The sequence below is a fragment of the Urocampus carinirostris genome, chromosome 20 (genome assembly GCF_059441175.1).
Source record: "Urocampus carinirostris isolate Australia breed hairy pipefish chromosome 20, RoL_Ucar_1.0, whole genome shotgun sequence".
Taxonomy (NCBI): Eukaryota; Metazoa; Chordata; class Actinopteri; order Syngnathiformes; family Syngnathidae; genus Urocampus; species Urocampus carinirostris.
This window is the reverse complement of record NC_142368.1, coordinates 16,765,251-16,973,255: the sequence shown is the minus strand read 5'-3', so window position 1 is coordinate 16,973,255 and position 208,005 is coordinate 16,765,251. Positions and strand designations below refer to the sequence as shown.

Genomic DNA, 208,005 nt, shown 5'->3' with positions numbered 1-208,005 from the left:
AAGCTGTTGAACAATGTCATCAGTAACGTAATCCAAATACTATAACATTGCAGTAATGTAACTTAATCACTTCTGATTACTTTTGGATTACTCTGATACCAAATATGCTAAAAAAAAGACAACATAAGCATAGTTACTAAATTATGTTCGAGATAAATGAATAATTTAACCTTGAAAAGGAATTGGAGGGAACCAAGGTCAGGTAGCTGGTTGTAATCCTACACAAGTCAAGTCAAGTCATTTTTATTTGTATGGCCCTTAATCACAAAGAGTCTCAAAGGGCTGCACAGATTATTGCACAGACTACTATTTCAGGCTATTATTACACCATCCCCTGATCTGGAACCAACATGAGGGCAAGGAAAAACTAAAAAAACCTCAACATGAGGAAAATGAAGAAACCTTGAGAAGGGACCGCACATGTGGTATCCCCCTTTCAGGATTATTGGACAGTAAAGGATGTTAAAATTACGAATAATACAGAGATATTGTCCACAAAACTGCTTAAATTTGCACCACTTTGTATAGTCTATAAAGCGAAAATAAAACTTTCTCTTTTAAATGGCAGACAGGATATGTTTTAGTTTACATAAAGAAAACATTAAGAACCCATTATTGTTTTCAACACACCAAATGTTCACTTTCTAAATTTCCAACAAACTGGGATGTTTTGTGTCCAAGTACAAGTTTCACTTATTTCAAGTGTGGATGCCAAACCCATCCATCCATCCATTATCTGCACCGCTTATCCTCAGTAGGGTCGCGGGGGGTGCTGCAGCCCATCCCAGCTATCCTCGGGCAGTGGGCAGGGGACACCCTGAACTGGTCGCCAGCCAGTCACAGGGACAGACAATTTGCTCGCTCATTCACACCTAGGGACAATTTGGACCGGCCAATGAACCTGACATGCATGTTTTTGGAATGTGGGAGGAAACCGGAGTGCCCGGAGGAAACCCACGCAAGCACGGGGAGAACATGCAAACTCCACACAGGAGGTTCGATCTCATGACCTCAGAACTGTGCCGCACACGCGCTAACCACTGCGCCGCCGTGCTGCTCCGGATGCCAAACTTTCTGACAATATTCAAATTTATTAGGATAACAACATAACAATACAGTGATCATAAAATGGATTTTGAACAAGAAGACGATGCGATCCAATTCGATAGATGTCTTTGAACGCATCACTAGTGCACCAATATGCACACACCTAAACAACTTCACTAAATTGAAAAAAAAATGAATACTACTTTGAATTAGAAACAAAATTCCCACAAAAAGAAAAGTAATTTTATCTGCAACACAGTGTCTATCTAGTATCTGTGATTTTAATGATAATAGACACCATTTGTTTATCGGCGCATTATGTACATGTGAATATACCTTTAAAAAAATGTAATCCTGCAAAGTAATCCTCATTTTAACTCAATCTACCTGTAATTTGACCGCGTATTTTTAATGTAACCGAGATATAATTCATTTTTTTGGATTCTAAAAACGTAACATGTATCCTGTTACCCCCCAAACCTGATCACGTGTCATGATTACTGATGTGACTCAGTTGTGCCCGCTCATTTGGCGCCAACCGCCGCGGGTTCTGATTGGCTCCCTGTCCCTATTTAAACCCACACTCTTCTGTTGTCAGTCCGTCTGCGTACCTCTCTTTATACAAGGCAAGCTTTTTTTGACCCTGACTCTCGCCTGTCCCGTTTTGCTCCTGTTTGTCCCCGGCTACGACCCGTTTTGATCCCGACCACGTCAGCTCTCCCGTCCCGACTTACGACCCCTTTTTGATCCCGACTACATCTACTCTCCCGTTCTGGCTTACGACTCGTTTCCGACCCCGAACACGTCTTGCTCTCCCAGTCCCTGCTACCGACCAGTTTTCCGCCCCTGACACCGCCATCGCTCGCTACGGAAGATCCACTTCCGTGTTCGGATCACAATCCGAGTACGAGAGCGACTTGCTTCCCGCGCCCAGCAAACACCGGATCGTGAGCGCAGCCTTTCCTCGCTCTTTCAATAAACGTCACGCAAGTGGGTCCTGTTCCTGTTCTGGTCCTGACACACGGGTTATTTTTGGAACGTAACTTTCATGAGAAACGAGGTATTACAGTACTACGTTAAGTCAAACCTTGGTTTAAGTCTTTTTAAATAAAAATACCGATAAAGTAAAAAAAAGAAGCAATTTTGCGTTTGAATATTTGCCACGCCCAATCCAAAATGGCCTGACTCATAAAACCTCCCACAAAAACAGTCGCAAAGCTTTAGTTTGAGTAACATCTTATTTATTGATCGACCTAAATCAAATGCAAACAGATGGGGATGAGGTTTGGATTTTTGGTGATGTTTATCTTTGTAAAAAATTTTTTTTTTAATTTAACTAACAAGAAAAGCTACTACCAATGAAATTGGATAAATATTGCAGAGAAATGGAATCAATGAATACATATTATAAACAAAGTATGTATAACACTATCATCAAAGTGGAAGAATTGTTTGCAATTGTTTGTTATTATTTTACTGTATTTCATTACTTGTATAGTAAAATCAGGAAAATATACGTTACAAAATGGAATTGATGTTTATTCTTATAAACCTTATATTCTTTTATAATGATTAGTCTTTCTTTTGTTCATATTTTCTACCTTTTTCAAGACAAAGTTATAATATTTACAACAGAGAAGAAGAACATAATAGGTAGTAAAAACAAATATTGCAAACCAAATAAGTAAATAATAAAAACATGGAAAATTATTATGTTAGAGTGACGGATACATTTTCCAATTTTAGTGACTGTTTTTCTAGTTTTTTTTTTTCTTCTTTCAAGTTTTTTTTTTCATGGTCACGGTTGCCATGGCGCCCAATTGGCCCCGCCCTTGTGGCGCCAGCTGCGGCTCATTGACAGATTGGCTTCCCTGCTATTTAAACTCAGTCCTGTCACGCTTCCTTTGTCAGCCCGTCAACAAACTTCTGCCCCGCAAGATGTGGGTTTCGACTCGGTCCTGTTCCTGTTGGTATTTCTTGTCCGGTATTGTTCCTGTTTATTTTGTCCGGTTTAATTACGGCTTCCAGTTTTTTTTCCCGTCTATTTTCGTCCTTTTTATTATTTTATCCAGTTTTCGTTCCGTTTAGTTTCTCCTGTTTATTTCCGATATCCCGAATCATAATCTATCCTGTCTGTCCCGTCCCGTCCTGTCTGGTATCGACCTCATCTGTCCGATATCAACTGGGGCAATTGGAATCGATCTCGTCGGTCTCTGGCTTCCTATCATTTCACGCCAGACCGCTGCCTAACGTCCATGACTCCCCATTTCCCGTAAAATAAAAGGCTTGTGTGAGAATGTCACGCGTTTGGGTCCTGATCGTGTTCTGGTTCTTGACATTCATAAATTCTAATCATGTTTATTTATGATATAAAGATAAATGCGCGAGGAACAAACTACATATAAAACTATTATCACAGGGGCAGAAGAATTTGCAAAAAAACAAACCAAAAATAAAACATTATAATTGGTTGTCATACATTTTCTAATTTTAGTCAAAGGTTTTCTAGTTGTATTGCTTTGTTATTTGTTCAGTAAATTCTAATAATGTTTATTTACGTTTATAAAGATAAATACTATAAAAAAACTATACAGAAGAATTTGCAAAAAAAAAAAAAAACGGTAAATTTGTTGTCATACATTTTCTAATTTTAGCAAATGTTTTTATAATTTTGCAGTTTTTTTTTCCAAGTGTTATGTCTGGGAAATGATAATAATGTATATTAATTTATGATTTATAAATAACTATAATAAACAACCTATATATAAAACTATTGTCCCAAGAGGAGATGACTTTGGAAATTTCAGTATGTGTTTTTCTTATTTTACTGTATTAATTTTGACAGGTTTTAAATATTGTCACGCAAATTGATTTTCTTTTTGTCTCAGATAAGAAAAAATATTTTAAAAGCGCCTAAAGGTTTTTACTTTTGCCTTATCAAATTGTTCTTTGTATTTAAATCGTTCCTATCAGTAAAAGAAGTAATACTTTTTAATTTTAGGGGGGTCTGTTTTGGTATTTTTTTTCCCCCCTCAAACTCTATCATATACTAGAGATAAATAAAATAAATAGAAGAGACATACAAGAATCAATCAATATTATAACCAAAATAATTAAATAAGAACAAAAGTGCTGAAGCTATTTTACCTTGCTCTTGAGTCGCCGCAGTCACCGTTACTAACCCCAGAGGAAGAGTCCCCCAAATTCAATAGTAGCCAAATACTGAACTTTGATACGCAAATAATCAAAGGTTCCTCTTCAGGCTTTGTTTGCTTTCAAAGCACACAAATAAACATTATAACGCAAGTCTAAAACGTACTTTTTTTTCGTATGTCACGCGACGTCGAGATTGAAGCGAACGATCGAAATTCTTGTACTGTTTTGTCAATTTTTAGACTCAAAAGGACAGAGGTCTTTTTCGAGTCGATTGCTTAACACATGCGTAGTTTGGATTGACTTTGAGGTTGAAGTTTTATTTTATATTGCCTGGCAAAAGTAACAAACACCATTCCCACTGTCAAACATGGTGGTGGCAGCATCGCGCCCTGGGGTTACTTTTCTGCGACAGGGACTAAGAAAAAAGTTAGAGTTGATAAGAAAACGGAAGAAGCCTTAAACAGGGCGATTCCTACAAAAAAATCTGTTGGAGTCTGCAAGAGACCTAAGAATTGGGCACTGGTTCACCTTCCAACCGAACAGCGACCCTAAAAATAAAGCAAAATCTACGATGGAATGGTTTAAAATGAACAATATAAAAGTATTAAATTAGCCAAGCCAAAGTCCAGACCTTAATCCTGTAGGGCAAGATCTGAAAAGGGCTGTGCACAAATGATAACCATAAAACCTTAAAATGATTTTAGGTATTTTGTAAGGAAGAATACGCAAGTATTTCGGTTTCAAGATGTGCAAAACTTATAGAGATATGTGTACAAAAAGACCTGTGGCTGTGGTCGCAGCAAAACGAATTTGTACAATGTATAAACTGAAAGGGGGGCAATATTTTTGCAACATCTACTTTTCATTTTTTTATTTGTAAGTATAATATAAAAAAAAATGTCCAATATACCACTATATAGGTTTGCCGAACCCTGTCTTAAGCCTAGTCATACACTTTTTTACATTATTTTAATATTCTGAGATGTTAATATTTGAGTTTTCATCCAAATGTGCGGCATCAAAGGGATATTGTGTAAAATTTGACCACTAGGCGGCACTGTATTGTCTAATGCGAACGAAAACCAATGCTAAAAGCGTAGCAGCAAAATGGCAGACAAACACACGTGAGAAAAATGCAAATTTGTCGACCTAGGACTATTCAAGGATTTTATACATTTGATGATAAAGGATTTTATATGATTGAATACAAGTTACATTTATTGAGTGCAATGAACATTTTCACTGAGTAGGCTATAGTTCAATGACAGGTCGCGCCGTTCCGAATGCAGAATATTTTGTCTTGTTTTGTTGATAACAGGACTCTGACGGAGGACGGCAGGCGATGTTTTGAGAATAAGGCCCTGATGACGTAGAAACGCTTGGTGTTGTTTTTGAGTTTTCCAGACATCGCGACGCCCACGTTGGGTTTCATTGGCACGCCCATGGGAGAAGCCGGGACACCATCTTGCGGAAAGGCGTGGGCCAAGAGAAAAAAGCTAGAGGACTTCTGAGAAGGCTTGCCAGAGAGTCCGACGACACTAATTCGACTAATTCGGCCATTTTCGATGGAGTACACTTAGTTAAATTGCTAATGAAATTAAATCTGCCCCCGTGTGAAAATGTCGGCTTTTCTTGTCCATCTTTTCCATCAAGAAACAAGCGCGCATTGTTGGGTGAATGTAGGTTGTGTTTGGTTAATGGAGTCAGATAACTAATTCAAACAATTTGGTAAACGATACATTTTAATATTTAATTCCTAACACTATATATTGGTATGATAGCTCAAGTTTTTTTGCCTTTTATGCAAATCAATTTGTTTTTTACTGAATAAATGTTTTTTTCTCCCTCTGGTAAGCAGTCAATATGACACACTGTCCCTTTAAAACAATACAATACTTTGATTTTGGGGTGGATTTGTTATGAATCTGTCTCGATTAACGATGGGAATCACCTGAGCCCGCTCCTTTGGCGCCAACTGCCTCGGACTCGGATTGGCTCCCTGTACCTATTCATACCCACTCCTATCTGTCCCCGTTTGTCAGTCCGTCTGCGAACCTCAGTTAACTCTGGGCAAGCCTTTTTTCGACCCTGACTTTGCTTCTGTCCGTCCCCCGGCTTCGACCCGTTTTTGATCCTGACCACGTCTACTCTCCAGTCCCGGCTTTCGACCTCTTTTTGTCCCCGACCACGTCTACTCTCCTTTCCTGGCTTCCGACTCGCTTCCGACCACGTTTTTGCTCTAATGTCCCGGCTACTGACCTGTTTTTCCATTCCCGACACCGCCATCGCTCGCCACGGAAGATCCACTTCCGCGTTCAGAGCGACCTGCTTCCCGCATCCAGCAATCACCGGATCGTGGGCGCAACCCTTACTCTTTCTTCCAATAAAACTTGTGAGAAACGCAAGGCTTCCTGTCCCTATTTATACCCACTCCTGTCTGTCCCCGTTTGTCAGTCCGTCTGCGAACCTCAGTTAACTCTGGGCAAGCCTGACTCTGCTTCTGTCCGTCTCCCGGCTTCAACCCGTTTTTGATCCTGACCACGTCTACTCTCCCGTCCTGGCTTTCGACCTATTTTTGTCCCCCACCACGTCTACTCTCCTTTCCTGGTAGGAAACATTCTGTCCAGAATGTGTGCAATTTTTCCAAATAATGCATGACAGGAAATAAAGAAGTCAAGTCAAGTCAAGGCAAGTCAAATTTATTTATATAGCCCTCAATCACAAAAATGTCTCAAAGGACTGCACAGGATTACAATGACACAATTACCTGATCTTAAACCAACATGCGGGCAAGGAACAACTCAAAACCTCAGCGTGAGGAAAAATAGAAACCTTGAGAAGTGGTATCCCCCCTTTCAGGATGACCAGGGTGAATTACATTTAGCATTCCAGTACACAAACATAGTAAACACTAGGTAACATGTTGAAAGTTTGTCCGGAAAGTGCATGACAGCAGCGACGCCCCCAGCCTGTAAACTACCGTAAATTCCGGACTATAGAGCGCACCTGATTATAAGCCGCACCCACCACTAGTTAAGTGATTTCTAACTTTTGTTCCTACACAAGCCGCACCCATGTATAGGCCGCGTTCGCCTGCATTAATATTTGTGATACAATCACAAGTTTAACCCAGACCAGCCTGAATGTTCCACGATTGTAACTGAACAAAAAGTAGACTTTATTAGAACCACAATCAGCATCATGAATGGAAAATGATACCCGTAATTAACGTATGATGCAGACTTGTAAAGTCTGGGTCCCGTTGAAAGTAATCCAAGGAAACAAAATGTATATTTCCAAAGTTAAGGGTGGGAAAAATATACATCCACTATTGTCCGCTGCGACAACAGACAGATCTACCGGTAACTCAGCTTTACCCCAATTCCCATCAGCCCGCGTTAGCTGCCCCCCTACTTTTTGATTTGTCCGTAGAACACATAACAGAATAAATCTCTAAAATAAATACATTACAAAAATATACAGTTGCAAATACATATTATACATGGTTACACATATTTACGAAGAAAGACGGTACACCGAGAGAGTTGTCAAAGCTTTGATAATAATAATATAACTTTCATCCCAAACCTTGCCTTTGAAAGGTACCAACACGCTAGTAGGATCACGCTCGCAATGAATCAAATGTGCCTGTCCAAAAAAAAACCATCCCGTAATTGTGAAATTCACGGAAGATCGTCCTCAACTTTCTCCTCAGAACTATCCTCCTCAACTTTCTCCTCAACTATCGCCATCAAAGGCGTCTTCCTCACTATTGGAACGTACATTAACTTTACAGACAATGTATGCTTAAACTTAGAGGTTGCAGTCTTTCTTGGCGCACATATTCTACTGGTCTTAATCTTACCTGGTGGCCGTTAGAAAAATTCCATAAATTGGCCGTTTCGCTGAATAAGCCGCAGGGCTGAACATTTTGAAAAAAGTAGCGGCTTATAGTCCGGAATTTACGGTAGCCCAGAAAGTCTATGACGGCCACAACGCAGCTTCCCATCTCTGCCAGCTGGTCCATGCAGGCGTTCACATGCTTCAGGTCAAACACTGGTCCGCTGATTCATCTCAAATCGTCCTTCTCCTTCGTCTCACCACCAGGCAGGCAGTCGGAAAAAGACAGGACAATACAGAATATGAGGTGGGCATCAATCATAAGCTTTGGAATAGTAGTGTGTCTTAAGCCTTGATTTAAAAACTTCCATTGAGGTTGCAGAAATGAAGAACTTTATCACGGTATTCCCAAGACAGCCATGTATAGATATGAAACCATTTCCCCGTTTATTCTCTTTTCTTTCCCTCTTTTTTGTAATAAATGCTTAGGTACATTGTGTGTATTGTGTCTCAGTGATTCAATCAGGAAAAGCAATCAGGTTATTGATTTTCACAGTGGTTGACCCACAACAGGCTATAACTCTGCTGGAATTTTGAATTCTTGGAACTCAATGATTGATTCAGCTCCATCTTTGGGACCGAATTGACTCGTATGGTATTTTTCGCGACCTAATTGTTCTCAATTTATCGGCGCGAAGATTGGCTGAAAGTCCAGACGTGGTACAGTCATGCACGTTGTATCTGCAGTCTCATAAATAGAAGCATGCACCTGCAGCAATATTGTTTATCGGAAGGTGATAAGGCTGAGACAGAGCTATTCAAAAGAAGAGCGGCCAAAGTTTAGCATGTACTGTACAGTGTATGCGAAGCGTACATGCTATCTATCGCTATGTTATACATTGCATACAAAGTACAGACGCACGATATTGACTGCTTTTTCGGGTGGGATTTGGTTCCAAACATATACAGCTCCATTTTTTAGAATATAAGATCAACTTTTTATGTGTGTGTTTTTTTCAATTGTCGTTTTTTCTGTCATTTATTTACAAGAATTTTCTGAATATGTATAACTTTTTTTCAATTTATATTTAGTTTTTTATTTTGATTTGCTACTATTATTTTTAACTTTTCATTTGTTTTAATGTTTTATTTTATTTCAATATATCATGTACTTTATTACTATGAACTATAAATGGATTCTTTGGGGGTGAAATGTGTGTGCTTAACACATGCGTAGTTTGGCTTGACTTTGAGGTTGAAGTTTTATTTTATATTGCCAGGCAAAAGTAACAAACACCATTCCCACTGTCAAACATGGTGGTGGCAGCATCGCAGCAGGGACTAAGAAAAAAATGGATTATTTTGGGGTGAAAATGTGTGTGCTTAATATTTTCATTTTTATTTAACAAAAAACAATTTTAAATAGTTTATATCCATTTTTTTTATTTATATCTTTTTATTTACATTTTTCTTTTTTTAAATTGGAAATTTTCTCATCTTATTTTACTTTTTTTTCTGTGAAATGTATGTAATCAAAACAATTTCCAAAATTATTATTATTTCTTTTTTATTTTTATTAAAGATTTTTATAAATGTTTACAATTTTTTTCACACATAGAAAGAGAGAGAGAGAGAGAGAGAGAGGAAGAGAGAGAGAGAGGAGAGAGAGAGAGAGAGAGAGAAATAGAGAGAAAGAGAAAGAGAGAGAAAGAAAGAGAGAGAGGAGAGAGAGAGAGAGAGAGAGAGGAGAGAGATAGAGAGAGAAAGAGAAAGAGAGAGAAAGAAAGAGAGAGAGGAGAGAGAGGAGAGAGAGGGAGAGAGAGAGAGAGAGAGAGAGAAAGAAAGAGAAAGAGAGAGAAAGAAAGAGAGAGAAAGAAAGAGAGAGAAAGAGAAAGGGAAATAAAGAGAAAGAGAGAAAGAGAGAAAGAGAGAGAGAGAGAGAGAGAGAGAGAGAGAGAGAGAGAGAGAGAGAGAGAGAGATGTGTGTGTATGTATTATGTGTATGCTGTTGATTAAAGTTCTACTAAGGTCATAAAAAATGGTCTTTCTGGCCCCAACTTTGGCCCCAACTTTGGCCCCAACTTTGGCCCCAACTTCGGCTCTATTGTCCATTTGTGTGTGTTTACATAAGAAAAACCTACTACAGAAATACTACAAAAATACTGCAAAATTGCTACAAAACTAAATATAAAATTTAGTGTTCTGAAACAAGGACCAAATGTGTTATTTTGCTTTTATTCTAAAGTTTTTAAAAAAATCCTATAGAAATGCTACAAAAATACTACTACAAATTACTATAATACAATGGTATTACTACAGAAATATCACAACAGAAATACTACAAGACTACAACTACAGTAATATTACAAAAATACAAAAGAAATACTGCAAAATGCTACTATGTAAATGTTACCATAATACTAGGGAATTACAACAAAAATAATACTAAGGAAATAGTTAAAAACACTACTTTGAAAATACTACAAAAATACTACTATGGAAATGCTTAAAAATAATTCTACAGAAATACTAGAAACTACTACGTTAGTAATGCATACATATATACTATATACAGAAATATCAAAATGCTTCTTCAAAAACATTAGGACAAAACTAATACTGTACTAAAGAAACATTCTGACAGAAATACTACAAATATCTACAAAGAATTACTGAGGGATTACTAAAAATAATATGAAAATACTACAAAAATACCACTGCAGTAATACTATAAATCAAAAATACTACGATAAAAATTTTACAACAGAAATACTTCAAGACTACAACTACAGTAATATTACAAAAAAACTAAAGAAATACTATAAAAATGCTATGAAGGAAATGTTACTATAAGATTAAATAATTACTACAAAAATATTACCAAGGAAATAATTTTAAAAAATACTACTTTGAAAATACTACAAAAATATTAAAGAACTACGACAAAAATACTACTATGAAAATGCTTCAAAAATACTTCTACAGAAATACTAGAAAATACTACTACAGTATCGCTATTATACATACATACTACATACAGAAATATCAAAATGCCCTCCAAAAACATTACGACAGAAATACTACAAATATACTACAAAGAAACACAGTGGAAGTACCACAAAAATAATATGAAAATACTACAAAAATACCACTGCTGCAATACTATAAGTCAAAAATACTTCTCCAAACTATTACGACAGAAATACTCCAAAAATACAACTATGTTAATACTACAAAAATACTGTAGACATGCCAAAAACTTTCTATTAAAATACTACAGAAATACAACAGAAAACCTACTACAGAAATACTACAAAAATCTGACTGCAGAAATACTACAGAAATACTACTACAATAATACTATAATACAATAGTATTACTACATAAATATAACTATTAAAAATTACAGTGGAAGTACAAAAATACTACTACAAAAATATTACGACAGAAATACTATAAAATATACTACAAAGAAATACAGTGGAAGTACCACAAAAAAAATATGAAAATACTACAAAAATACCACTGCAGTAATACTTAAAATCAGAAATACTACTAACAAAATATTATGACAGAAATACTACAAAAATACAACTACGTTAATACTACAAAAATACTACAGACATGCCAAAAACTTTCTATTAAAATACTACAGAAATACAACAGAAAACCTACTTCAGAAATACTTCAAAAATCTGACTGCAGAAATACTACATAAATACTACTACAATCACACTATGATACAATAGTATTATTACACAAATATTACTATTAAAAATTACAGTGGAAGTACAAAAATACTACTACAAAATATTACGACAGAAATACTACAAATATACTACAAAGAAATACAGTGGAAGTACCACAAAAAATATGAAAATACTACAAAAATACCTCTGCAGTAATACTTAAAATAAAAAATACTACTAACAAAATATTATGACAGAAATACTACAAAAATACAACTGCAAAAATACTACAGATATACCACAAACTTTCCCTTGAAATACGACAAAAATATTACAGAAATACAATAGAAAACCTACCTCAGAAATACTACAAAAATCTGACTGCAGAAATACTACATAAATACTACTACAATAACACTATAATACAATAGTATTATTACATAAATATTACTATTAAAAATTACAGTGGAAGTACAAAAATACTACTCCAAAAATATTATGACAGAAATACTACAAATATACTACAAAGAAATACAGTGGAAGTACCACAAAAAAAATATGAAAATACTACAAAAATACCACTGCAGTAATACTTTAAATCAAAAATACTACTAACAAAATATTACGACAGAAGTACTACAAAAATACAACTACAAAAATACTACAGATATACCACAAAGTTTTTCTTGAAATACGACAAAAATACTACAGAAATACAACAGAAAACCTACTTCAGAAATACTACAAAAATCTGACTGCAGAAATACAACAAAAATACTACAACAATAATACTATAATACAATAGTATTACCACAAAAATATTACTGCAAAGAATTACAGTAGAAGTACAAAACTACAACTACAAAAATATTACGACAGAAGTATGACAAATATACTACAAAGAAATACAGTGGAAGTACCACAAAAATAATGTGAAAATATTACAAAAATACCACTGCAGTAATATTTTAAATCAAAAATACTACTAACAAAATATTACGACAGAAATATTACAAAAATACAACTACAAAAATAATACAGAAATACTACAAAAATCTGACTGCAGAAATACTACATAAATACTACTAGAATAATACAATAGTACCACTACAAAAATATTACTAGAAATAATTACAGTGGAAGTACAAAAATACTAATACAAAAATATTACGACAGAAATACTACAAATGTACTACAAAGAAATACAGTGGTAAGTACCACAAAAAATATATGATAATACTACAAAAATACCACTGCAGTAATACTATAAATCAAAAATACTACTACAAACACAACTACGTTAATACTAAAAAGTACTACACATATACCACAAACTTTCTATTAAAATACGACAGAAATACTACAAATACACTACAGATTTACCACAACATTTCTACTATTGAAATACAACAAAAATGCTACAGAAATACAACAGAAAACAAACTCCAGAAATACTACAAAAATCTGACTGCAGAAATACTACACAAATGCTATAAAAATACAACCACAGTAATACTACACAACTACATTTTTAAATTTAGTGCTCAAGACCAATTTGATGGGACCAATCATTGCCCCTTGGCCACATATTTGAAGCCGACGTATACATAAAGTTGCCCACCCCTGCTATTAAAAATCGTTAATTTTAATTCGGTGACGTCATGTATGCACTAAATGACGTGAACCGGAATTGCTGCCATCTAGTGGCACAACAGAAATTTGCTATGCAGTTTTAAATATTAGATTCAAATTTTAAATAATCAGTATTTTCGAATCAATAACGGAGCTAGAAATTATTTAAATGTATTAGTCATATCTTAAAATCCAAAATTAGATGAGTTTACACGGATTTCCGGAGGTATAAATACGCAAAGGCGCAAATGGAACAGGTGTCACGCTTCAAACGCGCGCACGCGCACTGGGTTAATTATTGATAAAGCGCCTGAAATGCTGACACTTCCTCAAGTGTCTGAGCAAGTGGATTTGGCTGTCAGGTGTAAAATAAAATAACATAAAATGGAGTATATTAGAATATCTTGGGTGAATTACACTTCAAAATGGCTGTATGCTTGTTTTTCAATAGCATAAATTGACATCAAAATAAACAATGACATCACGGTTTCTTTTTTTTGTTTTTTATTTTCTATTTTGTAATGTTTATTTTTCTTTAGACGTTTATTTTAGATAGCGAGCTAATAATAGTCGACAAAAATAATTTTTCCACCGGACGCTGTGACTTTTTCTCCGATGGAAGCACCGAGGAGAGAGTGGACCGATCCATTTCGTACGTAGGGAGGATGTTACGTGTAAACATAACACAGCGTGACAAAAAGAAACATTTCACCTCCTCAACTCTTTCTTTCATTCAAAATCCATTAAAATGTATATGAAATAGTCTTATTAACTCGGTAAAATATACGTGTATCCCAACCCGAAAAGAAAAGTAAACCCCTGCGTGATTTTATTTTGGTCGAGTCGGATGAAAATCGAGCTGCTGCCACATCTTCCAGCAAGCTTCTTAGCATCTGTCGTGAAACAAACAACGGTTAAAAGATAAAATAATTTGAATTACTCGGTTAAAAAACCTTTATTTTCATTTATTGTTTCATTCTTGAGTCAACAGACGCCTTTCAAGTTGCTGCCCGCGCCGGAGACGACGTCAAAGTGGAGCGGGACTTTAACTTGAAAAAGTCACAATCCTCTCACTTCGAAGGTATTTTTTTCTTTATATTTTTCATAAATAAATTACTTTTGGGAGATAAAAAGTATTTCAAAGGCTGTCACGACCTCCCAGACACGATCATATAGGGTTACACCCATTTAGAAGGAGACAGTATGAATTTCCCCCCCATCTTACTGTAAACTATTGGTCCCCAACGTGGTTCCCGCGGGCCCAAAGTAGCCCCTCTGAGTAGCTTAAGTCAAGTCAAGTCATGTTTATTTTAACCTCCAGGGCTCCATGACCTTACAAACTGTCGTATTTTCCCTTACAAAATACGAAATAATCTTACACTATATACTTTTTCAAACGTGTTTATTTACATATGTTATATGGTAAATCTGTTACGTTATATCATATATATTGTTAGTTAACATTTTGTTGTGAGATACTGAGTTGCTCGACATGAATGAGGTTTATTGTAAAAAAAGTTAAAAAATGAAGTAGCTTGGACGTTCACTGTAAAAGGAAAAAATACATGCAAATATAATTAAGTAGAATTTTCTCATTCAAATTATGAATTCATTTTCTGCATTAAATTATTGTTGGTAATATACTGATTAAAGGGATACCCACAAACCTGTCTTTTTTCATTTTCTCCTTTTATACTTTTTTTCTTAACTTCTTTATACAATATAATAATTCGTAATATGATTCATCAAAGCAAGTGAGCCGTTTGAGAGCCGGCTCTCTTTAATGAGTTGAGCCGAAAAAGCCGGTTGTCTAAAAAGAGACGGACTTCCTTTCACTACACAATTACCACGGAATGATGCATGATGGGAAATCCCCAGGCGGCAGACGCATGCGCACAGTAGCATCAAACCGCTCGCTTCGTTTGCAACGAAAAAAAGATACAGAGATAGAGGCTACCGCGGCTAACTCTTTTGGCTTGATTGATTTGCCGTTTCGTGATAGTCGGTGTATACCGGATGGTACCCATGATTGACAAATTTGCGTTTTTCCGCACAGATTTCCTTGTACGTCGTACACGTCTTAAAATGCATAATAAAAGTACTTTGTACGGCAAAAATGTACAGGTTGACAGGTATGTTTGATTGACCAGGCTGCAAAGGATGTTGCAATAATAAATAAAACACAAATATTGTCAACGTGAAATATAGGTCATTCATAAGCATTTGTCCCAGCTGTTTTCCAGCTAAGATGCCCATGCTACAATCATCTTGCATGTGATTGCAAAAAATAAAATAAAAAATCAGTGGAAAATAAAAGCTTACCATTTCTATGTGTTCCAACTTAGATTACTCTTGTAGGTGGTCTCGCCCAGGGAGTAATTTAGTGAAGAACTGTTGCCAGAACAGTAGGATCGGTGAATTATTAAAGAAGACAATCGATAAATGTTAAAAACTCAAATCTTGTGAACGTGGTCACATTTTTTGCAAAATGAATTTTAGACATTCTAATGCCAATTAAGGCCTTATTTTTAGAATCATGAATACAATGCCTTTTAAGACTTATCAAGGGTCTGCGGGGACCCTGACTACTACACACTGTCCCTTTAATAAGCTTATGGATCAGTTCCAAAATAGCTCAGGTTAACGGGGTTTTCTAGGAAATGGATTTCTAACCCATGTGATAACACCATTGACGTGATAAATATGTTTAAATACATGGACGAATCTTCCAAAATTATTTTTCAAATTAGCCTATAAATTATACGTGTGAATCACTCATACAAGGCAGATGTCATAGTGGTTGACTGAGCCTTTTTTAACCCTACCTTTAAGCATAACAACATAGTAACAACATAGTAACAACATAATAATAATACATTATTTTAGAAATGCATATCAAACTACAGTAGTAGCCTCTAATGCTTATCATTAAAAAAATAGTAGATCTCACCTTCAAAAAGGTGGGGGACCCTTACTGTAAAACAACAAAGTTATAACTGGAAACAATTATTGGGTATTAGTCTTTTAAGCTAGTAGTTTTTCAATCTTTTCTGTGGTGTACTTTTTGTAAAATATATTTGTGAACAATTTAGTTTATTTGGTGGTCTATTTTGTTTTTTGTAAATTGTCATGATTACTGATGTGACTCAGCTGTGCATGCTCATTTGGCGCCAACTGCCGTGGGTTCTGATTGGCTCCCTGTCAGTATTTGAACCCAGTCCTGTCAATCCCCTGTTGTCAGTCCGTCTGCGAACCTCAGTGAATACTAGGCAAGCCTTTTTCGACCCTGACTCCAACCTGTTCTGTTTTTGATCCCGTCTGTCTCTGGCTATGACCCGTTTTGATCCTGACCACGTCTGCTCTCCCGTCCCGACTTACGACCCGTTTCTGACCTGACCACGTTTTTTGCTCTCCTGTCCCGGCTATCGACTTGTTTTTCCATCCTTGACACCGCCATCGCTCGCTACGAAGATCCACTTCCGTGTTCGGATCACAATCCGAGTACGAGAGCGACTTGCTTCCCGCGTCTAGCGAACACTGGATAGTGAGCGCAGCCCTTCCTCTTTCCCTTAATAAAACTAGTGAGAAACATAACGCAATTGGGTCCTGTTTCCGTTCTAGTTCTGACAGTAAACAGTTATATACAACCTAATAAGAGTTATAATGAGAATTTTGGGCCTATAATTTCATTTTTTCTGTTTACAATTTGTTTTAAGAATATAATTTAGTAGAGTAAGATCGTAATACTACATAAGAATATTTTGACACACAGTAGAAAATTAAAATAGTGTGAAAAAAACCCTCCTCTTTAAATTGACTTCTCAAACCGGCATTGTGTGGCACTTTTATAATCATTAATTGTTACTAAAATAACCAATAGGGGAGAAAGGCTTCTCATAAGATACAATTTTTTAGTAAGGTCAGAATGCTGTTAAATAAATAATTATGTTGTACGGCTTAAAAATAAACAGGAAATAATAAAAATACACAACTATCTGTATTACTCCACCCACACACATTGCACCTACGTGTGATTTTTTCCCCATCCAGCTCTATTGGCAAGACTGGGGATAAATTGGTGACATTTTTTGTCATCTGTGCTCAAAATAGATTGGAGTGTAGACTAATAGTGCCTGGAAAAAATGCATGTGCAACAGACACCCAAAATTGGCATAACATACTGTATTCTACTAACTGTAAGGTGCACATAAGTTAGAGGTAAGATCGGGCCAAAAAAAAGCACCCGAGCCCGACGCAGGCCCGAGGGGTATTAAACCCGACCCGGACCGAGCCCGACTAATTAACTGGATTTGCTGGCCCGGCCCGAAAGGGGCCCGAAATTACATATTTTATTTATAAGGAGGGGTGATTTATGATAACAAATTAAACTCTGCCTTTTGTTACAACATCTAGGCCTAAGTTAAATAAAACTGTATAAACATTTACATCTTTTATATTTCTGTGTCTGCACTGCAGATGTTACATTAAGCGACAATCTGTCATTGACGTTTTTTTTTTTTGAGGTAGCGAAAACATTTAAGGGCGTCCGTCATTTTGACGACTTGATCATTGGGCCATAATCCACAGCAGCAGTAGTAGTACGTCCTTAAGATTTTAGCGCAGCACTTTCATTGAGGGGGTGTTGACGTGTTGTGCCCTTTTCCGACTCCGATGCAAATTCCCCCCCCCCCTGATCGTATTCTATATAAAACGCTTATTAAAACAATAAAGCGAGCTAATTATAATAATTGGGAGATCCTAGTCTATATAACGCGTTTATTTAAACAATAAAGCGTGATTTTATTCTGCAAATTGCGTTTTTTAACGCGAATGAAAATGTCACCAACGTCAATGTACGCTTCCGACAAAAGCGATCGTATTCTATATAAAACGCTTATTAAAACAATAAAGCGAGCTAATTATAACAATTGGGAGATCCTAGTCTATATAACGCGTTTATTTAAACAATAAAGCGCGATCGTATTCTACAAATTGCGTTTTTTAACGCGGATGAAAATGTCACCAACGTCAATGTACGCTTCCGACAAAAGCGATCGTATTCTATATAATACGCTTTAAAACAAAATAAAGCGAGCTAATTATAATAATTGGGAGATTCTAGTCTATATAACGCGTTTATTTAAACAATAAAGCGCGATCGTATTTTACAAAATGCGTTTGTTAATGCGGATGGAAAAGTCACCAACGTCACTGTACGCTATGATTTCCGCAATCACAACTAATTGTACACAAATAATATTTATTTGATTTACTAGACTCTAGTATCCATACATAGTTTAAGTATATATTTTTAATGAACATATATTTATAATTATTAATTAATTTTAAAAAAAGAAAAAAGAAAAAAAAAAAAAAAGCAGGACCGAACCCGACCCGACCCGACCGTATGACTGACATTTCAGGCCCGACCCGGCCCGAAATTGCCTCGGGTTTGGGTTCGGGCTCGGGCCATAAATCTTAGGTCTAACATAAGTATCCAAACTTTGCCAGAAATTTGCATGTGTGCCTTATAATCCATAAATGCCGGAAAGTACTGTAAATAAAATTGGAATTGCATAATGGTATTGAAATTCTACTGATAAGTTTATACTTTTGTAGACACTCAAAATAAGGAGAGAAGACATCAGTGGACTTAAAACTTGCAAGGAGAACAGGAGCTGACTGTATAAAAACCGCTTTACAATGCCAAATTCCAAATCTGTTCTAAAAGCCTTACCTCGAGCCTTTTCTTTTTGTTACAAAATGCAGATCTGCCTTAAAGGGTGTGAAATCAAGGAACAGCATTATTATTGTGACAATAATGCAACCAACGCTTTATATTCAAAATAACGAATAACAGTGAGGAATAAAAGTTAAAATAATTCCTTTGGAATCTCCTTTGCAGGTGGCCAAATTGTAAAACTTATGAATAAATGAATATACTCAGTATTGCAACAACATTTTTAATCTTTTTTGTTTTATGAAATAGTTTTCCATTATTTTCTGACGTTTCTTGTTTTTTTACGCAACTTTAGCCAAAGTCATTTTAGATTATTGCACCTTATAGTTCGGTGCGCCTTCTGTATGAAAACATATTTTACAAAGGACTACTTTTGAAGGTGCGCTTTTAAATATGGTGCACTTTATCGTCCAGAAATAATCTTGAATATCAATAAAATTGTCTCGACAGCCTTTTGTTTGCGGCAAATTGTTCAATTAGCGAAAATAAAATAAAAATAATTGTAAATTAGCCTTGAAATGATGTTAGCAATGACTCTTAAAGGGAAGGTCAAGTCAAAATTTTCCGACTCATTAGCTATGTGAGTTCACTCTAGCTTAGAAACGTCATTCTGGTTCTTATTGTAATTTAACATAAGCAGAAAAATTTCCGTGACGTTAGGAAGCAGATCATTAGGATACTGTGTTTTAGTTTTAAAGTCACACTTTATTATAGATAAAACAAATTGACTTTTTCCTGGGAGGCTAATACTCTATTCGTTTATAACGGGTGTTTTTTTAAAACCTAAAAAAGAACGAAACTATGAAAGTTTGGGTGCACGTTATACACGAGGTTTTACGGTTCATGCAACGATTGATCAGGCGAAAAATAATGATGACCACAATCGTAAAACATTTGATGCAACGGGAATCGAACCTGGGTCACGGCAGTGAGAGCCCCTAAACCTAACCACTAAACTACCGGTGATATCATCGACACAGGAACAGATATTCGATTTTATCTCATTATTCCCATCAAAGGACTGTTTTTTTTCATAGCTATCTTCAATTTCTCTTTTTTTTACCTAAAAAAAATTGGAAAAGATACAAATATACTTCTTTAATCAAGAAGAAAAAAAAGTATGAGGAAATGACGCTGAGACACCTGCTCCTTAGGCTTGTCATTGGGGCGTTATCATGTGTAATGTCGCCGCCCCCTACTGATCTCACCCAAAAGAACAGCTCTATTTAGAAAACCGGCTCTTTTGGCTCGGCTTACTGAGAAGAGCCGGACTTTTCCGTTACAAAAACGATTCCTCTGATTTATTTTAATAATATATTATCAATAATAATAAAAACATTATGCATCAGATTATTTAGTAATTAGTAATTTCCGTGAAAAACATATGAAATCAAAGAAAATATTCACAAATCCACAGAAGAATAATTCGAAAAATAACAAAACGATTTTTGCTTTTTACACACTGAAAAGATTTAAAGTCGAACAACACAAAATCCCGGAAAATGCAAAACAAAAAAACATAAATGAAACACATTAACTCCTCAGTGCTATAAATAAATGATAAAATGCACACAAAAAACTATTTACAATTCTATTTTAACCAATTTAGACATGCATCCAATGAAAAACCTGCGAAAAATATTAAAATAATGTCAGTCTTAAAAGATTGAATGGACTCTTCGGAGCCATCAATATAATTGAAATTAGTCCAAATCTGGCTCATTTTTCTGCTTTTATATGAATAACCTATATTTTATGTTGACAATATCTGTATTATTTGCCCTCATGGAGGTTTTAGATCAGGGAATGGTGTCATAATAGTCTGTGGTTTGCAATAATCTGGTCTGTGCAGCCCTTTGAGACGCTTTGTCATTAAGGGCTATACAAATAAACATGGCTTGACTTGACTTGAATTTGTATGCATACAGTGCATTCTTTCCTTTTTTCTTTCATATTGACCTTAACTCAAGCTGTGCATGCATTGTTGAAGCAGAATTAATGCGCGTTCATAGTAGACCAAAAAGATCCTTGATCATAGGTAAGAACTGCTCAAAATATCACAAAGTATATGCTATCTAGCAGATGTAAATGGAAGGAGACCAAGAGGAAAGCCGCGATTGACGTGGATGGATGGTGTTATGAGTGCACTGCAGGAAAGAGCTCCAAATATAGTGGAACTTAGAGCTCTTCTTAGTGATAGGTATGAGTGGAGAGGGGTTGTAAAAGGATAGTGGGATGTTTAGACGTGTTGGGATGGGCAGGGCACCTATATGATGCGGCAGGGGTAAACCAGTGAAAGCTGTCGGGCCCTGCTGTTGAACAGAAGAGTGTGTCGCGTCACCCTGACCCGGGTGACATGGCTGCTGTCTTTTGTGTCCTGTTTCATCTGGAGGGATAAAAGCATGACCGACTTGGGTGCCGAGGTGCTTAACTTGATTGGGTGTTTGGGCATTTGGGTTGGCCATGGTCCAAACATTTTTGTGTGTGTTTTTTGCTACTTTTTCCCTTTTTTTATTTTCTTTGTTTTTGTATGTTTTTGTCTTGCTGTCGGTCATCCTTCTCGAGGGATATGACCAGGGTAGATAGATAGATATGCTATCAGCAAGATAGCGACTTGATGTCATCAAAACTGGCAAAAAAAATGTTCTCTCAATTGTTTTTTCCTTTGAAGGTACAGTGGAACCTCAGTTCTCGACCACAATCCGTTCCAGAACCCTGTTCGAAAACCGATTTGTTCGATCACCGAAATCATTTTTCCCATTAAAAAGAATGCAAATCGTTTTAATCTGTTCCAACACCCTGAATGTTTACCTTGAATGTTTAACGTAAACATAAAGCTAACCCAGGCTAATCGTACGTTCGCGTTATCGTAATCTTCCGTACGAAAGATTACGCTAACATGAACGTGTAAAAATAAAAAAAATCAGGTCGTTTACAAGTCATTTAGAACCCGGGTCTCCACAACAAGTGGTGAGTGGTTCATTGGAAAGGGGGCTCCATTACAACACCCTGAAAGTTGGGCTCCGTTCCAACACCCTGAATGTTTACCTTGAATGTTCAACGTAAACATAAAGCTAACCCAAGCTAATCGTGTGTTCGCGTTATCGTAATCTTCCGTACGAAAGATTATGCTAACATGAACGTGTAAAAAAAAAAAAAAGGATAAAGAAAAGATTTATGCATAGGATTTCTTACCTTTGTGGTGGTCAGCAGAAGGCGCAGGTGGATGGTGGGGAGAGGATCAGATACTCGCACACATATTTTGCTATTATTTCTTTCTTAAATGCTAAAAAATAGTTGTACGCACTACTTTTCTTTTTTCACCTGGAGCAACTTTGCTGCTAGCACTGACTTTCTTCGGAGGCATAATTAGGGGCTAAAACACTTGGTACACCTATTTTAAAAGCGAAAGCAAAACGAAGCACGTCCGCACGCGATAACAGTTGGTCAGGAAAAGAGCCATCTACACCCGTACGCCGCTCAGATCGCACCCTAGCGTACGAACTCACGCATTACCGGCGTTCGAACTCCGATTTTTTGACCGAACAGCGAAGCAAGAATTTCTCGAAATTTTGGGTTGGACTCCGATTTGTTCGAACTGAGAGGCGTTCGAAAACCGAGGTTCCACTGTACTGAAAAAAAAAAGAAATATTGGCCTTGAAATTGCTGAAAAAGTGCTCTAATTTGGCCATGAAAAATGTGTACAAACCCTACGTCTGGTATTGAATGAGTTGATCGAAAACTAGGGGTGTGCGTTATCCATAATTGTGCTTTATACATGAATACATATGGTAATTGTCATTTCACATTAAATTTGAGCACTGAATATAATTTTATCCTTAAATTGATTTCTTAGAAACTTCTTCCAAGGATCGAGGAGTATTTATAGGTCGTATTTTATGTTTGCAAAGATATGCACACTGACGCGGTTGCATTTCCTCCCGCGTTAGTACTACTATTGTGTTGCCGTGGCAACTGGTGTGTCAGGGGACCTCATCCTGAGCCGGAGCACGATGTTCTCGGCGGTAGTTCAGAGGGAAGCACGAAGCGAGAAATGACGGAAGAGCTCATTTCTTTTTCTCCTGTTTTTTTTCTTCTTCTTTTTTAAACCAATCAGGTTCCGACTCGATGGATGCTGCTCTTTATTATCAACACGAGCACAACAGCAGGGTAATCGTGAATTTAGAGTCTTATGAATAATAAATTCAGAAGTTCTCACAGCATCCGTTTTTTTTCCAGTTAAAGCACATAAAAGAGTGGCTTAAAATAGTTATCCTTTGTTTATACACTTTATATCACGTCTCACTAAATGGCAAACAAATCTATTTAAGTTAATTAACAGGTTTTATGAGAAAATCTCCCAATTGAGTATCCCTACATTGCTCTATTATATGCTGTATATATGTACTTTGTTTGAAGGTATATACAGTAAGTATAAGAAATCTGTTTACATGTGTTCCTGCCAGTGTGTTCTAGTCAGCCCAAAAGACAACATAAATATCGGAGTAAAAGTCTTGAAATGCGAGCAATTATATGCATATTTATTTAATAAAGGTGCTGGCCGTGATTTAAAAAAATTCTACCTTTTGCTCAAATCATCCAGCCTCTATAAAGTTGCTTTTGTGGTGCATGCAACTAAATGCATTTCTTAGATGGAATCAAATAAAGTCTTCTTTTTCTCATATTTTCGGAGGTGTGGATTGGCATTTGGACTGCATTTGAAACAGTCATTTTCTTACTTTCACTATTCTCATGTAGACTAAGAGAAAACCGCTATCCCGAGCAGGGTTGGGTAGGGTTACTTTAACTGGATTACTTTCAATGACTTTTGGATTACTCCAATACCAAATATACTAATAAAAGACAAAAGAAACTAAATGTGAATAAAATTATGACTCACAACACATAGTAAGCTTTCTCTCCTGGCTTTGATCTCTTTGATCTCCGGCAAGACGAACATAAAATGCGACACAAACAAAATGAAAATAAATCCAACATCATTTTTGCCGTTCCATGTATTCCGTTACTCCCCAAGCTTGCACAAAATTGAGTCATTTTATTCATATTTAGTTTCTTTTGTCTTTTATTAGCATATTTGGTATTGGAGCAATCCAAAAGTCATTGAAAGTAATCCAGTTAAAGTAACCCAACCCTGATCCCGAGCATTAAATCAGTCTCAAATTTAGGTCTAATTCTAATATTGAAGTATGTGTATGTTGTATATCTAAATGGTACAGATAAATATAAGTCCAAATGCCAACCCAAACCCCCAAAAAGATGAAAAATAATTAATTTGAGCGGATCTAAGAATTTCACAGGCTTGCATGCACAATTTCGTTGTCACAATATGTTAACCCATTTTGTAACAATGACAATAAAGGTATATTCTATTCTATTCTAATAAAAGGAGCTTGCCAGAGGCTGCAATGATGATTTCAGCCTGAAGATGGCGACAGCAAGTAGAATATTTTTAAGTGACAGACACCAACTTTTCGTCAAGTCATGTTTATTTGTGACACCCTCAATCACAAGAAGTCTCAATGTGCTGCACAGACCAATGACTAGTACAGACTACAGACTATTATTACATCATCTCCTGATCTCAAACCGACATGAGGGCAAGGAAATCTCAAAACCTCAGCATGAGGAAAATAAAGAAACCTTAAGAAAGGACCCTCACATGAAGTAATCCTCTCAATCCTGTGAATCTCTTCTTGGCTCTTGGGATCACTAGCACACCAGCATATAGTCCATATTAAATGTAATATTTGCCTTTACATTTATATTATGTAAAATGTATCATGTGAGAGTTTATCAATACGCCTTAAAAATAAATAAATAAATAAATAGAAATTACTTCAACAAATTACTATTTAGGTACATATTGGAATTTGAATTATTACCACAGATGTATCTTTTTGCCGAATTTGAATACAGGGGTATTCAATATTTTCCCATTAAACTAACTGCACTACAGCAGCACAGCGTTACTTATTTTCTTAAAAAAAGCATCATTGGACAAAAACATTGGCTATTCAATTCACATTGACTTGAATTGAGTTATGGTGTTTACTATTGTATTTGATATTTTTATTTTGATTAAATGTATTTATTTAATTGTGCATTCAGTAATATTGTGAGGATTCAATTCAACTACCAGTAATTTGGATGCTGTCAGGAACAGAACGGAAACAGGACCCACTTGCGTGACGTTTACCACGAGTTTTATTGAAAGAGAGAAGAAGGGCTGCGCCCACGATCCGGTGTTCGTTGGGCGCGGGAAGCAAGTCGCTCTTGTACTCGGATTGTGATCTGAACACGGAAGTGGATCTTCCGTAGCGAGCGAGGGCGGTGTCAGGGGCGGAAAACTGGTCGGTAGCCAGGACTGGGAGAGCGATACGTGATCAGGGTCGGAAACGAGTCGTAAGCCAGAACGGGAGAGTAGGCGTAGTCGGGAACAGAAAGGGGTCGTAAGCAATGTTCCCTCTAATTTTCCTTACGGGTCTGAGCATTCACACAAAGTCGGTGAGCAACGCTTGAAACAACAGTGAGCAACAGCAATCCCAAGTGTGGCATCTAAATCATTATCAAACATATCCAAAACTTGACATCAAGTTACATTTTGCTGAGTTTCCGGCAATGCAAAAAAATGTTTCACTTTTGAATGAATTGACTAATGTATTATTGCAAAGGTTTTACGGCCTACAAACGTAATTTGTTTTTACAACAATTCTTTCACAAGATTTTCTTTTTTTTTTTCCTGGTATTTTTTGACGCATAATACTAACATTTTGGGGGGCTTATTTCGTCAGTTGCAAGATACAGAACTGTATTTAATCACATTTTTTTAGTGGAAATACAATGTTGGCAACAAGATTGACTTGGTATAATTGGAAATTATTTGAATGCAACACAAACCTTTTCTTCTTTTTCCCTGTTTTTTTTCCTATTATTTTAAATTCTTTTAAAAAAATCTCATTGTGTTTATTTTTTCCTAGCTGTTACTTTTTTCTTTTTGTTCTCTATTTACTTTTTTCTTTTTTTCTGGCTTTTTTCTAAATTTCTCCTTTTTTCTCTTCCTTTTCTTTTTTCTCAGCTTTTCACTACTTTTTCATTTTGGAATTTTTTTCTTTTTTTGTTCTATTCCCCCTTCCTTTAAGTTATTATGTGCACAATTTTACATAGTATTTGGTCGTGTAGGGATTAAACAAGCAAAAACAACCTGAAGAGCCGTTTGGGACCCGAAAGAGCCGGTTCTCTTTACTTAGCCGAGCCGAAGAAGCCGGTTCTCGAAAAAGTCTACTGACTTTACTTTTCAAATACGTTCGACATTGACTTCAAAATACCGCATTTAGAAAACAGCGTCGGGGAACCCGTGTATTTTTACCTTTATGCACTGTAACTTTGACTTAATTCGCTTCTTAATTAGCAATTTCGAGCCCTGATTTTTGTGCGCTGGCTAGAAATTCTTGTGCATTGAGAATGTGCAGGCAGTGCGCGATTGTGCACGCGCGCAGCTTAGAGGGAGCATTGGTCGTAAGCCGGGACTGGGAGAGCAGACGTGGTCAGGATCCAAACAGGTCGTAGCCAGAGACAAACGGGAGCAAAAACGGGACAGGCGAGAGTCAGGGTCAAAAAAGGCTTGCCTAGTATACACGGAGATTCGCAGATGGACTGACAACAGGGGATTGACAGGAAAGGGTTCAAATAGTGACAGGGGGCCAATCAGAACCCGCGGCGGTTGGCGCCAAATGAGCAGGCACAGCTGAATCACATCAGTAGTCATGACAGATGCTTTTTTGAATGCTATAGTTATGAGTCTCCATTTTTGTGCAAGGTAGATCATTTTGTAAGTTGCTCACATGCTAGAAAAGCGTGACCACCCCTGCCCTACTAGTTTTAGCGGTAAAAAAAACCCTTAATAGAGTTCCCAAAATAAATTCAATTCGATACAAAAAGAATCGAGTATCTGTTTGCAGGCGCAATGTTCATTCGAGCGGACGACACATCCGGCCATTACAGCGCGGCCGAATCTATTTGAGGAAATCAGGTAATGAGGACGTAAACAAGGACAACTGCCGATTGTTTCTGCCCCTGTAATAAAATCATTCACCTCGTTTGTTCTATTCACACGTTATCAAAGCGAGTGTCGGGCCATCCGTGGCCATCCGTATTCCTACGGGAAATGCCATTTTTTTTCCCAGCACCGGGGTTGACGAGTCATGAACGTGTGTGAAACCGACTCATTGGGTGGAAAAAACACTAGAAATGTGGGCTACGTAGCACAAGGGACTGGGAATTGGGAATGACAAAAAATGTTATGAATGCGTGTCATGCTTTTTTCAAGGAAATGACCAAATTTGGTCTGGCAAATGTTGAGATGATGTTTACGATGACACGTCCAATGGAAGCGCGGGAATGTTTGAATGGATGTGATGACCATACCCAAGCTTGTAGATATCACATTCTGATCATCCTACCAAAAAGCCAATTTTCTCCGGCCTCTTGATTGTTTTCACCCAAAAAATACTTTAAATTACTTAAAGCAGGGGTGTCAAACTCATTTCAACTCCGGGGCCACACGATAGAACAAACATTCTGTCGTGGGCCGGACTAGTAGATTAAAGAGAAAGAAAAAGAGAGAGAAAGAAATAAGAGAAAGAGGGAGGGAAAAGGAGAGAGGGCGGGACAAAGAAAGAAAAAGAGAGAGAAAGAGAGCGAGGGAGAAACAAAATAGATAAAAGGTCATGAGAGAGGGGGAAAAGAAAGGGAGAGGAAGAAATAAATCCAAAGAGAAATAGAAAGACACAGGGAGAGAAAATAGAAAAGAAAGCACGAAGGGTAGGAAGAGAGAAAGAGAAAAGGAAAAAAGGAAGTTAGAGCAAAAGAGGTTAAAATACACACGGAGAGAAAGAGACGTAGAGCAACAAAGGAAGAGAAAAAGAGACACAGAGAGTGAGACAGAGTGGGAGAAAAGGCGTGGAAGAGAGAGAGAGAGAGAGAGAGAGAGATAAATAAATAAATACAAGTACAGTGTCTTTGTGAGAGGCACCTGGCTTTGGCAACATCAAGTTGACATTTCAACCTGCAGCTTGTTTTGCTCTTGCGCTTCTCTGAGTGTTGTCTTGCGGGCTGGATTCAATCCCTTAGCGGGCCTGATTTGGCCCGCGGGCCGCCTGTTTGACACCTGTGACTTATAGGCACATTGGTTTGAATTGAGTGCCATTAATATGCAAAAATAACAGAATAGATTTGCTTTATTGTGATTAATTACAACGTAGAGTAGATTGTTTACCACAAAATGTGTAAATGGTACAAAGACATTAGCAGCATTGTGCAAAAAAAGTAACCAGCTGAGACCTCAAACCTGGGCAGAAAGCTGCTGATGAATTTCTGGGTTGGGTTTATGACATTCTGTAAGGTTCTCTCAAAGAACCCCCAAAACATGCAGAACCGCCATCCCAGACATCCAAGTTTGCAGACCCTCGATTACTGGACCATCAAAAGGGCTCTTGCTACCACAGCAGAGCTGGCAATGTGGTCCAGACTAGGCAGAGAGCAGCCGATGATTTTCTTGGCTGACTCGCTGTAAGGTTCTTTCAAAGAAATCTCTAAAACATGCAGGACCAATTACTGGACCGTTAACATGGCTCTCGTTATCATACCAGACCCAGCGGTGGTGTCCTCCATACTGGGCCAAAAGCAGCGAATTATTTTGCGCAATGTGTTGATGACTCAGTGTACAGTTCCTCAAATCATCCCCCACACATGCAGAACTGTCATGCAAGAGGTCTGGGTTTGCCAAACCTCATTTAATTAGACTTTCAACAAGGCTCTTGCTACGACAGCAGAGCTGACAATGTCCTCCAGACTTGGCAGAGAGCAGCCGATGAGTTTCTGGGCTGTGGTGATGACTCTCTGTAAGGAACTTTATATAACCCTCAAAACATGCAAAATCGCGATGCAAGAGGATTGGATTTGCCGATCCCCAATTACCAGACCGTCAACAAGGATTTTGCAAGCACAGCAAAGCTGACAACTCTTCCAGACTGGTAAGAGAGCAGCCGATGGATTTCGTGGCTGTGTTAATGACGCTTTATAAGGTTCTCCTAAAGAAACCCCAAAACATGCAGAATTACGGTCTAAGAGGTTTAAGTTGGTGGATTACTGGACTGTCACCAAGGCTCTCGCTACCACAACAAAAACAGAAATGTTGTCCAGACTGGACAGAGAGCAGCTGATTAATTTCTAGGCTATGTTGATGACTCTCTGTAAGGTTTTACAAAAGAACCAGAATATGCAGAACCACGGTCTCAGAGGTCGGAGTTTGCTGACCCTTGATTACTGGGCCATTGCCAAGGCTCTCACTACCACAGCAGATATGTTAACGTACTGCAGACTGGGCAGAGAGCAGCCGACCATTTTCTCTTCAGTGTTGATGACCGTCCCCCGAAATTGTCCAATGCTAATTTCATGCTAATGAGATTTGTCTGTTTCTTAAAGGGAGCAGAAACCAAAACAGCAGAACTTTGGGAAAAATTTAAAAACAACGCAACTCTAGTGAGAGCACGGCATCATGGGAAAACAGAACAGCAAGCTCCGGCCCGAGGTCCTGAACGACCTGCGCGAGAACACAGAGTTCACCGACCACGAGCTGCAGGAATGGTATCGCGGCTTCCTCAAGGATTGCCCCACGGGCCACCTGACGGTAGAGGAGTTCAAGAAGATCTACGCCAACTTCTTCCCGTACGGCGACGCCTCAAAATTTGCCGAGCACGTCTTCCGCACCTTCGACACCAACGGCGATGCCACCATCGACTTCCGGGAGTTCATTATTGCTTTGAGCGTCACCTCGCGAGGCGGGTTGGAGCAGAAACTGCGCTGGGCCTTCAGCATGTACGACCTGGACGGGAACGGCTACATCAGCCGGGCTGAGATGCTGGAGATAGTCCAGGTGAGGAACACGGGGGGAATAATCAATGTTTTTCTATCCTATTTAATAGTACAAAAACAATTAAAGCAGGCTTGTCAGACTCAGTTGGACCACAGAAAATTATAGCATTTTTACAACTCTCTTTTCCTCAATAGAGGACAGGCAGGGTTGGGTAGGGTTACTTTAACTTGATTACTTTCAATTACTTTTGGATTACTCCAATACCAAATATGCTAACAAAAGACAAAAGAAACTAAATATGAATAAAATGACTAAATGTTGTGCAGGCTTGGGGAGTAACGGAATACACGGAAGGGCAAAAATGATGTTGGCAAGCTGTTTGGATTTATTTTCATTTTGTTTCTGTCGCATTTTATATTAGTTTTGCCGGAGATCAAAGAGATCAAAGCCAGGAGAGAAAGCTTACCACGTGTTGTGAGTCATCATTTTATTCATATTTAGTTTCTTTTGTCTTTTATTAGCATATTTGGTATTGGAGTCATCCAAAAGTAATTGAAAGTAATCAAGTTAAAGTAACCCTACCCGACCCTGAGGACAGGATAGGCTTAAATGTGATTAAAAACACTAGATAAAATAAAAAAGGAGTAAAAAAAAAATGTGAACAACACAGCGTCGGAAACACTCCAGTGCCTTGTAATGGTTCAGTCCATTTCAATCCTAGCGCTGATCTCGCCCCTAACCCTGCTCCTTTTTCACTCAGATAGTGTTGCTTGCGGCATAGTGGCAGAGTCTGTGGAGGCTCCGGTGTGACTTTGTTATGATCAACGGATATGAGTCCTCATTTTAGCTGCATTGAATTAAATGCAACAATGATCAACATAAAAATAAAAAACATGACCCAAGAAAAGGGGCATATACATTAAAACAAGAAATAATCTCTAAAATTGGAATTTTTGTCTTCCTTAAGTCAAAAAGAGGTTAAAAACGAGAGTAAATCAAGGAAAAAGTATTGAAACTGTGCACGATATTTTTAATGTAATAATAAAATAATCCATAAATTAGACAAAATTATCTGATTATTTTATTTTTCTCATCCAGAATGTTTATTCTTCTCATAAATTTTAAAACATTTGTGAAAATAAATGCACGATTTTATGATAAAGAAAAAAATCCAGAATTCAGGTAATTTGATAATTATTTTCTCAATTTAGCGCATGCTTTTTCTTTATTCTAATAAAATAAGAACTTCTGAAAATTATAACTATTTCAAGTAAGCAAATTGAAATGCAAGATGTTACGTATATGAATAAAAGTAATCCATAAATTAGGGAAAATATTTTGATAATTTTTGAAATTATTTGAGTATATTTCTTTATCCAACAAATTATATTCCTAAATAAGAAGTCCTGAAAAGAGTAACTATTAAAAGTAAGCAAGATTAAATGCAAGATATATTCAGTACAATAATATAATATGATAAAAATAATCCATACATGTTATTATAATTTGATAATTTTGCGCAAAGAACCAATAAACATAAACAAAATTAAATGCAAAGAATTTTTGGTAAAAAATAATATTCCATAAGTTTGAAAATAATGTGATAATATTGCTTTTTTTCATCCAAGCATATTTTTTCTAATAAAATAAAAACTCCCAAAAATATGAAGAAATATAAATAAGCAAAATAAATGCAATATATTTTCAATACAATAAAAATAATCCATAAATTAGGGAACATATTTTTTCCTATTTGTGCATTTTTTTTCATATTTTCTCAATGAATTAAGAACTCATATAAACTATTAAAGAAATTAGAAGAATGACATCGTTTTTTTTTTAAATGCTGATACAAGGGAAGCAACGTTCCTAACCCAAAAAGATGACTACTTGTACATATTTTGTATTATGCAGTAGAATATTCCAAGTTTGACCTAAAAAAAAAAAAATCAGAAAATAGTCAGGTTTTTTTTCCTCCTAAATTCACCACGATTGCCCTTTCTAAGGTTATATTTACTCCTTCAGCGCGGTGAGCAGAGCTGCCTACGGGGTCATATCAATATTGGCTTTAGCCTGTTGTGTTTGCCCGAAGGACTGCATCAGTTTTTTTCCCCCTGTTCTTGGTCCTCATCCAAGCAAGAAAAACCTTTTAGGAAAAACTAACTCGTTTTTCCGTAGGCCATTTATAAGATGGTGTCGTCAGTGATGAAGATGCCCGAGGACGAATCCACGCCGGAAAAACGTACCGATAAGATCTTCAGACAAATGGACATCGACAATGACGGTGAGACAAAAACGAGTTTAAATGCGAGGTTTTGTGGTCAAGTCATGTTTATTTGTGCCGCCCTTAATCACAAGGAGTCTCAAAGCGCCACATAGAACACAGATTATTGCAAACTACAGACTATTATGACACCATCCCCTGATCTAAAACCTACATGAGGGCAAGGAAAAACTCAAAAACCTCAGTCAAGTCATGTTTATTTGTGACGCCCTTAATCACAAAGAGTCTAAAAGGGCTGCACAGACCACAGATTATTGCAAACCACAGACTATTATGATACCATCCCCTGATCTAAGACATACATGAGGGCAAGGAAAAACTCAAAAACCTCAGTCAAGTAATGTTTATTTGTGACGCCCTTAATCACAAGGGGTCTCAAAGGGCTGCACAGACCACAGATTATTGCAAACTACAGACTATTATTACACCAACCCCTGATCTAACACCTACATGTGTAATGAAACGGACCGGGAATCAGGAAGTTGGAACTCATTTGCGTAGACGATCTGTCACTTTAATTGAGAAAGAAAAGTTGTCCAACACACAAACAGACCAAAAACAAAACAAAGCAGGCTCAAATGCAGGCAAAACTACAGACTAGGCATTTAACAGGATTAAACAGAACTTGCAGGAATCTCTCAGAATGTTACACCGAAGTGCAACAAAGTCCAACAAGCACAACAAGAATAAACAGGTACCAAACAGGCATGAACAGGTTTTCAACAAGGGTAAACAATGATATGGCCAAGGGCAGTTCCAAAAGGCGCGTTTAAGTACCCATAGGAGTAATCAGGAAAATGCGGGTCAGCCGGTGTCAAGGGGTGGGGCCAGCTGGGCACCATGACAACCGTGCAGGACATGACAACATGAGGGGAAGGAAAAACTCAAAAACCTGAACATAAGGAAAATGAAGAAACCTTGAGAAGGGACCGCACCTGCGGATCTCTTCTTGGCTCTTCGGATCACTAGTAGACCAGCATTTTCAGAGCGAAGGCTCCGGACCGGAACATAGGGGGAAATCAAATCTGAAAGATATGAGGGAGCAAGTCCATGCATGATTTTGTATACTACCAACAGAACCTTCAAATCACATCTTAAGCGGACAGGGAGCCAAAGCAGGTTAGCTAAAATCGGGGTCATGTGATCAAACTTCCTTGTCTTAATTAAAAGCCTCGCTGCAGCATTTTGTACTAGCTGAAGGCTCTTGTGGTCTGAGGAGACCAAACTTAGTACGTAGTTGACCATTTGTTGATAGTCTGAGTTATTGAACCCTTTTGGAACCTAAGCACATCAAAAATGTTTCTTGTTTTATTCTGAAAAGCTTGGAGGTACATTGTGTACTATTTGAGCACTAGATGGCACTGTATTGTCTAAGGAACATGTTTCTCGACCTAATATATTTTTAAATTTATAAAAATTAGCATTCGTAAGATAGTTCATGTATATTTGCCCATCATTCAAATATATATTTTTTTACTGGACGGAGCTACTAGGAGGCACTAAATATTACACACTGTCTCTTTATAAGTGCAGGATTTGAAAACCAAAGGCTGAAATTAGGACTTAAGACAGGAAATGGCAGCAGAATAACACGATTTGCGTGTATTTGTTAGACGAGATCGAGTAAACAAATTAAAAAATTAAATCATTTTTACATATTTTGAATATTTTGTATTAATTTATTTTTAAATATTATTTCACCTGTCTTGTTTTTTTAAATATTTTGTTCTTTTTGTTTGAATATATTTTTGGAGCATTTGAATACGTTTGAGTTTTTAAAAAAAAAAATTTTTTAAAGGTATATTTCAGAAAATTGTTTTGAATTTTTTAAGAATGCTTTATTACTTTTTCAGATAATTTTTTTCTGTGTGCCTTTTTTTCAACTTAGCATTATAATAATTTCAAGTCTTAATATTGAATATCTTTTTTTCTATTCTTATTTTTTATATCTTTTTGATATTGTTTTAATCCGTCTTGAAAAAATATTCAACAAGGTACATTGCGTAATATTTGACCACTTGGTGGCATTGTATTGTCCAAGGCAAAGGAAACAGTGCCAAATGAACCCAGCGTAGCAGCAAGATACCAGACAAACAGGGTAGCGGTATGGAATCCGCTTTGTAAAAGAAATAAAGATTTCTCAACCTCTGAATATTTATAAAAATTAACATTGGTATGACAGTTAGTGTATTTTTTTACTGAATGAAGGTTTCTTTGTACCACTAGGAAGCAATGAACATTACACACTGTCCCTTCAAGTTATCATGCTGTCTAAATTGACAGTATGAATATCAATTGTGGTCAGGTTATTCACTTTGGTTAATTTCTGCAATTATAGATTTTACTATATCTTTTAACTGAATAATCTGTTGTGGAGTACCACAGGGTTCTATCCTGGGTCCAAAGTTATTTAATTTATATATTAACAATATTTTTAATGATTCAAAACTATTGAAAATAGGAATATTTGCAGACGACACTAACATTTTCTATTCAAATGATAACTATATTGATTTGGTAACCTGTATTAATCGTGAACTAATTAACCTAAAAGTATGGAAGGATATAAATAAATTATCTTTAAATTTAAATAAAACCAAAGTAATATTCTTTGTTAATCGCAAGGCAAATCAAGATTTAGAAGTAAAAATGGATGGTGCTGCAATAGACGCTGTATCAGAAATTACGTTTTTAGGGGTCATAATAGACAATAAATTGAGCTGGAAAACACACATCAGACATATACAAACTAAAGTATCTAAAAGCATTTCAGTAATTAATAAATCCAAATTCATTTTAAACTATAATGCATTGTATTTATTATATTGTTCTCTAGTTCTGCGATACTTAACATATTGTGCAGAAGTCTGGGGCAATCATTACAAAAGTTCACTACAGCCCCATTTTATCCTCCAAAAACGTGCAATTAGAACCGTACACAGGGTAGGATATCGGGATCATACTAATATTTTATTCCTGCAGTCTAAATTATTAAAATTGGATGATTAAGTAAATGTTTTCACTTCACAACTGCTACTTAAGGTCAACAAAAACATAGTGCCAGAAAACATCCAAAAATTACTCACTCGGAAAGAGGGAAGTAAACACTTAAGGGGCTGTTGTAAATTCTAAATCCCAAAGGTGAGAACCACCAGGAAAAGTATGTGTGTGTCTGTGTGTGGAGTCAAACTTTGGAACAATTTACAAGACGAGATCAAACAAATTCAAATATTCACGTGTTCAAATTTAAATACAAAAAAAACATTACTGGCAGAATGCAAAGATGAAGAAAACGGAGTATGAGTGATACTAGAGATTGGAAATATTGCGATTATAACTATAGTTAACCTTGTTGTTATTGTTACTATTATTATATCATAACTGTTATTCTTGCTATTTTTATCATTGGTGTCACAATGATATTTAGTGACTAGTAGCGTTATAATGTTAATAGATGGGTACTAGGATGATTAGTGTATAAAATATGTGACTATTTTTTTGATTATGATTATTGATATCCGACCTATGTAATATGTATATCTGTGAGATTTTGTTACATTTAGACACATAAGAGGAGCTATCTGTAAAATGGAATTATGGGGGAAGATGAAGGGCTAGGGAAAATAAGCGTCTGCTTCTTACTACGCCTTTTCGAACATGTTATGTTAAATGGTAAAGCGCTTTTTCCAAGTCGATAAAGACCTCCCAAAACGCTTTACAATTTGCTTCACACTTACCCATTTACACACACACTCACACACCCATAGGGAGTCAGCTATGCAAGGCACATAATTTTTGTTGTTGAGCCATTGTTTTTGTCCTGTTTTTTATTTTATAATGTTTGAAATCAAGTTTTCATTCATTCATTCAACTGTTTTTTAAAGTTTAAAAAAAAAATATATATATATATATATATATATATATCCAGCGACCCTACTGAGGATAAGCGGTGCAGCTAATGGGATAGGATGGGATATATATATATATATATATATATATATATATATATATATATATATATATATATATATATATATATATATACAGTGGAACCTCGGTTTTCAAACGCCTCTCATATCGAAAAAATCGGTTCTCGACCAAAAATTTCGAGAAATACTTGCTTCCCTTTTCGTTAAAAAAATCGGAGTTCGAACGCCGGTACGCTAGGGGCGACGCTGAGCGGCGTACGAGTGTAGATTGCCCCCACCCCTCCTGAAGAACTGTTGTCACGGCAACGCGCACTCCTTTTCTGTTTTCGTTTTTCAAAAGCGGTGAAGGGAGTGTTTTAACCCCTAATTATGCCTCGGAAGAAGGTCGGTGCAAGCAGCAAAGTTGCTACAGGTGAAAAAAGAGGAGTAGTGCATACAACTATTGCATTTAAGAAGGAAATAATAGCAAAATTTGAAGGAAGTGTGCGAGATTCCCTTCTTTCAGGAATACAGCATGGCTTCTGCCGACCGGTAAGAAATCCTATTCATAATTATTTTCTTTATCCTTTAACCGCTCACCACTTGTTGTGGAGACCCAGATGCTAAATGACGTGTAAACGACCTGATTTTTTTATTTTTACACGTTCATGTTAGCGTAATCTTTCGTACGGAAGATTACGCTAACGCGAACGTACGATTAGCCTGGGTTAGCTTTACGTTAAATATTCAAGATAAACATTCAGGGTGTTGGAACGAATTAAAACAATTTTACATTACTTTTAATGGGAAAAAACAGCTTCGGTGATCGTACAAATCGGTTTTCGTACAAAGAAATGGAACGGATTCTGGTCGAGAACCGTCCTCGCTACTCCGCTGTTCCACGTTCGCGGGTTCAGAGCTTCGCGGGTCTAAAAAATAATAAAATAAAATAATTTTTAAAATTATTATTATTATTTTTTTAAGCATTTTTGAAAGGGCGTCGCTACTTCGCAGATTTTCACTTTTTGCGGGTTGTTTTGGTCCCCATTAATCGGGTCTAGAAAATAATAATAATAAAATCAAATAAAAAAAAATATTATTTTTTTTAAGCATTTTTGAAGGGGCGTCATTACTTCGCAGATTTTCACTTTTTGCGGGTTGTTTTGGTCCCCATTAATCGGGTCTAGAAAATAATAATAATAAAATCAAATAAAAAAAAATATATATTTTTTTAAGCATTTTTTAAGGGGCGTCGTTACTTCGCAGATTTTCACTTTTTGCGGGTTGTTTTGGTCCCCATTAATCGGGTATAAAAAAATAATAATAATAAAATCAAATTTAAAAAATTATTATTTTTTTTAAGCATTTTTGAAGGGGCGTCGCTACTTCGCGGATTTTCACTTTTCGCGGGTGGTTTTGGTCCGCATTAACCGCGATAACCGAGGGATTACTGTATTTTATTTTATTTTTTTCTGAAAAATGAAAAAATATATACATAAAATAAATACAAAATATCTGCTGGGACTAATATATATATATATTATATATATATATGATACTTAATCATCTTCATCAAACAAAATAAGTTATTCAACATTTTTCCCTGTTTACCTCATGAGCAGATCATATATAAAGCGGAAAAAAGTAATTTGCTGCCACCTACTGATACAGATGAATATTACATTTACTTCTCTGATCACGAGGAGAAAGCAAAGCTACTGAACAGCATGCCTTTTAGCAAAGATGAAATTGGCCAATTCCTGCGGCACACTCGACAATTTTGCTAAATGAGAGCGCCACCCGTTGGACAAACAGTAAGCTGCACCCTGAAACCTGCTTCTGTGCCCGGTGGTTTATTTTAAATCAATCAAAATACTTTATAAATCCTAACGCGTGCGTGTGTTTGTATGCGACGCAAATGATCCGAAACGGCTTCACCGATTTTTGTGAAAATGTACACAATTTTGCTTGAGGCCCCTGCAAGTGTTTTTAGCTAGGTTTCACCTATTAAAAAACAACAAAATACCTAACTGGCAGACAAATTGGGCACTGCAGCTCCTGACCACTCCAAACAGCCCAATCCAATCTTCTGTCGTCCGTATTTGCTTGTGATCAACAGGTCGTTTGTCCTTGGAGGAGTTCATCAAAGGCGCCAAGAGCGACCCGTCCATCGTCCGACTGCTGCAGTCCGACCAAGGCTCCTCTCGTCAGTTCTGAGGCACGTGCGCTACTCCACTATGTCATTGTTTACATGGGGGTTTTCCAATGCAATCTGCATCTAAATTACTTTTATTTCGGAGACCCCCTTTTTCATAATTATATTTTTGGTGGCTTTTTGTCTCTGTGCAAAGTCTTTTATCATAAAATTGATGTTACTTAGTCAAGTGCCATACCATGTATTTATATTGACTGGATTCCTTATATGCCAAGTATTAAGAATTGACAATTATTGTGCATCACTTAAAAGGGACGGTGCGTATTATTTAGCGCCTACTAGTGGTATAATTTTTGGGGGAATATGAATAATAAGCAAAGATATGAACTATACTAGAGAGGTGCATACTTGGCATAACATGAAGCTCACTTTTTCTCCTTGTCTTGCTTTTTTCCTTCCATATTTTTACTTTTCATTTTTATCCTTCTTTTTCCCCATTTCCCTTCATTTTTTCCCCCTTTACTCTTTTACTTTTTGTCCCTTTTCTGTTATTTTTCCTGCCTTTTACATTCATTCATTATCTGCACCACTTACCCTCACAGTAGGGTCGCGGGGTGCTGGAGCCCATCCCAGCCATCTTCGGGCAGTTGGCAGGGAACACCCTGAACTGGTTGCCAGTCACAGGGACAGACAATTCACTTGCTCATTCACACCTAGGGACAATTTGGACCGTCCAATTAACAGGACATTGTATGTTGCATTGCATGTTTTTGGAATGTGGGAGGAAACCGAAGTGCCCGGAGGAAACCCATGCAAGCACGGGGAGAACATGCAAACTCCACACAGGAAGGTGCTGCCCTCCTCCTCCCTTTTTGCTTGTTCTAATTTCCCCTTTACTGTTCTTTATTCCATTATATTTGGTCTTCAATTTTTTATTATGTACCTTCCCCCCCTTAGTTTTTCTAATATTTTCCATGCTTTTACTTTATTTTCGCTTTTTTTTTGCAAAAAGAAAAAAAAGGTTTCTTTGCCTCTCCGTAGTTTGTTCATCCTTTAATTTTTTAGCACTCATTTTCCAGTAGCATTATACAATACAGCGATTTCTAGGGCTCAAATATTACACTCCGTCCCTTTAAATTTGAATTGACCACAACTGTGCTGCTCAGGATAGTTCTATGGCTTTTTCAACAATTTTGAAAAAAAAAAAAAAAAAAAAAAGGTGTATATGGCCTTAAGTATTGCATGCACTCTGTGATTATATAGTAACTCAAAGAGACTGCAGCTGTTTTTATGGTTTTATTATTGTAACAAATGTTTTCACACCATTGAAATAAAGTTTGTGTAAGAAAAATCTACACAAGAACCTGAAACCCCACCAACATTCTTCACTCATTATTTGGAAATCTGGCAGACGAATGGAAAAAAGAAAAAAAGCTTCCTCTCTTTTTGAATATGTTGGAATTGCAACTTTCAGGTTTTTGATAAGTGATCGACCCCTCCCCCGCCCTCTGTACCCTCCCTCCCCAACTTGTCCCTCTGGAGTATTTCAGTAACGGCGAACGACCGGACCTTCCGTTCGTCCATAGGAGAAGGAAGAATCGTCCGCGTCCGGAAGGGGCTTCACCTGGATCCATCCATGACCCCCCCCAAATTCTCAGCCTCATAACTCAATCTTCTTGTCGAAGTCATCATCCAGCTCCACGTCGCTCAGGTCGTATTCTTCCTCTTCGGGAAGCTGGCCATGGAAGTAAGTCACAATTAGTATGACAGGGCCTTGTAATATTGAAAATAATATTTCAGATTGGATAGAAAATTTTTAGATATGTAAAAAATGTTCCTAGTAGTATTTAAGAATATAATTTTTAGCTTGAAACCGCAAGATCCGATTTCCTTAGAAGACACTTTTGTTTAAAAGAGCTTTTTTACACTTGGCTGCCATCTCCTGGCTTCCACCAATCACTGCAGCCTCTCTAAGCTCCTCTCTAATGAGAGTGCAAGTACAATGCCTTTCTTAGATACGCTCAAATAAACTCAAACTAATGTGTTCCGTCCTGAAGAGATTTACTAAAAGTAAGATAAAAGACTCATGATTATCGATGTGATTCACCTGCGCCAGCTCATTTGCCCCCAACCGCCGCAGGTTCTGATTGGCTCCCCGTCCCTACTTAAACTCAGTCCTGTCTGTCCTCTGTTGTCAGTCCGTCTGCGAACCTCAGTGTATACCAGGCGAGACTTTTTCGACCCTGACTTCCGCCTGTCCCGTTTGTCTCCGGCTACGACCTGTTTTGATCCTGACCTCGTCTGCTCTCCCGTCCCGGCTTACGACCCCTTTTTGTTCCTGACTACATCTACTCTCCCGTTCTGGCTTATGACTTGTTTCTGACCACGCCTTGCTCTCCCAGTCCCGGCTACTGACCAGTTTTTCCGTACCCGACACTGCCATCGCTCGCTACGGAAGATCCACTTCCGTGTTCGGATCACAATCAGAGTACGAGAGCGACTTGCTTCCCACGTCCGGTGAACACGGATCGTCCCTTCCCCCTTTCCTTCAATAGAATTTGTGGTAAACGCTACGCAATTGGGTCCTGTTTCCGTTTTGGTCCTGACACAGACAGGCGCAGTGAAGAAAGAAAGATTAAAGGCTCTTTGAACTCAGTCGGGCATTGTTAACACTCACTTAATACATTCATTTAACTTCAATTTAATTGAACTTTCAACTTTTGAAGGACATCTCGAACAATGCCCGCCATCTTTAAAGGTTCACTGGAAACGTATTTAACTAACCTTTGTGTTTAAACCAAGTCATTTTCGTAGTTTTTAATAGAAGATAAGTAATGTATTACATAAATTGCTATAAACTGGCGTAGTAAATTACGAAGAAGTCGTATATGGTAGTCCTTTTTTTTTTTTATTGAAGACCGGGTGAAGTTTTCTCTCGACAATGCCAAATAAGATGTTTTTGGGCACTATTTGACGGAATTCTTCCCACTTTATGATATCAACAACAAATTATTTTACATATGATGAGATAACCGGCTATTGTTGTGAAGATATGCTGCTGGCTGAACTACTTCCCACAACTCCTTTCTCTTCATTCAGTTTAGAATCTCGTCTGCTTCGATACAATACTATATTTTTCTGGTGGTCCCAAGACTTGCATTGATGCTAAAGGGATAAGCAAAAACGTAATAACCATGGAACCAAACCAAGCTTACGATCATTAGAAGATACGAAGGCACACAAATCGCTTCCCCCGTTTTGCATCCACCAACTAACCCCACTACCTGCTCAACTATGGGGTAAATAAAACGTTTTTTTTTCTTTGCATGCATGTTCATTTAAAATGTTATTCAATCCTATAGACCACGGGTCTCCAACGTTGTACCCGGGGACACCAGGTAGTCCCCCTAAGAGCAATCTAGTAGCCAGCAGAACTGTTCTGAAAAGAGCTAATTAGTGATGGGTCAGTGATTGTCTAGGAAATTTGATTTTTACCTGACATGATTTTTAAAAACAAGGTTTTTGTGCTCGACTGTCTTTATTTTAACCCCATTTCAAATAATTACAACCTAGTGATAACATAAGACATGGTAACAACATAGTAATAACAACTTGCTATTTTAGAAATGCATTTGAAATCGGTAGCCCGAACTAATCAGTCCCAAAAAAGTAGGTATAAACGTATATTTTAAGTAATACTTTCCATATACCGTTGTTATTTTCAGGTTTGAATATGGAGTACAGAAGGCATTACCTAATTACCATAGGTTTCAATCCCCCGCTATACAGCTATTTCACTTTGAAATCCCCACATCAGAATCTATTCATGCTGTATCCAAGAGTGGACTGTAATTACTTCAGTACTGATGTTTTCATGAGGGTAGCAGGGGTTGGGATAGCACTAGCTAATTAGCATAAGTTTCTATCCCGTGCTATACAGCAAATACAACGGATTCAGGCCATAATCCCGGGTGGACTGCCATTTCTGGGGGTTCTGGGGCTTAAATAGCATCAATGTTCCCTCTAATCTTTCACGGGTCTGAGCGTTCACACAAAGTCGGTAAGCAACGCTTGAAACAACAGTGAGCAACAGCAATCCCAAGTGTGGCAACTAAGTCATTATCAAACATGTTCAAAACTTGACATCACGTTACATTTTGCTGAGTTTCCGGCAATGCAAAAAATGTTTTCACTTTTGAATGAATTGACTCATGTAATATTGCAAAGGTTGTTCGGCCTACAAACGTCATTTGTTTTTACAGCAATTCTTTCACAAGATTTCCATTTTTTTTCCTGGTATGTTTTGTTGCATAATACTAACATTTTTGGGGGCTTATTTAGTCGGTTGCACGATACAAAACTGTATTTGATCACATTTTGTAATGGAAGTACATTGTTGGCAACACGATTGACTTGATGGAATTGGAAATTATTTGAATGCACCACAAACTTTATTTTTACCTGTTGTTTTTTTCTCCTGTTTTTTTAAATTCCTTTTTAAAAATCTCATTGTGTTTTTTCCTAACTGTTTTGTTTCTATCTTTTTTCTGGCTTTTTTTCTGATTTTTTTCCTGCTCTTTTTTTCTTTTTATCTCCTTTTGTTTCTTCCCAGCTTTTCACAACTTTTTCATTATGGTATTTTTTTTCTTTTTTGCTCCATTTCCCCCCCTTCCTTTGTCATTTTGTGCATAATTTCTACATATTATTTGGTCATGTAGGGATTAAAGAAGCAAAAACAACCTGAAGAGCCGTTTAGGACCTGAAAGAGGCGGTCCTTTTTAGTGAGCTGAGCCGAAGAAGCCGGTTCTTGAATAACTCTACTGACTTTACTCAACTTCGTTCTACTTTGACATAGACTTCAAAATACCACATTTAGAACACAGAGTCAAGGCAACCCGTGTATTTTTACCTACTTGCATTGTGAATTTGACTTAATTCGCTTCTTAATTAGCAATTTTGAGCCCTGATTTGTGAGCTGGCTAGATTTTCTTGTGCGCGGAAAAGCTCTGGGTAGTGCGCAATTGCGCACACACGCAACTTAGAGGGAACATTGGATAGCATAAGCTAATTAGCATGGATTCTATTCCCTGCTATGCGGAAATTTCCCTTTGCAATCCCCGCGTGCTGTATCCCGGGGGTTTCCTGAATTCCCATCCCCGTAGTCTGTGAATCATTTTTCCGATTTCTTTACCTGTCCGTCTTTCCCGTCCCACGGCTCAACGTTGTGAATCTTTGGTATCACGCCGCCCGCCAACGCGGAAGTCGATCCTCGTCCGAAAGAAAGCTCCCTGCAAAACGCGACGAGTGCCATTGACAGATATAGACGTCCAAAATCGGATCGGTCCTCACCTGAGGAACTCGTGGATCCCGGTGTCGCTGAAGGAGCCCTTGAGCAAGGCGAATTTCATCTTACGCAGGTTGATCGCCGCCATGGCGGGGTAGCCAAAGCCCCCGATTCCTAGCGAGGCCTCCAGCTCCATCTGACTGCCCGCCTCCGCCCACATCCAGCTAGCAAAAAAAGGCAGGGACGGACACAAGTGTCACCGTCTCATTCAATCCCCCCAAAAAAAAAAATCGCTCCGTTTGTCCTTACCCCCACATCTTCTTCTTATACTTGTCAGCCATCTTGGCCATTACATCCAGGTAGCCGTTTCGACCGGATGCACCTGTACATAGAGATGTCTTGAAGTCAGAAAGCAGGGTTCGTACACCTTTTCCATAGCCAAATTCAAGCACTTTTCATGCAACTTCAAGGCCAATTTTAACATTTTTTTTTCAGTACCTTCAAAGAAAAACGCAGCGCTGAAAAGCAGAAAATAAATTAGCCAAATTTGGACTAATTTCAATGATATTGATTGCTCCGAAGCAGAGTGCATTCAACCTTTAAATTTTCAAAACTGCTTATCTCTTAGCAGTTACTTCCTCATGGCATGAGGCTCTTTAACTCCACCCGGGGGAGTAAAAGCCCACATTAAACCACACCCTCACATTGCATATTACCGTATTTTTATTACAGTGTGTATTTTATGTATATTTAAATAGTCTATATCAACACGTTACATTGGGTATTTATGCATTATATTCCTTTTACTTTATTATTGTTTTATTTTCAACACAAGGATACTGCTGGAAGTGTGAATTTACCAACGGGGATGAAAAAAGTATCTATCTACCTATCTAATCTTTAGCAATTTGTTTAACTTATTTTAAATTTTTTGCGTGTTTTCAAAGAATCCGAGTATAAATTAGTTAAAATATAATTATGAGTAGTTTTATGCATTTTATCATTTATAACACAGAAGAGTTAATATTTCAATTTTGTTTCACCCTTTTAGGGTATTGGTCGACTTCAAATCTATTCAGTGTGTAAAAAGTTAATATTGTGTAGTATTCTACAATATTTTTGAAGATCTGTGAATACTTTAAGTTATATTTCATGTGTTTTTCCAGGAATCCCCTGCAAAACATAAAATTACTCAATAAATTTGTGCATAATGTTTAGTATAGCTTGAGATGGCTCTTCTCAGTGAGCCGAGCCAAAAACCAGTTTTCTAAATAGAGCTGTCCTCTTGGGTGCGACCAGCAGTGGTGCTTCACATGACAACGCCATAATAACTAGCCTATAAGCATGTCAGTGTCATTTTCACGCATTACCCCCCATATTTTCTTCTTTTTTGCGTGGTCTAGAGTCAGTCTGCCAAGAAACATGGCAATGGCAACAATTTCAAGCACGTCACCCAAAAATTCAAGCATTTTCAAGGATTTCAAGCACCAGCACAAACCCTTGAGACAAAAAGAACCAACTGAAATAAAATCTGTGTTGACACCCACCTGTGTCCAAAATGTGGGGCAGGATCCCAATAATGCACAGCTGACTGTCCTCACAAGTCTTCTTTAGGACGTCTTCGTTAAGGATCTGGAGACAAACAATTCGGTTAATTTTCAGTTCCGGTGGATGACGTCGACTGTCGGTGCCGACTGACCTCCAGTAACTCGGGAGGGGGGGCGTTATCGGAAAACAAATCCAAGGCCCTCCCGATGATGTCGCCACGGGAACGCCCTCCCTGGTAGTCTTCAGGCTCCTCCCCTTTGCGGAAGATCTTGATCGTGGGGAAACCGCGGATCTAGGGGTGGAGATTCTAAAAGTGAGTTTGTTTGAGGCAGTTTTGTTTTTTGGCAACAATTAATTTAGAATAAATAGAAAAAAAATAAAATAGAACATTGAAAAAATGAATGTAAAACAAATTTTAAAAAATATATATATTTTGTATTATTAAACACATTTGAAAATGAAATAAAATACGATATATGTGATATTTATAATAGAATTGAATGACTAAATAAATTTAAACATAATACAAAAGTGGAAAACATTTCAAAACAAATGCATAAGCTATCAAACAAATATAAAAGTATATTTTAAATATAAAATAAATTACTTGAGAAAATATAAAAAAAAAAAAAAAAAAAAATAACACAATTAAAAATAACACATTTAAAAAAAAAAAAGCAATTATATGAGTTTTTTTCAAATGAAAAATAGAATTCAATGACATATTATATTCAAACATATGATAAATTAAACAAATAAAATAAAATAACAATTTTGAAACAAATACATAAATCTATCAAACAATATAAAAAGAATATTTTAAATATAAAATAAATGACTTGAGAAAATATTTAAAAAAAATAAAAATAACACAATTAAAAATAAATAACACATTAAAAAAAATGCAAAAATAGAATTCAATGACATATTATATTTAAACATATGATAAAAAAATTAAAATAAAATAACAATTTTGAAACAAATACATAAAGCTATCAAACAAATATAAAAAGAATATTTAAAAAATAAAATAAATGTAAAATAAATTACTTGAGAAAATATTTTAAAAATATATATTTAAAATGAAATACATAAAATGCAATTAGAATACGAAAAATTAATACAATAAAATTAAATATAGGATGTAAAATGTTTATAATAACTACTAAATTCAAAATTGGATTAAAAAACATTAAATATATAACTATGAACAGAATATATTTACAAAATAAATGATAAAATACATGAAATAAATCTACAAAATTGATTGAAAATAAAATATTTTTAAAAAGATATAACATTAAATTAAAATAGAAAAAAATATTAAAAATACAAGAAACATTTTAAAAAAAAATGTACATAGGTATTAATAAAACGTTTCAGAAATAAAACACGTACAATGTAAAATACAACATGTAAAATAAAATCCAAATAAAAAATAAACAGAAAAGAAAAACAATAATAACTAAATGTAGAATTTTCTATTTACCCCATAGCGGCTGGACACCGCCTGATGTACAGTAGCATCCACAGCCCCCAGACGGACTTTGCCCTTGGTCTGTTCTTTCACCGCCGATGCTGCCGCTGCCCACTCGGGTTCCAAGCTGAAAACAGAATCATTTCAGTACGACAGCCTCCTTCGCCATTACCTCCAAACTAAAATCGTCTCCGACTCACTTCTTGCAGTGTCCGCACCAAGGCGCGAAGAACTCCACCATCCACACCTCATCGCTGTCCAGCACCATCTTGTCGAAATTGTCGTCAGTCAGCTCCACCACGTCTTTTTTACTGCCACCGTCACTCTGCCCGAAAGGAGGAACATCTCACTCAACTCCCTTTTTAAGCGCCAAATCTCCTTACTGGTACCCAGTATGAATGTACATATTTACAAAGAGTATCTGTTATAATAACCATAATTCTCATGGGTGCTTATGGTGAGAACGTCTGGAGCTTTGAATGTGTCCCGAATGCGATAGAGTGCGTTCCCTTTTCGCTGCGCATTTTTTGGGGCGACGCCCAAAGCTCAGATGTTCAACACTGGCTTTTATAGTGTTCTCAAATCAAATTAAGATAGCTCGTGAAGGTCGTCCGCCCCGGCAATAACGTCATCTCAAGACCTTCACCAGGTGCCTCCATACTTATTACCGTAAATTCCGGACTATAAGCCGCTACTTTTTTCCCTAACTTTCAACCCTGTGGCTTATTCAGTGATGCGGCCAATTTATGTCATTTTTCTAACGGCCGCCAGCGGCGCTCGAGTGTTACTACCATTAACTGCCCTGTCACAGGCACCGTTTGGGATGAAAGCTATATTATTATTTTTAAAGCTTTGAAAACTCTCTCGGTGTACCGTCTTTCTTTGTAAATATGTGTAATCCATGAATAATATGTATTTGCAACCCTATATTTTTGTAATGTATTTATTTTAGACACTTATTCTGATATGTTTTGCACGGGTGAATGAAAAAGGAGGGGCGGAACAAACGCGGGGTGCCGAGTTTAAGTGGGGACTGCTAAAGGTGAGGGACAGACAAGGAAAGAAGAGGGGGTAAAAAGTTGGTTAAAGAAAAAGGAGTTGCGTGAGTAAATGTGTTCATCTGATATATTTTTCCCACCCTTACCTTTGGAAATACACACTTTTCCTTGGATTACTTTCAACGGGACCCGGACTCTGCAGGTCTGCATCAAACCTTAAGTACCGAGTATCATTTTGCCGGCTGTGATTTTTGGACTGTGGACTTTAATGAAGGGCATTTAGTTTCAATCGCGGGACTTGAAGTCGGGTTAATTTTGTGTTTGTGTTGCATCTTTAAATGTGGGCGCATGCGGCTTATATACAGGTGCGGCTTGTGTATGTACAAAATCGGTTTTCCTCTTAAAATGTGGTGGGTGCGGCTTATAATCAGGTGCCCTCTGTAGTCCGGAATTTACGGTAGTTATCCACATTTCACAACACTGTTTTGTGGTGTGTTATCCATCATATAAAGTATCTTTGGACCTGCTGCGAGAGCGGGTCCGCCCACAGGCAGGAGGACCATCCGGTGCTAGTGTTCTAGACTGTGCATTAAAAATAAATAGAAGCTCGGGCCTGGTGCCTTGAGCATCAAGATCCCACTTGTCTGCCCCAACTATGAGTTGTGCAGGACATGCCTGTTTTATGTTCTTATTAAAATGTATTTATTTAGTTTTTGTTTAGTTTTCTCCCTCCTCACCTCAAATACACTTCATTCCGTTGCTTATAAATTTAGAATTAGACTTGTCATATATATCAACCATTGTGATACATTGTATGTTACGGGGATTAGTCGTGGCACTCCAGGGTAAAACATGTAATACTGTATAACGACTTTGAAGAGAAAAATACCTGAACCAATAATTTTTGCAAGATGTGTTTTTACAGTTTTGTGCATTTGTTTAGGGTTGTGATGGCCCTTGGGAAAAAGGGGTCTCTGAGCCAGTTTGTCTTAGTTTTAAGGAACCTGTAGCTCATACCAGAGGGCAACAGGTGAAACAGGTGGTGGCAGGGATGGGAATTGTCTTTTAGGATGAAAATGGCTCTGCTACAGTATCGCAACATCTGGGCAGAGTGCAGCCGATGATCTTTAGGCCGGTGTTGATTACTACCTGTTTTTCCTGTCCATCGTAGTAGCAAAAGAAATCCAGTGTGGATCATGTATTTTTTAGATCCACAAAATTATATAGGCATTTTGTCAAGACTTATTTTTAGATCTTGATTATATCTGGAATGTATTTGTGGACCTGAACAATAGGTTTAGTAAATATTTTTGAGACAAATCAGTCCATATAGGTAAAATGAGAGTAATATGTGGAATAAGTACATTTTCAGTTGCAGGAAGTTCTTTCCATTACAATTTACCACTGGGAAACACTACCGTATTTTTTGTAATAATAAATGTCCATTATTGATAATAGTAGTACAAATACACATTTCATAGTGCCCTGCTTAGGTCAAGCATGCACCTGTCCCATAGAGGGCCATGATGCTTCATAGGAAAATGCCGTAAAAACTAATGCCGGCTGCCGTAAATCACGAGGAAAGAAGAAACGCAATGTCGCTGCATTTTTAAGCAGACTTGTCAAGAAACATGGCAAAAATGTTCAAGAATTGGAAAACAGTTCCCCCAAAATGAAAGCACTTTTCAATACTTCGAGCATTTTTAAAGGATTTCAAGCCCCCGTACGAACCCCGCATACCTGTTGGCTGTACCCAGAACCGCTGGATTTTCCGCCGAGTCGTTCCTTGACCAAAGTGCGCAGCGCGTTCATGGCGCTGTCCACGATGGCCTGGCTTGTTCGCCCACCTAAGGACAATATCGTCTTTTATTTCTCATGGCCAAATTCAAGCACTTTCAAGGCCAATTTTCTATTTTTCTTTGCAGCATGCTGTGCGTGGATTTATTCCACATTCCAACCATGTTTTGTAATTTTCGTTATCGAATAATCCTTCATTTAATCTACAACTTCCCGGCATCTGGGTGTGATTTACCCGTTCTGATGCATATTCTCTCATGCACCAATAGGGGGGCTATGAAGCGTCATATGACAACCCTATCCAAAGCAATGCAATCCCAGCGGCGTCATTTTTAAGCCGACTTTATCATTCTATTTTTTTATATTTCTTTGTTTAATGCGAAGCAGATTACCAAGAAAACATACAAGAATTTCAAGCACTTCACGAAATGTAAACATTTTCCTGATCTTGAAAACACTCAAATTCAAGTGTTTAAGGATTTCAAGCACTCATACAAACGCTGATTTCCAAATATAATTTTTGGAAAAAACATTTACCTTGATACTGCTCTGGTTTGTTCTTATTGGCGCCAAAGATCTTAATAGTGGGAAAGCCGGAAATCCCGTATTGGCCTCCCAAAGATTTGTGTTGGTCCGCGTCCACGGCGCCCACCTTTACGATACCCTGAAAAAAATACACAAAGAGTTAATTAGATACAGCGACCCCCTCCTTACGACGCTTTCACCATATGGTGTGGAATAAGAGTAATCAGTCGTAAAATAGTAGATCTTTGTAGAAGAGAATATACAAAATCTAAGCTGATACAAGGCTGCCCTCTAGTGGCCATTTCACTATACAACACTAGGAGTTTTACAAATTAAAAGACAAGAAAACTGGAACAAATTTGAGAACAATCACTTACTTTATGGTGATAAATAAAATGTTTTGAACCCCTCTTTACAGCATTCCCCCGCTAAACGACATTGACGAATCACTTTGCATGCACAAAACTTATCAAATTCAAATGTTGTGCTTATGTAGAGTTATGTCTCCAAGAAGTCCACATCATAAAATGCTTGTCTGCCAATTGTTTTCATCACTACGTTATAAAGATGCCTAAACTCTATTGGCTGAACTACTTCCCATAATGCCTCTCTCTTCATATAATTTACATGCAAGTCTGTGATACAATACTGTGTATTTATACTGTATTTAACCCTATGGGTTCCAAGGCTTGAGGTGATGATAAAACATAACCATGAAAACAAAGCTCGCATTTACCTAGACATTCGAAGAAGGCACACAAATTACATGGCTGTAACCGGTTGATTGAATAATTAAAAATGAGGAGGCAATTAAGGGAAATCTATTTTTAATCGGCTTTTGCCGTTTCAGAGCTAATTCGTTACTATCCCCCAGTATAAGGCAGTTTCACTTTGCGATCCCCACCTCAGAACGGATCCATGCCGTATCCTGAGGTCTACTCACTCACTTTTAAAAATAATTTGTGTTTACCTTCAAGGCTGTGGCCGCCTTCTTCCAGTCCGGCGTCAAATTTTGACAGTGGCCACACCTGAAAAGGACAACGTATGTAAACATGACACAAACATGATGATGAAATGATGATATATGGTTGGCGGGGGCACCCCAAGGCTCTTGTTTAAGCCCACTGAAGATGTGCCACTTACCAGGGAGCGTAAAACTCGACCAGCCAAAGACTGTCGCTCTGGATGACTTCTTTGTTGAAGTTGGAAGGGGTCAGTTCGACCACATCGTCGCTGGGGGAGTAAAAAGCTCGAGTCCCCACAAAAAGGGAGCAGCCCAGCAATGCTCCTGCACACATATTCGTCATATTTACTGATACTTAAAATTGCAACTTGTTTTAAAAGGTACATTGTGTAATATTTAACCACTAGATGGCATTGTATTGTCCAAAAAACAGTGCTGAAGGCACAGTGTAGCAGCAGGATGCCAGACAAACATGGCAGCGACTACTAAGTATACACAAATTTTCTTAAGCTGTAAGTGGTTATCAAAATTGGTACAGTGGAACCTCGGTTTTGGAACGCTTCTCAGTTCGAACAAATCGGAGTGCGACCAAAAATTTCGAGAAATTCTTGCGTCGCTGTTTGGTCAAAAAAATCGGAGTTCGAACGCGGGTAATGCGTGAGTGCGTACGCTAGGGTGCGATGCTGAGCGGCGTACGGGTGTAGATCGCTCTTTTCGTGACCAACTGTTATGCCTCCGAAGAAAGTCAGTGCAAGCAGCAAAGTTGCTACAGGTGAAAAAAAGAGAAGTAGTGCGTACAACTATTGCATTTAAGAAAGAAATAATAGCAAAATATGAAGGAGGTGTGCGAGTGTCTGATCCTCTCCCCACCGTCTACCTGCGCCTTCTGCTGACCACCACAAAGGTAAGAAATCAAATGCATAATTCTTTTCTTTATCCTTTTTTTTATACGTTCGTGTTAGCGTAATCTTTCGTACGGAAGATTACGATAATGCAAATGTACGATTAGCCTGGGTTAGCTTTATGTTCACGTTAAACATTCAAGGTAAACATTCAGGGTGTTGGAACGGATTAAAACGATTTACATTATTTTTAATGGGAAAAATGATTTCGGTGATCGAACAAATCGGTTTTCGAACAGGGTTCTGGAACGGATTATGGTCGAGAACCGAGGTTCTACTGTATATTGTATTATGTTTGTTTTTTTACTGAATGAAGACTTTTGTACCACTAGGAGGCACTAAATATTACATACTATCCCTTTCTACACACCATTTTATATTACAGCTTATTGGTCTCAAGTGTATGGATTATTTAAAGGGACAGTGTGCATTAGCGGTAAATAAAACTTCTTTCATTATAATCAGACATATCCATCCATTATCTTCACCACTTATCCTCAGTAGGGTCGCGGGGATGCTGGAGCCCATCTCAGCTAATCAGACATATATTGATCAAAATAATAAACTACTTGAACCATTATAGAAATTTGCATTATTATACAAACTCTTAGGACAAGAATTTTGTAATTATTTAACCAAACATGGGGCTTACCTAGAGGGAGCAGGCATGATTGTAGGCCATCTTGCTGCTAGGACTACCCAAAAAACACCCATACTTTATGTGTGTTGCTTTTGTTTTTCCTTTCTATGTTTTCCCCTTTTCAACTTATGTATTTTTCCTACTTTCTCTTTATGTTCAAAATCTATGTTCTCTTATTTGCAGTCTCCCTTTACCACTATTTTCTCATAATTGTCCGCTACCTGCTGGTAAGAGTAGAAAAAAGCTAGGGGGGAATAGTGCAAGAGAAAAATGTTGCGTTTTGAGCACTTTGAGACTCCGTAGTTTGCATTCTTCCTTGTGCTTTTTAGCTCTCGTTTTCAGTTGCACTGCACATCAAAGAGACACCCAGTGGTCAAATATAACACACTGTCCCTTTAAAAAACCCGACATATCAGTGTTGAATTTAAAACCGCCTTAAGAAAACGAACGATGCAATTGTTATTCACGCTAGCCACAAGCATAACTGTACGGATAATACATTGTAAATGAACCGAAATAATCATTTCACTTACCAATGAGTAATTGTTTCATTATTTTAGTAGCGCCGAATTCTTCCCCGGTAGCAGAAGAGACGAGCACTTCTTTTTGCAGCCGCCTGAAATAAAAAAGAATGGAGGAGCTTCACCGTGGCCCGCGCCGATTGGCTAAATTTCACCGATGCCACCAGACGACCAGCGTCGATTGGCTGGAAGACACAGTTCCGGTTAGTTGACCAATCGAAAGACGCCGTGTAGGGTTTACAGGGAAGTGTTTATGCGCATAACAAATTGACGAAAAAGAAGTGGGACTTATTATGTTGTTTGGAAAATGGAAAAATAATAATGGAGTACTGATTATTCAAAACAGGAGTAAATACTGGCAAAAGATTGGGTACATTTATATACAGTGCTTATAAATGACAGTCAATGTAATTTTTGGCCACTAGAGTGCGACAAATCAACATACAAAGCCGAGTTTTACCTCCAAAGTCCCAATATTCGTTTATTTGGACGACAACGACATACTATACATATAATCTAATGTAATGTTTATTGAAAGTATTGTTAGAAACATTAATCAAAACATGACACAAAACTAATGCTGAGAGTGAGCATGGCCAAAGGTTCTTGTTGTAAACATTTCTGTAAATGTTTGATGCTACGTTATTGGCTTTGTTGGTAATTTTGGCGATATGCGTGATAAACTTTAGGTTTGAAGTAAGAGTGACACCCACATCCTTATGTTCGGTAACAACGTGCAAATCATGATCATTAATGTTATACAGCGGAACAGAACCATGAAAAAACGACTGTGCTAAGCATTTATGAGATGACAGTTGCAGTTGCCACTGTTCGGCCCAAAGAAAAACTGATTTAATGTCATTTTGAAGAGAATCAATTGTTCCTGCAACCTGGGTTTTTGGTAAGAAAGTCGACAGTTTAGCATCATCTGCAAAAATTGAGATTTCACTACTTTGAATGACCTCGGATAGGTCGTTCACAAAAAAACAGGAATAATAATGGTCCTAGTACTGAGCCCTGCGGTACCCCACTACAAACTTCCGACCACGCTGAAAGAACATCATCACTTTTTACGCATTGTTTACGATTTGACAAGTATGCAGTTATCCATTCAAGCAGTTTTCCACGAATACCATAACATTTCAGTTTTTGTAAAAGCTTGACATGAGACACTTTATCAAAAGCCTTGCAAAAGTCTAAGTAAACAACATGACCAGCCATATTGCGAACGAAAAACATACTGGTAATATTATTCAAATGAGCTATCAAGTTAGTCATGGTAGAATGTCCGAACTTAAACCCATGTTGCTTAAACGTAAAAAGATTCTGCTGTATAAATTTCCATATGGCATCTGAAATAATTCTCTCAAACATTTTACAGACCCAGCTAGTCAAGCTAACTGGTCTATAGTTAGCTGCACTTATTGTGCTCCCCCCTTTAAAAATGGGTATGACAATAGCACTAAGCCGGTCCTCAGGCAGCTGTGAATCCTCAAAAGATCTAGAAAACAGGTAAAATAATGGTATACTGTATACTTTTTGTGGTAAGATTAGAGAAATCGACTCTAATAATCAGAAAATGTATACTTTATAGTTGTTTGATACAGTTATACGTTGCAATGAGCCATGGGAGTGTTTTTCTTTAGTTTTAAGAAAACGTTCCAGACTAAGAATGTTCTTTGTATCTTTAGATTTGTTACATTTTGTTAATTTTTCGTTTATTTCACACAAATAAATCGTTTTCACCAAATTATAAAAGTGCCCTCGTGGATTGTCTGATTCGACAATTGCCGTTGGTTTTCCGGAAATGAAGAAAATAAAAACAATACTCTTGCGTTGGCGTCGTACCGGAAGTCATCATTTCCGGTCCTATCCGTAAAGATACATTTTTAAAACGGAGCCGTTAAAAAAACATTTTGCGCTTCTATCCAACGCTGTCCACTCAATACTCTTATTTTTTATGTCGTACCAGAAGTTACTCTAACTTTGTACACTATAAGCATTTCTTTATTTTGGTCTCTTACCGGAAATTGTCCATTCCATTATTTTGCATCTTTACTCTAGTTTTGGTGTACCAGAAGTCATCGTTCCCATGATTGCGAGCTTGACTCCAAGTCGCATGTTTCAATCCAACTTTGTCACTCGAAGCTTCACTCTTGTTTTGGTGTGCCGGAAGTTATTGTTCCAATTACTTTGAGCTTGACTTCAAGTCGCACGTTTCGATCCAACTTTAGCACTACAAGATTTACCCTTATTTTGTGTCAACATTGTCCACCATTAGAATTACTTTATTGTGGTCTTGTACCGTAAATTGCCCCTTCCGTGACTTTTAGCGTTCATGCAACTTTGTCCACTCCAACCTGCACTCTTGTTTTGTGATACCGGAAATTGGCTTTCCTATTACCGGGAGCTTGACTTCAAGTTGCGCGCTTCACTCCAACTTATCACACTCCAAACTTACTCTTGTTTTGGTGTGCCGGAAGTTATTGTTCCAATTACTTTGAGCTTGACATCAAGTCGTACGTCTCGATCCAACTTTGTCACTACAAGATTTACTCTTATTTTGTGTCAACATTGTCCACCATTAGAATTACTTTATTGTGGTCTTGTACCGGAAATTGCCCCTTCCGAGACTTTTATTGTCCATGCAATTTTGTCCACTCCAACCTGCACTCTTGTTTTGTAAAACCGGAAATTGTCTTTCCTATTACCGGGAGCTTGACTTCAAGTTGCGCGCTTCACTCCAACTTTGCCCACTCTCAACGAGAGCGCGTGCAATTAAGAGCGATAAAAATAAAATCCCTTTTTTATTTTTGGGGGGAGCGTTAAAAAGTTGTCATTGATTCGGACATTTTTCTCGTGTTTCTTTTTGTCTACCACAATGTGGGGAACCCACAAGAGCCGCTACCGGAGCGTCTCCAGATCCAGCCAGGAACCGGAGATCCTGGTGAACATCGGCGGGCTGAGGTGTGCATTTTCCCGCGACCTTCTCAACCGTTTCCCGGACACTCGCTTGGCCCAGTTGTCCAACTTGGGGTCCCCCGTCCCCACCGAGGAGATCTGCGACGACTACGACCCCGAAAAAGGGGAGTTTTATTTCGATCGGGATCCTGATGCGTTCAAGTGCATCTCGGAGCTTTACGATTACGGGGAGATCCACGTCAAGCGTGGAATCTGTCCAGTGTGTTTCATGAAAGAAATGGATTTCTGGAAGATCGATTCGGCTTTTTTGGACGAGTGCTGCAAGGTTCAGCTGAAGGAGGCGGAGGATGAGCTGGAGGAGATCGCCGAGAAGGTCCGGACCATCCTGGTGGACCGGGACGGGGACCCCAACGTCGGGGGCTGGCGGCGTTTTCAGACCTTCACGTGGAGGTTGATGGAGAAACCCGACTCGTCGATCCCGGCTCACATCGTCGCTGTTGTGTCCTTCGTCCTCATCCTGGTCTCCTCCGTGGTCATGTGTGTCAGTACCATACCTGACCTGCAGGTGGAGGACGAGGAAGGGAACTTGGTGGAGAACCCAACTTTGGAGGTCATAACATTAAAAATCAAAGTTTGTTTTAATGGCGCTAAAGTAATACATTCATTGTATACTGGGCAGGGGGGCTGATGATTCTCTGGGCCGCGCTTATTATGACTTTTTTTCCAGACAAATTAAATGAATAAAACAAAAATTGGCAGCCCATGATTTCCTGGCCTGTGTTCGTGACCAGTTCCAAACAAATTAAATGAATGAAACAAAAAATAGGCAGCCGATGATTTCCTGGGCTGTGTTTATGACCTGTTCTGAAAAAAAATGATTGAATAAAATGAAAAATAGGGAGCAGATAATTTCATAGGCTATGTTGATGAGCAAAAACACAAAGCGAAGAAAAAAAAACGTTAAAAACCCTCAAAAAACAGATAAAGAATTTAGTAAAATTAACGTGATAGGGAACCTAGCCTTGGAGGTCCTAGGATTTACATCAGAAGTTTGTTCTAAAGAGTTGAAGTGATACATTCATTGTAGACTAGGCAGGGACGTCGATGATTTACTGGGCTGTGTTGATGACCAGTTCCAAACAAATTAAATGAATGAAACAAAAAATAGGCAGCCGATGATTTCCTGGGCTGTGTTTATGACCCGTTCTGAAAAAATTATTGAATAAAATGAAGCAGAAGATAATTTCATAGGCTATGTTGATGAGCAAAAGCAAAGAGCAAAAAAAACAAACCGTTAAAAACCCTCAAAAAACAGAAAATAGAAAAATTAACGTGATGGGGAACCTAGCCTTGGAGGTCCTAGAATTTACATCAGAAGTTTGTTCTAAAGAGTTGAAGTGATACATTCATTGTAGACTAGGCAGGAACGTCGATGATATCCTGGGCTGTGCTGATGACCAGTTTCAAACAAACGACATAATTAAAACTAAATATAGGAAAAAATATCCATCAGTATATTCGAATAAATGAATGAATAAAATATAACATAAAAAATAGAATATGTGATTTAAAATCAAAACAATTTTAAATACTAAAAAATATCAAATTAGTATAAACATATCAAAAAGGGTCAGCATAAATAAGAACATAAATTAAAATATAAAATAATGCAAAGTAAATTAAAATGGAATAAATTAAAATGAAAAAACATATTCAAAAAAATCTAAGATATCAAATAAAATAATGGTAAAATAAAATAAAACTGAAGAAATGATTAATAAATAATAAAATAATAACATATTCCAAATTTAATAATCACCATCAAAATAAATAAAACAATACACTATTTTTAAAAAATATATATATAAATCAGATACAAAAATATACTATGAAAAATAAAATGTGACATTCAAAAAAATAAAAGAAGGTAAAATAAGTAAAAAATTGAATTAATAAAATGAATTTTAAAAATATGTCAAAAGAAATCCAATTCAAACATGGAAAAAAAAAAATCAAAATTGAAAAAACAAACTGGATAAAATAAGACAATATATCATTATTATATCAAATGATTGAGAAAGTATAAATGAGCGCCTAGGAACAGTCTTTCTTTGCAAAAGATAAAGAATACGTGCCTGTGAGTTTTGCCGAAAATCTCAAACTAAAAAGCAAAGAGAAAAAATCAAAATTCTTTTCCCCCCCAGTGCATCGAGACGGTCTGCATCGGCTGGTTCACCGTGGAATACCTCCTGCGCCTGATCTCCTCACCAAACAAGGTCAAGTTCGCCCTAGCTTTCATGAACCTGGTGGACTTCCTGGCCATCATGCCCTTCTTCGTGGTGCTGCTCCTCACCTCGCTAGGCGCCGGCGTCATGGAGCTAGCTAACGTCCAGCAAGCGGTCCAAGCCCTCCGCATCATGCGCATCGCGCGCATTTTCAAGCTAGCTCGCCACTCTTCGGGTCTCCAAACCCTCACCAGCGCCCTGAAGAGCAGCCTGAAAGAGTTAGGCCTGCTCCTCATGTACATGGGGGTCGGGGTCTTCCTGTTTTCAGCGCTAGGCTACACGGTGGAGCAAAACCACCCCGATACTTTGTTCACTAGCATCCCGCAGTCTTTCTGGTGGGCGGTGATCACCATGACGACGGTGGGCTACGGAGACGTGTACCCCAAAACCACCCTGGGGCGCTGCAACGCCGCCATTAGCTTCCTGTGCGGCGTAATCGCTATCGCGCTACCGATCCATCCCATCATAAACAATTTTGTTTTGTTCTACAACAAGCAGCAGGTTCTGGAAACGGCCGCCAGGCACGAAATCGAACTGATGGCCTTGCGATCCGGCCAGCAGGGCGGGGCTCACGAGCGCGGACGACGGATTTCCGCGTTTCTCAAGAGCCCCCGCAAGCTAGCCGCGGTCGAAAGGGGAACTGAGGCGAACGTTACCTCGAGTAGAACGGCTGAGGACGGATATTTAACGGTTTTTTGAAATCGGGTTCATCGGAATGGAAAGTTCCTTTGAGGACGTCTATAACCGTCGGTGGCACCATGGAAATGTCTGATTTCGTTGTAGCTTTGAAGATAAACTCAAAATTAATCTGCTGCCGACATACATGTGGTTAAAAACACTGTACAATGTAGAAAATAGTCAAAAACCGTTTTTGCTAGCAATGTTAGCCTGTTCAAACGCTCCTTTCTGCTGGTTTGTATAGCTAGCTACAAACAATCGTCTCAAAATGCTGAACAATCTAGAGAATAGTCAAAAACTGTTTCGCTAACAATGTTAGTCTGTTCAAACGCTGCTCCCTGCTAGTTTGTATAGCTAGCTACACACAACTAAACATCCCAAAATACTGAACAACTTAGAAAATAGTCAGAAACTTTTTTTGCTAGCATACTAGCCTCCTCAAATGCTACTTCCTGCTAGTTTGTATAGCTAGCTACAAACAACTAAACATCTCAAAATACTGAACAATCTAGAGAATAGTCAAAAACTGTTTCGCTAGCAATGTTAGCCCGTTCAAACACCACTCCCTGCGAGTTCGTATAGCGAGCTACAAACAACTAAACATCCCAAAATACTGAATAATTCGGAGACTGGTCAAAAACTGTTTCGCTAGCAATGTTCGTCCGTTCAAACGCTACTCCCTGCTAGTTTGTATAGCTAGCTACACACAACTAAACATCTCAAAATACTGAACAATCCGGAGAATAGTCAAAAAATGTTTTGCTAGCAAGGTTAGCCTGTTCAAACGCTCCTTTCTGCTAGTTCGTATAGCTAGCTACAAACAACTAAACATCCCAAAATACTGAACAATTTAGAAAATAGTCAAAAAACGTTTTTATTGCTAGCAATGTTAGCCTGTTCAAATGCTCCTTTCTGCTAGTTTGTATAGCTAGCGACAAACAACCGTCTAAAAATACTGAACAACTTAGAAAATAGTCAGAAACTTTTTTTGCTAGCATAGCTAGCCTCCTCAAATGCTACTTCCTGCTAGTTTGTATAGCTAGCTACAAACAACTAAATATCTCAAAATACTGAGCAATCTAGAGAATAGTCAAAAACTGTTTTGCTAACAATGTTAGTCAGTTCAAACGCTGCTCCCCGCTAGTTTGTATAGCGAGCTACAAACAACTAAACATCCCAAAATACTGAATAATTTAAAGACTGGTCAAAAACTGTTTCGCTAGCAATGTTAGTCTGTTCAAACGCTACTCCCTGCTAGTTTGTATAGCTAGCTATACACAACTAAACATCCCAAAATACTGAATAATTTGGAGACTGGTCAAAAACTGTTTCGCTAGCAATGTTAGTCTGTTCAAACGCTCCTTTCTGCTAGTTTGTATAGCTAGCTACAAACAACTGAACATCTCAAAATATTGAACAATCTAGAGAATAGTCAAAACTGTTTCGCTAACAGTGTTAGGCTGTTCAAACCCTACTTCCTGCTAGCCCGTATAGCTAGCTACAAACAACTAAACATCTCAAAACACTGAACAACCTAGAAAATAGAAACTTTTTTTGCTAGCAATGTTAGCCTGTTCAAATGCTACTTCCTGCGAGTTTGTATAGCGAGCTACAAACAACTAAACATCCCAAAATGCTGAACAATTTATAAAATAGTAAAAAACTGTTTTTGCTAGCAATGTTAACTTCTTCAAACGCTACTTCCTGCTAGTTTGTATAGCGAGCTACAAAAAAATAAACATCTCCAAATGGTGAACAATCTAGAAAACAGTCAAAAACTGTTTTTGCTAGCAACGTTACCCTGTTCAAAATCTTTCCTCTGCTAACCCATATAGCTAGCTAGAAAAAAAAAGATAAATGTGTCTAAATAAAACGCAGCTTTAGCATAGCCAAACAATTTTAGACCTTGATGCTTTGCTAGCACTCTTAGCTGATTGTTATACCCAACTATCGTTCAAATTAATATTTAGCAATCTACGAAATGTTCAAATAAGCTTTTTTTATACACCCATGTTAGCCTATTCAAACCCTGGCCGGCGCTAACTCATATTGCTAGCTAAGAAAAAGCAAAACACCTCAAAAGTACTAATAGAAATGAAACACCGGTTTAGCGTACCAAACACATTTTTTTACGTCAATACTTTGCTAAAACTATTATCGAGTGCTACTACATTGACTGAAAGTACTTGAAAAAATTATTTAAAAAAAACATGCCAGCTAGCCTATATAGCAAGCTATGAAATGGCTACAATAGCTAACAGTTACAACAAACATGTTATTTATGTAGTTATTCATTCATTTATTTATGCTAGTTTTAATAAAAGGTAGGCTAAGCTAACACCATTAGCATCATACAGTAGCTGAATGAAGAAAAGGCACTTAACCATCTTGAAACTACTAGCTAGCTTCTGTTAACTACCTTGGCGCTTATTTGAGTGTTGAAAAAGAGCTTTTATGAATGTTAATCATAAAAATGAATGAATTTTTCACGTCGTCGTTAGCTCACTCTGACTTTTTGGAACGGATTCAACGCTTTATTCTTTTCGTTTTGGATCACAAACTGGCGTACGTATCTTTTGTCAAGGCGTGGGTGGCTCGTAATATTTTAAAGAGTACTGTGGCAACATTTCCTTTTTTTTACGTTACCATTATGTGGTGAGTGTACAAAACGGGGACAATCTAAGAAAAAATATATAGGTATATGAATGTTTTGTTATAAACAGTCATATGAAGGGGTTTGGGACCCTTGATTGTCTTTTATAAATTATTTAAATTGTATATATATATATCTCGATGCCCAAGGGCATATCCTCAAGGCTACTTGTGTTACAAAATACAAGGCTCATTAAATATTAAAAGTTATATAATTGTGTCTGAATTAAATGAAGTAATATAATAGCGAAATCTTTTAGTATTACAATTCTATACGTTGAGTATAAATTCAAAATGTGTGGTGAGTCTGGAGTACTCTTGGGCGTCGACCCCTCAGCTGTCGCTGTCATTTTGGGAATCGGAACCGGATCCGAAGAATGCAACCGAGGTCACAACCCCGCGTAAGAAACACCGGTTGACATTTGACTGCTTTGTAAACAAACGAGAGGAAGTGACACTTTCAAAACAAAAGTTGAACCGTGTTTGTGTTGTTGTCGTTTTGTCCTGTGACATTCAAAATAAAAGTTATGAAGAGGGCGGTGATCTTTATAGACAAACGATTCGGAATCGAAACGTATCCGAAATGTAGATTACAGAACGGTAATGTGGATGGTCGCCACCTACAGGCTTGGAAGGAGTACTACAATATGCAAATGTTGCCTTTATGCATCTCATTTAGCCTTGTATGTCATGATTACCGATGAGAATCACCTGTGCCCGCCCCTTCGGTGCCAACTGCCGCGGGTTCTGATTGGCTCCCGGTCAGTATTTGAACCCAGTCCTGTCTGTCCCCTGTTGTCAGTCCGTCTGGGAACCTCTGTTTATACAAGGCAAGCCTTTTTCGACCCTGACACCCGCCTGGTTCGTTTTTGCTCCCGTTTGTCTCCGGCTACGACCTGTTTTGATCCCGACCACGTCTGCTCTTTCGTCCCGGTTTACGACCCCTTTTTGTTCCCGAATACGTCTACTCTCCCGTCCCGGCTTACGACTCGTTTCCGACCCCGACCACGCTTTGCTCTCCCAGTCCCGGCTACCGACTAGTTTTTCCGTCCCCGACATCGCCATCGCTCGCTACGGAAGATCCACTTCAGTATTCAAATCACACTTCGATTCCGAGAGCGACGTGCTGAATTCAAGGCCATAGTGCAGGCCTGCACGGCTGCGCCATGCGGCCGGTGTGCAATAATGTGTCAGTAAGGTAGTTGAAAAAGAGGCTGGCTATCGCTCAGCCAAATCTTTTTATAAGGACCAATGATGCTCCAAACACTCAGTATCAGGTGACGGTGTTTAAAATTACTCCTTCTTTCAATAAAATTGTGAGAAAACGTTACGCGATTGGGTCTACCCCGTGTGCTGGTCGTGACATGGTAAAGAGCGCATAAGTGCAAATCCCGGCGTTGGCACGGCAACCAGCCCCTTATTTTTGTTTGGACCCGGCTTGGGAATATGGAGACGACATGCCGAGACGTGCGGGTGGGCAAAAATGACAGCGCAGCTATATATATATGAAACTGCCCACCAAGGAGGCAATTATTGCGAAAACTCCCTCAAGCTGACTTGCATTTTTTTATTTATATATTTTTTGTTTCTGCCCATCAAACGGTAGCAGGCTTAAGTAACTAGGTCCCATTAATCTGGTAAAAAGGGAAAATATATTTTATTGTACTTTTAAAATCTACTTTGTATTTTTGCCCATTTTGTTTGTATTTTTTTCTCTAATTTTAAGATTTATTTATGATATTTTGAATTTATTTCAGTTTTTTTTGTATTTTATTTTGTGTTTGTGTGGTTTTGCATGTGTAATATAGTGTAATAATCTGTGAAGCCCTTTGAGACTCTTTGTGATTTAGGGCTATACAAATAAAAATGACTTGACTATAAATTAGTTTGAAGATTTTTAGCTATTTTTTATTCATTCTTCATTTTAATTATCAATTTTTTGGAAATATTTTAGATTTATTTCAAAATATACTTTTTAGTTATTTTTATATTTGTGTTTTTAAGATGTATCTTTAAAATGTATTTTTTCAATGTAGTATATATTTATTTTAGGAATGCTTGTTTAATTTTGAAATCATTTTAATATAAAGTATTATTTTATTTGATCAAAAAGTGAGTTGAAGTTTTTTTCATTTTTGGTATTTTTGAGTATAAATATTTCAAAAATATTTTATTATCTCATTAATATCTCATTTTAGTTGTTGTTTTTCTTATTTTATGATTCTTTTAATATTTAATGAATAAACAAAGTGTTTTTCAAGATTTTTGATTTTTTTTTTCCCAATTTATTTTAAATATGATAATTTCTGGCTAATTTTAGTTTTTTATTGTTTTTCCTATTTCATCATTTACTTCACGCATTTTCAAATATGTTTTTTTCACATTTAAAATGTATTTCAAGATTTTGCGTGTTTGTGTTTTTGCACGTTATAGATTTGTATAAAGATTTTAATTCATTTTTAAATTAATTTTAATTTGAAGATCGTTTTTTTGCGAATATTTTAGATTTCTTTCAAGATTTACTTTTCACGTATTTTTATATTTGTGTATTTACAATATATCTTTCGTATGTATATCATTTTTAATGATTATATATTTATTTGAAAATTTTGAAATAATTATAATTTAAAGATTTATTCTATTATTTTACATATTTTGTTGAAATTGTTTTTCCTATTTTATCATTTAATTCATGCTTTTTTAATTTAAATATATGTTTTTTAGCACAGTTAAATATATATATATTATTATTATTTTTTTTTATATAGAATTCTTTGGGCTGGTTTTTATTTTTGCATATTTATTTTTTTATTTCAACACTTTTTTATTGTTTAAATAATTATTTTGGCATAATTTTGTTTATTCTTTTATGATTTATTTTAGACATACTTTTGCATACTGTATTCAAAATGCATTTTTAAAAAATAATAATCCTTTTTGGTTTATTTTGCTCATATTAAATATATTTTTCTTATTTTAAGATTTGTGGGGATTTATTTTGGGGTATATATATGTAATTTTTTTCAAGATTATTTTTCCAGATGTGTTTTAATATTTCTCTTATTTCTCATTTTTGGATGAATTTCCTCACTCTAATTTTTTTTTCCTTTTTAATGGAATATTTTGGGGAATTTCTTTTCTTTTAAAATGTATTTCAAGATTTGTTTGGTGTATTTATGATTGCTTTTTAAAAAAGAAATATTTGTTCTTGTTTTCTCTCTTAAATGTCAAAACCTCTTGAAAATGGCAAGGAAAATAAAGAGAACTCCAATCTCCCATGATGCACCTCAGTTTTATCGGCCTTAGATCACAGAGACCTAATGGAGATTTTTTTTTTCAAATCGATTGTGAGTTTTCCGTTTATAAAAAAGATAATACGGGCGTTTATTTTCGTTCAGGTGAGGGAAAAATGCGCATTTTTAGTCTGTGGGTATCGCTCCATTTGGGATTGGATTTACGGCCTCATTATTTTTTATTCCGGAGTTGCAATCTAAAGAGGAGTTAAGGAGGCCTCTGATGGGAGATTAAAAACCTGCAAGACAGGGTTGGATTTAGGGTCAGAGCTTCAGGGGGTGCTTTGGGGGTGTCTGGCTGGTTAAAACATGGTTTTGAGTTCGCTTAAAGTGATATTACGTGTGAAATTCAATCACTGTATCATTTGAATTCATATATTATGCAAAAGGCTCTTAGATTTAAAATGCTGAATGCTGCTGAAGGTTTGGGTTATCTATGAGTATTAGGGTTTTTATTTATATTTATTTTGAATATTTATAAGTATTTTCATTCTCTTAACTCTGAATGGATGCTCCAAACGGAGTTTTGTTGTTCCATGACGATACCTATTTTAAGAAATTCACCGGAGTCTCCACAGACTCCGCCGCTATGCCGCAAGTGCAGCACTAGAAATCAAAGGGACTGAAGCATTTCCAGGCAGTGGAGTATTTCCCACGCTGCGTGGTTTGCATTTTTCTTTTGTTTTACTTTATTTTTATATTTTAGCTCGCGTTTTTCATATTAAAGCTGTGGGGATTTTTCTAGCTTTAATTTTGAAAATCGTTAGGATTGAAATGAATGATTCCGTTCTCAGGGGGATGCTAGAATTTCCTACACTGATATTTTTGATTTAAAAAGATTATGTTATTAATTTGAGTTCTTTGAGTTCTGATGTGAATTACCAATACAAAGAAAATAGAAATGATGAACCAGGCCGATAGAAATAGCACACACAGTTTATTAACTCAGAGGGGAACGCGTTTTTGGAAGTTTTCGACCATTGACAGTCTACACTGATATTTTTAATTTAAAAAGATTATGTTATTAATTTGAGTTCTTTGAGTTCTGATGTGAATTACTAATACAAAGAAAATGGAAATTAAGAACCAGGCCGATAGAAATAGCACACACAGTTTATTAACTCAGAGGGGGGCGCGTTTTTGGAAGTTTTCGACCATTGACAGTCTACACTGATATTTTTAATTTAAAAAGATTATGTTATTAATTTGAGTTCTTTGAGTTCTGATGTGAATTACTAATACAAAGAAAATGGAAATTAAGAACCAGGCCGATAGAAATAGCACACACAGTTTATTAACTCAGAGGGGGGCGCGTTTTTGGAAGTTTTCGACCATTGACAGTCTACACTGATATTTTTAATTTAAAAAGATTATGTTATTCATTTGAGTTCTTTGAGTTCTGATGTGAATTACTAATACAAAGAAAATGGAAATTAAGAACCAGGCCGATAGAAATAGCACACACAGTTTATTAACTCAGAGGGGGGCGCGTTTTTGGAAGTTTTCGACCATTGACAGTCTACACTGATATTTTTAATTTAAAAAGATTATGTTATTAATTTGAGTTCTTTGAGTTCTGATGTGAATTACTAATACAAAGAAAATGGAAATTAAGAACCAGGCCGATAGAAATAGCACACACAGTTTATTAACTCAGAGGGGGGCGCGTTTTTGGAAGTTTTCGACCATTGACAGTCTACACTGATATTTTTAATTTAAAAAGATTATGTTATTCATTTGAGTTCTTTGAGTTCTGATGTGAATTACTAATACAAAGAAAATGGAAATTAAGAACCAGGCCGATAGAAATAGCACACACAGTTTATTAACTCAGAGGGGGGCGCGTTTTTGGAAGTTTTCGACCATTGACAGTCTACACTGATATTTTTAATTTAAAAAGATTATGTTATTAATTTGAGTTCTTTGAGTTCTGATGTGAATTACTAATACAAAGAAAATGGAAATTAAGAACCAGGCCGATAGAAATAGCACACACAGTTTATTAACTCAGAGGGGGGCGCGTTTTTGGAAGTTTTCGACCATTGACAGTCTACACTGATATTTTTAATTTAAAAAGATTATGTTATTAATTTGAGTTCTTTGAGTTCTGATGTGAATTACTAATACAAAGAAAATGGAAATTAAGAACCAGGCCGATAGAAATAGCACACACAGTTTATTAACTCAGAGGGGGGCGCGTTTTTGGAAGTTTTCGACCATTGACAGTCTACACTGATATTTTTAATTTAAAAAGATTATGTTATTAATTTGAGTTCTTTGAGTTCTGATGTGAATTACCAATACAAAGAAAATGGAAATGATGAACCAGGCCGATAGAAATAGCACACACAGTTTATTAACTCAGAGGGGGGCGCGTTTTTGGGAGTTTTCGACCATTGACAGTCTACACTGATATTTTTAATTTAAAAAGATTATGTTATTAATTTGAGTTCTTTGAGTTCTGGTGTGAATTACTAATACAAAAACAATGGAATTGATGAACCAGGCCAATAAAAATAGCACACACAGTTTATTAACCCAGAGGGGGGCGCGTTTTTGGGAGTTTTTGACCATTGACAGTCTGGAAGTTACTAGGACAAAAAAAAAAGTTTCCTGCTATAATGGTAGTCGATTTGGGGAGATTCCCTTGTAGAAAATGCTTATTCCCAAGAACTAGCAAACATGGTGTTAAATCTGAAATCCACCTCTTACTTGTTGTTGCGGAGAGATTTGGGCACATGCTCCGGATCGTCGCAACACATGGCCCACGTGCTAAATTCAAGGCCGCCGTGCATTAATGAGTTAGGAAGGTAGTTGAAAGAGAGGCCGGCTATCGCTCAGCCAAATCTTTTTACAAGGACCAGTAATGCTCCTTACACTCAGTATCAGGTGACGGTGTTTAAAATTACTAAACTTGTGAGAAAGTCAAAGGAGAAATTTGCGTAATGTTCTGTACATGAGAATGTCCCTCTAATCGACATAATTGGGTAAGGTGAGAAAATTATTTTATCAATACATTGCCTTGGATATTTTAATTACATTCAAAAATTTTATGTTATCAGATTTCATTATGGTACACGGTGAATTGGTACGTTCGGGAACTGTCTAAAAGGGGACGCCGTCGTTGCATCCATTCCAAAGCGACCGAAACAAAGAAGGTGGAAGTCATTTTTGGGCTTATTTGCTTGTCAAAGCCAATCCTGTTCTTTATCAAAGAGAGTTTTAAAAACACTATCATTTTAGGCGGTGTTGGGTTGAATCCGGGTATGTTTTAGCCCCCCAAAAAACTGGCTGGTTATGCCCATGCCGCAAGAGCAAAACAAGGGCGGCAGTAGCTCCGGAGGTGGAGTCTTGGAACCGAGAGGTCTTGGGTTCAATTCCCGACTCCTCCAAATTAAAATGGCAAAATGTCCTCAGGCAAGAAACTGAACCCTAATGTGTGAATGGGTAAGTGTGAAGCACATTGTAAAGTACCTTGGGAGCTCATCAGCGACTTGAAAAGCACTATATAAAATACATTTACGTTTTTATTTCTTTATTTTGCTAACGCGAAAACGCTATGCTGCGTTCGGGTACCCTCGTAAAGAGCAGGATTCTTCCGAACAGGATTTTTTTGTGTGGCCGTCGAGTCTTTGTTTATATTTGCTCGTAAAACAACTCAGGCCGTAAAAAAGTCGCGAAGAAAAAGCGCGGCTGGCTCCGGATCGTCAATGCGGCAAGAGTTTACGCATTAAATCACTTTAATCGCGTGGCTACGCTTCCTCTTTATTTATTTTTCCATTTTTTGGGAGGTGCTTTTCAATGCAATTTGGCGTTAAAGGACAAAAAAGAGAAAGAGGGTGCATTGGAAAACTATTGAAATAATAATAATAATAATAATAATGCATTTTATTTAAAAGCGCCTTTCAGGCCACCCAAGGACACTGTACAATTTAAAAAAGTTGTAAACGAAATAATAAATAAAAACAAGACATAAGATCATAAAAACATAAGAAATGGAGAGGCTATGTGTTGTAGGCAGTCCTGAACAGGTGAGTTTTTAGACGGGACTTAAAAGTGGAGAGAGGTGTGCAGTTTTGGAGGTCCGGAGGTAGATTGTTCCAAAGCTTGGGAGCAGCGCGACTGAAGGCTCTGGCTCCCATGGTGCTCAGGTGGGCAGGGGGCACTGACAGTCGGAGGGAGGACGAGGATCTGAGGGAGCGAGTGGGGACGTGCACCTGGAGAAGGTCGGACAGGTAAGGAGGAGCCAGGTTGTGAATGGCCATATATGTATATAAGATGAGTTTGTAGCTGATGCGATGCTGAACAGGAAGCCAGTGTAGCTGTTGGAGAACGGGGGTGATGTGCTGCTGGGAAGATGTTTTTGTGATGATGCGAGCGGAGGCGTTTTGAACCAGCTGAATTTTATGGAGGGACTTTTGAGGAAGGCCGAAGAGGAGAGCATTGCAGTAGTCAAGGCGGGATGTTACAAGACTGTGGACGAGAATAGCAGTAGTGCGGGGGGTGAGGGAGGGGCGGAGTCTGGTAATATTGCGGAGGTGGAAGTAAGCGGTGCGGGTGATGGTGTTGATATGTGAGTGGAAGGTAAGCATGCTATCCAGGATGACACCCAGACTCTTGACCTGGGGGGAGGGGGACACTAAGCAGCTGTCGATGTTGAGAGAGAAGTTGTTTACTTTGGATAAAGTGGATTTGGTGCCGAGAAGGAGGAATTCAGTTTTATTGGCATTTAATTTAAGAAAGTTTGTTGTGAACCATGTTTTGAGTTCGGAAAGGCAAGAGGTGAGGGAGGGAGGTGGGAGTATAGAGTTTGGTTTGCAGGAGAGGTAGAGTTGGGTGTCATCAGCAAAGCAGTGAAAGTGGATATTAAATTTGCGGAGGATATGACCAAGAGGCAAGAGGTAGATGATGAAGAGAAGAGGACCTAAGACAGATCCCTGGGGTACACCTGTGGTGACTAGGGAGGGCTTTGAGGTGAAGGATTTCAGCTGGACAAACTGAGTGCGACCAGTGAGATAGGAATGGAACCAACTGAGGGGAGTATGGGTGAGACCAATGGAGGAGAGTCTATTGAGGAGAATAGGGTGAGAGATTGTGTCGAAGGCGGCGCTCAAGTCTAGGAGGATGAGGATGGAGACTAAACCGGAGTCGGATGCTATGAGGAGATCATTTACAATACGGATTAGGGCAGTCTCTGTGCTGTGGCGGGGGCGGAAACCGGACTGAAAGGGCTCATAGAGAGAGTGGAGGGACAGGTGCGAGTGGAGTTGAGCAGCAACAGTTTTTTCAAGGATTTTTGAAATGAATGGAAGGTTGGAGATGGGACGGAGGTTGTCAAAGTTATTGGGGTCAGCACCATGTTTTTTCAGTGTAGGGGTAATAGCAGCGGTTTTGAAAAGTGATGGGACAATACCAGAAGAGAGTGAGGAGTGAATAATGGCAGATATGAGAGGAAGCAGGGAAGGGAGGCAGGATTTAACAAGGGATGAAGGGAGGGGATCGAGCTGGCAAGTGGTGGACTTGGCTTTGATTATGAGGTTGGATAATTCAGCAGTCGTGGGTGGAGCAAAACTGGAGAAGAAGTGACAAGGAGAAGGAAATTCAGATGGGGAGGGAGCAGACAGGTTTTGATGGAGTTGGTGATGAATCTTAAGGATTTTGTGATTGAAGTACTCCATTATGGAGTTGCAGGTTGCTGTGGAGTACAGGTGGAGGGGGAGAGAATTTGGTGGCTGGAGGATTTTGTTCATGACAGAGAAGAGAGTTCTTGAATTTCCTTCGTTGGAAAGGATGAGGCCGGAGTAGTAGCTGGATTTGGTTTGTGCAATTTGGTCCTTGTATTTAGCAGTATGGGTAGTGTACATGTCCTTATGGATGGTGAGGCCGGTTTTCTTGTAGAGTCGCTCAAGTTGGCGGTTCTTTGATTTTATTGACCGAAGAGCGGGTGTAAACCAGGGGGCAGATGTGGAGAATGAGGCAGTCCTGGTTTTCAGGGGGGCAAGAGAATTTAGAATATTTGTGAGGCAGGTATTGTAGTGAGTGGTGAGCTCATCCGGGCTTGAAAGAGCTTCTGGGGGTGGGGAATGGTCAATAATGGAGCAGAGGGTGTCAGTGTTGATATTTTTGATATTACGAAAAGAAATGAGACGGGAGGTTTTGACAGTAGAGAGACAGAGTACGGTGTTAAAAGTGAAAATACACATACTGGCTTTGAACATTGAGAAAATAATAATAAAAAATCTAATGATTTCATAAAAATGAAAAACTAGCATTCTCCTTCAAAATAAAACAACTTCAATTTAGGTTTATATTCAATTGTTTTATTATCATTACTATATTTATTTCATTATTTGAAAGAAATATATTTTTTTAAAATGGCAAAAAAACAAGAATAATCACCAAAAATGTGATGGTGCATATTTGTGAAAACTAAAATCTCAATATCTAAGAGAAAGATATTTAAGAAAAAAAGTTAAAAAAAAAAGAATAATTCATAGAAAAATCTAAGGATGCATTTTTTGGGGGAAAAAAAACAAGATTTCAATATTATATAAAATTAATATAATATTTTCAAGTATAATTTTCGAAAATATATGCATTTCAAAATTTCTCCAACACTAAAAAATCTGAAACATCCTAAAAATCTCAACAGAGAAATATTTATTCATATTTTTTTGTGAAAAAATATTTCATAGAAATAAAGGATACTTTAGGGTTAGGGTTAGGGTTAAATTAATTAATAAAAAAATAATAAAAAAATTATAATAAGAATAAATCCCAAATAATTTTAAGAAAAAATCTCAACCATTAAGAAAATATGGTTTGTAAAAAGTAGAATACACTGAGAGAAGCACAAGAGAAAAATGACTCGCAGTCTGAAATATGTCCACTGGATGCTGCCAAAACCGGGCACCACAAAGAAACTGGAGCTCTATTTCTTTCTCTTGCTCTTTTTGCCTCTTTCTCACACTCTCTTTTTCTCTGTCTCCTTCTCACTCTACCCCCTCTTGCTCATCTTTTATTCCTCTCTCTATAGTTTGTCTTTCTTTATTCACTCTCAGTCTCTCTATTTCTTCTCTCTTTAGCGCTCTATTTTTTTCTCCTTCAATCTTTCTCATCCTCTCTGTATTTATTTTCTCTTATTCTCCCTCCCTTTCTCTCTTAACTTCTTCTCTTTTTTTCCCCTCTTTCTGAGTCTGTCTTTTCAATTCTTTCTTTCTCAACTTTCTTTCACTTCTTTTCTCCATTTCCTGTTTTTCTTTTCCCTTCTCTCGCCCCGTCTCTCTAATTCTTGTTTTTCTCGCTCCCTCGCTTTCATTTCTCTCTTTTATAGCTTCTGTCTTTCTTTTTCTTGCTCTCAGTCTCTATTTCTTCTCTCTTTAGCCCTCTATTTTTTCTCCTTCACTCTTTCTCATCCTCTCTATATTTATTGTCTCTTATTCTCCCTCCCCTTATCTCCTAATTTCTTCTCTCTTTTTTCCCTCTTTCCATCTGTCTTTTCAATTCTCTTTGTCAATTTTCTCTCTTCCTCTCTCTATTTTCTCTCTCTTTCTTTTCCTTTCTCTCGCTCAGTCTCTCTAATTCTTGTTTTTCTCTCTTCCCTCCATTTCTTCTCTCTCTATTTTCTCTTTCTGTCTTCCTCAGTATTTCTTTCTGTCTTTATCTTTGTCTCTTTCTCTCCTGGTGGTTCTTCAGTTCTAATTTTTTTTAAATCTCTTTCTCCCTTTCTTTCTCTGTCTCTTTAATTTACTATTCCAGTCTGACACCCCTGCTCTAAATCGACAGGAAGTACTCAATTGGTGACTTCAGATGAACAGGAAGTACTCACAGTAAGTAGTAGCCTGGAATTAACAAGACCTTTAGAATGTCCCCAAATCCACAGGAAGTGACTCGGGACACATGACCCACCTAGCACCGGACATCTTTCAAGCTTTCATGCCGATTCTTTTCAAAAAACAGGAGTTTCTGGTGTTGGGAATTTGATATTAAAATGTAGCGTTTACCAAATTGTTCGAATGAGTTATCTGACTCCATTAACCAAACACAACCTACGTTCACCCAACAATGCACGCTCATTTCTTGAGGGAAAAGATGAACAAGAAAAGCCGCCATTTTCACTCGGGGCAGATTAAATTTCATTAACAATTGAACTAAGTGAAGTCCATCGAAAACGGTCGAATTAGTGTCGTTAGAGTCTCTGGGAAACCCTCTCTTCCAGTCCTCTCGCTTCTCCCCTCGGCCCACATCTTTCCGCAAGATGGTGTCCCGGCTCCTCCCATGGGCGCGCCAACAAAGCCCCCTGGGCTCCACCGTCTCGGAGAAGAGCGCCGCGATGTCTGGACCAACCAAAACAGCGGAGAGCGTTTCTCCAAACAATGCCTGCCGTCCTCCGTCAGAGTCCTGTTATCAACAGAACTAGACAAAATATTCTGCATTCGGAACGACGTGATCTGTCATTGAACTACAGCCTGTTCGGTGAAAATCTTCATTGCACTCAATAAATGTAACTTGTATTCAATCGTGTAAAACCCTTTATAGTCAAATGTATAAAATCCTTCACTGGTTAGGATAGAACACCCTGCGAGAACTCATTCATCTGTGGCGTCACAAGACGGGATTGCACGAGTGGCATTTTTTGACCTTTTCCCCACCTGCTGGCATTCAGTCATCTAAAGGGGGCGCCGTGCTCAAATGTCAAGAGGAACACTTTCTTTGTCGCTCCGTTTCGCTCGCAGACCACGAAATCGAGTGGCCTTCGCCGTCAAATGGAGTTATTTCCCCCGATTTCCTCGTTTTGACGAATGACAATTTCATTTCCCTGAGGGCAGGAACGGAAGATTGTATATTATCCTCTATGGCAGGGGTGTCAAACTCATTTTAATTTGGGGGCCACACGAGAGAACAAACATTCTCTCGGGGGGGGGGGGGGGACTAGTAGATTCGAGAGAAGGAAAAAGAGAGAGAAATAAGAGAAAGAGGGTGGGACAAAGAAAGACAAAGGGAGAAAGAGAGAGTGAGCTAGAGAGAGAGGGAGAATGTGAGAAACAAAAGAGATACAAAGAAAAATAGAGAGAGGGGAAAGAAAAAAAGAGGGAAAGAAAGAAATCCAAAGAGAAGTGGAAAGAGAGAAAGAGAGGAGAGAAAAGAGGAAAGCAAAAAAGAAGGGGACAGCAAGAGAGGGAGAGAGAGATAAGGAAAAAAGAGAGAGGAAAATAAGGTAAAAAGACAAAGAGAGAGAAAAAGACAGAGGAACAAAGAAATAAAAGAGAGAGAGAGAGAGCATGAGAAACAAAAAAGATAAAAAGAGAAATAGTGAGAGAGGGGAAAGAAAGAAAGAAAGAAATCCAAAGAGAAATAGAAAGAGAGAAAATAATAAAAACAAAGAGAAATAGAAAGAGAGAAATAAAAAAATCCAAAGAGAAATAGAAAGAGAGAAGGAGAGAAAGAGAGGAGAGTAAGAAAGAAGGGGAAAGCAAAAGAGAGAGAAAGAGAAAAGGAAAAAAGGAAGAGAGAGCAAAAAAAGGTAAAAAGACAGATAAAGAGACAAAGAGGAAAAGAGAGAGAGAGATAGAGAGAGATACAAGTACAGCGTTTGTGAGAGGCACCTGGCTTTGGCAACATCAAGTGGACATAATTCAACCTGCAGCTCGTTTTTCTCTTGCGCTTCCCTCCGCGTTGTCTCGCGGGCCGGATTCAATCCCTTGATCCGGCCTGCTCAATGGGAAATCTTAGCATATTCTTAGCCGTGGCTGGAGAAACTCGACGAAGGAACTCTGAAAAATATAAATAATCCAGGAGGTCAGTTGGAAGACTCTGCCCACACACTCCCACACACTCATTAAAACAACGCTAAACATGATGCTGCGAGCAAGAGTGGGAGAAGCATCTTATTTAGTGGAAGATCCGTGAAAAAAAAGACTCTTTTTGGACCACGTTGGATAAACTACCTCCATTTTAGTCAATTTTGGGACTAAATATGACCAACCAGACCAGAATTGAACAACTAAAAGTCTGGTCCTGTGTAGAACTATCTATTTATTGCAATATCATTCGATAAAATGACTCATTTTGTCACGGTTGCCATGGCGCCCAATTGGCCCCGCCCGTGTGGCGCCAGCTGCGGCTCATTGACAGATTGACAAGGGAAAAATGAGAGCCCTGAGCCGTCAACGAACCACCGCCCCGCAAGACGTGGGTTCTGACTCAGTCCTGTTTTCCTGTCCGGTATTGTTCCCGTTTATTTTGTCCTGTTAAATATCGGTTTCCTGTTTCGGTCCAATCTATTTTCGTCCTGTTTATGATTCTCTCCAGTTTTCGTTCCCGTCTAGTTTGTCCTGTTTATTTCGATATCCTGTATCATTATCAATCCTGTCTAAGGTGCATGACTCCCCATTTCTCGTAAAATGAAAGGCTTGTGTGATAGCGTCACGCGTTTGGGTCCTGATCCTGGTCCGGTTCCTGACTCATTTAGGACCACATTTGATGAACAAACTCAAATTCAAACCATCTTAGTACTTAATATGACCAATCAGACAAAACTTTACACCTAAAAGTCTGGTGCTGGGTGGAACTATACTTTGGCGTCAAGATCCGAAGAAAAACAGACAAATTTTGGACCAAATTAGATAAACTACCAAAATTTAAGTCAATCTTCGGACTAAATATGACAAACCAGACCAGAATTCAAAACCTAAAAGTCTGGTACTGTGTAGAACTACATTTTTTATTGCAATATCATTCGATAAAATGATTCTATTAGGACCACATTGGATAAACTACCAAAATTTAAGTCAATCTTGGGACTAAATATGACCAACCAGACCAAAACGTAACACCTAAAAGTCTGGTACTGTGTAGACTTATACATTTACTGCAATATCATTGACTCATTTAGGACCACATTTGATTAACAAACTCAAATTTAAACCATTTTAGTACATAATATGATCAATCAGACCAAAACTTAACACCTAAAAGTCTGGTGCTGGGTGAAACTTTACTTTTGCGGCAAAATCTATGAAAAACTGACACATTTTGGACCAAATTGGATAAACTACCCCAATTTAAGTCAATCTTGGGACTAAATATGGCCAACCAGACAAAAATCCAACACCTAAAAGTCTGGTACTGTGTAGAACTACACTTTTATTGCAATATCATTTGATAAAATGACTCATTTAGCACCACATTGGAAAAACTACCTCCATTTTAGTCAATTTTGGGACTAAATATGACCAACCAGACCAGAATTCAAAACCTAAAAGTCTGGTACTGTGTAGAACTATACATTTTTGGCAATATCCTTCGATAAAATGACTCATTTAGGACATCATTGGATAAACTACCAAAATTTAAGTCAATCTTCGGACTAAATATGACAAACCAGACCAAAATTCAATACCTAAAAGTCTGGTACCGTGTAGAACTATCTATTTATTGCAATATCATTTGATTTAATGACTCATTTAGAACCACATTTGATGAACAAACTCAATTTTAAACCATTATAGTACTTAATATGACCAATCAGACAAAAACGTAACACCTAAAAGTCTGGTCCGGATCAGGACCCAAACGCGTGACATTCTCACACAAGCCTTTTATTTTACGAGAAATTGGGATTCATGTGTAGAACTATACATTTATTGCAATAGTATTCAATAAAATGACTCATTTAGGACCACATTTGATAAACTACCAAAATTTAAGTCAATCTTGGGACTAAATATGACAAACTAGACCAGAATTCAACACCTAAAAGTCTGGTATTGTGTAAAACAATACATTTATTGCAAGATCCCGATAAAAAATATTCTTTTTCGACTAATTGGATCAACCAACTTAACTTGAGACATTTTTTGGGACAAAATATCACCAAGACCAAATTTCAACATCCAAACTGATGCTAGGTAAGACTAAACATTTATTACAAGTTCCTTGAAAAAGTACTCAATTTTAGACCTGTTCTGGACATAACATGACCAATCAGACTAAAATTAAACAGCTAAAATTCCGGTTTTGGGTGGGAATCTACAGTTATAGCGAAATCCTGGTGAAAATGACTTAATTAGGTAAACAAAATCAATTTGAGACCATTTTTAGACAGAGTATCACCAACCAGACCACATTTCAACATCAAAAAGTCTGGTCTTACTATTCTGGACAAATATTACAAGATCCTTGACTCATTTTGGTTCACTTTGATAAAACCAAGTCAATCTTAAGACTTTTTTTTAGGAAGAAATAGACCAAACTATAACACTTTTAGGTCTGGTGCTGAGTCGGGACTATATATTTATTTCAAGATCCGTAAAAAAACTCATTTAGGACCACTTGAATGAACAAAACTCAATTCTAGGCCATTTTTGAACAAAATCTGACCATAATTCAACAGAAGTTGGGTAGGACTATCGTGAAAAATGGGGAAAATCCCCCAAATCCTCTCATCTGATAAGACCAAGTTCACTTTCAGTTAAAGAAACCACCTGTCTGTTTTTGAGAGATGCTGGTCCAGCGCAGGTCACCTGGTCCAAATAAAATATATTCTGGGGATGTTCTCGGAGCCACCTCCACAGGTACTCAAGTTCCGTATTACAAACCCATGGGTTGGTTGCCAAGATCAACTGGAAATTCGAAGTGTTGTTTAGGAAGCCCCTAGGGAGGTTTTGCAGCTGGTTCTGGTTTAGAAGAAGCATCTGAAGGCGCTCCAGACCTGAAAGCAGTGATGAGGGAAGGTTTCTCAGTCGGTTTTCCTGTAAGAAGAGACGCGAGAGCTTTGGGTTGTGGCTGAAGTCCGCTGGAGTCAGGGTGTTCAGTTGGTTCCCAGCGAGGTTGAGGACATCCAGGTGGTGCAGGTTCATCAAGGCATCCTTTTGAAGAGATTCCAGTCTGTTGTCACTCAGGTCCAGATGCTCTAGATTCCTCAAGTTCTGAAGAAAAGACGTCTCTGATAAAAGATTACCAGACAAATCCAACCAGATCAAGTTGTTGTCTCTGCCAAACCACTCGGCATCCGCTTGTTCTAAGCGGTTGTTTTTGAGGATCAAGTTGCAAAGGGACTTGGAGTTAAAGACCCTTGGAGGAAGGCGGACAAGCTGGTTCCCTGTGAGGTCTAAGAAGCTTAACCGGGACGCGTTCACCAGAAGATCTGAAGGAAGTTTGTCCAGTTTGCTGGCGTACAACTGAAGCTTGACCAGAGAAGGAACGGCATTGAAGAGACTGGCCTCTAAAGAAGAAATCTGGGTGGACCACAACGACAACACTGAAGTGTTGGGTGGTAAATGCTCCACCGGGAACGAGGTCAGGTTGGACGCATCGGCGCACTCCACCTCGGTGCCCCGACACGAGCACAGAAACGGGCAAGTGCGGACGCAGGCACACAAAGTCAGCAGCAGATACATCAAGATCATCTTCAACCAGGGTACGCAGCAAAACTACCAAAGACTCCACAGACCTTGCAAATGAACTTGGGCATTCCGCAGGGACAAAGTTTTACAAAAGGCAAACAGAACCATGCAAACAATCTGGCTCATCAACTGATGACCGGTTCGACAGACTTTAGACTTTTACCCCCTTGTTGACGGACCAGTAATCCCCCCCCTTGTCTAGGGTTGGCAATTTAAGACCTCTAGTACCCCCCTTGTCGACAGTCCTCCGGGTTTTGCATATTTTGAGGGTTTCTTCGGGAGATTTTTACAGAGCGTTATCAACACAGTCCAGAAATTAGTAGGCTACTCTCTGCCTAGTCTGGAGGACCACCACCTCTATGAAGTGTTATCCACTGGCAGACGCTACAGGTCTTCCTAGAGCAGGGCTGTCAAACTCATTTTAACTCGGGGGCCACACGATAGAACAAACATTCTGTCAGGGGCCGGACGAGTAGATTTAAGAGAAAGAAAAAGAGATAAAGAAATAAGAGAAAGAGGGACGGGACAAAGGAAGAAGAAAAGAGAGAGGGGGAGAGCATGAGAAACAAAAGATAAAAAGTCGTGAGAGGGGAAAAGAAAGGGAGAGGAAGAAAGAAATCTAAAGAGAAATAGAAAGACAGAAGATGATAAAAGAGAAAAGAAAGTGCAAAGGGTATGAAAAGAGAAAAGAGAGAAAAGGAAAAAGGAAGTTAGAGCAAAAGAGGTTAAAAGACACAAAGAGACAAAGAGCAATAAAGGAAGAGAAAAAGACACAGAGAGTGAAAGAGACAGAGACAGAGCAGGAGAGAGGGGGTGGAAAAGAGAGAGAGAGAGAGAGAGAGAGGGGGGGAGAGATAAATAAATACAAGAACAGTGTCTTTGTGAGAGGCACCTGGCTTTGGCAACATCAAGTTGACATATTTCAAACTGCAGCTTGTTTTTCTCTTGCGCTTCTCTGAGTGTTGTCTCGCAGATTCAATCCCTTAGCGGGCCTGTTCTGGCCCACGGGCCAACTGTTTAACACCTGTGCCCTAAAGGCTCCCCAGGGGTCTGATTTTCCTGCTCCTGTTATGGAACCCACTGTGAGGGCCAGAGGGAGAGACGGGTAAAAACAGAGAGACAGAAAAGAAAGAACAAAATCAATCTTCATGAAAAACATTGACACATTAACAAAATCACTTTTTCTTTTTTCTTTTTAAACAAATTCTTTATTCAAATTTTTAACTCTTTCACAGTGAGAGACATAACAGAGCGACCCTTTAGAGGTTGAGGACTGGAACAAGTGACCGTCTCTGGTAGGAACGCTTTCTTCTGATTTTTCTGGAGCCATCCCAAGAGGTACTCCACCTTCCCATCACACAGCCAAGGGTTGGCTGTTAAGTCCAGTCCTTGTTCCTCCAGGGCAACCAAAGGGTCCAGAAGTCCCTGTGGGACGCTGCTGAGCTGGTTGTCATCCAAGCTGAGATGTTTCAGCTGGGTGAGCTCCTGGAAAAGGTTCTGATGGACCTGGTTAAGCTTGTTCCTCGAGAGGAACAAGTATGTAAGGTTCCGGGTGTTTTTGAATAAAGAATCGTCTAGACTGTCCAGTTTGTTGTTGCGCAGATTCAGGCGATCCAGTTTAGAGTGCTGGTCCAGAGCATTCGCCGGGATCTCCAGGAGATGGTTATTGGAGAGATCCAGATTTTCCAAGAGGGGCGTTTTATGCAGAAAATCGCCTGAGAGCTCTGTCAAACGGTTCCCGGAAAGGTCCAACCAGGTGAGGTTCGAGTTATCAGGAAACCACTTGGAGTCGACTTCTTGGATCAAGTTGTTCTTAAGAACCAGGATTTGAAGCGGGGCGTGGCTAAAGACCTGAGCAGGCAAGCGGGTCACCCTGTTACCGGTGAGATCCAAAGTGGTGAGGTGAGGAACCCCCCTGAGAAGGTGCGAGGACAGGTTTTGGATCCGGTTGCTGAAAAGGTGGAGCTCCTTCAGATGGGGGACCGCGTTAAGATCCTCCTCGGAGACGGACGAGATGTTGGTGAACTGGATGGTGAGTAAGCTAGTGTTCTTGGGAAGACCCTGGGAGGGGAACTCCGTCAGGGGCACCTCGTTGCAGACCACCTCGGCTCTTCTGGAATAGCATTTGCAAAGTGCAGGGCAAGGCGAGATAGCATTGACCATGTAGGCCAAGAAGAGGACTAGTGCACCAAACACCTTCATGACTACAAGGAGAGAAAAAGAAAAACGGGGTAAAAAAAAAACTGACAGCATTTTTACTGCATTTTCAGTAAACCCCCTGGATATGGCAACCTTGCTTACGACGTTTTCGCTTTACTCACGAAATCAACAAATTTTGTGTAAGTAATCGGTTGTAAAATGGTGGATCGTCGCAGAGGATAAAGAATATACACAAAAGCTTTCTGAAATATACAGCTGATGGTACAAGGCTGGCCTCTTGTGGCCATTTTCACATGAAACTAGATTTGTTTTACAAAAAAAAATAATCAGAAAACTGGACAAAAAAATAGTATAGAACTACAGTAAAACCCCCTTTTCACTTCACTTTACGTGCCTTTGTTGAGGCATTTTCTCTACTACTGTATATATATATATATATGACATCAACAAATGATTTTGAGTGCCCCAAAACATATATTTTAAAACTTTGAGGTAGTCCTGTGTATAACAAACTACGTCTCTAAGATGCCTGTCTTCTATTAGTCAATGTCATATAAAATGCTGGTTTGCTATTAGCTGAACTCCCTTCCCACAATGCCTATTTCTCTTTTAATAGAATTTTGTGTGATTCATAAATAAATTTGCAAGATGCAGTAGCTCAGGTGGTAGAGCGCTCGTCTTGGGATCAAGGGATCCCAGTTCGAATCCCGGCTCGTACATGTCGAAGTGTCCATGGGTAAGACACTGAACCCCTTAATACCCCCAATAAGCAGGTTAGCGCCTTACATGGCTGCAAGGCCGCTATTGGGAAATGTGGAGCACATTGTAAAGCACTTTGGGAAGTCATTGACTTGAAAAGCGCTATATAAATGCAGATTTCATTTCATGATGTTATAAAACTTTTTTTTAGTTCTTGATTCCATAACCATAGAAACAAAGAAGGGCACACAAACTCCTGAAGACCAAAAGCGTGAAGTCCAGGCAAGGATAAACCCCTGCCACAGTTAATCTTGAGTCCCAGGTTTATCTACCTGTCGATAGACTAGAAGCACCTAATCCAAACAATGGGCTGTTTTTTTGCTTTCTGGACGATTCAACGGGGTTCCCTACAAAATTAGTCAAACTGGAGTAAATAGATACCGTCTACAGGAAGAGTATTATTTGTATCTTTACAAAGTAATATACGAAGGAATAACCAAAAGTATTGATCCTGAAATCTAAAAAATGTAACTTACCGACGTGCTGATACCGGAACGTTGACGAGTAGGGCTTCAAAATCCGGAAAGCCGGCGAGTCGTTCGGTGAGCAGGACCCCAAAGTAATGATTACTTGTTAAGCAAACAGGACAGACGCTAAAGTCAAGGGCGGACACTCGGGGCCCATCACAAAAGCAAGACGACGGGGCGCATTCGTGATTTAGTTGAGAAGATGGGTTCTAATCAGGGTTATAAACCGTATAACTCCAGGTCATGATGTGTTGCTTGGTTTATATTATGCACAAGTCGGGTTCTTTTACGTATACTTCAAGTTAAATTAAGTATACCTTAGGTAATATCATGTATACCTCAAGTCATATTAGGTTTATGTCGGGGTTAGATCAAGTATTCCTCGCGATATATCACTTAATCCTTGAGTTAGATTAAGTATACCCGAGTTATATAACGTATGCCTCAAGAAATATTACATATACCTCAGGTCATATTACATATACCTTGATTTATATTAAGTATAGCTCGAGTTACTGTATATTGAGTATACCTTGAGTTATATGAAGTATACCTCGGGTTATATTACGTATTCTTCGGGTTATATTACATATACCTCGGGTTATATATTACGTATATTGTACTTCGAGTTATACTACAAATACCTCATGTTATATTACGGATACCTCAAGTTAGTGTCGGTATACCTCGAGTTACTGTATATTAAGTATACCTTGAGTTATATGAAGTATAACTCGGGTTATATAACGTATTCTTCAAGTAATATTATGTATAACTCGGGTTATATTACATATACCTCAGGTTATATAGTACATATAATGTATTTCGAGTTATACTACAAATACCTCATATTATATTACGGATACCTCAAGTTAGTATAGGTATACCTCGGGTTATATTACCTATGCTTCGAGTTATATTACATATACCTCAGGTTGGGTCATCTTGATTTATATTACATATACATCGAGTTATATTAAGTATACCTTGAGTGATATTAAGCATACCTCGAGTTACTGTATATTAAGTATACCTTGAGTTATATTAAGTATACCTCGGGCTGTAGAACGTATTCTTCATGTAAGATTATGTATAACACGGGTTATATTACATATACCTCGGGTTATATATTACGTATACTGTACTTCGAGTTATACCCCAAATACCTCATATTATGTATACCTCAAGTTAGTATAGGTATACCTCGGGTTATATTACCTATGCTTCGAGTTATATTACATATACCTCAGGTTGGGTCATCTGGATTTATATAACATATACATCGAGTTATATTAAGTATACCTCGGGTTATATAACGTATTCTTCAAGTAATATTATGTATAACTCGGGTCATATTACATGTACCACGGGTTGTATATTATGTATTCTGTACTTCGAGATATACTACAAATACCCCATATTATATTACGTATACCTCAAGTTAGTATAGGTATACCTCGGGTTATATTACCTATGCTTCGAGTTATATTACATATACCTCAGGTTGGGTCATCTTGATTTATATAACATATACTTCGAGTTATATTAAGTATACTGTGAGGTATACCTCAAGTGATTTTATGTATAAATCGGGTTGTATTACGTATACCTCGGGTTAAATTATGTAGACCTCGAGTTATATTACGCATATCTCGAGTTATATTTGGTATACCTCAAGTTATATTACATATTCCTTTAGTTATTTTACGTGTACTTCAGGTTATGTTATGTATTCTTCGGGTTATATTACGTATACCTGGGGTTATATATTACGCATACTTCGAATTAGATCAAGTACACCTGGGTTTATATTACGTATGCTTTGAGTAATACCACATATACCTGAGATTTGTGAGCGAGGATATATTCGGGCGGAAGATTTTGAACAGATGGGCAACACGATTATCTGTTCCATTATGCAGGATGGTCGCCATTTGCCTTTAGGCGCTCTTGAAACATTAATGCAAGCCGACTCTTACAGCCAGAATCTCGTATGGACATTCATTTATCCCGGTCAAATAATTCTTAATATATATATTATATATACACAAACCTCTTTTTTCTCCCCTCTTTATCTCTTTCCTCCTCTTCTAGCTCTCCCTTCTTTGTCTGGTTCCTCCCACTTAATATTTCCTCCCCCACATTCTCTTTCTTTTTTCTTCCCCTTCTCCTCCCCTTCTTTCGTCCACCTTTTTCTAGTTCCCCCCATTTTCTATTTCCTCCCCCTTTCCTCTCTACTTGAGCCCACCTCCCCCACTTTCTTCCTTCCCTTTTGTCACCCTTTCTCTTTCCTCCCCTTGTCTCTCTCTTCTTTCTTCCCTATTTCCTTACCACTCTTTTTATTTCTCTTTCTCTCGTCTGTCCCTCTCTTTGATCCCTCTTACCTCCCCTCATCTCTTTCCTCCACTTGTCTCTTCCTCCCCTTGTACCACTCCCTTTCCTCACCTTGTCTCTCTTCCTCACTCTTTCCCCCCTTCTCTCTCTTTCCTGCCCTTCTTTCTCTTTCCTCCCCCTTCTCTTTCTGTAACTCTTTTCCGCCCTTGTCTCTCACTGTCCTCCCATTGTAGTTCTCTCTCCTCTTGTTCCCCCCAGTCTCTCTCGCTTATCTCTCTCTCTCTCTCTTCTCCCCTCCCCTTGTCCCTCTTGCATTCTTTTCTCCCCTTATCCCTCTCTTTCCTTCCCTTGTCTCTCTCTTTTCTCCCCACACCTCTCTCTCTAGTTTTTCCATTTCCTCCTTACTCCCCCCTCTCTCTCCTCTTTCCTCTCCTTGTCCCTCTTGCATTCTTTCCTCCCCTTATCCCTCTCTTTCCTCCCCTCTCTTGCCTTCCCTTGTCTCTCTTTCTCCCCACACCTCTCTCTAGTTTTTCTCTTTCCTCCTTACTTCCCCCCTTCTCTCTCTCCTCCCCACACCTCTCTCTATTTTTTCTCTTTCCTCCTTACTTCCCCCCTTCTCTCTCTCTCCTCCCCTTGTTCCTCTCGCATTCTTTCCTCCCCTTATCCCTCTCTTTCCTCCCCTTGTCCCACTCCTTTTCCTCCACTTTTCTTTCTTCCTCACCCTTTCCTCCCCTTCTCTTTCTGTAACTCTTTCCCGCCCTTGTCTCTCACTGTCCTCCCATTGTAGTTCTCTCTCCTCTTGTTCCCCCCAGTCTCTCTCGCTTATCTCTCTCTCTCTCTTCTCTCCTCCCCTTGTCCCTCTTGCATTCTTTTCTCCCCTTATCCCTCTCTTTCCTTCCCTTGTCTCTCTCTTTTCTCCCCACACCTCTCTCTCTAGTTTTTCTTTTTCCTCCTTACTTCCTTCCCCCCTCTCTCGCTCTGTCCTCCTCTATTGTAGTTCTCTCTCCTCTTGTTCCCTCCAGTCTCTGTCGCTTACCTCACCTTGTCTCTCTCTCTCTCTTTTCTCCCCTTGTCCCTCTCTTTCCTCTCCTCCCCTTTCTTTCCTTCCCTTGTCTCTCTCTTTCTCCCCTTTGTCTGTCTTTTCTCCCCACCCCTCTCTCTCTCTAGTTTCTCTTCCCTCTCTCTCTCCTTCCCTCTTCTCTTTCTTTCCTCCCATTGTATCTTTCTTCCTCTTGCTTCTTTTGCTACCCTCCCCTTGTCTCCCCCTCCTACCCTTCTTCCCCCTTTCTCATAAATCAAATTCCCTTTTATGCACGAGAATCAATACCAAAACTAGCCATAGAGATGGACGTGTGATTTTATTTGACCACTGAAACCAAAAGGGTATCGCTCAAAAGTCTTCAATTAAAACCGATGCGATCAAACGTAACCGGTGACCCAAAACGAACGTGCAATTTTCCTCGGTAAACTCTCCAGACAAGCCGGTGCCGATGAATTATAATCATAATTAAAAAAAAAAAAAAAACAATCCATATGTGCTATGATGATACACACGTTGCTCGTTTTCATTTACGATATATACACACGATGCACACACCACATCAACCGTGACAGTCCTTTTTTTTTTGGTTCCTTGAAGAAAAATTGTCCCTCGGTTTAAAAAAGTTCCATAAAAACTGAGTTTGTTGGCGAGGAGGGTCCGGGGTTAACTGCGGAGAAAACAGAAGAGATTTTATGTAAAAATAGAAATAAGAGCACACATGCCCAACACGGCGCACGCCCACGCAATAAATTACGAAACAATCGTCTACTTGCGTATGCAAATAGATGTTTCTTTATTTCACTCCAGGGTCCAAAAATAAGTAGAGATGCACGATAAGGTTTTATTTTTCCCTACAGAGACCGATTACCTATAACTTGGTCTTTTAAACTGTATTTTACATTAAAGATAAAATATCTCATCTCATCAGCTGCACCGCTTATCCTCAGTAGGGTCGCGGGGGTGCTGGAGCCCATAAAAACACAAAACAACTATAAAAAGATATTGTAATGAGAACCAAAACATATATTGCAGAAATTATTATGCGTTAGTGACTGATTATGGCCAAGCTTTTGAGTGTTTCGCATTCACTATAAAGAGGCTACACGACCAAGTTGGGCTCCTACTTCTGTGGGAAGTCAAAATAGATTCTAATGAGTAACATAAATAATAAAGAAGCTCTTTGGTGCCTCGCCCAGATTACGGAGAGGTAAGGAGGTGACACAACAAAGTTACTATGACTCTAATGAGGAACAGATATGCTTAGAATCATTTTAACCAGACAAGCTCTCTAGTGCCTCGCTTACATTACGGAGAGGTAAAGAAGAGGCACGACCAAGTTGTGCATCTACCTCTACTAATGAGAAACCAAATAATCTTCTAATGAGGAACATAAATGCTTAGAATCATTTTAACAAGACAAGCTCTCTAGTGCTTTGCTTACATTACGGAGAGGTAAAGAGGTGACAAGATCAAGTTGTGCTTCTATTTCTATAAAAATATCTATAAATGTTCCAATGAGCAACATAAATGCTTAGAACCTTTTCAACAAGTAAACCCCTACAGCGCCTAAATTGCATTACAGTGAGATAGAGAGGCAACCCGACTAGGTTGGTTCTACTACCGCACAAAAAATAAATAAATAAATAAATAAAATTATATATATATATATATATATATATATATATATATACATTCTAATGAGAAACAAACATGCTTAGGATCTTTGTAACAAGTAGTGATGATTTATTTAATATTATAGCATTGCATAAATTGACTATTGGCTATCCGGTGCCCGCACATATTGCGGAGAGGTAAAGAAGAGGCACGACCAAGTTGTTCATCTACCTTTACTAATGAGAATTCAAATAATATTCTAATGAGGAATTTAAATGCTTAGAATCATTTTGACAAGTCATGCTCTCTATTGCCTCACTGACATTGTGGAGAGGTAAGGAGGTGACAAGATCAAGTTGTGCTACTATTTCTATGAAAATATTTATTTCACCGGTGCCCCACAAACATTACTGAGAGGTAGAGAGGCAACTCGACCAAGTTATGCTACTCCCTCAATAAAAAAAATCTAAGTATATACTATTGAGGAACAGTAAATACTTGGAATCTTTTAACATGTCAGGCTATCTGGTGCCTCACTGAAATTACAGAGAGATAGAGAGGAGACACAACCAAGTCGTGCTTCTAACTCTATAAAAAAAACCTCAATCTATTTTAATGAGGAACATAAAAGCTTAGAGCTCTTTGATGCCTCAATGAAAATACGGCGAGGCAACACCGCCAAGTTGTGCTACTTTTTCATAGAAAATAAAAAAAAATCTTCTAATGATTAACATGCCTAAAATCTTTTTGACAAGTAGTGTCAGCGTATTGAATATTATAGTGTGAAGTTAAGCGACTAATTATTGTCTCTGCACATATTACAGAAAGGTAGAGAGGTGACACCACCAAGCTGTGCTACTACCTCTCAAAAAAAATAAAAATAAATAAATATACAGTTAGTCTAAAGAGGAACAAAAATGCTGAAAATCTTTCCTACAAGTAGTTTTGGGTGTTGAATATTAGAGCATCGAGTGACTATCGTCTCTACAGTAAATTGCATACATTAAAGAGAGGTAGAGAGGCTACTCGACCAAGTTGTACTACTACCTCTAAAAACACCAAAATAAAATAAATATACATTTAGTCTAAAGAGGAACAAAAATGCTGAGAATCTTTCTTACAATTAGTTTTGGGTGTTGAATATTAGAGCATCGAGTGACTATCGTCTCTACAGTAAATTGCATAGATTACGGAGAGGTAGAGAGGCTACACGACCAAGTTGTGCTACTACCTCTATAAAAATATATATAAATATACTATAATGAGCAAGATAAATGCTTAGATCTAGCTTCAAATAACTAATTACCCTGCATATTTGTCCGTTATCTCTTCGATAACGATCGTCGCAATAATTATCGTGCATCCCCGGAAATATTTTTGGGAAAAATCACTCAAGAGCGTGCTCGTGCAAGTTACCCTCCTTCCCCCCTCTGTCACTTCTTTCAGAAGAACAAATCATCATCACTGTCGGTGTCGTCCAACGACCACCTCAGCCCAAAATCAAGCAATCTGAAACAGTAAGTGGGATGTTCAACCGGGAACCTGTTAAAAAAAAATCTGGGGGATTAGGGATAATCAATTAGGAGGTTAATCGGCGTTTTGGCGTGCTAGGGGGGGTCGTGCTAGCTTAGCTACTTACAGTTTCCCAAGCGTGGGAAACGTTAGATGCTGGGTGAGGAGGTCAGTGAAGGATGATGCGTAGCATGGGACCGCTGCTGAGGGGCGAGAGCCGGTTAGCTCGCGGCTAACGCTGGAGATAAAGACGCTGCTAATCGGCTAGTGTGAAAACGGTGATGCTATGTTAGCTTAGCCGCTAGCAGCGGAACATTTCCATACAGAGAATTCCGACAGGCAGTCGAGGTTCCATGTGGGATTACTATTAGCGAGCTAACTACTAGCACTGTTTTCTTCCATGCTAACACTAGCATTGTTCTTTCCTATACCAAAAGTGCGTTGAAAACTAGCATAATTTTTCTGAAATCATTAAAACTACATAAAACATAGTTATTACTGCACGGTAAGCTAACGTGGTCTTCTTCTATGCTGAAAGTTAGCAACAATTTCTTCTACGTAAAAATTAAAATTGTCTAATTAGGCAGAATAATTTAGGTTATCTATTTCAATTTCAAGTTTAAAACAAATTTTAGGTATTAAAATTAGAGGTAAATAAAAAAATTAGACCTGTATTCCAGCGCGACAATCTGGAAAATATCGTAGTAATGGAAAATTCTACGTATAATTAACTTTTTTTTCTATTTGTTTTAAAGAAAATAACAAAAATTTAAATTTAATTGTACTGTACACCCCAAAAAATTGATAAGGTGTTTTGTTCTGTGGGAAATTGTACAAACCAAAGCTTCATGCTAAGCTACAATGGGAATAAATAAATGACACAAATAATATATATTTTTTTAAAACGCAATGAAATGAAAAATAAATAGCAAAATTGAATAACCGAAGAATCGAATAACTGAATAATTCAGTAACCGAATAACTGAATAACCAAATAAAAGAGTAACTAAATAAATGATAAATGAATAAATCACCAAATAACTAAAAACTGAAAAAAATGAATAACAGAAAAACGGAACAACCAAATACCGTAAATTCAGGACTATAGAGCGCACCTGATTATAAGCCACACCCACCACATTTTAAAAGGAAAACTGATTTTGTTCTTACACAAGCCGCACCTGTATATAAGCCGCATGCACCCACATAAAAAAAAAAAAAAAAAAAAAAAGTAATCCAAACCCAAAATTAACCCAAACCCGACTTTAAGTCCCGCGATTGAAACTGAATGTCCTTTATAAAAGTACACAGTCCAAAAATCACAGCCGGCAAAATGAACAGAAAATGATACCGGTACTTAAGGTTTGATGCAGACCTGCAGAGTCCGGGTCCCGTTAAAAGTAATCCAAGGAAAAAAGTGTATATCTCCAAAGGTAAGGGTGGGAAAAATATATATCCACTATTGTCCGCCGCGTCCACAAACAAGTCTCGCCTTTACCCTACTTCCCGCCAGCCCGCGTTTGTTGCAGAAGTTGCAGTCTTCATCGGCGCATATATTCCACCGGTCTAAATCTTACCTTTTGTACTCGAGCGCCGCTGGCAGCCGTTAGAAAAATTACATAAATTGACCGCATCACTGAATAAGCCGCAAGGTTGAACGTTTGGGAAAAAAGTAGCGGCTTATAGTCCGGAATTTACGGTAAATAAATAACTGAATTAATGAATAACCGAACAACTGCATACATAGATAATGAAATAACTAAATAACCGAATGAGAAAATGAATGAACTGAAAAACAGAACATATAAATACCGCAATAACGACATAACTAAATAAATGATAAACAGAATAGATGAACAACCGAATAACTGAATGTGCTGCTCACCTAGCCTTCCTTGAGGGCGACTGCTGTTGCTGCCTGGAGGACGAGACCCTCATGGCCCCGCGATGGGGCGAGATTTGAGGCGAACCCCTCGGGGAGGGCCGGGGCGAGACCCGGGGGGAGGATCGAGGGAGCGGCTCGGGGGCGTGGGCCTGCGCCGAGGCCGGGTGCTTCCGAGGGATGCGCTTCAGAAGGTGGCTGACCCAACGCTGCTGCTCCTCACGACTGCCGCTCAGCAAAAGAAGCTCCTTGGCCGTGGAGATGTCATAGTTTACTGTTGGCGGAGCGTGAACACAACATTGGATCATCTTAGAAAACGTTTTGGTATATAAGGCGCACTGGACCATAAGGCGCATGGGATCGAAACAGTTTACAGGCAAGGTGTCACACCAAAAGACCACTGGGCTGTACGTTGCTCATGAATACTTTATATAGAAGCTCATTTAATTACAGTGCATCCGGAAAGTATTCACAGCGCTTCACTTTTTCCACATTTTGTTATGTTACAGCCTCATTCCAAATTGTATTAATTTATCTCAAAATTCTACACAAAATACTCCATTACGACAATGTGAAATGGTTTTTTTTTTTTTTTACTTTTTTTGAATTTATTAAAAATAGAAAACTAAGAAATCACATTTACATAAGTATTCACAGCCTTTACCATGAAGCTTAAAATTGAGCTCAGGTGCATCTTTTTTCCACTGATCATCCTTGAGATCTTTCTACAGCTTAATTGGAGTCCACCTGCAGTAAATTCAGTTGATGGACATGATTTGGAAAGGCACACACCTGTCTATATAAGGTCCCACAGTTGAGTGTGCATGTCAGAGCGCAAACACAAAGCATAAATGTCAAAAGAACTGTCTGTAGACTGTAGAACCCGATGGTCACTCTGTCAGAGCTCCAGCGTTCCTCTGTGGAGAGAGGAGAGCCTTCCAGAAGGACAACCATCTCTGCAGCAATTCACCAATCAGGCCTGTATGGTAGAGTGGCCAGACGAAAGCCACTCCTTAGTAAAAGGAACATGGAAGCCCGTCTGGAATTTGCCAAAATGCACCTGAATGACTCTCAGACCATGAGAAACAAAATTCTCTGGTCTGATGAGACAAAGATTGAACTCTTTGGTGTGAATGCCAGGTGCCATGTTTGGAGGAAACCAGGCACCGCTCATCACCAGGCCAATACCATCCCTACAGTGAAGCATGGTGGTGGCAGCATCATGCTGTGGGGATGTTTTTCAGCAGCAGGAACTGGCAGACTAGTCAGGATAGAAGGGAAAATGAATGCAGCAATATATAGAGATATCCTGGATGAAAACCTGCTACAGAGCGCTCTTGACCTCATGCTGGGGCGAAGCAGGACAACGACCCAAAGCACACAGCCAAGATCTCAAAAGATTGGCTTCAGAACCACTCCGTGGATGTCCTGGAGTGGCCCAGTCAGAGTCCAGACTTGAATCCGATCGAACATCTCTGGAGAGATCTGAAAATGGCTGTGCACAAACGTCTCCCATCCGACCTGATTGAGCTTGAGACTTATTGCAAAGAAGAATGGGCAAAACTGCCTAAAGATAGGTGTGCTAAACTTGTGGGATCATATTCAAAAAGACTTGAGGCTGTATTTGCTGCCAAAGGTGGATGAACAAAATATTAAGCAAAGGCTGTGAATACTTATGTCAATGTGATTTCTTAGTTTTCTATTTTTAATCAATTCAAAAAAAGTAAAAAAAAAAAAACTTTTTCACATTGTCATAATGGAGTATTTTGTGTAGAATTTTGAGATAAGAGATTAAATTACAATACAATTTGGAATGAGGCTGTAACATTACAAAATGTGGAAAAAGTGAAGCGCTATGAATACTTTCCGGATGCACTGTATGTGGGATCACTGTAGAGCAGGGGTGTTAAACTTATTTAAACTCGGGGGGCCACACGATAGAACAAACATTCTCTCGGGGGCCGGATGAGTAGATTAGAGCGAAAGAAAAAGAGAGAAAAATAAATAAGAGAAAGACAGAGAGAGAAAAAGATGGTGTGGGACAAAGAAAGATAGAGAGATAATGTGAGAAACCAAAGAGAAAAAGAGAAATAGTGAGGGAGGGGGAAAAAAGACAGATAAATAAATCCAAAGAGAAAAAGAAAGAGAAAAAGAGAGAAGTTGAGAAAGTGAGAAGTAAGTGAGAGAGCGTGAGGGAAAAGGAAAAAAAGTAAGAGAAAGCAAAAGAAGGTAAAGAGAGAAAGAGACAAAGAGGAACAGAGAAAGAGAGAGAGAGAAAGAGAGAGAGAAAGAGAGAGAATAGAAGGTGAGAGAAAGAGAAAAGGAAATAATTAACAGAAAGCAAAAGGAGGTAAAAGACACAGAGGGAGAAAGATACATAGGGGAACAAAGAAAGAGACTGAGGGAGAAAGAGAGAGAGAGAAAGAGAGAGAAAGAGAAAAAGAAAGAGAGAAAGAGAAAGAGAAAGAGAGAAAGAGAGAGAGAAATACAAATACATCGTTTGTGAGAGGCACCTGGCTTTGGCAACATCAAGTTTACATATTTGACACCCCTGCTGTAGAGAAACCTTATGATAAAAAAAACCTACACAACAAACTGGATACGCCCCAAAAACCCCAGCTAAGCACATAGAGCAAATTGATTGGGTGAGCAGTATGGCTCAGCGGATCTCTGCACACATAGCACGCTCCCTCTCTCACACACACCCACTGCGCTGAATGGAAATGCCTCTGTAAACTTTTTGTTTAAAGTTTTTGGAACATTTTTGCAAAATAACTCATGTAAGTTCTTTTTAAATAATTATATTTTCATGAAGAAATTAAGAGTAAGGCCGAGGGTTGCACAAAACCTTAAAAAGTACCATAATAGTTCATCGAATGATCAGTCAGAATATACCAGTGATAACAATAGCAATGAACGCGACGGGAATCGAACCCAGATGGCGGCAAGGAGCGCACAGGACCCAACCACAAAGCTACTAGGGACACAGACGACACATGAAAAGGCATTAACTTTTATCTTATCATCACACTTCTTTTAGTCACAGTACCAAACCGCTGATGTTGTTATCAGGATTGACATCAAACCGGTCCGTTGTGAAAAAATAAAATAAAATCAAAAGTTGGGGACCACAGAAATATAGCATCGTATCGCCTACAATTCCAAATTGGATGATTAGAAAGGCATTGTGGGAAGTTATTCAGTCAAACTGAATGAAGAGAAAGGCATAGTGGGAAGTAATCCGGTCGTCCGGAGATATATAAATAATCGGATGGCCGCACGTATTCAAAATAGTTTCAGCTGATAAAAAGTAACTTTTTATACAAATTTTAATGTATTTTCTCATTTCTCTAGCGTACTTTGTAACTGGACTAAATAGTGTGAAAATGAAATGTCATCTGTATCCTTAGTGAACAGAATCCGGCGCTCTGCGATCCGGGTTCAAATCCTGTTGCATCCAATGTTACGCAAGTGTGAACAACCATCCATGTCCTTCGCGCACCGGGATTGGGTGCTTTCGGGTTCGATCCCCGTTGCCCCAATTGTACATTTGCACAAATATAATACTGTAACGCATTTCCATATTTTGTCCTGGCCAATTTAGGGTATGCCTTATAGCAAACTCGTTTTAGCTGGGGGCCACAAATGCTATAAAAAAATCTCTCGAGGGTTGGACTAGTAAGTTTAAGAGAAAGAGACAGGGAGAAAAAGAGAGAGAATGAGAGGGAGGAAAAGAGAGAGCGCTAAACAGATAGGGAGAACAAGGGAGACAGAGTAACAGTGAGAGAAAAAAAGAGAGCAGAATAGAGATATGAATGAGAAGAAGGGAGAAATGAATATAGAGAGAGAAAGAAAATGAAAAAAGAGAAAGATAAAAAGAATAAAAGAAGTGAAACAACAGAAAGAAAAAGTCAGAAGGAGAAAAAGAGACAAAGTGAGGGGAGAGCGAAAGAGAGAGAGAGAGAGGTCGAAAAGGGAAAGAAAGAGGGTGAGAAAGAAAGAGGAAAATAGAAAGAAAGAGAATTAAAGTGTAAACTAGATAGAGAAAATAGAATGAGCGCAGGACAGAGAAAAAGAAAGAGTTAGAGAGTGAGAGACAAAAGAGAAAAAGAGGGTGAACAGGAGAAAGAAAAAGAGGAAGAAATAAATAAAAAAGAAGTAAGTCAGAGAGAAATAGAGAAATACTACCACAATTGTTTTGCAAGTGTTAACTGGCTTGGGTGACATCCGGTGGAAAGATTTAAAACTACATCTCATTTTCCTCTTGCGCTTCTCTCACTGTTGTCGTTTGACTCCTGTGCCTTATAGTCTGGAAAATACCTATGATTTTTTTCTTCTTCTTTTTTTAAACGTTGTGACGGGAGTCTTTCGCCTACCCTTGCAAGGCACGATGACCTCCTCCTTGCGGTCCAGGTGGTCCTTGTGGCATTTCGTATGGCAGCGGCGGCACTCGAGGGCCGGCGGCGGCTTGAAGACGTGCCAGAGAGGCCGGGTGCAGGCCTCGCAACTGGACGGGAAGTGGTAGAGCGTCAGGATGAACTCGTGGCCCTTGTGGCTGATGTAGGAGGGCCGCTCGCCGAACACGGTGCTCTCCATCACCACCTCCTGGTCCCGCTTGCTCTCCCCCTCGTTGGCGTAAAGGATCTGAATACACAAGAAAAACAAGCATCCAAATATATCTTTTTTTCAATCAGTTCATTGCTAAATGAACACATTCACCTCCTACTGAAAATGACAGAGTGACAACCAAAGAGCAATCTGGTTTAATACACCCGGAGGGGCTGAAAAGAGCCAATAGCTGGGGTTGGTCACAACCGGATTGAGTGGCGAGCGGGAGAAGCTACTAAAAAAGCTAATAAAAGATTAATTTTGTTATGCGCCAAGACCCTGTATAACAAAACTTGGTGACACAAGTGGCTAGAGAAGGAAACAGAGGAAAATACCTGAATCAGGGGACTCGGTGAAGTTCACTTGCATGACCAGTTGTGGAAGGCAAGTGAAATTTATGGAGGAAACAGGAGCAGCTAATAATACCCTGCAGCCAAGTGGCTCACATGAGTGGCTAGAGAAGGAAACGGTGAAAAATACCTGAATCAGGGGACTCGGTGAAGTTCACTTGCATAAAAGGTTGTGGAAGGCAAGTGAAACTTATGGAGGAAACAGGAGCAGCTAACAACAGCGGTTAGCACCAAGCCATAGTGGCGAGAGAGGGAAATAGTGAAAACGAAAAAAAAAAAAAAAATCAAAGATGCCTGAATCACAGAACTCTGCCAGCCGTGAAATGCAAGTGACACTGAAGGAAAAGGCAGTTCACGATAACAATGGTGACTAACAGCAAGGAATACCCTGTAGTCAAATGGCTCACATGTGTGGCTAGAGAAGGAAACAGTGGAAAATACCAGAATCAGGGCACTCGGTGAAGTTCACTTGTGTGACTGGTTGTGGAAGGCAAATGAAACTTATGGAGGAAACTGAAGCAGGAGCAGCTAACAACAGCGGTTAGCACCAAGCCATAGTGACGAGAGAGGGAAATAGTGAAAATGAAAAAAAAAACGAAGATGCCTGAATCACACAACTCTGCAATGTCCATTTGCATGACCAGTCATGAAATGCAAGTGACACTGAAAGAAAAAGGAGCAGCTCACGATAACAATGGTGACTAACAGCGAGTAATACCCTGCAGCCAAGTGGCTCACATGAGTGGCTAGAGGAGGAAACAGCAGAAAAAAAGTCAAAGATGCCTGAATCCTGGAACTTTGCGACATTCCAATGACTTTGAAAATCCATTTAACAACCTACCATCAAATTGTCTTTTTAGTAAAAAAAAAATATATTATAATATTACTTTACCTGAAATATTCTCGGAATTTCTACAGCGTCCGCTCGGTAGACGTCAGTCTGAGTGACGGGTCGGACATGAAAGAGCTTGCTGCAACAAAAAAAGGTTGGAATAATATTAAGGAAAAAAAGAAAATAAAAATGGCAAATTTTGTATTTTTTTTTAGAAGAAAAATGGAAAGAAAATATGGAAAAGAGAAAGAAAGGGATGGAGAGAGAGGAAAAGAAAGAGAGAGAGCGGGAAAAAACAAAGGACAAAAGAAAGAATAATAGAGAGAGAGAGAGAGAGAGAGAGAGAGAGAGAGAGGGGAAAAAAAGAAAGAATGAAAGAGAAATAAAGAGAGGACTGGAGAGAGAGAGAAAGAGAGTGCGAGAAATGGATAGAGAAATAGAGAAACAGAGAGAAAGAGAGAAGAAAAATTGAAAGAAAATGTGGAAAAGAGAAAGAAAGGGATGGAAAGAGAGAGGAAAAGAAAGAGAGAGTGGGGAAAGAAAGAACAAAAAAGGGAAATAGAGAGAGAGAGAAGGAAAAAAGAAGGAATGAAAGAAAGAGGACTGGAGAAAGAAAGAGAGAAATGGATAGAAAAATAGAGAAAGAGAGAGAAAGAGACAAGGAAAATGAAAAGAAAATATGGAAAAGAGAAAGCAAGGGATGAAGAGAGATAGAGCAAAAAAGAAAGAGCGGGTAAAAAAAGAAAGAACGAAAGAAAGAGCAATAGAAAGAGAGAATGAAAAAAGAAGGATTAAAAGAAAGAGAAATAAAGAGAGAGGACTGGAGAAAGAAAGAGAAAGATGGAGTGCGAGAAATGGAGTGCGAGAAATAGCAAAACAGGAGAAACAGAGAAAGAGAGAAGAAAAATCAAAGAAAATATGGAAAAGAAAAAGAAAGGGATGGATATAGAGAGGAAAAGAAAGAGAGAGGGAAAAAAGAAAGAACGAAAGAAAGAAAAATAGAGAGAGAGAGAGAAAGAAAGAAAGAAAGAGAGAGAAAAATAGAGCGCGAGAAATGGAGATGGAGAAATATAGATACAGAGAGAAAGAGAGAAGAAAATATGGAAAAGAGAAAGAATGGGATGGAGCTAGAGAGGAAAAGAAAGAGAGAGGGGAAAAATGAACAAAAGAAAGAAAAATAGAAAGAGAGAGAGAGAAAAGGAAATAAGAAAGAATGAAAGATAAATAAAGAGGGAGGACTGGAGAGAGTTAGACAGAGAGAAAGACAGAGAGAGACAGAGAAAGCGTGCCGCACGTTTGACACCCCTGCCTCATAGTAAACACACAGGATTCAATACTCCAGAAATGGAACTCACTCTATGTCCAAAATCATGAAAGGGTTAGCCTGTTCCCGGTCCAACTCGCTGTTGTAGAATAGAATCTTCTTACTGCTGACCACCACAAACTATAGAAAAGATGACGTTTCCATGACAACAAGCAAAAAGAAACGGGCCAATCAAAGCCTACCTTTTTGTCCCAGCCGAAGCGCTTGCTATTCTTAGTGGGGAGCGACAGCCAGCCTTCCAGTCTGGAATCTAAAATCACCCGGAAAGATTGCATCGTGAGTGGGCCTTTTTTTTTTTTCTGTCCCCGGTTTCCCCTTAGTCAGAGGACATCGAGTGCATTAAGACACGGCAAAAGAGGGTTAAAAAAAAAAGAGCGGGGATTAGTCGACACTGCAAAAAGATCGAAAGTGTTTTAATGACAAAGACGGACATTTTCGCCGAGTTCAGCAATGATCCGTTTTGAAATTCGTTTGAAATTGTCCAATAGAAAGAATCGGGGAAAAATTGAGCAAATTCAAAAAAAATGTCAAAGGATTTCGATCATATCACACTTCACTAGAGACTGAAGGATTTTATACCTTTTACTATAAAGGATTTTATACAAGTTACATTTATTGAATGCAATGAAGATTTTTCACAGGGAAGGCTTAAGTTCAATGACCGGTCACGGCGTTCTGAATGCGAAAGTTTTGTTTAGTTCTGTTGATAACTGTTGATATCTAAATGTAGCGAAATATAAAACACAATAGTCACGACAGGAATAAATGTCTTTTTCCATTGAAACAATCAAAAAATGCTAAAGTATACTAAAGTAGATTCAAACAGGGTTCGCGAATATGGTGTCCCCTAAGGACAGCAGAGGTACTGTGTCAAGTCAAGTCATGTTTATTCTTATAGCCGACTTGTTCTGAAAACCGCTCACCAGTGCTTTGTCAGTTTGATCTTCCAGCAATATGATTTTGACCAAGTCTATTTAACTTGACTTCCAAAATGTGACCTAGTAATAACATAGTAACGACATTGTAATAACACGATAAGCTGTTATTTTGCCTTTTGCGCTAATTAGTACCAAAAAAAAGGGTGGAGACCCGTGCATTAAAAAACAGCAGAATGAAAAAAAGTAACACCTCAAATATTTTGCAGCAGTGCATGCTAAGCCGAAGCATGCTCATCACTTATTCCGTTGAAATTTTGATTCCTAATTCGTCACCACCACGCAGGGGTCACCTGCAGGGTCCGACTCGGGCTCCCGGTAGGCGAGAGCCAGGGGCCCCTCACTACTTTCCCCATCTGGCTCCTCGTCCTCGGAGTCCGAATCGAAGAGGGAGCGGGCCGGCCGGACGTCGGGCCTGGTATCGATGCGCACCGATTTGTGTGTGCGCTGGTAGGTGAAGGACATTGATTCCGAGGTGTGCGAGTGAGTGATGCGCACTGCGCCCGGGAAAAGGTGAAGGAGGAGGAGAAAGATCAAAAAGAAAGGTGATGCTGCAGAAGATCTCATCCGCTGCCAGCAAAACTCCGGCAAAGACTTTGAACGGGTGACAGTGACTTACAAAAGTATTGACCTCACCCAACCCCCCTTCCCCTAAAGAACTCTTTGACATCTTGCGGTATTTTAGGCTTCAAACAAAAAAAAAAGATATATTTTCTAAGGATCGACAACATGTGAGACACAATTGTGAAGTGGAACCAAATTATTTCAACAATTTACCGTCAATTCCGAACTATAGAGCGCACCTGATTATAAGCCGCACCCACCACATTTTAAGAGGAAAACCGATTTTGTACATACACACACCGCACCTGTATATAAGCCGCATGCGCCCACTTTTAAACATGTAACACAAAATTAACCCAAACCTGACTTCAAGTCCCGCGTTTGAAACTAAATGTCCTTCATTAAAGTCCACAGTCCAAAAATCACAGCTGGCAAAATGAACGGAAAATGATACCGGTACTTAAGGTTTGATGCAGACCTGCAGAGTCCGGGTCCTGTTGAAAGTAATCCAAGGAAAAAAGTGGATATTTCCAAAGGTAAGGGAGGGAAAAATATATCAGATGAACACATTTACTCACGCAACTCCTTTTTCTTTAACCAACTTTTTACCCCCTCTTTTCCTTGTCTGTCCCTCACCTTTAGCGGTCCCCACTTAAACTCGGCACCCCGCGTTTGTTCTGCCCCTCACTTTTCGTTCATCCGTGCAAAACATATCAGAATAAGTGTCTAAAATAAATACAAATAAATACATTACAAAAATATACAGTTGCAAATACATATTATACATGGGTTACACATATTTACAAAGAAAGACGGTACACCAAGAGAGTTTTCAAAGCTTTGATAATAATTATATAGCTTTGACAGGGCAGTTAATGGTAGCAACACTTGAGCGCCGCTAGCGGCCGTTAGAAAAATTACATAAATTGGCCGCATCACTGAATAAGCCGCAGAGTTGAAAGTTAAGGAAAAAAGTAGCGGCTTAAAGTCCGGAATTTACGGTATAATAAATTTACGACACAACAACTTAAAAGTAGGTGTTGCAAAAGGATTAGCCCCTGTTCTCTCAGCTCAGTCAACTGACTTCAGAAGTACCTTGACTTCTGAATGGTTCCATGTAAACCAAAATGAATAATGACAGTTTAGATGTATCTGCTCGGGGATGGGTTCAAAGGTCTGTGAAACCAGAAACTGGAGAACAGACACCATACTGAAACCCAAAGAACAACCCCGGCAGGTCCAGGATAAAGTTGTGGAAATGTTGTGAAATCTTCTTGTATCCCATTCCTACTTTGAACATCTCCCGGAGCACTGTGCGAGCAACAATATTAAAATGAGGAGGACATAAAAACTACCCCAAACCTACTAAGCCCTGGGCGTCCCTCTCAAACAAGGACAGCTAATCGGATAAGCAACCAAGAGGCCCATGATCACATTGGAAGACCAGCAGGCATATGCAGCTGAGGTGGGGCAATGTGTTCATAAGACAACTATTAGTCATACACCACATAAATCTGACCTTTAAGAGTGTAAGAGTGGTAAGACGACAGTCTTTCCGCATTTATATAGCACTTTTCAAGTCAATGACTTCCCAAAGCGCTTTACAATGTGCTGCACATTTCCCAATAGCGGCCTTGTATTGCAGCCATGTAAGACGCTAACCTGCTTATTGGGGGTATTAGGGGTTCAGTGTCTTACCCAACCGGGATTCGAACTGGGATCCCTTGATCCCAAGACGAGCGCTCTCCTCTACCTCCTGAGCTACTGCCGCCCCATGTGGTACATGGGGCTCTGGTCAGATGGGACTGAATGCAAAACACTCTTATGTTTGGCGTAGGAGTAACATTGCACATCGCCCTGAAAACACCATCCCCACTGCCCAACATGGTGGTGGTAGCATCATGCTCCGGGGTTTCTTTTTTTAGCAGGGACTGGGAAAACCGTTAGAGTTGAGGAATTGAGAGTGGGGTAGAGATTAAATTTACAAGACAATGACCCTAAACCTAAAACAAAATCCCCAATGGAATAGTTTGAAACTAACAATATCACGGTGTTAGAATAGCCAAGCCAGACCTCAATCCTATGGAGCATTTGTGGAAAGATCTGAAAAATGCACCACCAAACTTAAAAGAACTCGAGTTGTTTTGAGAGAAGAATAGGCAAATATTTCTGTTTATTTTTTGGAATTTCCACTTGTAAAAAAAAATGTGTTTGCAAAATATAAAAAGTCGAATAAATGTGTTTTCTTTCAATGACTGTATCTCACATGTTTACGATTCCTGTAAAAATATTTTGTGTTTCAAGCCTGAATTATGGCAGCGTGTCAAAAAGTTCTCGGGGCCAATACTTTTGCAAGTCACTGATTGTAGCAGAAAGAGAGGGAATCGAAAACTTTCAAGGCGGAAACAGAAGAATCGCTTCCTACCTGGGTATCCTTCTCCGGCATCCAGGTCGTTTCCACTGCTGATGCTGGTAGAGTCCAGGGAATGGACGCTGAGGGAGGTGAGCTGGCACCGCAGCTGCTCGATGTCGCTATCCTTGCTAGCTAGCGTCATTTGAAGCTCCTGACGGACTTGGTTCTCTTCTGCAATCACCTGCCAAGCGCAGTCAAAACAAAACTGGATTAGAAAGGCATTTAAAAAAAAGTCATCAGTTGTGAAAATACACAATAGGTTTTCTGAACTACACAAGATTGCCCTCTTGTGGACATTTCATGATATCAACCCAGAACGCGCGGATTCCTCCTTCCACCTCCCTTATGTCAGACGTTATTTTCGCTTCTTGCCAATAGCTTACCAACTTTCTGCTTTTTGGCCAAATCTTTCCCTATTTTCATCTTGTAATCTGCATAATTTGATTTTCTTTTCGGTGCCATTTTCTTCCCTTTTACCTCTACCAAAGAAATAGCATCCCTGCCTTACGACATCATCACTTTAAGGTGTGAAATAAGATGTTTTCAGCCCCTCTTTAGCCATTTCCCCCACTATATGACATTATTATTAATTATTTCGCGTAAGTAAAATAGTGGATACTTGCAGAAGATAAAGTAGACAAAATCTTCACGGAACTACACAGCTGCCGCCCTCTGTTGGCCTTTTCACAATATAGAACTGACTTATTTCACAAATTCAACATCCAGGAACACTAATTTCTTGAAAGAGAACTCAAGTAGACCCCTGGGATACGGGATCCCCACCTTACGTTGTTTTTTACTTTACGGTGTGGAAAAAGATGTTTTTTAGCTTCTTTTTGCAGCTAATTAACATCAACAACAAATTATTCCGCGAAAGTTATCAGTTCTGAAATAGTGGATCCTTGCAGAAGATAAGGAAGCTTTTCTGAACCACACAGCTGTTGACACAAGGTTGCCTTCTTGTGGCCATTTCACAATATACAACTAGGAGGTTTTTTTCACTCTTTAAAAGTTCAGGAAACCAATTATTTTGGAGAGAGAAATACAGCAACAAACCCAGGGTAAGGTTTCCCTTCCTTACAACATTGATACTTTACAGTGTGGAATAAGGAGGTGATTAAAGCAAGGAAATGTTCTTTACCTCAAGTAAAAGTTTTGATCCTCCATTGCTATCTACCCCCCCTGCATCCACCTGTTACTGCATTGGACCAGCTCAAATCACATCACACTATGTCAATAGAATTGTATTGCTCCTTTATTTAAGTTTAATAAAATGTACATATATTACATGTAAGTAGCACTTGTTAAATACTATTTGTTCAGCTTATTACCATAGGTTTCTATCTTGCATTGTACGCCAATTCGGCTTTGCGATTTCCACCTTAGAACGTATCCGAGGAGTCAGCCGTATATATTACTCTATCGCTACTCACCGCCTGCATCTCGGACAGCTCTCGCTGGTATTTGATGATGGTGCTGTTGAGTTTGTCCTTTTCCGACCGGAGCTCCAGCTGAAGCTTCCTGTTCTCCTTTTCCCTTCTGTGCACTTCCGTGTCGGTTCCCCGGTGGTGGCCTCCCCTGGATGGCTCTCTTCTGTTCATCACCTCGGCCAGTTTGTTGATGGCCTGTGCAAAAAAATTCTCGTTTTAAGCGTTCGCTTATTGCAAAATCTAGCTTCTAGTTGAATATGTATATTTCTTTCCGCATGGGTAATGTCTAACAAAAGAATGATTTGTGAAAAGAACGATAAAAAAAAAAAAAAAAAAAAATCACCTGGATTTTCAGCGTCCTCTCGTTCTGCAACAGCTTTTCAAAGCCCACAATGAGAGAGCTCTTGGTCTGCTCCTCATCCTTTGCGTCCTGGAGCTCTGCGGAAACAGGACAATTTAAAAAAAAGCACAAAAAAGGGGAAAAAAAAGTCACATTGGAACTTTCCTTCAACCACTTGGGAATAAGCATAATGTAAAAATAAGCAAGTAGCTCCTGATAACACCAATAATTGAAAACATTTGCAAGATTTTTGAATTGGCGAATTGAGATGCCATAAATACTTAAAACATAAGAAAGCAATGTTTCAAATCCCCATATTTTTAATTTATTTTACAAGTAAAATAACAAAAACAACAATCATATTAATCATTAATATGTATTGTTTATTCTTATTACTATAAAACTTTTATTAACAGTATTATTTTTATCGTTTTAAGTCAGGTCATGTTTATGACTCCCTTAATCACAAAGAGGGCTGCACAGACCACAGATTATTGCAAACCACAGACTATTATTACACCATTCCCTGATCTAAAACCTACGTGAGGGCACGGAAAAACTCAAAAACCTTAGTCAAGTCAGGTTTATTTTCATAGGCCTTTATCACAAGGAGTCTCAAAGGGCTGCATAGACCACAGAACTACAAACTATTATGATACTATCCCCTGATCTAAAACCTACATGAGGGCAAGGAAAAACTCAAAATTCTCAGCATAAGGAAAATGAAGAAACCTTGAGAAGGGACCGCACATGAGGTAATCCCCCAGGATAACCAGGCTGCAATGGATGTTGCATTAACAAATAATACACAGATATTGCCAACATATAATAAAGGTTATTCATAACCTATAGAATAGAAGTGTGTTTTAAGCTTAGATTTAAACATTTCCACTGAGGTTGCAGATCGAATCTCAAAGGGAAAAGCATTCCACAATAAAACTTCCCAACTACCCATAGGTCGAGTAAAAATGTATTCTACATAACATGAGCCTCGCCTAAAGGTAGCCGACTTTATCGTCTGCCATCTTGCTGCTCCGGGTATCCAAAAACGAAAGTTACAAATGTAACTACAATTCTGTGAGTCCTGTATGACCGGTGGTCGGGATAAAATAGGACCTCAAAAAGGCTCGGCAAAAACAATTATTTGTTAAATAGTGCGTTTTTGTCACTTTGAATATCCCAAGTTTGTATTCTTTGTGCTTTTTAGCATTCATTTTTGGTTGCAATACACAATAGAGGAGCAGCTGGTGAGCAAATATTGCACAGAAAAGGATTTAGAACCAGTATCCATCCTTCCATCCATCCATTATCTGCACCGCTTATCCTCAGTAGGGTCGCGGGCGTGCTGGAGCCCATCCCAGCTATCTTCGGGCAGTGGGCAGGGAACACCCTGAACTGGTTGCCAGCCAGTCAAAGGGCAAAGGACAGACAACTCACTCACTCATTCACACCTAGGGAAAATTTGAACCGGCCAATTAACCTAACATGCATGTTTTTGGAATGTGGGAGGAAACCGGAGTGCCCGGAGGAAAACCTAAGCAAGCACGGGGAGAACATGCAAACTCCACACAGGAGGTTTGATCTCATGACCTCAGAACAGTGCCGCACACGCGCTAACCACTGCGCCGCCGTGCTGCCTTAGAACCAGTATTTTAAGTTTAACTTGTTTTTATTTTACTAGATCTTTTGAAATGGTAACAAAAGAAAAATAATACATTAATCGACTATAGTAAAGGTGTATATTTTCTCAATAAAAGTTTGAGAATTAATGTCAGCAAGGCAACATTGCAATTTTTTTTCTGATATTTTTAACTATTTTTACAAGTAAAAATAACAATCATATTAATTTTGATAATCTATATATTGTTGATTTTGAGAATATTCTTTTGTTTAGTATTAAAACCATGATTTTCTTCTAGTATTTTAAGTTTTTTCTTTTGGACTATATTATTATTAAATAAATAATAATGTATTTTTGTAGTATTTTAAGTATGATTTTGTTTTAGAATCTAAGTTCTAAGGGGGTTCTTTGGGGTGTCTGGTTGGTTAAAACATGGTTTTTAGTTCACTTAAAGTGATATTACATGTGAAATTCAATCACGATATCATTTTAATTCATATATTAAGTAAAAGGATTTTGATTTTTAAATGCTGAATATTTAAGTATTGTTTTTTTTTTCTCTCCCAAAAAAGAATAAAAATGAATTATGAAAATAAAACGATACTTTTAATGTCCCCATAAAAACAAGTAAATGGGAAAATTGTATTTGCAGTGTAAAAATGGAATAACTTTCTTTACCACAGTATATTTGAATGTAAAGTCGCTTCAATTGTTTTCAATAGTCAGGATTGCATTGAGAAAACTCACGAGAGAAATCGTCATTTTTACTCTTCCTCGCATGCATCCTCAAAAGCAAACCTGGGGCCATCAATCGCCCCTCAAACCACAGATTGTGCAGAAGTCTGGGGCAATAATTATAAAAGTTCAATGCAGCCCCTTTTTTATCATCCAAAAACGTGCAATTAGATCATACTCATATTTTATTCCTGCGGACCAAATTATTAAAATGAGATGATTTAGTAAAATTTTTCACTGCACAACTGCTATTTAAGGTAAAAAAAAAACAGTGCCAGAAAACATCCATAAATTATTCATTCGGAAAGAGGGAAATTATAATTTAAGGGGCTGTAATGAATTCATAATCCCAAAGGTGAGAACCACCAGGAAAAGTATGTGTGTGTCTGTGTGTGGAGTCAAAACTTTGGAACAATTTACAAGACAAGATCAAACGGTGTCCAACTATTCACTTGTTCAGGTTTAGATACAAAGGAACATCCCTGGTGGAATACAGAGATGAGGAGGGTGGGGTATGAGTGGTGCGGGAGATTGGGAATAGTGCGTCTAGTTAACTTTGTGTTATTGTTGCTATTCTTATATCAAAACTGTTATTAATATCATTACAATTGTTGTTATATCATTAGTATATTTGGTGGGGAAGATGAAGGGGTAGGTAATATAAGCATTTGCTTCTTACTACCCCTTTTCGAACATATTATGTAACGTTATTTTGTTGTTGAGTTATTGTTATTGTTCTGTTTTTATTTTGATGTTCGAATAGCTTTCATTCATTCATTCATTTCATTCATTCAGAATGCAAACTTGAAAGCACTCACGTTGCTGCAGTTCTTTTAACTGGTTGTTGAGTTCCTCTTTTTCCCCAGCAAGGTTGGCCACGTCCACTGTCAGGGTGCGATTGGACTCTTCAAGCTATCGAAAAATAAGAAGATTCAGCCGGTTCCTTGGCTAAAAGACAAAGGGACTCCCGGCTGGCAGCAATCCGAGCGCCGACCCACCGAGCTGATGGTGGCCTCCTTCTCGCTGAGCTCCTGTTTGTGTTTGGCCGTCATGTCTTTTATCTCCAGCTCCTTCATGATCTTCTCCTTCTCCAGGTCCGAGTACTGCTCCTCAGCGATGGAGCGGGCCAGCTGCTCCGAGTCCGCCTTGGTCAGACTGACTTCCAGTTGGGAAGCGAGGGATTCTCTGCAACAAAGAAAGCAGGATGAAAAGGGGTTTTTGTTTGGGTTGAGATAATGTACACCCCAGGATACAGCAACCTCGCCTTCTGATATTTTCACTTCACAGTGTGGAATTTTGACCCCTCTTCAAGGCATTTTCCCCAATGCGTCAGCAACGACATATTATTTCAGCTAATAAAATTCAAACTTTGCAGTGTTTGTGCGTGTTCTTGGGTGCATTGTAAAGACTTAGAGAGTTAGTGACAGGTCCCATGACTAAGTGATGCTAAAGAGGGAAGCAAAAACATGACAACCATGGAAACTAAGCTTGCGATGATCAAAAACTACGAATGGTTACCCTTGCATTATTAGAAATAAGGAGGCAGTTAAAGCGAGAACATCTTCTATAAGCATGACAATCCTCCACCCTCAGCATGCACCCGGCACTCCACTGAAACAGCTCAAGTCACATCACACTTTAATATAATTTCATTTTGCCTTTGCATGTATATTTGGTTAGAAATCAATTCTATCATTCTAAACATAAATAGTACTTACTATATCTTAGTTTGTGATTTTTATCTAAGGTACCAAGGTTCCGAGCACATAACCTAATGAGTTTGTACGATTAATAGTTTGGGACACCAGCAAAGGAGATTGCACAGGATGCCAGATCGTTAGATAATTATTCCAGACTGTTGTCCAGTGTTTGAATTATTATGAACGGTTTAAAACATTGTCACTGTTGGCCAATCATGTTGCTGTTCTTTGACAGCCACAGCCCTGAAGGAGGGATCTGCTATTGTATCCTCGGAGATTCGATAGAAAGAAGGGGCCTTTAGAACAGGAGGGAATTTCTTTATCTGAGGTTTGAGCTCCCTCCTCTTCTCTTTGCAAGTTTAAAATCAATTGATGTCTTCTCTCCTCATTTTGAGTGTCTACACAACTATAAAGTACAGCGATCCCAACCGCAGAACACATTCAAGTGCACTCTTGTTTGCCAAAAAGGTAATAAGTTCCCTGACGCTGTTGTCTACAAATATAGGGCTTACATCACATTTCAGGCAAAACGGCCCTCATTCGTATTTCCCTTTAGCGCAGTAGTAAATTAGTGCTTGTCTTCGTGATACAAATCAACATGCTTCCATAGGAAAAGAACTAAAATGTTTATAACCGCCAATGGCGGTAAACAGAGGATAGGGCTTGAATGAATCTTGAGTTTTTACTATTCTTGATGAGGTTCAGTGTCTCGTGCCTTTGTGAATCGTAACAACTGGTAGTTACCTCTCCTCCTGGTACTCTTCCAGACGCTGTTGAGCTTCATTGAAGGAGGCGTTCCTCTCATTACACTCCTCCTTCAACTCACGGATTTGAGTCTTGTAAAGGGTCTAACGGAGAGACGTGATTAACTCTTGGTTTTATATCACAGAAAGCAAACGTGTCGGGCATCGGGAAGGCTTTCTACCGTGAAATATTGCTCCGCCTCCAGTTGGTCCTTTAAATCTTTCAGCAAACCTTCCGACTCTTGCTTCTCTCTGTAACGGCATCGTCAATCTGTCACACCCGCAACGCTTTGCACAAATCAACCGACGGTTGGGCCGACCTGCGCAGCTCCTGGTTTTGTTTCTCCAGGACCTGCTTTATCTCCAGCAGTTGGTTGAGCTCCTGTTTGAGCTGCTTTTCCGAGGTACGCACGACAGTCAGCTGCTGTTTCTCCATCTTAAGGTCGCTCTGGGCCAGGCTGCGCTTATGGGCCTCTTGTTCCAGGCGCAGGCTTAGGTTCTTCACCTGGGAAGGAATTTATTCAGTCTATTTTGAGTGATTCTGCAGGGTTGCTAGGAACAAACCGCTTATTCGTATTTCAGAATTAAGCAGAAATGTATATACCGTAAATTCCGGACTATAGAGCGCACCTGATTATAAGCCGCACCCACCACATTTTAAGAGGTGAACCGATTTTGTACTCACACAAGCCGCACCTGTATATAACCCGCATGCGCCCACATTATGACATGTAATACAATCACAAAATTAGCCCCAACCCGGCTTTGAGTCCCGCGATTGTAACTGAATATAAAGTACATGGTCCAAAAACCACAGCCGTCAAAATGAACAGAAAATGATACCGGTACTTAAGGTTTGATGCAGACCTGCAGAGTCCGGGTACCCGTTGAAACTATTTCAAGGAAAAAAAGTCTATATTTCCAAAGGTAAGGGTGGGAAAAGTATGTATATCCACTATTGTCCGCCGCGACAACAGGTCTCACTCACCTTTACCCCACTTCCCGTGAGCCCGCGCGTGGTCCGCCCCTCGTTTTTAATTCGCAAAACATATCAGAATAAGTGTCTCAAATAAATACATTATAAAATATACAGGTGCAAATACATATTATACATTGGTTACACATATTTACAAAGAAAGACGGTACACCGAGAGAGTTTTCAAAGCTTTAAATATAATATTATAACTTTCATCCCAAACCGTGCCTGTGAAGGGTAGCAAAACGCTACTAGCAACACGCTCGCAACACAGTTAAATGGCTGTGTTAAAAAAACATACCGTAATTGTAATAATCACGGTATCTCTCTCCTTATAATTGATGTCATTCGTCGTCCACCCCAGTGTGGGAAAGAGTCTATGTCATATAGACGTCGTCCCACGTTCCCTTATTCAAAAACACGCTAGCAACACGCTCGCAAAGTGAAGTTTACGTGCAGTAGCCGTTTCCTTCTTTATCGGACTGCTCGTTTGCTTTTAGCTTGAAAGCTACGTCATGTGCCTTTCTTTTTGCAATTTGCATGATGAGGATATGTCTACGCTAATTTAGTTTGTGCACCAGCTAAGAAGTATCAGTCTTCCTCGGCGCATATATTCCAGCGGTCTAAATCTTACCTTTTGTACTCGAGCGCCGCTGGCGGCTGTTGGAAAAATGACATAAATTGGCTGCATCACTGAATAAGCCGCAGGGTTGAAGGTTTGGGAAAAAAGTAGCGGCTTATAGTCCCGAATTTACGGTACTGTATATATGATTATATACAGTGGTACCTCTACTTACAAATGTCTCTATATATGAAAGGTTTAAGTTACGAAGCACCTGAACAGGAAAAATATTGCTTTTAGTTGCGAAAATTGCCTCTAGTTAAGAAGTGAATTATATAGTACAGTACGTGCTGCTATTCGCCACTCCCAGAATTTCTCAAACGTTAAACAAACTGACTATTTCTTCAAATCTGCCTGGCAACCAAGGCGCTCCAAGCATGCTCTTCGTGTCACCGTCACAGTTTAGAGATCACAGACGAGGAGCAGGGGGGGTTTCGGGCAAGAAGCAGCTATCATACGATCAGCCCAACTAAAGATATTTAGCCAAATTGCACAAAGTCTCTGAATTTGTAGAAAGGAATCACTCGGAAAAAGTGTTGACAAGTCTGGCTGTCACTATGACAGATTGTCAAAAGCCGGCAAAAGCAGACGTCATTGGATTAGTTTTTCACTAAACGTGAGGCAAAAAATATTTTTATCATTTCCTTTATTCTTTGTTTTTTTACACGATGTGCCACTCATTTTATGTTTAATGTGCCGTAATCTAATTTTTACATGTATTAGTTTCATGTGCTGATGCCCTTCTGTGATTTATTAGGGTTAGCGCATTCATGTACAAAATGAGTCTCTACTTAAAAAGTTTTCAAGTTACGAAAAAATTTGTAAGAAGATGTACCATTAAGTATATATATATATATATATACACATATTGGAAACAAACCAATACAATTTAAGGATATTAATAGTACAAATAGCAAAATAATAATATGACTACATTAATATTGGAAATGTTTGCTGATACTATTTTATTAATATTTAACTTATTTCGATGGGGAAAAAAAAAATTGATAAAATGTGCAATATTATCTGCAATTCATTCATTCATTATATTCTATATCTTATGGAATCTTAAGTTTGAAAAATACAGTAAAATAAGAAAAAAATATATACTAAAATTTATTAAATACCAGGTACCACTTACATTTTGAAGGATTTTTTAAATGTAAATAGCTCAAAATATATATAATCAAACACACCTCTTCAGAAAATTTCTCCTTTTGGGTTTGCAGGTCGCCAAGTTTGTTCTGCGTCTGTTTGTAATCGCAGTCCAGCATGGAATGATCTTTCTTCAGCTGCAGAAGTTTGGCCTCCAGCTCCTGCTTTAGATTTCGTTCCTCCTGAAGGGTGTGCTCCATTTCTGAATTGAAAAAAAAGGAACACTGAGATCTTTTGGCATCACCGGCAGCGAGTTTGTTGTAATCAACCGTAAATCCGCCAATCACCTTTCAAGGCTGTGGATTTCGCCACCTCAATGGATTGATAAATTTGGTTCTCGTCTGCCAACTTGGCTTTGGTTGCTTTGTGCTCGGCCTCCTCCTGCTCAAGACTCTGCTGGATCGACCTCAGCTTAAACGTCAGCTCGATCTCTTGGTTGCTCTTCTCCTAAAGGGCCATGTAAGTCTTTAGTATTACAAAATTCTTTTTTTGTGAAAAAACGAAAAATATCAAACCTTCTCAAGGTCATTAAGCTTCTCCTGAAGTTGGTTCTTATCAGTCTGGACGATGGAGAGACGTGACTGGATTTTTTTCACCTCTTCTTTCAGGCCTGATGTTTGTCCTGGGGTAGGAGAAAACCAAAGTAAGGACATAATATTTTCATTCATAAAGATTTATGAACAGATATAACTGCAGACTTAAACATGTACATGTTTTATTTCATCTTATATTTGTTTATTAATAGACCATTTCATCAAATTGGTTTTGAAACACAATTAAAGCAAATTAATGTATTATGCCCCCTCTAAGCCATACAGGGAGTGCAGAATTATTAGGCAAATTAGTATTTTGACCACATCATCCTCTTTATGCATGTTGTCTTACTCCAAGCTGTATAGGCTCGAAAGCCTACTACCAATTAAGCATATCAGGTGATGTGCATCTCTGTAATGAGAAGGGGTGTGGTCTAATGACATCAACACCCTATATCAGGTGTGCATAATTATTAGGCAGCTTCCTTTCCTTTGGCAAAATGGGTCAGAAGAGGGACTTGACAGGCTCTGAAAAGTCAAAAATAGTGAGATAACTTGCAGAGGGATGCAGCACTCTTAAAATTGCCAAGCTTCTGAAGCGTGATCATCGAACAATCAAGCGTTACATTCAAAATAGTCAACAGGGTCGCAAGAAGCGTGTAGAAAAACCAAGGCGCAAAATAACTGCCCGTGAACTGAGAAAAGTCAAGCGTACAGCTGCCAAGATGCCACTTGCCACCAGTTTTGCCATATTTTAGAGCTGCAACATCACTGGAGTGCCCAAAAGCACAAGGTGTGCAATACTCAGAGACATGGCCAAGGTAAGAAAGGCTGAAAAACGACCACCACTGAACAAGACACACAAGCTGAAACGTCAAGACTGGGCCAAGAAAAATCTCAAGACGGATTTTTCTAAGGTTTTATGGACTGATGAAATGAGAGTGAGTCTTGATGGGCCAGATGGATGGGCCCGTGGCTGGATCGGTAAAGGGCAGAGAGCTCCAGTCCGCCTCAGACGCCAGCAAGGTGGAGGTGGGGTACTGGTATGGGCTGGTATCATCAAAGATGAGCTTGTGGGGCCTTTTCGGGTTGAGGATGGACTCAAGCTCAACTCCCAGTCCTACTGCCAGTTTCTGGAAGACACCTTCTTCAAGCAGTGGTACAGGAAGAAGTCCGCATCCTTCAAGAAAAACATGATTTTCATGCAGGACAACGCTCCATCACACGCATCCAAGTACTCCACAGCGTGGCTGGCAAGAAAGGGTCTAAAAGAAGAAAAACTAATGACATGGCCTCCTTGTTCACCTGATCTGAACCCCATAGAGAACCTGTGGTCCCTCATCAAATGTGAGATTTACAAGGAGGGAAAACAGTACACCTCTCTGAACAGTGTCTGGGAGGCTGTGGTCGCTGCTGCACGCAATGTTGATCGTGAACAGATCAAAGCACTGACAGAATCCATGGATGGCAGGCTTTTGAGTGTCCTTGCAAAGAAAGGTGGCTATATTGGTCACTGATTTGTTTTTGTTTTGTTTTTGAATGTCAGAAATGTATATTTGTGAATGTTGAGCTGTTATATTGGTTTCCCTGATGAAAATAAATAATTGAAATGGGTATACATTTGTTTTTTGTTAAGTTGCCTAATAATTATGCACAGTAATAGTCACCTGCACACACAGATATCCTCCTAAAATAGCTAAAACTAAAAAAGCCCCACTCCAACTTCCAAAATATTCAGCTTTGATATTAATGAGACTTTTGGGTTCATTAAGAACATGGTTGTTGTTCAATAATAAAATTAATCCTCAAAAATACAACTTGCCTAATAATTCTGCACTCCCTGTACATTTGACAATTATATTAACAATGTTAACTCTGTCAGGGAAAAGACTGCAGAATCCCAGAGCCAGAACCAGCAGGCTCAAGGACCCCTTCTTCCTCCCAGCCCTCTGCCAAATCAAAGAAAAACGGCTCTATTTAGATTTCAGCTATACTTCACACAACATAATCTGAAACACTATATATTTTTATATGTACCAGTATACTTTTGAACTTTTTTTTGACCTTTCTACCGTTTTTCATTTGTATCGTGCCTTATTTATTGCATGTTTGCACAATGGGGAGAAGAAGTAATTTTATCCGTGAAGTATGTTGTGCACATAGCATATTTGACAATAAAGTTGAAATTGAAAAGGCAGGGGACACACAAAGGGAAACTGGGGACAAAACTGGCACACAAAAAAATGACAAATTGTTATTTGTAGTAGTTTTCTAAGGAATTTTGTTCTGTGCGCTAGATTAAAAAGCCTGATATGTGGCCCTCTGGCCCTAGTTTGCCCACATCACGAAGGGAGAAAAGGTGTATGACAACACCCTACCATTAACATAGTATATTTTACAAAAATAAAGTCACAAATTAATATAAAAAATTTGCAAACCAGGAAAATGCAAAGTAAAAATATATTTAAAAATATATTGTTTTTCATGTACACATTACACAATGGGGACATTTAAATTGGGGGCAAGACTGGCACAAAAACAAAGACAAATTGTTGAGGTTTTGAGTTTTTCCTTGCCCTCATGTAGGTTTTAAATCAGGAGATGGAGTAATAATAGTCGGTCGTTTGCAATAATCCGTGGTCTGTGCAGCCCTTTGAGACTCGTGTGATAAAGGGTTATACATATAAACCTGACTTGACCTAGGTTTTTATTCATGTTTGACAGGCAGGAAGGGCCACATTTGGCCCTGGTGCCGTAGTCTGCCCACTCTTGGAGTAGAACCTCAGAGGAAAACAGGAAAGGTGAGGCATGACCACACCCTCACATACATCATTTATTTTTCACTTTTACCTATCTTTACCCACTGGAATATTTAAACCATTAGGAGAGGGGGAAAAAATGAGGCAACAAGACGTGCTTTGTTATTTATAAAGACGTTTTTTCCAAACAGTCGCTTCGGCTTTCGTTGCCTCATCGCTTTTAGGCTTTTTTTCGCAATACCTTTCCGCCTCAGATTTTCCAACTCTCCAAAAAAACATCACACTATTGCCTGTCACAGCTCCGAGTAAAAAAAAAAACGGATTGCATTTTACATCATTGGTATTTTACAAGCACTCACCCTGTAAATCGGCGATGACATTCGTCTTGACGCTGCGTTCCCTCCTTTCAGCCTCCAGCTCGTCTCTCAGGGTGTTTAGCTGCCTCTCCAGGTCTGTTTTGGCCTCCTCCAGCTGCTTGCACTTCTCCTGCGCCTCCCTGAGGCTGAGTTCCAGACTCTGGACTTGTTTCTGCAACTCTGTTTGACTTTTTCTCAGCTTTGCCGAAACATCCTGCTCGGATTGGAGATTCGCGGCGGCCTCTTCGAGCTGTGAATGATTTCGATAAGCCTTTGTGATTTTTTTATTCGCCACGGAAATGCATGTCAAAGTGATAGGTCTCAACTAAGAGGCAATTTTTGTAAGTTTAGTCAAAACAAACACAAAAAATATCGAAATTCTGATCGAAACTGATAACTATTTCTCCATTTTAGAAAACTGCCTTGTATATCAAAGTGATCCATCTCTATGATGGGACAATCTCTGCATGTAAGGAAGGAGCTGAGTTTTAAAGGAAAGTTTGCTGAATGAACTTTGTCTCTCAACTTTCGAAATTGGCTTTGAATGTCAAATTGAACCATCTTGCATAGAAGACAATCTTTGTATGTGAAGACGGAGATAAGTTCAGTCTGGGTTATTAATGATAGTTACAAAAAAATTTTGAGGAGGTGGGGGTTTATTGCTTTTCTGTGGTCGAACCTCATTTTTTTGCATGTTGTTGTAAATAAACACTGTATTTTTGGGTTTACATTTTTTCAAAGGGAAGGTTCGATATAAAACAAAGTAACCCAGTTACTTGGGGTTTCTTCGTCTATCATGATCAATTAATTGAATTATTTTAGAACAAATTATTGAAATAATAGCCCAAATTTTGTTTTATTAAAACTACCCAGTTTTGGTTTCATTTTGTAAAAAAATAACTTGGATTCTGGGGGTTGTCTGTGTTAAACCAGAAAGCTGGGTCGAATTCATTTAAGCTGTTGATCTGTCCACCTCTTTAAATTTACATTTTTCATTTGGGATTGGTCCTTTTTGGACCCAGCATTTGACCCAATTTGGGCCACTTTTTACCCAGTACTTTAGAGAGTGTACCGTATTTTCACGACTACAAGGCGCACATAAAAGTCTCAGATATTCTTCAAATCGTGAGGCGGGTCCCATCGAGCAGTGAGCCTTGTCTCTCATGCTGAGCAGCTGACGTAAACCGGCTCGGTGGCCTTAGGTTTGCAGACCTGTCTCCAAGACTGGGAGGTCACAGATTCAAGTCTTGGCCGAGTCAAAACTTGCGACATTTTTGGGTGAAATCCCATGTTTTCATTTGATCGTTCACATTTCCAATTTCTATCCGTCTCCTGGGACTTTTGAGCAGTTCTTTTTTGATTGAAGTCAAACGCAATGCATTGTTAGTGGAAGTGCTCATGGATGTCAATACCGTAGCGTATACTACCCCAAATATGAATTATATCGTGAGATTGTCCTCATTTCCAACTAAATGCGACATGTATGCGATCTCCCGTGATTTTTATGCCCTCTACCGTCTTCGCCATAAGTTTCCCACAATCGGAAGTGGACACGTGACCCTGTTTGCGGAAGTACCATTCATGGATGCGTATCTAGCCATTTGAAAGTTATTGTTATGGTCTTAGGTCTTTCGTTTAATAAAACGGTGTACTTTTTTTACCCCAACCAGGACTACGGTGGCGCAGAAATTCACAGCGGATTATATATAAAAAAAAAATGCATTATCAACGCTTGGTCAGGACTGTTTGAGCCTATGGAACTCTTAAAGTAAAGAAAGCAAACTTTTTAATGGAGATTTAGCAAAGCTGTTCAGGTCAGAAACACGGGACGATGATTTTGACAGTTATCTTATGGATTACCGGTAAAAAGTGTGAGTGCCTAAGTGTTTTCCAACAGCTTTTTTTCTAAAAAAACTTTTTATCCGTGTGTTTTATTTTGTAATCAATATTTAAACAAACCACAATGAAACTCAGTTTTGCTTAAATACGACACATGCTTGTGTGTTGTTGTAATGCGGCCACAAGCAGAGGGCTCCCGCTCCCCATCGTGGGGTGCGCCTTGTGTATGTGTTAAAATACAGAAATAGAACCAGCTACGGAGACTGCGGCATTTCACAGGGGGTGCTCCATGGTCCTGAAAATACTGTGCACAATTGTCTTTAGTGACCTAACCTTTCTTATTAGGTCCTTTTGGACCTTTATTTTTCAAACCAGTAGTTAAGAGAGTAAACAAGCTATTTCTCACTTGTTTCTGCAAATGCATGTTCTTCTCATTGGAGATCTGTGAACTGTGGTTCTTCTTCTTTAGATCTTCAAATTGGTCCTTCAAGGTATTCACTAGAAATCAATTGGAAAAAAAAAATTGGTAGGGAATACAAGTAGTAGAAGACAAAATCGGCTCCGCCACTTACATTCGTTCTCCAGGCTGCGTTTCCGGTCAGTCTCAATCTCGACTTTGCGCTGGTTTTCGGTACTTTGGTGCTGCAGCAGGGCCAATTCACACTCCAACTGCCTCAGTGAGGCCTCTACTCGTTGCCTGCTGTTCATCTGATCAAAAGGAAGAGAACACACTCAGGAAGAGAAAAAAAAGCTCAGTTTAGTAGCTGCAAAGGAATCCGTCCTCACCTCCTTGTCTAATTCCTTGACCAGCTTGTCTAAACGGTTGGTGGCATTTCTGTGAAGACATGGAAAGTTGTAACAACGTACAAGGAGTCATACGTTTATTTTAAGGAATGCACGGTAACCGGGTTTTTTCCTACCAATACTAATAACCGATAAAATAATCCTCTGGAAACTGAGTTTTTTGAACTGCATAATGCACCAATATTAAATATGTCACTTCTCAGCACCATACAATTGCTCCAATACTGAAAGGCCTTTATTGACTAAGTAAAATAGATCACTCATTCTTATCAAGGGACATTTTCTTAGTTTATTATAAATTATTTATGATAAACAAAAAAATCCATAAAAAACTAATGGGGAAAATGTAACAATTGCCCAATTATGAAAATAGGGGCTTTCAATAGCAGCAAACAAATTTACGATTTGCTAGAAGAATAAACCAACTAAAATATGTACACTACCGTTTGTGTACGTCGAGTCCAGAATAGTAAGACATTGTGTCGTGATTAGGACACTTATTTGTGAACCTGGTCAGGCTGCTGTTAATCTTAACAAGTTAAATTGGCGTTCATGAAAAAAAACACTGCAGGAGTGCGACTATTTAAACAAACAACAACATTCTAAAAACAAACTAAACTTTCAATGTACTGGATCAAGTTCGGAAGTGTGTACAAACACATGCAAGCCAAACAAATTATTTTGGCCTACCGCCCCCGTTCCTTCCGTGCATCACAGAGAGGAAGAGAGGCGACACAACCAAGTTGTGCTACTACTTCTAAACAAATTGCGGAGAAGTAGAGAATATACACGACTAGGTCTTGCTCCTACTCCAACAGAAAATCCAAATTTATTCTAATAAGATACATCCATGCAACTCAACTTGGCCGAGCTCTCAAGTGCCTCGCGCACAATACGGAAAGGTAGAGAGGAGACATGTCCAAGTTATGCTACTAATTCTATACGAAATTATGATGACATAGAGAGGAGACACTACCAAGTTGTGCTACTATTCCTATAATATCCAAATATATTCTAAAGAAGATCCTTGCAACATCTCATGGCCAAGTTCTCCGGTGCCTGCGTGCATTACGGAGAAGTAGAGAGGAGACAGGAACAAGTTTTGCTTCTATTAAAAATGAAAATATATCAAGAGTGAGTACTGTCTGTGCAAATGATAAAAGTTGTGCTTTTACGCCTTCAAAAAATTTAAATCTATTCTGAGAGGAGCATCCAAGCAACTACTCTTAACCAAGCATTCCAGTGGTTGCACACATTATGAAAAAGTAGAGAGGAGACACGACTAAGTTGTGCTACGACTTCTACAGAAAATTACAGAGAGGTAGAAATGAGAAATGACCACGTTGTGCTACTGGTATAAAACAAAATACAAATATATTCTAATAAAGAACATCCATGCATCTAATCTTGGCCGAGCACTCCAGTACGATGCACACATTGCGAAGCAGTAGAGAGGAGAAACGACCAAGTTAAAATATTACTTTAGAAAATGAAAATATATTCTAAGAAGGGAAAAATTGCTTTTTTCCTCGTGGACCAAAAACTGTGACATATATATATATATATATATTGTGCATTTTTATTTTTTTCATGGATTTTCACTCATACCGGAACTTTTGCTCCAGCTCGTCTTTGGCCTGCATTTCATGGTCGAGCTGCTCCTCCAGTTCATTTAATTTTTTCTGCAGTTGCTGACAAACCAGAGAGAAATCATGTTTATCAAATACCTTACGCCTCTGATTACAGACTGCACATTAGTAAACAGATTACTTCTTTCTTGTTGTCAAAGCGCTGTTGCTTCTCCTCCGATTTTTCGTTGTCGGAATCCTGCTCTGGGCTATTTTTCTTTGCTTTCAGCAGCCTGGGGGGAAAGAAAATGTCAAAATTCTGCAACATGTTGTATTTTTGAACATCTAAATAAGGCAACCACCACATTTTTGTCTCCTGGAATCTGAGACGTTCGTGCTTTGGGGTTGTTTTTGATTAGGACGGTGATGAGACATTTAATGGTTCGCAACTGGAAATCATTATCCTTCAACATGGTTTTCATTCATTTTTTGGGATGGAAAAATACTTTAGGGAATATTTTTACCTGCCTCTGACAACTTATGTTAAAAAGTTAATTTAAATCCTAGTCCTGTTGAACATAAGGGTCGGAGCGGCACGGCTCTCTTGTCATTAGCTGCAATTAAAAATGCAGACACAAGGGGCCAACTCTTTTTCATTCAAACTTTCTAGAGAAAAAAATGTTGCCAGCCCAGCTTCAATTGATCTTTGCTATTACGTAATGGTACATCATAAGTTAATAAACGGAATAAAGGGACACTTGCGACAAGAGGGACACACACACAAAAAACTTTTTTTTGCCATTATCGCGTCCCATCTGTCGACAAGGCTTGCCAGAAGCATATATTTACACTATATATGGATGGATCCAACTGTGGATATGTCCCAGATTAATCAGCCAATACACATGAGGGTTTCTTAGCGAGCAACCCGTAGTTTGTGTATATAATTTTTCTCTGTAAAACACATCCCACAGTGCTTTGGGGCATAAAAATATCCTGGATGAGGGAAACTGTGTGTGCATTATGTGCACAAGTAATCCGATTGTGTTTCTCGATAGAATGGGTGTCAAAATTATTTGACCTCAGGGGCAATATGGTAGAAAAAAAACAATCTCCCTGGGGTTGGACTCGTAAATTAATGGCATAAAATGTGTGCTTTAGCCGCAGGGCTGGGGGTCTTTTCGAAGGCACACTTTTGAAATTATGATTCAGGGATGTAAGATTTAAACATAAAACAATGAGGATTTTTTTTCTCAAAATTGTTTCCCTTCATCTCTTGTAGTGCTTATCAACTGTGCAGGTGAAAAAAAAGCAAAACAACAAACTACAATTTATTTACCTCTGGGATTTCATGCGGACTGGAAAGTGACAAAATAGCACACGAAAACCAATGAAAATTATTAATTTAATGATTTAAAGTCTTTATGTTGATTTTTTCAAGTAAATTTTACTTGAAAATGAGAACTTCCCGATTCAATTTTATATCTATTATAGAAATAAACTAAAGCTTCTCTAAACTACTGCAAACACCCAGGTGCTATATATTTTTTTAATTTAGCATTTGTTGTATTGCCCTAAAACACGCGTCAGTGACTTTTATTTAACTAAAGTAACACCATGATAGGCTACCTCAATTTTCTCTGGTTGATTATTGATAGTGAGTCAAGAAAGCTACAGTAGGTGCTCTGTGAGTGGCGCCTGGCTTTGGTGACATCCAGTGAACATATTTTAAACTGCAAGTCATTGTTTGACGCAACGTGGCTTCTATTTTCTCTGGTGCTTCTCTCAGCAGTGTCTGCGGACCTGATCCAGGCCGAATGTTTTAAACTCAAGCTCTATAGTACATATAAATATGGTTCCAGTTTGGAGGAAATTCACCTAACAAGGATGGTTATGGAACGGATTAACCGGAAAAATTGAGTGAGTACGGTATTTTTTTACCATTATATACTGCTTATCATTATATTTTGATTCTGGAGGCCAGACTAACACACCTGACAGGCCACCTGTGGCCCCCAGTCTGTAGTTTGCCCACCACAGGTCTAGTACGACAGCGGTCAGACAGCCTCAAACCAAAAATGGACTTTTTCTTTGGCATGCTTGCACTCTGAGAGCACATAAGATTTGGGAGCTCAGAGTGAGAGACGAGGGCAATTTTAGGCCGGCAAACAGAACAAGGCGGCACAGTGTGAGGGGGGAACAAGTGTACAGTGTGTAGAATATGAAAGAAAAAAAGGTGAAAAAAGAGACTTCTTCCTGTGTTAGAGGACTGGATTTACCTTGCTTCTTGAGAGCAGGGCTGCAACGATGAGTTGAAATAAATCGATAAAACATTTAGTGGACAATTGATTCAATAGTCGACTATTGTCCCCAGACACGTTTTTACGACAGAGTAAGGCTTCTCCACATAAATATATTTTTTTATGATATTTGTGCGTGCCCAATAGCATCTCTCTATCTGATGCAGTAACACAAACATACAGAAATGGCTCAATCAACATCAAGTAGGTGTACCAAAAATTCTAACGTTTGGGAGCATTTCAACCTGGTTATGGCAAATATTAAGACTACTTGCAAACTGTGTGAAACGGAACTTGGTTATCATAGCAGTAGCTCGGTGACGCATGAACATTTAAAGGGCACCTCGATTAGTTTGGCAAAACAGAGTCAGACTCTAACGCTAAGCCAATACGCTTTTGATGACATGCATTGTACATTTTATACGCATATATTTCACTGTGCCTGACAAACCTATTTGAAATTAAATCCATACAGTGTGTTCTTGGTTTACAGGGATACAAATATTTACTTGATTTTAATGTATTATTTGTTTGCCTGTCTCTAAAAATGGACAGAGGTTTATTTATGGATTTATGTCTTTACTGACCGAGCACTGCGCCTATCTGGTTGAAGTAATTTTTTTTGCGTTTATTATAATCTCCTGCATAATTTAATCATGCGAAATTTAAGAAAAAATAATATTTGTCTGATTATACGACTAATCATTTCAATAGTTGGTGACTAGTCGAATATTAAAATAGTCATTAGTTGCAGCTCAACTTGAGAGTCTCATTTATTAAAAAAAAGTCAAGTAATTGCTGATTTAAAAAAAAAAAACAACTTACTGGTCTTCCTTGAAGTAGGTGAACCCGACGAATGGAAGCTGGTTTCCCACAAAGGCTTTAGGTGGAGGGAACGTCTCGGCGGCCCCTTTATCATCCTCAAAATCGTCAAAATTGCTGGTGTCCACGTCTCCGCTCAGCTCGGGTACCACAGGAGCAACAGCTGGGGGGCGAAAAAGTCGTCCAAACGCATTAAGAAACTTGAAAAGTGCTTGTCACATGTGAGCAGGTTTAGCGGCGTTGCTCTAAGCGAGAAAAAAAAAAAAGGAGAGGGGGGTGTCTTGGGCAAAGCTGGCGTGACCGCTGCTTCTTTTCATGCACAGTGCTCACTTTGTGCACACACTATAAAAATATTGCCTAAACTCGGGGTGCACACCACGACTTGCGGGCCACAGACGGCCAGGCAGTTTTTTTAAATCCGGCCTGCTGGATAGCAAGTAAAAAAAGGAGTATGGATACAAAAAATCTTGTTGTTTTGGTCTTGTCCCCACTGTCCATTTGGTTCTCACAAAAAATATTTTTCATAAAATACTGTGGAGTGCATTCTGTACTTTCAATCATATCATTTTACTGCATTTGCAATTATTTTTAAGTCAAGTCAAATTTATTTGTATAGCCCTTAATCACAAAAATGTCTCAAAAGACTGCAGAGGATTACAATTACAGCATCGCCTGATCTTAAACCAACATGCGGGCAAGGAAAAACTAAGCGTGACACTGACAGCTCACGCGCTTTTGCTGATGGCTTAATGAGTGGATCACCATCTTATTTTGGGATTCAATGCACTGCTAACTGGTGATTATTTTGGGCTTTAAAACAAGAAGAAAAGAAAAAGAAAAAAAAGACTATGCGATAGAAACTTTTGAAATGAAAACAAGCAAAACTACTGTATTTGTGTATAATTTGTGTGCGCATTATATACAGAATTTTAGGGTATAATATTACCATACAGTCAAAACATTGAATGCAAAAGGAATCAAACCCAGGTCACGGCAAAGTGAGGGCTGAGTCCTAACCAGTAGACCACCTTGGTATATATGACATATAAAATCGCATTTGATTTCATTTCAACATCATACTTTTTGTATTAATGGAACCAGAATCGAATGCTAGAAAATGGAGAAAACAAAGTCATTCTGTAAAATATAAATGAACGCAAAAAGCATGACAAGGGAAACAACTCTTTGGTGTAGCTGATGACGAATCAGACTTTGAAGGACATTAAATAAATATATTGTAAAAACATTGTTGGTTTTGTATTCATATTTGACATTGTCAATAAATTATTTTAATCAGTGCTGCGCATTTTCAACGTTTGTCATTTATAACGTTTAGTTTGGGCTAAGAAAAGGTGAAACAAAAACCCATCCCGCCTTTTTTAAAAATCTGAAATTATGGGTGCGTCTTGTACACGAGTGCGCATTATACATGATTACAGTAGTTAAGTTGAAAGATTTTAAATTTAGAGTCTTGAGATAGCAAAGACGGAATATGTAATTGTTTTTTTACATTACGTATCTGCACTAACAAGCTAAATTCAGGTGATAATCCCACCGCTGCCACAATCCTTTTACAAACAAACTCACCTGGTCCGTGAACACTGCATCACTGGTTAAGAGGGCACAGCAACGCCTGTACTTCCTGCGGAGGATGAGGAGAGCCCACCTGCCCCCACCCTCCCTCATCACATTCTACAGGGGCACCATAGAGAGTATCCTGACCAGCTGTATCTCTGTGTGGTGTGGAGGCTGCAGTGCTAACGACTGGGGTAGTGTGAGGAGGGTAACGAGGACAGCAGAGAAAATAATCGGGACTACACTTCCCTCCATTCAGGACATTGGCCAGAAGCGCTGCCTATCCCATGCTAAGAACATTACCGGGGACCCCTCTCACCCCCATCATGGACTGTTCACTCTGCTAGCCTCTGGGAAGAGGTACTGCAGTGTGCGGTGCAGGACCACCAGGCTCCGCAATAGTCTAGTCCCCCTGGCCATTAGACTGTTAAATGGTCAATCTAACATATAGTTAACTTAAATCTAAACGGCTGCTAATCTGACTTTTTGCACTACTGGCAGTTTTTTATAGCTTGCCACTCCTTGCACATTGCTCTCTGCACTATTGTAATTACAGCGTTATGTTACAGTGTTACTGTGTACCTGACTTGTTAACCTGACTGCCCATTTTGCACATCTGGTTAGCTACTCTTCTTGCACTATCGGCACTATGGTAAAATACTATACGTAGCCAAAATACAATACAACTTCATTTATATCTGTACATTCAAGGAAACTGTGGGGGTCAGATGCATCGACATTTCGTTCTGTATACACGTGTACTAGAATGACAATAAAGTAGATCTGAATCTGAATCTGAATAATTATCTCAAATAGACTCTCAAGCAATTTTAATTAATGAAGCAAACAGTGTGTTTTAATCATGCACTTATTTCTATACTCTTAACCTTAGTACACACTTAAAATAAGGAAGAAATACAACAATGGATTTTGAACAAGGAGAACAGGAAGAGAAGCCCTCAGATATGAAAATTCAACCTGTTCTGGAAGCCCTCCCCTGAGCCCTTTCTTTTTATTACATATCTTAGGTTACAAAAGGGTGTGTCAATCAAAGAAAAGGAAACATGTTTGGCCGACAATGATGTAATAGTCAAAACAACAAAATGGCATTCTATGAAATCTCCTTTGCAGGTGCCAATTATTAAAAACAAAACAAACTTATCAGTCACAAAATGTCATTTCCCAAAAATTTCAAATTCTTTTATGTTTTTTTTTCTATTATCCAAATTCTGTGCTTCAAAAAAAACTTTGATTCTAGTGTTTCAAACTGATGAAATGGATCTTACATAAACAAATGTAAAATGAAATGCAACATGTATATTTATATATAAATACATAAGACTTTTTTTCCTCATGCATTGCCAAGGTATCAAATTGTGTATTGGCAGATAAACAACAATAAAATCAATCTAATTTTTCCCTTCTGGCCCGTCTGCAAATGTTTATTACCTCAATGCAGTCCGCCACTAAAAAGACTTTGCACATCCCTGGTCTAAATGCTGTTTACTGAAGCCTTGAGGGATCAAACCCGTGGGGAATCAGATGCATCTTTATGAACACATTGACAACTATAAAAGATCCATTTGAACCAGGCTTGTGACATTTCCATGTATAAAACGCATGAAGTGCAGTGAATTGAGGATGAATTTGGTTTTAAAAAGTGGGGGCCCTTTGTGGCTCCTTTTCCCAGAATGCACCCTGATAGAGGGCAGATAATGACAGACGGGCCAGGCCGCAGTGACAGTGAAAGAACCCGAAGTGGGGCGTCCCTTCTCATTAGGATCGGCCACACAACTGGCCCTGCCCTCCCCTAGGAAATGGTGGCCTCTGCCAAGGCACGTTCATCCCTTCCCAAGTGGTGGTGCGAACTTAGCTTGCATTGTTGTTATTTTTAAACCCAAAGGCATGTACTCTATCAAGATTACGAATAAAGCTGGACTAAATATAATGTCTGGTTGAGGCCATGAGTTTACTTGATCACAGCTCACCTGTTTTCTATTTTGAGTCATGTGACTTTTGAAAACTGAGTCGTGATTGGTCGCTACCTGAGCACCAGGATAGCATTTTCATGTGAAAGAATGAGCAAAAACGGCCAAACCAAGAAGGGTTACAACAATTCTATCTGCATGTTTGAAAATAAATAAAAAATTGAAAAAGTTATGCACAAAAGTTTGCATTGCTTTTATGTCTTGGTAAAATTTTCATTTTTTATTTTTAACTTACTCTTCTTTGCATAAACCCACAAAGTGATCTTTCTAATGTACATTTTCCTAGTACATTTAAGCGGAAATATAATTTTACTATGGCGACTTTTTTGCCTTTTCTTGCTCTCAAGGAATTTTTATATACTTCTTCCACTTCTTCTAAAACTCACACATACTTACTAAGATACTCAATTATATATGTAGTACTTTACAAAATAAACTCAAATATTTGAATACTTAATGTAGGCGCACTAGTTTAAAAGGTGCATCCACAAAAATAGTCCTTTGCATTTATGAGGCACCCTGGACTACAAGGCACTTTAAGTGTTTGTGCTGCATTAAAAAAGTAATCCTTTTAATACAATTTAATTCTGAAAATTGTCTTTTTTCTAAGCCCTTCATGTTAAAAAATTAGATTTTCCATTTATAGATAGAGGGATAGATGATAGATAAATGTTGCATGTTTTCTTTCGATTCTGCTGGAGGATTCCTCTTACAAACGCATGCTTCCTCCGGGTTTGCAAGGTTGTTATTATCCCGCTCAAAACCACGTAAAAATGTTTCCTTGTGTTCGTGCCGAGCTTTCTAAAAGCCAGATAAAATGACATAATTATTGGCTCAGATTTATCTTGCTTTTTAGGGCAATGTGGATTATTTTGCTTGGATTTGCATGAATAAATGTTGATAATAAGGATTGAAGTCAAGTAGACCCCAGAAATATGATATGAATCCGTTCTGAAGTAGGATTTGGAAGTTAAATTGCTGTACAGTGGTAGATATAAACCTATAGTAATAATTAGTGAATGCCTTACCAACTGGTTAATTAGAAAAATAGTCCACACTGTTAAGCAGAGGTCGGAAAGGTATGGATCACGAGACAGTTATGGCTTTTTTCATGAGTACATCTGACCCAGAGATATCCATCCATTATCTGCACCGCTTATCCTCAGTAGGGTCGCGGCGATGCTGGAGCCAATCCCAGCCATCTACGTGCAGTGGGCAGGGGACACCCTGAACTGGTTGCCAGCCAATCGCAGGGCACACAGGGACAGACAACTCGCTCGCTCATTCGCACCTAGGGGCAATTAGGACCGGCCAATTAACCTGACATGCATGTTTTTAGAATGTGGGAGGAAACCGGAGTGCCCGAAGGAAACCCACGCAAGCACAGGGAGAACATGCAAACTCCACACAGGAAGATTCAATCTCATAACCTTAGAACGGTGCCACGGACGCGCTAACCACTTAGCCGCCGTGCTGCGTGATTTAACACCACGAGGATGGGAGTGCAATACCACATTTCTCCTACTAGCAGCACGAGTGTTTTAGCGCTTTTCTACCTTTTACGCTGGTAAGAAGAAATGTCATTCAGACTTTTTCAGTGTTTTTGCATCAAAACACGATACGAGTGTGACATCGTATTTTTACATTCCTGGGTTAATTTTTAAGTGTGTAGTTTGCAGAGTCATGAAAAAAATGATGAGCGATCAATGTGGATTCTTAAGACGAGTGTTCGTAGATTTCAAACATGTTGATGATTCATATCTATAAAACGTAATGGAAGACAAATAATGACCATTACATTCCCAAAGTTAAAAGTGTGACCACGTCGCTGAAGGTAAACACATGCTTTACGTTTGCAGTATTTTGTGGTTTTTATGAAAGAACTCTGCTCGCACTTTGTTTTGAAACCATTATTCGTGACAAAAATGATAGTCAAAATAAATCAATAGAAAAGTAACTGCAGACAATTTTTAAGTGGGATATTTGTTGATATGAGACACTTTCTTTGTCAGTATTACTATTTAATATATTTTACAAACTCTTAAAACGTCACACAGAAAAAAAATGCACTGAGGAACTAGGTTTTGCCTCAAGATAAGGTTTAGCAACTTTGTTTAATTTATATAGGTTTTGTGGTGGGGCCGGCAGATGAGTGTTTAGCGCCTCTGCGGCCAGTTTGAGGTCATGGGTTTGAATCCAGCTACTAGCCCTCCTGTGCAGAGTTTGCATGTTCTCCCTGTGCTTGTGTGGGTTTCCTCCGGGCACTCTGGGTTCCAAAAACATCCATGTCAGGGTTAATTGGCCGGTTTGAATTGTCCCTGGGTGTGAATGAACGAGTGACTTGTCAAGTTCAAGGTGTCCCCTGCAGTGGGCCCAAAGATAGCTGGGATGGGCTCCAGCACACCCCGACCCTACTGAGGATACGCGGTGCAGATAATGGATGGATGGATGTTGTGGTTTATGGTGGTTCACAGGAAAAAAAAAATCTAAATATTTTGCATTCAGGGTTCTCTGAGTCAAAAAGGTTCCCGACCCCTGCTGTAAAGTGAAAATGTCATGAAGCATGGTCTACTGTATTATGCCTCTGCCTCAAAAAAAAGTCACAAGAAGGTATCATATTTGCAGAGTTATTCTTGTCTGCAGTTCTTCAGTGTGTCAAAATCGTCCACACCAAAAATACCCAAACAAACGAGATTCTAAAACTTACTCTCTCGGATGTTGTCAAAGCTCCACTGGTCGCTCTTGAAGAAAGGATGACTTTTGATCTCTTCCACTCCGGTGCGTCCAAGTCGAACCTCCCTGCACACACCGAAGGAGGATTATAAGAAGGGGGTCGGGGCTTTGCGTGAAATAATCAGCCTGGTAACACTTCAAAACTTCAAAATCAACTCCACTAATTGAGAGAACTTCACACTAGGCGCTAAACCTTCTGCCACTGCCTGAGATCATGAAAAATGACTGGAGCCTTTTCCCTCCCCTCGCACCTCTCCGAGACCCGGACTGGGATTTCTACCCCCCTGCACAAGCGACCAAAGGGGGCGAGGCAGCTTGGCCTTGCCACGTGTGGGACATTCCAAACTCAGCCAAGAGGAAGAAAAAAAAAAAAACAGGGTTGAGGGGTGGAAAAAGAGAGAGTGGGGGCTTTAAAAAAAAAAGACCATTTGCTCACGGGTCTGTGCTTTAAAAGCAAGAGTGCAGGTTGAGTTGTTCACCTGAGAGAATAGTGAGTGGTAAATAAACTGCAGGGAGAAAAGTGAAAGGCTCTTCTGTGTTGAGGTATTAAAAACACACCTCAGGTTGGGGGCCTATAGGGGCGGGGCCACTAAAGTAAATAGGAAGTTTTCTCTTCGACAGGGGAACAACATTTGACATTTAAACTCATGTAGTTGGAAAAATATTTCCTTAACACCCTATTTTTTTAATGTAAATTAAAGGTAAAGAATACATAATATCAAGTTACATTATTGGTAAACATAATTTGCTAATTTGAATTAATTCCATTATTTTATTTTAGCTCAATTTATTGAGGAATTTATAAATACAATTATAAAATAAATAAATGAAAGATCTGCCATGTTATTTTAACTCTTATTGTTCCTCACTTAAATTAAAAACTATTATGAAATAATGATTAATATAGGAAAATAATTTTAATTTGCGGCTTTTTAAGGATTAAAAAATGGTAAAATGCAGTAAATTATTTTAAAAAACTATATTAAATATCTAAAATTATGTAGTACGTCCAAATTTAATAAAATAATCAAAACAAATTTTCTGATGATATCGATAACAAACGACCATAAATAACCAATTTAAAATGTATTTTAATAGAAACATCATTTAAAAGTATAGTAAGATAAGAAAATACTCAATAATATTAAATAGCATTATTATTTAAGTATTAAGTGTGTGTGCATTAAATATATAAATAATAATAATAATAAGGTAATAAATACTATTGAACAGTAAAAAAGTAATATATTAAATTTCAATTTTTTAAAAATGTTTAAATAGGTCAAAAGTAATAAAAAAAAATTGCAATTGTTTCAAAAGATTACAGTGGGGAATATTTAATAAAGACATTATTCCTTTGATATTAAAAAAAAACTATATTTTATAGAATTTTACTTTAGCTGAATAAGCAATATGTGGAATTTAGGATGTATCTCTTTAAAATATTCTTAAAAGTTGCATGACTAAAGGTTTTGGATTGGCATTCGTACTAAAATTGTTTTGGAACCCTTTTTTTAAGCCAATGTAAGTGTGAAAAGAGCTCCCCTCCTTGAAACCTCACATTATGTATACAAGAAGTGACCGTACTGTAAATTTAAGCACAAACCTGTCACTCAAAAATGCACAAATGAGATTTTTGGCCTCTTGGGACATTTCCACATCATCCGGAAAGACGAGCGAATTCTTGTGGCTCATGATCTTTCCATAAGTTCCTACCAGGGATTCGGCATAGAAAGGCGTTTCCCCTGAGGCAAAAACAAAATTGTCACAATCCTCCCTCTCATTAAGCGGGTTTCTCATGTTTTGGCTCGTGACCTCCACAAGAGGGCGCTCACCCACTAACAGCTCGTAAATAAAGACGCCGACAGACCACCAGTCGCACTCCCGCCCATAATGGCCCACGCTTCCCTGAGATTGCAACACTTCGGGGGAGATGTAGTCCGGCGTGCCCACCGCCGTGTCGCAGCGCACCATGCCTGACTTTGGATGCACAAAAAAGGATATATTTTGGAAGTTGAAATCAGAAGAAAATATTCTTAAAAGATACATTGTGTAATAATTGACCGCTAGATGGCACCGTCTTGTCTAATGCGGACGAAAACCAGTGGCAAATGAACACTGCCTGGCAGCAAGATGCCAGACAAACATAGCAGCGACGACTAGGTATGGTTTCTGCTATTTAAAAAAAAATACAAATTTCTCAAATTATAAATATTCCTATGGATAAACATTGGAATGATAATTCAAGTATTTTTGCCTAGTATTCAAATCAATGTTTTTTTTTCCTGAATGAAAGTTTTTTGTACCACTAGGAGGCACTAAACAATACAAACTGTCCCTTTTAAGGTGAGGTGACGGATTTGAAAACTGCTGCAAATATGATTTTAAGCTAGGAGATGGCCTCAGAGTAACATGATTTGCGTGCGATTCTTAGACACACTTGAATAAGCTCTTCTTTTTTCATCTTTTTGGGGGTTTGTAATGCCCAGAACAGGCTTAAAATAGTAAGATAAAATCAGATAGGCATGATGGAAAATAAAGCATAAAGGCTCTTTGAACTCAGTTGGGCGTTGTCAACATATACTTAATAGAGAAAATATGCAGCTTTCAACTTTTCAAGGACAACTCAAATAAGGAGTGTATTGCATTCACTCAAAGATAGACACTTTTGATTATGTTTTATTTGTTTTACATATTTCTTATATTAATATGTAATATCCATGTATTTATTCAAAAATATTTTTAAATCTGTTTTTCCTTGTTTTTCTTTTAATTAAGGGGCAATAAAAATAAACACAAATATAGACAAAAATTCTCAACTTATTATCATTTTCCTAATATATTTTTATGAGCATTTCAATAATCTGAATCTGTCCAATGAAGATTTTTATGGAAATAAATCCTACATTTTAAAATGATTTCTTTCCGAATGTATTTTTCCTCTCTTTTATTCCTTGTTTGTTTTTGTTTTTTTCAAATGTCTTTTTACTCTCTTTTCCCCCCCGGTTTGTTTCTTACAAAATATTTTTTCCGTTTCAAAAAATTAAAAAACTTTTTTCTTTTTAAACAAAAACGTTTGAAAAAGTGTTGTTGTTTTTTTCTTTTATGGGGGGAATTGTTTCCAGGTTTTTAAAGAATGATTTATTGTTTTTTTCCTGATATTTTTTCCTGTGGGCCTAAATATTTTTCTCCCAGCCAATTTTATATTTCTTTAGAATAGTTTTCTATTGTTTGATTATTTGTATTATTCATCCCTTTTTTTTAAAGGATATTTTAAATCTCTCTATTGAATATTTGTTTAATGGAAAAAAAATCACTTTTTAAAAATAATTTATTCCCAAATATTTATATTTGTTATTTCCTAAACAATTGAATAATTTTAAATATTCCTATTGAATATTTCTTCCCATAATTTCTTGAATTTTTTACATTATTATTTATTTCTAATCTAGTTAAACGATTATTTCTAAGCATTTGAGTATTGTTGAATCATTATATTCATTTATTAATGTATTTTTTAAAATCCTATATTTTCCGATTATCTTTTCTCTTTGTCGTAATATTTTCTTCTTAGCATTTTGATATTTTTAATTGTCTATTAAGTTTTTTAAAACATTTGTTTCCCAGGTAAAAATACTACTTTCCTTATTTTTCATGCTCCCCCTGTTTTTTGCAGTACTTTATCTTGTTAGTAGTATTATATGTTATATTACTATTATATTATTGAGTATTTTTTTCTTAAGTTGTATGTTTTCCTTCGTAATATTTTTAATTCTGTCTTAATTTATAGTTATGTATATTTTTTACAATTTTTAGGTAATATTTTACCAAAGTTTTCAGGGTTTGTTGTGTTTTTGTAGTACCTTTCTTGATTGTTTTCATTCATTTTGTAACAAAACGTTTGTTTTCAATAATATACCTATTAAGACTATTCAATAAAATAGTAAATTAAAACTTTAGAAGGCATACAAGTCAAGTCAAGTCAAGTCATTTTTATTTGTATAGCCCTAAATCACGAAGAGTCTCAAAGGGCTTCACAGATTGTTACACTATATTACACAAACTATTTTCAACCGACAAGAGGAGTAGGTTATTCGTATGCAATGGAGTAGAAGTGAGTTTTAAGTTTAGATTTAAACATTTCCACTGAGGTTGCAGATCGAATCTCAGGGGGAAGAGCATTCCACAGCAAGTCAGAAACACATCTGTTTTGTCTCCAAGTAAATGCAATATAGTTCATAGTTGTACTGTATAATGAGTCTCCATCTAAACACTAGATGGGGCTATTTAGCTATGATAAAAGGCAACCAGCTCTGCAAAACTCAAGACTTACAGCCTCCGACTTACCGAGTCCATCTTCATGCACGTGCCAAAGTCGGCCAGTTTGAGGTGACCGTGCTGGTCCAGGAGCATGTTGTCCGGTTTGACGTCGCGGTGGAGGAACCCCATAGAGTGAATGGCGTCCAGGGCGAGAACCGCCTCGGCCGTGTAGAAGCGAGCCCAGTCCTCGGGGATGTCGTAATTCATGGTGAGCGTCACCATATCGCCGCCCGCCATGAACTCCATCACCATGTACAAGTGGCGGTCATCTTGGAAGGCACAGCATAACTAAGAAACAGATAAACTTATCGGTCAGGTTTACTTGTATAGGCCATGGGCGTAACCAGGATAGTCCATTTGATTCATAGCACCGCTCTCGCCCCCCTTCCCTGCTCCTCTTTCGCTCGGCTAGTGTCACTTGCGGCTTAGCGGCAGTGTCTGTGGAGGCTTTGGTGTTTTACAGTGAATGTATGTTAAGCAGTGGTTATGTCAGTTTCTGAAACTCATGACAAAAAAGTGACCAGACACCAATGTTCCCTCTAAGCTGCACGCGTGCGCAATCGCGCACTGCCTGCACATTCTCAGCGCACAAGAAAATTTATCCTGCGCAATGTTCCCTCTAAGCTGCGTGTGTGCGCAATTGCGCCCTACCCAGAGCTTTTCCGCGCACAAGAAAATCTAGCCAGCTCACAAAAATCAGGGGTCGAAATTGCTAATTAAGAAGCGAATTAAGTCAAAGTTACAGTGCATGAAGGTAAAAATACACAGGTTCCCCTGACGTTGTGTTCCAAATGCGGTATTTGGAAGTCAAGGTTGAAGTAGAACAAAGTTGAGTAAAGTCAGTAGAGTTTTTCAAGAACCGACTTCTTTGGCTCCATTCACTAAAAGGAACCGGCTCTTTCGGGTCCTAAACAGGTCTTCAGGTTGTTTTTGCTTCTTTCATCCCTATATGACCCATTATTATGTAAAATTATGCACAAAGGACTTAAAGGAAGGGGGAATAGAACAAAAAAGAAAAAAATACTAAAATGAAAAAGTAGTGAAAAGCTGAGGAAAAAAACAAAAGGAAGAGAAAAAAGAAGGAAAAATTCAGAAAAAAGCCAGGAAAAAAAGTAAAAAAGTAAATAGAGAACAAAAAGAAAAAAGTAACAGCAAGGAAAAAATAAACACAATGAGATATTTTTAAAGGAATTTAAAAAAATTGAAAAAAAAAAAAAAACGGAAAAAGAAGAAAAAGTTTGTTTTGCATTCAAATAATTTCCAATTACACCAAGTCAATATTGTTGCCAACATTGCACTTCCACTAAAAAATGTGATTAAATACAGTAGTGTATCATGCAACCGACTAAATAAGCCAGCAAAACTGTTGGTATTAGGCGACAAAAGATACCAGGAAAAAAAAGAAATGGAAATCTTGTGAAAGAATTGTTGTGAAAACAAATGACGTTTGCAATAATACATTAGTCAATTCATTCAAAAGTGAAAATTTTTTTGCATTGCCGGAAACTCAGCAAAATGTAACGTGATGTCAATTTATAAACATGTTTGATTATGACTTAGTTGCCACATTTGGGATTGCTGTTGCTCACTGTTGTTTCAAGCGTTGCTCACCGACTTTGTCTGAACGCTCAGACCCCTGGAAAATTAGAGGGAACATTGCCGGACACCAGGGAATACAACTCTGAAAAGTTGCCTGTCTAGCCATAAAGTTTCCTGCCCCATTTTTCACAATTTGAAACACAATAAGACGACTCATCGCAAAAAAAAAAAAAACATCGTTGCAAAGTATTAAGGATTGATAATCAGAATATATAACAGAAGGACACTTTAAAATTAAGTTTATTATATATCTACTTCCAACATTCATTGCATGGATATGACTTTGCTGTTTTCTATCTGCCATCATTATGTACCTGTATTTACTCATCTTCATTCATGCAATGTTTGCATTGCGTCGTCTGCTACAAGCCACGTGAACTCCTCTTTCCACTATGCTTTTAATGTGCGTTTACGTTTTGTAGCGTCATTAATGTTTTTAGCTTCTTTTGAATATTTCTTCTGGGGCTGAGGTTTTGGCTCGATTCCTAACCACTTATCCATTTTGCTTTTGTTCTCTATGTGTATACATTGGAAAATGATATGCAAATGCACGACCTTATAACGCCCGGGAAAGTCCGGAAGCACGAAGTTATTTGATGCAGGCATCTGATTGGCTGACGAGTATGCAAATTGCAAATCGAACCGAAATTCCGAAATTTCCAAACCGAACGAAGCTTTCGAAACCGGAATAAAGAACACGTTTGATATGAAAAAAAAATCTTTCGGGTTTTTTTTTGTCCTTGAAAAAGTTGTCGGCCACCCGGGCGGAGACATTTTGTAAGTTGTACGCCCGAAGTAAAAGATGCACGCCCCGGGCGTCCGGGCAGACGTTATTTCAGACACTGGTTATGTTACAACTATTATACTTTGCTATCATCAACAGATACTCATCCTCATTTGAGCTGCATTGAATCGAATGCAACAATGACCAGAGTAGGGCGGAATTATAAAGTATTGAATAGAATGCATCAGTGAACAATAAGAACCACGCTTCTTCATCTGTATGTGTCGTCTACTAGGAATGCATGAGTAAAAACTGGTAATGGCGTAGTAATAGTGTTTCTGCTAACCTTTACATGTAAAGTGGTGTTCACAAATGGGAGGTGACGCTCCTGAGCAGTGTTTAATGATCCTTAATTACTTGAAGAAAATGAAAATAAAACAATAATAATCAACCAGCCAACACTCAGCACCCCCAAAGCTTTGCACCTAAAATTGCTCCTGGTAAAACTCTAATCATCAAGTCTCAAAGGGCTGTACAGACTAGAGATTATGATTACATCATCCCATCTGAAACCTACACGAGGGCCAGGAAAACTCCCAAAAGCATCATCATAAGTAAAATGAAGAGACTTTGAGAAGGTAGTCCGCCTTCCAGGATGACAGCAAGAAAACCCTCACAAATATTCTGCTGATTACAGAAAAAAGTGGATGTAATGACTCTTTATGGTTAACTAATATTAACAACTTCTGGCTAACGCAAACTCATTGACAGCATGCTCTTGTTCGTGCCCCAAACTTTAACCCGAGTCAAGTTAATGTTCACACAACACGTAATACATTGAGCCCTCGCTATAACTTTTTGCAAGCTTCGTTTCCATGGTTATCATATTTTTGCTTCTCCCTTTAGCATCACTGCATGTTTTTGGACCCAGAGTTTGTAAATACAGTACAAAAAATACAATACTGTATCACCGACTACAAAAAAACGATCTTTAGAACTGAATGAAGGGAAACATGGTAATGATACACACCAATAGCAGACAAGCATTTTACATGACATCGACCAATAGCTGACAGGCATCTTAGAGAGGTAACGTGTCATGCACATAAACACCACAACATATACATTTTATACATTTTTGGGTATGCAAAACAGATTTTTTCTTGATGCTGGGAAAATCCCGTAAAGAGAACCCCCAAAAAAACATATTATGCTGCACCGTAGGGTCGCCGTATCCCAGGGGTCTACTGTATTTCACTGTTTTTTGAACATAACCCCTGCTTTAAACGAGTATTCACTCTATTATTGTTGAGATCTTCAAGTGAAAAGTGTAATTTTGTTCCCAATTTGTCTCGATTTGGGGTCTAAAAACACGAAAAAGGACAAGGCAGACCTACTCTTGGGAGACTTAGGGCAGTGGGACAACTGAAAATTCCATCCATCCATCCATTATCTGCACCACTTATCCTCAGTAGGGTCGCGGGGGTGCTGGAGCCCATCCCAGCTATCTTCGGGCAGTGGGCAGGGGACACCCTGAACTGGTTGCCAGCCAGTCGCAGGGCACACAGGGACAGACAATTCGCTCGCTCATTCACACCGAGCGACAATTTGGTTCGGCCAATTAACCTGACATGCATGTTTTTGGAATGTGGGAGGAAACCGGAGTGCCCGGAGCAAACCCACGCAAGCACGGGGAGAACATGCAAACTCCACACAGGAGGTTCGATCCCATGACTTCAGAACTGTGCCGCACACGCGCCAACCACCGCGCCGCCGTGCTGCCCCCAACCGGAAATTCAGAATTTAAAAATAATTTATGCAGCTTTTTAAATAATTAAACCGAAATTCTGCGGATAAAAGAACACAAACCCATTGGTATTCATTTGAAACAACTTCATGGAATGTTGCAGTTCATGATTATTTTAGGTTGTTCAGAGCGCCTTCTATTTAGTACTGACAAGTCAGACGAACCTTTCACCCTTATAACCATTCAATCGATTTTATCACGCTTAGAGCAGAAGAGCAGCTTCAGCGACAGACTGCTGTCACAGTCTTGTTCCACGGACAGACTTAGGAGATCATTTCTTCCTCATGCCATGGGGCTCTTTAACTCCACCCGGGGGAGTAGAAGTCCACATTAAACCACACCCCCATATTGCATATTAACCAATTTTTATTACAGTGTGTATTTTATGTAGCACTATTTAAATACTCTATATCACAGGTGTCAAACAGGCACTCTCTCTCTCTCTCTGTTTTCCACCCCTTTTCTCCCACTCTCTGTCTCTTTCACTCTCTGTGTCTCTCTTTTTCTCTTCCTTTGTTGCTCTTTGTCTCTTTCTCTCTCTTTGTCTGTTTAACTTCTTTTGCTCTAACTTCCTTTTTTCTCTTTCTCTCTTCCTACCCTTCGCGCTTTCTTTTCTCTTTTCTCTCCTTCTGTCTTTCTATTTCTCTTTGGATTTCTTTCTTCCGCTCCCTTTCTTTCCCCCTCTCTCTCTTATCTCTTATTTCTCACGCTCTCTCCCTCTTTGTCCCGCCCTCTCTCCTTTTCCTTCCCTCTTTCTATTATTTCTTTATCTCTCTTTTTTTTTTCTCTTTAATCTACTAGTCCGGCCCCCGACAGAATGTTTGTTCTATCGTGTGGCCCCCGAGTTAAAATGAGTTTGACACCCCTGCCCTATATCGACACGTTACATTGGGTATTTATGTATTATATTCCTTTTACTTTTTATTGTTTTATTTTCAACACAAGGATACTGCTGGAAGTGTGAATTTCCCTACAGGGATATAATGTATCTATCTATCTATCTATCTATCTAGTGAGCAGAAGGTTCAACAAAAGCCGGACAATCACAAACCTGAATGACCCAAGGGCTGTTAGAGAAGGCCATGATGTGCCTCTCCTCCCAGAAAAAAGCAGAGTCCGAACGCTTGATCATCTCGAACTTGTTGAGCTTCTTCATGGCGTAGACTTTACGTGAGGCCTTGTGTCGCACCTTCAAAATAGAACAAAATTGTCTTTACAGATTCTACCGTCCTTACGACCATTCGACTTACGAAAAAACAGTAAATATGAACATTTACATAGCTGTTAGGTTTTGTTTTGTGTGCACCTTTTTCAGAGTACAGGGCATTACTGTAGTGCTTCTTTCCGCCACTACCGGCGTGTGGCGCTGTGAGAGGTCAACCAGCATCCACCCCGAAGAAGATATCCGGCTTCCTCTTCCTAGTTCGTGTGTAAACATTCTATACTGTCTATGTCTATACCAGGGGTCGGCAACCTATGACACGCGTGCCAGCAGTGGCACGCGAAGGGTTAACCAGTGGCACACGGCAAAATAATAACGATTATTTTTTTTTAATGCGCATTTTTACCTGAAATTTAAACATTATCAGTTGCGCGCAGAGTTGTTTAGAGGCTTTACGGCAGGGCCCCTCCTCTTCTGCTCCGTGTGCGGGTGTGTGTCTGCACAGCAACTCGCAGAAGAGGAGAAGTCAGTGTTTTGACCCAGCCACAGAAACACTGGCGCGCGATAAATGAATGAATAATGACAGCTCCTTCAGCGAAAAAATCTCGTTCTTTGACTGACGACTGAGGGCCTGTGCAAAAAATGACTGTGCTGTTTGTGCATTATGCCTCGAGAGCGTTATACCTCGCACATCAAGTGCTAAACGTCATCACGAGACGAAACATAAATTCAAGGCGTAGACATTAAAACACACTGTGTCCAGGTACAGCAAACAAACACAGACCCTGAAAACCTTCGTCACTGCTAAAAACACCACCACTGAAGCAAGTTATCACATTGCTCACTGCATAGCGAAGCACGGAAAACCACTTATATCTAAGACCCAATCAGCTGTGTTTTCTGTTGCACTTATTTTCAAGTAGCCTTCTTGCTGTTATTTCAAGTTTTGATTTCATAGATGAATGGTATAGTAGCTGTCCATATAACTTGTTTTTTTGATTGTAGTTCATTGTTGATAAGGAATGGTTGATTCTTGTGGTAAAAAGTTGAAGTCATGGATGTCTACAGGCCTCTCCACATGCTCATATTATTTTTTTAGTTTGTTGATGAACAAGAATAGTGTTAGATAAATTGTTCAGTTGTATATTCGGACTGGTGTAAAAAATCAGCCCTTTCAGATATATAAAAAAAAAATGTGCGAGTCACTGATCTTGGTGTGGCACACTGATTTACAAGGAAATTTGTAAGTGGCACTTCCACACTGAGCGCGCTAAGAACTTGGACATTTTTATTGTTTAATATCTTGTGCAGCCATTCAATATGGTTGGTGTAAAGTGTGAAGAAGAGGCGAGCCGTTTCTTTTGGAATAAGAAAGCTTGATGCGGTTGAGAAAATGGTTGGGTCGCTTTTATTTAATTCTATGTTTCAACTTACGAACGATCGTCCGGAATCTCGTTTGTAAGTAGGGCAGCGTCTGTTATTGTCATTGATTGCAATGTAGTAGAGGTAAGATTGGGCCTAGAAAAAAATATCCGACCTAGGGCCCTAAGGTTTTAAAGCCCGGCCCAGCCCGAAAAATTAACTTTATTTAAGGCACCGGGCCCAAAACAAACCTGAATGTTCATATTTGATTTCTGAGGACTTGGGTGGAGAGGGTTTCTCACTTGCTGACTTTTTTTTTTTTAATTATCCATCTATCATTGTTCTTTGCGTATGAATATGAATGTTGGATAGTGGCTGTGATAAGATGCAAGAGGCTGTAATAAAGGGCACCCGCCTGGAGAAGGACATGCTCCAGCTCGTTGTTGAACTACTGCAAACAAGTCCCCACCCCCTGTCTCGCACCGCTCCTGTCCAGACAGGCTTGGTTCACTGAACTTCCAGCACAGCTGAGCTTCTGCTCCAGCGATAATATTCAGAGGATATGTCATAAAACAACCACAACGAAGAACGGGCTGGCTTACAGTATCACAAAGTGTTATGATGGGAAGAAGAAGACAGGAGAACCTTACAGAAAGTAATGTACACAACTCAGAAAATTATGGGCTGCTTTTCCCAGTCTGGAGAACATTGCCGCCAGCAACTACTGTCATAAAGCATCGCGATGTGGTATGTTGGGTGAGCAGCAGCAGAAAGCACTATACACAGTTATCAACACAACCCAGAAAATCATGGGCTGCGTTCCATCCACTGTGGAGGACATTACCGCCGACAATCCCACCCCAGCTATCTTCGGGCAGTGGGCAGGGGACACCCTGAACTGGTTGCCAGCCAGTTGCAGGGCACACAGGGACAGACAACTCGCTCGCTCATTCACACCTAGGGGCAATTTGCACCGGCCAATTAACCTAACATCCATGTTTTTGGAATGTGGGAGGAAACCGGAACGCCCGGAGGAAACCCATGCAAGCACGGGGAGGGGAGAACATGCAAACTCCACACAGGAGGTTCGATCTCATGACCTCAGCACTGTGCCGCACACGCGCTAACCTCTGCGCCGCCGTGCTGCCCCAGTCATCAACTCAACCCAGAAAATCATGAGCTGCTATGTACCCAGTCTGGAGAACTTTGATCTGAGGAGCCGTTTGGGAGCCAAATCAGCCTTCTTTTCTCAGTGAGCCGAGCTGAAGGAGTCGCATCTCGAAAAAGAGCCGAAATTTCCACGAGTAGTCTAATAAACCTGTCCTCTTGGAAGCGGCTGTAGGGGGCAGTAGAGCTTCACATGACAACTCGATAATAAAGACGGGAGCCACCATCCACGTCAATTTTTACACACACTTTTTTATTTTACTTTACTTTATTTCACATCAAAGCGGCGCTGCCACGAGCGGCTGCCTTTTCCAGCAGCTGCCCAATTGTTTTATTGTCTGCTCCTATCTTCGGTGTTTTTTCTTCTCGTTTTGACAACTACACTATGGATTACTTCTATCCTATGGATATGGGTTTTAGCGCACAAAAAATGCGTGTATTCAAGGAATTTCAACTCCTTGCCCTGAAGAATTCTCGTGCCGGCGTGATGAAGGGGCCTATCGTGGAGGAAGAGCCGGAGCTAGCGAAGCGGCTAGCGGCGTTATAAGTCTTCGGTACCATCCGTAATCATGGTAAATGCGAACTCACTACCAAATGAGATCAACGAGTGCTGGTGGAAAACATCGAAACGCACAGGGAGCGCAGTTGCTGTGTTTTGCGGAAACGTGCCTCACGTTTAGCATTCCGGACGCTAACGTGTAGCCACCCGGAGCTACCCGGAGCTATCCGGCTTCAGCGTCGCTATACAGAGACACGAAAGCCGGGGGGAATCGGAGAGGAGGCGGACTTGCTAACACGAGGTGGTGTATCCCTGGATTTTCACAAAGAAAAGTTTTCCATCTGCCGCAGGGATGTCGAACTTTTGGACTGGCGTGACGTCATCCACTCTGCTATAAGCACCCCCAGGGCATCATGTTCATCTGTTAATAAACAACGGGGTAGACTGCTGGAAGTGTGAATTTCCCTATCTATCTATTTAAAAGTGTGGTCTATCGAGACAGATAGCCGGAAAACACAGCAATGGCAACAATTTCAAGCATTTTCCCGACCTTGGAAACACATCAAAACTAAAGCATTTTCAAAGATTTCAAGCACCCGTGCGAACACTCTGTTGGGGTTGGAACTAATAAAAACTGTTCCCTGATCTTGGTGTCATCACCCAAATCAGACCACTTGACAGCTAGGACGTCATTATTATTTTAAACAGATTAAAAAAATATTCTCTCTCTCACCAGCTGGACTTCTCCATAAGCTCCCCTCCCGATCAGCTTCACTTTCTCGAAGTCCTCCATCTTGACCTGCAGCTCGCGCAACTGGCTAACCGCTTTTTCATCTGCGGAGAGAAGAACAATGCAAAGTGTTTTCTAGTAGCGTTCATGGAGAAACTGTATCAAAGACGCTCAACTCATTCACAGCTAGTGACAACCGTAGCCATCAATGGCAGCGAATGAGTATATGTCACTGATGTCAACGAGTGAATAAACTATCTTCGATAGTAGACCCCTTTTCACACTGCAGCACTTACATCGGCTGAGGAACGTTTCAATGTTCTTGTTCTTCCGCAAGGCAGGGTAGTTCAAATCGTGAGCCAAGGCATTAATAGAATCCTGCAGGGTAAAAAATATATTGTTAAACCCCCAAAACAATATGAGTTAATAAAATTTTTAAATGATTGATTCAAAAATTACTAATAATATTAATTTGATGTATTGCTCAACTCTTTTTGTGATAACATACTGTAAACAAAGATATGGATAGATTTAACGAAACACACACACATATATTTCTTACAAGTGAATAATTAGATACAGTAGACCTCCGGGATATGGCATCCTCGTCATGAAGTGTTTTCAATTTTGATGTAGACTACAATGATTTATTTTTTATGCTAAAGCACAGGTGTCAAACAGGCGGCCCGCGGGCCAGATCAGGCCCGCTAAGGGATTGAATCGAGACAACACTCAGAGAAGCGCAAGAGAAAAACAAGCTGCAGGTTGAAATATGTCAACTTGATGTTGCCAAAGAAAGGTGCCTCGAACAAAGACACTGTACTTGTGTTTCTCTCTCTCTTTCTCTCTCTCCCCCCCACTTTTCCACCCCTTTTCTCGCACTCTCTGGCTCTTTCACTCTCTGCGTCTTTCTTTTACTCTTCCTTTGTCGCTGTCTCTTTCTCTCTCGGTGTCCTTTTAACTTATTTTGCTCTAACTTCCTTTTCTCTTTCTCTCTTCCTACCTTTCATGCTTTCTTTTTCTCTCATTCTGTCTTTCTATTTCTCTTTAGATTTCTTTCTTCCGCTCCCTTTCTTTCCCTCTCTCACGACTTCTCTTTTTATCTCTTTTGTTTCTCACGTTTTCGCCTCTCTCTCTTTCTTTGTCCCGCCTGCTCTCCTTTTCCCTCCCTCTTTCTCTTGTTTCTTTATCTCTCTTTTTCTTTCTCTTTAATGTACTAGTCCGACCCCCGACAGAATGTTTGTTCTATCGTGTGGCCCCCGAGTTAAAATGAGTTTGACACCCCTGTACTAAAGAGACAGAAATGATCTCCTCAGTCAGTCTTGTTCCACGGACAGACTGAGGAGATAATTTCTTCCTCATCCAATGAGGCTCTTGAACTCCACCCGGGGGAGTAAAAGCCCACATTAAACCCCACCCCCACATTTGCATTTTACCCTATTTTTATTACAGTGTGTATTTTCCGCAGCACCATTTAAATACTCTATAGCAAAACGTTATATTGGGTATTTTTGTATTGTATATGTTTATTTTATTTTTCAACACAAGGATACTGCTGGAAGTGTGAATTTCCCTACGGGGATAATAAAGTATCAATCTATCCATCTAAAGAGAGAAATAACAACATGGTCACCATGGAAACGAAGCTGGTACAGAAATCGCTATCTTTGATAAGTTGCTTGGCTGTGACCAATCATCGATCACGACTATTGCCAATAATAAGGATGCGATTAAAACAGATCTTATAAGGGTAAGACAATCCTTGCAATTGACAAGGTGTAAAATCGTTTCATTTTTAATCTGCCCCTTCCCACTGCATCCACCCGCTACTCCACTTGACCAACTCAAGTCACTTCACACCAAAGATAGATAAAATGCAGTTTTTCCTTGACACGTATATTTATTCATAATGCCATTTAATCATATGCACGTATATTACAAGGAGGAATTACTAGTGAATATTTGGTGATTTTAATGATATTCTCTGTGTTACTGAAGGTTTGTAGCGAATCACCACAAGTTTCCCCTCCCGCTATATGGCAATTTCACTTTCCAATCCCAAATTTAGAACGGATTCACGTCGTATCCCTGCATATATTTTTATACGTGGTGATATTCAGATATTTGCGTCTGTTATCCCACGTTGTTGATTCATGTTTGCACTCACCCCCCCTGGGTCAACACGAGAGTCATCGAGTGCATCGAATTTCAGAACGGAATCAAAACGCAGCGGACTCGGACATGTGCCTGACGGGGTACTAGCAGGGTCGCCGGAACAATTCCAAGCCTTTAAATAGAGGCAGTGAAGGGAGATCTTCCCCTGCTGCAGACGAGTGGAAATAGATCTGGGGGCTCACTTGTTATTTATTATGGGACAAACAGCTCAATAGCTTGACGTCGCCGTGCGTACGTTTCGCAACCGTGTTGCATAAAAAACCCAAAATAGTCCTTATAATAAGAACAACACAATACATTTTCACCCCCTTGTTACAGAATTTTCCCCACTCTATCCCATCAGCAACAAATTATTTTGCATGCCCAAAAACTTTGCAGTTTTTTTTTACAAATGATGAGTTACGTCTCGAAGTTGCCGGTCTACAATTGGTCGATGTTAAGTAAAATGCTACTCTGCTATTGGTTCGCATCAGCGCATCATAAAAATGCCCATATGCTATCTGCTGAACTACCTCCCACAATGCCTTTCTCTTCATTCAGTTTAGAATCTCGTGTGTTTTGTAAAGACGTGGCAAGTTGGTGCGATATTTTTGTACTTTATTTATTTGCTATGGGTTCCAAGGTGCTCTAAAGGAGAAAGCTAGAACATGATAACCATGGAAACGACAATCAAGGGCGATGATAAAAACTGAGAAGGCGATTAAAGCAATCAAGAGTTATAAGGGCATTACAATCCACGCAACTTCAAGTTTTATATTCAGTGTTAGTTCCAATCCAGCGTCTCCTCGGCACTTTGAATCTATTAACTACTGTACCTGTTGAAGTTTAACATACCAAAAGGTAAGTAAAATGTAATTTTTCCTTTGAGCACATATAGTACATGAAAAGTAGTATGTACTATACACTATTTTGTTATTTTAATTTGTAGTACAAGGGGTTCCGTTGCCATTAGCTAGTTAGGATAAGTTTGTATCACTTTGCGATCCTCACCTCAGAATGGATTAATGTCGTAGCCCCGGGGTTTAATTGACTCAGAATCATCTGAATTCCATTGAGGCATTTCACTTCAGTTTAGTTCCTGTTATTGTTAACCAACATGGCTAGGACAATAGACTATAGAGTACGAAGCATTAACACAGGTGACGAGCGTTCATTGCTCACAAAAATCGGAAAACCTTTCTTAGGAGACGCCAGGATTCTCCACTCCGAGGCATACAACATGAAAACCGCTAATGTTTGTGAACAAACGAGGACGGGGGAGCAACATTAGGTCACGACGGGTTATCGGACTCCTCAATTCCAGGATGCGACGTCACACTTCCTGTGTGGGAGGCGATCGCGACCATCTGGATGGACGCTTAAAAAAAAAGAAAATCAGGTCGGGCTGTGGTCTTCGCAATGCAAACACGGTCAGAAATTGAGTAATGTTCATTTGAGTCTTCCTTTAACTTTTTTTTCAGTTACAGTTAATGCCTTCCTATATATCCCTGTTTCCGATTGTTATTGGTTAGTTAAATCTAGGTATTGTGCTTGCAGTATATTTCATGGTCTCATCGCCAAGGGACTCTCATTGTTCTGTCCACGTATTGGAATGTTTCGTGTATAGTCTACTTTCATGTTTTGTTAAGTTAGAGCTGCTTAGTGTTCCGACCTATGCTGCATTGTCTTCCTTTCTTTCTTTGTTTGTTGAGCTAGCTGTATTTATTGGGCACGCATTATTTAATCATGGCCTTTTCGTCATGTCACACTCGTTTTTCTGTCTGGGTATCAGAATGTTTCACGCGTCGTCCTTCTTTCATGTTTTGTTCTGTTTAAGTTGGCTATTGTTCGCTTCGTCCTTTCCATTTAGCGTTTTGTTCAGTTAGAACTAGATACTATTCCAAGTAATTTTGTGTTGTCTTTCTTTCCAGTTTCAAATTTTGCTCGTTTTAGTTGTTCTGTTTATGTTCCCAGATCCCTTAACCGCCAGATTTTTCAGGGCACCATTGAGGACGCAACTCTGGACGGCTCTCCCCACTTCTTTCCTGTTTTGTCAAGTTTGTGTTCCAACGTATCCTGTTTCTTCTCCCTCTCACGTTTTGTACATTATCCTTGCTAATTGATTCCCTTCCTAGGAATCAATCTGTTGTTTTTAAAGTTTGGTTCTTTTAGAACTAGTGGATATTCAAACATTTATGTATTTTTTAGTATAAGCTAGTTTGTGATTCAGTATGTTCCTGTGTCTTTTTACTTCCAAGGTTTGGTTTATTTAGAGCTATTACTGATGTGACTCATCTGTGCCCGCTCATTTGGCGCCAACCGCTGTGGGTTCTTATTGGCTCCCTGTCAGTATTTGAACCCTGTCCTGTCAATCCCCTGTTGTCGGTCCGTCTGCGAATCTCCGTGCATACTAGGCTAGCCTTTTTTGACTCTGACTCTCGCCAGTACCATTTTTTCTCCGGCTACGACCTGTTTGGATCCTGACCACATCTGCTCTCCCGTCCCGGCTTACGACCCCTTTTTGTTCCCGACTACGTCTACTCTCCCGTTCTGGCCCCCTACTCGTTTCCGACCCTAATCACGTCTTGCTCTCCCAGTCCCGGCTACCGACCAGTTTTGCCTCCCTGACACCGCCATCGCTCAATACGGAAGATCCACTTCCGTGTTCCGATCACAATCAGAGTACGAGAGCGACTTGCTCCCCGCGCCTAGCGAACACCGGATCGTGGGCACAGTTCTTCCTCTCGCTTTCAATAAAACTTGAGGTAAACATCACGCAAGTGGGTCCTGTTTCCGTTCTGGTCCTGGCACTTTCATGTTTTGTTCTCCTGGAACTAGTTGGTATTCAAACATATATTGTGTTCTGACCTTACATGTATTGTTCAGTAGACGATAGTTTGTGTTTCAGTCTGTCTCAGCGTCTTTTGAACATTTACAATTTGTATATTTAGATGAAGTTAGTTATTATGTAGCCGCGATGTGTAGTCAATCCTGCGTTAGAGAACATTTGATGTTTTTAATTCCGAAAATCCTAGTTAACTTTGTTGTTCTGTTTCTGTATTCTTTCTGATACCGATTAAAGAAATAAAACCTTTTCTGAAATGTTTGATGTGGTTATGTTTATGGGATTCACCTTTATAACAAATTGTCACTGCATTAGGTCATATTTGACAAAATATTTGGCGTATGAGGAAATATTTGTCATTTGAGGAAACATCTGAAACAGTCGTCTGTTATTGTTTTAGTTGCTCAACAATGAAAATTTGGCAAAGTCGAAATGAGAAAGCAAATGATGATTTAAATGTTCAGAACACAACAGAGTCGACTTTAAAGGCAAGTTACACCCAGACCTGATCACAAGTTAACTATTTTGACATTTCAACTCTTTGCTGAGGCCAACATGCTTTTGGAAAGTTGCAGGAAACCGGAAACGCCACAAAGAAAGGAAGCTAGTTAAGGTTCGAACCCGGAAGTGTGAGGAGAACGTTCCAATTAAGGCAATGGTTCAATAATATCAAACAGAAGAATATTACCCTCCAAAAAATAGGTGTGATTTTTGTTATCCAACATAAATTGACTTGTAAGGGTTTTGTTGACAGGTCTTAATAATCCATCTATATTTGACGTATTGATATAAAGTGACGTTCGCGCCTATTGTCAAGAATTTTTATTTATTTCTTAAACTCACCAGCAGCGCCCCCAAGTTCAACACAGAGTCCGGATTCCTCATGAGGAGCTCAAGCTTATTAAGCCGACTCTCCAGTCTGCTCTCTGCTCCGAGCATCTTTAATCTTCAAATATCCTAAAAAGGTAAATTATAAATATTAAAAAAAAAACACCGGAAGTGTGAGATTCCGCCTCCTCTTCGACTATCTTTGCTCGATTAATCAGGACTGGTCAAAGTTCCTCGTGCCAAAACTCCGGTAAGAATTTGTTAAAATTCAGCCAGGTTAATAAATGATCCGTGGATAAACTTGTCATATGATGTCGTCCCGTTTCTTTAAAAGTGTGGAGCGGCCGAGTAGTCCATTCGGGGCCGTTTCCAGGCGGGCTTTGCTCCGCTCAGGTGAGCCCGCGTCTCGTCCCAGGTGAAGGCCCCCAGCAAACTGATCCAAGTTCAGATGGTTACAAGTGAGAGACACTCGCAGTCCGGAGCGGAGGTGCGGCATGACACTTCCGGTAAGAACTTTCATATTAAAAGAAACTAGAACGTTGTTTACAACGAGGTTAGACGTGCCGCTCCAGGATGAATACAATCAAATATTTAATGGAGAGGTATAGGAAATTAAAAAAAAAAAACAATTTCGAGGTTAAAATCAGTGTCTGGAACTCATGACAAACAGTTACCCGACACCAGGGCAGACAACTCTGAAAAGTTGCCTGCTCGGCCATAAAGTTGCCTGCCCCATTTTCCACAATTTGAAACACAATAAGACGACTAATCGCAAAAAAACCCGTTGTAGTAAAGTATTATGGATTGCTAATCAGAATATATAACAGAACAACACTTTAAAATTAAGTTTATTATAAATCTACTTATAACATTCATTGCATTAATATGACATCACTGCTTTCCATCTGCCATCAGTATGTACCTGTATTTACTCATCTTTATTCATGCAATGTTTGCGTTGGTTCGTCTGCTACAAGCCACGTGAACTCCTCTTTCCACCATGCTTTTAATTTAACGTTTCGTAGCGTCATAAATTTTGTTAGCTTCTTTTTAATCTTTCTTCTGGGGCTGAGGTTTTGGCTTGAGCCCTAACCACTTCTCCATTTTTCTTGTGTTCTCTGTGCGTCTACTTTGGAAAATGATATCCAAATGCACGACCTTATAAGGCTCGGGAAAGTCCGTAAGTTATTCGATGCAGTCTTCTGATTGGCTGTCGAGTATGCAAATTGCCAAACGAAATTCCGAAATTTCCAAACCAAACCAAGATTTTGAAATCGGAATAATACAAACGTTTGTTTTAAAAAACATATTTTGTTTTTGTACACCCGACGTAAAAGATGCACGCCCCGGGCTTCTGGACAGACGTTATTTCAGAGACCGTTAATATAATAACTCGTAAATTAAGTAATAAAATGTTTCTGGAGTTACTATTTTTTAACAGAGCAGTATTGTAATTTTTTTTTTACATTCTTATGCAATATTGTCATATATATATATATATATATATATATATATATATATATTGGCTGGCAACCAGTTTAGGGTGTCCCCTGCCCACTGCCCGGAGATGGCTGGGTTGGGCTCCAGCCCCCCCGCGACCCTAATGAGGATAAGCGGTACGGCTAATGAGATGAGATGAGATATATATATATATATATATATATATATATATATATATATATATACAGGGAGTGCAGAATTATTAGGCAAATGAGTATTTTGACCACATCATCCTCTTTATGCATGTTGTCTTACTCCAAGCTGTATAGGCTCGAAAGCCTACTACCAATTAAGCATATCAGGTGATGTGCATCTCTGTAATGAGAAGGGGTGTGGTCTAATGACATCAACACCCTATATCAGGTGTGCATAATTATTAGGCAACTTCCTTTCCTTTGGCAAAATGGGTCATAAGAGGGACTTGACAGGCTCTGAAAAGTCAAAAATAGTGAGATATTTTGCAGAGGGATGCAGCACTCTTAAAATTGCCAAGCTTCTGAAGCGTGATCATCGAACAATCAAGCATTACATTCAAAATAGTCAACAGGGTCGCAAGAAGCGTGTAGAAAAACCAAGGCGCAAAATAACTGCCCGTGAACTGAGAAAAGTCAAGCGTACAGCTGCCAAGATGCCACTTGCCACCAGTTTTGCCATATTTCAGAGCTGCAACATCACTGGAGTGCCCAAAAGCACAAGGTGTGCAATACTCAGAGACATGTCCAAGGTAAGAAAGGCTGAAAAACGACCACCACTGAACAAGACACACAAGCTGAAACGTCAAGACTGGGCCAAGAAAAATCTCAAGACGGATTTTTCTAAGGTTTTATGGACTGATGAAATGAGAGTGAGTCTTGATGGGCCAGATGGATGGGCCCGTGGCTGGATCGGTAAAGGGCAGAGAGCTCCAGTCCGCCTCAGACGCCAGCAAGGTGGAGGTGGGGTACTGGTATGGGCTGGTATCATCAAAGATGAGCTTGTGGGGCCTTTTCGGGTTGAGGATGGACTCAAGCTCAACTCCCAGTCCTACTGCCAGTTTCTGGAAGACACCTTCTTCAAGCAGTGGTACAGGAAGAAGTCCGCATCCTTCAAGAAAAACATGATTTTCATGCAGGACAACGCTCCATCACACGCATCCAAGTACTCCACAGCGTGGCTGGCAAGAAAGGGTCTAAAAGAAGAAAAACTAATGACATGGCCTCCTTGTTCACCTGATCTGAACCCCATAGAGAACCTGTGGTCCCTCATCAAATGTGAGATTTACAAGGAGGGAAAACAGTACACCTCTCTGAACAGTGTCTGGGAGGCTGTGGTTGCTGCTGCACGCAATGTTGATCGTGAACAGATCAAAGCACTGACAGAATCCATGGATGGCAGGCTTTTGAGTGTCCTTGCAAAGAAAGGTGGCTATATTGGTCACTGATTTGTTTTTGTTTTGTTTTTGAATGTCAGAAAATGTATATTTGTGAATGTTGAGCTGTTATATTGGTTTCCCTAAATAATTGAAATGGGTATACATTTGTTTTTTGTTAAGTTGCCTAATAATTATGCACAGTAATAGTCACCTGCACACACAGATATCCTCCTAAAATAGCTAAAACTAAAAAAGCCCCACTCCAACTTCCAAAATATTCAGCTTTGATATTAATGAGACTTTTGGGTTCATTAAGAACATGGTTGTTGTTCAATAATAAAATTAATCCTCAAAAATACAACTTGCCTAATAATTCTGCACTCCCTGTATATATATATATATATATATATATATATATATATATATATATATATATATATATATATATATATATATATATATATATATATAGATAGATAGATAGATAGATAGATAGATAGATAGATAGATAATTAAAGAAAATATAATAATTCATTAATTCATACATAAAGTAATAAGATATTTCTGATGGTGCTTGAACAGCTGATGTTGAGTTTTTTTAAAATGAGCACCGATAAACTTCTTCTAAATCAGGGGTGTCAAACTCATTTTAACTCGGGGGCCACACGATAGAACAAACATTCTGTCGGGGTCCGGACTAGTAGATAAAAAGAGAGCTAAAGAAATAAGAGAAAGAGGGAGGGAAAAGGAGAGAGGGCAGGACAAAGAAAGACAAAGAGAGAGAGGGAGAGAGCGTGAGAAACAAAAGAGATATAAAGTCGTGAGAGAGGGGGAAAAGAAAGGGAGAGGAGTAAAGAAATCCGAAGAGAAATAGAAAGATAGAAGGAGAGAAAAGAAAGCACGAAGTGTAGGAAGAGAGAAAGAGAAAAGGAAAAAAGGAAGTTAGAGCAAAAGAAGTTAAAAAGACACAGAGCGAGAAAGAGACAAAGAGCAACAAAGGAAGAGAAAAAGAGAGACACGGAGAGTGAAAGAGACAGAGAGTCCACCCATTCTGCCCACGACATAATGGTCTTCTTTACTAAGAAGATCCAAAGCATACAGGAAGAAATTGCTAAAGACAGTATTAATTCAACACATACTAAAGCACTCAAATCTCTAGATGCACGACATGGTGGCTGTCTAGGTATTTTGTCCCGTTTTAGTGAACTGTCACTCGAAAATCTTAAACAAATGGTGAATACGGCCAAACCGACGACTTGCCAGTTCGACCCACTTCCAGGTTCACTTATCAAAGGTCTCTTTGGCGTTCTTGCACCTTCAGTTCTAAATATTTTAAACATATCACTCGCCTCAGGTGTAGTTCCAGCTGCTTTTAAGTCCGCTGTCATTAAACCCACACTGAAACGACCCAACCTAGATCCAGAAAACTTATGTAATTATAGACCTGTGTCAAACCTACCGTTTCTTTCTAAAATACTTGAAAAAGTAGTGGCACAGCAGCTGAATGATTTCATGTCCGAGAACAATCTCTTTGAATCAATGCAATCAGGATTCAGGGCTAACCACTCTACTGAGACAGCTCTGATTAAGGTAACCAATGATCTCCTACGGGCAATGGACTCGGGCACATCATTACTTTTGCTGCTGCTGGACCTTAGTGCTGCATTTGACACAGTGGACCATATTATCTTGCTAGAACGGTTGGAAAAATGGATTGGTCTCTCAGGAAGCGTCCTATTATGGTTCAGATCCTACCTCTCAGATAGGACACACTGCGTTAAATATGGCGAATTGACATCTGAGCCATTTAGTGTTACTTGTGGTGTTCCGCAGGGTTCAGTGCTTGGCCCCCTTCTCTTCAGCATTTATATGCTTCCACTAGGTGATATTATTCGTAAGTATAATATCAGTTTCCATTGCTACGCAGATGACACTCAACTCTATCTCCCGATGGAGGAATCTGCCACACTAAACTGTGGAACTTTGGAGGCCTGCCTCACTGAGATAAAAGAGTGGATGTCACTCAATTTCCTGCGTCTTAACCCTGAAAAGACTGAAATGCTAGTTATTGGTCCTTCTAAGTCCCGTGACTTATTTTCTAAAACCGTAGTGAACTTGGACAATTGCCACATCACACAGAGTGACTCACTTAAAAATTTAGGTGTCATTTTCGACCCTGATCTGTCCTTTCAAACACATGTGAAGAAAATTACTAGAACCGCTTTCTTCCATCTCCGTAACATTGCTAAAATTCGTCCTATACTTTCTCAGTCGGATGCGGAAATCATAATTCATGCGTTTGTTACCTCCCGTCTCGACTACTGTAATGCACTACTTTCCGGTCTTCCGATGACCAGACTCAAGAGTCTTCAGCTGGTACAAAATGCTGCAGCGAGGCTTTTAACAAGGACAAAAAAGTACGATCACATCACCCCAATTTTGGCTAACCTGCATTGGCTCCCTGTTAGCCTAAGATGCGATTTTAAGGTTCTCCTACTACTATACAAAATCATACATGGACTTTCCCCCTCATATCTTTCAGATCTGATCTCCCCCTATGTCCCGGCCCGAAGCCTTCGTTCCGAGAGCGCCGGTCTCCTGGTGATCCCAAGAGCCAAGAAGTGTTCCGCTGGTTCGAGAGCGTTCTCCATCCGGGCACCGGTGTTGTGGAATGCTCTTCCCCCTGAGATCCGATCTGCAACCTCGGTGGAAATGTTTAAATCTAGGCTTAAAACTCACTTCTACTCTATAGCATACGAGTAACCTAATCTTATATGTAATAACTTGTGAAGCCCTTAGAGACTAATTGTGATTAAGGGCTATACAAATAAAAATGACTTGACTTGACTAGAGTGGGAGAAAAGGGGTGGAAAAGAGAGAGAAAGACAGAGGGGGAGAGAGAGAGAGAGAGAGAGAGAGAGAGAGAGAGAGAGAGAGAGAGAGAGAGAGAGAGAGAGAGAGAGAGAGAGAGAGAGAGAGAGAGAGAGAGAGAGAGAGAGAGAGAGAGAGAGAGAGAGAGAGAGAGAGAGAGAGAGAGAGAGAGAGAGAGAGAGAGAGAGAGAGAGAGAGAGAGAGAGAGAGAGAGAGAGAGAGAGAGAGAGAGAGAGAAAGAAATACAAGTACAGTGTCTTTGTTCGAGGCACCTGGCTTTGGCAACATCAAGTTGACATATTTCAACCTGCAGCTCATTTTTCTCTTGCGCTTCTTTGTGTGTTGTCTCGCGGGCCGGATTCAATCCCTTAGCGGGCCGCCTGTTTGACACCTGTGTTCTAAATGGTAAATGGTCAGCATTTATATATCGCTTTTCAAGTCAATGAAGACTTCCCAAAGCGCTTTACAATGTGCTTCACACTTACCTATTCACACACACACACACTTAAATAAATAAATATTTAAAAAAATCAAAAATAAGGAACGCAATTGAAAATACAGAATAAATCAGACAAATCATTATGTAAATCAAAAAAAAAATTAACATTATGAATCAAATGTAATTATCAAATTAAAAAATAAAGTTATTCTAATGAGAGGTGATCCTAGGTGCGCCTTGACATTGATAACTGATGTGTAATACTATTTTAATATTTTACACAATATTTATTTATTTCCCATTATATAGTTTTTCATTTACTTAACATTTATTAACATCAAAAAATATATTATATTTTCTGTTTTTTAATTTTTGTTATTTTATTTACAAATTTTATATTTGAATTTTATAATTATTGATTTATTTTTATTTATTATTACTTTTTTACCTTCTTTAAGATGTTATTTATTTGTATTTTTTCTGATATTACACATATTATGATATATTAAAATTATATATCTAATAAATATATATTTTATATACTTCTACTTCTCGCTTTATTTTTATAAGTTCTGGAAAGTTGTGCGTTATTCGAGCTCAGTTGTCAATTTACCAGCATTCGACATACATTATTATTAAGATGCAATATTTTAACGAAAATAAAGTATTGTCTTTATTTATGTTCAGAAGACTTCTACTCCTTCTACCTCTAGCTTTTATTTTGAAAGTTCCAGTGAGTTCTGTTTTATTTTAGTTTACTTGTCACTAGCATCACACATACATTATTATTACTAAAATGCAATATTTATTTCAATTTATTTTCTTTTTTTAATGTCCGGAACACTTCATCTCCTTCTACTTAAAGCTTTTATTTTGAAAGTTACGGAAAGGTCTGTTTAATTTGAGCTCATTTGTCACTAGTGTTAAACGTACAGTATTATGAGTAAGATGCGATATCTATTTTTATGCATTTCCCTTATTAGCTCTTGGAACACTTCTTCTTCTAGCTTTTATTTTGAAAGTTCTGGAAAGTTCCGTTTTATTTCGGCTCACTTATCACTCGTATGACACATACATTATCATTTTTAGATGCAATATTTATTTTCAATTATTGTCTTTATTCACTTTAGGATCACTTCTACCTCTAGCTTTTATTTTGAAGTTGTAAGAAGTACCGTTTTATTTTACCTCACTTGTCACTCGCATTATGAATAAATTGTCATAGGTAAATTGTAAGATTTTTTTTAATGTATTTTCTTTATTTACATTCAGATCACTTCACCTTCTTATAATCATACCTTTTATTTTGAAAGTCTAGGAAGTTCTGATTTATTTGAGCTCACTTGTCACTTGCATCACACATAAGTTGTTATTCGTTATTAATATTAATTTTCAATTATTTTCTTTATTTACTTTAGGAACTTTTCTACTTTCCCAATTTCGTTGTCACAATATGTTAACCCATTTTGTAACATTGACAATAAAGGTTTATTCTATTCTATTCTATTCTATTCTACTTCTAGCTCTTATTTTGAAGTTCTAGGAAGTTCTGTTTTATTTTTGCTCACTCTTATTACACATACATTATCATAGGTAAATTGTAAGATTGTTTAAAATGTTTATTCTTTATTTACATTCAGATCACTTCCCCTTTTCATGTGGGCTTTTATTTTGAAAGTTCTAGAGAGTCCTGTCTTATTTTAGCTCACTTGTCAACTTCCCAGCATGACACATGCATTATTATTAGTAAGTGTTTTCCAAGGACTCCGTTCCACTACTTTTGTTCATCTATCCTGCCCATCAATGACCCCCCCCCCTCGGGTTCCTGCAACCCCCACCCGGCCCCCCAGGCCGGAATTCCTGTCCCCTTATCTCATCAATCCCTTTCAAAGCCACTGACTTTCAGAATTTGTGGAATGCTGATGCGCAGCCTCACTGACACGCTGCTTGTGCTATAAATATATTTTGGAAACTAGAATTGTGGTTGAAAAATGACGTAAACAAAAACAGAAAAATATTAAAGGGGCCGTGCGGCATGAGAGCATCACCCATGTTGAGGGGGAAACCATTTTTGGGTGGCATTGCCCTCTTTGGGCACAGGAGAATTAGAACCTCAGAGTAAGACTGTTCAGATGGAGACCAAAATCGAAATGTTTATACTTGCAGCCCAATTATGTAACTGTGTCAGGACCAGAATGGAGACAGGACCCACTTGCGTTACGTTTCTCTCAGTTTTATTGGAGGAAAGTAAATAGTTGCCCTCACGATCCGGTGATCGCTGGGCGCGGGAAGCAGGTCGCTCTGAAAGCGGAAGTGGGACTTCCGTGGCGAGCGACGGAGGTGTCGGGAACGGAAAAACGGGTCAGTAGACGGAACAGGAGAGCAAAAACGTGGTCGGGGTCGTAAGCCAGGATAGGCGAGTAGAAGTGGTCGAGGACAAAAAAGGTCGAAAGCCGGGACGGGAGAGTAGACGTGATCAGGATCAAAAACGGGTCGAAGCCGGGGGACAGACAGGGGCAAAAAACAGGTTGGAGTCAGGGTCGTAAAAAGGCTTGCCTAGTGTAAACTGAGGTTCGCAGACGGACTGACAACAGGGGACAGATTGGAGTGGGTTTAAATAGTGACAGAGAGCCAATCAGAGTCCGAGGCAGTTGGCGCCAAAGGAGCGGGCACAGGTGAAGCTTATCGGTAATCATGACAAACTGATTACTTACTGTTTATATTGTTGGAAAAATTAAACCTCAGAATGCAAAAAATCCAAGGAGACAACAAAATTAAACTTTATAAGCAAAGTTTATAAGCAATTGTTAAGTTGTCCTCTTATTCTTTCCTGCTGAAAAAAAGGCTATGTCTAGAAAACCAATTTTTCACCTCGAGGGTAACCAACTTGACTGCCTGTAAAAGTGGTAATATCTGAACTCTTTGGGTACACACACACCTATCTATCTATCTATCTATCTATCTCTTTTCTCTCTCTCTCTCTCTCTCTCTCTCTCTCTCTCTCTCTCTCTCTCTCTCTCTCTCTCTCTCTCTCTCTTTTTTATATATATATATATATATATATATATATATATATATATATATATATATATATATATAATAATGTATAAGTTTGGGGTTGCTTAGAAATGTACCTCTTCTTGAAGGAAAAGCACAGATTTTTCCTCAATGAAAATAACATTAAACCAATCAGAAATACACCCCATACATTATTAACTTGGCAAATGAGAAATTTAGCAGCAAATGTCTGTCACGACCAGAACGGAAGTAGGACCCAGATGCGTAACATTAATCACAAGTTTATTGAGATATAAGAGGAAAGGCAGCGCCAGCGATCTGGTGCTCGCTGGACGCGGGAGGCAAGCCGCTCACAGAATCAGAACATGTTGCGGAAGTGGATCTTGTGGGGCGAGAGATCGTCGTGTAGTAGACAGGTCGTTAGCTGGGACGGGAGAGCAGAACGTGGTCGGGGTCAAAAAAACGAGTCGTTAGCCGGGACGGGAGATCAAAACGTGGTCGGGGTCAAAAAACGGGTCGTAGCCGGAGACAAACAGGGAAAACAGGAACGGACGGGTGGAAAACGGGTGAAAAAGCGGGACGGACGGAAGTCAGAGTCGAAAATGCTTGCCTTGTGAAAACAGAGGTTCGATAACGGACTGACAACAGGCGAGTGAAAGGACGGAGCTAAAGTAGGACGGGGAACCAATCAGGAAGCCAGCATCGTGACAATTTCTGTTTTTGATGTAAAATCTACATTGGTGTACAGAAGCTTATTTTCAGCAACTATCTCTCTAGTGTTCTAATAATACAACGTGTTTGCTATTGCGTCAAAGGCTAATAGAAACCCTTGTGCAAGCATAGTAGCACAGCTGAAAATCTGTTTAAGGAAGCTATAAAATAGATTGTCCTTTGAGCTAGTCGAGTATCTGGAGCATCAGATTTGTTGATGTGATTAAACTCTCAGAAGGGGGTGAAAAAGAGAACTTTCGTGTGAAACTCAACATTCTAGTCTTGGTCTAAGAAATGAAGCCTGTTCAAAGCACGGAATTGCCAAGATCTCCTACAATGGTGTGTACTACTCCCTTATGAGATTAGCACAAACAGGCTCTGACAAGAGTAGAAAGAGAAATTGGAGCACAACTAAGCTAGCGGGCTAGTATATTAGAGTCTTTAGTTTTAGAGATAGTAGCCGCGAAACACCAGTGTCAACATCTATGGTGAAGAGTCGACTCCGAGATGCTGGCTTTCAATACACAGTGGCAAATACAAGAACATATCTGAGGATGGCCAACAAAAGTAAAAGATTCACATAAGCAAAAGAACACAGTCACTCATTTTACAAATAAACGTTTGACCTTTTCATGGATAACACAAAATTGTCTTAGAATAACTTTTATTTCACCTTACAAATAGTTCAAATACAAACAACCTGGCATCTCTATTCAGTGGTTTAAAAATGTTACAGGGGCTTCTGAGGGTCATGTGACTTTAAGCGGCTATATTGGATTACAACCCACAAATCGATCCGATATGGAGTCCTCTTAAAGTCGCGTCGCCCCTCGGAAAACCTTTATCGCAAGGGTCGGGAACCTGTGGTTCGCAAGCCGGATGTGGTGTCATGGAACAGAACAAGGACTCGGATCCAATAGCGTCAGTTAAAGGCTTTATTGTGACAAGATTCGGTGGAGCAGGCTTGGGACGTCGAGCCTTGGCAGTGGAAAGCCTCTTGGGACGATATGGCAACTCCGTGGTGAAAACGCGTGGCGAAACGTAGCAGGTAAGTCGGTGGCCGGGGCGGAAGAGTAGATCGTAAACTTTTAACAGACAAGGGTCAGGCAACGAGAATCAGACTTGGAATATACATGGGCTTGTGGTACCTTGAATGTTGGAGGTTCACTCAGGAAATGAGGAAGACACTCGAACGTCCATCTCTGGACGCTGACAGCTTATGTAGTAGACTTCCACCAATCAAGAGATCGCGTTCCAGCACACCAGCTGATTACCTCAGGTGACTCCGGTTAGGTAATCACGACAGAACCCCCCCCTCAAGGGACGGCTCCAGAAGTCCCCCAGGGAAAAATAAAAATAAATCCAAACACGTCACATGGCAACACCGGTAATCCAAGGGAAGAGAAAAAAAAAAAAAAAAAAAAAAAAAAAAAAAAAAAAAAATCACAGGCCAGCTACAAATAATCCCCCAAAACCCAAAATACATCACCAATAATCCAAAATTGGAGGGCCCAGAGGTCGTCCGATGAACCCTCAGAATTCTTCCGAGTGGATAGAGGCCCCTTCGTCCGCATCTGAAGGGGTGGTAGCGGGTGGGTCTGCCGGTGGAAGAGCAGCAGCGTCAGACCTACGACGACGACCACGGCGTGGTGCTGGTTGGTCAGGATGCAGTTGATGGAATTCTGCCACAAGAGATCGGTCCAGGATCTGCCTGCTGGGAATCCATGATCTCTCCTCCGGACCATATCCCTCCCAATCGACCAAGTACTGGAAGCCCCGACCCCTGCGTCGGGAGCGGAGCAGGCGGCGCACTGTATAGATAGGCTCCCCGTCCAAGGAGCGTGGAGCTGGGGGAGGAGGTGGAATGGGTGCCAACGGACTCTGGCTGACGGGCTTGATTCGGGAAACATGAAACGTGGGGTGCACTCTCATAGATCTTGGTAGACGGAGACGGACTGCTGAGGAGTTGATAATTTTTACTATAGGAAATGGGCCAAGATACCGAGGAGCCAGTTTCCTCGACTCAACCTTCAGTGGAAGATCAGCTGATGCTAGCCACACCTTCTGGCCCACCTGGTACTTCGGAGCAGGACTCCTCCGTCGATTAGCTCCAACGGCATGAGTCTTGCTAGCCCGAAGGAGTGTGGCCCGAGCACGAGCCCAAGTTCGCCGACAGCGACGTGCATTCGCCGTAGCTGACGGGCAGTTTACTTCCTCTTCTTGACTAGGGAACATAGGGGGTTGGTACCCATACACACACTGGAAGGGGGACATTCCAGTGGATGAGCTAACCAAGGAATTGTGAGCATATTCCACCCATGCCAATTGCCGAGCCCAGGACAACGGTTCGCTAGAGACCATGCAGCGAAGTGCCGTTTCCAAATCTTGGTTCACTCGTTCAGACTGCCCATTGGATTGAGGGTGGAACCCTGATGAGAGGCTGACAGAGGCACCCAACAGACGACAAAACTCCTTCCAAAACGCGGATGAGAACTGGGGACCACGGTCAGAAACAATGTCCAGAGGGATGCCATGGAGGCGGAACACATGCTGCTGGACTATCATTGCAGTTTCCTTGGCGGAGGGGAGCTTCGGTAGTGCCACGAAATGGACCATCTTACTGAATCGGTCCACGATAGTTAGTACAGTCGTCATCCCCTCGGATACTGGCAACCCCGTCACAAAGTCCAAGGAGATGTGGGACCATGGGCGGCGGGGAACCGGAAGTGGATGTAACAGACCGGCCGGACGTTGGTGGGATGTTTTGTTCTGGGCGCACACTTGACAGGCGGAGACATATTCCCTAACGTCCTTGGCCATGGTAGGCCACCAGAAGCGTCGGGACAAGAAACTGTGAGTCCGAGCCGACCCCGGATGGCAAGAAAAGTGAGAATTGTGCCCCCATTGGAGGACCTCGGACCGTAAGGGTTCGGAGACGAATAGTCGACCCTCGGGACAGGAGCTGGGGCCCGCCTGATCGGGTATCGCCTCTCTGACTCGGGACTCGATATCCCAGGAGACTGCTGCCACCATACAGGAAGCTGGAAGGACCGTTGCGGGACCCTGAGGTGTGTCATTGGAATTCTGGAATTGTCGGGAGAGCGCGTCGGGTTTCACATTTCGAGATCCGGGTCTGTAGGACAGAGTGAAGTTAAAGCGGGTGAAAAACAGGGCCCAACGTGACTGGCGAGGATTGAGCCGCTTGGCCGATCTAATATATTCTAAGTTCTTGTGGTCAGTCCAAACTATGAACGGCACCGTTACCCCCTCCAACCAATGCCGCCATTCCTCCAGGGCTAGCTTGACGGCCAACAACTCACGATCCCCCACGTCGTAGTTGCGTTCGGCCGGGGACAACCGCCGGGAAAAGAAGGCGCACGGGTGCATCTTCTGGTCCTTGTCCGACCGCTGGGACAGGACAGCACCCACTCCCACATCTGAGGCGTCCACCTCCACTACCAGTTGGCGTGCAGGGTCCGGTACCTGGAGTATGGGGGCCGTAGAGAAATGGGTTTTTAGACGGTTGAAAGCTGCATTAGCCTCGGAAGACCACCGAAATGGCTCTCTAGGACTGGTAAGAAGCGTGAGGGGAGCTGCCACCGAACTGTAGTTCCTGATGAACCTCCGGTAGAAATTGGCAAAACCAAGGAATTGTTGGAGCTTTTTCCGAGACTCAGGGACAGGCCAAGAGGTGACTGCTGATACCTTGGCAGGATCCATCTGAAGGGTCCCCTCCGCCACGATGTAGCCCAGGAACGAGACTGTCTTGGCGTGAAACTCGCACTTCTCTGCCTTAACAAATAAAGAGTTCTCTAGGAGACGACGGAGAACCAGCTGGACATGTTTTCGGTGTTCATCGAGGGACTTTGAGAAAATCAAGATATCGTCCAGATACACAAAAACAAAACGATTAAGCACATCTCGTAAAATGTCATTTACCAAAGATTGGAAAACAGCTGGAGCATTGGTTAATCCGAACGGCATTACCAGATACTCGTAGTGACCGTTGGGTGTGTTGAATGCCGTCTTCCACTCATCACCCTCCCGGATTCGGACTAAGTGGTAGGCGTTGCGCAGATCAAGTTTAGTGAAGACCGTGGCCCCCTGTAGAAGCTCAAAAGCAGAGGCAAGCAGCGGCAAGGGATAGCGATTTTTAACCGTGATTTCATTAAGGCCCCGATAATCTATACAGGGCCGGAGTGACCCGTCCTTTTTTCCCACAAAAAAGAACCCCGCCCCAGCAGGAGAAGAGGAGGGTCGAATGATACCAGCCGCCAAGGCATCGGAAATGTATTCCTCCATGGCCCTCCTCTCGGGAACGGACAAGGAGTAGAGGCGGCCCCGAGGAGGAGCAGACCCCGGCAGGAGATCAATTGCGCAGTCATAAGGCCTATGAGGGGGCAAGGAAGAGGCCTTAGCTTTACTGAAGACCTCCTGTAGGTGGTGGTAACAGGCTGGGACCTTGGACAGATTGGGTGGAGCCCTCGTGGAAACAGGATGATTTGGGTAAGGAGCGGCTTGCAGACAGGTTTGGTGACAGTCCATGCCCCATTCAAGTATCGACCCAGTGCGCCAGTCGAAATGGGGGTTGTGTTGCACCAACCAAGGATGACCCAGGACAAGGGGTTGGTTAGGGGAGTGGAGTAAGTGAAATCGGATCTTCTCTCTGTGATTTCCAGACAACTGTAGTTCAATGGGTTCCGTTATTTGAGATACGGTGCCTAATAGGCGGCCATCCAAAGCCCGAGCTGATACCGGGTTAGGAAGGGTTTCAACAGGTATCCCCATCTTGTGTGCGAGTGACAAATCCAGGATATTTGTTTCAGCACCAGAATCGATGAGGGCATGGAAGGGTTGAGATGTACCGGAAATAATGAGATTTGCCCGGAGAACAGGTCTATCAGTCTTGGGGGACGATACTAAAGCTGAGCTCAATCGGATGTCCCCTATATCCGACGAGCGTTGGCTTTTAACGGGCAATTGACCACCCTATGTCCCTGGCCGCCGCAGTAATAACATAGCCGTTCAGTACGCCTTCGCTGGCGTTCTTCGACGGAGAGAAAGGTGCGGTCCACCTCCATCATCTCATGAGGTGCGGTAGAATTGGTTGGGGGGTTCGGTATCTTACTAATGTCTTGACTTAGCCGGGTGATGGGTTGGCTGGGATCTTCTCTCTCTCTGCGTCTTGCCTGAACCCTACGGTCGATCCGGGCGGTCAGTTCGATAGCATTGTCAAGAGTTACCGGAGGAGCGTGGGAAACCAATTCGTCTTTGATATAACCGGACAAGCTATGGAGGTAGGCGTCGACCAGCGCCTCTTCGTTCCAGTGACTCTGGGCTGCTAGTGTGCGAAAGTCAATGGCATAGTCGGCAATGGAGCGTCTCCCCTGGCGAATGTTCAAGATTGAACGAGCAGCATCGACTGATGAGGCTCCAGAATCAAAAACTTTTCAAAAAATTCTTGGTGACGTCGTACTTGCCGGACTAGTGTGGATACGTCGTGGACGATCTGTTGTATTGCGCCTTCGGTGTGTTGTAGGCGCTGTAGCGCGGATTCCTGTTCGGCATTTCCGCATCTCTCAGAGGTGGGACGAACTGTCGCTGGATCCATGCTTTGGTTCGAGTGTTCTGTCATGGAACAGAACAAGGACTCGGATCCAATAGCGTCAGTTAAAGGCTTTATTGTGACAAGATTCGGTGGAGCAGGCTTGGGACGTCGAGCCTTGGCAGTGGAAAGCCTCTTGGGACGATATGGCAACTCCGTGGTGAAAACGCGTGGCGAAACGTAGCAGGTAAGTCGGTGGCCGGGGCGGAAGAGTAGATCGTAAACTTTTAACAGACAAGGGTCAGGCAACGAGAATCAGACTTGGAATATACATGGGCTTGTGGTACCTTGAATGTTGGAGGTTCACTCAGGAAATGAGGAAGACACTCGAACGTCCATCTCTGGACGCTGACAGCTTATGTAGTAGACTTCCACCAATCAAGAGATCGCGTTCCAGCACACCAGCTGATTACCTCAGGTGACTCCGGTTAGGTAATCACGACATGTGGCTGTTTACATGAGTTAATCCAGCTTTGATTATATATATATATATATATATATATATATATATATATATATATATATTTATTTATTTATTTATTTATTTTTTAAACGCGTTTAGGCCGGGGGTGCAATACCTTGTTCCTACCACAAGAGTGCTGTAGCGCTTTTCTACTTTTAAAGCTGGTAAGAAGAAATGTCTTTAGGATTTTTCCTGTGTCTTTTAGCCAATACGAGTGTGACGATTGCTTTCTACCATTTCCTGGAATTTTTTCAGGGAATGTGTATAGTTTGTGGACGGTATGAAACATGCACATGAAGTTTTTAAAGGGACAGTGAGTATTATATCACCACAAAACATCAATGTATTGTGTATTGCACCTGAAAACAAGTCCTATAAAACACAAGGAAGAATACAAACTACGGAGACTGAAAGTGACCAAACCGCACCATTTTGCTTCTCATATTTCTGCCGAGCCATTCGCAAAGGAGGGAAAAACAGAAGGAAAAATGAAAAGAAAGGAAGGGAAAAGAAATTAAAGGAAAATGTGGGAAAGGGGAGTAAAGAGAAGGAAAATGAAAAGGAAAGAAAAGAAAACAGAAGAATAAAAAAGAAGACTAAAAGAAAAAGAAAAGAAAAAAAGAAATAAATAAAAGGAGAAAGGAAGAGAAAAAAAACAAAATAAATAAACAGTTGCACGTAGCAGCAAGCCTCACATTATGTGAAATAAATACACATTTCTAAAAATACCAGTTTAAATGATAGCTTATGTATTTCCACTTATTATTCAAATCAATATTGACTTTTTTCCCAATATATGACTTTTTTAACCACTAGGAGGCACTAAATAATACACACTGTCCCTTTAAGACAAATGTTGGTAGTTTTCAAAGATGTCAAAGCTTCACAACTATAAAACGGAACAGGGAACGAAAAAAGAACCGTGGCTGAAGGGAATTACATCATTTTTTGCAGGTTTTTGTTACATTTTTCCGAAGGAAATCTGCTCGCACCTTTGTTTGAAACCATTATTGATGACAAAAACGAACTGCAACTGTAAATATAAATATAGGATGTGGCTTTTTCTGAAAAAAAAAAAAAAAAAAAAAAAAAATAGTTTTACATGTCTCTTTAAGTCAGAAAGGTTCCCGACCCCAGCTCTATAGGAACCAAATCATGGCACAAATAAGATTTAATCAGAATTTCAGTAAGCACACCAAAATCTTAAAGGCATACAAATAATCCTTAAAATGTGCAATAAAATCAGTAACGGCAGCCCTTTTTTTGTATTTGAATCATGTAATATTTTGGTAGTGAGTCACAAAAGGTGTTGTCAGAGTCCCCTGGCCAGCCAAGGATGACTTCCAGTAATAACGGCATGACCTGCTGGTTGGAATGAAGGGGGCTGGGGGGGAGGATGTCTAAGGGCCACATTTACGCTTGGACAAGCATATAGAAGTGGACGCATTTCTGGAATGATGGCACAGGTGGGGGACAGTTTCTCTATCATAGTGTTCAGAGAACCTTTTGGAGCTTAGAGCTCCTTTTTTGTGTTATTACTATGTTATTACTGTGTTATTACTAGGCTGCACCAGGTTAAAATATCTGCCTTGTTAAAGACATTTGTAATATGAGGCGTTTGCAATTTTTCGTGTTCAATAATCCTGTGCTGTATCACGGTTTGCTTTTCGTGGTTTTCGATACTTCATGGATTTTCACTGTGCATTGTGTTCTGCAGCAGACAACACACAGCAAATGCTATCAAGGGGGCAGAGGGCGATGTGTGTGTTGAGTGAGCGTGACTGTCTGTGTGCGTGGCGGTGATTGTATGGTGTATATGGGATGGTGTAATAATAGGCTGTGGTTTGCAATAATCTGTGGTCTGTGCAGCCCTTTGAGACTCTTTGTGATTAAGGGCTATACAAATAAACATGACTTGACCTGACTTGACTATGCTGTGAGTAGGGCCGGCGCCCAAGTCAATGTGTCCACCAAAACAAACTGCTATTCACTGTGACAGCTAGTATTTTAGTGGCTCGTTACATTAAAAAGAAATTCTTTGAATGAATCGTCACCAGCGGGTGCTGAGCGGATTGTTAACGGGTCCAGGGAGAGACTAAGGCGGCGGGGGAAGAGAAAGCAAAAGCTGGGCTGCAGGTAGGGCGTTATTGCCACGGCTATGTAACGAACCACCCCTGCCGAGCCTGTATCTCACCAACGCCAGATCCATTACTCATGAAACAAGTGGCCCGGAGCTACAATAACGTGAATAAGTATTTTCACTCTTCCTGAATTTTCAGTTTTTTTTTGCATATGTATCACTCACAAGTTTTCAGATCACCAAACCAATTTTAATAAAACACAGCGACAACCAAAAGAAATACAAATTGCAGTTTAAAAATGATGATTCCATTCATAAAGACACACAAAAAAAATCTGGCCCTGTGTGAAAATGCAATAATGCAATTGCCCCTGCTTGTACAATCACAATGTAATTGTGACTAACCACAGTATTGAGAAGGGGAGTTCAATCGCACAGGGCACACCCAAAATTGATTTCCACCAACTGTTATTCACCATCACTTAAATTCAATCCGTGAGACAAAGTGAAGCAGGCTAGAAAACCTAAATAACAAAATTGACATGCCACGCCCCGAAGAACTTTCAGAAGAAATTAGGAAAAAGTATTTGAAATCTATTATCCCGGAAAAGGTCACAACGCCTTTCCCAAGGCTGTCGGGCTCCAGCGAACCACTGTCAGGGCCATTATCCACAAATAGGGACAACTAGGAACAGTGGCAAACCTTCCCAGGAGTGGTCGACCAACTTAGATTACTTTTGAAATGGGACGACGGCTCATCCAGGGTTCGATGGCAAGGTCAGTATTCATGACTCCACTATAAGAAATACACAGGCAACATATGACATCTATAGGAGAGTTCTCATTTGCCAAAAAGCATCTTGATTATCCTCAATGCTTTTGGAGAAACATTGTGACGGAAAAGTCAAAAATGGAACTTTTGGTGTGCGGCCTGTCAAATCTGGCTTAAACGGGCATTTCATCCTAGAAAACCTTCCAATATGGCAGATTTTGAACATTTTTGCGAAGAAGAGTGAGTCTAAATGATTCCACAGTGTTGTGAAACACTCATTACCTATTATCGTAAACGTTGAATTTCTGTTATTGTTGTCAATGGTAGCCCAACTTGCTATTATGTTTAGGGGGGAATTACTTTTTCATAAAGGGCGGGATAGGTTTTGATTTTTTTGTGCCTTAATATGTCATGATTACTGTTTACCATCACCTGTGCCTGCTCATTTGGCGCCAGCCGCTGCGGGCTACCTGATTCCCTGTCCCTTTTTAAGCCCAGTCCTTTCACTCCCCGGTTGTCAGTCCGTCAGCAAACCTCTGTTGTTACAAGGCAAGCATTTTGACCCTGACTCCCGCCTGTGCCGTTTTTGCACCCGGCCGTTCCTGATCTCCCCGTATGTCTCCGGCTCCGACCTTTTGTTTGATTCCGACCACGTTTGCTCTCCCGTCCCGGCTTACGACCTGTTTTTGATCCCGACCACATTTTTGCTCACCTGTCCCGGCTATCGACCCGTTTTTCCGTCCTTGACACCGCCATCCCCTGCTCCGGAAGATCCACTTCCGTATTCGGATCCTGATCCGAATGCGTGTGCTGCTTGTTTCACGTGTGCAGTGAGCACCGGATCGCAGGCGCTGCCCTTCCTCTTTTTATCAATAAACTGGATAACGCTACGCATTTGGGTCCTGATCCCGTTCTGGTCGTGACATATTAAATGGAATCAACCTTTCAAAACTGCAATTTGTATTTCCTTGAGTTGTCTCTGTGTGATATTAAAACAGGTTTTTCATGGTTTTACCGTTGTGAGTGATAAATATGGAAAAACACAGTAATCAGGAAGTGGGCAAGTACCTTTCCATGGCACTGTGTGGATGTAAATTACACAGTAACCTTAAAGTGTGGGTCAGCAACCTGCGGCTCTAGGGTCGCATTCGGCGCTTTAGGGCTGCCATAGTGGTTCACTGGCGCTTTTTCCAAAGTAATTGGGAACGGAAAAAGAAGATGGGGGGAAATATATTTATTTCTTAAGCAGTTTTTTGTAAGAGGCCAAACACAAAACAAACATTCAAACGTTTTTTTCAATCCTGTGAAAATGTTTGGAATACATTTTTACTATTAAATGACTAACTTTTAGGGCAGCATGGCGGCGCAGTGGTAAGCGCTTGCGTGTGCGGCACAGTTCTAAGGTCTTGGGAACCTCCTGTGTGGGTTCAATTCCTGCTACCGGACTTCCTGTGTGGAGTTTGTATGTTCTCCCCCTGCTTGCGTGAGTTTCCTCCGGGCACTCCAGTTTCCTCCCACATTCCAAAGACATGCATTTCAGGTGAATTGGCCAGTCCAAATTGTCCCTAGGTGTGAATGAGCGAGTGAGTTGTCTGTCCCTGTGTGCCCTGCAATTGGCTGGCAACTGGTTCAGGGTGTCCCCTGCCCACTGCCCGATGATTGCTGGGATGGGCTCCAGCACCCCCGCGACCCTACTGAGGATAAGCAGCTAATGAGATGAGATGAGACTAACTGTTATGTATGGGAACCCCTTTTGTTATGTGGCTCCAGACGTCTATCCATCCATTATCTGCACTGTTTATCCTCAGTAGGGTCACGGGGGTGCTGGAGCCCATCCCAGCTATCTTCGGGCAGTGGGAAAGAGAGACAGACAATTTACTTGCCCATTCACACCTAGGGACAATTTGGACCGGCCAATTAACCTGCATGTTTCTGGAATGCGGGAGGAAGCCGGAGTGCCCGGAGGAAACCCACGCAAGCACAGGGAGAACATGCAAACTCCACACAGGAAGGTTCAATTTTATGACCTCAGAACTGTGCTGCACATGCGCTAACCACTGTCCCGCAGTGCTGCCCCGGCTCTAGACGTAGTTATCTTTAATTTTTGAGGTTTTTTTTCCAACTATCTAGGCTGCGGACCCCTGCCTTAAAGCGACAGTGTGTAGTATTTGACCACTAGATTCCACTTTACTGTGCCGTGCAAATTCAATTGTCTAAACTTACAAGTATTAAAAAAACTTATAAGTAAAAAAAAGTTTATATGATAGTTTATGTATTTTTACAATTGTTTCTTTTTTCAATTATTTTTATACCACTAGGAGGCACTAAATAATGCACACTGTTTTTTTTAAACAGGGCGGATGTTTTAGTGGTTGAATGAGCCAATTTTAACCCTTCTTTTAATAATTAACCATGTTAATACATAGTAATTACATAGTTGTAACATATTAATAACATTTTAGAATCAAATTGGTAGCTCTTTGTGCTAATCAGCAACTGAAAAGTAGTTCTTAGTTCAAGAAAAATTGTAGACTTGGCTAGGACACCCATTCTATCTTTTATTTTTTCAAAATATTGGCATAGCAGAAAATATTTTTGGCATTTCAAGTCAGTCTTCACCCTTCCTGGTGCTTGTTGAAACAATAACTGTCTGATATTCTTTTTCATGGCGTACACTGCCCCCTAGTGGAGATTCCGTATACAGTTAGGCAAAAGAAGGGTAAAAATTCAGTGAGAGATTTTTAATAGCTTCGTAACTCAGAAATATGTGACACTGAAATAAAGGTCTGGCAAATAAAAGCACTTTAGTGTAAACCAAGTCTCGGCCGTATATTATTATAACCGGAACATTAAATGTGTGAGGTCAACAAGAGGAAAAAGAAGTGTTTGGCGTACAGTAGCATTTAGCTGATTAAGATCTCAGAATATGAGAATAAACCTTAATACTGGGGGTCTTGATATTTCAATGGAACCCCGTGCTTTTTCTGGAATCATCTCATTTGGCCTTTTTATTAAAAGGAAGAATTTATAATCTCACTTATTATGCATGCCATTCCGTAAGTAGAAATTCACAAAAAACACATAAATGTATTACTTGGCTGCTGTCATTTTCTGTCGAAAGAATTTCCAGGCGGTCAAAGACCCACCAGGTAAAAGTCAGGTGGTAGGGTCTTAAAATAAATGCCCCGGTTTTTCGGGTCCACAAGAGCGGTCATTTATCAACCCAGCTACTGTCTATCAGTAGACAATCCCTTTTAAAATCTATGTTTTTTGTACATTATTTTACAGGATTAGAGTTCAGACATCGAGTTAAGATGGTCGTTCATTCGTTTTAAACCCTTATCTTAATGAATTCCTTACAACTCAAATGTTGGTGTACTGTAATTCCTCGTTTATCGCAGATAATGGTTGCCAGCACCCTCCCTTCGGGGTATACGAAAATCCAAGAAGTTTTACCCCCATTTTCGAAATATAGTCGTGTGGATCATGAAAGCACTGGTGCTGTTCATTTTAAGCGGAAAGAACGGGGGGAAAAATAACACACAGGAGATAAATGTGCTCTTTCTGCCCTTGCTCTTAGCAATAGTCGATTAGGGATATTGGATCGCGGCCAAAACAGTGCAGTTCTATTTAGGCGAGCCACAATAATACGCTTCAGCGTATTAAACCGAAAAAATTGTGTCAGCCGGCAACTGCTCTCAGTAATAGTCAACTGGGGATAATGGATTGTGTCCGCAGCCGCGCATTTCATTTTGGGCGGACCTTAAGGGCACGCGCTCCCTATAAAATTCCCCTCTGACAGTCTCCTTGTGCAGCAATATGTGATTGGGTACAATAAATTTCAGCACCACGAGTGTAGTTTATTTTAGGTGGAAATAACGGGAAAAAAAAACTGCCAGACCTGAAAAATGTGCGCTCTGCTGGTCCCCTCTCACAGCAATACGGGATTAAAGATAGTGGATTGCTGGCGCACAAGTTCAGTGGACAGACCATCATAAAAAGAGCCGCCAGGCCAGACAAAAAAATCACTTTGCCGGCCCCCACTCGTGGCAATATGTGATTGGGGATAATGGCGTGTGGCTGCACTAGTGCAGTTCAGTTTATGGTGGACAGAATGGCGAAAAAAGCCGCAAGGCCCAGGAAAAATGCGCTTTGCTGGCCCCTGTTTGTGGAAATTTGCAATTGGTGATAATGGATCTTTGCCGCACAAGTGCAGTTCTATTTTCGTTGGGCAAACCAGCAAAAAAAGAGCCGCCAAGACTGACATCAAAGCGCTCTGCTGGCCCCGCTCGCATCAATATGCAGGGATAATGGAGTGTGGAGTCAAAAATTCACCTTTTTTGATAGACAGAAGTTTAAACAAGAACCGCCGGGCTCTGCTCGCAGCAATATGCTATCAGGAATAACGGATTATGGCTGCACAAGTGGAGTTCACTTTTTTGTGGACAAAATGAAAAAAATAGACCCAAGGGATGATAAAATTGTGCTTTGTTGGCCCCCGCCTGAACCAATATGTGGGGTAATGGATCGCAAAACACTTTTTAACCCGCGATGAACCGAGGCCACCAAGTGAAAAGCGCGAAGTAGCGAGGGATTACAGTATTTAGACTGGGCAGGAGACAAGTGTTATACTATATTTCGAGCTTTCGGTCCAAAAAAATAAAACCCCTCCCCGCTGAAGTCAGAGCCCCCGTCAGCCAGGTAACCCAAAACCTGGATCGGGGAGTCAGTGTGGTTTACGTAGAGAGGAACAATGTGGCTCTTTGTGCAAGCTGGGCAGAGAAAACAAGCCGTTTCCCCTGAAAAGAGATCATGTTCGGGCTCCATCTGAGAAGACCACACAAGGTTGATCGGTACCAAGTCTGGAAGAGGACGAGGAGCTGGGGGAGGGGTCCGGGAAGATGAGTTCACCAACACGCTTCAGGGGATGGTCAAACTCGACACACTCGCTTAGTTTTGGTCCAAAAAGTGTGTTTGCGTGGCCTAACCGCACCTAAGTAGATCTCAGGTGTCCATCTAGGCTCCGTCTTTGGCACCCTGCTGGTCCACAGTTGGTGGGCTGCGGGGAGGTGTTGGCGCCGGCCGCACCAGGGCGGGGTACGGACTCTGGCAACTGCCGTACTGCGCTGAACAGGGGTGCTTTTCATCCACTGTGGGGTTAAAATAAACAGAAACATAGATGAGGATAAGATGAAAGATATACAGGAGACCCCAGGTTACAGGGTCCCTAGCCTTTGATTTTTTACGTTAATTCGTGGATTTTTTTCAGCCCCTCGTTAAGGCATTTTTCCTAAGACAAGAGCAACATTCTTTAGTGTGCCCAAAGACGATACTGTATTTTGTACTGTATTTATCCACTATGCAGTGATGCTAAAGGGAGAAGCAAAAACATGTGTCCAAAAACGTATCTACTTAAAACTTTGAGGTGTTTGTGCGCATGACTGTGCAGGTTACATCTCTAAAAATCTTGTCTGCTATCGGTCAGCGTCGTATGAGAAGCTGGCATGCTATTTGTGTGCGTCACGGCAATAAGAGATGGCAATAAGCGATTGGCTAAACTCCTTCCCATGATGCTTCATATTTTTTCTCTCTTTGTTCAATTTAGAATCTCGGAAACAAACTTTAAAGGTTTTGCATTGGGTCTAAAGACGTCCAGTGTTGCTAAAGGGAGAATCAAAATCATGTTAACCAGGGAAACGAAGCTTTTGTTTATCTAGAAATACGAAGAAGGCACACCAAGACCTAGGAAATATGCCCGTGAATGACCAATGATCATCACGATTAATAATATCAACAACAATATCTTTCACGTTCCCAAATTTGCATCTAATTTAAACTTTGCGTTGTTCACGCTTATGATTGTACGAGTTGCATCTCTAAAATGCTTGTCTGCTATTGGTCAGCATAATATAAGATGCTTGTCGGCAATTGGTTCCCGTCATGGCATCGTGAAGAAACTAATAGAGCTATTGGCTGAACTCCCTCTTACGATACCTCATTTTCTCTCTTTATTCAGTTCAGAATCTCATATAACACACTTTAAAATGTCCAGCTATGGGTCCCAGGATTCGCAGTGATGCTAAAGGGAGAATCAAAAACATGACATCAATGGAAACCTAGCAACCGATTATTAAGAAATATAAGGGAAGCACACAAATCACTGCCTTTTCAAGCTATATGTCTGTAACAAATCGACCATCTTGACGATTATTAATATGACGAGTGTTTATTGGTCAATGTCTTATAAAATTTAGATTTGCTATTGGCTGAACTACCTCCCACAATGCCTTGCTCTTTCTTCATTGAGGTCAGAATCTTGTGTGCTTTGTAAGGACTTTGTAAGTCTGCGGTACCATACTGTATTTTCTGTCCTGCATTAGTTTTGGGTCCGATAATTGCAGCGATACTAAAGATGGAAGCAAAACATGGTAACCATGAAAACAAATATGCTGGTATCATGAAATACAAAGAATGCACACAAGTGGCTACCCTCACCAAAAAATAAATAAGGAGGCAATTAAAACCAGGAAATCTTGTAAGGGCATAACAATACACCGTCACCTCTCCCCTCTGCATCCACCCGCTACTCCACTAGACCATATCAGTTCACTTCACACCGAAGGTAAATAAAATGTAATTTTTCCTTTACATGTATAATTATGTATGTATATAATCATATACACAGGTATTACATATACTGTAACTAGTTCTACTATATAATATTTTGTTGTATAATGTTTTAAGCTGGGATATTCTGGTAGTTCAGGGCCAATTACCATAGGTTCTTTCCCCGTTTATATGCCAATTTCCGCTTGCGATTAGTACCTCAATACTGTTCCTTTAAACCAATCACATTTTTTTTTTATCCACCCCTGTCTTATAAAACCTTAAGTCTCCGAAACTGTACCGATACCTTTCACGGTTAAAACACCAACATCTGGCCTTTATACTAAATGCTAACGGGTAGTATCTATACTCCCTTTTTCTTTACGTTTCAAAAGCTCAGCGAAATCAAGCACTGGGCTCGGGTTACACAAGCCTATAAAATAACCCAAATAAACTCAAGGAAATTAAAACTCAAAAGGAAATTGTTTACCCTCGAGTAGGCCGCCATTTTTTGCTGTAAAGACAAAAAGGGAGAACAGTGTTGTCACTGCCTATATTTAGTCTGGATTGTATCATTTCTTAGTCTTTAACTTAATGCAGTAAAAAATATTATGTCGTAGCCTTATTTCTTTGAGTGAAATACAGGAAATATCTATTTTAGCTCATGAGGAGATGTAGTCAGTTCAAGTCTTGAATGTCAGTGCAAATTCCAACTCGAATAAAATCCAATTGATTTCCTCAGGCAGAGGTTGAGCGGCTTGAGCGAGACCTTAACTTCAAGGATGACAGGCTATTGTCAGGAGAGTACTCTATTCAACTGTGGGAGCCTGTTAATGTTTAAAGGGACACTGCGTATTATTAGATACAGCCTCGTGGTAAAAAACTTTATTCACTAGAAAAACAGATCTGCTTTGAATAATAGGTAAAAACACATGAACTATCATACAATCTCTCAGGTCAAAATTTTCTTTATTGATTTGACATGACTCATCTTGAGGGAGCTGACATGATTGTTCACCATTTTCCTGCCAAGAGTACCCATAAAGACAGAAAATGAAAAGTAAAATGGTCCGGTTTGGTTACTTCAAGTCCCCGTATTCTGTATTCTTCCTTGTAGCACACATTTTCGGTTGCACTACACAGTAGAGCGGCATCTAGTGGTAGAGTTGTACACCGTGTCCCTTTCATGTTTGTAATTGATTTACAATCAGTTTAAGGACCGTCCTTTTTGTATAAGATTAACAGTAAGCCATCTCAGTCTTTGCATAGGTGAATTGCTACAGCCATTGTATGTAGCTCATGTATGCCCAGAATATTCTGAAATTAAACATTTCAAGGGACTGCTCATTCTTTTTCAGCCTTCATTTTCAAAATCTTCTTCCTTGCTACTGAAGGATTTTATACATTTGACTATAAAAGATTTTGTACGATCAAACACAAATTACATTTAAATGCAAAAGATATTCACTAGCTGAGCTGTGGGGTGAGGTCAATGCAACCTAGTGAAGAATGATGTTTACAGGAACAGCGGGGAACTGGGACAAAGGGCTGATAAATAATCAGCACTTCTCGACGCAGACGGCCCTGGTGACGTAGAAACACTCGGGGATGTTTTGACCATTTCAGACATCTAGGCGAGGGGGCTTTCCTGGCACGCCCATGGGAGGAGCCGGCACACCAGCTTGCGGAAAAAAAACGAGGGCCGGGAGAAGGAAGAGAGAAGATCGAGAGAGGAGGCTTGACGGAGACTCAAGCGACACTAATTTGGCTAATTTGGCCATATATTCGATGGAGTTAACTTAGCTAAATTGTTTAAGAAAGTAATTCTGCCCCCGTGTGGAAATGCCGGTCTCTTGTCCATATTTTCCCATGAAGAAACAAGCGCGCATTGTTAGGAGAATGTAGGTTGTGTTTAGTTAATGGAGTCAGATAATTATTTCGAACAATTTGGTAAACGGTACATTTTAATATTTAATTCCTAACACTACTTGGAATCAAAAAAATGTTTTATAAGTGGGCACAGAGCTGGACAGCCTGACAAAAGTAGCTGAGAGACGGGCACTGAAAAAGTTGCGGTCAATCATGGACAATTCATCACATCCACTACACAGCATTATATCCAGACAGAAGAGCAGCTTCAGCGACAGACTGCTGTCACTCTCTTGTACCACGGACAGACTGAAGAGATCTTTTCTTCCTCATTCCATGAGGCTCTTTAACTCCACCCGGCAGAGTAAAGGCCCACATTCAACCACTCCCCCTACATTGCATATTACCGTACTTTTATTGCTGTGTGTATTTTATGTATCACTATTGAAATACTCTATACAACACGCTACAGTGGGTATTAGCACGTCACATTGGGTATTTGTATATTGTATTCTTTTTGCTTTATTATCGTATAGTTTTCAGCACAGGGATGCTGCTGAAAATGTGAATTTCCCTGCGGGAATGAATAAAGTATCTATCTATCTATAACAGTAACGCGGATCTCGGAGCAAAAGCATCAGACTTTTGTGAATTACTACAGCCATTGTCTGTTTTGCTTCTTTATGCCCTGAATATTCTGTAAATAACACCTTCAAAAGGAATGCTCCTCCTTGTTCAGCCTTCATTTTGATAACCTACCTCCAAGCATCCCGAGACCAAACTAACAGTAAGAAAAAGACGATTTACAACAACGGTAATGCAGTTCCCTTAGCGAAAGCCATTCCCTTTTGCAATGGCCGGCTCCAGTTACACACACACACACACACCGCCAAGCGGTAAATCCGTCCACACGAAACAAGCGGAGCGCCGTGATTTCATATGTATCGGTTACTAGGGCAACACTCGAAACCACAACAAATGACAACATTCGCTTTTTACCAAAAGGAGAAAAACATTGTTTGCGAAGCGTCCGTCAACGTCTGGATACTTATTCCAAAGTCGACTGTTGACCTTTCAAGGAACAACGTAGCGGAAAAGCACAGCCGCTGAAATCAAAAACCGTGTCTGAAATATCACCGGATTAATCCCAGGACGGAGAGTGAAACGGTAATATGATCTCAACGTGGCACCGGACCAGTGGGTGCGGACGGGCTATTTGAACAACCGATTCTGTGAGGGAAATAAAGAGGGCTCTTTAATAGGCCGAAAGTGAGGAGAGGGCTTTGCTACACCCTCACATCTGGTTGGCAACAGAGTGCGGACATGGGAGAAGTTGATACGAGTGCTCTTGACTCGGTCGAGCTAGGGTGTCACTATGACACGCGTAATTGAATCACTCTGGTTTTGTCCAGAAACCCATTCCAGCTGTATCTTGCATTAGAACCACAATGTCAAGATCTGGCTCACTACCTTTCCCCTGTCTCCCTGCATTTGGGTCTGCAAAACATAACAAAATGACCCGACCACCAAAAGACCCAGCAGGAAGCTCCCACATCCATTTCTTAGTGGCGAGTCGCTCCCTCGGATGATTATGGTCCCTTTGTGGGCGGTAAGGTGGAGGTCCTTGTCCGGGCGGCGATGAGAAGGTCTCTTGGCCACTTCTGTCCTTATTCTGGCAGGCAAGAACTGTTTGCCTGCTTACCGCACATGTTCCCTATCTGAGCAGTGAGGAGCAGTTTCCTCAGATGCATATGGTCCCATATTGCCAGCGAGGAGAAGGTCCCACCACCGCTTCTGTTCCTGTTCCATCATGGAAGGATAAAGAGACTTGGCCGCCTCCTGTACCCTGTTCTGGGAAGGGCACCGGTTCCATGTCCTGCCGGCAACTAGATGGTTCCTGGGCCACTTCTGTTCCGGCAACAAGGAGAAGTTACCTATCCCGGGCAAGGAAAAGATCCCTTCCCCCTCTCCCCTATTCTGACGGCAAAGTACTGTCTGCAGCACCCATTCCCTGTACAGGTAGTAAGGATTAGGTCTCTCTGCCGCAAATGGTCCATTTCCCAGCAGGGCAGAGAATGTTCCTCGGCCGCATCTGTCCCTGTACCAACGGGGAAGGACAAGGTCCCTCAGCTGCCCCATCCAACTTTCTGATGGCAAAGGACTTTCTGCTGCACCCATTCCCTGACCCTATCGAAGAGAAACGGGTCTCTCAGGCGCAAGGAGAAGATCCCTCCGCTGCACCCGTGTGAAATTGCAAGTACCTCTGGCCCTTATTCTGGCAGAAAAGAACTGTCTGCTATAGCACTTATTGTTTGGGCCCTTTGGCATTCAGCCCTTGGGAGTTCAGAGGAGGCGGGGCAATGTCAGGACCTAGCACCCCCCTCTCCCCGGCAGGTGTGGAACTGGGCACACCTAACCCTAAATCTAACTCTGATTACCCCAGTGGTTTTCTCTTATTTTCTGTCCTGCCCCCCGTAAGAAGAGAATACACCTCCCCCCCCACACACGAACAACCCCACCCTCTAAATGAAAGCGCTGCCCCCTAGTATACTGGAGGTGCAACTTCCCTTTATTCTAGGACAGTTAAAAACAAAGCAAAACTTCACCCAAAGTCAAAGTCTTGACAGATTCTGACACCCCCCTATTTGAGAACTACTAGATTACCCTAACCCTTTACATTTGCTGTTCAAACAGCCCATGGGGGTCGGTCATTGTCTTCCATTTCCATTTAAGGTTTTTTTCTGGTTTTGGTTATGACACTTTGCTATTTGATATGAGACTTTTGTCGTATCTGATTGTTGTTTATAAATACTGTCCCTTTTTAAGCACAACTTTCTCTGTTCCAACTTCCCTGCAGTTTGGTCCACATCCCGAAACATAACACCTAACCATCTCTGACAATGTCCATCGCATCAAAGTTTGACTTCTATTCTTATCCGAAACAAAACCAAAAAACAAAAATCTGCGCACTGCAAACCGCCACGCGATTTAGCGCCGCCAAAAAGGATCCTGGCAGGGAAGCAAAGCATTGTGACTGTCAGGTTGTCCAAAGTGATCGCCTTTCAAAGTGACTAGCCGTGCCCTTCACCCCCTTCCCCTGTGGTAACCTTAGAGCCCTGAAGAGTGCCAGGTAACCAGGATTCTCTCCGTTTGGCGCCATGCTGTTTAGCGACTGCACGTGAAACCCGTGATTCAGTTTCTCCTATGGGAGTCTGCACACGCACTTTCCGGTTCTCGGTCAAACGATATTTTGTGTAAGTGGTGGTTTTTAATTCATAGTGTGGAATGACACTTGGGAAAAGGTTGCTAAGCGTTATAATTCTATAAAAGTCTTTGAAAGTTCTATAAACTAATTCAAAATATACCGCACTTAGCCCCTTTTCCTGTCATACACCGCATTAATTTCATTTTAGGGGCGGGAGTGGCTCAGGAGGTAGAGTGCTCGTCTTGGGATCAAGAGATCGCAGTTCGAATCCTGGCTCCTCCGTGTTACATGTCGAAGTGTCCTTGGGTAAGACACTGAACCCCTAATGCCCCCAATAAGCAGGTTAGCGCCTTACATGGCTGCACGGCCTCTATTGGGAAATGTGAAGCACGCTGTAAAGCGCTTTGGGAAGTCTTGACTTGAAAAGCGCTACATAAATGCAGATCGTTTCATTTCATTTCATTTCATTTACCAAATCCTAAGATTTGTTACATGCACCAAAGAAGTAGACCCCTGTCATACAACATTAATCCATTCTCTGGTAGGGATCACAAAGTGTAATAGTCTTATAGAAGGGGATAGAAGCTAGAGCTAAGATTCATGGCCCGAGCCCGAACCCGAACCCGAACCCGAGGCAATTTCGGGCCGGGTCGGGCCTGAAATGTCAGTCATACGGTCGGGTCGGGTCGGGTTCGGTCCTGCTTTTTTTTTTTTTTTTTTTTTTTTTTTTTTTTTAAATTAATTAATAATTATAAATATATGTTCATTAAAAATATATACTTAAACTATGTATGGATACTAGACCAAGGAATACTTGTTATAAAATAAATAATTTGGATAAAACGGAGAAGGAGCTGTAATTGCTTTTAACGGAGCCAGAGCATGCTCTGTGCACGTGACGTGACGTGAATGCTGTCCTCTTAATAATCTTCCCCTCCGCAAATTCGCGTGATTTTGGCCTGGTATCCCTGATATGGAGTCGGACCAACAAGAAGTTAAGGATAAACTCAAGAGAGGAGAACTGACGAGGAAAACGCACTCTGGTAAGAGTTTTAATAAGCGTTTTATATAGAATACGATCGCTTTTGTCGGAAGTGTACATTGACGTTGGTGACATTTTCATCCGCGTTAAAAAACGCAATTTGCAGAATAAAATCACGCTTTATTGTTTAAATAAACGCGTTATATAGACTAGGATCTCCCAATTATTATAATTAGCTCGCTTTATTGTTTTAATAAGCGTTTTATATAGAATACGATCAGGGGGGGGGGGGATTTGCATAGGAGTCGGAAAAGGGCACAACACGTCAACACCCCCTCAATGATAGTGCCGCGCTAAAATCTCAAGGACGTACTACTACTGCTGCTGTGGATTATGGCCCAATGATCAAGTCGTCAAAATGACGGACGCCCTTAAATGTTTTCGCTACCTCAAAAAAAAAAAAACGTCAATGACAGATTGTCGCTTAATGTAACATCTGCAGTGCAGACACAGAAATATAAAAGATGTAAATGTTTATACAGTTTTATTTAACTTAGGCCTAGATGTTGTAACAAAAGGCAGAGTTTAATTTGTTATCATAAATCACCCCTCCTTATAAATAAAATATGTAATTTCGGGCCCCCTCGGGCCGGGCCAGCAAATCCAGTTAATTAGTCGGGCTCGGTCCGGGTCGGGTTTAATACCCCTCGGGCCTGCGTCGGGCTCGGGTGCTTTTTTTGGGCCCGATCTTACCTCTAATAGAAGCCTAGGCTAATCAATTAATGCCTTCTGAACCTCCACTACCCAAGAAACAAACATGAAAATAACAAAATAGTATTTAGTAAGTACAAATGTGTAATCAAATATGTGTGATGTGATTAAACAACATTGCAAATAAATTCAAATGTAAAGGAAACATTTAATTTTATTGACCTTTGATGTGACATGACTTGAGCTGGTCTAATGGAGTAAAGGGTGCATGCAGATTTTGGAATAAAACTAAAACTTATTTTAAAACTTTTCATGCTCTTAGAATATTTCCTTGCTTTAATGCCGACTCGTTTTGAATAATAGTCCAAATCGTCAATGGATTACAGCCAGGTAATTTAGCATAGTGGTTCGTGTGTATTTTTTGATAATCGCAAGCTTCGTTTCTACAAAAACTACAGTATTGCTTTTGATTTGGAACTGTCATTTCTTACCTCTTATTTGTTTTGATCACGGATTCGTAAGCATCTCCTCTTCAGAGCCGGCTCCATGTCTCCAGCAGATGGCACGATAGCCGGGCTCCTTAAGCTCCCCTTGTCCCTGAGTTTGGGCAAGAGTAGCGGAGTGGTGGTCCCACCTGTCTTCGGTGCATTAGGTAGGGCGTAGGCGTGGTCCTCGTCTGGCAAGTGCGGGTCTTCCCCTGCATCGCTAACTACCGCCGAAGGTTCTTCCGTCTGAATTACCGGGCCCTCGACCCGAACAGAGCAGACAACCGAGCACTTGTTTTCTTTTATAGATTCCAGTTCTGTTAACGCAGGATCTGTGGGTGCATGTTCTCTCTGGGCGAGGGATGAGTCCGGACTGGGTAAGGATAGCACCGGGGAAATCCCGTTGGGACAGAGGTTTTGAGATTTCAAGACAGAAGACATGGCATCATACAGGTGGTTGTTCACTGGAGGGCTTTGCGGAGCATGTAAAGGTGAGGCGTAACCATCCTGATGTGTGTTAGAGGTGTCATGTGATGATGGCAGGGTGGGTCTAAAGTCCTGAAGCGCGGATTTGAGACTCATCACGGACTCCTCTATCCCAGCAAACTCACCCGCTGTATTGCCGTTGGGTTCTACCTTTACTTGGGTTCTCTGTCCAACTCTTTGAATAACTTGTCGTTCTGATTGTTGTTTATAGTCTGTCAGTCCTTCTGAGCTCTGTGTGGAGGAGGGTGATTCGTTGTACTGCGTACAGGGAGACCCAGTCCCACTCTGGCACGTCACTGATGGGGATGAGAATAGCCTCTCGGATTTAACCCAACCTATGTCCTTGGAGTTGGGGTCACTGGGTGAAGGGAGAACATGAGGCAAGTTTCCACCCAATCTGTGGTTCAACAGTTGGCTGTTCCCTTCAGGGGGAGACGGGAACCTTGCAGGTATGGATCTACATCTGTCTGTTCCCTCTGGCACTGGCTGTATAACGCCACTCTGGTTTTGGTTTTCTGGATTTGTTTTGGGAGGGACAGGAATTGGTATTGGGATTGGGATTGGGACCGGTAAAGGAACGATAATGGGGTATGGTACCAGTACAGTAGGCTGGGGTAGTAGAGGACTAAAGGAAGGAATTCCAAAGTTCATATATGGAGGCATTGGCACAGGACCTCTGGGTAACATTAGTGGAGTAGAGTGTAAGCCAGGGTAGTAAGGCCGAGGGAGAGGATGCATTAATCCAGGGGGGTTAATGGAGGAGGAAGAGGGAGGTTGCTGATGTGGAGAGTGAGGAGGTCTATGATTAGGACTAGAAGATGGACCAGGAGGTCTTGGGTGGTGCGCATTAGCAAGTGGGCTCCTAAGGCCCTGGGCATGAAAAGGGGGTCTAATAAAGGGCATTTGAGGAATCCGCGGATGCTCTAGCGGATGTCGTGGAAGAGGAGGAGGTATACGTGGAGGGTGATTTGGCACCTCTACAGCAGGAGGTGGAGGAGGTTGAATGGACCTGTCCAAAGTTCTCTGCCCACTGACAGGAAGCTTAGAAGACGATAAGGATTCTGATGGGGATGTGGATGAGGACTCTGACGATCCCAGGTTTGGCAAAGCGCTCTTGGGAGACATGTTTCTTTGATGTCCTTCACCTGTGCTGTTACTGTTGTTCCAAGACTCCGGCGTGAGAAGCTTTTGCCCGACATTATTGTGGTCTGATCTCCCTTCTTGGCCAGCTCTAGCAGGGCTGGAACACGTGAGAGCCGCTCGAGCTTCTCTGTAGAATACGTCCATCTTATACTGATTAAGGCATTTGGTGCTGCAGAACTGAAGTCGCTCTTCACCGGATCCGAAATCCAGGTATTCTTTGGTGTGGCGGACATGCTTGCACCAATCACACACCTGCAGCACAGGAGAGAGAGACTGTGGAGGGTCACAAAGATGATCCATTTTCTGATTACCTATGTACAACTGCTTATAAATGATCCTCTTACTCTAACGCTGCTGTTGATCTTCATCACCAGTCTTGGCGAGTCCTCTGGAAGAGGGTGCTGGGGGGATCTCTCCCCATGAAGGTCCTCATCTCTGGCCTAATTTGAAGAAACCACAAGATGAAACATCTATATTGCTCTCTGGCAACAATACAATCCATAAAGGGAAATCATCTAACATGAGATCTGTGTTTATTTATTCATTCATTTTCTGAACCGCTTTATCGTAATAGTGTCGCAGGGATAATGGATCCCATCTCAGCTGACATTGGGCAGGCGACCCCCTGGACTGATTGCCAGCTAATCACAGGCACAAATACAAATACAAACATTCACACACTAGGAGTCACCAATCAACCTGCCTTGAATGTTTTTGGAATGTGGGAGGAAAACCGAACGCTCACAGAAAACCCATGCAGGCATTTAGAGAACTTCCCTCCACAGGGAGTCTGGTAGCTGGAATCAAACACGCGACCCCTGAACTGTGAGGCAGACGTGCTAACCACGTTTGTTTCCAAATTTATCCAGGTTTTCAATCCTCTTGATCATCTGTGTTTTTGTTTGATACCTGAGATGTCTCTTTGTTTTGATTAATATTTTGCAGTTGAGCATCCAGGTTCAGTTTACAAGTCCTAGTGTTTTGTGCCGTTTTATTTAGGGCCTTGTTTAAAAAAAGCAAGTTTGAGCAATCGTTGAAAACTCGAGTGTCATGATTACTGATGTGACTCAGCTGTGCCCGCTCATTTAGCGCCAACCAGCGCGGGTTCTGATTGGCTCCCTATCACTATTTGAACCCAGTCCTCTCAGTCCTCTGTTGTCAGTCCGTCTGCAAACCTCTGTTTTTAGAAGGAAAGCCTTTTTTCGACCCTGACTCCCGCCTTTCCCGTTTTTGCTCCAGTTTGTCTCTGGCTATGACCCGCTTACGACCACGTCTGCTCTCTCGTCCCGACTTACGATCCGTTTTTTATCCCGACCATGTTTGCTCTCCCGTCCCGCCTTACGAGCTGTTTCTGACCCCGACCACGTTTTTGCTCTCCTGACCCGGCTATCGCCCTGTTTTTCCGTCCTTGACACCGCCATCGCCCACTACAGAAGATCCACTTCTGTATTCCAAACACAATCCGATTGTGAGAGTGACTTACTTCCCACGTACAGCAAACACCGGATCGTGGGCGCAGCCCTTCCTCTTTCCTTTAATAAAACTTGAGAACTGTAACTGAGAAACGTAACGCAATTGGGTCCTGTTTCCATTCTGGTCCTGACACCCAAATATTCTGTAACGAAAATGTCTCCTTTATTTTGACCAACCTACCGTCTTACAACCCGGATCTAATTGAGCAGGCGGAGAAAGAAAAGTATCACTGTCCCCTGTGGTCAGTCCGTCTGCGAACCTCAGTGTACACTAAGTGAGCGTTTTTCGACCCTGACTACCACCTGTCCCGTTTTTGCTGTCTCCGGCTACGAACTGTTTTGATCCTGACCACGTCTGCTCTCCCGTCCCGGCTTACGACCCTTTTTTTATCTCCGATTACGTCTACTCTCCCGTTCTGGCTTACGACTCGTTTCCTACTCCGACCACGCCATGCTCTCCCAGTCCCGGCTACCGACCAGTTTTTCCGTCCTTGACACCGCCATCGCCTGCTACAGAAGATCCACTTCCGTATTCGGATCACAATCCGATTGCGAGAGCGACTTGCTTCCCGTGTACAGCGAACACCGGATCGTGGGCGCAGCCCTTCCTCTTTCCTTCAATAAAACTTGTAAGAAACGTAACGCAATTGGATTCTGTTTCCGTTCTGGTCCTGACACCCAAATATTCTGTAAAGAAAATGTCTCCTTTATTTTGACCAACTTACCGTCTTACAACCCGGATCTAATCGAGCAGGCGGAGAAAAAAAAGTATCACTGTCCCCTGTGGTCAGTAAGTCTGCGAACTACAGCATATACTAGGCGAGCGTTTTTCGACACTGACTCCCACCTGTCCCGTTTTTGCTCTCGTCTGTCTCCGGCTACGACCTGTTTTGATCCTGACCACGTCTTCTCTCCCGTCCCGGCTTACGACCCTTTTTTGTCCCCAACTATGTCTACTCTCCCGTTCTGGCTTACGACTCGTTTCCGACTCCGACCACGCCATGCTCTCCCAGTCCCTGCTACCGACAAGTTTTTCCGTCCCTAACAGATCCACTTCCGTGTTTGGATCACCATCCGAGTACGAGAGCGACTTGCTTCCCGCGTCCAGTGAGCTTCGTTTGACTTTTATTGTGTTTTAGCTTTATTTTGAAACTTTGTAGTTAATGTCCTCAGCTCTATTTCTTTAAAGTCCGAATACTGTCTGGTCACAGAAAAGGACACGCGGCGAGACATCAGAATGTCCTTTCCCCTTCAAAACATAACGCATCTGATGTCTTATTAAACATGCCTATATTAATACGGGATTTGGGCTTGTGTCACAAACCAGAAACAGGACCCAATAGCGCTCGTTTACTCAGTTTTATTAATGAAGAGGGAGAGTAGGGCTTGCTTCCACGGTCCGATGGTTGACGGACAATGGTAGCAGGTGGCTGGAAACGCGGAAGTAGGACTTCAAGGATGATCGTAGATTTGCAGGAATACTAGTCGTTAGCCGGGACGGGAGAGCAAGGGCGGTATCGAGTTCGGAAACAAAGTCGGCAACATGTGTCAGGCAGGTAGCGGGGCGAAACAGGTCGAATGTCGGGACGGCAGAATCGGGTCCAGAAACAAGTCGGCAACGGGTATCAGGCAGAGGAAAACAGGGCAGGAAAAATGTCTGAAAGTGTGAGCTTGCCCAGCTGGGAGCATCGGTTGGCAACGATCTGACGGGGGGTTTAAGGAGAGTCTCTTAGCCAATCAGCTCTCAGGGCTGTTGGCGCCAACTGGGCAGTCACAGGTGCCTTAAATCGGCAATCATGAGAGCTTGATTTGTGTAAGACGACCCCTAGTGGTCCCAAGCGCTTCCCCAACCCACCGAATGGTATTGGTTTACGACACATGAGGCAGCTGAAGGTAAGGTATGCGCTGAAAGTGGACACCTCGCCCCAGGCATCACGGTCCTCTTCTCAGACAAGCATCGACAAGTCCACTGCATGGTTTCCCTTACCGCCTTTGAAAAACGCGAAGGGCTTGTTGCACGGATCCTGGTTTTGCCCCGGCATGCTTGTGACCGAACCCTTCACCGTATAGACAACAGTGAAGGCGAAAGGGGATATCGCTGCTTCTCAATACGGTGTCTCAGTGGATGGTGACGAATCGCGTTGTGTGCATCCTGGCGGCCCCTCAATGGTTCAACCCCCATCCATTAACGAGAAACTGATACGGAGCGAGTTGAGTAAACTTTGACCCCCCGTCGCCATTTTGCTTGACTTAATAGTAAATAGTATTCTCGGTTTTGCATACCTGTCAAGCTCCACGGCTCCATGCCCTTACAAAATGTTGTATTTTCCCTTACAAATTACAAAATAATCTTACACCATATTTTTTCCAGCTCGGTGGCCTTGGGGTAATTGCGCCCGCCCCAAGACCGGGAGGTTGTGGTTCAAGCCTCGGCCGAGTCATACCTAAGACTTAAACATTGGTACCCGTCGCCTCCCTGCTTGGCGTTGAGCATTAGGGGTTGGAATTGGGGGGTTTGGTCACCTAATGACTCCCAACACCTCAGTTGGGTTGAGCGAGGGGGCTGGGAATCCCCTCCTCTGCATCAATCTCCCAAAAAGAGTCAGAAATGACTCTAGCCACCTCCCACTAGGGGGATCTGGCTGTGGTATATATATATATATTTTTTTTTCCCCCCAATTTATGTAGTTTAACATCTTATATGTGTTTCGTTATATCATATATATTGTTAATTACCATTTTGTTGTGAGATACTGAGTTGCTCGACATGAATGAAAAAATTACATGCAATTATAATTAAGTAAAATTTTCTGATTCGAATTATTAATTCATTTTCTGCATTAAATTATTGTTGGTAATATACTGATTAAAGGGATAACCCCAAACCTGTCTTTTTTTCATTTTCTCCTTTTATACTTCCTTTTTTTCTGAACTTCTTTATACAACATAATCATTCGTAATATAATGCATCTAAGCAAGTGAGCCGTTTGAGAGACGGCTCTCTTTAATGAGTTGAGCCGAAAAAGCCGGTTCTCTAAAAAGAGACGGACTTCCTTTTACGACACAACTACCACGGAATGATGCATGATGGGAAATCCCCAGGCGGCAGACGCATGCGCTCAGTAGCATCAAACCGCTCGCTTCGTTTGCAACAAAAAAAAACGATACTGAGATAGAGGCTACCGCGGCGAACTCGTTTGACTTGATGTATTTGCCGTTTTCGTGATAGTTGGTGTTTACTGGATGGTATCCATTATTGACAAATTTGCGTTTTTCCTTACAGATTATCTTGTACGTCGTACACGTCTTAAAATGCATGATAAACGTACTTTGTACGGTAAAAACGTACAGGTTGACAGGAATGGTTTTGGGTTTCGGGTTCATACTGCGTCCCACCTTACTACTTGTGGAATGGGATCCACTTTCTACTCATCGACTGTATACTAAATTCTCCCCACTATATAATAATAATAATAATAATTTCCTTTGTATTGTCATTCTTTGTAACAATGTACACAGAACGAAATGTCGATACACCTGACCCGTTGTAGCTTAACAAATTATGTTTCGTGCCAAGTCTTAAACTCTGTCTGCTATTGGTCGACGTATATAAAATGCAGGTCTGCTATTGGTTGGCCTAAAATACCAACAAGCTCCCAAGATGCCTTTCCGTCACTTCATTTTGTTCGAGAATCTTGTTCCAACTACGTAAAGACTTTGCCAGTTGGCGAGACAGAGGCCCAACAGAGGATTATCAACACGGCCCAAAAGATCACCGGCTGCCCCCTGCCCAGCCAGGACATTGCCAGCTCTTGCGACCTCAGTAGAGCTAAACATATTCTGAAAGACTCATTACACCCCAGCAGCCACCTTTTTGCACAGTTACCAAATGGCTGACGGTTCAAATCCCGCAAGGCCCAAACGAACAGACTGAGGTATAGTTTTTTTCCCAAAGCAATCAACACACTACTAGATGAGTGTTTCTGCAAAGAATACAATAATGAGTGGTTAAAGAAGGAAACAGTGGAAAAAAGTGGAAAATAATAGTCTGTGGTTCGCAATAATCTGTGTTGTGTGCAGCCCTTTGAGACTCTTTGTGATTAAGGGCGTCAAAAACAAACATGACTTGAACTGACTGACTGACTGAGGTTTTTGAGTTTTCCTTTGCCCTCATGTAGGTTTTAGATCAGGGGATGGTGTCATAATAGTCTGTGGTTTGCAATAATCTGTGTTCTGTGCAGCCCTTTGAGACTCTGTGTGATTAAGGGCGTCACAAATAAACATGACTTGACTTGACTAAACCGCAGTGTTAAGACAATGTCTGAAGTGCAATATCCCGGTTGTGTACATTTTTTTTCTCGATGTGAATACTTTATATAAGAGGGGAATACTTTTTTTTTCATGTATTAATTTTTCTATAGTGGACATATAGCCAACCGTAGTTTTGTTGTAGCTAAAATGATTCTAATCCTGATACAGTCTCGTGTTTTTATATACTGTATTGATGGCAAAAACATGATAACCATGGAAACTAAGCTTGCAAGTTTCAAGAAAGACGAAGAAGGCAAAGGAATGGCTACCCTCTATAGGTTTCATGGTCATGACCAATCGAGACTATTATTAAATAATATGTTTTACAATCCATTTTAATTTGAATCAGCAGTCCCTTCCCTCTTTTGCATCCACCCGCCTACTCCACCGTACCAGCTAAAGTCCCGACACACAAAAGGTGACAAAAATTTTATTGACTTTTAACAAGCGACTTAATCATGTAACACGAAAGCACTTCTCACTTGTACTAATTTGTTATTTTAATGTTTTTAATCCCCCGTTATACGGCAATTTCACTTTGCGAACCCCACCAGAACGGATTAATGTCGTATCCTGGGCGGGGTCACCGTGTTGCGATGAATTGCATTCCAGACATCTTTCTAGGTATAGTTATTGTCACATTAATCTAAGTTTACACTCAATACATTTACCTTATTGCGCTTGAAGTAGGCTCGTCTGCAAGCGGCGAAGCACTTCTCGCTGCAGAAGTTTTTGAGCTCTGAACCCATGCATAGAGAGTATCGCTTCACACCTTCCTTCTGGCACCAGACGCAAACGATCTGCACATTCTGGTTGTCCTCTACTGCGAAATCAAGAAAATATTCTCAAAATTGTTATATCAGAGGAACTCGGACACTATACTGGTGTGTGCAACGTTGGGTTATCATTCTGCCACTAGACCAGGGGTGTCAAACTCATTTTAACTCGGGGGCCACACGATAGAACAAACATTCTGTCGGGGGACGGACCAGTAGAGAAAGAAAAAGAGAGATAAAGAAATAAAAAGGAGAGAGAGCGGGACAAAGAAAGAAAAAAAGGGATAGAACGGGAGAAACAAAAGAGATAAAAAGAGAAGTCATGAGACAGGAGGAACGAAAGGGAGAGGAAGAAAGAAATCCAAAGAGAAATAGAAAGACAGAAGGAGAGAAAAGAGAAAAGAAAGCGCGAAGGGTGGGAAGACAGAAAGAGAAAAGGAAGTTATAGCAAAAGAAGTTAAAAAGACACAGCGAGAGAAAGAGACAAGGAGCAACAAAGGAAGAGAAAGAGAGGGACACAGAGAGTGAAAGAGACAGACACAGAGAGTGGGAGAAAAGGGGTGGAACATAGAGAGAGAGAGAAATAAATACAAGTACAGTGTCTTTGTGAGAGGAACCTGGCTTTGGCAACATCAAGTTGACATATTTCAACCTGCAGCTTGTTTTTCTCTTGCGCTTCTCTGAGTGTTGTCTCGCGGGCTGGATTCAATCCCTTAGCGGGCCTGATCTGGCCCGCGGGCCGCTAGTTTGACACCTGCGCACTAGACTGTGTAGGTACTTCAGTGACAGAAACAGGAGATTCAATATTTTAAATTCAAATCATCTGAAAATTGGACTTCGGAACATGAAGATACCCAAAGTGACCTTACGAACAGTGCTTTCCAAAAGCATTTCCTTGTAGATTTTGCTTGATGTTTAGATTTCTTTTCCTGTAGGAAGGTGAACCTGTACCCCACTCTCAGGTCTCTTGCAGATTCTAACAGATATTCTGCCAAAATCGCCCCGTTTGTGGCTCCATCCATCTTTCCATTCCCTGCTGAAGAAAAGCAACCCCAGTGCATGATGCTGCCAACACCATGTTAGACAGTGGCGATGGTGTTTTCAGGGTAATATGCAATGCTACTCTCACGCCAAACGTAACACTTTGGATTCAACCCAAAAGTTCAATTTTGGTGTCATCTGACCGAAGCACCTTGTTCCACCTTATTTGTGTCTCCCATGTGGCCAAACGAGTCATGATTACCGATATGCTTTACCTGTGCCCGCTCCTTTGACGCCAACTGCCTCGGACTCTGATTGGCGGTCTGTCCCTATTCAAATGCCCTCCTATCTGTCCCCTTTTGCGAACCTCAGTTAATCCGAGGCAAGCTTTTTTCGACCCTGACTCCCACCTGTTTTTGCTCCTGTCTGTCCCCCCGCTTCGACCCGCTTTTGATCCTGACCACGTCTACTCTCCCGTCCCGGCTTTCGACGTCTTTTTGTCCTCGACCACATCTACTCTCCTTTCTTGGCTTAAGACTCGCTTCCGACCCCGACCACGTTTTGTTCTCCTGTCCCGGCTACTGGCCAGTTTTTCCGTTCCCGATACCGCCATCGCTCGCCACGGAAGATCCACTTCTGCGTTCAGAGCGTCCAGCAATCACCGGATCGTGGGCGCAACCTTTTCTCTCTCTTACAATAAAACTTGGGTCCTGTCTCCGTTCTGGTCCTGACAAAACGGGCATTCGTACTTTCAGAATGGGCTTTCCTCTTGCCACTTTTCCATTAAGGGCAGATTTATGCAGAGTACTACCGATAGTTGTCATATTCACGTACTGTCACACCTCAGCTGTGTATCCCTGCAGGTCATCCAATGTGATCGTGTGCTTCTCCGATTAGTTTCCTCCTCGTTTAGGTCAAAGATTTAGAGGTACCACTAGTTCTTGGTAGGTGTGCATTGGTTTTATGGTCTTTCCATTTTGATATTATTGCTCGGACAGTGCTCCGGGAGATGTGTGAATGTTGCGAAATCTTCTTGTACCCCATTCCTGCTTTTGAAATGAAATGATCTGCATTTATACAGTGTTTTTCAAGTCAAGACTTCCCAAAGCGCTTTACAGTGTGCTTCACATTTCCCAATAGCAGCCCTGCAACCATGTAAGGCGCTAACCTGCTTATTGGGGGTATTAGGGGTTCAGTGTCTTACCCAAGGACACTTCGACATGTAACACGGAGGAGCCAGGTTTTGAACTGCGATCTATTGATCCCAAGACGAGCGCTCTACCTCCTGAGCCACTGCCGCCCCGATCCATTTTTGATCCTGACCACCTCTGCTCTACCGTCCCGGCTTACGACCCGTTTCTGACCCAGACCACGTTTTTGCTCGCCTGTCCCGGCTACTTTCCCATTACTTTATCCCAGACCTGCCCGGTGTGTATTTTGGTCTTCATGCTGTCTTCTCCTTTCACGGACCTATAGTCTCGCTTGCTACTGTATACGGTAACTAGTTACCTGCTGACGGCTTTATGAGCGGTACAATAACCGGCGCACTCTTGTGCTCCTTCGGCGTGCTTGCAGAAGTACTCGAGGAAGACGAGGGAACACCGAACGTCTCGGCGCTCTTCATAGCGAGGACTGAGGGACTGACTTTGCTGTCCGCAGTTTTGGGTTTTGGCAAAGAGTTTTCTGAAAGACAGGACCAGAATCTGTTAGTCATAAAAGGAACTGTATCAGGGAACAGTTTCAGATCCGATTGATTGGATGATAGATGTGATTAATATGAGTGACCTGCATTACCTGTTGGACACTGTTCTTATATTAAAATACTGTTAACTGATTATATTAATATGCATTAAGTTTTGTTGCCGAATGTGGCCTTGAATGTGATCACCTGTTTGAGTTAGACAGACGAGACAAGAGTTCTAAAAGTTTGGATTTCCTTAGGTTTCAGTTTTCCGGACGACCTTTTCAGTAAAACATTGATTTTCAATTTCCTGTGATTGCGGTTCTATGGACAGCCCTCCTAGTATAAGAGTGATAGTCAGTCATATTTTGCCCTTCGTTTGCCAGTCTTTTTGCTCTTGTGTATTTCTACAGCAATTGTTCTGCTCATTTGTGACCCGATGTCATGATTACCGATGAGATTCACCTGTGCCTGCTCATTTGGCTCCAACCGCCGCGGGTTCTGATTGGCTCCCTGTCACTATTTGAACCCCGTCCTGTCAGTCCCTGTTGTCAGTCCGTCTGCGAACCTCTGTTTTTAAAAGGTAAGCCTTTTTTCGACCCTGACTCCCGCCTGTCCCGTTTTTGCTCCCGTTTGTCTCCGGTTTTGATTCCGACCACGTCTGCTTTTTCGTCCCGACTTACGACCCGTTTTTGATCCCGACCACGTCTGCTCTCCCGTCCAGGCTTACGACCCGTTTCTGACCCTGACCACGTTTTTGCTCTCTGTCCCGGCTACCGACCAGTTTTTTCCGTCCTCGACACCGCCATCTCCCGTTCTTGTTTCCCGCTTACAGTGAACACCGGATTGTGGGCTTCCTTTTTCCTTCAATAAAACTTGTGAGAAACGTAACACAATTGGGTCCTGTTTCCGTTCTGGTCCTGACACCCAAATATTCAGTAACCAAAATGTCTCCTTTATTTTGACCAAGGCTACTGTCTTACAACCTGGATCTAATCGAGCAGGCGGAGAGTACTTTCCCTTAAATGCCAAAGTTTAGACATTAAAAAGCACTATATTTTTATTTCTATGCACGAAATACAATCCGTGGAAATCGTATGCGATCGTGGGATGGATTTATTCACGCACAAATACTTCGTCTCACTTCAAAATAAAGCAGCCGGAGACTAAAATACTAGTCTCATTAGTAGTCTCATGCAGGAAGTGGAAGAGTTGGTGAGTAATTCTTCCGCTATACTTCTATGGCTTTATTTAAAACAGACAATATTTAACCTATTGTTTCAATGTGCCTTGTGTTTTGTAGTCAAAAGTGGCCTTAAATATGATCACCTGTTTGAGTCGGTTAGACAGAAACACGACCAGAACGGAATCAGGACCCAATTGCATTTATTGAAAGAAAGAGGAAGGGCAGCGCCCGCAACCCGATTCTCACTGGACGCGGGAAGCAAGCCGCTCACAAAATCAGATCTTGATCCAAATACGGAAGCTGGAGGTGGTGGTGTCAGGGAGGGAAAACAGGTCGATAGCTGGGACAGGAGAGCAAAAATGGGTTGTAAGCCGGGAGGGGAGTGCAGACGTGGTTGGGATCAATAACGGGTCGTAAGCCGGGACGGGAGCGCAGACGCGGTCGGGATCAAAAATGGGTCGTAGCCAGAGACAAACGGGGAGGTCAGAAATGGACGGGGGGAAAAACGGGTGCAAAAACGGGACAGGTGGGAGTCAGGGTCAAATGGTCTTGCTTCGTAACAACAGAGGTTCGCAGACGGACTGACCAAAAGGAGAGTGACAGGACTGGTTTAAAAGGGGACAGGGAGCCAATCAGTTGGCGCCAAAAAGAGCAGCAGTTGGCGCCAAAAGAGCGGGCACACAAATCGGTAATCATGACAGAAACTTATTTTACGATGGAAAAGGACTAAAAGTTACGATTTCCTTAGGAGACTGTTTTCCAAACCCCCTTTCAGGATAAAGGCGATTTTTCGGTATCTTCAATATCTTCTGTTCGAACTACCCTCCTAAAATACAAGAAGTGATGGTCATCCATCTTAATTTTTGCACTTTTAACATACCTGTAGCTCCTGTCTGACCAGAATATTCTGTAATTGTCATGGTTGCCAGGGCGCCCAATTGGCCGCGCCCGTGTGTGTCACGGTTGCCATGGTGCCCAATTGGCCCCGCCCGAGCGGCGCCAGCTGCGGCTCGTTGAGAGATTGTCTTACTGTCTATATTAAGCTCTGCGCTCTCTTGCTTCCTCTGTCAGCCCGTCAAACGAACTTCTGCCCCACAAGACGTGGGTTCTGACTCGGTCCTGTCTTCCTGTTGGTATGTCCAGTCCGATATTGTTATCGTTTATTTTTGAGCTGTTTAATTTCAGGTTTTGTTTCCGTCTGTTTTTGTCCTGTTTGTTATTTTCTCCATTTTTTGTTCCCGTCTAGTTTCTCCTGTTTATTTTTCGATATCCCGTTTCACTTTCTATCCTGTCCGTCTGTCCCGCCATGTCCGGTATCGACCCCATATGTATGGTATCAACTCGGGGAATTGGAATCGATCTCGTTCGTTTTCTGGCTTCCTGTCTTTCCACGCCAGAACGGCTACCGAACGTGCTTGACTCCCCATTTCCCGTAAAATAAAGGCTTGTGTGAGAACGTCACGCGATTGGGTCCTGATCCATTAATATCGTGAAGGAAGAAAAGTGCTTTTCTCTTTTATCTGAAAGGGTTCACCTTTCAGCACCGATACATGCTGTCTCCTCTCCCTGTAGTTCCTGATCTCGTTGGCCTCGGCGTCTCGGAGATCGACTTTGTCGTAGCCGTACCATCCCAGGAGCTCGTTCATGGTGCTCTCTGCGAACGTCTACGAAAGGTAAATTGGGAGAAAAAAAGAAAGGTTTTGTATAAAGTTGGAGCCACAAAAAGTATATTGTTCATACATCGGTGTGTGAATGAATGAAAACTTTATTTTAAACATTAAAATAAAAACAGTACAAAAACAATAACTTAACAACAAAATAATGTCACATAACATGTTCGAAAAGGGGTAGTCAGAAGCAGATGCTTATTTTCCCTACCCCTTTATCTTCAAACTCATTTGAACTCGGGGGCCACACGATAGAACAAACACTATGTCGGGGGCCGGACGAGTAGATTAGAGAGAAAGAAAAAGAGAGAGAAAGAAATAAGAGAAAGAGGAAGGGAAAACGAGGGAGGGCGGGAAGAAGAAAGAAAAAAAGAGAGAGGGAGATTGCGTGAGAACAATAGATAAAAAGTCATGAGAGAGGGGAGAAAAGAAAGGGAGAGGAAGAAAGAAATCCAAAGAGAAATAGAAAAAGAGAAGGGGAGAAAAGAGAAAAGAAAGCGCGAAGGGTATGAAGAGAGAAAGAGAAAAGAGAGAAAAAGAAAAAAGGAATTTAGAGCAAAAGAGGTTAAAAAACACAGAGAGAGAAAAAGAGACAAAGAGCAACAAAGGAAGAGAAAAAGAGAGACACAGAGAGTGAAAGAGACAGAGTGGGAGAAAAGGGGTGGAAAAGAGAAAGAGAGAAATGAATACAAGTACAGTGTCTTTGTTCGAGGCACCTTTCTTTGGCAACATCAATTTGACATATTTCAACCTGCAGCTTGTTTTTCTCTTGCGCTTCTCTGAGTGTTGTCTCGCGGGCCGGATTCAATCCCTTAGTGGGCCTGATCTGGCCCGCAGGCCACCTGTTTGACACCTGTGGTCTAATATAACAAGATCTCATGGACATACTTATTACATAGGTCAGATATCAATAATTATATTACAATAATCTCATATTTTATACACTAATGTTGGTAATACCCATCCCTCAACGTCATAATGCCACTGCGGCGCCAATGATAATAACATTAAAAATAAAAATAATATTTATAATAACAGTTATGATATAGTAATAGCAACAATAACAAAGTTAACCATAGTTTTAAAAGTAGTATTTCCAATCTCACTCATATCCCATTTTCTTCATCCCTGTATTTCCCCAGTAATGTTTTTTGTATTTAAATTTGAACACATGAATAGTTGTGTCACAGACCAGGAACGGACACAGGACCCAATAGCGCTCGTTTTCTCCGTTTTTATTGAAAAGAGAGGGAGAGTAAGGCTTGAACGAGAGTAAGGATCGGAGACAGGCGGGAATAGCAAGTCGTTGGCCGGGACTGGAGATCAAAGGCGGTGTCGAGTTTGTAAGCGAGGTCGGTAGCAGGAGGCAGACAGGTAACGGGGCAAAACAGGTCAGGTAACAGGCAGGCAGAACGGGGCGTAGTCAGGTCCGGAAACAGGTTGGCAACAAACATCAGGCAAGAAAAAGCAGAGCGGACAAAAAGGCTTACTGAGCTGAAGGCAACAGTTCGCATAACGATCTGACGACTTCCAAGAGGAAGCTGGGGGTTTAAAAAGAGAGTGACAGCCAATCAGCTGTCCGGGCTGTTGGCGCCAATTAATCCGCCGCAGCTGCGCTTAATAGGCAACCATGACAAGTTGGACATTGTTTGATCTCATCTTGTAATTTATTCCAAAGTTTGACTCCACACACAGACACACACATACTTTTCCTGGTGGTTCTCACCTTTGGGATTTTGTATTTACTACCAGGGTTGGGTGTCAGGCGGAAGGAAGACTGAGATCACTTGCACTCGTTTCTTGGTTTTTATCGGAAGGAAGGAATGACAAGGCGTGATTCTTCGATCCGTTGTTTGGCGGATTGACGAAGCTTGACAGGCGGGTGAAGGCTTGGCGGGAATGGTCGCGGACAGGCGTAATCGTCGTGTTGTTGGTCGGGGCTGGAGAAGAAGGGCGTTGTCGTGTTCGGAAGAGTGATCAGGAGTCAGACGGGCAGGGCAGGTCGTAGGCAAATTCGGAAACGGTTCGGCAACGGAGATCAAGTAGAAGAAAACAGGAGGCAGACAGAGTCGGAGGTACGGACTTTCTGAGCAGATGGCAACAGGTAGCATAGTACAATCAGACAGCTTGTTTCCGGAAGCCGAGGATTTAAATGGACAGGGTGCGCCAATCAGCTGTCCTGGCTGTTGGCGCCAAATCCTGAGCACAGGTGTTCCCGATCCGGGTGATTGTGACATTGGGTAGGGTTACTTTAACTGGATTACTTTCAATTACTTTTGGATTACTCCAATACCAAATATGCTAATAAAAGACAAAAGAACCTAAATATGAATAAAATAATGACTCACAACACGTGGTAAGCTTTCTCTCCTGGCTTTGATCTCTTTGATCTCCGGCAAAACGAACATCAAATGTGACAGAAACAAAATGAAAATAAATCCAAACAGCTTGCCAACATCATTTTTGCCGTTCCTTGTATTCCGTTACTCCCCAAGCCTGCACAAAATTGAGTCATTTCATTCATATTTAGTTTCTTTTGTCTTTTATTGGCATATTTGGTATAGATAGATAGATAGATACTTTATTCATCACCGTAGGGGAATTCAGACTTTCACAGTCTACCCCGTTGTTTATTAACAGATTAACATGATGCCCTAGGGGTGCTTGTAGCGGAGTGGATGACGTCACACGCCAGTCCAAAAGTTCGACATCCCTGCGGCACATGGAAATCTTTTTCTTTGTGTCCAGGGATACACCACCTCGTGTTAGCGAGTCCGTGTCCTCTCCGATTCCCGTAGGCTTTCGTGTCTCTGTATAGCGACGCTGAAGCCGGATAGCTCCGGGTAGCTCCGGTTGGCTACACGTTAGCGTCCGGAATGCTAAACGTGAGCCACGTTTCCGCAAAACACAGCAACTGCGCTCCCTGTGCGCTTCGATGTTTTCCACCAGCACTCGTTGATCTCATTTGGTAGTGAGTTCGCATTTACCATGATTGCGGATGGTACCGAAGACTTATAACACCGCTAGCCGCTTCGCTAGCTCCGGTTCTTCCTCCACGATAGGCCCCTTCATCACGCCTGCACGAGAATTCTTTAGGGCAAGGAGTTGATTCCTTGAATAAACGCATTTTTGTGCGCTAAAACCCATGTCCATAGGATGGAAGTAATCCATAGTGTAGTTGTCAAAACGGGAAGAAAAACACCGAAGATAGAAGCAGACAATAAAACAAAAAAAATCACAAAAAGTGAGAGATAACAGGGGAGCTGCTGGAAAGGCAGCCGCTCATGGCAGCGCCGCTTTGATCATTGATCAATTGATCATCATCATTTGGAGTAATCCAAAAGTAATTGAAAGTAATCAAGTTAAAGTAACCCTACCCAACCCTGTTTACTACAGCCCCTCAAGTTATAATTTCCCTCTTTTCCGAATGAATAATTGTTTGTTTTCTGGCACCATGTTTTTGTTGACCTTAAATAACAGTTTTGAAGTGAAAAAATTTATTAAATCATCCAGTTTTAATAATTTGGACCGCAGGAATAAAAGATGAGTATGATCCCGATATCCTACCCTATGTATGGTTCTGATTGCACGTTTTTGAAGGATAAAAAGGGGCTGTAGTGGAACTTTATAGCCGAGGCTAAACATAATCAAAGCATACTAGCCCGAATGAATGGGAGGGATTCTTCCTCGGTTCCAGAACTGAAACCTAGCACAGTGGAGTCCAGTATGAGTTTTTTTTCCACGCATGTTGTTTACCCTCCAGATCGGAGACGGGGAGGTTCAAAACCCGACACCGGTGCTAGATCCGTGAATCATCCTTTGTTTATATCAGAAATAAAGCGGGAGAAATCCGTTCTCTGTAGATGTGTGGTCCCCCTAAGTTTTTTTATTTTTATTGCGACCAGATGAAGGAAAAAGAATCCAAAGGTCCGTCTTTATCCCTGTGGTTTTGGAAGAACCGGATTGGAGGGGAAACCCGATCCGGAACGGACATCCAACACCGAAGCGTGGTCTTCTCGGAAATGCCCCGCCGGTCTCGGTTCTCCCCGGTCCCGCCCCCTCTCCCATCCGTCCTCCACCCCGACACCTTCCAGCCTCGACATCCGACCCGGTCCGTCCTCTCGGGTTTCAGCCTTTTCCAGTCTGAAGCTCGGTACTACCGACTCCGCATTCTTTCCCTTCGCTTTCCTCACTCCGACCTCTGGTCTGCAACGGGGCCCTCGGAGGTAATGGATCCGTCCCTCGGCTGGCTCGTTTTCTGGAGTGTGAGTGAGAGCATATCCAGCTAAATATGCCTAGCGATGATTAAAGTCAAGTATCCCGTGTCCTGGAGGGGGAGAGTCCGAAGGTGGTGTTGAAACAGATGTCTTACAGGGACAGACTTTGATGGGGTGTGTTAGATTTTAAATATGAAATCTGTAGCGTTTACCAAATTGTTCGAATGAGTTATCCATTAACCAAACACAACCTACATTCTCCTAACAATGCATGCTCATTTCTTGATAGGAAAAGATGGACAAGAATAGCCGATATTTTCACACGGGGGCAGATTTAATTGTTTAAATAATTTAGTTAAGTGAACTCCATCGAATTAGCCAAATTAGTGTCGCTCGAGTCTCCGTCAAGCCTCCTCTTTCTCTCGACCCACGTCTCTTCCGCGAGCTGGTGTGCCGGCTCCTCCCATGGGCGTGACAATGAAAGCCCCCACGTGGGGTCCACCCCCTCGCCTCGATGTCTGGAGAAACTCAACCGAGCGTTTATCAAAACAATGCCTGACGTCCTTCGTCAGAGTCAGGGTTGGGTAGGGTTACTTTAACTGGATTACTTTAAATGACTTTTGGATGACTCCAATACCAAATATAATAATAATAATAATAATAATAATTTCCTTTGTATTGTCATTCTTTGTAACAATGTACACAGAACGAAATGTCGATACACCTGACCCGTTGTAGCGAGCCGATGCAGCCGCAGCCAACAGAGGGCGCCGCCATTTTACCAATTAGGTATGACTCGGCCGAGGCGCGAACCAGCGACCTCCCAGTCTCAAAGCGGGCACACTACCATCTAGGCTATGCTAATAAAAGACAAAAGAAACGAAATATGAATAAAATGACTCAATTTTGTGCAGGCTTGGGGAGTAACGGAATACATGGAACGGCAAAAATGATGTTGGATTTATTTTCATTTTGTTTCTGTCGCATTTTATGTTAGTTTTGCCGGAGATCAAAGAGATCAAAGCCAGGAGAGAAAGCTTACCACGTGTTGTGAGTCATCATTTTATTCATATTTAGTTTCTTTTGTCTTTTATGAGCATATTTGGTATTGGAGTAATCCAAAAGTAATTGAAAGTAATCAAGTTAAAGTAACCCTACCCAACCCTGACTCTGACGAAGGACGTCAGGCATTGTTTTGATAAACGCTCGGTTTCGTTTTGAGTTTCTCAAAATCCTATTATATGGTAAATGGTCTGCATTTTTATAGCGCTTTTCAAGTCAATGACTTCCCAAAGCGCTTTACAATATGCTTCACACTTACCCATTCACACACACTCACACACCAATAGTGGCCGTGCAGCCATGCAAGGCGCCAACCTGCTTATTGAGGGCATTAGGGATTCAGTGTCTTGCCCAAGGACACTTTGACATATAACACGGAGGAGCCGGGAATCGAACCTGCGATCTCTTGATCTTGACCTCCTGAGCTAAATTCTCCAGCCAAAGCATTCCAAATTTGGAACTGCGTGACCTGAAGCCCACTCAGTGAAAATCTTCATTGCACTCGATAAATGTAACTTGTATTTAATCGTATAGAATCCTTTATAGTAAAATGTACAAAACCCTTCAGGTGAGAGATCCGTTCTCCGGACTTTCGTTGCGAGACCGACTCTTTACCTATGGCCAAGGGGTGTCAAACATGCGGCCCGCGGGCTGGATCGGCAAAGCCAAGGGTTTGAATCTGGCCGCGAGACAACGCAGAGAGAAGCTGCAGTTTTAAATGCGTCCACCAGATGTCACCGGAAACAGGTACCATTCCCAAAGCAACCCTAGATACGTTTCTTTCTCTCTCTTTTTGTCACGACCAGGACAGAATCAGGACCCAAATGCGTAATGTTAACCACAAGTTCTATTGATGGAAAGAGGAAGGGCAGCGCCAGCGATCCGGTGCCTGCTGGACACGGGAAGCAAGCCGCTCACAGAATCGGATCGTGATCCGAATACGGAAGTGGATCTTCCGGAGCAAGGATGGCGGTGTAGAGGACAGAAAAACAGGTTGATAGCCAGGGCAGGAGAGCAAAAACGTGGTCGGAATCAAAAACGCGTCGTAAGCCAGGACGGGAGACCAAAGGTGGTCAGGGTCCAAAAACAGGTCTTAGCCGGAGACAAACGGGGAGATCAGGAACGGACGGGTGGAAAAAACATGTACAAAAAGCAGGACCGGCGGGAGTCAGAGTCAATGTGCTTGCCTTGTAAAAACAGAGGTTCGCTGGCGGACTGACAACAGGCGAGTGATAGGACTAAGTTTAAAAAGGACATGGTAGCGGCTGGCGCCCAACGGGCACAGGTGATCCAAATTAGTCATCATGACACTTTTTCTCTTTTTTACTCTGTCTTTCGCTTTCCTCTTTTTCGCTATTTTTCTCTCTCCCTTCTACTTTTCTCTCTCTCCTTTTTTCCCTTGTTTCTCTTTTCTCTTCTCTCTCACTTCTCTCTTTATTTTTCTTTCTTTCGATCAGGTCTCTCTTTATCTGACACTTTTTGCATCTCTACCTTTCTTTTCTTGGTTTCTTTCGCTCTTTTTGTTTTCTCTATCTCGTTGTCCCTTTGATTTTTTTCTCTTTCTCTATTTTTCACTCCTTTTTTTGCTCTTTTTACCCCTCTCTTTCCTTCTGTCTCCATCTATTATCCCTCTTCCTTCTCTCTCTCTTTATTTCTCTCTCATTTTTCCCCCCTTCTCTCTTGTTTTTCTTTTTTTCTCTCGCTCTCATTTTCTCTCTTTTTCTATCTCTATATCTTCTTTCTCTATTGATCTTTAGTTCTCTCTTTTTGTCTCTTTCTTTCATTCTCTTTTTCTTTCTCTTTCTCACATCTTTCTCTTTCTCTTTTTATTTCTCTGTTTCCTTCTCTCTTTCTCCCATTTGTTCTCCCCCTTCTGTCTGTCGCTCTCTCTCTTTCTCTTTTTATCCCTCTTTCTTTGTTTCTCTCTTTGTTTCTTTCTTTGTTTCTTTCTTTGTTTCTTTCTTTGTTTCTTTCTTTGTTTCTTTCTTTGTTTCTTTCTTTGTTTCTTTCTTCTATACAACATCAAAAACAAATCATATAGAAAGGCCAAAAACTTTGGGGTTTTTGTTAAGTTGCATCTCTGAGCCTGTCTGTTATCGTGGATGTATGAAATGCTGGTCTGCTATTGTTTTACGTCATGGCATTGTGCAAATCGTGATATGCCGTTGGCTGAATTACTTCCCACAATGACTCTCTTTCTCTCTTCATTCAGTTCAGAATCTTGTGCGCTTTGCGAGTCAGCGATACAATACTGCTTTCTTGTACTGTGTTTATTTGAAATGGGTCGCAATACTTGGAGTGATGCTAAAGGAAGAAGCAGAAACATGATAACCATGGAAACAAAAATTTGGATTATCAAGAAATTCAAAGAACACACACGAATCAGTACCCTTGCTTAATTACATAACACAGGTCAACAACCTTTATGAAACGGAGAGCTACTTTTCAATACTGTTTAGCTCTGAGAGCTACCATTTTGATATACATTTATGAAACAACAACTTATGTTAATAATATGTTGTCAACGGGTTATTACCAGGTTTTAAATCTTAGAGGACCGCGAGTTGGAGACCCTTGTTGTAACCCATCATGGTTGTTAAAACAATAAAAAGGAGATCAAAGCAAGGAAATCTTTTATAGGTATCACAATCCACGCATGTTTTAAAACCAGTTTCATTTTTAATCTGCTGTCACCACCTCCTCCCCTCCCTGCGCATCCGCCCGTTACTCCACTCTACCAGCTCAAGTCAAGTCACACCTAAGGTACCACAAATTGAATTACTGTATATATTTATTTACAATTTGATGTCATCATATAGACCTCAAGTGTCAAACAGGCGGCTCGCGGGTCATGACTTTATGCAACACAGTAAACACTAGGCAGTAAACTGGTCTTGAAAAAAGTTCGCCAGTGATGGGTCATTGTGATTTTCTGGCAAATTTCATTTCTTTCCTATTTTAACACTGCTTCTAATAATTACAACTAGGTCACAGGTGTCAAACAGGCGGCCCACGGGCCAGATCAGGCCCGCTAAGGGATTGAATCCGGCCCGCGAGACAACACTCAGAGAAGCGCAAGAGAAAAATAAGCTGCAGGTTGAAATATGTCAACAAAGACACTGTTTCTCTCTCGCTCTCTCTCTCTCTCTCACTTTTCCACCCCTTTTCTCCCACTCTCTGTCTCTTTCACTCTCTGTGTCTCTCTTTTTCTCTTCCTCTGTTGCTCTTTGTCTCTTTCGCTCTCTGTGTCTTTTTATCTTCATTTGCTCTAACTTCCTTTTTTCCTTTTCTCTCTTTTCTCTTTCTCTCTTCCTACCCTTCGCGCTTTCTTTTCTCTTTTCTCTCCTTCTGTCTTTCTATTTCTCTTTGGATTTCTTTCTTCGGCTCCCTTTCTTTTCCCCCTCTCTCGCAACTTTTTATCTTTTGTTTCTCACGCTCTCTCCCTCTCTCTCTTTTTCTTTCTTTGTCCCGCCCTCTCTCCTTTTCCCTCCCCCTTTCTCTTATTTCTTTATCTCTCTTTTTCTTTCTCTTTAATCTACTAGTCCAGAATGTTTGTTTTATCGTGTGGCCGCCGAGTTAAAATGAGTTCGACACCCCTGATATAGACATATATCACACAGCCATAGTGCTTCTTTAGATGTTGCTTTTCTTGATTGGTTTGATATGGGCTAGGTAGCTGTACTCAACATGAAAGACTTTGAGGACATTTACAGCTTTAAACTTTGGCATGTGTTTATTCTGGTGGGATCGCTTTCTCTGGAGTTCTTCCAGTCCCCCTAAGGCACTATTCAGTTAGTGTCCAGGTCCTATTTGACTTTTCACAGATACAAGGGGGCCTCGTAAACCTGTACCAGGACCCGAAAACTACAAATGGGGACCCTCAAGTCCAGCGTTTCGGACTCTGAGGTAAACGGCACCCGAGGGACAGAACTTGACCCTCGTGGGTTTGACACCTTACGGTATATTATTGGATTCCAATCTTGCTGTCGTGCCCGTTCTATGACCCGAGGGTAACAGGGTCAAGTTTTCAGGTTTGAACTCAGGGACCGTATCGGTTTCTGTTTTGGCGAAAAACTGGACCTCTTCAAGAGGAGACTTGTTTTCGTTATGGGACCCCGTAAGCGACTGTTTATATTAGAAACAAAAAAGTTATCTGCAACATTGCGGCGTCGCCTCAGAAAAAAAGGTTTAAAAAAAAAAAAAGAAAAACTCTCCTTTCATGTTTTGTTCAGTTAGAGTTAGTTTTCCATCTTATCCTGCATTGTCTTCCTTGTTTTTGTGTAGTTCTGGCTAGTTATTTATGACACTCTCGTTGTTGCCCAGTCCGCCTGTAGGAATGTTTCTTGTGCCGACCTACTTTCATGTTTTGTTGCGTTAGAGCTGGTTATTGTTTATGTGTGAGTATGTTCCCTGTGTTCAATTGTTTATATCCCAACATATCCTGCGTTGTTTTCTTACTTTTAGAGCCAGTTCTTGTAATGACACGATTTATTCACATGTAGGAGGGTCTATCGTTTTTTGTGTCTTCCAATTTTTGTTCAGTTAGAGCTGGTTGGTTTAGGATCATAATATAATAGTTCTATTTACATGTAAGTGTTCTCTGTGTTTTCAGCACTGGCTCATTTTTCAACATATATCACATTTCATTTCTTTTCTGTGTTGTTCAGTTAGTGTTCCTACATACTGTATTCTGCGTCTTTTTCATTTTCATGTTTTGTTCAATTAATTAGTTTGTGGTCCTACATAGCATTCGTCCTTTTCCCTTTCATGTTTCTTTCAGTTAGTTAGTTTGTGGTCCTACATATCTTGCGTCGTTTCCCTTTCATATTTTGTTAATTTAGTTTAGTAAGTGTTTTAACATTATGTAGCAGGGATGCATAGTTGAGCTTGAGTATTGAGGCTTTGACGTCTTTTGGTTCTGAAGATCTTAGTTAACTTCATTGTTCTGTTTCCATACACTATCCAAAACACATTCCTTTTCCATAAATTGTTCCATTGTTGTCTTTTCATGTTCTGTTCTGTTACAACTAGTGGGTATTCCAACATATATTGCACTGGCTCCTTTCATATTTTGTTCTGCTCGTACAAGTTGATATTCCCATCTATATTGTGCCCTTTTCTTTTCATGTTTTGTTCAGTGTGAGCGCATTTGTGGTCTTAGATAAGTCGCGTCTTCTCACTTCTATGTTTTGTTTATTTAGATCTAATTAGTGTTTCAACATGATGTAGCAAGGATGCATAATTCAGGCTCTGTCAGAGTAGTTTTGATGTCTTTCTGTTTTGAATAACTCAGTTAACTCAATTGTTCTGTTTCCGTGCACTCTTTGAAACACATTCCTTTTCTGTAAATCGTTCCTTTGTTTTCTTTTCATGTTTTGTTCTGTTACAACTAGTGGGTATTCCAGCATATATTACACTGGATCCTTTCTTGTTTTGTTCTGGTTGCACATGTTGGTGTGCCCTTCTCTTTTCATGTTTTGTTCAGTGTGAGCTAGTTTGTGGATTTAGATATGTCGCATTTTCTCACTTTTATGTTTTGTTCATTCCGATCTAGTTTTGAAGTCTTTGTGTTTTGAATAACCCAGTTAACTTCATTGTTCTGTTTCCGTGCACTCTCCGAAACACATTCTTTTTCCGTAAATCGTTCCTTTGTTGTCCTTTCATGTTTTGTTCTGTTAGAACTAGTGGGTATTTCAGCATATATTACACTGGCTCCTTTCTTATTTTGCTCTGCTTGTACATGTTGGTGTGCCCTTCTCTTTTCATGTTTTGTCCAGTGAAAGCTAGTTTGTGGTTTTAGATATGTCGCATTTTCTCACTTTTGTGTTTTGTTCATTCCGATCTAGTTTTGATGTCTTTGTGTTTTGAATAACCGAGTTAACTTCATTGTTCCGTTTCCGTACACTCTCTGAAACACATTCCTTTTACGTAAATCGGTCTATTGTTGTCCTTTCTTGTTTTGTTCTGTTAGAACTAGTGGGTATTCCAGCATATTACACTGACTCCTTTCATATGTTGTTTTGCTGGTACAAGTTGTTATCCTACTTATCGGGTCCTTCTCTTTCATGTTTTGTCCAGTGAAAGCTAGTTTGTGGTTTTAGATATGTCGCATCTTCTCACTTTCATGTTTTGTTCATTCCAATCTAGTTTTCATGTCTTTGTGTTTTGAATAACCCAGCTAATTTCATTGTTCCGTTTCCGTACACTCTCTGAAACACATTCCTTTTCCGTAAATCGTTCCTTTGTTGTCCTTTCATGTTTTGTTCTGTTAGAACTAGTGGGTATTCCAGCATATATTGCACTGACTCCTTTTTTATTTTGTTCTGCTTGTACATGTTGGTGTGCCCTTCTCTTTTCATGTTTTGTCCAGTGAAAGCTAGTTTGTGGTTTTGGATATGTCGCATCTTCTCACTTTTATGTTTTGTTCATTCCGATCTAGTTTTGATGTCTTTGTGTTTTGAATAACCCAATTAACTTCACTGTTCTGTTTCTGTACACTCTCTGATACCTGTAAATGAATCATTTTCTAAAATATTGGGTCTTAGGAGGAATTTCAGCCAACGACAAGACCTAAAACTTTTGAGCTGGGTACACCTGGAGCGGCTGAAAAGACCTAATACCTTGAGTTGGTCAGAGCTGGTGAAAGTGGCTAACTTTTTGGAGAAGCTACCAAAAAGAACAGTAAAAAAATCGGTTGAATTCCCGGGTGGGGGACCGTCGAACCCCTGAAGGTAAAACGACGCGGTGCTGTGTCATTACAGCCCAACTCCGACGTCCTTCCCACACTGTAGTTTGTGTTTCTTTCCGGGCGTCGAGACAAACATCTGCTTTGTGAGAGCGACACTCCGTATCCGAAAACGGCCTTCCAAAAAACGAGAGGCAACCGGGCCGAGCTTCGCATCCATCGGGGGATAACGTTTCACTTGTTTTGATTCAAACGAGTAGAACTCGTAACGCGACACCTCCCATGGATATCAAAACTCCGGTCTGAAACACTTATAAGAAGAAAAAAAAGCCTCCTGCCAGAATCGTACACTCCTCCGTGAATTTTTTTTTTCTTCTCGATTTTCCCAGAGCAGGCTCGGAGGAGCCTCGGATATCCCTTACTGACACTCTCCAATAACCGATGTCCGAACCCGAACAAAGCACACAATCTGTGGCAAGCTTTCCTTGTAATGCGTCTATAATACAGTAGGACCCCGGGATACGGCGACCCCACTATACGGCGCGGGAGGAAATGTCTTGGTTTGGCCGAAAAATGGCATGCTTATTTCTGCTGAAAACTAGCATCATCAGACACTAGCTTTGTTTCTATGTCAAAAGCTAGCATTGTTTTTAGTCTTTTCCAAAGCTTGCATTGGGTTTTTTTCAGCACCATAAATCAGAAATTTCTGATCAACATATAGAAAACAAGTTTATGCTGGAACCTAGAATTGTTTTCCCCAGCCACAAAATCTACCATTACATTGCTTTCTAAAAAAAGAACCCACACTTTCCCCTGGTTTCAACATTGAGTAAAAATGACTGATCTGCTGTTGGCTGAACTACCTCCCACAATGCCTTTCCCTTTTTTCTATTCAGTCCACAATCTTGTGTGCTTCGTGAAGACGTTTGAAGTCGCTTTTACTGTATTTTTTTGTATTGTATTCATTCGCTATGCCTCCCATACTGTGATGCTAAAGGGAGAAGTAAGAACATAATAACCATGGAAACGAAGCTTAAGATGATAAAGAAATGTGAAGAAGGTGCACTTATTGTTCCCCTCCCCATGGAATAAAGGACAACAGTGACGAATATCAGTATAACAAGGTACATCCTTGAGATGCCTGTCTGCAATTGTTCGGCATCATATGAAATACTTGTCTGCCACTGGCCAAACTACTTCCCACAATACTACTCTCTTTCTTAATTTACTTTAGATTCCTGTGTGCTCCGTAAAGAATTTGCTTGTTGGTCATACAGCACTGCATTATCAGACTCTATTCATTAGTTCTGGGTCCTAAGACCAGATGCTAAATGAAGCAGCAAAATATGCTAACCATGGAAATTAAGTTTGCAATTATCAAGAAATACACAGAAGGCATGCAAATACCCTCGCTAATTTGCCTGGACAAAAACAACTGCCGACTGAAAATCTTGCAAGTAGTATTATTAAAATGAGTTATCCTTTGAATCTGTCTTCCTCTCACCCCTTTTCATCCACCAGCTACTCCTCTAGACCGGTTCAAATCACATCACACCATAGTGAAATAAAATGCTTTTTTTTACACATTTTCACACTTCTTTTACACATAATTAGTCCGTACTGGATACTATTTTTTATGCAATTACAGTTTCTTTAAGGTTTTCATCCCCCTCCATACAGCAATTTCACTTTACGACTCCTTGTATGCCAGTTTTTACTCTTTTGGTAGGGAATCGGACCTTAGACTGTGATTCTGGATTCAAAGTGAACATGTGTGATGTCCAAGTCATGTTTGGCCTCCCCGGGGTCATATTCAAGTAATAATACGACCACCCCAATACCTCCCCGCCCCTTCTCAAATCCGGCAGGGAACAAGTGACGCACATCTGGATCTCTAGAACTGAGTTGTCACAGCGGGAAAACTGTTTTTTTGTTACTTTATTGCTCTGTTCTTTAAGTTCCTGTTTTGTGTACAATTTTAAGACGATATAAAAACTTTAAAGTGCCACAAGAGGAAGTCCTGCACGAATTGACGAAAAATCAAAGTTCTTACCTTCATCTCCTGGTTGATTTCCCTCTTGACTGGGTGCGCTGGTTTCCTGCTGCGTTTGCTTTCTGGAGGTCTCCCTTTCTCCATCTCGGGCATAGTCCCGCTCCAAGTCGGATCCGATCCGGATCGAAGCAGGAGTCAGCCCGAGCGATGGCTGTCACTGGCGGTGACAGCGGCTGTCATTGCCGGGGAGGGAGATCCTGATCCGGGGAGGAGAGGAGGGGGAGTCCTCGCGAGAAGAGTCCGCGGGACGTGCGTGCGCGCTCCGGGCTGGAGGCTCCACTGGTGAAAGCAGCGCTGCGCGCAGGGATTTGGTGGAGTCAAGGTGGTGGGAGTGAGGGCGAGTGGGACTTCCGGGGAGGAACTGAAAATAAAAGAGTGGTGGATTATTTGGAGTGCGCTTTACAACTTCGCTTTGTTCATGTGTTATCTTTTTAGAAGTTGTAATACTATTGTTATCAGTATTATTATTCCCCTTTTAAAAATATTGGTTGTCTTTTTTACTCTGTTGTTTCCTTTCTTTTTCCATTTTTTTATACTTTCCCCTTTTCTTTTTTCCTCTTTTTTCACACGTTTTCCTTCCCCCCTTCTTCCTATTTTTCCTTTGCCCTTTTATACTTTAGTCTCCTTTTCCTTTCCCCCCATTTAACAGTTATTATCTATTTTTTTCCTTGTTGTTACTTTGTTTCCCTTTGTTTTTTTTAGTTTATTTTTCTAATTTTCCCATTTTTTTCTCTTTCCCCCTCCTATTCCCATTGTTCTCATTTGATTTAGTTGTTTCCTTTTGACTC

At 40.2% G+C, this 208,005-nt stretch overlaps 7 protein-coding genes across 9 annotated transcripts; 2 read left to right on the top strand and 5 right to left on the bottom strand.

The window, feature by feature from the left end:
• The first annotated feature begins 14,251 nt into the window (after positions 1-14,251).
• hpcal1 (hippocalcin-like 1) lies at positions 14,252-39,720 on the top strand. The gene is made up of 4 exons (XM_088324438.1): positions 14,252-14,445; positions 29,608-30,058; positions 32,177-32,282; positions 38,310-39,720. The coding sequence occupies exons 2-4, from the start codon at positions 29,681-29,683 to the stop codon at positions 38,405-38,407; spliced, it is 582 nt and encodes a 193-aa protein (XP_088180564.1). The 5' UTR covers positions 14,252-14,445; positions 29,608-29,680; the 3' UTR covers positions 38,408-39,720.
• On the bottom strand, positions 39,629-53,156 carry pdia6 (protein disulfide isomerase family A, member 6). Its single transcript, XM_088324437.1, has 13 exons — positions 53,014-53,156; positions 51,118-51,262; positions 50,945-51,002; positions 49,987-50,113; positions 49,393-49,499; positions 46,855-46,979; positions 46,667-46,781; positions 45,329-45,469; positions 45,177-45,261; positions 43,939-44,011; positions 43,695-43,853; positions 43,537-43,633; positions 39,629-40,080 (listed from the first exon to the last, which is right to left on the bottom strand). The coding sequence occupies exons 1-13, from the start codon at positions 53,030-53,032 to the stop codon at positions 40,006-40,008; spliced, it is 1,326 nt and encodes a 441-aa protein (XP_088180563.1). The 5' UTR covers positions 53,033-53,156; the 3' UTR covers positions 39,629-40,005.
• A 2,588-nt stretch (positions 53,157-55,744) lies between these two features.
• On the top strand, positions 55,745-58,907 carry LOC148346398 (voltage-gated potassium channel regulatory subunit KCNF1-like). The gene is made up of 2 exons (XM_088325650.1): positions 55,745-56,533; positions 58,128-58,907. The coding sequence occupies exons 1-2, from the start codon at positions 55,883-55,885 to the stop codon at positions 58,905-58,907; spliced, it is 1,431 nt and encodes a 476-aa protein (XP_088181776.1). The 5' UTR covers positions 55,745-55,882.
• A 17,743-nt stretch (positions 58,908-76,650) lies between these two features.
• LOC148346397 (uncharacterized) lies at positions 76,651-78,916 on the bottom strand. Its single transcript, XM_088325142.1, has one exon. The coding sequence runs from the start codon at positions 78,238-78,240 to the stop codon at positions 77,275-77,277; it is 966 nt and encodes a 321-aa protein (XP_088181268.1). The 5' UTR covers positions 78,241-78,916; the 3' UTR covers positions 76,651-77,274.
• A 516-nt stretch (positions 78,917-79,432) lies between these two features.
• LOC148346396 (uncharacterized) lies at positions 79,433-81,704 on the bottom strand. Its single transcript, XM_088325138.1, has 2 exons — positions 81,633-81,704; positions 79,433-80,441 (listed from the first exon to the last, which is right to left on the bottom strand). Exon 2 carries the CDS (start codon positions 80,437-80,439, stop codon positions 79,450-79,452), a length of 990 nt encoding a protein of 329 aa, XP_088181264.1. The 5' UTR covers positions 80,440-80,441; positions 81,633-81,704; the 3' UTR covers positions 79,433-79,449.
• Positions 81,705-85,296: 3,592 nt separating this feature from the next.
• Positions 85,297-147,285, bottom strand: LOC148346395 (rho-associated protein kinase 2-like). Of its 2 annotated transcripts, none has more exons than XM_088325730.1 (32): positions 146,845-147,284; positions 141,299-141,380; positions 141,006-141,106; positions 137,134-137,271; positions 131,980-132,240; positions 129,468-129,612; positions 129,239-129,377; positions 127,607-127,698; positions 121,340-121,499; positions 118,417-118,507; positions 118,255-118,337; positions 116,629-116,677; positions 116,415-116,550; positions 116,249-116,340; positions 114,007-114,253; positions 110,871-110,977; positions 110,643-110,802; positions 110,397-110,557; positions 107,923-108,107; positions 107,785-107,854; positions 107,604-107,707; positions 106,158-106,344; positions 105,978-106,071; positions 102,807-102,901; positions 102,467-102,658; positions 101,046-101,214; positions 97,304-97,371; positions 97,153-97,241; positions 95,858-95,936; positions 94,384-94,651; positions 90,011-90,281; positions 85,297-85,666 (listed from the first exon to the last, which is right to left on the bottom strand). In XM_088325730.1, the coding sequence occupies exons 1-32, from the start codon at positions 146,938-146,940 to the stop codon at positions 85,663-85,665; spliced, it is 4,215 nt and encodes a 1,404-aa protein (XP_088181856.1). In that variant the 5' UTR covers positions 146,941-147,284; the 3' UTR covers positions 85,297-85,662. The 2 variants fall into 2 exon arrangements, with proteins under 2 accessions (XP_088181856.1, XP_088181857.1); XM_088325731.1 differs by lacking the exon at positions 85,297-85,666 and adding an exon at positions 88,041-88,122 and having other exon boundaries at positions 146,845-147,285.
• Positions 147,286-167,673: 20,388 nt separating this feature from the next.
• LOC148346394 (sine oculis-binding protein homolog) lies at positions 167,674-207,484 on the bottom strand. 2 transcript variants are annotated; one of them, XM_088325732.1, is made up of 7 exons: positions 207,218-207,484; positions 193,068-193,197; positions 190,176-190,349; positions 187,581-187,732; positions 181,471-181,566; positions 179,504-181,399; positions 167,674-170,789 (listed from the first exon to the last, which is right to left on the bottom strand). In XM_088325732.1, exons 1-6 carry the CDS (start codon positions 207,308-207,310, stop codon positions 179,507-179,509), a joined length of 2,538 nt encoding a protein of 845 aa, XP_088181858.1. In that variant the 5' UTR covers positions 207,311-207,484; the 3' UTR covers positions 167,674-170,789; positions 179,504-179,506. The 2 variants fall into 2 exon arrangements, with proteins under 2 accessions (XP_088181858.1, XP_088181859.1); XM_088325733.1 differs by having other exon boundaries at positions 179,504-181,378.
• Positions 207,485-208,005: the final 521 nt, after the last annotated feature.

Excerpts from the sequence above, each read along its gene's own strand:
- hpcal1 (XM_088324438.1), top strand. The coding sequence starts at position 29,681 with ATGGGAAAACAGAACAGCAAGCTCCGGCCCGAGGTCCTGAACGACCTG. Across the intron at positions 30,059-32,176 it reads AGATGCTGGAGATAGTCCAG|GCCATTTATAAGATGGTGTC; the intron begins GTGAGGAACACG and ends GTTTTTCCGTAG. Across the intron at positions 32,283-38,309 it reads AATGGACATCGACAATGACG|GTCGTTTGTCCTTGGAGGAG; the intron begins GTGAGACAAAAA and ends TGTGATCAACAG.
- pdia6 (XM_088324437.1), bottom strand. Across the intron at positions 51,003-51,117 it reads GTCGAGTTTTACGCTCCCTG|GTGTGGCCACTGTCAAAATT; the intron begins GTAAGTGGCACA and ends TGTCCTTTTCAG. Across the intron at positions 46,980-49,392 it reads GTTCTGGGTACAGCCAACAG|AGTGACGGTGGCAGTAAAAA; the intron begins GTATGCGGGGTT and ends CCTTTCGGGCAG.
- LOC148346398 (XM_088325650.1), top strand. The coding sequence starts at position 55,883 with ATGTGGGGAACCCACAAGAGCCGCTACCGGAGCGTCTCCAGATCCAGC. Across the intron at positions 56,534-58,127 it reads TGGAGAACCCAACTTTGGAG|TGCATCGAGACGGTCTGCAT; the intron begins GTCATAACATTA and ends TTTCCCCCCCAG.
- LOC148346397 (XM_088325142.1), bottom strand. The coding sequence starts at position 78,240 with ATGATCTTGATGTATCTGCTGCTGACTTTGTGTGCCTGCGTCCGCACT.
- LOC148346396 (XM_088325138.1), bottom strand. The coding sequence starts at position 80,439 with ATGAAGGTGTTTGGTGCACTAGTCCTCTTCTTGGCCTACATGGTCAAT.
- LOC148346395 (XM_088325731.1), bottom strand. The coding sequence starts at position 146,940 with ATGCTCGGAGCAGAGAGCAGACTGGAGAGTCGGCTTAATAAGCTTGAG. Across the intron at positions 137,272-141,005 it reads CTTATGGAGAAGTCCAGCTG|GTGCGACACAAGGCCTCACG; the intron begins GTGAGAGAGAGA and ends TCTATTTTGAAG. Across the intron at positions 88,123-90,010 it reads TCGCCCTCAAGGAAGGCTAG|ATTGCTTGATTTTGGGCTGA; the intron begins GTGAGCAGCACA and ends TTACTGTTTCAG.
- LOC148346394 (XM_088325732.1), bottom strand. The coding sequence starts at position 207,310 with ATGCCCGAGATGGAGAAAGGGAGACCTCCAGAAAGCAAACGCAGCAGG. Across the intron at positions 181,567-187,580 it reads CCTACTTCAAGCGCAATAAG|GCCAGAGATGAGGACCTTCA; the intron begins GTAAATGTATTG and ends TCTTCAAATTAG. Across the intron at positions 181,400-181,470 it reads AGATCAACAGCAGCGTTAGA|TCTCTCTCTCCTGTGCTGCA; the intron begins GTAAGAGGATCA and ends GACCCTCCACAG.